Source organism: Pleurodeles waltl, chromosome 9 (assembly GCF_031143425.1).
Source record: "Pleurodeles waltl isolate 20211129_DDA chromosome 9, aPleWal1.hap1.20221129, whole genome shotgun sequence".
NCBI lineage: Eukaryota > Metazoa > Chordata > Amphibia > Caudata > Salamandridae > Pleurodeles > Pleurodeles waltl.
This window is the reverse complement of record NC_090448.1, coordinates 127,361,161-127,649,518: the sequence shown is the minus strand read 5'-3', so window position 1 is coordinate 127,649,518 and position 288,358 is coordinate 127,361,161. Positions and strand designations below refer to the sequence as shown.

Genomic DNA, 288,358 nt, shown 5'->3' with positions numbered 1-288,358 from the left:
TGACTTAATTGCCTTAGTAGCTTACCTCAATCTAAAGTTAACAGTTTAATGATTGTATTTTACGCTTTAGTTTTTGTCATAGCTACAGCTTTCCAATGTGAAAATAGCTTTTGGGGGCTTGTCATTGTGGGTACATGCCAACATTGAATTCTTGTATGTACCACGTTTACATACTAGGCATCCTACCTAGTGGGCCACAAAGCATACTTAAGTGTGAGTTATTGAATACTTAAAAGTATGGTTCTTCCCTGTCAAAAACTTTATCTTTACAGGTTTACCTGGAGGTTTAAAATCTGCAGCAGTCAGCCTACACAGGTAGGCCTGAAGCCACTTTTTTCCTTTGCCAGCCAAGTGGATGGCACAACGTGTGCTGCAATCCACAGGTGACATTTAACTTCTCTATGCCATTGGTATATTTCCTGCAGCATATACAGTGGCATTACGGGAAGCTACATATGGCAATTAAGTTAGCCAATTTTACCATGTTTTAGGGGTCATTGCACAAAAACTAGCAGCATCAGTCCAAATAAATTGTGACACCTTTTACAATGAGGCAGTTTCTCACAAGCACTTACTGCCAGTGTGATGGAGCGGAGTGTCAAGTCAAATCATAAAACAGAACACTACTACTACTAAACTGGTTAAAACCGTATTTTTGGTGGGTGTTGTCTGGCATCTTAGAAGATGGCTGCCATCCGTTAAAGAACTGCTGTGCTCTGGGGACTTATTTCGATGATAGTGGCAAATGTTATTAAAATGATGCAAATGATTGGTGGACATATATTAGTGCTCCTTCTGACAGGAGATTATTTCACCTAATACTCTTTTAATTTGCTGAGTGCTCTCCAGAAACACGCTCTCTTCATGCACCTCAATGTGTCTGCCATTTTCCATGTCCTCTGAGTTACAGGCTCATAACCTCTTGAGCCTGACTGATGTACTCTTATTCTGTATAGTTTGAAGGCCCCAGATGCTCTCCAAATCATTTAACGTACTATATTTCACAAATCCTGCACAATAAAATGGTACTGTTCATTTTCATGTTTTCACTTATATTTTATCCTATATAAAAGGAAATATACCTCCTCAAGTGCTGCCTAACGTGTCTGTCAGACTGAGTATGCTGTCATAACCTCACAAAGATTCAGTCATTTGAGGACATTCAATCTCCCAATATGATTGTATTTATTTTCATTCTCATATTTTTCCAGGCATATGTGACTTGCTGATCTTGAAGCGTTTTTCAAGGAAGCAGTTTGAATTTTGTGTTGTAGTGCTTTAGGGCCATCACTTCATTTGAATCTCTTTTTTTTGCCTTTTTAATATTTGTTTATGTAGTCTGAATACCAGGGTGTGTTTCATCTGTGTAGTTCTGGTAACCAACTCTTTCTCACCATTTTTGGCAAAACCAGGGATCTCAAAATAACTAGTGTGTCCTCATCTGTCAAAAGATGATTACTCTGCACCTGCTGACCTTGGTGGATGACGCAAACATTCAAAAGAAAGTGTTTCTTCTTCAACATTACCCAAATCATCAACATCACTTGAAAGAGTATGTGGGTTCTGAAGGTTCTACAAATAGGCTTCCAAAAAAAGTCCTTCAATCTTTGATTAAACTAAACTCTTCCATACCCACGGAACTGCTCCTGGAGGAGATTAAACCCCTCTGACCACATGCCGAGGAAACTAAAATAGTCTTCGAAGTCTTAATGATAAATAGTTTCTCATGGATAGGAGGGTTGCTGAAGTGGAGCAGTAAGTAATCAATCTACAAGATGCAACAATTACGATTTTCAAATGGAAATATCACGCCTTAAAATCATGCAGAAGATTTTTGAAAGCAGAAACCTAGAATCTTAAAATATGACATTACATAGGATGTGAAGGGAAATTATCCTTTATGTTTTTTTCAGCCACTTACATCAAATGTTTTGAACATATCAGTAGAGATAGTGCTAAGTATTCTGAAAGGGCATAATTGATGTTACAAACCGAGATCATCAACCCCAACTTCCAAACCTAGAGGTGATATAACTCTCTTTTTGGAACATGATGACTTTCTTAAGGGTCAATATGGCAACAGAAAGCAAGATATTTCTTGGTCAGGCAACGCATTATTGTGGTCTCAAGATGTAGCGAGAGGTACTGCAGAACAATGAAAGAAATTTCTCAACATGCATCCTGCTCTTAGGGCATCGAAAGGAAGATTGGATTAATACACCCTTGTCTTTTCAAAGTAACGTAAGTGAAGTAACGTATTAAAAAAACGAGATATCAGGACTCTCTCTAAACTGCAAACATTATTGGAAGAATGTAGAGAAGAGGATATGGTAACCTCATGTCCCTCATGTATAATACTTATTGTTTCATGTTCTAATTTACATTTTCTCTGAATACAATTTCATTATTTCAAGTTTTTTTTCTTTTTTTAAGTCTTCATCTCAAGTCCATCAATGTCACTGTTTGTTTATAATGTAAAATATCACTGATGTACCCAAAGTAATGATGTTCTGTCTTTGTGAGATGGTTTTACCAACCTCACATTCATGTGTCCAGTGTAGATATATTTTTGGCACTTTTTGTCTTGTTCTGTCATATGTGAACTTTACCCCGTTATCTTCTAGTTTTAATTACCTAATTTTTCCACTTCTTTTACTTTGTTTATCCTTGTTTATCATACGTTGTTTTTCTTTTTTTAACTTCGTGTTTTATAATATTCCTTTAATATTGTTTAATATTGTTGTCTGCAAGCCACATTTCTATGTGCAAACTTTATATATGTAAAACAAAAACATTTTCTAGATATTCTTTATGATAAATTCATGAATGTTGAAGGGCTTGGTGCCGATATAAAACAACAGTGAGATTTAGCCAATTTAGCCTTACTAAAACCCACATATTTCTATACTAGGTGAGACTGATTTATCTAAAGACGGAGCCCTAAAATATAAGAGATCGGACCCGGGAGAGTGACAGCACTGCTCCCCTAACCCCCCCAAAAAAATGTATAAAGCCAGGCCTTGGGGATGGGGTCCCCGGTGCCTAAATCAGCAAGGGGAGGAGGGTTGTGTGGGCTCCCCTCCCCCACACTGGACATTTACCTAACGAGGTAGCATTTACTAACTAACCAGCAGAAAGTGCTCCAGTTGGACAGACGTTTTGTCCAAACTGTGGACTCTTGTTGACTAAACGAGCAGGTGAGCTTCCTTTCTGGATGAGATGCTCATTTCACAGATATTAAACCTCAACAGGAAGCACTTACAGATACAAACATAGCAGGTGCCCCAGTTGAAGCTCCACTTCTGGAAAGGACAAATGATCCTAACTCCTGGGCTTGGCAAAGGCAAAGCAAGTGTGCTTACTCTGCAATTCCATATTGAAAAAACATCTGAAATCCTTTGTGGAGGTGAATGCATCTTTCATCTATTGGAGCGCAATCAGCCACTCTCACAGCCACTCTCACACCTATTCTCACACCCAGAAAGATAGGCCCTGCTGCCAACCCCCATCGAGCATGGCTGAAGGCAGTGTGTGGTGGTGATTGGATTAAAGTATAGTAATGAAAATTACTTTAAAACCCATAGAAATTCACTGAGAAAAAACAAAGGTTACAGGGACATTATAGTTAGGAAATAAAATTTTAAACACCTTAGAAATTCACTTAAAAAAACAAAGTTTACAGGGACGTTCTAGTTAGGTTCAGAATTTACTCGCCCAAAATCAGAGAAATCCAGCAGTTATAGTTAGAGTTATTTAGAGGAACTATAACTCGCGCCCTCACCATGCACTGCTACTTACCTCAGATATACCAGCACTCATGACATCTTTTTTAACATCAATAAAAATAGCAATGAAACATTAGAAGTTAAATTATTGAAGAAAAAACTGTGCATGGTGGGGGTGCGGCTCCTCCGCACATATTTTCTGCATAGTCCCGGGGAGGTGGCAGCCCCCGTTGCAAATAAACAATGCACCTGGGACTTAGCTCACCTTGGGATTTAAAAAAGACAAATCACGGGAGCCCACATTTAATTTTTGTTTTTTCAAAATTTTAGGCGGATCCGCTGCGACTCCCACCGTAAAGTTTAAAAACATGCGTTTTAGCACTGGGGGGTCCCTCTGGGACCCACCACTAGAGCTAAGGGTGTCTGTACCCTGGCCCCTTTTCTGTTTTTTACATTTTTGTCTGGGACTTGGCTCAAGCTGAGTCCCAATATGATTGCCAACACTTCCTTGTAGAAATGTTGACAGCCAATCAGATCTCAGCACGAGATCGGGAGGAGTCATGAATCCTTTACATTCCTATATATACAAATTTGGATTTTCTTTAATTTCTCAGAAAACTACTGAACGGATTTACACCAAATATCAAAAAGGGCTCTTTCTGGACCCAGAGCTACTGCCAAATTTGGTGTAATTCCGTCCAGTGGTTTTGGCGTTATCGCTGTGCAATTTTTCTCCTATGAGAATTAACATTGGAACACTCTAAATTTTACCCCCGTTTACCTCAGCCACCATTTTGGCAGATCACCCCAAAACGTTTCAAACAGCAGCTCACTTGTTTGGAAATTTTTGTGAAGATTTGTCAAGCAGCACCAAAGATATAGGCAAGTAAAAACAGCTTTGTCTACAGAAACTAGGTCCTAACTATAATTACCTAAACTACCTAGTGGCGATTCAGTCATATGTATATATACATCAGCAAAAAATTGGTCACAAGAGCAGTGCGCTCTTACTGCTGGTGCAAGTATTGGGGATTGACCACCTCCCCACGTTTAATGTTCAACAAAAAAGAAAGACTGCACTCTCAGGAGATTCATTTTCACCCCTTTAGTTCAGCATTTCATCCATTACCACCTACACATTTTGACTTTGTCTTGATCACAGTGGTTTAAAATAGATTAGTTTGCAACTGATTAGTGATTTTAAACTAAAAGAGCATTATGGGAGTTGTTGTCCATAATTCATGTAAATCACAGTAATGGCAATACGGCAGCATCATAAGATAGAAGGTTTACAGAAGCATTTAAAATCTTCTCAGTATTCCGTTGTGTTACACCTCCATTCAAATCAATGCTCTGTTATGATATGCATCCTTTCAGCTCAGTGCTGCAGACGCTGTTATTGCCTTTTCCAGTGCTCATTCCATGTCCTGTTTGCACTCTCCCTCATATGCCTTCCTAAATTTAGTTGTATAGTAACTTTTACACCTCACAATTGGCATACTGGTGCACCCATGTAAGTCCCTGGTATATGGTACTTAGGTACCAGGGCATCAGTACACCAGGGCACTCCATAGGCTGCAACATGTATTGGTCCACCCATGGGGGCCCATGTAAACTGTGATTATAGGCCTGCCATTGCAGCCTGAGTGAAATGTTCCATGCACCTTTCACTCCAAATGCAAGGTTTGCCTTCTATAATGCTCACTGCACTCTGATGCTGTAAATCACCCCTAATGTAGGCCCTTCATCCCAAGGGCAGGGTGCATGGTCTAAGTGTGAGGGAACACCTGCATGAGCAGAGCTACCCCTACAAACCCCAGACTCCATTACCTGGGATTTGTAAGTGCGTTGAAGCCATCTTAAGGTATGTTCTTAAGGTATGTAGTGGACACTGGTCAACACGAGTTGTCCAGCTACATAACAGCTTCGCCAAACATAGGCATGGTTGGTACCAAACATGTTGGAATCATGCAACCACACCAATTGCTGCAGCTGTTCTTCACTGGAGCTAAGAGCAAGACTGCAACCAGTAGGAAGACTCCTACTGCAACTTTGTTTCCAAGTTCAGCAAAGACTTCTGCAACCCTGCGGCTGTGCATCCTCCAGAGTCACTGGGACTCTGCCTGCACTTAGGAAAGCAGGAAGGAATCTTTCTTGGAGTGAAGGAGTCACACCCCTGCATCTGCAGACAACTCAACTATGATGACTGGCTTGAGGATCCTGCTGTCTCATGGACTCTTCAAGGTTCTACAACTCAGGTGGTTGGTCTGTGGCTCTCCAGAGGTCTGGCCTACCTTCCTTGCAACAGGGAAGTCTAGGGTCCCTCGTTGGAGCTGCTTGGTTGAAACCCCTGTGCAACATGTCTGCTTGTAGTTACCAAGTCTCATTGGTTCTTTGGTCTGAAGGCCTCCTAGCTCCAAGAAGCCCCAGCCTCCAGCACTCTCGAACTCCAAGAACGAAATCCTCTCTGCAACTCCTGCAACATGGGCAACCCTCTTTGCTTTGCTGTTAAGGCCTCCCTGTGAATCCCTGTGCCTGCTGCCAGAGGCTCCTGCTGGGGGCTCTATCGCTGCTTGCTGGCTCTACTGCATTCTGAGGGCTGGCCCTGACTTACCTGCCAAGGTTGGGTCACCTGGACCTTGTTGGTCCCCACAAATCCTACAAACTCCATGCACCTCTTGCATTTGCCAAGGTTGGATTTGCAAAGGCTTGTTGGTGGTCCTGCTGAGCACTGACCCCTTTGCAATTCGACGACCAGCATGGGACAGCTTGTGGATGACTCCTGGGATCTTCCTGAATCGCCTGGACTCAGCAGCATCAGTTCTTCGTCCACCATCCATCAGGAAAGCAACTCCAAGAAGGGTGGGCATTGCCCTCCTGAACCTCCTAGGAACCTCTGGGTGGTCAGGACTCAGTCTTCTCTTTCCCTCGGTCCTCTTCTCCAGGAATCCATACCTGGGTTCCACCAACCTTGTCCACGGGTCATGACATCAGCTGGACAACTGAGGTCCCCACTGACTTCAACAGGAGGTTCCAACACAACGTTACCCCTATGCACCCGAGGTCCCTGGTGTAGGTACTACACTGTTCTGGGTGTCCACGGGTGAGAGCACTTTCCAACCTTCAGTGTCCCAATAGCTTTCCTTGGGGTCCTCTGGGAAAGGTCCTAAAATGCAAAAACTCCAACCGCTACTTCCCCATGTTAGCCTATGGACACCAACCCAAGAGTACTACTCTGCACACAGGTGCCTGGAAAATCCTAGGTACTTACCTTTGGGATTTTAATTTTTCCCCAGTCCTAAGAGTCCCTGGGTGGTAGTGTGGGTTGGGAGTGATTTTCACATTCCATTGTTTTTTGTATATGCTTTGCCCACCCCACATAGGGGCCCATGGTTTTTTATGTCTTTATTTACCTGTTACTAAGTATATCTTTGCACATCCATATCGCTGGTTAGGAGATATACCAAAGTTAGTTCTAGAGTGTGTGTTACAATAAATAGAACATCTTTTTCTAACACTGGTGTGGTTCTTTCCCCAGTGTACATCACTGACTGACCTGTGTGGTATTTGCAACTGCTTTACACCCTCCTGGATAAGCCTTAGCTGCTCTCCACATCTACCCCAATGAGAGCTCTGGTTATCTACAGCCACCTACACTAACACTAAGGGTTGCCTGGACTCAGTACAGGGTGCCTCACCTATAGGTATACACCATATACTGAGCCAGGCTCCGACATTGGCGGTACAGTGGTGGTATGAAGACTTGCATTGCTTTACCACTGGTCATAAGTAAGTTTCCACAGGTAACCATTGCTGACTTAGGCACATACTGTACTTTTTGCTAATTGGTATTTTTCTACACTTTTTTCAGACTGGGTTGTTAAGGGTATGGCATAGTCCTTTCAACAATCTTTGGGAAAAAGGTTAGAAAACTAGGGTAGGGTAGATACGCATACACTATAGTAGTACCATGTCTTCAGTTGAGGAATCTAGACAGACCTAGGAGTCTTGATGTAGCTTCCTTAAATTCCAGGAGTGTAGGACTCTCTGTATGTCTAGACACCTAAAGACAGGTAGTCAACCCACTAAACCTCAGCTCCTAGAAATGCTCATGCAATATGACCCCCAGCATCCTGAAGGGCAGGTAGAGCAGGGAGATCAAGGTGGGAGGGATGACTCTTCAGAGTTAGGCCAGGAAGTACCCTGTGTCTCAGGCTCTTAATCTGAGCATGTCCAAGAGGACTCAGAGGAAGTCTCTAAGGGCAGCCCTGGGCCTGTAGAGGGAAGTACTCACAGTGCAGAAGGGGGCCACACAGGTAGGTCCACTTTTGCTCCCCCTGGTAGGGTCCTAAGGGTTACCAGGAGGAATAAGTCCTCCTCAACTTCATCCTCACTCTCTTCTGCATCCTGTGCTGAGTTCACCTATTCTAACAACTCAGAAGAGTTAGTGTACAATAGGGTTATCACCTGCTCAAGCTTAAGAAAGCTAAGCTCAGGCTGAAAAGGGAAAAGCTGCCTCTTGAAAGGGAGGCCCTAGAGGCGTAGAGAGAAAGGAAGACTTTACAGTTAGAACCCAATGGTAGCAGCACAAGAGACTCCAGGGATAGGGAGGAACACTTTGACTCTAGGAACCTCAGCAGGATAGTCCCCCCTTACAAATCTGGGGATGACATCCACAAATGGGTAACTGCTCTGGAGAGGGTCTGTAAAGTCCAAACGGTTCCCCAGAGGTGGTGGGCAGCTATCCTGTGGCTCTCCTTTGCAGAAAAAGGTAGAGACACACTTTTGACAGTTAGAGAAGAGGATGCAGACAATTACCAAGTTTGAAGAGTCATTGATTGATGGGTTTGGGCTTACTGCTGAGGAATACAGGATTAGGTTCAGGGAAACCCAGAACGGGTCCTCTCAAGACTGGGTTGATTTTGTAGACTGTGTAGTTGAGGCTCTGGAAGGCTGGCTACATGGTAGCAATGTACATGACCATGAAGGGCTGTACAATTTGATCATGACAGAGCACATCCTTAATAACTGTGTGTCTGAAAAACTGCACCAATACCTGGTGGACTCTGAGCTGATCTCTCCCCATGAACTGGGAAATAAGACAGACAAATAGGTCCACACCATGGTGATTAAGAAAACTCATAAGGAGGAAAAAGAATACTTCTAGGTCCCCAGAGAAGTATGGGAAGAACCCTAAAAACAAAAAGAACGGGGCATATTTAAGAGCCCCTAGCACCACCTTAACACTGCCATAGGGTCATTTTTTGGACGCTAAGGCAGCTCCAAAGTGGCTTTTCTGCCACATCATATTAACAAAGTGGCACAATGCATGCATTGCACCACTTTGTAACCCCTTGCACCATATTATGCCTTGTACTAGGCATAATGTATGTAAGGAGGGGCGTTCCAATACTCGGAGGCACCCAAAAATGGTGCAATGAAATTTAAAAGATTTCACTGTGCCATTTTTGGTGTCATTTTTAATGTCTTCTCAGAGCAGGCTTTAAAATTACGCTCCCATACTAACCAGTTTGCCTCCTTGCACTTTGATGCACTAGCGCCAAAATGTTTGACACTAGTGTAGCAAAGCGCCACAATAGCATCAACAATTTTGACTCTGTTGTGCTAACAAGTGCCATGGTGCAAATTTTGAAAAATCTGAAGTAGTTTTGTAAATGTTTGTAAATTGGTCTCAGGTTATTCCATTAAGTGTGTGTGTCTTGCTTTATAGAGAAATTAAATATTCTAAGTGGCCAAATGTCTCACGAGACAACTAATCTTCAAGATTATGTTACGATTGAAAGTAACACTAAATAATGAAATAACATTTAAAAAGAAAGCAAATCAGCAGATAACTAGAGCTTTCAATTTCTATTGCAGACATTAACTACTCTCCCATTATCTAGTTTTTGAAGCCTTAAATATCCTCTGCCTACTACTTTTAATAGAGGTAAGTGCATTAATATGTTTACTACTAAACAACGTAATGTATTAAATGCAAAAATAAAATAAATGTAATAAACTGAAGTAAGTTGCATATTACAAATTTTGATGTCAAGATCTTGGAAATAATTAATCAAAGTATGGCCTGTGCCAGCAACCCAACAGGTCTTCTCAATCTTCATTTGGCTCTCTCTAACTCCTTTGTTAATTGTTTGTTTATTTCATTATTTGTTTGTTGTTTATATGCTGATAAGTGTTGAATATCATCTGTTGATAACTTTGGAGCACTGAAACGTTTTGAGACCCCTAGTAGTTACCATGCTTATCAAGTCAACCAAACAAGCCTCTTGTAAGAGTTTTATGGAAATGCCGCCAACCAGATGAGAGGCAAGGCTTTTTCATCACTCCCATCACGTGCTTGTATTCCCTGCTTACAGAATGTTAAAATTCTGGAGAGTGTTGAAAACCTGGAATATTTAGGCATTTGTGGGCATTGACAATTTGTGTTTAGATCATCTACTATTTACTTTGAGGTTGAGTTTTTCATCTGTGTTCTAGTCCACTTGTACATTTTATGGCATAGTATAATTTCTGTGTATGGAAAAGTAGTAAAAAATGATGCTCCTTCTATTGTGGGTTCAACACTTGCTTTAATCACATTAAGGATGATACAGAAATCCAAGAAGGACCTGATAACAATGTGGACTTGTAGAACATATCCATTACTTAAGATTCAAATTGGTTAGGGCCTGACAAGATGTAGGAAAGTGGTATATAAATACCAGTACAATCCAAAATTTGGTATTCACCAAGGGAAAAAATCTGAAATCTGTGAGCGGAAATTTCCATTTCTAATTTGCAAAATTGCAGAAATCCATGAAGGCTGCAATTTTTGCATCAGAATAAAAAAAATGGGACTTTCTAATGGGTGTCAAGCTGGCAATAAAGATCCACCTCCAATATTCGAAGTGACCATTTTTGTGTGTTTATTCTTGTCACAAGTTCCTAGTCTTTTTATTGATAACAGGTATTTTTTTCCAATCATTTTGCCTGTGCTTTACTCTTCTCAATCTCATAGCTTGATTTTTTTTTTACCAAGTGGTTATTTATTGTTTTCAATAGGTCTGGGTTGAACCTGCAGAATGTCACTCCCGGTACTAAAATGGAGTTACATAAAAACTCCACTAGATTTCATGGAGTTCTGTCAATGGGCAGAGAATGCATGCCGCTCTTCTTGCGCTATAATTTCAGCAGCGGTAGCATGTTTGGCGCTGAAGTAGCAGCGTGAAAGGTACCACGTTATTTCTGAGTTGTCCTTGCTGCTTCACGAGTAGAAAATCTACCAAAATTCACCAAAATTCTACAATTCCACTTGCGAAACTAAAATTCCGACCAGGGCTAATTTCCAACTTTTAGATTGATACAATACAATAGACATTTTTGACACACAAGGCATTTCTTACTCTTATGCTGATTACAGTTTCACATATATGGGTTGTGGGTTACTGAAGTCCTTGATGTAAGGTGTCTTGCAATCACTTGTCTATTTGTGTAATCACATAGGTTGATAGCAATTTTCCTTACTGTTTTGCAGTGCTGGCCTAATACCGGTGGAGCCCCTCAGGCAGTCAAAATTTTGGGGCCCCCTCGCAAATTATCTCCTAGTATGTTTTTAATTTTACCAACCAACAATTTTAACCAACCAATTTTATTACACAAAATTAAAAATACGTAGTTTGCACCACATTTTTTTTAAATCTGACAGAAGATGAGCTTTTCAGAGACAAACTTTTATGTGAATCTGATGTCTATGGTTTATGAACTTTAAGTTGTTAATGGGTACATTACATTAATACAGTATTTTCTCTATAGAGTCTTTAATGTAAAGTTTTCATTTCTTTGAGTTGATTTTTTTTTGGAACAATTTAAGAAAGAATGATTGTAATTTTCTTTCAAGATCATATCAATATTATTTTCATTCGATGTTACGGGCCCTTAAAAGGAGTAGGGCCCATAGGCCAGTGCCAACTTTGCCTATTTGGTAATCTAGCACTGCTGTTTTGTGCCTCTCACTATATCTCTGACAGGATTGAAGCTTTGGACCTTTGGGAACATAAAGAACACTTCTAGGAGGACTTCAATCTCATCTGTCTTTGTAAACTTTGGTACCTGGGTACTGTAAGAGTTCAGCTAAATTATGTCAACCTTCTCCCCTCCATCCCACTCAAATTCTTCCTATTGGTTTCTTACAAAGTCAATCCGATTAGGGAAAAAGAAGATCAGGTATTCAAAGTAATTTTTTTAACTTGGAAAGCATAAGACTATTTACAAAACATGATGTCAAACTTTATTAGGAAACGGGAAGAGGTCATGTACAAATATGGATTCAAATATTCATCAGCAGCACAGAATGGAAGTGCTTTTGCATTAAAATTGCGCCTACTCATGTTTTTCCCACTGTTGTTTAAGGCCAAAGATGGTCCTGTGACCAACATGGTAGAGGTAACCATCTGACCACCAACGGTCTGGCGGAGTGGACCGCCATATTACGAGTTTGGCGGTCATACCCACAGACGATCGCGAGCAGTCCACCGCTACCACCAGGCAGCACAGACCACCAGGGTCACAATCAAGCACAAACAGGCTGTCGGAGCCTGTGTTTCCACAGGAACCATTACGAGGTTGCACACCTCTAATATGACTGTGGTGGTCCAACCACCATGTGCAAGCTGGCAGAAATGGACAGTGTAAAGGGAGACACTCACCTGCAGGCAGCCTCACACGTCAGGAGCCACCATCGAGCCCTTCGCAAATGTTATGCCACTGCTTCTGGTCTTCCAGACACAACTAAATCAGCTTCGACGTGGATGACACCAGCTGTGAGTACACACACCTACCTGTATCATTAACCCTTGAAAACTGCATGTAGCCTCTGCAAACACATAATGGGGGACACCATGGGCAGCAGCTACACATTTTATACAATACACACTCACTGACACACAGCAACACAGACACATACACGCTCTCAATACGCACACTTTAGCTAGCACACTCACACTGCACGGCAACACCATGCAAATGCACACGGCCACACAGCTCAAGCACAGATACACTGAAGGTTGCACAACATTGTCACACACAGAACAATAACACACCTACAGCACATATCAAAATACAAGTCACACACTCACATTCACCGCTGGCAAGGGATTCTCCCCACTTACTACACGCATCTCAATCTCTGTGGCACGGAGTACAAACACCACCACTAGTAAAAAATCCTGCAATGGACACACACAACACACACATCACACCACAATGGAAGCACAATGCCATGTACAAAACACAGAGAGACAAATACACCAGGAACAACTTCATAACTATACCTACATATTTGGGATGGGGCCAACTGGGACACTGAGGAAAGGAGACTGCACCAGGACATATCACACTCCCAACAGGACCTTCAATCCACATGTCCACAGGAAATGTCCCTACATGGGTCACAGGGACAAACAATACTCTACAGGAACCAGCTGCAAGGACACACGCCTAAATGGACATATGCAAATTCAAACACAGCTAGCACAAATGAACACACCCTATGTCTGCACATACAAAACTCAAGAGTATACACATCACATCAGTACAGGAGCCATATCATGGGTACAAGTCCAACACCATATGTCCCAACATTGCTCAACACAAAAAAAAGAAAATACCACAACACACACTACACAATACCAACATTGCAAATACACACACATTCCTACAAACACAACACATAACCTCCTCTGAGGGGACACCAGCACTGCACACAAACTCACATACTGCAAACAACACCACAAGGAGCAGCATGCAGGCTCAAACACACACAACTGCAGGCACACTTCTAAAGTCTCTCAGGAACTACATAAAGCTAGAAAAGGAAGTGCAGGACAAAGAAGTACCCAAAAAAAAAAACTGCTTGGGTTTATTATGTGTAAAACATCAGAAAGTCGAGGGCCATAGGCCAGTCCATCAGATTTAGCTAAATGGCACAGTGTTGTGCCCCTACCTGACCCTTGACTACCATATAACCTCCACAGAAAGGGACATCAAGTGGGCAGGCAGGCACCTCAGGGATTATCTGGGGGTGGGGTGAGGAGACCAGATTTGGGAGGGGGGGTTTGGGCTTGGGAGAGGGGCTTCATCTTGGGAGAGGTGGGCTTCTTCTTGGTGGGAGGATGGGTTTGGGTGCTTGCAGTGGGAGCAGGGGAGGCCTTAGAGATGGAAGGGATGGCCTTGGACAAGATAGAGGACCTTTTGTGTGTGGTACAGGGGGGAGGACAGGGGTAACGTCAAGATCACACAGGAAAATCTTCCTGGACCCACAGGGCGGTCATCAGAAGGGGGACAGGATTTGGAGCTTGAGGGAGTGGTCGTATGATATTTAGGTGTGGGTGTCGTGGGTGCGTCCTTGTGGGAGGAGTGCTTGTGTGTGGTGGGTGTCTGTTGGGTGGGTGCGTGAGGATGTTTTTGTGTCTTGGGCTTAGCTGGGGATGTCATGGTGGGTGGCTGTTGGGGTGGTGACTGCAAGTATGGTGAATGTGCTGGATATAGGTGTGTCTGTGCTTTGGGTAGGTCTGGGAATGGGGAATTTGGACTGGGAAGAGGGAGGTGGAGGGGGTACATAAGGTGGGGGGTGACTGGTTGCTGTCAGTGTGGAGGCCAGAGCCAGAAATGATCTCTGTAGGTCAGTCATTGCACTATGAATGCCCTCCAGAACACGTTTGTCTGTCGGAATTGTGTCACAAGTCCCTGGATTGCATTTATGATGGCTGACTGACCCACTGAGATCGTCCTCAGGAGGTCAATAGCCTCCTCATTGAGGGCAGCAGGGGTAACATGGGCTGGGGCAGAGGTGCCTACGGAAAAGGCGACACCCACAATGTTGGGTGAGCAGGCATGGCCAACTGGGTGGGGAGCAACAGGGAGGGCAGTGATAGAATGTGGGTGGCAAACAAGGATGATACAGGGGGTCCCCGATGGGTCCACCACCACTAGGGAGTAGCCACTGGAGGAGGAATCTGAAGATGATGGTGTGGTCCTAGTCTCCCCGTGGCACTCCCCTAGCCCTCCAGGCCACTGGATCCCTCTGTGTCGGTTGTATATTGACCTGAGGTCCCGTGGCCAGTTGCTTCCCCACTCGGCTCTGCCCATCTCCTTCGCTTGCCTGTGCTGATGCTGCAAACAAAAGAGAAATAGGGTCATAACAAGTACATGACTTCAACCAACTAGCCCCCCGCATAACCTTCAACTAAGTGGCACATTCATGTGCCATCACATATGCATGCATGCCATCTGGACTTACCAAAGTTACCCACCATAAAATCAGGATCTCAGACAACTAGAACTGAATGGATGAAGTCTAACAACCTTAAAAACATAACTATAACTAGTTGACCTCTCTATCCTCCAAAACGTGCCGCATGCAGCAGACCCCACTCAACTTGTAGCCAACAATGGTATCCGACTACAAACTACTGTGCCATACACAAGCAAATTTCACAAACAAGAATATGCACACATCTATCTTGCACTTACATGATATGCCAACAATTAGAGATGATGCCAGTGAAAACCAGCTAACTCAAATTCCTATCTACAATATCCTGGAGTAGATGACATGGAAATACCCATGTCACAATGGACACAATCCAACAATGTACAGCTCAATAAGTTACACCTGCCCCAACTGAGTCAGGGAAGTAGTAGCAAGGTCACCCAGATAGGCCTCACATGTGGCATTAAAAGGACCAACATTGACATTAGGTCTAAAATGTCAGGAAGAGATGTCTAAAACAAAACATAATAAATCAGCAAGCCAACGGATAGCCACCACTAATGTCTGACACCAATCACAATGACATCATCTGAGCGTGTCTGTAGTAAACATCTGTTCCTTGCATGTTGGAGAGTCAGGGAACCTGGAAGGACCAATAGAAGGACCCTCAACCCATTGTCCAATGTGAAGCCACATCACTACACACATCTCAGAAATGGCAAGCCTGCCATCTGTCTGTGAATGAATGTCTGATCCCAAACACATGTGATGTCAACATCACTGCAAGTCACTCCATGATGCATGCCACCAGTCAAGGCACAATCCCCAATCACTACACAGTTGCTGTGCATTAACCAACATGATGCCACATCAGGACATGGGAAACACAGAGTTGTTCCACAATCTTGGTCTACCTGCCATGTCCCTCGGTGTAACTGCACTCCTACATGCCAAATAACATACTGTGACATAAGAAGGTATCAGTCAGACGATAACCCAAGATGGCACACTCCTTTCTGTGGCACAACATGAAATGGACCACCTTTGTAATGGTACCAATCCATTAACTGTTTTCCATGCACATATATATGTGTGACTACATATGTTTGTCCCATCGACATGGGTAGAACATGCATGATATTGCAGAAAGGAAAACATCCCTAACAGAAAAGGACACATGCTGACATGGAGGCACAATGGTATGTAGGCTTCGGTCATGGGACATAATTCTTGTCAATGGTCATTCCCCACTTACCAAGGGAAAGTAGTTTGCTACATCTGCAGGACTTTAGCCATGTCACATCTATGCTGGGCACAAACCTATTACAGACTACAGTGAGGCACCAGCATCAATCATACACTGAAGATCACTTGCTTCTGGGTGGCAGATGTCTGCATACACATATGCCCAGACACATAGCAAAAGACAGTGATCCCTCACCCACTTACCTATTGTCTGTGATGTTCAGGGTAAGTGATTTGTGGGTCAGAAATCACACCCATCCCAACTACAAATAGTACATGCTTGTTCACTGCACACAGCCATTTGTGCTCCTTGCAGAGGAAGTGGCTTGGGGATTCACAGGTCAACACAAACAGTCTCCCCTAAACTGTGTGACACATGGTTCAGACTCATTGTCAGTGGGAGCGGTCAGTATCCCACTCATTCACCTGGCAATGGAACAGTCAAGAATTTGCTATGTACACACCCCCCCTTTGTGGATGCTGTGCTGCCCTCAAAAGTCCATCCAGCTCCGGGTGTCCATCGACAGAATGTGGGCCATTAGGGGGTCATGGTCTGACAGGCACCCCGCCCACGTTGGGAGGACAGCCCCAGCTGGGCCTCTGCAATCTTCCGGGACTAGCATCTCAGGTCCTCCCACCTCTTGCAACAGTGTGCGCTCCGCCATCTATGGAGAGCCACACTAACTGCACTCCCATGGCCCTGACTTTACATACTGGTCACCATGGCCTCAATCTACCCTGTGAGGAGTGGAAATATGGTGAAGTACAGGGTAAAATAGTGTACATGAGGCACTTACCTGCTCCTCTGATGCACGATAAAACTGTCCTTACAGGGGTAGGACCTCCGCAACTACCTACACAAGCTCCTCTGGGGAGAAGGCTGGGGCCTTATCACTTGCTGGACATGGCATGATTGCTCCCAGAGGCGGTACACAGCAGCTCAGGTCATGGAGGTCTTGCTGGCAGCAGTGTTAGGAGTCAAATGAGGGATGTTGCAGAACATGGCGGTCATGTCTGCCACATATATGGCTGTCACCGCCGGTGGATACAGCCATTGGCCCAAAACTGCCACTGGCAGCAATGTTAGCCTCTGACTGTGTCCCCTGTGGTGGCATCCGCCTACCGCTATGACGTCTTCTGCTGGCGGTCGATGGCGGTTCACAATGTCCAGTGGTGTAGGTCAGGCAGCGGCCATTTTAGGGGCATAACATGTGGTTTATGGTAAAAAAAAATACGTCACAAGTACAAAAATATTGTTAATGCTAGTGGTGAGTGCTGGTCTTGTCCTGGCTTGTAGGTCCTTCGACTTTTACACCCTTTTGGGCATACGCTACGCACATATGACAAATTATGTTATGTGACATCAACTCACAGTCCGAGTGGCAAGTCTCATGCATGAATAGCTGCTGTCCAGGTAGATAATTTCCACTCAGTTACTTCTGTGTGATTGACAATGGTGATATATATTGGGTATCATGTCCTCAACCTCTGAAATGCCTTGTCACAGTTTGTAAATGACATGCATATATGTATGTTCCAAGGGACACATTGAATGATGCCTATACTCATTTTTTGTTCCACATAGGTACCCAGAGAGGGGAAGGATCAGACATCCTCCTGTGTACCATCCACTGGCAGACCTTCAGGCCATGGAAGACAGACACATCATCCTCATCTACCGCCTGAATAGGCAAGCAATTGTGGATCTCTGACATCAGATAGAGCCATATCTGATGCCTGCCATTAATCATCTGAATAGCATACCACCCATCACACAAGTCATGGCAGTGATGTACTTCCTGGCCACAGGGTCCTTCCAGAACACAGTGGCCCTGTTTGCTGGGATGTCCCAGCCTATGTTCAGTCTAGTATTGAAGGATGTACTCCAAACAGTGTTGAAACATCTGGACAGCTACATTCTATTTCCTCAACATGAGGATTTTGCCCATATGAAGGCCGACTTATGTGGTTTGGCACACATCCCCGATGTGGTGGGAGCCATTGATGGTACACGTGTAGCCTTGGTTCCACCCCATGGCAATGAACAAATCTATCGGAACAGGGAGAGTTTCCATTTTATCAATGTCCAGGCTGTTTCTTTGGCGGACCTCTACATTTCACAGGTCTATGCCCGTTATTCAGGTTTGGTCCATAATGCCTTCATCATGCGGAACATTGCCATTCCACAGCTGATGTCACAACTATACCTAGAGAGGGCCTGGCTTGTAGGTAAGTCACACATGTATTGTATTTTTTTAAGCAATGTCTGTTGCAATGAAAATGATGAAAGGGACTCATGGTTGCATATATGTTGCATTCCCTTACAGGGGACTCTGCATACCCAAACCGTCCATGGTTGTTGACGTCAGTGAGGAACCGAACTACGCCACGGGAAGTCAGCTTCAACGATGCCCATGGAAGAACATGGCATGTCATGGAGCAGACTTTTGAGCTCCTGAAAGCCAGATTTCTGTCTGGACAAAAGAGGTGGAGCCCTCCTCTACTCACCCGAAAAAGTTTGTAAGATCATTGTGGCCTGTTGCATGCTCCACAACATTGCTCTGTGGAGGAATATCCCATATATACCAGATGAGGGGGGCTAGCAGTGCCACCTGGGGAGCCTCCTGAAATGCCAAGTGAGGATGACAGTGATGAAAAGGAAGGTGAAGACTTGCGGGGAGATCTCATCAATCACTACTTTACATGAGTGTCAGTATGTTGTGATGTGATTTCTGTGACTGTTTGGGGAAGTGTAGGGGTCAGGATGTGTTGAGTGGGGTAATTTCCCACTAAAGACAGGGCATCTCATGCTATGCAGTATACAGCCAAGCTTTGCTGCCTAAGTCAGACTAGGAAATGTAACTACCATTACGATCTGCCTTGTTTGTGTCAGTCTCATTGCAATGTGAGTGGATCTACAGTACTTTGTGATGTGGTGTGGGTCATATTTGGGATTTTTCATGCCTTAACTCCCCAAATTCTAATTTTTCACCCAGGCCTCTTCATCATACCATCCTCATATGGGCAGTTCAGAGTTGTGACATTGGCCGGTAGTTATAGCTGTTCTGACATATGAAGTGGACATGTTTTGATCCAGACAATGTTGGTCACACATTTAGGGTGTATGGGTCCTGTGTCAAAGGAGCCTGGAAGTGGGTGGGGGGAGATCAGATGTGCACAATACACTTGTGAGTTGTGGTGTGTTGGGCCAATTGTTTCATGTGTGTGACCATGTGGCCTTGCTACATGTCATCCAGTGCAATCGATGCATTCTCCCTTCACATTGCATGTACAGTGACCCTGCATTACCTTTTGTGGTTGTCAATGTGCTTCCACATAGCAGGTCAGAGTGCCTATGCTACAACACTGATGCAGGTTAGCATCATACCACCAGATGCTTGATCATTGTAATAGAATGGACCTAAGATCAAGAAACATTGTACTGCTCTCTGGCTGTGCCCTGGTGTATGTAGAGTTGGCAGACCTGGTTTGGTAAGTGATAAGGCTCAAGCTGGTGACAACATCCACTAATTGTGTGGCCTATTCTATGGGACAACGTCTGACAAAGCACATTCTACTGTGGTCTGGGGGATGGTCCCTTTGGGACATCTGGCCTGACTCAATGTGGTTCAGACGTTCTTGGCTATGGCAGTTCAGACCTTTTACGAGCCTATGTGCAGTACAGTGCAATACAATGTTTGGTGTAACCAGACCCTTATGAGATTGTGTTGCTAGTCATCCTCAGCATGACACTACCTGAGACCTCTCCCTCCTTCCATTACCATTGTATGTCTTCCACAGGTGCATTACATGGGTTTAACATTCAACATTAAAAAAATGTTTTTAAAAAAGAGGTAGCAGGCAGTGTTTTTGTGATAGGTGTCTTTATTTACATATACACCCATGGAATAATTGTGAAACTCTAAAAAAAGTAAAGTGAAGTAATCAGTCAAGGTAGATGTAATCAATGGAGTAGATGCCTAAACATTTGAAGTTCAACGTCCGGTCTCCTAGTACCTTGGCAAATGAAAAGTGGTAAAAGACCACTTTTCATTGAATCAGTAGAACACAAAGGTGTTCCGTCTGGAAGAGGTCACTTCCTGGCAGTGGTTGGTGTCTTGCCATCTACACCTCCTGGAGTCTTGGGTGGACATCCCCGCTTGCGGGGGAGGGGTTCAGTAGCTACAGAGGTAGGGGTGTCTGAGGTGGGTGCTTTCCCTAACAGGGCCTCCCTTCCAGTGTCTGCCACAGATGTTGAAGGGGCTGGTGTTGCGAGGCCAAAGGAAGAGGTATGTTGTTGTTCACTGTCCATTATCAGGGTACTGCTGATCTCCTTGAACACTTCTGTTAGGAAGGCCAAGATGGTGTTGGAGGCCTCCCACTTTTCCATGGATTCTCAAAAGAAGCCCCTCTGCAGCTGCCTCATCTCCCTGACTTCAGTAAGTACCTGGCCCATCACGCCTTGGGGTTGATGGTAGGTTCCCAAGACTTGGCTGATGGTGTCCTGGCTAGGAGCATCACCAGCAGCCTGTTGCCGCTGGGCCACACCATCCCTCCAATGCACCCTACCCCCATGCACCTGCACCCTTGGCACAGACTGCCCCCTTCTGCTGGTTCCAGGTCCTTCATTGTCGGAGTTGGCTTGCTGTGACTCAGGAACCAGGACTGGGGGACATAAGATGTTAGTGACTGTCCTCGTGACGCAGGTTTGGGGGCGACTGGCTGCATGAGATGTTGAGGCCATGGGGATGGGAGGATTTGATGGGGTCAGGGTGAGGCTCACTGGTGTAGTCTGAACAGGTTGCCCGGATGGGCTCAAACTGTCCTCAATGTCCACACGTCCAGGACTGGTGTGCTCACTGAGGGCGGGCAATGTAGAGCTCCCGCTATGCTCCACGGCTGACTGACAAGGAAACAAAAGAAGCAAGATGGCGATGGATGATTTAGTGGGGCTGTGTGATATGAGTTGGACCTGTTAGTGAGGAATCAGGGGATGACTGCTGTGCGGGCTGACGCACAGATCGTACTCACAATTGGAGCACATTCTCGAGTACTGGAGCAGTGGTATGCGGAGTACCAAGGTTTGCCTAGTCGAGCAGACCCAAGCAGCTTGGTGGAGTGTAAGCAGCATGAAAGTTAGTAGGAAAGCAGTGAACGCGGGGTTGGGGAAAGCGTATCCTTTGACAGCGCAATGGAACATGTCAGCACTCAGCTGGCCACAGTAAGAACTTTGCATTCAGAAGAAGAGTGTGGCGAATTCTACCCCAGCACCAGCAGTTCAGGTAACGTGGGTATGGTGGAGTAGGGGTCTGAAAGGCCGGGGAAAAATCCTAGGACCCCTTATGACAGGTGACATATAAAGTTTAATATGTGAAGGGCTTCAAAGGGAAGCAAACATCAGTATGATTGTTACAAGGAGGGACTGGCAACAAGGAGGACATAAAGCAAACCAGGCCCTGGGCACTGACAGCCACCCTTCCCCAGTACAGCAGCAAAGGCTTACTAAGGATGCAAGGTAGAAAAGTTACAAAAGGCAAACAGGCAAATTAACTTTTAGATTAAATCATAGGAACAAAGCTGGGGAAAGTGGAAAGCAACCCAAAGGGGAAGCATTAGGAAATAGAAGTCTCCAAACGCAGATGCAAAATGAATATCTAAAAAATGCAGAAAGCGCTGGAAGAACCCCAAATAAAATTGAACGATGTGGGAAACAGGTCCCGGAGGACAAAGTTCAGGCTCGTTGGAGTACTGGAAGATCAAGATCAACAGTAACCAAAGCAATCTTAGAACTGGTCTTAAAGCATGTACTCCTGGAATTGTCAAGTCGAGAATTGGATCTGACTATAACTCGTGCATATTGAGTACTACCAGTAAGGCCCATTAATTGAAAGTATCCTCGTACTATACTAGTAAACTTCAGGGACTATAGAGTAAAAGAAAGAATTATTTCACAAGCGATCAAGATTTAAATCTTCAATACTGCAGATTTCTCCTTTTTTGTGTTCTCCGACATGTCTATGATTACAGCATGACTCTGTAAGGAATTTGTGGGCCTGATTGATGATTTCAAGCGGGAAGGAGCACCAGCAGGGATTGTTCAGAAGTCAAAACTAAAGGTCTTTTACAAAGGCTGAACTCATGTTTTTTAATTGGTTGATCAGGTTCATGAACTATTAAAGACAGTAAAAAAGGGACGGGACAGGGATTGGGTCCAGGCATGTTGTGTACTTTGCTAATGCTCTGTGGTCTGTAGCTCCATGCGCTAAGGAAGAAAAGAGGTAAAAAGAGCTGGGGGGGCTAAAGCCAGGCTCACAGTCTTATAGCTCAAGCAGAGGAGAAACTAAGCCCTCTTTCAATCAAAACTTTATGGTTGTTTCTAATTAGTCTTTTTTGATGCTGTCATCCTGCGTCAGTTAATGCAGCGCCACAACAAGGCTCTCATTGTAGAGGGGGAGAGCTGCAGGGCACAAAAGGGGGACAACCACTGTGTTGGAGGGGGCTCATGAGGGGCGGGGGACCCAGCGTGACAGTAGGGTGGGGTAATAGAGGGGTCACAATGGAGAAGGGGGTGGGGAAAAATCAGGTGTGAAAGATGGAGAGATAGAGGGAAAAACTATTATTGAAGATACCATGAGTCCAGGGGGGCAAGTAGATGTGGGCTATCTAGGCAACAAAAGAAAAAGGCAAGCAATTAAGTAATCATGTATCAAGAGTCCAGGCCATATACCAGTATGGCTAGCAAAGTTATCAGAATAGCTTCCTGTAATGTTAACGGGATCAATAATCATGTGAAATGTATAGGTATTTTAGAATGGCTAAGGGCATCCCAGGTGCAGATTATCTTTTAGCAGGAAACACACCTCAGGATACAGGCTAAACAGCCAAGGTTACCTGGTTATATAACTAAGGCTTTCAATGCTTCAGCTGGTGCAGCAATTCGGGGAGAGGCGATACTAATTATGCAGGATTAAAGGGCGAGGTGTGCCAAGTTAGGAAGGATCCCCAAGTTAGATGGGAAATCATCACTGTCAGGAGGGAGAATGAGGTATTCAATTTATCTACGACCAATAGAAGATGATATAGCTGCCTTGTAGGAATTATATGACAACTTAATCTCTCTCACAAAACAACTGGTATTAGGGCAGGGATTTTAACATTTTGCAGGATCTACCTATTGACTCATCACGTAAAACCAAGCCTTAAAACGAACCACAGCCTTCTCGGCTTTTAAAAAAGTTAATAAAATAACTGGCCTTAGTAGATCACTGAAGGACTGACCATCCTCATACCCAAGAGTTTACCTGTTTTTCAAGGAGATTCAACTCAGCCTCAAAGACAGACTACTTTTTATATCAAAATTCTGGGTCATAGGTCAGGCTAAGATATTATCGAATCCATTTTCTGATCATTCAATCCCATTGATTGAGCTAAGGATTCCCTCGAGAGACCGGCAAAGACCACGCTGGTTGTTAGATACATTTCTATTGGTAGATTCTCGCTGGGTAACAGCCCTCCGGGTGACAATTGACGATTTTTTGGCGTGAAACATAGGCACAGCAGTGCTTTTTGCAACATGGGAGGCATGGAAAGCCTTTATAAGGGGTGAAGCTATTTCGTATAAGGCTCAGATGTCTAAGATAAAGAGGGAAAAAACTGCAAATCTGCAGGAGGAATTAGATCACACTAGTCTTGTCCAGCAAGTAGTTCATACTGTATCTTTCAAAGCACGTCTGCCAGAGGCAAAGCATAATTTGAAGTAGCACTTCATAGTTCAGGAAATTATTAACAAAAATACATGCTTCCAGCAATACTATGTGGAGAATAAACACGTAGGGAGGGCATTAGCCTGGGTGGTTAAGCAAAGACAGAATCATGCACTGAATAGTACTACATTTGACGAAACTCAGAGATGCCTGGTGCATCAGCAGGCGGAAGTGGAACACATGCTTCTAATACATTACTCAAATCTATACTCTTCTCCAGTGATGGTTCCACAGGACCAGGTTATTTCATATTTAGCAGCTATTAAATTTCCCAAACTAGACAATGAATCTAGGGACATATTCGAGCACCCGATCAAGCTGGTTGAGATCAATCAATCAATCAAGTAATTTCTTGAGTGCACTACTCACCCGGTAGGGTCTCAAGGCGCGGGGTTAGTGGCCGGTTACTGCTCAAAAAGCCATGTTTTTAGGTGCTTTCTGAATGTTACTAGGCCTTGGGTCTTGCGTAGGTTGGTGGGGAGGGAGTTCCAGGTCTTGGCGGCGAGGTGGGAGAAGGATCTGCCGCCGGAGGTGGTGCGTTGGATGCGGGAGACTGTGGCGAGGGTGAGGTCGGCGGAGCGGAGCTGGCGAGTAGGTATGTGGAAGTTTACTCGTTCGTTGAGGTAGGCCGGTCCGGTGTCGTGGAGGGCCTTGTGAGCGTGGACGAGGACTTTGAAAATTATCCTTTTGTTGATGGGCAACCAGTGTAGGGATCTGAGGTGGGTGGATATGTGTTGGTGGCAAGGGAGGTTGAGGATGAGTCGTGCAGCTGCGTTCTGGATTCGCTGGAGTTTTCTTTGAAGTTTGGCTGTGGTCCCAGCATACAGGGCGTTGCCATAGTCCAGTCTGATGCTGATGAGGGTGTGGGTGACTGTTCTTCTTGTTTCTAAGGGTATCCATTTGAAAGCCTTGTGCAGCATGCGAAGGGTGTTGAAACAGGCGGATGATATGGCGTTGATTTGCTGGGTCATGGAGAGGGATGAGTCCAGTATGATGCCAAGGTTGCGTGTGTGGGTGGTGGGTGCTGTGGGTGGTCCGAGGGTGGTGGGCCACCAGGAGTCGTTCCATGCTGTCTTGTTGGGGCCGAAGATGATGATCTCTGTTTTGTTAGAGTTCAGTTTGAGGTGGCTTGTTGTCATCCATTTGGCGGTGTCGAGGAGTCCGGCGTGCAGGTTAATCTTGGCCGTGGCTGGGTTCTTGGAGGATGTTGGCGAGAGGAGCAATGTAGATGTTGAAGAGGGTGGGGCTGAGGAAGGATCCTTGGGGGACCTCACAGATGATATTGGTGGCTGTGGACCAGAGAGTCGGGAGGCAAATTCTTTGGGTTCTTTCGGAGAGGAAGGAGGTGAGCCAGTCCAGGGCCTTGTGGCGAATTCCGGCGTTGAACAGGCATGCGCGAAGGGTTTGGTGGCATACGGTGCACAGCGGTCTAGGAGGATGAGGGCGACGATCTTGCCCTTGTCCACTCTGGTCCTGATGTCATCTGTGCAGGCGATGAGGGCGGACTCAGTACTGTGGTTCTTGCAGAATCCAGATTGGGAGGTGTCGAGTATGTTGTTTTCTTCAAGGAAGTGAGATAGTTGTGCGTTGACTATCTTCTCGGTGACCTTTGTGGGGAAGTGGAGAAGAGAAATGGGGCAGTAGTTTGTGAGGTCTTCCGGGTCTGCTTTGGGTTTTTTGAGAAGAGCGCTGACTTCGGCATGCTTCCAAATGTCTGGTAAGGTTGCGGTGCCGAAGGAACTGTTGATGATGCCGAGGAGCTGGGGAGCGATGATTTGGCTGACCTTGTTGAAAATGTGGTGGGGGCACGGGTCTGTTGGGGAGCCTGAGTGGATGGAGTTCATGGTTTTGCTGCTTTCTTCGTCGTTGGTGGGGGTCCAGGTGTTTAGTCGGTTGGTGCAGTAGGGTGTTGTGGTGTTGGTTGTGTCGGTGGTGGTGGTGGGTGTTGATGATGAGGGTGTTGTGAAGCTGCAAAGAAGCTATAAAAAACTTACCCAAAGGGAAAGCCTGTGGAAATGACGAGCTACCTGCATAGCTATACAAGCCTATTGTAGATCAGATTGCCCCATCTTACTTATTTTATTTAATGAAATGTTAAATGGGAGTTAAGTGCCCGGGCTGCTATCTTAATGCTGGATGCGTAAAAGTAGGAAGTTACAAATGTGGGAACTGCATCTGTTTTCAGTATGCCAATGATAAACAGTAAATTTTCAGAATTTTGATGGCTCCAGAAGCTTTCAGATCAGACATTTTTTGTAATACGACATACTGTATCTATGTATTCACTTGTGTTTTCTATCGTCAATATGTGGGCTCTGCGAAAACGTGCCTTGAAAATAAGATAGCGAGAAGATTTGGGAGCGATTAGACATGCTGAACTTAGATCTCCTTTGGCAATACACTTTAGGGATAGCCATCAGTTGGATCAATTACGTCAAATTATTCTTATGGGAATTAATCATGTTATAGTTCATCATAGGGATGGAGATAAAGATGACAAATTACGATGCAAGGAGAGTTGGTGGATTAATTGCTTGCAACCTGAGGAACATGGGTTATATGTTGATCCTGAAATGTACACGTCTTTGATAGGTTAATTGGACCCTATGATGGTACACATGTCCCAAGGGCAGCACATGGATATAGAACTTATCATTGTGATGAGGGAAGATAGAAGGATTGTACCCTATTTGCATTAATTGTTTGGGCAGTGGGAGATCTGGAATATATATATTGTGCATAAGATCTGTTGTGAATCATTTACTATGTATGACTATTAGAGGCATATCAGTCTGACTAACTATTCCAACTGACCACTGATAGCCATATGTTCTTCTCCTTAACGGACACAGATGTATCACATTCCTTGGGATTTTTGGGATCATTTGATGTGATTACGTTTTTGTGTCAGGTGGTTTTAAATGGAGTGTGGCTCTATGTGGAAGTACAGAGACTCTTTACTCAGCAGATCATGACTTCTAGGATGCGACCATCATGATTTTTCAGTTCGATTGTGGTAGAGGATTTTCAAATTTCAGTGGCTTTAGTGTTTTATCTCTATTTACTTTCATACTGTTAGAATTTTTTCAACCTCTCAGGCAGTTTTTTAGTACCACTTTAAAAAAAGGAATAACTTACGCTGATTATCTCGGCAATGTTTTGTTATGTGATTCAGAACCTGTGCTTGGAGGTTTGGAATGTAAAGCTAGCACTATGCAGGAGTGTGGTTACTTTCTACTCAGTGAGTTATGAGTTCTAGGATATGATGATCTAGATTTTTGGTCTGATTGCGGTAGTGGATGGGAATTATATTTTTCAATGTGTTAGTGGTTTAAACAGTTTAATTTTATTTTTCAGTAATCTCCTAATAATAATTATGAAAAAAGCCATTTGCTTTTGTTTCTTACTTTTGGCGTCAAAAAATACGGTGAACCTTCCTATCACGGTGAAGTATATCAAGGGGAGGTTTTCCGTGCTCCATTTCGGGCTTTGGAGGTGTTCTTCATGGTGTTTCAGTTTGAATGAACATTACCCAGTGAAAAATGAACTGCACAGGTGATACTAATCCTGTGATTTCAAATGAGCTCAGCACACACTATATAAACGAACTGTTGAGTGTAACATGGGTTTGGCTGATCTCACTTTGGAGGTTTGTGCAGCAATGCTAGTCTTCATTTTTTAGGTAAATATTTGATGTGCAGGGATACTATAGCTTTTTCTAGCTGTTGAGTGTGTGACTGTCATATTGTGGAATTTTGGGTAATTTGGAGTTTTAGATTCAAAAGTTCGAGTTTAAGTTTGACCGATAACAACATTAGGGATTTGTGAAGTGAAGTGAAGGCTTGTTCTATATGCTCGATGTGCATATTGATTCTGTATTTTCTTTCTTTCAGTTTAAATATATAATTTGGGTTATTTGAATGGATATTGGGATTTTGCCTCTTAATATATTTTTTCTTGGGTGGATGTCCTTAATGAACTCTGAGAGGAGAGGTCACTAGGAAATCCAATAATATATGCCAGGTGTAGTGCTTACTGTCTGGTTTTTAGGCAGTTTAAGTGTCCATGGATGGTAAACTTATGCAGATGAATTGAGTGGGGGTATGTTCTTGAAAATAATATGTTAATTACGTGTGTCAGATATACTATATATTGTGGTATTTTGAGGCAATTCATTCTTAGCTGTATGTTGAAGTCATGTTGCCAAGGTATAACCATTGTGAGGGTTGGGGGACCAGGGCATTGAATGTAGTTTCAGAACAAGAATGCTGGCAGTATCTGAAATCAGTAATGACTGTTGTAGGTTTTATTAATAGGTGTAGTGATCTTTTAGATTTTTTCTGTTTTCATAATTAGGATTAATTTCACTGGATCGTTGAAGATGTCACATATGGCAATGGATATGTACAGTTTCTTTGTGATGCAGTATTTGAGTAGATGAACAAGAGTATGGGTAAATACGAAAATAATATTTGGCTCGTTTTGTTATTATATTTTCAGTGAATATGCAAGTGGAGCAGGGAACCAATAACCTTACATCTGCTTTCCTATTCAGGCCCTTTATGAGTCATCAATTACGGTTGATGAGTTTTGTTGCGTGTTGTGAAGCATTTACTTTATGAGTTGAGACGGTTATGTTGTTCTGTTTTTGACTGGATTTTGGTAAGTATATATGTTTGATTTTGTGGTTAGGCATATTTTGGCAATTTTAATATTTTAATGAATTATTAAGGTGCTTCTGCTTAGGTGTCATTTTGGTTCCATATTTCTTAACTAATATTGCCTTTTGAAGTTCTGCTAATGTTCCTTTTAATTTTCCTTTTTATTAATGGTTGATACACAGACCGATTGATATACTTACATTCTACCTTTGCCTCTCTATTTTGTCATTACATATTTATCTCCTGTGCTAGTAACTAGTACAGGCTCCCTATGATGTACTAACTATAAGATGTTGTGCAAAATAGATTGTTAGTTGAGGATCTTAGGTCTGAATTCAATGTTATAGCTTTTCAAATTTTCTACGTGCTTTTTTCGTGTTGTGTTTTTTTGATTCCTTTTGTTCTTGTGCCATCTATGTATAGCCCTGAAGAAGCAGATATTCAGTGAAACACGTGTTGGCAACTACAATGAATGGCAACTTCAGCTAAATCTTGTGGATGGACACACTTTGGCAACTATAATCAATATATGATGTACATGCTGCGAACAGTATAGTTGCAATGGTGATGTACATGTATTGAATATTATGGGTGCATTTCGCTGCTGAAAATGTTATATGGGAAACAATTCTCATGATCAGATAGATGATAGACATAGTGATTTGTCGTATCTTTTTGATATGATGAATTTGCATTAATTGAATAATACAATAGTTCTTTTTCAATGATTTCATATTTGTGGTGTATTTATTTTGTTTTTGTGGAAATGTTTATACTATTGAGTTTTTTCTCCCCACAATTCCGTGGCATAGTGACGTGTCAACTACCTTTAGTACAGCTGTAATAGTATCCTTTCTAATAAAAAATAAGCCTCCGGATAAACCAGGTTCCTAATGACCTATCAGTCTTAATAACGATTTTAAAATATTTTCAAGAATAATCACGGCCATGATTTCTCCAGTGGCTCAGACACGAGTGCATATGGATCAATCTGGATTCCTGCCAGGGCAAATGATGTCAGCTACTGCAAATTTCTTAAATTAGTCTATTGACTATTTTACTTAGAATAAGACCTGGGCTGCTATCTTAATGCTGAACGCGGAAAAGGCATTTTGACTTAGTCCAATGGGAAGCATTATTTACTATCTTAATTACGTATAATTTTCCTGATAAAATGGTGGGCCTAGTTCGGAATCTTTATTGGAGCGCAGAAGCAACCATAATGGTAAATGCACGAGTAGCAAGGAAAGTTTTAATTACTCGAGGGACGCCCAGGGGTGCCCGATGTCTCTAGTACTATTTGCATTGTTTGTAGACCAGTTGCAGCGGCACTGCGTCAAGATCCTCGAATCATACCGTCTTTGCCAGGTGCACCCAAACTAAAGTTGGTTGCTTATTCTGTATTTGTTAGCAGAGGCATCCAATATAAGAGGTGCCTTGGCTAAGATTAAGGAATTTACAGAATGGGGGGGGTATTGCGTAAATATTGTAAAATCAGAGGCACCCCTGTTCAATAGCTTGAAATTGGAATTGCCAGAGGAAATGCGGGCACAGTATCATGCCCAGTGCCCCATCGGGTACCTGGGAATCTATGTCTTGCATACATACGAGGAACTTTATGTACTAAATTACCAGTACACTCGTAAAAAGGATAGAAGTATACTTTGCCGATGGCAAGTCTTTCCGCTATCAATTATTGGTCAAATTTCTTTGATTGAGATGATGATTCTTCGTCTCTTTCTTTTTGCTCTCAAATGTGATTGTAAAGGTTCCCCAGAATTTTTTTCCAAGGACATCAATCAGATATTACGTCAATTCAATTGGTCAGGGAAAAAACCCCATACTAAATTGAAGACATTATAGATGGGGGATTGAAGACGGGGGCTTAGCGTTACCACAATTTAAGAAATATTACCGAGCCGCCTTTTTAGATTGGATGATTAAATTGGCAGCATACCATGATATGGACAAAAATGTATACTTGAAAAAAATGCTGGCGAATGATTGTGTTCAGCTTTATTTTTTCCTTAAAATTATCAGACTACCCAAAATAACCAGAAACAAATCTCACAAGTAGTGATATACTGATTTCTTCAACTCAACGAGGAGTACCAACTTCCCCAGTTTTGTCTATTTTTGCCGCTTCAGGAATGCAAGGCATAGGGAATGCAGATGGAATCAAAATGTATCAAGCAATGGTAGAGGCTAGGTTTCCTATCACTCAATGATTTTGTAACCTTAAGACAAGTAAAAACGTGAGAGCAGCTTAATCCCAAAACAACTTTATTTTTCCTATTTTCAAATTTACTATTTAATTCCGTTAATGTTGACTACGATCGGTCCCAGTGCCCTCACCAATATCCAAGCCTGTTACTTGAAGGGTCAGACAGGGGTAGGGAACTGGTATAGGATATTACTGCAACAGCTTCAAGCAAAATTAATTCCAGATGCTTTAAAGCCAAACGAGTCAGAAGTAGGAAGTCAAATTTAACAGGTGGGCATGGAACCAATATAATATATGGGCCCACAAAGCTATTAGGGGTGCACATTTTAAAAAATGCCTTTTTTTTTTTTTTTTTACAAAATGGAGATTATATTACACACCTGCTTGGGTCCAGAAAATGTTTCCATCAGCATCCAGGGTTTGTTATAGCTGCCACTATAATGTGGGGGATTGGCTACATGTATGTTTTACTTGTCCTATCCTACGGGAATTCTGGGGAAAATATTTGACTGCTTAAGTGCCCAAATGGGTCTAAGGATTAGCCTGGATCCCCTGGGGGCTCTTTTTGACATTCCCAGTAACCCCAGGCTCGCAGTACATCAAAATGAGAATGTTTTTATACCTTCATTGATTGCATAATCATTGATAATACAACAATGGAGCATGGCTACACCTCCTTCCTTTGAAAGGTTGGAAAGTAAGATAACGCAAGTCCAGACAAGGGAAGAGAGATATGCTCAAAGAATGGGTGCAATGCGTAAATTCTCAAAAAATTTGGGGAAAGGGAGGAACGCACCAAGAACTTATTAAAGATTAAGATTGTGATCCAGAAATCTAGAATATGCCTAGATCACTCCAATTGATGAAACTACTGTATTGTTTGTACGCTTGCCTTTCACACCTGTATCAAAACTTGTCTGATTAAATGAAATTTTCAAAAAAGATCTTCATCCATGGGGGTTGTGGTAGTCTCTTCAGTGGTATCAGTATTTGCAGTGGGTGCTAGACCTGTTGATGTGAGAGATACAATGTTACATATTGTATAGTGACATCTACTTCCAATAGATGACCATGACATTTGAGTAGGGCCATGTACACATTGGGGTTAGCAGCTTTCCCTAATGTGACAGGTTCACATGCTATCCTTTGTAATGACTAGAGATTCCTATTCCATATCAGTCAACCTACTTTAGAATGTCTGAGTACCTTAGCACTTGGAGTGGTGGTCATGGACTTATATCTTGCCAGCAGTGCAGGCAAAACAGTGACTGGGCAGGATGTAGTTTAGGTCATGTTAAGACGACTGTTATGGAGGCAGACCCAATACCTTGCAGTATATGTGATAGTTGTCACCATGTGGGAGCGCATTGTGAATATATCTGCTGCCAATATGATTCAGATGATGCATCTTGGGAACTGTGATCTGTCATAAAGCTTTAGAGCCACATTTTGGGCTGTCCTTCCTGTCCACAACATTTCATCTTGGCATAGCTGCTCAAAATGGTTCTGGGTGTGTAGCCACATCAAAGGGTGTACCCTCCCAGGTGGGTAAACTTTGTTAGTGAGTTCACAGACAGATGCACAATGTCACATGGCCATTATTCTGGTGAAAAGAGTTACATGGACTTGCCCTACTGGGATTTACAGTGCTTATTCTCCAAGTACTATACACAGTATACATGGATCATCCTCTGAGGTGAGTACACTTCCATTGCAAGTTAAAGTACAAGGATATTTGAGCATATGCAGAGTGGGCTGGTGCCTTGACTTATCAATTATTTGACTCCCTGTTCCTCATGCACTTGTTATGTGTCACCCCCTAGGTTAGTGCACTTCATGTGTGAATCCCCAGTAAAAATTGTATTTTGGCAGGTGTTCACTGTACTGGTACTTGGGGTGGCTGTTAGGGATCCTCCTGTATATTGTAGCTATTTGACTATGTGTATCACACACACCATACAGGAGTGATCCTTTTAGGTGAGTACAGGTCAATGGCTGAGTAGAGGTGGAAGGCTTATTATGGCAGAGAACACTGGGCCAGATTTACAAGGCCCTAGTGCCACCTTCTGACACATTAGCGTAATTTTTTTCGCTAATGTGGCTCAACAAGGCAAAAATCACTAAGCCATATTTACAAAGTGGCGCAATGCATGCCACTTTGCGATCCTCTGCACCACATGATGCCGGTGGCAGACATAGGGGGTCATTCTGACCCTGGTGGTAAAAACCGCCAGGGCCAACGACCGCGGGAGCACCGCCAACAGGCTGGCGGTGCTCCCATGGGCATTCTGACTGCGGCGGTACAGCTGCGGTCAGAAACGGAAAACCAGCGGTGTACCGCCGGTTTCCCGCTGCCCTGGGGAATCCTCCATGGCGGCGCAGCTTGCTGCGCCGCCATGGGGATTCCGAGCCCCATACCGCCATCCTGTTCCTGGCGGTTTTGGCCGCCAGGAAGAGAATGGCGGTAAGGGGTGTCATGGGGCCCCTGGGGGCCCCTGCAGTGCCCATGCCAATGGCATGGGCACTGCAGGGGCCCCAGTAACAGGGCCCCACAAAGATTTTCAGTGTCTGCCATGCAGACACTGAAAATCACGATGGGTGCAACTGCACCCGTCGCACCCCTTCCACTCCGCCGGCTCCATTCGGAGCCGGCATCCTCATGGAAGGGGGTTTCCCGCTGGGCTGGCGGGCGGCCTTCTGGCGGTCGCCTGCCAGCCCAGCGGGAAACTCAGAATAACCACGGCGGTCTTTTGACCGCGCAGCGGTATTCTGCCGGCGGGACTTTGGCGGGCGGCCTCCGCCGCCCGCCAAAGTCAGAATGAGGGCCATAATGTATGCAAGGGGGCATTCCAGCATTAGGAGGCCCGCAAAAATGGCGCAATGAAATCTACAAAATTTAATTGTGCCATTTTTTGTGCCATTTCTACTGCCTTCATAAAACAGGAATTAAAAGGATGCATCCATTGAAGTCAATGGGCCTCCTTGCACTTTGCTGCACTAGTGTCAAAATTTCTGACGCCAGTACAGCAAAGTGCCACAATAGCATCAAACATTTTGACGCTATTGGCCTAACGTGCGCCATGGTGTGCCGTATTGTAAATACAACTCACCCATGGTGTCAGGTGCCGTGGGGGGGAGGGGCACAAGAAATCTGGCACATCAGTACTGATCCACCAGATTCTTGTAAATTTGGGCCACTGTGTTGGCTGAGTATGGTAACACTACTAGTGCATCCTGGCCTTTGCATTCCCGTCAGTGCCTGTCCTACACCCACACACAATACAGTTGTGATCGTTTCTAGGTGAGTACAGTTCAATAGCTGAGTAGAGGTGGAAGGCTCATTATGGCATCGAACACTGTGTTGGCTTAGTGGTTCTGTCAGTGCCTGTGCTACACACACACCTTACAGTTGAACTCCTTTCTAAGTGAGTACACTAGTTTGGGGCTTCACAATACACAGTAATTTTGTGTGTGATACACAGTTCTGGTTTTGCGTATTGTAGGATAGTGCCTCCTAGGAATTGTAGTGCTGTCAGCCTCTGTCCTACACCCAGTATACACAGATGAGGTTCCCCCAAGTGGCTCTAGTTCGCATGTGAGATGGCAGACAGTGTACTTTGGAAAGTTGGAGACTGGGCTGGTGATCGGTGTGCCAGTGAAGGTGTCCAAAGGTGAACAGTGAGCATGCATACCAATACATTTAGGTGCAATATTTTTGCATTGTCACTTACCGACTCCAATCTCCCAGGGATTCCTGTCAAGCTCCTAGGATGCAGGATGGCCAAGACCTTCTCTTCCCATGATGTGAGTTATAAGGGAGCAGGTGGGGGACCGCCACCAGTCTCCTGGAGATTCAGCTGGTGCCTGGATGCAATGGAAGGGACCTTGCCTTTGAGGTAGTTCCACCTCTTCCTGATGGTGTCCCTTGTGCGCAGCGTGGGGTCTACAGCATTCACTCTACTGATGATCCTTTGACACATTTTCATTTTCATAGTAGTTTGCTGGACTTGGGCTCCAAATAAATGTGGTTCTACTCTATTGATTCAATCCACCATGACTGTCGACTCATCTTCAGTGAAAGTGGGATTTTTCTTTTGTGACATGGTGGTGTTAAAAATAGATGGGTGGGTGCTGGGAAATTAAACTGGTGATGGAAAGTGCAGATGGGTGTGATAGAGGTGTGCTGAGGGTGTGGGGTGTGTGATTGGTATAAATTGGAGGGGTGCGTATTCTGGTGGATTTTAAGTATTGGGAATTTTGCACTGTCTTGCAAAGTCTTGCTGTTAAAATGCAAAGGATTGTGGTATGTGAAGGGGTGTATTTATATTGTGCTTTGTAGGTGTGTTGGGAGTGGGGATGTGTGTCAGCTGTGTTGTTTTCAAATCCATCCAATGTGGTGTTGTGTATTACTGTGGTGACTGCGAACCACAGCGGTTCAGTCCACCATTGGAAGACCGCCATGGCTGAATGGCCATTGCGACTTTTGACTTGTAATATGTTCGGTGGTTGGTTGATGGGCTGGTGGTGCTGTTGGTCGGATTGCCTATTTTCCACTCTCACAAGTCCTGGTGGTGTCAGTTTTTTGGCTGGCTTTTGGCGGTCCTGGCTGTGTGACTCATAATACAGTAGTTTGTATGACCACCAACATGGTGGTCTGTTGGCGTCTGCCATTATGGCGGTCCGACCACCAAACTCGTAATGAGGCCCTAAGTCATTACAGAGTTCTGCTGCACATTGTTGTGATGTGCAGGGGGCAATAACTAGACCAATTAGCCCAAAAAGCAATTATCCTCACTTATCTGATATCATTTTATTTCCTACAAGAGTATGAATGAACCTCAAGTCATCAGCAGAAGTCAGAAAACGCCAAAACCCATTTGTGCTTTTATGTACTTCAAACAACAGATAAACGCTTTACATGCTTCTTCTGCATTCATTTTCAAAGAGGTAGTTCCTTTTTATATTTCATTTTATTGCCTTTTAATAGTGCTAGGCAACACCAGATTAATGTTCTTATGCTACGTAGAATAAACAAATAAATAAATAAATGCATCCTTAAATAAATAGGACATATATATATACATCATTGAATTAAGTAGTCTAATCAAAATTGAGAGGCATATTATGGATGGGGTGCATAATTTCATCCGGCCTATTCAGCAAGAACAAAAAATGCCCAGGTGAAGATTTACGTCTCCGAATAAAAGCATGTGTACATGTTGTTTCTGTTCACAAATATTCCCCATAGTATCCCTGGAAAGATGCACCTGCCACAGCTTTACAGGGGCACTACTGAGAATATTATGTGACAAGTCCCAAGGGCCTCTGTTCAACCTATGCAGAATTTTACATTGTGGAGAATTCTACTAAGGGGGAATGGAGCTTTCTGTGTAAATGTATGTTTTGTTTCTTTGCGGGGAAAATATTTTTCCCCACAGACAAAGTTATTTCCTAATACCCCACCATCAGCCAAACTGGGGGTGATCAATTCTACTTCCCTTTCTCGAAGACTACTTACTCTAAGCCATGGCAGGAGTAAATCTTCATTCCTTTCTAGAGTGGTAAGAAGTCTATTATGGGGTTTGAATAAGTAAGGGAAATTGATTTTAATCAGCATTTGTTTGTTCTTGCAGATTTCACCCAAGATACCGGAAGATCCAACTGGCATCCATTTAACCATAGCTTATTTTATGTTTATGGGAAGATCATATGCAAAACCTCCTGTGGAGGATCAGTTGTGTAATTGTTAGAAAGGGCCTCTTTGAAAGGTTAGCCCCCCACATTTTGCCTGGAAAAGTGTGTGATTTCAAACTGTGAGTGCCCTGGGCCCCTTCTAAACAGGTTGCCAGGGCCAGATCTCTTTCCCCCAAAAATTTACTATATTTGGCACTTCAGCCACCTTTGTAAGTTCCTAGTAAATGGTACTGCCGGTACCTAGGGCATAGGTACTGAAGGGGGCCCCCTAGAGCTGCAGCACTAATTGTGCCACACCAACCTCATGCAGACTGCCATTGCAAGTGCATGATCAGATGTATCCATGGTTGCAAACTCAACATGGCACTCACCAATAGTACCGCCATGGTGGCAGCGGTGGTCCGACCGCTGTTGGGTTGGCAGTCGGAACACCTTATTATGATGCATGTGGCTCCATAGGTGAAAGACCACCGCTGTCCCGCCGGCACCACCAGGCTGCTCAGACTGCTGTGGAAGCAAGATAGGCCAATGAGGCTGTCGGAGGAAGGACCGCTAGTGTTTACGCCAGACATAAAATGATGTTGCTCTCTGCCGATGTGACTGTGGTCGTCCAACCACTACATCTCAGCTAGCAGAAACCGAGGCATACACAGCAGGAACTCACATGTAGGCAGCTTCACACATCCTGTGCTGCCATGGAGCTCCACACATCCTGGCACTGCTGACAGAAGGAGTCCAAAATCAGCGTCACTGTGCATCCAACCAATGGTAAGACCACACACCTACCCGTGTCCCCAAACTCAACGGCAAATCGACATGCTGCCATCGACATAGTATGGGGGCTGTGCTCCCTGGACCAAGGATAAATTTGTTTGTCCCGGGTTGGAGTTCTAAACATCATATGACCCAATCACAGCCCCATGGCTCCCCCTTTGGGCAGGCCACTGACACTGCACCGCCACACTCCACAAAACCAGACGTCTGCACATCCCAGTATCAGGGACAGTGAAATGTACATAACATTGTGTCACACAACAGAAACATCACATCAATCTCACACCTGCTTATTGAACTGATGCCCTCACATTGCTCACATGTCATGGCCTGTCATGATATTGAAGACACATATGAATGAATGTGTCATTTAAACCAAACACTCCTTCAATGCAACATCCCTGTAATGGGCCCACACATATCACCCACATTTCAAGATAATGTAGGGTAAATTGGATGCACAATATTTTGTGAGAAAAAAATCCAAAGCTCACAATGTAAACAATACCTGCAGAATTGAGATGGCGGCATCAGGGGGACCCCAGAAAGGATGCTGTCCTGGGACACATTTCACTTTGCACATGCCCCTAGAACACTATTTGCTCAGGAACTGGGCCTTCATGTATTTCAGGGACAACCAATAGTATAACCAAGTGCCATGCCTATGTGCTAAATGTGTAAGTGCAAGTCAAGAATGCAAATACAACAGCACCAGCATGGACCACACATGCAGATGAGGTATCTAGAAGGTACACACATGAAAATGGAAACATGGTCAGTCAAATGTATAGGAAGGTAGCACAATTGAATACCCTCCATGTATGGACAAACAAAACTCTAGCTTGCACACATGATAAGAATGTCCAATCTACATCAAGAGGACATATGTAACCCAATAGATGTTGACATTGGCCAAGTCAAGATCAAATACTTACCATGTCAATCAACACACAAATCAATGACTCCCCAATCAGATTACCACCTACATATTCATTCATTGAACATCTCCCCTGTCCTGACTGACACCAGCACTGCTCCCAAAGTCAGATCTTGCCAACCACAGCAAATGGCTCAGCAATCAGGATGAATCAAACACAACTGTAGGCATCATCACAAATTACTCAGGAAGAGCAAAAAGATAGAAAAGTAATGGCAGGACAAATGTGTACCAAAAACAGTTTGGGTTTATTAAAGGACTCCAAATATGAGTAAAGGCCAATGACCAGTCCAGGAATAATAGTTCATGCACACTGCTGTGCCCAATAACTTGACTCTCTGATCACTGCCATAGGAACTAGCACAGGAAGGGGCATCAAGTGTGTATGCCAGGCACCTCAATGATCATCCATGGGTAGAGAAGGGTTGGATTTAGGATGGGTGGGTTTGGTTTTGGGAGGGGTGGGCTCAACATTGGGAGGGGTGAGCTTCTTCTTGGGGGTGAGAGAGGTATGGCTGATTTCAGGGGGGGCGGAGGCAGGTGTGACAGGGGAGGACTTGGACGTGGAAGGGAGGGGTCGGGGTCCTTTTGGTTTTGGGGCGGTCTAACAGGGATAAGGGCAAGGACAAACAGGAAACTTTCTTTGGGAAAAGGGGTAGGGTCTGTAGAAGGGATTAGAGGTTGGGAGGTTAAGGAAGTGCTTGTGTCCACTGTTGCTGGTGTTGGTGCTGGTGTTTGCATGTCTGAGGTATACTTGGTTTTGGGTGGTGTCTGCTGCATGAATGTGGGCATTTGTATCTCTTGGGGGTCTGTGAGATGAAGGTGATGGCTAAGGTGGGAGTGGTGGCTCTCTGGGTGTTGGAGTGGTGTCTGTGGGAATGGTGTGTGCGGTGGCTGTGTCTGTGGGCTTGTGGTGATATTTAGGCGTATGGTGTGTGTGGTGTCTGTGTTTGTGGGTGTTGAGGTAGTATCTGGGTATTTGGGGTGGGTGGTGTGTGGGTCTCTGGGTGCTGGGGTGATGTCTGGGGGTATGGTGAGTGTGGTGTGTGGGTCTGTGGGGTGGGGGTGGTGTCTGGGGTATGGTATGCAAGGTGGCTGTGTCTGTGGGTGCGGTCTGTGGGTGTTGGGTTGGTGTCTGGGGGTATGGTGTGTGTGGGTCTATGGGGTGGGGTTGGTGTCTGGGAGAATGGCGTTTTTGGTGGTGTGTGTGAGTGACTGTTGAGTGCTTGTGTGCCGGTGTGTCTTGTGTTGCTTGTGCCTATGGGTGCTGCTTGTATGTGTTGAGGTGGGTGCGTGTGGATGGATGTGTGTGCTTGGGAAAGGAATGGGAAGAGGGAAATTGGAATGGAAAGAGGTAGGTGGTGGGGGTAGGATTGTGGGGGGTGGTAGGCTGCCATGAGTGAGGAGACCAGAGTCTGAAGAGATCTCTGTAGGCCAGACATGGCTCTATGAATGCCTTACAGATAGGCAACCACCTGCTGAAGCTGGCTGCCCGGCACCTGGATGGCATTCAGAATGGCAGTCTAACCCACAGAGATACTCCTCAGCATGTCAATCACCTCCTCCTCACAGGGATAACAGGGACAGGGGGTGACGTGCCTGGTGCGAAGGAGGCACCTCTCTGGTGAGCGGGCACGGGCAATTGGGTGGGAAGCAAAAGGGAGGGTAGAGATGGAACTTGGGGTGGCAGACAAGTATGGAACAGGTCCTGATGGGCCATCCACCACTAGGGAGTAGCCACTGGAGGAAGAATACAAAGATGATGATGTTGATCCTTTGTCCTCCGTGGCACTACCCTCACCCTCAAGGCTACTGGGTCCTTCCGTGTCTGATGTCTCATGACTGACGATACCGTGGCCAGCTGCTCTCCCACTGGTTTTGGCCCTGTCTCCTCTGCTTGCCTGTGCTGATGCTGAAATTACAGAGACAAATAGGATCACTACATGAGCCTGATCACACTTGAACAACAGCTTTGATTACCAAACATCACCATACTGTGCAGTAGCTCCAGGCACAAGTTTCAGCAAAGTGGCTCCAACATTTGCTACACCATATGCATGCATGCTACAACTGTGAACAGTTGTCCACAAGGAAATCAGAATCACTGAAAACTCCAATTGATGGGTGAAGTTGTGCAATCACAATACCCATGGAACAAGTAGGAGACTTTATCACCTTGAATGGTTTGGCTTATGTAGCTTCCCTCAGTGGCCTATTGTCACAAAAATAGCATAGCAATGCCAAGTTCTGTCTCACAGATCCCACACTAGGTCAGGCATCCAGCTAATCTTCATATACCCAATATCACATCATGATGAAATGATGGCCAAATAATCCAGCCATGTTGCAGCAAGAAGTATGGGAGCCGGAAGAAGGTGACATGGAAACACCCATGTCACACTGTAATAAATCCCCAATGGTAACTTCACAATATGCCCATTGTCTAAATAGACTCATGGAAGTTGTACTACTGTTGCTCTAATAGATAACACAGAAAAGTACATTGGAGACAATTTGGGCAAAATGTCTGGGAGATTTGTCTACAAATATCCACACCACAATGAATCAGCTAGCCCCAGGGAAATCATCTGTCTTGATTGGTACTGCTCTGAATACCTTACTCAGATTGCGTAAGTAAACGCTAACAGTCCATTGAATCTTCTAGAGGCTCAGGAAATCTCCAGTATCTATAGAAGCACTTTAATATGTTGCTCAATGGGAAGGCACATCACTGTCCCTTTTTGTCATGCAAACACAAATTCCCTTGAATAAATGAGTGTACACAGCCACATATGATTCCCATATTCCTGCAAGTCACTCCCTGTCAATAGTTAGGTAATGAACCTTCACACCATTTAACATGTGCTAAGCACGTCATCAAATGATTCTACATCAAAGGCACGACAATGCACATTGTGAGTAAAAAATGTAGTCCTACCTGTCATGTCCTTCATTGCCTCTGCAACTTCACATGTCAAATTATATGGAGTGATGGATGAGGGTATGTGTGAGTCACCAATCAATGGTGACACAGTCCTGTCTGTAGCACCACATGAACTGTATCCCCATCACATATGTTTCATTCGAAACACATGTTGGCATGCACACATATCTGAGGGAATCAGACATCATCCCATGCATGATACAGCAGTGAAAATGATATGGCAAAAGTGAAAGGTACACATGCTAACATGTGGGCACACAGAATGATGGTGTGACAGGTTGGCGCAATGAGGACAAGTAGTCAGCAGCAGTGGTGCTAAGGGATTTTTATTGATTGTCTGTTTAAGTCTCATACAGTTCAGATCATCCATATGAGTGCTTGCATGTCTCTTTAATCTTCTCTCCGTCGTCTCGTTACAGGGCTCACAGGAAGCGCATGGGGAAACAAGAAGGAGAAAAACACAGGTAAGTGTTTTTTTTATATTTGGCAAGGTTCCTATTTCTTTCCTATTGTTCTTCTCTTTTCTCTTTCTGTTCTTCCGTCTTTCTCCGTCCTTTCTGGATCTCTGTCTGTCCCTTCTTCTCCTTTCCTGTGCCCTGTTCTGTTGATCTCCTCTTTTCTTTTCTCTCTTTGCTTGGTGCTTGTTTGTGGGCCGCCTGGGGTTCTTTCTTTCTTTAGCTCTCTGAGTGTTCCCTTCCTTGCCACCCTCTCCTTGCCTTTCTCCCCGTAGGCTTACAATAGTGCTGCTTTTCCTTCCTGACTTCTCTGTATGTTGGGCGACCCCTCCCATTTCCTGCCTCTCTTCCCTGACCCCTTAATCTGCTGGGTTGCCTGTCAATATATAGCTATCGGGAACTGAGGTCCCCTCCCCTGGGTTTTGTGTGTCCCACCTTTTCCAAACCCAGTATGTGTGAAGAAACAAAAAAAAAAAAAAGGGGAAAACAAACGTGCAATAAATCAAAATACCTCGATGACTTTTCTTTCGGGTTCTTTTTGTTTTCCCGTGCCGCCCTCACCACACCTTCACTGCTCCCTCCCCTCCTTCCTTGTAGTACCACACGCACCTGTGCTGGCCACGCCTTCCTTCAGGCGTGGCCGGTACTTGCGCAGGGCGCCTCCCGCGCCTTGGACTCGACGGGCAACTCTTCCTGTTGTTCCTCCGTCTTCAGAACGCCTCGATCGTCTCCAGTGACACTCCTCGGCTCCTTCTTCCTGCTTTCCTCTCCGTCGCCGCCGTCCATTCCTGGGTGCTCCTTTTTGTGCCGGTAGAAAGCGCGCGCCGCCTGCTCCTGCCCTTCTACACCCGGAAGAGCAACGGAATTGGTCGAGGTTTCATGCTCTTCCGGGTAGGGAAAGGTAGAGTCAGTTTGTTCTTGGTCCGACGGATCCTCCTGCTGGAGCAGTAATCCATCACAGATGGCAACAGTGATGTTACCAAAATCATGTCACTGGACATTCACTATTTACCAGGGGAAAGTATTGCTCTGTGACTGCACCCAAAGGGCAATGTAGGAAGTGGTAGATTGTTGTTGAAAAACTCTGCTCAGGGTGGTGTGAATGTGCTTAGCACCCCTGTTAGGGAGGCCATGTTGGTATTGTGGGCCTCCATCTGTTCCTGCATGTCTCTGTGCATGTCCCTCTGTAGCTGTTTGATATTCCAGAGCTCAGTCAAGACCTGGCCCATCAAGCCTTGGAACTCCTGATAAACCCCCCAAGACGTGGCTGATGGTGTCCTGGCCAAGATCAGCCCCAGTGACCTCACCCTGCTAGCTCACCTCATTCCTCCCATGCACCCTACCCCCACATGTCTGAGCCCTTGCCACAGGGTGCCCTCTCCAACCTGTTCTGGACCCTCATTGTTGGAAGTGTTGCACTGCAACTCAGGATTCAGGACTGGGGGCACAAGATGGTAGAAACTGTGCTCGGGACACAGGTTCAGGGGCAAATGGCTGCCTGTGATATTGAAGCAACTGGGCTGGGGGTAATGTAGTGGTCACAGTGAGACCCACTGTAGCCATCTGACCAGGTTGCCCAGATGGGTCAGAAATGTCCTCCATGTCCAGACATCCAGAAGTGTCTTCTTCACTGAGGGTTTCATCCCAGGGGTTAGTGGCAGTCTGCCCTGTGGCCTCTGTCTGCCTAGCGGCAGCTCCAAATGTCGTTGTGAAACATACAATGCTACTGGTTGTACTGTGGCATCTACCTCCAATGGTTTTGTGTTACAGTAAGCAGAGACCTTGTACAAAGTTAAGTTGCAGTTATTTCTATTGTGGTAAGTAACCATGGTATTGAGTGTATTGGCATGCCATGTGTGAAGCATGCCAATTCATTTTGACTCAAGCTGCTGCTGAAATGTGCAGATCATTAGCATTTGGGATGATGGCCTGAAAATGACTTCTTGCCTCCAATGCAGTCAAAACAGTGGCTAGGCAAGATATGGCTTTGCCCATTAGGAGGCCTAGTTGAGTGTGATGCAGGCTGACCCGGGACTTTGTTGTATATGTGACTAGAGTCATCATGTGCACAGCGCAGTGTGTATATATCTGCTGCCATTACCAATCTGGTGATGCATCTTGAGGTCTTATGAATACTTGTTATACACAGTGGTTAATGTCGAGACGGGGCCTCTCACCTGAAAAGCAGGATGTCTGCAGGGGTGATGGTATGCCCCCGCCCTCCTGGAACACCTCTCAGCACTTCCTGGTGGACACAGAAACCCCAGCAGGTATCCCAAAAGGAAAGGGGAAGTGGAAGAGAAAGAGACAAAACACTGCCACATCTTCCCAGTCCAGCCAGGCACCCTAAATCTTCGGGGGGCAGGTCATTGGTGACAGAGTGATAGTAGAGTTAGTGCACTCAACTTCCTTGAAACTGAATCTCTTTTTCTGAAATGGGCACAGGAGCGGTAGAAGAACACCGGGGTGCTCTAGCACTTTTCTTGGATAATATTAACTGTTGGCACAATTACTAACACTGCATTACCAAAACCCCAAACTGAGTACCATAACAATAAGTACTGCAACACTAGGATTGGCTTCACAGAGATTCACTGTTGCATACTACAATTAGAACTGTGGCTACACTTATCATGCACAAGAAATACAACTACGGCATTAATTATATCATGTATAACTTTCCTGCATGCCTAGGGTTAAACTAAAAGGGACAAAAACAATCCAAGAAATACAAATTTCCACTCTGTGTTTAAATAGGGTGGCACAGTTTAATTTGGTTTCACTGTGTGTGTGAAAAACCCTTCAAACGCTAATTCCTCAAACCTGAAACACAGGCATGAATGACACAATTTAAATCCAAGAGTTATGCTATTAGAGAAAGAAAAGTTACGTAAATGCTCTTTTAAAATTGCACTGTCACTTTTTGTAGTACTTGAGCTCAAGCAGATTTCCTGAAGCACATTTAGGCAAGTAACTCCAATAATAATGTAAAATGTCCAGAAATGCATTTGTCTTTCCAAGATAAGCACTCTGCCAAAATACGAGGTCTGAAATACACCAGCTGTTCTAGGAAAGCACGGCGCTCAAAGAACAAACTCCCTGGAGAATAATAGTCACTTAGCTGCAGTCTTTTCCAGAGTGCTGGAGGAATGCCTGGTGTCAGCTGGTACAGGAACGAAGAAAAGAATTGCCTCAAAAGTCCTGAATCATAGGATGACAGCAGGGGCTGGACTGCCAAATCAGATGCTGAGATCTGGAAGCAAAAAAAAAGCAAAGCAGGGAGGCATACTTCACTCTGCTATTTGTAGCCAATCAGGAAAGCAGTTGAGTTTCCACATGTGGATGAGTCATCACACCTAATTAGATCTACACCATCCCCAGTTAGAAGCACATGTCTACACCTGCTCACATTAGCAAACAAGCATTGGTAAAACAAGCAGTGATAAAACCAATTGTGTAACACAGCACATTGTTTACTTAGAAACATGAAGATTTAACAAAGAACAGAGATATGATTTAACCCCACTCCCTGGGGATGCTGACAGATAACGCAGGAGGCACCTTGGGGATTCCTGACTGTTAAGGTATATATATTTTAATTTATGTTAATAACTTTACAATTTATTAAATGAATGTTTGGATAAAAATAAGGTATATGTTTAAATTGGAGTACTTTCCCCTTTTGTTGCACAGACCTGAGTGGGAATAGTAAATCTTACCCCTCCTGAGGGCAATGCTTTCCCTACTGTTGCCCCAACTGGAGTGGGAATAGTAAATTTAACCCCTTCTGAGTCCAACGCTTTCCCTACTATTGCACTGACTGGAGTGGGAATATTACATTTTACCTCTCTTGAGTCCAACACTTTCCCTACTGTTGCACAAACTGGAGTGTGAATAGTACATGTATAATTCTTAGAAATTCATATTTTTGTTTATATTGTTTAAAATCACTGTTATTATTATATTTCTGTGCATTTTAAAATATATATTTTAAAATTAGTAATGTCTGTGATATATAATATATTTTAGTGAAATTTACTTTTTAGATTGTTTACTTTTGTACATGTAATTAAACCGGAATGTTTTTTAAATGTGTTCCAGTTTCTTTGTTACATTTTTTAATTTATTGTGTAGATGTATCTACTTGTTATATTATTACATTTAAAAAAATAGTAAATCATAATATAATTTAAAATTATTATTTTAATATTAGTTTCACGTTGTATATGTGTAAATAAACATACACACACATATGTGTTTGTTTAAATACGATTATATTTATATATCTTTTTTATATTATTTAATTATATTTAATTTACATTATAGTATTGTTACATGTTAATATATTTAATGTTTACTATTTTTAACTATATATATATATATATATATATATATATATATATATCTTAAAAAATGATATTTGTGTATGTATTTTTAGATATTAGTGTAAAACGATATTTTTGTACTTGCCATTATATGTAAAGAAAAACAATATTTTTGTGCTTGATATTTTTGACACATTATTTTTGTATCACGATATTTAGGATCTCAATATTTTGTCAGTGAACTGATGTAATATGTGAATTAATTAGCAGTGCTTTGAGAGATGGTATAAGTTAGACACCCTGCTTTGATTGGGCCCTGCGAAACTAGGTTCCTGAGGCTGGTCTAAGGTTCAGGGAAGAGGTTCATGCCCCCTCTTCATGAAAAAATGGCCCTGGGGTATGGGGTCCCAGGGAACTCTCTAAGGCTTGGGTAGGGGTTCTACATACCCCCCCCCCAAACTATTAATTTTACCCTGGAAGAAAGGATCTAAAGGGCCTTAAACTAGCAATCTTGCATCCCCAAAGTAAACAGCCCTGGGGGATGAAGTCCCTGGGGCCTGCTAAAGGCTCAGGGAGGGGGGTCGCATGACCCTCCAACATACATTTTTCCAACACTCCTGGCCCACCTGGGGGTGGGGTACTTATTTTTGAAAAAAAGTTACAACAGATCTGCGGATCCTCTGCAGATCCTCAGTTCCATTAAAAAAATACTTTTCTGACCTCTGGGATCCCCTACCTCCCCCTCCCACCAACATGCCCTATCACAGCAGGGCATCACTACCCTGCCTTCTATATATTTGTTTATTCTTTTTCTAGGACGGGGACTGAGGGCCTCATTTTGAGTTTGGCAGACAGAAAAGCCCATATGCCAAACCCCCGAAAGGGTGGCCGTGCCGTAGTGGCGACCTCCCGCCAGGCCTATTTCCCGCTAGGCTGACGGGCATAAGCCGAGGTTCCCACCTGTCAGCCTAGTGGGAAACAGGCAGCAGCATAGTCTCCAGCTCAAAATTGAGTCGCCATCAAAGCTGCTGCTAAGTGCATGGGCAGTGTGGGGTCCCACTGTGGCCCTCTGCACCTGTTTTCTGCCAACCTTTTCATGGCATATCTGATTATTCAAGTCTTAAATTGGCTACTCCCACATCTTTGTTAGTCTGTTTTGCAGACAGTGTACTTTAAGAGGGTGCTGGAGTGTTAGGATATTGGCCTTGGCTTCCTTAACCAATATCCTAACACTGTTGCCTAGGTCAGCCCGGCAGTAATGCGTATTACAATGTTCCCGCCAGTCAGCCTGGGGGGAACACTGTAATATGCTTGGGGGGAACTTCACTGCTACGGTGGTGGCGTCCTTCCCATGAGTTTGGCAGTCCCATAGACCGCCATATTCATAATGAGCCCCATTGTTACTTCGGCTCTCAAACTTAAAAGTACCATTGCAGCATAGAGACTGAAGGAGGGGTTGCAGAGTGCCATGCCACCCGAGTAACGCAGTGTCACTTCTGGCCCCCACAGCCCCACCCACCTCACTTGTTAGGATCAGACAGAATGGTGGTAGCGTGGTCGCCTGCAGCGCCAGGAACTAATGCAATGTTTTTGGGCAGCAGCATCAAGGATCCTGGATTCCTGAGGAAGTCTTCATATTGAAGAGGTTTTCACTTCTCTGGAAGGGCGCCAGCTCTTCCCCCACAAGATCAAGGGTCATACACTGTTTCAAGATACAGCAGTTGAGTGTATAGTAGAATAACTCACTTGGAGTTATTAACCCGTATTTGAACTTCTCGAACTTTGGCCGCGCTTTAGAGAAGGAGACAAGGGGTTATCTGAGTTCAGCAATGCTTGCCAAGGGAATAAAAATAAAAGTGAAGAGCATTGAGATTAGGAAGCTGCCACAAGTTTTTTTTCAGTGCAGCGGCTACTATAGGGTAATGGTTTGGAGGCAGTTGCTCCTTTACTAGATATGTGTGCTACGTTACCTTATTTGGATTTGACTGCATGGCCATCATAGGTTACTGAAAAGGATGGGCCCCAGAGTGACTACGAAAAGGGCGAAAGGTGATGGCCCCCAGCTCTAGCATTTTGGGTTGGCGCTAAAGACACTGAAGAGGAAGCTGTTAACTGCTCAGGAGATCTAAAAGTCAGACAGTCTGCAGGTATCTGTAGAGGAGCCGTCTGGGCCTTCCCGGTTGACCAAAGTAGCAAGTTGCCAGTAGCAAATTACCCTGCCCCTAAGTTGGCTGAAGACTACGGAGGGTCAGCCAATCTTTGCCAAGACGAATGATACTATGGGCCAGGCCGGCGTCTGCTTGTCAAGACTATTGTAGATGATAAGATTGGTTTTGGCCCTCAAGATATTATTGTAAGGAGATTGAGGGAAGCTGACCCTGCTGAAGGAAGCGCTCTGTGCAGCTATACAACTTTGGCTTCAGAGAAACTGTAAAGCCTCCTCTTCATACCCTGATGAATCAGGATATAGGGGCGGATGCCCCAAGCCCCTTGCTACTACTGTTTAAAGAGGCTTTGGGAGAAGTCAAAGGCCTACGACTTTGCAAATGAGATGAAACAGAGTTTGGCCAAGATAAAGGATAAACTAACTCAATTCGCAGATCGCTGAGAGGAACTTAACAGCGGGTATCTCATTGCGAGGCCAAAGTTGAAACAACCTCCTTGTTGAATGCAAGACTGGATAATGAGATAATGAGAAAGGTTCCTGTGTGAAAGGCAGGTATAGTTAGATAATTTTTAGAGAAGATCCAATCTAAGGCTAGTTGGTGTGCCTGAAAGAGAAAGGTTCTGGCATGGTGGCCCTGGTAGACTCATTAATTTGCTCACATGTCCTACCGGGGGCCCTACAAGACCTGAATATTATGTGAGCTCACAGAGTACCTTCCCAGATTCCATGGAATGCGAGCTACTCTCGTACCATTTTGGTCACTTTCTTGGATTATAGGGTGAAAGAGAAAATTCTGGACAAGGCTATTAGGAAGTATTTTGTTCTTGCAAAATGAATATACTTTGAGGATTTTTTATGATATGACGAGCAACACAGTGCGCAGATGGAGAGAGTTTAAAAACATGATTGCTTTATTTCAATCAGCAAGCACCCAAGCATCTTTGATACAAATGGCCAAATGTAAAATACTGTTTAAGGCTCACTTTTATGTCTTTGCCAAGATAAATGAGGCACAATAGTTCCTAGCAGGGATTAAATGGGGTGGACTGATTTAGATTAATGTATGCAATCTGTTCTGCTGAGAAATGGTTCTAGGGTGCTTCCTTCATGTCTTTATATATTATTGAAATTAGTTTGATGGGTGGGGTGGAAGTGGTAGGTGAGTAGGGGAGTTTGGGCAGGAAGGAGCAACACAATGTCATGGTGTTGATCGCCATTAGGCTGGGGAAGGTGAGCCTTGGGAGGAGGAAGGGTGTGCCTCCTGCTGTAGCCTGGGAGGTGGATGTGATGAGCACATTGAGGATTCGTAAGAATGAGGGGGAATATTTAGAAAAAGTTGGTTCAGTAACAAAGACTTGTTAGTTTTGGGGTAATCTATCAGAAGGTTGTATTTTTGATGGTCTGAAGGTGTGCGGGGCTGGCTAGGTAGGCAAAGTTGTGATGCCAGAATAATCAGCTAAACTTTCATAAGCTAGTAAGGTCATATATTTTAAGGCACTTTAATATGGGACTTGAGATGCACTTTAATAGGGCAAGTGATCTCCTCAGCAAAGGATGTGTTTTATGTATGTTATAAGTTGCTGGGGAGTGTTAGAAATGTTTGTGCTTTTTTTCAGTTCTTTGCACTTGGCACTTGGCACTTTTCATTTCGCTTTTGTTGCACTGTTAGGTATGCTGAAAGATTGCCTTATTGCTCAGGATTTGTGAATCAGGAAAATGTGTGTTGTTTTATTTCCAGTAGGAAGGAATGGTGAAGGTGTTTTCTCTTAATGTAAATGGTTTGAACAATATTAGGAAGACGCAATCAGTGGGAAATTTAATGAAAAATCATAAACCTACAGTGATTTTTTTTGCAGGATACTCATATCCCTCATAGCAGAACCTGGGCAGGTTTTACGTGCTTCATTTCTGTGGAAGCACCCCACAGAGTGGTAGCTATTTATGTTGGTAAACATGTTCGGCTGTGGGTCCCCAGGTGGCAATCAAATATAGACGGGAGGTGGTGCGGGTGGACTGCATGACTGATGAAACATAGGTCACACTGGTCAATGTATACGACCAGGTCGAAGGTGATCCTGCCCCGTTTAATAAAGTGGTTTTGTCATTAGTAGGTGTTGTGAGGGAACTGATTGGAGAATTTAATTATCTACAGCAGCCAAACCTTCATTCTTCCTCTATTAAAAGGATGCATTTGAAACCCAAAATTGCAAAAAGCTTGGGAGAACTCCGGAGGACTTGGGGGGTTGATAGATCCATAGAGACTGGCCAATCCTTCAAAGGGAGAATACACCTGATTTTCAGCCAGGTATAAACCAGCAGCTCGCCTAGATTACTTTTTAATTTAACCCACGGTGGGGTTTAAAAGTTTGGATGTGTTGCCTAATGGTTTTTCTGATCGTTCTTCTCTGGAGTTAGAAATAATCAGTAATAAATCAGGCCCTAGAAACCCGAGATGGGTGGTTAATGAATGTGTTATATCGGATTGTGCACAAGCGGGTTCCGGGAGCTCGAGCGCTTGGCTGGAGCCCGAATGCGCTCGTGCAATAAAAAGGAATGCGTGGTTTGAAGGCAGCGAGCGGTTGAGATTGGAGGTGCGACACCGCTCAAGTAGGTCGAATAAACTGGAAGTTGGTGAAACAAACGAGACTCTTGTGAGGTCTTTTACAACATTGTTTGGCGACGAGGTGAAGACCGGACACATAGACCTCCTGAGCGGCGTGCGTGATATGCTGTTTCAGCATGCTGATGTCGAGCCGGACACGGTGATGCAGGAAATCTGTCTTCACTTACTTGATCGAAGCCTTGTTTCAGGAGATTGAGGCGGGGCGTGTTCTGTAAAATACCACACGGAGGTGGTGCTTAACCAGTTTTCAAGAAGCTGCTGGGTTTCTGCAATTAAAGGAGAGTGCCCTTAAAGGGGAAGTCACTCCTGAAGCTGCCGGTTTCCAGGAATTTAAAGGGGAGGGGAAGTCACCCCTGAAGCAGCTTGGTTTCTGGAATTAAAAGAGAGTGCCCTCAAAAGGGAAGTTTTTTTTTTTTTTAAGCTGTCGGTGTTCCTGGTTGTTCTTAAAGTGACTTAAAGTGACAACATCTCTTTTGTTTCTGGATGTGCCTGGATAAAATCTGTGCATCATTGTTTTATCATAGAGCTTTCAACAATCCCAGTGGTGGGTGCACGATCGCTGCGTACAGTGACACACACTTCTTCTTGTGATGGTGTCAACAACCGTGGGTATTTGTGGAATCCTTCTCATGGTATTGTGTACATCTTAGTCGCCTGGGATCAGCAGTGAGTACTACTCCTCCCACGGTGATGTGCACATCTTAGCGTTTCTTGCACGCCTGGGATTTGTGCGCTGCTGCTGAGCCTTTATTTTGTGAAGCGTGGGCTCAAATATCAGTGAGAGTCATGGTGCACGTTTCAATTATTCAGAGTCATGGAGCACCTTGTTTTCTTCCACATCCAGGTATGCCAGCGATCCAGTGAGAAGACTGGATAGACATGTTTGACAATTATTTGTTGGCGTTGGACAGCAAATGGTTTACTGCTGCGCGTAAAAAAGAAATTTTATTAAATTGTCTGGGTTCAGAAGCGCAGAGATTGTTTAAGTTTATGCCAGTGGCTACAGACAATGGGGCACACATTACAGATGAATATGGAGAAGCTAGGTTAAGACTGAGTAATAGGTTTGCCAAATAAACCAATGTGGTCTCAGCAAGGTACAAGTTTTATACCCAACCACAGAGGGTGGGGGAGTCAATTGAAGAATTTGTGTCCAGGTTGAGGGAGTTGTCAGTTAAATGCCATTTTGGGGAGATGTGTGAGGAAATGTTTAGGATCAATTAATGGTTCAATGCAAGAGCAGGAAGATTCGGGAAAGGCTGTGGGCTGCAAAGAATCCCAGTTTGAGAGATGCTGTTGACATGGCGAAAGTTGTAGAAGAGTCTGAGTTGTGCAAGAAAGAAATGGGAAGGTATGGCAATGGGAGTAGGGAGCAACAAGTTCTGCAGGAAGTTGTGGGAGATGTGGAAACCAAAAGCAATAGTGTGGCTACAGTGGAAAAGAAAACACAAGATGTTCAGAAAACTCAGAGAATGAATGTGAACAAGAAGAGTTGTAACAGATGTCGTAGCAGTTTACACAACAGTGAATGTAAGGGGTGTTTTGCGGTGGGTAAGGAGTGCAGAAAGTGTGGGCGTAAAGGCCAATATGCACGGATGTGTGCTGAGTGGTCTAAGCCCAAGGGGGTGGTGGCGTGTGAAGATAGAGGTGAGATGGTGGATCGTATAATTAGCTTAGGTGAGGATGATAAAGTCAACCGTGGCAAGAGGGAAAGTAGGCCCAAAGCGTGGTTCACTGTTGAAAAAGTGAGTGTTGAGTTGATGGTGGATACTGGATCTAAGTACACAATCATTCTCAAGGATATTTTTATGAAGACTTGCCACAGCTTGAGTTGAAGACTAAAGAAATCTGTCCCGGAGGTTACCAAGGGGAAGTGATTGAGATCTTGGGTTTCTTTTCAACAGTTATAAGCTTCAAATCAAGAGAAACCTTTGGTAAAGTGTATGTGGCCGAGTCTGGGCCACCAATATTGGGTTGGATGCACCAGTATGATTTGAATATAATTGTAAATCCCAAAGGTAATGAACAAATATTGATTGTGGATGACGGAGGTGTCAGTGCGATTCTTGAGGAAGTGAGGGAGGTGTTTCGAGAGGAGTTGGGAGAGTTAAAAGGTTATGTCCATAAAATTCGCATTAAGCGGGGAGCTGTTGCGGTGAAACACAAGGTTGGGAAAGTACCTATTGTTGTTAGGGAAAAGGTGAGCAAGTTGTTGAAGGATATGTTGAAAGAGGGGGCGATTGAACCTTTTGGAGCTCCTGAATGGATTTCTCCAGTGGTCATCACGCGAAAATCGAATGGCCAATTAAGATTTTGTGTGGATCTCCGCAGCGTCAATCAGAACATTGTGACGGATAACTTCCCTCTACCAAACATCAATAAACTTATTATGTTACTTAATGGAGGAATTTTTTTTTCCAAATTGGATCTCAAAAGCACCTATCATCAGATACTCCTACATCACAATTCGCGCGATGTTACTGCATTCATCACCATAGGAGGTACTTTCCGTTTTGGCAGAATGCCCTCCTGCTCATCTGCTGCAAATGTTTTCAGCGTATGATGAAATGTGTTTTTGAGGATTTTAGCAATGTTTTTTTTTTTCAGGATGACATTTTAATTTTTGCGTCAACTATTGTGGAACATAATCAAGTTTTCAGGAAGGTATTAAGGAAACTTTTGGAGGTGGGACTTACACTAAGAAAGGAGAAGTGTGTTTTCTTGACTAAAGAGATTGAATATTTGGGACACACCATTTTGGGTGAAGGAGTTAAACCAAAAAAAGATTTATTGGAGGCCATCAAACTCTCTCCATGCCCAAAGAACAAAGATGAGTTGAGGTCCTTTATGGGTCTCATAGAATACTACTCTAAATTTGTTGAGAACTTTGCTGACAAAACAGAGGGGTTGAGAATGTTATTACTCAAAGGTTGCAATTTTGTGTGGTCAGATGGACAACAGGATTGTTTTGATAATATAAAGCGAGAGGTGTGTGCTGCGAAGATTCTGGTACCTTTTGAAACGGCTTCTCCTACTATACTCACGGTGGATGCTAGTGTGTCTGGTGTGGGTGCTGTTTTGTCTCAAATTCACCATGGTGCGGAGAGGACGATGGCTTTTGCTTCGCTCTCTCTCACTGAGAGTGAGAAGAACTACTCGGTGATTGAGCAGGAGGCTTTAGCGGCTGCGTGGGCAGTAGAATATTTCAGAACATTTTTGTGGGCCATTTCTTTCAAGTTGAGAACTGACCACAAGCCCTTAGTTAAAGTCTTATCAGCAGGTGGTGCTGGTAAGGGTTCTGCAAGATTGTCCAGATTGGTAGCTCATTTGCAGGAGTATGTATACTGTGTTGAATACATTCAGGGATGGAGGAACGTACAGGCTGATGCTCTCTCATGGATGGCTGTGGACAGGAAATTGGTTGATGGTGAGGCACTACTGATGAAGGGAGAAGAAGGGGCGGTAGCATTAGTGGAGGATTTGGTGCAACATGGTGTGGCTGCCTTCTCTAAAGAAGAGTGGTTGCATGGGATGATGGATGATTCTCTACTGCAGTACGTGAGTAAAATGATTGTTGAGGGAGGAAGGAGAGAGAGTGCTATGGCAGTGTCGGTAAGACCCTAAATCAAGGTTTTGGATGAGCTGTCGTTGGGGGATGGGGATGTATTAATGAGGGGTGACAGATTTTTACCTCCCGAAAAGATACGAAGGAAAATTATACATTTGGCACATGAAGGACATTTAGGACAAACATTGACTCAAAGAAGAGTTAAGGAAAACTTTTGGTGCCCGGGGGTTGATTTGCAAACTGCCCAGTGGATGGAAGAGTGTGTTCAGTGTAAGGAGAGTAAAAAAAGGCTGAAGCTGGGAAAGAAATCTTGGATGGGTCATATTGAAGATCCAGGTGAAGCGTGGCATACTGTTTGTATGGACTTTATTGGACCACTGCCTGGGGTGGGTCATGATAAACATTTTGCTTTAGTCCTAGTGGATGTGTCTTCTAAGTGGGTGGAGGTTGAATTTATGAGGGAAGTGTCAACAAAAAGTACTATTTCTGTTTTAAAGGTACTGTTTCAGAGGGAAGGTTGTACTCTCATTAATGACAATGGGACACAGTTGACGTCCCTGGAGATGAAGCAGTTTTTGCTAACCCATGGTATCACTCATAGACGTACTACACTTTATAATCCTCAAGCCAATGGTATTGTTGAGCGTATGAATCGTATGGTCAAGGGCACAATTCAGATGGCTGTGCAGGGAAACCAAAATGTTGATTCAGTTGTACAAGAGGCCATCTGGGCTCATCGTATCACGCAGTTGAAAGACAAGCGAAAAAGGCCATTTGAGTTCATGAGGGGGTGAAAGGCCAGATCGAAGTTGGTGCCTGGTTGGTTGGAGGGTGGTCGGACCAAACTGGAGAATCATGGGGAGATTCCACGGACAGGCGGATGCTCTGATATACAAGTCGGTGATTGGGTGAAAGTCAAGGATGGACGTGGGGGTGCAGGTTGGACAAAGTTTCGTGGTCCTTTTGTGGTCAAACATGTAGACAATTTTTATGTGGTTTTGGCCAACGGCACTAAATGGAATAAAAGGAGGGTGGTTTTATATCAGAAAGGTGGTAAAGGTGCAGGAAACTTAAACATTACTGATGAGAATGAAGAATGCAGTGGGTTTATGCTATCTGAGGAAGGAGCTGAGAGACCGAGTGGTGACGCTTTGCTAAGGATCTCGCTTAATGAGAATGAGACGGAGGATCTGGATGAACAAACTTGTGTGGAGAAAGAGGGAAATAAGAAAGAGTTCAGGAGTGGAAGAGTGAGAAGACCACCTGCATATTTGAATGACTATGTGAGAGACTTAAAAAACAAATGAAATCTTATGACTATGTGAGTGATTTTAAAAAACAACTGAAATCTCCCTTGAAGTGTATCTTCCTTAGTTTTGTTTTGCTGTATTGGTTAATTTTTATATTTCCTTTTTAGATGAACTGTTTATTATCCTTTTTGTAAAATTGGTTAACTGTTATATTCTTGTTGTAAAAAATGGTGTGCACGAGAGGGTTCCGGGAGCTTGAGCGCTTGGCTGGAGCCCGAACGCGCTTGTGCGATAAAAATGAATGCGCGGTTCGAAGGCGGCGAGCGGTTGAGATTGGAGGTGCGACACCGCTCGAGTAGGTCGAATAAACTGGAAGTTGGTGAAACAAACAAGACTCTAGTGAGGTCTTTTACAACAGAATGTTTTTTAGATGATGAGAACTATGTTGGGTCATGCAAAATTGAGATAGAGAGTTTTTTTTTACAAAATAAGGGGTGTAGCATGGCTGGTATAGCTGGGACGTCATGAAAGCTTCCCTGCATGGTTTTATTATCTCCAGCCTTGAGAGATTAAGAAAGGATTTGAGAATCAAGTAAATCGTGTACACAGAAGGTTTCTGCAGAATAGCTCACATATATATTGGAAGGTACTGGGAATAACAAAGGAGGCCCTTCGAGATCATTATTATGCTGGAAATTATGTGAAAAACTCAACCTATGGACAAAAGATTTATGAAGAAAGTCGTTTTGCAAGGAAGTTTTTGGCTCTGCAGGCATGTGAGCGGGCTACGTGTAATACAATTAAAACAGTTAAGTGTCTCAGAATGGCAAGATTTTGCATGCTGGATGACAATATTAGTGCAGTTTAATGTCTAGCCTGATGTTAATTGGGTTGAATTAAGCTTCTTTTGTACTCTCTTCTAATGCCGACTCTTCTAGATACAGATTGATAGATAGTCCCTTTTCACTAATTGAATTAGAGGAGGTAAGATGTAGCCTGCCCGGAGGTAAGGTATGCAGCATAACAGATTCCATGTGGAATTATATAAGATCTTTTCAGTGGTTTTAAATCTTTATTTGTTGGAGGTTGCCGACTTTGTTTTTAAGAGTGGTTTTGCCTCTTCTGTCTTTTAAGCAAGGGAATGTCGTCAATTTTCTCAAAAAGAGCAAGGATCCAACTGATCGCAACTCCTACTACCTTATTACCCTTTTAAACACATTATAAAATCATAAAGAAATTGTTAGTGAATAGGATTAATTAAGTGGCATTTTACTAATACGTAAGGACCAGAATGGTTGTTATAGTCGGTAGACAATTGAGTGCTAATACTAATTACCTAATTGAGGACTTTCCCAAACAGACCCACCCTGTGATTTTTCTGTTTGACGCAGAAAAGCCGTCCGACTTAGTGGTCTGGGAGACTCTTTATGCCATGCTAGTAAAATCTGGATTTTTTCCCCACATTACAGACTTCATTAGGAGGATGTATTTGACTGCAGAAGTCAAGTTAATTTTTTATTTCCACAGATATAGGGTCTGTGAGAGTTCAGAGCGGAGCTAGGCAACACTGTGCAATCCTGCCATTTATCTTTCATTTTTTCATTGAGCCTCTCGTGACAGCAATTTGAAATGATATAACCAGTTAAGCGCTGGTTCCTTTTATGGCCATGATTAAATTGTACGCCAATGACATTATGCTTTTGCTTGCCCCTAGGGAAAAAGGGCAGAGAAGGACTCGCAATATTCTAATAGCTTTCCAATTGCTGGGAGTATATAAGGTGAATATACCAAAAACTGATGTAATTCTGAGTAATTGCACCACTGAGTAGCTTATTTCTGAGTTCAGAGACCGCATTCATGCTCATCCTAAGCAGTATTTGGGGGTATCTCTTTTACGGAGGATGTGAATGATTTTAGGATATGATCTATAGGCCACCACTGATCAAGGTTTAAAATTTGCTTACTAGATTGTCCCAATCTACCCTTCGCTTACTGCCTTTGTCAGCTGGAACTGAAGGGCGACCTTGATTCTTGCAGGTCCTGCTCTGGCCAAGGTAGGGCGAAAGTTTCCGGTAGCCATGATGCTGCTGACAATGGTACGTCAAAAACAGTCCATGCCCTCCAGAATAAGTCCCGAGGAAAAACCCCTAAGGGAAAAAACCTCTATGAGAGGAACTCCCTGGAACAGAAGAAAAAGGACACATGAAAAAATCAGAATTCCAATGTCAAGAAAAATATCTGGAAGAAGCTGGAAAAAACAGGAACAAAAACTGGAATCAGAGAAAAACCAGCCGGAGCGTGATCACCACCAAAGGAAGTGTTGCAGTGCAAGGAGAACAAGAATCTAACCCCTTAAATACCCCTTAGCAGGAAGCGACATGCAGGAAAAAGCAAGAACGCCATTTTAGATTGGGAAAAAGACTATAGAACAAGTTAGAAGAAGACACCATATTAGAAAGGGAACCAGATGCATGCAGGGAAAAACACAAGAAAAAAGGCAAAAAATATGGCCCCACTAGGAAAAAGAAGAAAAAGAAAGAAAAAGAAGGAAAAGGAAGAAGAAAAGAGCCCTAGAACATGGCACCAGGTAAGTGAAGGGTCGGGGAGGGGCAGACACCCTGAGGCAAGAACCCACGCCGTGCGTTGAACGCGGCGAGGCCCGACGCCCAACCCTGGGCCTCTGACCCTGCCACAGGCAACAACGCGGGCCACGACCAAAAAAAGGGCCCATGGTGAGCCCCACAGCCAGAAAAACAGTCTGCGGTTCCAACCGCAGTCCAAACCGAGTCCTCTACCTGGGCCGTGGAAGCCCGCGAAGACCCAGGTTTGTCTGGATAAAGACAGAAAAATACAAAGGACCAGAAGAGGAGCGTGAACAGAGGAGGTGTCTTTCCAAGAACATTCACTAAGAGGATAGCCCTTCCAGTGAGTGAGAAATTGGAGATGTCTTCGGAATATACGAGAGTCACACATTTCCTGCACCTCATATTCGGGCACATCATCCACCAACAGAGGAGGGGGCAGGCAAATTGTCTATGAAAAGAATCAGGCATATAGGGCTTCAACTGAGACACATGAAACACAGGATGTATCTTCCAAGTTTGAGGTAAACGAAGACAAAATGATATTGGATTGACTCTTTGAAGAATCAGGAATGGTCCGTAATAACGGGGTTTGAACTTGTTTTGTCACAGATGGAGGGGCAAAAATTTAGAAGAAACCCAGACCTCGTCTCTGACTTGCTAAGATGGGGCATCACATCATCTCTTATCAGCCATCTTTTTAATTTGTTGTTTGGTAGCTAGAAGAGTGGAATGTATAACACGTTGGATATTCCGTAGTCGTTGAGTAAATGATTTGATTGCAGGAAGTGTAGATGACTCCTTGATAATAGCAGGAAAGGATATGGGATGAAAACCATAAGAGCAAAAAAAAAGAGTGACCTTTGAGGCACTATGTACTGCGTTGTTATATGAGAACTCGGTGAGTGGTAAGTACATAGACCAGTTGCTTTGAGTAGCATTGCAAAAACAGTGTAAGTATTGTTCAAGTCCTTGGTTCAGACGTTCTGTTTGTCCATTTGTTTGTGGATGATAACCAGATGATAAGGCCACACCGATGTGTAGTATTTTTCAAAAATGTTTCCAAAAGCGTGAAATATATTGGGGGCCACGGTCTGAGACAATGACTTGAGGGAGACCGTGAAGGCGAAAGATCTCCTGTATAAAGATTTGACTCAAATCTTGTGCAGTAGGTAGTTTCTTTAATGCAGTAAAATGAGCCGTCTTGGTAAATGAAGCAACAGTCACCATTATAACTCGGTTTCCTACTGAGGGAGGTAAGGAACACATGAAATTGGTTAATACAATATGCCAAGGAGCTGGTGGAACGGGTAAAGGTCGAAGCAGTCCTGTCGGCTTGGTATGAGGTATTTTGGTTTGTGCACAGATGGGACAAAAAGCCACATAACTCTTGGTGTCTTTCTTAAGCGTAGGCCACCAAAAGGAGCAAAGGAGTAGTTCTTGTGTGGCTTTAATACTGCAATGACCGGCAATAGGAGAATCATGACACATCTGTAGTACTTCAGTTTGGACTATGTTTGAAGGGAGGAACAATGCATCCTTATGATAGGAATACCCCTTAACCTTGCATAAATTTTGACATAAGTGTTTCATTTCAAGTTCAGAAAGGGTTGAATACTCATACTGTTCTTTATCAAGAAAAGACTGTACTAGTCCAATAATTCTATCTGGTTCAATGAGGTTTTGTGTAGGAGGATCGATACTTTTAGGATAGTGTTGTGACAAAGCGTGTGCCAGAATATTTTGAGAACCCGGTATGTAAGTTATATAGAAGTCAAATTGACTGAAAAAGAAGGCCTATGGGGCTGGGCAACTGTTCAGGCATTGGACATTTCGTAGACACTGTAAATTTCGATGGTCTGTTCTTACTTCAAAGGTTTCCCTTGAACCCATAAGGAATTGTTTTCATTCACTACAAGCTGTGTTTAATGCAAGCAGTTCTCGTTCCAAGACAGAGTAATTACGCTCTGAATCAGATAGTACATGAGATAGATAACAAATTGGGTGTTCTAATCCATCATCGCTTTGTTTTTGTAGTAATGCTCCCATATTGCTCTCTCTGAAGCATCAGTGACTACTATAAATTGATTGGTGGTATCTGGATGCCGTAATATAGGGGACTGCATGAAGGCATGTTTTAGGCATAGATATGTGTTTTCAGCAACTTCGCTCCAACAAAAGCCGTTCCGTAAATTCTCTTTTTTAAGAGTTTGTGTAATAGGACTAGTTTGTTGGGCGAAATCTGTGATGAGTTGACAATAGAAATTGGCCAATCCTAAAAAACACTGGGGGGCATATTTATACTCCGTTTGCGCCGGAATTGCGTAGTTTTTTTTTACGCAATTTCGACGCAAAACTAACTCCATATTTATACTTTGGCGTTAGACGCGTCGAGCGCCAAAGTCCATGGAGTTAGCGTCATTTTTTAGCGTGGACACCTACTTTGCGTTAATTATATGCAAGATAGGCGTTCCCGTCTAAAAAATCGACTCCGAGGCATGTGCGTCGGATTTATACTCCCGGGCAAAAATCACGCCCGGGAGTGGGCGGGTCAAAAAAAATGACGTACGTCCGCTTTTGCGCCGTTTTTTTGCGCCTGCAAAAGGCAGGCGTTAAGGGACCTGTGGGCTCTGAAGGAGCCCAGAGGTGCCCTCCCATGCCCCCAGGGACACCCCCTGTCACCCTTGCCCACCCCAGGAGGACACCCAAGGCTGGAGGGACCCATCCCAGGGACATTAAGGTAAGTTCAGGTAAGTGTTTTTTTTTTTTTTTTGTGGCATAGGGGGGCCTGATTTGTGCCCCCCTACATGCCACTATGCCCAATGACCATGCCCAGGGACAGAAGTCCCTTGGGCATGGCCATTGGGCAAGGGGGCATGACTCCTGTCTTTGCTAAGACAGGAGTCATTTCTATGGGGGTTGGGAGTGAAAAAAAATGGCGCAAATCGGGTTGAGGTGAAAAAATTGCCTCAACCTGACTTGCCCCATTTCTTGACGCCCAAGCCCCATATCCCCCTACGCCGGCGCTGGCTGGTGTACGTCGTTTTTTTTAACGCACACCAGACGGCGACGGCGGCTAACGCCGGCTAACGTCATTCAATAAATACGGCGCCCGCATGGCGCTTCAGAATGGCGTTAGCCGGCGCTAATGTTTTTGACGCAAAACTGCGTTAGCGCAGTTTTGCGTCAAAAAGTATAAATATGGGCCTGGGTTTCTTTGATAGAAGAGGGGGATGGCCAGTCTAGGATGGCTTGAACCTTGCCTGGGTCCGTGGCAATACCAACTTGGTTAATATGGTACCCTAAATATTTTATCTTAGTTTTGTCGGATTTCCATTTTTCTGGTTTGCAAAATAGTTGGTGTTGCCAGTGTCTTTCTAGAACTTGAAGTACATGCATAGTATGATATTCCGGATGACTGAAGTATATTAAGATATTGTTGGACTTGTTTGCCTATGCAGGGTCATCCCCAATCTTTTTGCCTCCTGCCTCCCATTTCTTCTGACCTGTTGCTGTTGGTTTTTGAACTCTGAGCACTTTACCACTGCTAACCAGTGCTAAAGTGCATATGCTCTCAGTGTAAATTGTATTGTTGATTGGTTTATCCATGATTGGCATATTTGATTTACTAGTAAGTCCCTAGTAAAGTGCACTAGAGGTGCCAGGGCCTGTAAATCAAATGCTACTAGTGGGCCTGCAGCACTGGTTGTGCCACCCACATGAGTATCTCTGTAATCATGTCTCAGACCTGCCACTGCAGTGTATGTGTGTGCAGTTTTAACTGCAAATTCGACTTGGCAAGTGTACCCATATGCCAGGCCTAAACCTCCCCTTGTCTTACATGTAAGACACCCCTATGGTATGCCCTGGGTAGCCCCAAGGGCACAGGGTGCAGTGTATGGTTAAGGTCGGACATGTAGTAAGGTGTTTTTATGTGTCCTAACGGTGAAATATTGCTAAATTCGTTTTTCACTGTTGTAAGGCCTGTCCCTCTCATAGGTTAACATGGGGGCTACCTTTAAATATGATTAAAGTGTAGATTCTCTTTGGGAGCGGATGAACATGTAGAGTTTGGGGTCTCTGAGCTCACAATTTAAAAATACATCTTTTAGTAAAGTTGATTTTAAGATTGTGTGTTTGAAAATGCCACTTTTAGAAAGTGAGCAATTTCTTGCTTATCCCATTTCTGTGACTCTGCTTGTTTGTGGATTCCCTGTCTGGGTGAGTTTGACAGTTGGGCTGGTTGCACCTCACACTAGACAGTGACACAAAGGGAGCTGGGGTGTAGTCTGCATTTCCTGATGAGCCATCTGTGCTAGGAGGGAGAGGAGGAGTGGTCACTTACACCTGAAAGGGCTGTGTCGGTCCACACACGGTGCAGGCTCCAACCCCCTGGTGAGTGTCTGGGGCCTGGGGTGTGCAAGGCAGGATTTCACATTCACAAGAGATTTACTTTGAAGTAGGCCTACTTCAAAGGAGAATTTGGGTATAAGAAGGGCATCCAAAACCACAGACTTTAGAACACTTCTGGAAACCAAGAGGGACCTCTCCCTGGAGAAGAGCTGAAGAGCTGAGGAAGAAGAGCTGCCCTGCCTGTGACTGTGCTTTGTGGAGCTATCCTGCAGTTGCTGCTTCTGCCAGAGTAGAAGGGCAAAGACTGGATTTTGTGTGCCTTCCATCTTGAGAAGAACTCTCCAAGATGGAGCTTGCCTCCTGCTGTTTGAAGTCTCAGGGACAGCAAAGACTTCTTTCTGCCCGCACCTGCAGTTTCTGGAGAGACTCCTACTCTGCCCTGTGGTGCCCATCCAGTTCCTGGGACCCTGAAAGGAGAAGCTGTCAGCCTAAGAGGAGGAAATTCACACACAGAATGGCGTGCGGGGAAAAGATCGACGCAACTCCAATCTGCCGCTGAAAAATCAACGTGCCCCGACTTCGCGGCTGAAAAACGATGCTCGCCTGCAACGCGACCGAAGAATTGACGCACGGAGCTGGAGAAACGACACGCAGCATCGCTTACGGAGGCTGGGAGATCGCAACCCTGCATGGTTTTCGGATCATCGTGCGGCTGGATTTTTGATGCAAGCACCACTGGGTGTGTGAAAACAACGCAAGACCTGCCCGGATCCAAGAGTGCAGAACAGATCGATGCATTGCTCTCCTGCAGAGAGAAGAAACGACTCGCCCCGAACCTACGAAAGGAGAAACAATGCAAGGTCTCACTCGTCAGTGAAATTGCGCATCGCAAGCCCTTTTTCACACACACTCGCCTGTGCGGGGTTATTTTTTACGCACCCAAGGTACATTTTCACGCTAACAGTGTTAGTGTGTGTTTTAAACTACATAAAGACTCTTTTTGCTTTTTAATTGATAACTTGACTTGTGTATTGTGGATTTTTGTTGTTTTGGTCTTGTTTTGTTTAGATAAATATTTCCTATTTTTCTAAACCTGTGTTGTGTCATTTTGTAGTGTTTTCATTAAGTTACTGTGGCCCTCATTCCAACCCTGGCGGTCTATGACCGCCAGGGTGGAGGCCGCCTGAAGCACCGCCAACAGGCTGGCGGTGCTTCATCTGGCATTCCGACCGCGGCTGTAAAGCTGCGGTCGCCCAGCCGGGTCTGACGGTTTCCCGCCGGATTACCCCCGGCTGGGAGAATCCTCCATGGCGGCGCTGCAAGCAGCGCCGCCATGGGGATTCCGACCCCCTTCCCGCCAGCCTGTTTCTGGCGGTTTTCACCGCCAGAAACAGGATGGCGGGAACGGGTGTTGTGGGGCCCCCTAACAGGGCCCCAGCATGATTTTCACTGTCTGCATAGCAGACAGTGAAAATTGCAACGGGTGCAACTGCACCCGTCGCACCCCTGCAACACCGTCGGCTCCATTCGGAGCCGGCTTCAATGTTGCAGGGCCTTTCCCGCTGGGCCGGCGGGCGCTCCCTTGGTGGGCGCCCGCTGGCCCAGCGGGAAAGTCTGAATGGCCTCTGCGGTCTTTTGACCGTGGAGCGGCCTATTGCGGTTCCTGCTTGGCGGGCGGCAGGCGAATGACCCCTGTGTGTGTTGGTACAAATACTTTACACCTAGTACTCTGAAGTTAAGCCTACTGCTCTGCCAAGCTACCAAGGGGGTAAGCAGGGGTTAGCTGAGGGTGATTCTCTTTTTCCCTGACTAGAGTGAGGGTCCTTGCTTGAATAGGGGGTAACCTGACTGACAACCAAAGACCCCATTTCTAAGATTGGTGATCAGCGGTTGGGACTGGACTTGTATTTGTACTTGACATGCAGTGATGGTTAGTACACTATTGTTTTGAGTTCAGACCACTAGGTGACCACATACTACTTGTCTTGTGATTTTGCTTTTTCTGTTGGGACTCCTTTTTGTTCTACTTCCATGATTTTGCTGATCCCTTGACTGATTCTTTTTACTTCATTGGGAACATATTTTCTACCTTTGGAACTTCGCACTTGTGACCATCATGTCTCAATCTGGAGATGCAACAACTGGAGCTGTGTTTGAAATAGAGAAACTGAAGGAGTACTCAGTTGCTCAATTGAAACAGTTCCTTAAAGATCTTGACTGTCCCATTAAGAGTTCCACCAGGGAGGGGGAGCTGCAAAAGGCAAAGAGGGCCTGGGTTGCAGTCAAGGAGGATGGAGGGCACACAGAGGAGGAGGATGTGGATGGGGAAGTGCAGAGGATACACAGTGGTGTAGTGGAGGTACCTGTTACGCCTGGGGGGAGGGTCTCCAGGAGGAGTAGCAGTGTGTCACCCAAGGGTCTGACTCCTGAAGAGTGACAGGACAGACAGGCAGAGAGGGCTCACCGGTTGAAGTTAGAGGAGTTGAGGATGCAATGGGAGAAGGAGTTGTAAGAAAGGAGGAGGGACTTCAGGATCAAAAAGAGGATTTGGGCTTATGAGCTCAAACTGAAAGAGTTGAAAGTCATGAGAGCTGAGTCCAGCTGGAATGGTGGGAGCAACAATGTTATATCCAGTGCTGCTGAAGAAGTGCACATGCCCAGAGATGTGGTGCTGTACTTGAAGGAGGGAGTTAACACACACCAGGAGGTTCAGGGGTATGAGGTAGCTCCAGTGATGCACAGGGTCCCAGAGGTGGATTGGGGAACTCGCATGGGAGTCATATTCCTACTGATGGGAGGGACACTCTACTGACTCTAGGTGAGAGTGACAGGGAGAGGGGTTCCCCCCAGGTAGAAGTCCTGGTTATGGAGTGTGAAGACATCCCAGAAGAGTGTAGGTTGAGTGTCAGGGACAGTCAGGTACTGTCTCATCAGTCTCAGGAGGGTAATGTGGGTGCTTTTTCAAGGCTGAGTCACTGGATGGTTGGGTGAATGATACTTGGGTTAATTCATGTGATGGGCTGAGTGATGTAATTGGGGGGAGAGCATATGTCTAGTCCTTATTTTCCAGAGCTACGCCAACACCAGGTGGAGTGGGAGTTCTCTGACCCCAGGGAACTTACACTGGAGGCAGACCTCGGGTGAGTATCAGAGAGTCTGAAGAGGCATTTGGGGGTGCTCCTGAGAGGAGTGGTCTAGGTATTTCCCAACCAGGTGAGGTAGAGAAGGATTGTAGTGTCCCAGGTAGGTACCAGTATAGTGGGATGGGTGACTGACCCCAAGTCCAGTCTCAGAGGAGAGGGAATGGGGGATGGGCTGAGGCCCAAGGTGCCCGAGATCCGGTTCCAGGTCCTGGAGGGTTCCATGAGGGAACACCAGGGGGGGAGCATAGCCTGAACCATAGGGCCATCTGTTGAGGGAGACCCCACAATGTGATGAGAGCTTGGGGGGACGGCTGTCGCCAGCGTCCCCCCAGTTTTGGTGTCTGGCGGTACCACTCCTAGTGAGGGGGTGCAGCAGTAAAGACAGAGGGTTGAGAGGGGGTTGTGAACCCCAGTGGAGAACCTGGAGGGTCAGCTCCGAGAGCAGAGCCCCCCAGGAATGACCTTGGTGAGCCCATTTCTGGGTTGGGGGGAATCCAGACTCTGTCAGATGGGCAGAGGTCAGGAGACCTGCGACAGCCAGACTCTTGTGTGGCCTTTGGGGACGGTGTGTCCCTTGAGGGGGGGGGGGGTAAGTGTGCCCCCCTGGAAGTCCTGGTGTTCCAGACAATGGTTTAACTGCAAGGTGGTGACTCTGGGTTGGATGACCAGGTTCAGAGGGTAAACTCTGACCTGGTGGGGGGTAGGTGGCCCCCCCCAGGAAGTCCTGGGTTGCCAGGCAGTGGTCCAGTCTGAGGGTACAGACCATAGACTGGAGGATCAGGTGCAGGGGGTAAACCCTGACCTGAAAGGGGGACGGTTTGCCCAATCACCCCCCCGGTGTGATTTCTAGGGGTACTCTCCCTGAGGGAGGGGTGCAAAACCCTGAGAGTAGGGGTAGGGGAGAGAGAGAAACTCACCCCTGACCCCAGTGAAATCTAAGGGCACAGACCCTGGATTGGAAGGCCAGGTTTAGAGTGTCCCCACTGACCTGGAGGAAGGGGCTACTGCTAACAATTCCCCTACCATGTTGTCTTCTGGGGAGACCACTCCTAGTTGGGGGGTGCAGGATCCCAGAAGGGAGGGCGGGGGGAGAGAATCCTCACCCCTAGCCCTAGTCCAACCTGAAGGTACAGACCCCAGGTTGGAGGACCAGTTGCAGGTTAACATCCCTGCACTGGTGGGAGAATTGTGCAGAACTGCTTCTACAAGCACCATGACAATTTTGGACTCTGGGGGTGCTGCTCCCGCAGGGAGGGTACAGAGCCCCAGAGGGGAGGACAAGGGTCATGTTGTCATCCCTGACCTGGTGGAAGAGAGAGAGGTCAAAGGGTGCCAGGCACCTGGGGCTACCACCCCCCACTCTCTACAGTCACATTGGTTGGAGAGGCCTGAGGTCAGGCTCTCATCCCTGACAGTTGTCAGGGGTCACTGTGGCTTGCTGTCCTGGTGGACAGAGTCGCCCCTGGGGGGTAGGAGAGTCACACCCCGGGTTTGGAGTGGGCAACACCACTGTGTTGGCCTTGGTGGTGCTATCTACCCCCTGGGATACCTCTGAGCAAAGTAAAGATAGGTGCTGCACAGATGGTATCTGCAGATGAGGAGAAGGGTTCCCCATGGGTTAGCTTAGTGGGCCCTGAGAGTATGGACAGAGGGATCCAACTGGAATCAGGAGGCGTAGAACTGGAACATGCCCCTGCTGTCGTGGGCCTGGGTCCCTGTTCTACCGCCCCAATCAGGGAAGTACATCAAGGTATTGATTGTTCTCCCCTATCTTTAGGCTGGTAGGGGGCGTGTTGGACTTTTTTGCCTATGCAGGGTCATCCCCAATCTTTTTGCCTCCTGCTTCCTATTGTATCTGACCTGTTGCTGCTGTTTTTTGAATTCTGAGCCCTTTACCACTGCTAACAAGTGCTAAAGTGCATATGCTCTCAGTGTAAATTGTATTGTTGATTGGTTTGTCCATGATTGGCATATTTGATTTACTAGTAAGTCCCTAGTAAAGTGCACTAGAGGTGCCAGGGCCTGTAAATCAAATGCTACTAGTGGGCCTGCAGCACTGGTTGTGGCACCCACATGAGTATCTCTGTAATCATGTCTCAGACCTGCCACTGCAGTGTCTGTATGTGCAGTTTTAACTGTAAATTCGACTTGGCAAGTGTACCCACTTGCCAGGCCTAAACCTTCCATTGTCTTACATGTAAGACACCCCTAGGGTATGCCCAGGTAGCCCCAAGGGCAAGGTGCAGTGTATGGTTAAGGTAGGACATATAGTAAGGTATTTTTATGTGTCCTAACAGTGAAATATTGCTACTTTTGTTTTTCACTGTTGCAAGGCCTGTCCCTCTCATAGGTTAACATGGGGGCTACCTTTAAATATGATTAAAGTGTAGATTCCCTTTTGGAGCGGATGAACATGTGGAGTTTGGGGTCTCTGAGCTCACAATTTAAAAATACATCTTTTAGTAAAGTTGATTTTAAGATTGTTTGAAAATGCCACTTTTAGAAAGTGAGCATTTCTGTGACTCTGCCTATTTGTGGATTCCCTGTCTGGGTCAGTTTGGCAGTTCGGCTGGCTGCACCTCACACTAGACAGTGACACAAAGGGAGCTGGGGTGTGGTCTGCATTTCCTGATGAGCCATCTGTGGTAGGAGGGAGGGGAGTAGTGGTCACTTACACCTGAAAGGGCTGTGCCTGTCCTCACACAATGCAGTCTCCAACCCCCTGGTGAGTGTCTGGGGCCTTGGCAAGGCAGGATTTCACATTCAAAAGAGACTTTACTTTGAAGTAGGCCTACTTCAAAGGAGAAATTGGGTATATGAAGGGCACCCAAACCACAGACTTTAGAACGCTTCTGGAAACCAAGAGGAACTTCTGCCTGGAGAAAAGCTGAAGAGCTGAGGAAGAAGAGCTGCCCTGCCTGTGCTTCGTGGAGCTATCCTGCAGTTGCTGCTTCTGCCAGAGTAAGAAGGCAAAGACTGGACTTTGTGTGCCTTCCATCTTGAGAAGAACTCTCCAAGGGCTTGATTTAGAGCTTTCCTCCTGTTGTTTGAAGTCTCAGGGACTGCAAAGTCTTCTCTATGCCCGCACCTGGAGTCTCTGGAGCGACTCCTACTCTGCTCTGTAGTGCCCATCCAGTTCCTGGGACCCTGAAAGGAGAAGCTGTCAGCCTAAGAGGAGGAAATCCACGCACAGAATGCCGTGCGGGGAAAAGATCGATGCAACTCCAATCTGCGGCTGAAAAATCGTCGCGCCGCAGGCTTTGCGGCTGAAAATCGACGCTCGCCTGCAACGCGGCCAACGAATCGACGCACTGAGCTGGAGACACCACACGCAGCATCGCTGACGGAAACTGGGAGATCGCAACCCACGCTGCGTGGTTTTCGGATTATGCTGCGGCTTGATTTCCGACGCAAACACCGGTGGACGTGTAAAAACAACTCAAGGCCTACCCGGACCCGAGAGTGCTGTCCGGATCAACGCATCGCTCTCCTGCGGAGAGAAGAAATTACGCGCCCGAACTGACGAAAGGAGAAACTACACAAGGTCTCGCTCGTGAGTAAAATCGACGCATCGCAAGCCCTTTTTGACGCATACTCACCCGTGCAGGGTTATTTTTGACGCACCCAAGGTACATTTTCATGCTAACAGTGTTAGTGTGTGTTTTAAAGTACATAACAACTCTTTTTACTTTTTAATTGATAACTTGACTTGTGTATTGTGGATTTTTGTCATTTTGGTCTTGTTTTGTTTAGATAAATATTTCCTATTTTTCTAAACCTGTGTTGTGTCATTTTGTAGTGTTTTCATTAAGTTACTGTGTGTGTTGGTACAAATACTTTACACCTAGCACTCTGAAGTTAAGCCTACTGCCCTGCCAAGCTACCAAGGGGGTTAGCATGGATTAGCTGAGGGTGATTCTCTTTTACCCTGACTAGAGTGAGGGTCCTTGCTTGAACAGGGGGTAACCTGACTGTCAACCAAAGACCCCATTTCTAACAGATATCATCTAGGTATATAACTACTGTTTGATTTAAAAGGTCGAAAAACACTGAGTCCATGAATCTTTGAAAAACAGAAGGAGCGTTGGTTAGGCCAAAGGGCATTACACGATATTCATAATGACCAAAAGGGGTGCGAAAAGCGGCTTTCTATTCATCACCTTCCTTTATTCTTAGAAGATGGTAGGCTTCCCTAAGAACTAACTTAATAAATTTCTTTGCCCCTCTTACTGCTTCCAGAATATCTTCTATAAGGGGCAGAGGATACCGGTCCTTTATGGTGATCTTGTTGAGCCCACGAAAGTCTATACAGGGGCATAGAGCCATCCTCTTCTTAGGAATGAAAAAGAGGGGAGCCCCAGCATGTGAAGCAGAAGGAGCAATCAGGCCACTCTGTATGTTTTCTTCTAGTTATTCCTTGAGTATCTTCTTTTTGGGCTCAGTAAGTGAGTACATTCTCCCAAAGGGTACGACAGCACCAGATTCCAAGAGAATGGCACAGTCATATTCTCTATGTGGTGGTAGCGCTGGTCTTTTGGGTTTCTGGAACATATCTTCATATTCCAGGTAATGACTGGGTACCCCTTGAATAGAGTTGATGGAAAAACCCACTTCTTGTGGTGTCAATAGCATTCTCTTTGGTGACCAAAATGTTCCTGATGAAAAGCAGTGGTGTTTACAAACTTGGGAAGAGAGTGAAATAGTTCTGGTTTCCCAACTGATATTGGGATTATGCTGTGTTAACCAGGGTATACCTAGGATGATTATGTGATTTAGTGAAGAAATCAGTTTGAAGAAAACATATTCTTGATGTTTTCCAAAATGTAAACATAAAGTAGGAGTAGTGTTAACGACAGGTCCTGAAGCTAGAAGGGATCCATTAACTGTATGAACCTGTTCTGGTATGTCCTTAGGTATTCGAAGAATTTTCTTTTCCATGGCCGATGTCTCATTAAGGTATATTCCACTGTCTCCACTGTCTAACAATGCTAATGCCCTTTCTTCCAGACCGTCAGGTAACTGCAATGTAACAGGCAAAAGAAAGAGGGATGTTATTTCTTCTTTGGAAGAACAAATAGAAGGTATCTCTGAGAATCCCGTCCCCTCCCTTCTCACAGAGGACAGGAGTTGGCATTTCCCAAAGACTTCGAATGATGAACGGGGCATGTACAAATCAAATGACCAGATGCACCACAGTAAAGACACAGTCCTTTTCGCCGTCTGGTATCACGTTCACTAGCAATTAAGGGTCCACGAGCTGTGTCTATTTGCATAGGTTCCTCCTCGGTAGCTTCTCTAGACTCAGGTCGAGTCTCATCGGACCGGTGAATTATAGTACATGAGGTCCCTGAATGACGTGGTCCACGACCCTTTCTCTTCTCCATCCTACGTTTATTAAGGTGATGTTCTATGGAGAGTGCTAAGTCCATTGAACCCTTTAGGTCTTCCACTCTGGCAGAATGTACTAGTTAATCCTTTATTTCATCCTGAAGACCCCTACGAAAAAGGGTAACAAGGGTGCGTTCTACCCAAGTAGTTTCAGCTGCCAATTGTCTGAAGAGTGTGATATATTGTAAGACGTCCTGGTTACCCTGCTGGATGTCACATAAGGCTTCCTCTGTGGAGGACTCGAGTCAAGGATGTTCAAACAAAGGCCTAATAGTCAGATAACCTGGAATCATTTGTAGCTACCAAAGGAGTCGCCCAAGTTAAGGCCGGACCAGACACTGATTAAGTATCCTACTTTAGTCTTATTTTGCACAAATTGCGAAGGTCGAATCGCAAAATAGACTGTCAGGGTGTCAAGGAATTCACGTAATTTGTTGGGATCCCCTGAAAAACAAGGTGTGGTAGTAGAAATTGTGGGGACATCTGTTGTTCGGGAGACTAAGGCTTGTCGTAAAGCTGCATTTTCAGTTCGTAATTGTTGCAGTTCCTGGGGTTGTTGTTGGATGGTCAGGAGTAATGTTTGGTTTGTTTCTTCAGCAGCCGTCAAAGTGTCCTCCGTGATGCTGGACAAAAACTGGGTTTTAGGGTGCTGCAATCTGTCAGGATCTACCCTTCGCTTACTCCCTTTGTCAGCTGGAACTGATGGGCGACCTCGATTCTTGCAGGTCCTGCTCTGGCCAAGGTAGGTGCTACCCTTTCCAGTAGCCACGGTGCTGCTGACAATGGTACGTGAAAAATAGTCTGTGCCTTCCAGAAGAAGTCCCAGAGGAAGAACCCCTACGGGAAAAAAAACTGTATGACAGGAACTCCCTGGAACAGATGAAAAAGGACATGTAAAGAAGCTGGAAAAAAACAGGAACAAAACCTGGAATCAAAGAAAAACCAGGCGGAGCGTGATCACCACCAAAGGAAGTGTTGCAGTGCAAGGAGAACAAGAATCTAACCCCTTAAATACCACTTAGCAGGAAGTGACATGCAGGAAAAAGGAAGAACGTCATTTTAGATTGGGAAAAAGACTATAGAACAAGGTAGAAGTCGACGCCATATTAGAAAGGGAACCAGATGAATGCAGAGGAAATCACAAGAAGAAAGGCATGCTGGGAGAAACAGAATATGTCCCCAATAGGAAAAAGAAGAAAAAGAAAAAGTAAGAAAAAGAAAGAAAAGGAAGAAGAAAAGAGCCGTAGAACAGGGAACCAGGTAAGTGAAGGGTCGGGGGGGGCACAGGCACCCTGTGGGAAAAACCCCCACAGCGCGTTGAATGCTGCGAGGCCCGACGCCAAACCCTGGGCCTCTGACCCCGCCGTGGGGAACAATGCGGCTGCAGCTGAAAAAAGGGGCAGCAACCGGAAAAACTTACCATGGCTCCAACTGCGGTCCAAACCGAGTCCTCTGCCCGGGCCGCGGAAGCCCACGGCATGACACTAGATGGATGTTGCTTCCTCTTATGTTACTGGTCCAGGATGCCTTAGTTAAAATTACAATGGCAATCCTTCCTTCCTTTATTTAATTTCTTATTTGCCGCAGCACCATGCACAATTAATTCAAATGTTTTGCTGAAATAAACTCAATGATTACTTTTTTTTAATGGAATAACGCCAGACCAAGAATGCACTATGCACTTTTTAATCATAGCACCAAGGAACATTGTCTGACCCTCCCTTGCTTCAAGAATTATTTTTTTGACATTTTGCACAGTACACATTCAGATTTATTAAGACAAGGGCTATATGTACTCGCTTTCTGAATGAATTAGTTGATAAGATAATGGAAGAATACCAAATTAGAGATTTGCCAGGACGTATCAAATACCCCAAAAGAGTTTGATATAAGACTCTGCAAAGGCTCCTCAAGAAAAGAGCACTGCTCTACAAGCTTTCTGATGTTCCTTAAGTGAATTTGGAAACTCCTTTAAGGCACCTTTAGTTAGAGGGAGGGGTCTTTATGGATTCAGCTATTGTAGCCAGATGGAGCAGGAATGAATTTGTGAAATTGGGTGATTTCTTACAGAAAGACAGATGTAAATCCTTGGGTGAGATAGAGCCTTTGGTAACTTATGAAAAAATACGGCTGCAGTGGTCTCATAGTACTTTGCTCTAGGGATCTAATTATGAGTGTGGCAGTCTGAGTTGGCACACTTGTGTTGACAGTCGGACTGCTGCACTCCAAGCAGTTCGACCTCCCAAATACAATTCCGGTGGGTGGACCCTCCAGGGGACCGCCTTCCACACCGTGAACAGTGTTCCCGACATGGTAACTGCAGTCTGAGTTGAGCCACCTGTCTGATTACAACTCCTCTCACAGTCAGCCTTTCCAAGGTGGCTTCACTGCTTTGCAGACAGTGCATATTCCGAGGGTGCTGGCTGGCCCCCTCTGTGCTACGAGACAGCATTTGGCTCCGTAAAGGGAGCCAAGTGCTATCTCATAGCACTGTTCTCGCTGGTCTGACCGGCGGGAATGCTCTATTACAATGTTTCCGCCGGTCAAACTGGTGGGAACATTATAATAGGACAAGGGGGTGCCCCCACCATGGCGGTGGTGTCCTCCTTGCGAGTTTGGCGGTCCCGCGTTGGTAGTGGGTCCGATTGTTATAGTCCAAATCCCTGGATGAGGTTCTTAGGAAAACTGAGGAACTCCTGGCAGCAGCTGTAACATATTCATATTTCAACACAAAGGATTATGTCAATTAGTTTATGTTGAGACAGGGCCACTCACCTGAAAAGTAGGATGTCTGCAGGGGCGATAGTATGCCTCTCAACCTCCTTGAAGACCTCTCAGCATTTCCTGGTGGACACAGAAACTCCGGCAGGTGTTCCAAAAGGAAAGGGGGAGTGGAAGCGAAAGAGACAAAACACTGCCACATCTTGCTGGTCCAGCCAGGCACCCTGTATCTTCGGGGGGCAGTTTGTTGTTGACAGAGTGATAGTAGAGTTAGTGCACTCAACTTCCTTGAAACTGAATCTCTAATCCAGATATGGGCACGGGAGCGGTAGAAGAACACCAGGATGCGCCAGCACTTTTTTGGCTAATAATAACTCTTGGCACAATTACTAACACTACAGTACCAAAAATACAAACTGAGTACCATAACAATAAGTACGGCGACACTAGGGCTGGCTCCACAGAGATTCACTGTTCCACACTACAATTAGAACTGTGGTTGCACTTATCATGCACAAGAAAGACAAACAAGGGCATTAATTATATCATGTATAACTTTCCTGCATGCATAGGGTTAACCTAAAAGAAACAAAAACAATCCAAGAAATACAAATGTCCACTCTGGTTTTAAAAAGTTAGGGTGGCACAGTTTAGTTTGGTTTCACTGTGTGTGTGAAAAACCCTTCAAAAGCAAATTCCTCAAACCTGAAACACAGACATGAATGACACAATTAAAATTTAAATCCAAGAGTTATGCTATTAGAGAAAGAAATGTCACGTAAATGCTCTTTTAAAATTGCACTGTCACTTTTTGTAGTACTTGAGCTCAAGCAGATTTCCTGAAGCACATTTAGGCAAGTAACTACAATAATAATGTAGAATGTTCAGGAATTCATTTGTATCTTCAAGATAAGCACTCTGCCAAAGTACGAGGTCTGAAATACATCAGCTGTTCTAGGAAAGCACTGCACTCAAAGAACAAACTCCCTGGAGAATACTAGTCACTTAGCTGCAGTCTTTTCCGGATTGCTGGAAGAATGCCTGGTGTCAGCTGGTACAGGAACGAAGAAAAGAATTGCCTCACAATTCCTGAATACGAGGATGACAGTAGGGGCTTGACTGCCAAATCAGATGCTGAGATCAGGAAGCAAAACAAAGGAAAGCAGGGAGGCATGCTTCACTCTGCTATTTATAGCCAATCAGGAAAGCAGTTGAGTTTCCACATGTGGATGAGTCACCACACCCAATTAGAAGCACAGGTCTACACCTGCTCACATTAGCAAACAAGCATTGGTAAAACAAGCATTGATAAAACCAATTGTGTAACACAGCACATTATGTTTACTTAGAAACACGAAGATTTAACCAAGAAGAGAGATATGATTTAACCCAAATCCCTGGGGATGCTGACAGATAACGCAGGAGGCATCTTGGGGATTCCTGACAGTTTACATGCATATGTTATAGGTATACACTTTCAACAGAGTTGGGGCTACTTCTGTTTAGAAGAGACAATATAAACAGTTTGGTACATATTGTACTATTTCAAATTTAAATGTAGACTCATCCTTGCATTAGCCAACATAAACATATACTCTCATGAACCATATCTGAGCATATGGAGAAGAGTGACAATAGGGATATTAGACAACACCACATACTGCTGACATATCATCCAATATTAATGACTATGAACCTTCAATTAAACAAATTTTAAGTGTACTTACTGTAGGAAGCCGGCCTGGTGAGTAGTGGGTACCTAAGGGACTTACACCTTATACCAGGCCCAGGTTTCCCCTATTAGTGAAATGTAGGCAGTATCTGGGAGCCAGGCTCTCTAGAGGTAGCTGTGGATGAGCAGCCAAGTCTTATCTAGGAGACATGCAAAGCTCATGCAATACCACTGTAGTCACACTGCACTTATTCACATATATGTATGTATGCCATGATTTATAGAGCGCATTCCTACTCAAAAGAGCATCGAAGCGCTAGAAAGGAGAGAACGTAGTAGCAAAGAACACAATAGAAGGGCGCTAACCACCAAAAGGAAAAATAAGAGTTGTAAGACATCCAATAAAAAGAAAAAAGAAAACGAAAGAACTGAAACACTGATAATAAGGCACCAAGATGTTAACAACGAAAAAGCCAAGTTTTTACCAGTTTCCTAAATTTCATATAATAGGATTCTTGCCTGATATTCAAAGGAAGCAAATTCCATCCTCTGGCAGCAGCCACAGTAAAAGCTTTATCCCCCCATTTAGCTTTATACATTCGAGGGACCTGTATCTGATAAGCTTGGGACGACCTCAGGTTTCTTTTAGGTATATACCAATGGAGTCTAGAAGTCAAATACCGGGGTCCTATTCCATTAGCTGCCTTGAATGTAAGACAGAGCGATTTGAACTGTATACGCTGCGCCACCGTCACATGAAAGAAACCACACAGTATTACAAAAATAAAGGTACTTTAGTATGGTAACACAGCACCAAAGATACTATAGAGGCAATACTCCCTTAGGAGGTAAGCAATACACAAGATATATACACTAGTTGCAGAAATAGGCATATTAATATTTAGAAAACAGTGCAATGCATTGTAAAAAAACAATAGAGAATAGTGACCCTAGGGGGAGCACAAACCATATGCTAAACAAATGGGATGCGAGAGTCGAACCCCCACCTAGGTAAGTGTAGTGTGTATAGGAGTACTGGGGGCACCAGGAAAGCACAATTGTAAGTACCATAAACCCCCCCAACATCCAGGAAGGTAGGAGTAAATTTCTGGAATATCCCCAAAACACCCAATTAGAAGAAAATAAGAGATTTGCAAAACCCAGAGATGACTGCAATAAACCAACGGTGGATTCCTGAAGAGAAAGAACTGTGGAAAGAGGGGACCATGTCCAGAAGACACAGCAGAATTCAGTGGGGGCAGGAGCCCCTGCCCACCAGGCTGAAGATGTAGAAATTGGTCAATGGTGAGGAAGGAAAGTCAGCACAGCAGACCTAGAGTTGGAGTCGACCTCCTAGAGGATGCAGATAATGTCCCATGCAGGAAGAAGGATAGCAGTCGATGTTGCATTTCTGGATTCTATCAACAAGCCTTGGCACAGACAAAACTTGCGGTTGGCAGAAAGTGATGTTGCCATGGACCAGCAAGGCCCAGGAGGACTCAACCCAGAAGGGGGAGTCATAGGGAGCCCTCAGCATCACAGAGAGCCCACAGAAGCACAGGCAGCACTCACAGGAGTCCCACAGAACGGGGACACAGAAGTTGCAAGTAGAGAACCATGCAGCACTACATAAAGGGATCCCACTCTGCAGGAGAGCCACTCAGGGAGCTGTGCATTGCAGGAAGGTGTGCTGGGGGCTGGAGCTACATGATGCCTGAAGACCCCTTGCAGGAAGTGCCAAAAAGACTTGACAGCTTCAAAAGAAGTGGGGCAGAGGGTACTGTCCTGCATAGGAAGGCAAAGGCTTACCTCCACCCAAGTGGGACATCTGGTAGAGAGGACCACTACCCATGTTGCAGGATCCATGCAGCTCAACAGGAGAGGGGATCCACGCAGCCGGTTGTGGTTGCTGTTGGTGCCTGCAGATGCAGGGGAGTGAATCCTTTACTCCAAGGGAGATTCCTTTTTCTTTCCTGTGCAGATTGAAGACGGGCTGTCCTCAGAGGATGGAAGGCCGGGGAAATGTTGCAGAAGCTGGAAGGAGCTGTGGAAACAATGTTGCAGGCAAAGTCTTCTTCTTTGTTGCAGATTGTTGGGTCCTGGAGTATTCAGATGCAGTTTCTTTGGTCAGAAGTCAAAGTGGCGGTTGCAGAGGAATCCTGGTGTAATTTTGCATGCCGAATCTGAGGAACCACCCAATGGAGAGACTCTAAAAAGCCCTGAAAAGGGGATTGGTCACCTAGCTGGCTGACCACCTATCAGGAGGCTGCTCTGACATCACCTGCCTGACCTGGCCACTCAGATGCTCCCAGAGATCCCTGCCAACCTTGGATTCAAATGGCAAACCCCAGGTACCCTGTGGAGGAGCTCTGGGCACCACCCTGGGGTGGGGATGGACAGAGGAGTGGTCACTTCCCTTCCCATTTTCCAGTTTTGCGCCAGAGCAGGGACTGGAGGTCCCTGGACCGGTGTAGACTAGATTATGCACAGACAGCACCAAATGTGCCCTTCGAAGCATGTCAGTGGCTTATGGAGGCTACCCCTCCCAAGAGGGTGTAACACCCCTCTCCCAAAGGAAATCCTTTGTTCTGCCTTCCTGGGCTTGAGCTTCTTAAGCAACAGGAGGGCAGAAACCTGTCTGTGAGGTGGCAGCAGCTGAGGCTGCCTGGAAAACCTCAGAAGGCTGTCAGAGCAGTGCTAGGGGTCCTCTGGGGAGCCCCCAGAGTGCATGGAATCATACAACCAATACTTGGTTAAGTATTGGGATATGATTCCAATATGTTTAATACTAAACATGCCTAGGTTCAGAGTTACCATTATGTAGCTAGACATAGGTAGTTATTATGTCCAGTACATGCATAAAATGGTGTGCCCGCACTCACAAAGTCCAGTAAAATGGGTCTAGAGTTTGTGGGGGTACCTCTGCTAGTGCAGTGATGCCTTCACACACAGGTACATGCACCCTGTCCTCTGGGCTGAGATGGTCTACCATAGGGATGACTTATAGTGACCTGGTACAGTGACCTATAGTGAAAACGGGTGCATGCACCTGGTTCACACAGACTGCAATGGGAGGCCTGCAGAACCCTTTGCATGGGCTCTCAATGGGTGGCAGAATAACTGCTGCAGCCCATGGGGATCCCCTGGAATCCAATGCCCTGGGTTCCTAGGTACCATATACTAGGGGCTTACATGGGGGCACTAATATGCCAATTGTGGGATGAAATACAGAGTTTTGGGAGAGAGAGCAGAATCTCTGGGGTCCTGGTTAGCAAGATCCCAGTGAACACAGTCAAACACATTGACATCAGTCAGAAAAGGGGGTAACCATGCCAAGAAAGAGGGGAATTTCCTACACTTACCAAGGTCTACTATCCACCCAGTGGGTGGTGCCTGACCATATGTCACACCCGTACGTGGACAGAGGTAATTGTAGCAGCTGTTTTCCTGGCCAGTGACACGGGGCCTAAAATAATATGAGTGCAATTTAATTTACAGTCTAGTTGACACATTTTATAAACGACTTATCCTAGTTCCGTTCACATGTATGAGACTATTGATGGATTCTTTGCAAAATATCTATGGGTTGTTTGATCACAGTGCAGCACATGGGGCCAACTTCTGGCTGCATTGGTTGCTCTGCCTCATGACGTTGCTTTCCTTCAAGTGCAGGAACCTCTGCTCCAGTGGGTGGATCTACTCTGACTGTTTGTGGAAAGTAAATGTAGATGTTAACAGACAATACCAACAAATGATGATTATGTACAACTTTTCACATATTCACTCAGCTACTGTGATGGTTACTAACTAATGCACATTTTCATGTACCATATACTAGAGTAAATTGTAATCACCAGCAGACATGGGTTACTGTGTGTGAATGAAAAATTGAACGTTAACATTTCCAGTACATAGGATTCTGTGACTTGTAGTGCAATAAACAAAATGAGACTCTTGGGAGACTTAAGGTCTCATTACGAGTGTGGCGGTCCAAGGACGGCCACACTCCCAATGATGGTCGGTCAGGCACAGTCCAGGCAGTCTGACCACCACATTACAACCCTGGGGGGTGGACCTGTCTAAAGACTGCCATTCCTACCAGGAACATGATTCCCAATGTGGTGACGATGACCTGAGTTGCACTCATCCAGGGCGGTGCTGAACTCAGTGCCACCAAGCTGATTACAACTCAGCGTTCCATCAGCCTTCTCATGGAACAGCTATGAGAAGGCTTGCGGAAAGCAAGTGCTGGCACAGCCATGAGAAGGCTGGCGGAAAGCAAGTGCTGGGGGCCCCCCTGCCAAGCATCATCGGAATGCGCACTGTCCGCTGAAATGCTATGATATTGGTCTCCGCTCCCTTGAGGGAGACGAGGCCAATATTGTAGCACTGTTCCCGTTGGGCATCCCGGCAGAAACCACATACTACAATGTTCCCACCGGTCAGCCCTGTAGGAAAATTGTAATTTGATCAGGGAGACATTACCGCCATGGTGGGACAGTGGGACCGTCAAACTCATAAAAATGCCGTAAATCACAATGATTATTTGCACCATCTTGAATTGAAATCCATACTCACATTTGGAGTTTATAGTACATATTTATCTGTTGGAAAGTGGGTTGTTGGTAAGGGCAGGAAGGTACCTACCTACACTCAGCAATAGGCCTTAACCCCCAACTAAGTCCAGTCAAGTTCTCAGTAAATTAATCCTTGCTCAACCCTTGGTAGCTTAGCTCACAAGCACTTAGGCTTTACTTAGGAGACAGGTGTGTAAAGCATTTAATATCAACAAAACTGTAAATAAGTAAAACACAACACACAATAAGAATTCGACACCAATTTATAAAAATAGGAAATATTTTATGAGTACAATTACACCAAAATGAATATAATCCAATATAGAGAACAAAAGATATGATTTTTTAAAGATTATAAGTAAAAGTAGCACTTAGAAGCAATTATCGCTCAAAGGGCTAAAAAAAGGTTGCACTGGACAGGGACAAAGTCCAGAGTCCAGGCCACCCCACTTACTTTCAGAAGTGTTTTTTGATTCAGGAAAGTGGTCCACAGCACCAGCCAAGGCTTCAGAGGCTCTGGTTTGCCTCTTGGGGTCTGGAACTACCACTCCAACAATGTACCTCTTCAGCTTATGGAGCTTTTTACAACAATTGCTCCAAACGTCTTCAAACTTCTAGATCTTCTTCCAGATTTCCTTTTTGGGTCATTGAAATGTCCAAAAACGTGATCCAAGTTTCCAGAAGCTCTGAGTTCCTCCTTGGAAGTTGGGACTACAGTTCCTAGAATGCACCTGGTCCGAATCCTCGAATGGCCACTGGACGCTGGTCAGCTGGGCTCTTCCTTGATGCAGGGGACTCTGGTAAGCTCCTTTGTACCTTTGTAGCTTACAGGGAGTTGCTTGCAGAAGCAAGGCAAAGTTTTTTTTCTTGGTGAAGTCCAAAGTGCGCAGCTGGTGCAGTCCTTGTGAGTGTAGTTCTTCAGGTGCAGACCAGGGGTTCAGCAGGCAGTTCTTTTTCTCCAGTATCTTCTTCGAGTAGGGATCTAAATTATGGGGCAGCTCTGCCATACTTATCCTTGCTCCTGGGTTAGGATGCAGGGGGTGCTCCCGTCAAATGCGGTTCAGGCCACCACCCTCTCGGGTGACCAGGTCCTGTGAAGTATGACAAAAATCAATCCCAGAAAGCAATATTCTCTGAAAATCCAACATGGACAAAATTCCTCCTTGGAGGTATTATCTGGCAGAGTCCACACACTGGTGTGGCTAAGTCTCCCTAACACAGCCCTTTCAGCCCCCCTCCTAATCTAATCACTGGGACTCCCATCTGTCTGAGGGAGCAGGAAATGGGGGAGGTCCAATTTCTGTTCTAAGTGGCTTTCCCTTCTTTGGAGACCATTTTCGCTACTCTTCCCCCATCGGCTCTGCCGTCTACTGTAGTAGTTCTCCTCCCATCAGATGCTTCTTTTGTCTCAGTCCAGGCCACTCCACACCCCATTAAGGTAGCCTAGCTCAGGCTGCCAGCAGCTGACCAATCAGGAACGGGCACTACCACGTTGAATTTGGTAACTTTCAGAAAGAGTTCAAAAACACTTTTCCCTGTGCTAGTTATCTTAAATTCAACCTTGGCAAGTGGTTAGATTTATCATACCATTTTATTTGGTACCAGATTGATATATTAAGCTCCTTTCTATTGGAAATAAGTCTTTATTATTTTAAAATAAAGTCCCCCAATGATAGTCTATAGAGCCCATTGACTGCAATGTAGAAAACAAATTTAGCTGTGTTCCCCACACCAAGGCTTATAAGACATCTTTTATAAAGTCCCTGCTTCTATCTGCACTGCACCCAATCCTTGGGGCACCTAGGGGAGACCTAAGGGGTGACGTATAAACAAAAACAAGGTAGTCTGAGACTTTGGAAGTACTTTTAATTTCAAAGTTGCATTTGAAGTTAATGTTGACTTAAAAGCAGCAAGCAAGGCAGGCCTACCTTTATAATTACACTGTACACCACAGCAGTGCACCCGGGGGGGGGGGCCCTAATAACACGGGGGTCTCTAAACTTACATGCCCTACCATATACCAGGTTCTTATAGGTAGGTTGTCAGAGTCAATTATAATCATGCCTAATCTGCATATATCATTTGAACCAGAGCACTGGCCCTGGGACTGGTTAGCAGTGCCCAGGGCACAGTCAGAGTCAGAAAACACCAGTATCAGCTATAAATGGGGGCAAAAAATGAAGGGCTTCTGCAATCAGCCCAGTTTGCCCACACTAGCAAATTAAGTCATTGTTTAAATCATCAAATATTACTTGGTACTACATTATGGTTGTCATTCACAGGCAGCTCATGCAGAAGGTGGAGGTGCACGGTGGAGAGGATGTACTTCTCAAGTGGTGTAAGATGGAGACACCGTGGAGTGATCTGACCACCTCTAGCCTGGTGAACTTCTCCCTCACCCACCTCCTCTCATCCTGCCTCTTCTTCTGGATGTCAGTGATGGTCCAGACATTCTCCCCAATGCACTGACTGCATTAGACAAACGCTGCCTTAGGGCTACCTTCTGTGTTGCACTGCTGAGTGATGAAGGAAGACCATGTAGTTATTTGTAGTTCCCCACAACAAATCTGACAATCATCTCAGTCTCCTCCTCGGTAAAGTTCTTTTTTGTCCTGACCTTTAACTTGCTGATGTTTGGCAGATGGCAGGGCAAAGAGCAGGTAGGTGACCTATGTGTGTGGAAAAAACAGAACCTTGGATGTGAGCTGCTTTTATATGGTTTGCAGTGCATGGGTTGCAGGTGGCATAAATTGTCTGCAGATGTGAATGTAATCCTACTTTCTCTGGCCAGAGTGTGGAGATTCCACGCACAAGGTGGAGATTCTGTCCCGAATTTGGAACCTCTGCACCAAGTGCAGAACCTCTGCAGCTGTAAAGATACTACTTGCAACTCCCTTTGTGAATATCAAAAAGTAATAAAGTTAGACTTTTGGTTTAAACTGAGGGCCTGATTACAAGTATGCCAGTCCTGGGTTTGCCGCACCTGCAGTGGTGGTCTGACCACTGCTTCCTTGGTGGTCCAACCGCCAGATTATGAAGCTGGTGGTCAGACCGCCACATGAACACTACAACTCCTAGGATCACAGATCCCGTAGTTGCGGCGGTACAGAAAGCCATGGTCCATCATGGCGGTGCTGATGTAGGCACCACTGTGCTAAACACAACTTGCCTTTCCGCCAACCTTTTTATGGTGGAGAAACCACCATGAAAAGGTCAGTGGAAAGGCAGAAAAGGGGCCCCTGCACCGTCCATGCCCATGTCATGGGCAGAGAAGAGTGCCCCTGTCAGCACAGTCAAAATGCGCACTGTCTGCAATGGCAATAGAGCGCATTGCGACTATGTTGGCAGCGCAGACAATGCAGCAGCATTGGCCTTGACTCTTTAGAGCTGAAGCTAATGCCGCCACACTGTCTGTGCCATTCAGCCACGCGGCATCCATTTTGGTGGTCTCACCATCAGACTGCCAAAATCGTAATTGGCCCCTTATTCCAGCCTTACCCCTGTCTTACTCCTGGAATTCAAGAGTAAGAGACCGATTACAACTTTGGTGGTCCTACGACCAGCCTTCTGCGCCAGCAGTTGAGAAAAGGATACCAAATTGGCGGCATCTCAACAGCCACATTATAACTTTCTCACTGGGCTGGCGGTGTGTGGGTGGTGCAGTCATGGTAGTGGCATGCTTCAGCTACAGTAGAGTCAGAAGCCAATGCCCGCCTTACTGGGGCGGTGCCTCCAGCCAGTATGGGACACTGTGTCCTTGCATTACGTTTTGCGAGTGACACAGTGCGCGCATCTGACCCACCGGCATTGGAGGTCAATACAGGAGCAACAGTCACATTTCATAAGGGCACAATCACCCTAGAGCCATTACTTTGGCTCATTACCTGCCTTTCCGATGACTCTTGCATGGCGGTGTCACCACCAGGAATAGGTTGTCGGAAAGGTAGGTCCTGATTGGGCCGCAGAAAGGTTTGCGGGCCCCCTCCATCATCCGCCTCAACCTCTCCCACCACTGCCACAGGAGCAAGAGTATTGGCAGTGGTGGTGGTTCAGCGGTGGTCTTGTGGCCGTGCTCTCGCCATGTTCATAATCAGGTGATCAGAAAACCAAGGCAGGGGACAGCAAGACCACCGAAAAAGCGGCAGCGTTCTCATTCTGCCAAAGTTGTAATCGGGCCCTAAATCATACCTATTTACAGGCAAAGCTTTGTGCATAGATTTAGGCAGAATCACAAAGCCATGTAAGAGTATACGAAAGAGTACTCTTGTAGTACTTTTTATGTATTCTTACATGCTTTTGTGAACTGACACCAAAAACCTACATATTAGGAATATCCATATATGCCTAGCACAAATAGAAACAACTGTTCTTTCTTTGCACTTTTACTAATAGGAAGTTCAACGTTTCACAACCTATTCAAAACAGCATGTAAACATATATAAAAAAGTATTACTGTAGTACAGCCTCCTATACTAATAAATACTTTTGTGACTCTGAACCATTCAGTCTAAACATTTGAGTTTTGTTGTACTTGTGAAAAGCCTTGCTGCAGCTACTCCATAACTTTGCTGTATGATATCTGGAAGGAGCGGGCCAATTGGTTATAACCTTAAGTCTAGATCATTGAAATAGGTTTTAACTATGGTAACTTTTGCTCACTTTTAGACTGTTGTTAGCTTGCCTTAAGAAGCAAGACAAACCTCAACAAAAGTATATGTACTAATAAGTGAAAGAAATGAACAATTCAACAATGCAATACCAATAAAGAATGTAATATGTCTATACTATATTTATATAAAGGGTTACAATTTAGTGAGACGCACAAAACAAAAATTAACCATGTGGTTGAAGGGCTAAAAAGTAAGGATGGCAAAAAAAGAAAATACCATTTAACATCCAATAGTAAAAATGTGTCATAATCCTAATTATGGAAAATTTAAAATAACGAAAAACATAATTTATGAAAATGTTTTTAAAATATTGGTGTGTAGTAATCCATGGAAAATACAAAAATATCTCAATATGTCATTGTTGAAAAATGAATAATAAAAAAAATAACAACTTAAGATCAGTGGAAAACATTAATAAATAAAATATATAGTAAAAGGGAGTGATAGAAAAACAGAAATATGAAAAGCAGTGAAGGATTGAAAATTGATTTACATAATGTTGATTCAGACTTTCCTGGAAACTATAATATTTTTTAACAGGATTGAATATCCCTACTGGGTTAACTGGGTCCGACATAAAGAATAAGTGAAAATGCTTCAAGGGAGACCATCCTGACAATGTGCCCAGACAGATCTCTTACACAATATCGGAATCAACAATATTGTGTAACAAAAATAGTGTGTCAAAAATATTGTTTCCAAAAATATAAAAAATATTTAAAAAAATTGTTTATTAATATATATACAGTTAAAGTAGTAAATCTTAAATAGTTTAATATATTAAATCAAATGTTGTTATACATATATATACATATGATGTACAACAACTATTAAAAATGTACATTTTACATTCTATTCGTTTTTTTGTTTAATTATTTAAATGTGCTACTCTAAAAAATATATATAAATATTTATATTCTTTCATATATATGTATACATAGGCTGTGAAAAATATCTTTTCAAAGAACGAAATGCGTTGTCATTAAACTTTTCCTGTAAACATCAAGCCTTGGAGTGCGAGTCTTCTGGTGTCTGCGATACGCAGCACCTAACTTTGTGCATTCTAGCGGCGGCAGGCATCCGCAACTCACATCGACCCCGTTTGGTGGGTGTAGCCGGGTGGTGCGGGAATCTTTATATATAGATATATAAAAAAAAATATATATATATATATATATATATATATATATATATATATATATATATATATATATATATATACATATATATATATATATATATATATATATATATATGTATATATTTGCATGAAACAAAAATTATTAACAATTCAATTTCAAAACATTAACTACAATACCAAACAAATAAAATAAAAATATGTAAAAACAAAAAAGACATTTATTAAAAATATAAAAAACAAATAGAAATATAAACAAATACTATAAAATTAAAGTTGTAAACACATATTAGTAATAGATATATTTTACCAATATTGGGAAATGTATTATTGAGGCCTGGGAATAATAGATATACTATTCCCACTCTGGTGTATACAACAGTAGAAACAGTGTAGAGAAAGTGTAGGACTTCAGAGGGGTTAAATATCATATTCCCACTCCAAACAGCACAACAACAGGGAAAGTTTTGGACTTTGGAGGCGTTAAATGCATTATTCCCACTCCAGACTGCAACAGTAGGGAAAGTGCTGAACTTTGGAGGAGTATGATTTACTATTCTCACTTGAGCCTGTGCATCACAAGAGGAAAGGATTGGACTTCGGACAGGTAAGATTTGCTAGTCCCACTCCAGTCTATGCAACAGTACGGAAACTGTTGGACTTTAGAGGGGTTCAATTTACCATTCACTCTCCCGTCTGTGCAACAGTAGGGAAAGCATTGGAATTCTGAGGGGTTAAATTTACTATTCCCACTCCACTCTAAGCAACAGTAGGTAAACAACTTCACTGCAAACACATTACATATTTGAAAAACCCAATTTGTTAAGAAAAAATATAAAACTCTTAATATAAATATTATTACTCAACATAAAATATATTTAAAAAAATAAAAACAATTAACCAATTTACAAAATAGTAATAATTAATATTCAATTAAAAACGAATGGTTGTGTAATTATTTCTTAACTTGCAACCCTGTACCCCTACAATCCTAGACATCCACACTTAAATATAACTAAAATAAAAAAAAGTATAACACAATGTACATAACTCATGATCAATTACATAATTACTTCACAATTGATAATTGCTTAGGAATTATTAGTTAACTTCCCACCATACAGCCCTACAAACCCAACAGCCCACACCTAAAATATAATTACAATATATAATTATTACATAATTTACATAAATATTAATCAATAAAATATGTAATTATACTTGAATCTTTATAATGTTTTAATTGTTACTTAATTAACTTCCCACCTTCTAGCCCCACAAACGTAGCAACCAAAATATAACTAAAATAAATCAGTATTACACAAGTTACATAATTAATCATCAATTAGCACAGTGTACATAATTATTCATCAATTTAATAATAAATAATAAATTAATAATGAATTGATAATTATTACTTAATGCACTTCCCACCCCATACTCCTCCAAACCCAGCAGCCCACACCTAAAATAAAATCAAGATATATGATTATTACACAATGTACACACTTAATGATAAATTAAATATTTAATAATAAATTAAAAACTGATTAATAATTATGCATTACCTAATTAACTTATTAACCTATCCCTCTACAAATGTAGCAACCCACACCTAAAATATGAGTGAAATACATGTTTATTCATAATACACATAATTAATATCAATCACATACATACTTTAAAATAATTTATTAATTAACTATTAATTATTACTGAATTTACTTCCCATCCTTTCCCCATAAACCCAACAACCCACTAGGATGTTATAAATTACTAGTAGCACGTAAATAAAACATTTTAAATCACTAAAAATAGCAAACTATATTAAAAAAATTAATAACAATTATACATACAATAGTAGCACAGAAAATTAATTGGTTAACTAAACCACATTAAAATGATTAAAAAATTATATTATTTACAACTGTATCCTTGAAAAAGATATTAACGATTAGATTCCTAGCAATGATATTACTTACACAATATTCTTGACAACGATATTACTGTGTCACGATATTTTTGTATGATGTTATTTTTTTCCAACTCAACTTAGTATATTGTCCAAATACCGTCCATGCAGGACTCAAGGAAACTTAACACAATTTGTCAAAGTACCCTTCCACCTTAGGATATCTGGTAACACCATTAATTACTATGGTGCTCGGAACATCCTTGAGGAATTTTGTCCAGCAATGACTCCAAGGACCTTAGATACATTTCATATGAACACCCATGTATTAACAGATATCTGGTGCAATCATTTAAATCACTTGATTAAATCTTCAGGACACGTTGCCAGGGACACTTCAAATTTACAGAAAATGTTGCTTTGATATTCCTCACACAGACCTCGAAGCTCTAGTACTCACTAGCCAGAATGTTTCATTTTGTTTGGAAGCTTTCCAGCTGTTATACCAAACCAAGCAACCTGCATGGATCGCCAGTTTCAACAGGACACACACAGAGCTCATCCCAGAGCACGATTCCAGGAGCAAAACAAAGTTCTGAAGCAGTCAAACACACATTTATTGTAGATATAGGGAGCCCCTCTAGAAACAGTCTTTGTTCAAGTTCCTTACAAATTTCCAGAGTTTCTCAACCATTTTAATGACATTTTACTGGACCAATCTTGGTTACATTGAAGTATGTTTGACCTCATTCAATAGGGCAACGATTAGATTTGTATATGCAATTATACATCTCTATTTCTCCTTTAGATCATTTTTAATGCCACAGAAAACTTCCGACACATCTCTTACTGGAGGAGAACCTGAAAATATCAGAACCAATGTTTATTGTGGGTTTCTAATAGAGAAGGGAGTCAACGTTCATTTCTAATCTAGATGTTGAAATGCTACACAAGTACACAAGGAGAACACAGAAATCTGAAATGTTAAGATAGAGGCAATCTTGAAAATCCCTCACACTCCAGGTCACGTTGTTAATGTATTTTATGCTCGTTTTGTGACATGTTAGCACTGTATATTAATTTTAAAATACTTTCTTGGTCAGATTCTCCAGTTTGTGTTCTGACGCAATGCATTGATCACCCTTTTTCCTCTGATGCTTGGATATATCATGTCTTTAATTTCTGTAAGTATTTCCAAATGTATTTCCTAGTCCAAATCCTTCCATTCTATTATGTTTTATATTTATCAAACATTCACATAATTGCTAAAACTAATAAACGCTAAAGACAAGTACCTGTTCTCGCTTAGGTTCCCCTCTCCAATAGTGGTGGATGCAATACAATGGGGCTCCAGTATTTTTCTTTCCTCTGGCAGATAGACAACTCAGACTTAGGGCCCCATTTTGAGATTGGCGGACGGGAAAGCCCGTCCGCCAAACTTCCAACAGGGTGGCCACCGCCATAGTGTCTACCACATTACCGGACCTATTAGGTGTTTCCCGCTAGGCTGATGGACAGAAAACGAGGTTTCCGCACATCAGCCTAGCGGGAAACAGGCAGCAGCATTGTCTCTGGCTCGAAATTGAGCCGGCTGCAATGCTGTCTCCTGCAGGGTGCAACAGCACCCACACAATGTTCACTGTCTGCACAGGGTGCTGGGCAGGGGGACCTCTGCACTGCCCATGCCAAGTGCATGGGCAGTGCAGCCCCCCCCCGTTGCTCCCTGCACCTCTTGTCCACCAGCCGCTTCATGCAGCGCTGCCCTGGCGGATTGCGATCTCCACCCGCCTGTCAACTAGACCGGCAGAGACGGCGGAACCCTGGCGGTCTTTATGTGGCGGTCAGACCACCACAGCAGCGGCGGTCCGTACTGCCACTGCAAGGCTGTTGATCTTAAGACCACCAGCCTCGTAATGAGGCCCTTAGTGTTCAGGTCAGTGATCAGGTTTCCCAGAGTAGACTTTGAGCTTTACCAGTCATGATACGTGCAAGAAAAACATTGGGCTCTCCTTGCCTTTCACAATAATTTCTAACCTATGTAAAAGCAGTTTTGGAATAGGGCCAACATGTTTTGGGCAGGCAATTGACTTTGCACCTGAGCTTCCATACATTCCTCCTGACTGCACAACCTTGAACGTTAGAGGTGATTTTGGGAATTAGCTGCTAGCTAAGTTGAACTCTAGGGCTCTCTCCGCCTGGTGGTAGAGGGCCGGTTCATATCTTTGTTGTAAACCTATGTTCATCTGCTGTTTCAAATGTTTTAAGAGGTAATTGTTGTATTTACACTGTGGAAGGTGAGAGAGGCATTTGTAATGGTCTTTATATACCATCCACTCTTTGACATGAAATCTGACTGTCAACTGGGGAAGGAAATGGACCATATTCTTGAGACTTGATTTCTATCTAGGCTTTTGGAACCTCTCTCAGGTGTAGTGTCTATAGTGACTGGGATGTTTATGTTTACTGCTTTGGCCATTGTGTGGATGGAGTAGGATTGGGAGGATGATGTTTCATCTGTCTGGCAACACTTGGGTAAACACAATACCCTGCCAATGTTGCATCTTCCTTACTGCTCGTCTGCAGTCTCGTACAGACTCATTCTGCTAGTATGAATCTTGATCATGGTGGCTGATCTGTGGCTGATCTGTGTGTTGTTGCATTTTCTATTAATAACATCGCTATTAGTTCAGCACACAGAGACTTTGGCAAGTTTGCCACATCTGAACAAGATGGCCACAGCACTCAGAATATATAGTCCAATGGTGTGACAGGGAGAATATCCCTGAAAGTATATTGTTGAAGTGAAAAGTAGACTGGAGTCCAAGTTCTTGTTTTGCAGATGTTGCCTTTAATTGTAGATGCCAGAGATCATTGTGTCATCAACGAGATACAGCCAACACGTGTTTCGTCACACAAGTGACTTCATCAAGGCTGGGCCGTCCGGCCAGAATGGTACGTGACAAAGGTAGGTAGCGAGGGAGCCCCGTGATCAGTTAACTGGGCTCCAGAAGGTCAATTGTAACTTCTAGGAGTGGACCTGTCAGTAGTGTACCTGGGTGAGGTAGTGAACACGTAAGAAAAGGGCAGTAGTAGTAGTGGACCCTGATAAGCCTGTGGTCAAAAACCTGTAAGAAGGAGGAGAGTGGCACCAAGTATTCCAATTCAACCGGTGGCGTAAGGCCAACACTAGTGAATCATGGTACATGGTCTCAAGACCACCAGCCTCGTCATCAGGCCCTGTGTGTTGTATCCAACACTTAAAGAGGATGAACACCGCCAGTAGTGTTTGAGGGCACTGTGCCAACCTTGTGGGTGCTGGTCCCCACGCTTTGACGCAAACGTGGCACTCTGTCGGTCCTTCGCCTCCACTGGTCAGTGGCCAGAGGTTAGCCCAGCAGAAGAATTCTACTCACCACTGCATGTTTGTAAAACGTTGCCTCACGTTGCCCACGAGAGTAGTGCCTCCGTCGCAACGTAGATCCGCAGAAATCTTCTAATCCCACCAAGAGGAAGTTGAAAACCTCAGAGACCGGGCAGTCTTGGGTGCGCCCGCTGAATTTATTCCATTCATTAGGTAATCACCACGCAGCGTGCTATGCGTGTTTATAGTTACCGATACATTGTTTCACTGCAATCCCTTGGATCAGTGGCTGCGAATAGTAAGTATCTTTCTGAGCCTTTGTTTATAGCTACACTTTCGATGCACTGGCCATTAATGATTAACGTGCGCTGGTGGGGAAACAGACTTAAATAGGCTGATCGGGTGTGTTTCTGAGAGCCAAAGACAGGAAGCATGTATCTGAAAGTGATCGCGCCCTGAGACCCACGCGCTCGATGTAGCCCTCCTCATACAGCAGCATGCATGGAACGGCGCGATGCGCTTCGTGCAGGAACGCCTTCTTCCACTAGGGGGTGTATTTCCAAAGACAAAGCCCCTCCGAATTTCTGTCACGAACAGGGAGTTTGTCTCTGCGCGCATGATTAGCTGAATTCAGTAGAGGTGGGCGAACCATCAAATAAACAGGGAGAGCCAAGGGTCTGGCTCGGATCTCTAAGTCCATGCACTAGTCAAACCCTGAACATGTTTGCGGTGTAAATCATACAATAAACAGCATGTAAAAATGATAAAACCGCTTCAAAATAAATTACAAAATCGTGTTTCTTTAACATGGAGAAGTTATGACATTCATAAGCGCATTATATATGACAAGGCAATGAGAAGTACGTATTTACGTGATAGTTTTTAAACATGAACCATTAGTGAACTAAGAGGCAAGACAGTTGATAACCCCTGAACTGGTCCGAATTATTATAGAGTAATGTTATAGTTTATGAAATTAAACACAATAGGTTTTTGGACACAAGCCATTCTGAATGCATATATTTGAAATTGCTTTCATAGGAGTTATTTGAAAAGATTGTGGTTAAAATACAATATTTGTCAAAGATCACACAATTTAAAAAGGGACGCTGCGATTTATCTACTTTTTCTGGTTTCACTTGGTACCATACAGCCATTATCTATTTGTCTTCCCTTCTTCTAAAGCTTTGTTATGACCTCTGTGTGTTTTTTCGGCCTTTTCTATTTAGGGAGAACCCTACCACTAGGCTTTGGAGCACTTTTTATTAGCACCACTTACATTCCACAAGGCTACCCTTCAGTGTTGGGATGGGGAGTTTAAGTTACTTTTCCAGAAACCCAGGATGGTGAGCCACCACTGAGACTCCAGCCTGGCTCCCCAGTTCGGAGGTCTGCAGTTCTAGCCCTAGTGCAATACCTAGACACGAGGAGGGAGATAGGCGCATGACACATGAAAGGTCTGCTAATCATGGCCTTGAGGTTCCAACAGGACCTTGAACTGAGCTAGAGCCAGGCTTGATCTTTCAGTTGCTCACTCACTTCTGGAATTTAGCTTTAAGGAACACAGTTACAAAATATTAGATGAAGTTCAAAACGCTTGTCCTTCACCAGCTGTAGGTTCAAACTGAGTCATATAGCTGCAAACCAGCTGAAGCTGCATTTGTTGTGGAATGTATTCAATCTGATATGGAGAGAAAGGTTTGAAGTTCTTCAGGACCGTATCATGAGGGCCACTGCAATTATGTAACAGGAAAGGACAAACTTATGTGTCAGGTTTGACTAAAACAGCAAAGAGGTGAGAAAGATGCCCCCCCCCGAGCACTGAAAATTGGTTTAAGTAATCACCCCTTATCTTCTTGTATCACTTTCTCCTCTTTTATTCACTTCACAAATAAAGAAGTGGACAAGGAAGATGGACCCAAGAGTAATGGACATCAGGGATGGTTTTAGCGCTGGTGGCACCCAGTATGACAGTCTTTTTGGGTACCCACCCCCTGACCTCCATCTCCATGAATTTCCTTACTACCACTTTCTCTCAGTAACCTTCATCACTTCATAGCCTCTCACTGACACACATTTAATTTTTTATAGCACTACTCACAGCTCACTCACACCCAGTAATGTCTTTGTTCAGGGGTGACTTCAAAGTAACCCTTTCAAGTGAAACACAACCCCCCTTCCAACCCAGCCATGTCTCCAGACACCAGTAGGGTGTAATCAGCCAATAGTATTAGGGCAGGACTGAGCCTATTGACATGTAAGTTGTGACAACCCTTCCTCTCCCCAGCCCAGGATGATTGTCAGTATGTAGATGCCTCTTCTTTCACACCCAGCCTGTCCTGTGTTAGGCCTGTCTGGAAAGTATGCACCAGGTGTAGCTGTCATGATGCCCTAAACATGGATTGGAGTCAGGCTGCAAATCACTAACGATATAAGCATAGAGAAATGGCAACTTTCCAAAAGTTGCATTTCTAAAATAGTAATGTAAAATCCAACTACACCAGTATGCAGGGTTTCCCACTGCTATTCCAAAATACCAAACATGTCCACGCTACGCCTCACAGATCAGAAACTACCACCTAGACATATAATTAGGTAATTACCACTGCTAACTTATGAGAGGAGCAGCACTCACATTAGTGAAAAACGAAGAAGGCTGTTTGGTACTAGTAGGATATGTAAAAATATAAATCAAGGTCCTACCTTTACATACACAGCACCATGCACATAGTTCTATCTAGGGTCTATCTTAGGGGTGACTTGGGTGTGGTGAAAAGGGAGTTCAGGCCTTGGCAATTAGTTGGGATTGCCAAGTCACTGTGGCAGTAAACTGTGCACGTAGGCGCTGCAGTGGCAGGCCTGAGACTAGTTTGAAAAGGCTGCATCTGTTGGTAGCGCAATAATTGCTGCTGGCCCACTAGAAGCATTTACTTTAACAGGCCCTGGGTATTTGGTATATCACTTTACAAGGGGCTTGCAGGTAAACTAAATAAGACAAACAGGTGTAAGCCAATTATACCAAGTTTTAAGGGAGAGAGCACATGCCCATGCATTTTAACGCTGATTAGCAGTGGTAAAGTGCCCGGAATCCTGAAGCCAACAAAAAGATAGTAAAAAAACATGTGAGGAGAAAGCCAAACAGTTTGGGGATAACTCTGCAGAAAGGGCCATTTCTAACACAAGTTTGTCACTAGGAGGTACTTAAAGATTCAAGACTCTGGACGTTGAAAATGTATGCATGTTTGTGATTGTTCTGAAGCCTGATAGTCCTCTTTTAATAGCTGCTACTCCGACAACACCATCTGTGATGTAAATAATAATGTGGGCGAGTGACTGAAAAAATCATGACAAATGAGGAATCATTTTGTCCTCCTTGTTTGAAATACATTTTAATATTTCAGATTTGTTTTCAGGTTGCAGACAAAAGCCCTTCCGTTAGTCGACCAGCTGATAATAATTTACACATGCCTGAAAATAAAACAAAGACCTGAAGTAATCAGTCAACATTTGCAAAGTGTTCGGCGTGTCATTTCAAACTCGCATATCGCAAGATGAATAACATTTGATCCGTTTAAAGTAGAAAGTATTTTTCAGTTAAAATCTTTAAACTTAAGCGGCAGGTTGTGAACTACTGACAATAATGTCAAGTTCATATTTTGTTGCAACCTCCACAGCATCACACAGTAACGGTTGTGCAGGACTTTGAAATAATCAACAACATTTTAGGAAAGAGGGTGATCAGAGGGGCGCTCTTAAGGAGTTATATTCTGACAGAGCATCCTGAACAGTTTTTAAGCAGCTATCACCATTTATCGGTATTATGCATAATCCAGCAACCTGCACTTGAGGTAGCTAAGCCCTTCTGAAAGCATGTTGAGCCTTAAGTTTCTACAGCGAAGACATCATCGTCTAAACACCACCTGAGAGAGGCTTTGAGGCACACAAAGCTGCTCGGTTCACTTGACCTTTTGTCTGTTTCAGACAGGCTTGCTCATCCACCGAGCTGCTATTAGACTCCTCCACCGTATACTTTGGAAGAATGCGTAAATAATCACAAAATTAGTCTTAATTCCAGCAATTATACTTAGAAGAGATCCCCTTCGGAGCTATCCTGTTCTTCCAGCTTGAGAGATTGTTGGCTGCATTAGCAAGGGAGGAGTCACATGCTGAAAACAATACGTGGAGTCATTCCTTCACAACAATGTCAGTTTCTAAGGAACGAGATAGAATACTGCTATGTAGAAACAAGGAGCGACTACTTCTAAAACTACAGCCCAGTGAGTTACCTGTATGCTGTCTAAAATAGTGGTTCTTAACTTGTGGTCTGTGGACGCCTGGGAGTCTGTGATGCCTACTCAGGGGATCTGTGACTGTTTAGAAATATAAATAACATTTAGAATAATATAGTATATATATAAATAAAAAAAAGCATAACTGAAAACTGAAAATTTTAAAACTTCTGTGAATGGTTAGGAATCTTAAATTAAAGGCTAACATTTCAGTTGGCATCCTTAGCTTGATTTGTTGCAGCAGCACAAGAAGCAGAATATAGTTTAGATGATGGGTGGCCTCAATCGAAGCACTGGCAACAAGAGAACACGTTTTAAGAGAAAAAAGACAAAGTGATATGCTAGAGTTTAGCATATCTCTTTCCTTTTAAAAATTAAAACAAATTAGAAACACTCTAACCTTTCCATGAATATTTGTGCATTTCTTTGATTTAAAGTTATTTGTATTTTTGTATATTTTTTGGAGGTTCAACTCATAGAAATTACTTATTGCTGGGTCCTCGTCTTCTAATAATGATTTATTGGGGGTTCCCTAGATTCCAATAGTGATTAAATGGAGGTCTACAGAAGTCACTGTCCTGCTGGACTGGAAGGTGTTCAAATAAAACGTCTTACCTTCAAGTCCAAAAGATTTACTCAGCATTAATCTATCCTAAATCGCTAAGGATATTTAATTGACTTGGATTGATATCGATTCTGACTTCTGTTGGAGGAGAAGCCACAGGTGCAATCGTCTCCATAATCGGTGTACTCTGGTGGATTACATTCTAAACATGTGTCCTCTTCTAAAGTTAGCACTTACATCAAACTGTTTTCCATGACCACACATCTCTAAATCAGGACCTTAATGATTTTAGAGAAATATTTAGCAGGACCTTGATATAAAGTAATTGGACCCATGAGTATAGCACATCTAGATGTGGTAGTGGGTTAGGTTAAGTGTCTTTACCAAAATCTCTTAGTTGAAGTAAACACTTCCCTAGTGGATATGGTTCCAGAGCTTCTTCCATTGAAGACTCCCTGAGGTCAGATGCACTATTAGGTCATCACTGTGACCAAGTAACAACAAAGATGAAAGAGCTCAAGTAGGCTGCTGATATCTGATGATGGCCGACTCAGTCAAAGAGCCTGAGATTGGAAGGGTGGCTTCTCTTGGTCAGCGATATTTATGAGGATTCTATGGAGCTTCTCTGTCTCTCCAGTGGGTACAGTCAGCAACTTCAGGCCAGGCAGGCATAAAGGTCTCTGTTAAATGAGCACTTCAACAAAGGGATGTGACACTTCAAAAAGGTGGCACTGTACAAGCTAGAAAGGATTGACCTCTTTGAGATCATTGCCAAAACTTCACCATGGTGTTCCAATGAATGCCAGATGTTTCAAATGTTCTAAACAGCTATGTTTTAAAACACGGTGTTGCCATACATGGCCATAGGAAATGTCTAATTAGGGTTTTGCAAACTTATATTCCCTCAAAGCAGGAAGGAATTGAACAGCAAAAGGCTCCCACATCTCATTGCACACTGCCAGACAGGCAGAGAGCAAAAGACATAAAGGTCCTCACTTTTCAGAAGTTTACAGTGCAATCTGATACTTCTTTATGCTCCTTGGGTCCATCTGCAACCAAGTCATAGACACTTGCCTCTGTTACAACATATGATCCTAGTGTCCCACTAGTCAGGGGGTCAGTGGAGAAGCTGGCCATGCCTAACTCATTTAAAAAGTAATTCCACCACAACTATTGAACATGAGAACAGGTGTCATCTTCTTCACTGTGGAACCAGAACAGGTGTTGAAAATCTAAGACTGCATAAAGTCCACTACCAACCAAAGGCATATATAGGCACTAAGATACAATCACAAAATGTTACTCACCTCAATGACAACACTGGTATGCCACTCCTAAATTAGGCTACAACTACTTTTACAAAGGACAAAAAAGTAAATGGGTATAATGTGGGAACAAATTATTCAGTGGATTGAATCACTGGTAACTCGAATTAAACAGAAGAAAAATACAGAGGTGTTAAGTAGTGGAGGACAGACTATCACAGAGCCTATTCTGATCTATAATTTATCTAAACATATACTCACAGAGACAGAGGAACACATCTTGAATAAAGGCCTTTCATTTGTACCACTGCAGCTTCAAGATTCAGCAGAAACTAAAACTGAAGTACTACAGTTTCTGCGCAAGTTCAGCCCTAAGGCATTGTTTTCAGAAGGAAATTATATTAACATGAACATATCAGTGGCCTCAAAAACAAGTCCTGCTTCTATCCGGACAAGAATAGTATACCCCCAGAAGTCCTTGTTTTTGAGGACACAGGCCCTCATTCTGACCGCCAGGGTGGAGGGACACGGAAGCACCGCCAACAGGCTGGCGGTGCTTCCAGGGCCATTCTGACCGCAGCGGTAAAGCCGCGGTCAGAAAAGGGGATCCGGCGGTTTCCCGCCGGATTTCCCCTGGCCCGGAGAATCCTCCATGGCGGCGCCCGTCCCGCCAGCCTGTTTCTGCCGGTTTTCACCGCCAGAAACAGGATGGCGGGAACGGGTGTCGTGGGGCCCCTGCACTGCCCATGCCACTGGCATGGGCAGTGCAGGGGCCCCCTAACAGGGCCCCATAAATATTTTCACTGTCTGCTTTGCAGACAGTGAAAATCGCGACGGGTGCAACTGCACCCGTCGCACCCCTGCAACTCCGCCGGCTCCATTCGGAGCCGGCTTCATTGTTGCAGGGTCTTTCCCGCTGGGCCGGCGGGCGCCCTTTTGGCGGTCGCCCGCCGGCCCAGCGGAAAGTCGAAATGACCCCCGCGGTCTTTCGACGGGGTTACTTTGGCGGGTGGCAAAGTCAGAATGACCCCCACAATGTTAAGAGAAACCTATCATCATGAGGTTTAGGCCAAACTGTAGAAAGGAGTAGTGTACTGCCACTTGATAGAAGAAGATCCCACTACAATGTTATCAGGTAAAATCCATGAGTTGACCTCTGGAGCACGAGAAGAAGGGTTGCCATGCAGAAAGGAATTAGAATTTCCTAATAGAGATAACTGCAAAACTCTCTCTCTCTCTCTCTCTCTATATATATATATATATATATATATATATATACATATATATATATATCCAACACCAACAATTGCAAAACAATTGATTCGTATGCACTCCAGGAGAGTTTTATTGCTTCTATTCAAGAAAAGTGTAAGAAGAATACAAATCAATTGTTTTGCAATTGTTGGTGTTGGAGATTGTGGAGGAATGGTCCTTTCCTCACGTTTGCACCCGTGAAATTTGCGTGCCACAAGGTGGACCTGTGGATGTGGATATATATATATATATATAAACATACTACCCAAAATGCACAAAGAACCCCTCAACCCTCCAGGAAGTCCAATCATTTCCGCCTATGGATCAGTACTTGAGCCTCTGGCCCAGTATGTAGTTACCTTTCTGAAGCCCTTCGTAGACATTGGGTCCCTTTAGACAAACATTCCCCAGGACGAGGGCCTACTGGTGACAAATAGCATTCTGGACTCTAGAACAAGACCAAATGAAGTCCCTATAGAATTGTTGGTCATCTTTGCTAGCCAATGTCTTAGGAACATCTTCTTTAACTTTAAAGAAAACCTATACCTACAGGTAAATGGGGTAGTCAGGGGATGCATCTTTGCACCGGAAGTAGCAAATTTGGTTATGTCATTCATTGTTTGAAAAGCAGTGGATACACCAATCAAAATCCATATGAGGCACATTTTACACACTGATTTCACCACATTGATGACATCCTCTTATTCTGGGAGGAGGGTGGCCACAATCTAGTAGAGTTCGTAGACTGGCTGAGCACGCGCACACCAGATGTGAAGCTTAGCACGAGAAATGACAAAAAAAAATCAATTTTCTTGACATATGGTTAGTGAACAGAGAAGGTCAGATTGAAGTTAGTCTGTTTCCCAAGCCGATAGATCGAAATACTCTGCTCTGTTTTGCAAGCAGCAATCTCTGCCCATTAGAACATAATTTACCATTTGGACAATTCCTCTGCAATCGAAGGAATTGCGCATGTGAAGAGGACTAATTTGAAAAAATCTAACAGATTGGTTAAAAAAACTTGTCAATAGAGGATACCAGAGGAAACGTGTTAGAGCTGCATCAAAAAAGGCATGGTTCACCCCATGGGAAGCATTGATGACTCCTAAAACACATCAATAATCTACCCCTCTTACCTGTGTAATCACATACAGTCCTAAAACAAATAGGATCTAAAGTATAATTCAGAAATATTGGAAATATTGAGCTCCTTAAACATCCCCAAACCTCTGTTTGCTTTTGCTCAGAGTAGCATGGCCTACAGAGTAGAAAACTGAGTTGAGAGAAATGATAGGTCTTCCACCAGTGAGAGGCCATTTTGAATGTATTAATTGCAGTGCTTGTCCCTACACTAGTAAAACCAAACGTATTAGTAGAAGTGGTGAAACACACCAACAAAAGATGTTTTCAAACTGTAATACTAAAAATGTAGTTTATTGTGTCCAGTCTACCTGCAATCTCATGTATATTGGACAAAGTACACAACCTGTGAAAGCCCGATATTAGATACAGATCAAGAATAAGATGTGCAGTGGGTGGAGCACCTTTGGTTAAACATTATTTAAATCATAACCACACAGAAAATAATGTGCAGTGGACAGTTCTGTATGCAGAATAAAATTGAATAATTCATCAGAAACAAATTCATTTATCAAAATAGAGGCTCAGTTAATTGAGAACTACAGGACAGCCATTAATGGCCTAGATGATCTTGATGAAATGTGGGTGTTTCTTTAATGTAATGCAATGGTCCACTCTGTAGGTACTTTGCTATTCTGGAGCATTCAAAATGCAAGAATTCACTGGACATGAGCTGTAAATACTTGCATATTCTGTAGTTTTTTTTCATGATGATAGAATTTACTGGATATGATCTAGCTCTGGAAAAGGTGATGAAATTCAAGATTTATTTCTGGTTAGAATTCAGCTATTTTTAGTTTGTGTGTTTATGTATAGGAGAGATATTTGAGCATGCAATGTCTACTAGAGGGTAACTTTATTTTGGAGGTTTCCCTCTTTGCAGTGCCATGAATAGAGGCATGCTGCAAACCCCTGGATGAGGTCTAGTCTTGGCAACAGAGTTCTTCCAATATGGTAGGTGGTTGTATGTTTGTTCCCAGTACACCACTTGACCTCATCTTTTCTGAGCATAGACCCCTCCTGAACCACACGGCAAGTGAATGAAGTCTTTGGGGCCTGCTGCCAGTGGTGTCCGGAGCATCTGTTTTTTACAAGGACTAGGCATGCAGTGCAGAACATCTGTACCACAGTAGCTCCTTTTTAGATCCTTTGGTCCAGAGGAGTTTCTGACCAATGGTATTGTATGCGGTCTACCTGACTTGTGTTTGGTGAGACTAACGAGCCACCATATGATGGGTCAAAGTCTCCAGTGCAACCTGAGCATGAGTAGAGTTTCTATTCCTCTTCGTTAGAAGAGAAAGTTGAACTTTTGTGGCACAAAAAGTTATTTGTTAAAATGTTGGCCATCGTGACCCCTTTTGAAGCAGCCTCGGTGTGAGTGGCATTTTCAACATCTGCTTGATTTGAGGTAATTTGTTCCTCCATAGCAGCACAGATTTCACTTTAGGTCCTGAGGGATGTGACACATGATATGTTACAGACTGTCACACCACTTCTGTCGCATGTACTTGGCTTTCTTTCAGTCACATCTTCTGGTGGTCCTATGCCTGGGTGGCATGCTTGGTTTATTTGCGCTATACAAAAAACAAGAGATATAATTTCATTGGAACACTTGTTCTGCATTTTTTTCTCAGTACTATTTGCACCTCTTGAAACCTTCATATTTTCTCAGCACCACTGGGATGGACGTAATTTTAGCAGGAGGAAACCTCAAAATTAATATATGTTGTCAATATATTTTTTAGGTCTTCTTTTTTCCAATTGTCCCTAGGAGGCCTGTAGCCAAAATGGCCGAAATGCATCAACATTTAACTTATAGAGGCCTAAAAAAATTGGAAGTCATTTATTTGAATTATGCAACTTACAGGCCAGCAAATAGCAGACAGAAAAAGTCTTGTGAGCCTGTACCGGGTAACGGACCATCTCCGGTTGTGGACTTTATTCTCATCCATTGCTCATACGCCACAGTAATCGATTGGAAGACTGGAGCATATTCCTGTTAAACTGATGTATTTTGTGGCGTTTTTATGGAATTGTGAGATTCGTTTTTTATATATTTCATATCTATCAAGGTGAATCATATATTGTTATGTGGATACATATGATAAGGTGTCTATAGTTTTTGTGTTAGGTGTTTTTGGAATGGTATATGGTTTCCCTTGCTCCAATGAAGAACAACATGAGCACGGGGTCTTGTGCTTGCATAAATGAAAATTTGTTCATTTATCTTGGTGATAAGTACACCCAAGTACACTCTGTTTAATTCAAGTTCTCGCCAGTGATTCAGTCTACTGAATAATATGTTCCCACATTATGCCCATTTTCTTTTTTTGTCCTTAGTATAAATGCTCAGGGAATGAGGGGTTATTTGGACACAGTGAATTTATCAAAAACTTTTCCCAAAGTGTCTTTGGTTTAGGTATTGTTTTTTTGAGGGAAAACATAGTCCCATATTTTAGGCCTCTGGGGCTACCTGCTATGATGGATAGCTCATGATTCCTCAGTTGCCTAATCGCTGTGATCAGTTTTCCTGAGTAAATTCAGAGGTGTGAAGTACGCTTTCATCTAACAAGAGGTTTCATCACCCTGTGATTACTTCATTTACCGTGTTCAGGTTAGACAAAGGCATCCACAAATAGCTGTTGTCTGCTGACAAAGCGATGGGTGAAATTTTAAGCAATAAATGCTTAGGTAAACACAAGTTGACACGTGACAAAGTGGAGTATTAGTTGCAGTGGATGAGTGCTCACCACACATTATAATAGCACTATCTTTGTTAGGTCCAGTAAAGGTTTCAGTAATTTAAGCTGTATCGGAACCCCTGATAGTTTGGGCAAAGCAGATGGGATTACCTTAAGAAAATGTGCAAAGCATTTAAAAATACCAATGTAGTTAAAAAGTCAAGCATATAGCACAGTAAAAATACCACTCCAATTCATAAAAATGGAGAATATTTTAATGAACAAATTTCACCAAATGCAATAAAAGTCCAATAAATGGAAACAGAGATATGAATTTTTTAAACATTTAAAAAAAATAGTATGAAAAAACACAAAGCACCAACCTCTGGCAACTGGTTTACTAGACCGGGACAAGGGTAAGGTTTGAGGCTGACCACGATGGAGCAAAGGTTGCATAAGAGGAGTAGAGTGGTTGTGGTTAAAGAGTTACCTTTGGACTTAAAAAAATTTCAAGAAGCTTGCGTCCTCTTTAGAGAATGGCTGCAGTCTGAAACTGAAGATGGGCTTGTTGGTAACACGTTGATGAAGGATGAGGTCTCGGTGAAGCAGCCACAAAAGGTGAGAAAATCTCAGAGCAGAAAAAGTTCTGAGTTTATACCCAAGAAGCTGTTGACATCGATCGGATGCTGCTCTTAGTTGGGCCTAGTGAAAATTTCAACCTTCACACTTAGACTCTTATCTGGAAGCAAGATTTCCTCAGTGGGGCAGTGCTGCGTGCTGTAGCTGAAGAGGGTTCAACATTGTATGATACCAGTAACAGTCAGGCCTGCTAAATTGGCTTTCTTGCTGTGGAGAAGAACATAGAGGGAGTTGCAGCACAGTTAGGCCCACCATTGATGTCAGGTGCTAGCCGGCGCCTACAGGGCCGATCGGGAGATTGTAGTCATTAGGGACTACACCTCCCATGAAGCCCAGCGCGGTAGAGATCGCGTAAAAGTCGGCGCACCCTGGAAAGGGTGTGCGTTATTTGTGCTAATGAGGCAGGTCGGAGCCTCAACGAAGTAGGAGCGGACGGCGTTCCCCAGGGGGGAATTCATCGGCGGCCGGAGAGAAAGGAATGAGATTCATCAGGGCCCCCTCCTGGAAACTGACTTTTTACCGGCAGAAGGAGTTCCTAGCTGCTCCTCCTTTCGAATTCCAAGTACTAAGAACGTGGTAAGCGGCAAGCTTGCTACTTGCCAGAGGCTATCGCCTTTCTTTATTTCTGCATTCCTTACGGCCAGGTTGTGGGTGACTGTCATATATTGGAGCACTTTACTTTTTGAGGTACCATAATAAAGGAACGGCGATCTTATGAGACATAATCTTTTGGCTTTTTGTTGGCGGCAATTCAGAATGAGATTTACTGTTTGCAGGATTCCAAACAGCCGGGACAAATAATTCTTGTCAACATTCACTGAGATATGAACGAGTTACTTCTTCAAATATACGTGACATTAACGAAAGGCTTAGTGGGTTAACTGAATCATAGGAAGAAGTACAAAATAGATTTTCTTCACCTTATTCTTTCTCCTCATGTTTGTTTCGTTATACGTACTGTAGTATTGTTTAGGAGGAAGGGCGGTGAGACCCTTAGGTGATTATTAGTGGCCGTAGTTGGCTTGGGTCATCCATTGGTGATACTGATGGAACATAGTCAGGCTTTGGACTAGTTCTGCCCTTATGAGTTATGGGCAGGCCAGGTCGTTTTGGTTTTAGTGAGACCTTATGAGAATAGACAGACAATGTGATAATTAACACTGTGTATTTTTCTTTACAGTTATCCCGTCCCTGCTGATCCTTCCCCTTCCTTCCCTCGCTTGATTACTCCAATGCACTGTGGTTTTTTATCAGTGACTTGGTGGTGTCAGGAGGTGGACCTTGTTTGCATCACACAGAGTCTGAGGAGTACCTACACCGTGACAGAATAACGCACCCACGAATAATACTCCTCCTGCTCGGTGTAATGCAAAGATGGCATCTATGGATGATGTATTACAGGCGTTAGTGTTAGTGCAGCAAGAGTTGGCAGATTCTAGGGTGGAGGCAGCGGCACTAAGGGACAAGGTAGAAAGGCTTACTAGGAATCCCTTCGATGCCTCAGCATCTACACCGCAGATAACCGTGAACGTCTCCCCTCCAATCCCTTTGGCCAGTCCGGAACGGTTTTCAGGGGACCCCAGGAAAGTTCAGGCTTTTTTAACGCAGTTGTCTCTTCAATTCTCATGTAGACCGGCGTCTTTTCCCTCTAACCTTTCCAGGGTAATGTTCGCTATTTCTTATCTCTCGGGAGATGCAGCCAACTGGGCAGTGCCGTTAGTTAGAAACGATGACCCATTATTATCGGATTGGAATGCCTTTCGGTCGGCCTTTGAGAAGGTGTTTGATCACAGAACAACCACCTTTAGTGCTGATAGAGAATTGCTGGAACTGAGACAGGGGAGGTCTGACCTGGTTACTTATCTTACCACCTTCAATAGACTGGTAGCGGAATCAGAGTGGCCAGAGGAGAAAAGAATGTCTCTCTATTATCAAGGATTAAGAGACGACATGAAGGATATCCTAGCCCAAATAGATCCACAGCCTTCCACGTGTACTGAACTTGTGAATCTTACCTTGAGATTGAATCATCGGCTAGCAGAGAGAAGGGGAGAGCGTAGAGCGGGTGATAGGCGGCCGGTCATTCCAGAAAGAGAGGGGCGACCAGTTCCTAATTCCCATGATTTATGCGGGGAACCTATGGAAGTGGGAGCCGTTAGGGCACCTCTGTCAAAAGCCGAAAAAGAGAGTAGGAGGGTACAGGGGTTGTGCATGTATTGCGGCAGGAAGGGTCATTATGTGAGAGAATGTCCCCAAAAACCAAGAAAAAGGTTCTCCTACTCCCCCACTCAAAAGGCCGCGGTGACGTCAGGGAAGATATCAGAGAAAGAGGATTTGCCCTTTATAGAACCCCTATCGGGGTTCCGGTTGACTTCTTTAACCCTCTTGCCACAAGAAGAAAAGGCGTCACACCTGTTGTTATCCGTAGAGCTGGTGTCCCAAGATCGAAACCATCCTGTATGGGCAATGATAGACTCAGGAGCCACGGGAAATTTCATAGATGAAGGGGTGGTTAAGAGACTGGGACTTCTGAGAATTCCAAGAAAGAACCCCGAAATTGTGTTGGCAGTTGACGGTACACCACTGAAGTCTGGACCCCTTACTGAACAAACTGAGGATGTGGGGTTGGTTTTCAGTGGAGTATCTCCGGCACGCAGAGAAATAATCAGGCTAGATATAATAGAGGCTCCTCAGTATGAAATAATTTTGGGAATGCCCTGGCTAAGAAAGAGCAATCCTGTTATCGATTGGCAAACCAAGACGGTTAGTTTTCAGTCCGTGAGGAGTGAGAAAGTCTGTTCCTTATATGATAACCCCCCCCCGCGTTAGCGTTGGCTCAAGGGTTACAGTTGGCCACAGTGGTGGAGAAAGCGGTGATATTGCCCTCTGTTTACGCCAAGTTCAAGGATTTGTTCGACGAAGGTCAGGCGGAGACATTGCCACCCCATCGTATATACGATTGCAAGATAGATCTGATTCCGGGAGCACTCCTTCCTTCTTGTAGGGTATATGCTCTATCAGACCCAGAAACCAAACATTTGCGAAGATATTTGGACCATTTCCTGGAAATCGGGTTCATTAGACCATCTTGTTCTCCGGCAGCTTCTCCACTCTTCTTCATAGCTAAAGCGAATAAAGAGTTGAGAACCTGCATCGATTATCGAATGCTGAACAAGAACACGATAAGGAATAGATACCCTCTTCCCCTCATTCCTGTGCTATTGGAACAGGTGAAAGAGGCAACTATCTATACAAGGTTGGATCTGAAGGGGGCTTACCATCTGGTCAGAATCCGTGAAGGGGATGAATGGAAGACGGCGTTCAAGACCCGTTATGGCCTGTTTGAATACTTGGTAATGCCGTTCGGGTTGTGTAATGCCCCGGCGGCTTTCCAATACTTTCTGAACGATGTTCTCAAAGAATACGTAGACCACTTTGTGATCGTTTATATAGATGACATATTGGTGTATTCTACCTCCTTAGAGCGGCACATGGAACATGTTTCCCTAGTACTCCAGGCATTGCAACAGCACCATCTTTATTGCAAACTGAGCAAATGCGAGTTCCATGTACAGAAGGTTGAGTTCTTGGGGGTGGATTTAAGCCCGGAAGGGTTCTGCATGTCGACAAGAAAAATACAGGCGGTTCAAGAGTGGCCAGTGCCCACTAGTGTGAGAGACGTGCAATGCTTCCTGGGGTTTTCCAATTACTATAGAAGATTCATCTGTTATTTTTCCCACATTGTGTCACCTATAACAAGGTTGCTAAGAAAGGGAGTGTCTTTTGTTTGGTCAGAGGAGGCAGAGGAGGCCTTCTGCTTCTTAAAACAGGCCTTCTGCTCAGCGCCTATACTTCAGCATCCACAGCCAGAAGTACCTTTTATAGTCGAAGCAGATGCCTCGGATATAGCCATTGGGGCTGTGTTATCCCAAAGAAACAAGACCTCGGGACAGCTTCATCCGGTGGCGTTTTTATCTAAGAAGCTATCTGCTGCGGAACTCAACTATACGGTGGCAGAAAAAGAACTACTAGCCATCAAGAAGGCATTTCAGGAATGGAGACACTATCTCTGGGGGGCCCAACACCCGGTCACGGTATATACTGATCACCGAAACCTGCAGTATATGAAGGAGGCTAGACAGCTTACCCAGCGGCAAATGAGGTGGATGCTGTTCTTTTCAGAATATGAGTTTGTAGTAACCTTCCGTCCTGGGGTCGACAATCGCAAGGCAGATTCACTGTCTAGACAAAGGGACGCGAGGAACATCACTTCAAGACCTGATGAAGCAATCATCCCACCGGAAAAAGTGCTTTGTGCCCTTCATATATCTCACTTCCTAGAAAAGGTCTCTAAGCATAAGTCTGCTGCTCAGTGGAAGGAGTGGGCCGAAGTAAGTCAGGACCGTACCCTTAAGCATGGAATACCGTTGCAAGGTAATCGTTTGTATTTACCAACACCTGAACTTCGAATGCAAGCCTTCAATTGGTGTCATGATGCGGTAACAGCTGGTCATCCGGGGTACACCAAAACTGCGCAAATAGTTCAACGACATTTCAGGTGGAAAGGTTGGGCTAAGGACGTTGCGACATGGGTAGCTCGGTGTGAGATATGTGCTCGATCCAAGGGAGAAAACGCGAAGAGCCAGGGCAAGCTGATGCCTTTGCCCACTCCGGAAAAACCATGGCAAACCATCAGCGTGGATTTTGTGGTAGGATTGCCAATGGATCAGGGGTACAATGCTATCATGGTGGTAATCGATAGTCTTACCAAGATGGGTCACTTTCTCCCTTGTAGAAACCTACCTACAGCAAGTCAGACCGCCCATCTAATTCTGTCTCAAGTGGTGCGGTTACATGGTTTACCAAGAACCATTATTTCAGACAGAGGCCCCCAGTTCGTTGCTAGGTTTTGGCGCATGTGGTGCAAGGTTCTGCGCATTGAATCTGCCCTATCCACCAGTTTTCACCCACAAACCGATGGCCAGACGGAGCGTCTCAACCAAACCCTGAAGAAATATCTGAGGTGCTATGCAAAAGACGCGCAGGAATCGTGGGTGTCATTGCTATGGCTGGCCGAACTATCGTACAACAATGCTTGGCATAGCTCGATAAGGGAGTCTCCTTTTCGTGCTAACACAGGGTTCCACGCGGAGATGTTGCCCATAATCATACCTCGGGATGTCATGGATCAACCTACTGTCCATGCTATGGTTAAGAACCTACAATCCATGCAAAAAAAAATACGACTTAATTTGGATAAAGCCAAGGAACAGTATAAGAAATGGGGTGATGTACATCGGCGTGAGGGGCCGGTGTATCAGCCAGGGGACCGAGTGTGGCTTTCCACCAAGTATATACGTTTTAAGATGCGTAGCATCTTTCATCCTCGTTACATTGGTCCTTATGAGGTGGTACGCAAGATAAACCCTGTGGCTTACCGTCTCAACTTACCTGCTTCCTTAAGAATCCATCCGGTGTTTCATTGCAGCCTTTTGAAGCCAGCTCTGTCCGCGACCCGGCGGGCGGTGCCTCCGGTGGTTAGAGACGGGCAGCTGGAGTATGAGGTGCGCAAGGTGTTGGATTCCAAACTACGGGGGGGTAAGTTATGGTACTTGGTGTCGTGGAAAGGGTATGAGGCCGAGGAGGATTCATGGGAGCCGGAAGGCAATGTTCATGCCCCTAGGGCGGTGCAACGGTTTCATGCTTGTCATCCCACTAAACCTGGCCCTAGGAGGCGCTTTGGAGGTGGGCGTACTGTCAGGTGCTAGCCGGCGCCTACAGGGCCGATCGGGAGATTGTAGTCATTAGGGACTACACCTCCCATGAAGCCCAGCGCGGTAGAGATCGCGTAAAAGTCGGCGCACCCTGGAAAGGGTGTGCGTTATTTGTGCTAATGAGGCAGGTCGGAGCCTCAACGAAGTAGGAGCGGACGGCGTTCCCCAGGGGGGAATTCATCGGCGGCCGGAGAGAAAGGAATGAGATTCATCAGGGCCCCCTCCTGGAAACTGACTTTTTACCGGCAGAAGGAGTTCCTAGCTGCTCCTCCTTTCGAATTCCAAGTACTAAGAAGGTGGTAAGCGGCAAGCTTGCTACTTGCCAGAGGCTATCGCCTTTCTTTATTTCTGCATTCCTTACGGCCAGGTTGTGGGTGACTGTCATATATTGGAGCACTTTACTTTTTGAGGTACCATAATAAAGGAACGGCGATCTTATGAGACATAATCTTTTGGCTTTTTGTTGGCGGCAATTCAGAATGAGATTTACTGTTTGCAGGATTCCAAACAGCCGGGACAAATAATTCTTGTCAACATTCACTGAGATATGAACGAGTTACTTCTTCAAATATACGTGACATTAACGAAAGGCTTAGTGGGTTAACTGAATCATAGGAAGAAGTACAAAATAGATTTTCTTCACCTTATTCTTTCTCCTCATGTTTGTTTCGTTATACGTACTGTAGTATTGTTTAGGAGGAAGGGCGGTGAGACCCTTAGGTGATTATTAGTGGCCGTAGTTGGCTTGGGTCATCCATTGGTGATACTGATGGAACATAGTCAGGCTTTGGACTAGTTCTGCCCTTATGAGTTATGGGCAGGCCAGGTCGTTTTGGTTTTAGTGAGACCTTATGAGAATAGACAGACAATGTGATAATTAACACTGTGTATTTTTCTTTACAGTTATCCCGTCCCTGCTGATCCTTCCCCTTCCTTCCCTCGCTTGATTACTCCAATGCACTGTGGTTTTTTATCAGTGACTTGGTGGTGTCAGGAGGTGGACCTTGTTTGCATCACACAGAGTCTGAGGAGTACCTACACCGTGACAATTGATGCCCCCTGGGTGAACTGGCAGGCAGGTTGATCTAGGTCCCTCAAACAACAGGTTAGCAAAATATTTCTTAGTCTCAGCCCCAGATGCCTTGGTTTGTGCAGGAGGAGTACGCTGTGACACCAGCCAAGAGTCCCAGGACCTCAGGAGCAGCACTTGAGTCTCAGGACTAACTGTAGCAGAAGCCAGAAGCATAGTCTACAGCAGGTCCAGTTCAAACTGGTCAGCTGGGCAGCTTTTGTGTTCCCTTTGCTTAACAGAAGGTCAGTCAGCTGACCATTGAAGGCCATGTCGTTGCCCAGGGTGCAGATAAACGCAAGTCCAGCCCTTGGGAGGGTGTCCAGGGGCGTCACATTTATGCCTTGCCCCAGACTCTGGGTAGGGGTGACTTCTGGTTGCTCCCTGACCAGTAGGGAAACCCCACATTTGCAGCATTTCCTTTGTGCCATACTATAGACAATTCCACTGTGCCCCTCTCTACCTAACACCAAGATGACAGAACCTTTCTTCCCTTGTGCAAAACTTCTGTGCCCACACATTTCAGGGAAATGAGAAATCCCTCCTCTGTTGTCATTCAAATCTGGTTCTAGGGCAGCTCCTCCCTATTAGAATTCGGGTCTCTATTTGGCAGTAAACCAGCCACGTTCAGGGATTGTAGACACAACCTGTCACCCTACTTGATTGCACTACATGGCTAAGCATGGCTATGGACGCTCATCAACATAAGAAGTACATTGAAGTCTCATGATGTATGGTAGCAAAATGCTTTTTACTTGGGCAATGCTCACAAATCATATGCTTTCGATGAACTAGAAATCCCATTTTTTTATCCATCACTACTCTTTTCTCAAATACTTTCTAAAGCACAGACATAACACTAGAACACTTCTTACATAGAGTACACTGCAACTCAACATTCTTCCTACCAAGCATCTTGCAGTGTTTCTTTCTAATGATTTGATGTTTCTTCACCTCATCAGTGATATTAAATACTGTATAAATACAAATACAATGTGGTACAATATAAAGTGGCATAGGTACCAAGTTAACTCCTAGGCAGCAGCATGAGGACTTCTTCATGCAGAGACAAGCTCAGTATGTCTTATTGCATGGTATGACACCAGGTATGGTGTTGATGGTTTAAGGGCCATGCAAAGGATCGTGCAAATGTTCATTTGATGGGACAAAATGTTCATCTTGATAAGGCCAAAAACAACCATAAGTCAAACTGTTCACCTTGAAGAGCACTTCAGTAAAAACAATAGTCTAGTGAGACAGCTAAAACTGTCGGAAAAGTCAGACTTAAAAAACGTATTATCTTAAATGAATATGTGATCCTTCTTTGCACTTCAAATGAATTTGAAAGGTAAACCAAAGCACATTTAAGAAAAACTACTTCTCAACGCATTTTTGTTAGTAGACCTTCATCAGGAGAACGTGTGGTTTTCTATAAGGGAAACACATGTCATTTTATACAACACAGGTTAGTCTACAAAGGAGGTTCACAACTATTACCAAAATAAGAAATGTTAACATGCCATTGACCACATGGCAACACTTACAAAGTTGTTAGAACGTGTGTCTCTAGTTGGCAGAGGTATGTATACTGTCCAAGTAGGGACCACAGTCCTATTCAGGGTAAGTCACAACACAACCTAAATCATCCTTTCCTCACCCTCTGGTAGCTTGGCACAGAGCAGGTAGGCTTAACTTAGAAGACAATGTATAAAGTATTTGGCCAACAACTCATACAATAACACAGTCGAAAACCCTACAAAAATACTCCACACCAGGTAAAAGAAATCTATTATAATTCCATGAATAAAATAAAATCCAATGTGTAGAAGACAAGCTACTCATATTTAAAGATTAAATGCAAAAAAGCGCTTAGAAGCAAATAGCACTTTTAGGGGTTATATTAGGATTCGTTGGACCAGGGCAAAATCAAAGTATGGGCTGACCGTGGAGCAGGCCTTCAACAGGGCCCATCAGGCCCCAGTGAGCAAAGTACCTTTCCTTGTTGCACAGTGAGATGCATGGTGAGATGTGTAGATCGGATCCTCGCAGGGATTGAGATGCATCGATCTGTCCCTCGCAGTGATGGTGATGCACCTGTTCCTAAGACAAGCACTGGAGTAAGATGCATTGGCACCGAAGTGCAATGCACCAGGTTTCTCTACGCAGTCGAGGGATGCATTGACCTCCATAGACTGCTGTGGTGGCAAAGTGCAGTTCCGATGCCTCTGCCTCTCAAGGCAATGTGTTGGTTCCAAGAGCGATGTGCTGATTCTACTCCCACAACCAGGCTGATATGCTGGTTCTGCTACACACACACAGGAGATACATCAATTTCTGTGATGCAAGTATCTTGATCCATTTCCAGTGAAACAGGCACGGGAGGGTAGAGACTTTGATACCCCTGAGTCTCAAAGAACAGGAAGCAGGCTAACAAGCCCATGGAGATCACTTGTGGTGCAGGGCAGAGTCCAACTCTCCCTCAGCAGGGTCAGAGAGTAGCAGGCAGCAGGGCAGTACAGCAGAAATGCAGTCCTTCAAGGTCAACAGTCCAGCAGAGCAACAGTCCTTGTTGGAGCACAGTAATTCGTCTGACAGGGTATAGTTGTAGGTCTTGAAGTGTCTGATTTGGTGGAGTCAGAGACCCAGTACATATACCGTTGTGCCTTTGAAGTAGGGGATACTTCAAAGAAGGGTCTTTGAAGTGCGCAGATGCCCTTTGTACCAGCCCTGGGTCCAGACTATCAGTAGGGGGTAATTAGCCCTTTGTGTGGGAACAGGTATTGCCTATTCAGGTGTAAGTGTCCTCCCCTCCTTCCTGCCCAGGAAGAGCCATCAGAATGTAGGTGAATGCCGATAAGTACCGAGACACACCTAATCTTCCTGTGTTTGTGGCTGTCAAGAGGGAATGTACACAATGTAACTGCCACCCACCCCAGGCTTGTAGTGGAGACAGGCTGCAGACAGACAGAACTGTAACAGCAGAGAAATGTTCATTTTCTAAAAGTGACATAGTAATGTGAAATCGGACTTTACTAGTGAAGATGATATATCATTACCATTCCAAATGTATGAAACATGATTTAGCTACACCTTTCTAATCAGGAATTACAGCTTAAAAATATATTAATGGATTCTCAATGTTACTCTATGAGAGGAGTAAGCCTCACAGTGGTGGAAAGTGAATTTCAGAGGTTTTCAATACCAGGACATGTGAAATATAAAACTACATGCCCTACATTTTACTTACACAGCACACAGCCCTAAGGACTACCTAGGGCTTATCTTAGAAATGACATGTGTAATAAAAGGTGGGTTTAAGGCTTGGCAAAGTGTTTTAAATGCCAAGCCAAAGTGGCAGTGAAACTGCACACCCAGGCTATGCAAATATAGGCCTGAGACATGATTAAGGGGCTACATATGCTACAATCAGTGCTGCAGGTCCATTAATAATATTTAGTTTACAGGCCTTGGGCACATGTTGTGCACTTTACTAGGGGCTTATAAGTAAATTAAATATGCCAATTGGGTATTAGCCAATATTACCATGTTTAGGGGAGAGAGCACAAGCACTTTAGCACCTTAGCACTGGTTAGCAGTGGTAAAGTGCACAGAGCCCTAAAACCAGAAAAAAACAAGGTTAGAAAAATGGAGGGAGGCAGGCACAAAGTTGGGGGATGACCACCCTAAGGCTGTCATGTCCAGCACTCTCCAATTGGTGTTGGTTCCTGGGTGGCTAACAGGACAAAAGAGGGGGTCGACCCAGCTGTTAGCTACTGATAGTACAGCATATTAGGAGGTAATTAAGTCCCCAAGCACAGCTCAGGTGGTCATCTTGTCAGAAGAAAAGAACACCTCCCCTTCCCCAAGGCCTATGTCTCAACCCTGGGAGTAACATCACACCTCACCAAGGAGCTATTCAGCTCCTGGTTGACAGTTGGAAACACTTTTAAATGGACTTCTAGATGCTTTAGTCAGGCAAAATGATCCTTTATAAAATATTTAGTGCAAATCCAACTTTACCAATGAATTGGATTTGAAATAAATATTTTTTTAAAGTATAAGCATTAACTTTTTAGCTGGTTCCTAGATGGAGTTAACATTATTTAATTTTGATATTAACTCCCGGTCCTTTCCTATGCAGCAGATATCCATTGAAAATATCATTTGGAGAGTTGTCACATGCCCTGCCCTTAAATGTCTTATTAGGCATTAAAGCTTACCTAGAGGTAACCTATTGTTTAAATGGAGGGTGTAGGCTTGGCGAAAGCATAATTTTTGCCAGATTTAATTTGTAAAATAAATATACACAGCCAAGTTATGTTTTGCATTGTCACTTTAGTGGTGGCACTTTATGCCCTGAGTACAGTTTGTACCATATACAAGGGACTTATAGATAAGTGAAATATGCCAATTAGGAGTAAAGCCGATCTTGATATGTTTTACGGGGTTATGGTACATGCTCTGGGGTCTGATTAGCAGATTTTCCTACAACATGTTTTCATAATGTTTTAGTAAAAACAGGTTTCCAGCTACCATAATGCTCTACTTACTCTCTCTTTCTCAATTATGTCTTCTCCTATCTCTGTCTTACCCCATCTCCTCTTCACTACATCTATCTTTATTCTCTTTCTCCCACTATCTTACCTACCCTCCTCCCTAGTTTTCTTCTTTTTGAACTCTGCTTTCAGCCCTCCTTTCATCCCACCTTTCCCTTGTCCTTCTCCCTTCCCACTCTTTATCATATTTACCCTCCCTCATCTTCCCCCTTCTCTCTCTCTCTTTCCCTCCCCACCTGATTTTATCACTGCCCTCTCCTTCTTTGCCCTTTCTATCCTTCTCCTTTTTGCCTCTCATTCCGTTATCATTCACCCTCTCCCTATGTCGCCTCTTCTATTCAGTTTCCCCTTGAGTCCCACTCTACAACCTCTCTACTCTTCTTTAACATCATATCTCCTATTTCTACTTCTCCACCCTTCCTCTTCTACCCCACTGATTCTCCTTTCTTCACAATCACTCCTTCTCCCCCCATAATTCAGTCTATCATATATATTTAGTGGCATATTTACAAGAAAGTGCTGCACCTGTCCCGATGTGCCACTTTTCTTGTGTCCCCCTACCGCCACCTAATGACACCATATGTGCACTGTATTTACAAAACGTTGCACCATGGTGGTCGTTAGGCCAATAGCATGAAAAATGTTGACGCTATTGAGTTGCTTTGCAGGACTAGCGCCAAAAAGTATGGAGCAAATCCTGCAAAGTAAAGGGAGGCCCTTTGAAAACAATGGGAGGGTCATTTTAATGCCTGCCGTAGGCAAGCATTAAAAATTATGCTAAAAATGCTACAGTGAAAAATTGCAAATTTCACTGTGTCATTTTAGGGGGCTCCAAATGGGGGAACACTCCCCTTGCCTACATTATACCCTTGCCTTGGTAACTGCAATGCATTGTGTCAGTCCTTAGAAAATCTTCCCCTTCTATAAAGCCCATTCTGCAATTATTTCAAATGTTTCAGTGAATGTATTTTCTGTTTGTGAAGGAACCTCTGTGTAACTTGAAGGTCACATGTTTTATGTTGGCATTCACAAACAAGGATACACATTAGCAAAGACAATGACAATAGGCTACTAATTTTATAAGTGCAATAATTCTTGATTGATTGGAAAGACTATGGGCCTGATTACGACCTTGTCGGATGGGATACTTCATCACAAACATGACGGATATCCCGTCTGCCGTATTACAAGTTTCATGACATCCTATGGATAGGCCAAGGCCGTAATCAGGTCCTATGTGTGGTTGTGAGGATGGGTGAGTGAGTGGATGTGATTATCAGTGGTTGAATATGTGAATGTATTATTGGATGGTTGGATGATGTTATAACTGCATCAATGAATGTGGCCAGGTTACAGCAGTCTACCAGACTGATGTCTCATATAGCAGTAGAAACATTGGTATATCATGTCCCGACTTACAATATTAGACCTGTGTGAGCAGTATTCCAGTGATTAATGCCATCTTGTCATGGCACCTCATAACATATATCAAGACTTATTAGAACTATTCATTATACAAGGTTGGATATTAATATTCCAAGAGCACTTACAATAATCATGTATTACTGTCATTGTAACATTACAAAAAAAGCACAGCCAAAGGAATTACTACAGGATGGACAAGGAAAAAAGGATTTTCCTTTCCCTTTTTTCCTTGTCCATTCTGGGGTAATTCTTTTGGCTGGGCTGGCATTGTTGCTATTATACCAGTGCAAGCATTATGTAGAAGTGGGCACAATTGTGTCAATAATACCTGGCATATTTAAAAAATGACCACCATGTAGAGGATATCAGCCACTTTATGCACTGGCATATGGGGACGCCCTTATGTGCATAATCATGTCTTTTAATCTGTTTCATACTTCAGATTTATGTAGTACCACTTTAGAAGACACACTGACTTTTGTTGGAAGAGACAAGGGCAGTGTCATTGATCATATTCTTCTTTCAGATGACTTGGTCCTCAAGATGCAGAAATATGAGGTTTACCCATCACCTTTTAGTGATCACTATCCTATTGTTATTAGTCTCGCGCTTTCATCCCACTTTAGTTTTCGTCATAAAGAATAACTTACATGCCAAATAAGGGGATATGCAAAAAATTGCATCATGTTTACCCGAATAAAGTTTTTATGGCTCTAATGCGGAACAATGAGAAAGAGATTATGTGTTGCCTTTCAGATAAAGGTGCTCCGGACAGTGTCTAAATTATTAACTGCAGATAAGTGACGTAAAGACCATTGTGACTAGTGTTGGTTCAATTCAGAATGTACAGCCGCACATAAAACCCTTAAGAACGCTACCAAAATGATCCCATGAGATCTAGCCATGGTGAGAGAAGCCATAAAAACTCATAAACAAGCCATCTCCAAAAGAAAGGCAGAAGTTAGACTCAATGCCTGGGAAAATTTAGAGGATGATGTCTGCCATATAGACAATAAGGGCCTTTTGGGAGGTTATAAATGTACCCTACTTTTCTGAAAGACCTTTTACAGGCCTTGAATGTCATATACTAGAACAAGAATGGATCCAGCATTTTCCATACATTCTTAGGGGGAGACCCAGTAGCAAAATACCACCTTATCAGAAGATAGTTTTGTCCCACTTTGTGACTACTTAAACTGTAGTCAGACTATTGAAGATTCGGACGTTTTGAAAGCTATTACAAACTACACAGCAGGGAAGGCTCTAGGTCCTGATGGGGTCCCTGTAGATTACTTTAAACATAAATCCTGATATTGGATAAATACCTCGAGGCCAGAAGAGAAACTATTCATATGGCTTTTATGGATCTCTGCTGTGCCTTTCACTTAGTGGATGTAGGCAAACTGTGGGACATAACAGGGCTTGCTTGGGCTGATCCTTCCTTATCGAATCTCCTAAAAAGACTCCACTGGGACACCCGTATGAGTGTGCGTTACTCTCAGTCTGGTGATTATGCATCCCCCATCGAAGTCACTTTGAGTAAGACAGCGATGTATATTAGTTAACTTCCTATTCTTGTTTTATATAAATCCTTTAGACACCTTTTTATCCTCTTGTACCCCAGATGTCTCTTGGAGAGCGGCCAGCCCTTGTTCTTTTGTATGCGGTGATGCAGTTTTAATCGCACGCACAGCAAATGGCCTAAAAGCACTTTCATATTGTTGAAATAATTTTATGCAGGGGCTTCTTCTGAAGATTAATTTCAAAAAGTTTATTCTGCCCTGTGGCCCTAAAAATACTTGTTCTAAGAGTTTTTTCAGTAATAAGACTCCAGTTACGAAGACAGTGAATTTTAATTATCTGTGTATCCTGTTTGATGCCACTTTGTTTGTGTCTTCCTATTTTTGTCAGCTGCACATAGGTACAGTTCTCTACATTATTAGTAAATGTGCCTATGAAGTCAGCAGAACGCGTGCAAGGATCACTGCCAGAGGTCCTTCTAAAGTCAGGAGAATGTATGCAGTACTTCAAGTGGTTACTAGATGCATCTCTAAAGTCCGAAAGGGGGTAGTACCATAATCCATTAGCAGATGCAATGCGCTCTCGGAAAACTCATTTTTTAAAAATTTCATTTCAGGTACAAATATTTAAAAAAATAAAACAGGCTTTATACATAAGTAGCAGTCATTTTTTTGACTGGTTACTTCACAATATCCTCCTCTAATCCCTTTATAAAGGTCAATCAGTTGTATTTATAGATAATGTTTGCTATGATTCTTTGATTGTAGAATCCACAGAACACTCAGGACAATCCTTTGAACACTTTGTGATATATAGATATATACTAATTTCAATCATTTTGTGTAAAGTTAACCTAATATTAACTAATCGGTCTTACTTCGACTCCCAATATTCCTACTGGTTACATAGCCTTACTTGGCTTACCATTCCACTAGAAACTGCCATATAGCTGTAAACCTTTTTATTCTCCCGACACGTTTTGAGTAGGCTTCTTCATATTTCTTGCTTCTTACCATCGTATCCCACCAGTTCTGCAGTGTAAGAATACTTTGGGTCAGCCAAAACTGTAATATCAACGATCTAGCTACTGCAAAAACAATCACAATGAAGTATTGGCAATATTTAGCTAGCTGGTGTGTTTTCTGAGATACTCCAAAAAGAACAAAAAGAACTAAGCTTGGCTCTATCTCATTCCTTAAGTTAGAGCTGTAGTTTATTACCTTGTGAATCTCCAACCAAAAATTGTAAATTTGGGACAGTCTAAACAATATGTAGCCAATTCCCCTGTCACTCCTGATGACAGGGAAAACATTGATTAGAAATTGATGGAAACATTTTATGTATCATCTCAGGGGTGTAATAAGCCATCCATCTGGAGAGGAAAAACATTTTTTATAGTTAGCTGCACTCAAAGATTTGTACCCAACTTCCAGAATAATTCTCCAATCTTCACTAGAAATTACACATTATGTTGTTCTGAAAATTATATCCCTGATGTCTGTAATTAATTCAGAGGTGTATTGACAAACTAGCAATCTGTACAAATTTCCTGTCCCCACTATTTTACTCTTGATTAGAGCCCTCCCTATCTGGTGTCCTCGGGTAATTGCCATGGGTATATTAGTACTAAGAAAATGGGAGATCTGAAAAAACTAAAAAAGAGTCTAGTTGCCATATTCTCCAATCTTATTGCGACCTCCTCCCAAGTGATGTATCTGTCTCCAAGAAGAAAATCCCCAATCTCTTTGAACCCTTTGTTATTACATTAAGCTATCTTCATTTCTGGAAGGTGTAGGCCAAAGTATTTGCACTCCTGAAGCTGCAAATAAATATAACCTGATGTTATTTGATGTGTTTTACCTAAAATCTCTGCTCTTTTATTATGATCGCAAAAATACTTATATCAAGTTTTTTTGTTTAGTTTAGTGGTTTTAATAAATGCTGGGAGACTTATTGCTGATTCTGCGACCATCCTTTCGATCAAGAATGTTTCCACGGTTTCTCTGCTATCCAAATATTGTGCCAGTGTGTCCCATAAAGCAGCCTGATAAGAAACTTGAAAATTAGGAAGTGCCACGCCTCCTTGGTTTTTACTGAGCTGGACAACTGCGAGCCTCACCCTTGTTTTTTTTTCCTCCATATACAACTTCACATCATGGAATCCAAGTCACAAAAATAGGAGCTATTAATTCTTATTGGCATATTATTGAATAAAAAAAAAGAAAAAGCAGGAGAATAGACATCTTGATTCAGGAGACTCTCCCTATCAGAGTCAAAGGGAGAACCATCCATCTGTCCATGAGTGCTTGTACTTTTTCAAGCATACTGGCATAGTTAAGATTAAATAACTGTGACATATATTCCCAACACCTAATGGGTTCCGACAAATTAGCCTGCTGTTGCAAACCAGGAGGAAGATGCACTGTTCCTGCGCTACATATGAGATCTTCTGTTTTGTTTTCATTAATTCTATAGCCCCCTATTTGAGTAAACTTATTAATGAGTAAGCTCATTAATTCTATCCAGCACCCTTTGCACGTTACCGATCTCTGGTTTTAAGTATAAAATGATGTTGTCAGCGAAGAGCTTAGTTTTTGGCACAGCTGCTATTGGAGACTTAATTTCGCTCGAGCTGGAATTATGTGGGTCAGAGGTTTAATAAAAAAGACAAACAGTATAGTGGAAAGAGGACTACCCTGTCCAGTGCCTCTTTTAATCTGAATTGTGCCTCTGACCTTTGAATTTATAACAATTCTGGCATGGGCACCCTGATACGTTATCATCAAAGTAAATTGAGAGGGAAAGTTGAATTTGGTGGAGACTGTATAGCAAGGCCTCCCAATTCACTAGATCGAAGGCTCTCTATACGTCTAATATTATCATTGCTGCAGGGATAGCATTGACCGAAAAAATACTTTGCCTGTCTTAGAAAACTTGTATTAGATGCCATCAGCCTGCCGGCTACAAAGCCGTTTTGGTCTTTATGTGTTAGTTTTTGCGCTACCGGTGTAATCCTGGTAGCCCAGACCTTTATTAAGATTTTATAATCTGCGTTGAGCAGGCTGATTTAGCGATATGCATCCGGTTTCAACAGATTTTTACCTTTTTTTTTTTTAACAAACTGACTATTAATGATTCTTTGACTGTTGAAAGTATTTCTGCACCCTTGAATATTGCCTTGCATAAATCCGTTAGGAATGGTGCTACCTCTTGGCAGAAGGTTTTATACAACTCTGTTGGAAAGCCATCGCCACCGCAAGCTTTTGCACTTGCCATTTTCTGAATAGCTCCCTCAATCTCAGAGGGTGTATTCTTCTGTGCTATATCATTCTGGGCATTTAACAGCATCTTTGGTAACGTGATTGGCTTATAATACTGGTCTATCTGATCGGGCAAAACTGGTCTCATAGATTCTAGAATAATGTGACATAAATTCCCGGGCATTATCCTTCTCATGAGTAATGATTGCACTTATCTTGGGATCCTGAATTTGATGTGTTGTCCGTCTTTCATGTTTTATACGGGCGATCAAAGCCAGGTATTTACCTATTTGTTGACTTTCTTCATAAACCTGTTGCTGGTATGCCCTTGAGCTAGCTACTTCTTAAAAATAAAAAAATCTTTTAACTTTCATTTGATTGAGATGACATCTTGCCACTTGCCCCCCTGCTTTCATACAATTGTCTGTAGCCTCTTCTAGAGCCATATGAAGTTTTTTTATTTCAAGCTCTCGCTGTCGAGTCTGCGATGCTTTAAAGGAAATAATCTGACACCTAGCTGTAACTTTAAACACTTTCCATATGTTGAACAAGGATGCAGAATTCTGATTACTCTGAAAGAACTCCCGTATGAATTTCCTCATAGCTGTGACCCACTCCTGATTACTTAGTTAAGATTTATCCAACTGCCATCTGGACCTCTCCTTACTAGCTACCTCTAACTCTGATGTCACCATGACTGCTGAATGGTCAGAAAAAGTGTTTGCTCATATGTGCGAGGGAACCTCCTTCAGTCTATGTGAAACTAGAAAAAAAAATATATCTGCAAAGCTGTTTTATAAGGGTGTGAAAAGCAGGTATATTGAGCGGCTACTGGATATTCTTCTCGCCAAGGGTCCGTTGTTTGAAAATCGCTTTTTAATGTATTCAAAATTCTGTTCTTTTTGGGCTTTAGTTGTCTTTTCCCCCTAATAGAGGTATCTAATATAATATCTTGAATATAGTTAACCCCCCTGATAATAAAGGGGCCTATGGCATTCATTGCTATATCACATAGTTGTACTAATGGTTCCACTTCGTCCATGAGTTCCCATAGTAATTGACCAGATTAATTTGAATTCCTGATAGCATAACCTTTAACCAGAGCAATCTCCCCTTAGGGTCTCCTTTATGATCCAGTCAACTCTGTTACTTAAGTATATTGCCACCCCTCTTACTGCCAGCCCAGATGAAGCAAATAGAGCTGCTGAGTACTGTTATGCGATATATACTTTGGGGTTATTACTTTTTAGATGGGTTTCTTGAAAATAAATGACTTTGGGGTTAAATAATATCATCATTTTAGCATTTCCTTATAATTCTGCCTATTTGAGATTTCATTTGCATTGCAGGAAATAATCTTATGCTTCACCATATCTTTTAATTGGGTTGACAGTAGGCTTTTTCCAGCCGTACCTAGTGTCTGCTACTTTGTGAAAAAACGGACTTTACTCAACCCTTTAATCCCCCCTGCATGCAGCCCCTCACTCTACCCCAACCACACCCCCATCCCCCCACTCCCTTACTGGCTGCTCTGGGCTTGAGGCCTTCCCATCTAGGGACTCTCAGACCACTCCCCTCCCGCTCCCTTGATCCCACCCAATGATCCTGCCTTGCCTCTACTAGTCTGTTGTGCTGCCCTTCCCATTACCCTTACTGGGGTGCTATGGCATAGCACCATTGATGCCAAAACAACCGGGAGTCATTGTCTTTCCCCTTTCAGATGCACACCCCAAAAAAAATGTTTGGCCTGATTATCTTTCATCAATACATTCCCATTCATACTCCCTGTGCAACAGAACATGTGGAATATTCCCTCAATGTCACACCAAGAATGTTGTCCTTTTAGCCTTCCCCCCGAATACCACCAACAGCTACCTCACAGTCCCATATGTGCAGGCAGATTGCTACTGACATATAGATTTAATCCTAATGCAATGTTTTCTACAACCCCCTCCCATCTGCAATCGGAATAGAATCCAGAAAAGGTTTTGCTGCCTCCACCATATAAAATATATAAGCCTGTACTTTATATAAAACTTTCAGTTTTGATTACTGGACTAGGCTGGCTGGCGCCCCTATTTTCTGGAAAACCGGAATTAGGCAAGTGCAGACATATCAGAGAAGACTTTAAATGAGTAATCTCCAGGAGTTACAAAGGCCCTTGCTTTGATGGCCAATGAAAGAATTATTTCTTTAACACAAAAGTCTCCAAAATTGACCACTATCATCCGTGGATATTTCGCACCTGGGGACTGGGCTTCTGGAAATCGATGGGCATGTGTAATGGTTAGATCCATCTTACTGTCGGCTGGCTCCATTAGAACATGCTGTTTGATCAGATCTGAGATTAATTTAATAACCGCCTGACCAGTCTCTCTCCCTTCTGGTATCCCTGTGAACCTTAGGTTGGAACGGGAGGAGCAATTTTCAGCATCATCGACCTGGATCTTCAAATCGGCCAGTTTAGCTTGATATCTGGCTATTTATGCTTCCATGTGTGATCCACCATCTTCCAAGTCTGATACTCGTTCGACACAAGTACTCAATTGATGTATGTTGTTGTTTATAAGACTGAGTTGGACTTCCGTCTTACGATTTGCTTCCTCCTGTGATAGTTTTAGAGTCTTAAGTTCAGTAAGGATCCGGAGAAGCATATTCTCTGTTGCTGAGGAGCCTTCACCGATTTGTCCCTCTTCTGCCTGCCAGGATGCCCAGGACCACAGCTCCTATTTTCAACTCTTTTACCAGCTTTCTTATGCCCTGCTGCAGCCCCCCCATCTGAATTGAAACTGGCATCTGCAAACAGTTTATTGACCCAGGAGAGATATAAGGGTCTGAGCATCGCTGAGTATTCAATAAATTATGGGGGGGTGAAGACTGGTGGATGGGTACTGAATTGCATCTGGCCTGCCCCCCTCCTTTAAACGTTCCGCTGGGAATGGTAGTTTAGGTGGTTCTTTGAACTCTTTAGATCCGGTCACGGAAAATAGCGGATACTTTTGTAGATGTCCGTTGCTATTTTGTTAGATGGTAGTCTGACCTTGCTCTTCCTGTTCGAAAGGGCACAGGTCTTGTGGACCGTTCTGGTTATTGCTGGAGTTCTGCAAGTTGCCCTCTATCCGGCTACTGATTACATGTTCATTGCACTCGGATTCCATAATTGCACCTTTCGATTTAGAAGTGGTTTGAGAGGTGAAGGAGGGGAGTGATGCTTGAGAGGTGGGTTGCAGAACTGGAGAAGTTGAGCCTGGGCTAGAAATTTTTTCCCACGAAGCGGGTTTTTAGTTTTTGAATTTCGCGCCACCTTCATGTTTTTGCCTGCTGGATGTGCCTTAGACTGGATTTCCTGGGTAATCCTTTTCATAATGTTGGGTATTGTTTCCTTCAAGGTGTAGCAGCCCCCATCTTTAGATAGTCTGCACCAGCCTAGTTGTCACAAACCCCACCCACGCCTAAGTGAGCCGCTTCCATAGCGCGCCAAGCTGGGGCTGCCACTGAAAGAGAACCTAGGAATCACTTCCCTTGGTCTCGAGTGTGCTCGGGCTCCAGCTCCAGGAGGGGAGAGGGGCTTCATGGTCTTGACGAGATCCTCTGGGTGTCTCCAAACAGCAATTATTATATTCCATTATGGCTGGTAATTGTGCTCGTAGAACTGCTCGTAGAATCTCTGTTTGTCGGCTCGAAACTGCTGAACATCATCTTTTCCGGGTCCTCTAATGCCGTGGTGCTTCCCGATGCCTCTGTCACTTAGCTTCGGCATTAGTCGCGGAGCATGACGGGAGCTCCTGACGAGGCTTCCTCTGCGCTCAGAAAACTCACCGCCAAAAATCACAATGTACATTTTTTGCCGTTGATATTCTAAAATTTTGAAGGGAGAGAGGCTACAAAAATCCATTCTTGTAAGGACAATAAGCTTTAGATTCAATGTTCTGTTGCCCGTACAATCAAAAATACATTAATGATCAGGCAATCCATATATTGGAAGGAATATCAACTGCTGGGGCAAACAAACTTTGGTGAGGCCAAACACTGGTGTTTCCTATGTTGAATCTTCCAGCTGGCATGAACACTAAAATGTTTGTTAATTTCTTTGAGCACTGAGTAATCCTTAATGTATACTGTCCAGAAAGTAGCAATGTCAGTTTTTCTTTGCATACTCATAATTCACTGCGGTATAATCACACATAAGTATCATTTACTTCTTATCAGTTGTCATTTATCCTCTCAAATGAAGTATTTCAAATATGCCCGTGGACATGTCAAAAGTAAAGTGCAGAGCTGTTTGTTTTGTGCCCCATTTGTTCACACTGCCTTGTATATGCCTTTCTAGGAACTCTCTTCTTTCCCAATCAAAACTACAAAATAGATAATTGCATAATACTCCTGTAGTACTACATAGCAGCATGAAGAGCTTTCCAGGAGCTCTGGTAGCCAACTTAAACTGTTTGTAGCCAGACCTAAGAAAGAGTTTATATCTACCAGGAGTAGAAGTACTATGCATTCAGACTTGAAGAGTGAGGAAATGTTGACATTGTTAGATATATTTCATGTTGAATTGCTCTGAAAACAACCTAATACACTGGCATCAGGACATTATTAGAAGTGAATTTTTCATGATGTAGCGATCATTCTTGCTCATATGTATTAATTCAAATTAGAAAACAATGATGTTTCAGTAAAGCGTTTACTGTTAAGAACTGTCCTGTTTAATACGGTTTGTTATTTGATTTTAGTACATTTTACAAGATACTTTTGCAAGTAAATCCCTGACACCCTATTCTAAGTAAAAATAATTCAGGTTTTGTATCATCCTGTGTCACAGACGGGTAGGATTGCAGGAATATTAATATAATTTAATAAGCACATGCATGTCAAATTCCTCCTGATGCTGGAGCGATTCCGAAAAGTAGATATTAAAAACAACACATTAAAAATAAAAAGGCTTGGAGAAAGAATCAAGTCTCCATGGACTTTCTAGTTCTGTAAAAATGTTCAGGTATTCTAAGAATGAGCAGAAAGGCATTCCAGCGTTTAGCAGTTAGAACCGGGATGCAGGATCTACAGAATCTTACTTTATTGAATGTGTCTTTACTTTGCACATCCATTGATGCAATGATGAATTTGAGTTTGGGTTTTTGAGAGTAGTTCTAAGGACTTCCTTAAAAGGTTGAAAATTCTGGAGGAATTTGGGTCTATGGGGCTCTCTGTTGCTGACTGAACCTTCTGGGACTTCCAGGTGTATTGATGATGATTATTTTATATAGGATGTAATCACTAGATTTAGGTGACCATGAATCCAGAGTCCAGGAATGTGAGTTTCCAAAAAGTGCATCAGGGCATGACGAAGGATGATGTTGATAAGGAGCTCATTGTCCGGAACTTTAACTTTTTGTGGTCCCCATGATACTTTGGACTTCAAACCATGCTGAGAGTCACGCAGGTGATGATGCTGATTCATCTGGTTGCCCAGCTGGGTGAAGGCTGATTTCTTGATTATCTTTCCAATTAATTGCAGGTTTGTAGAGTCTATAGTTTGTGAAGTTGTTATGCTCACAAGTAGCATGACTGGTAGTATATGTCCAATTCTGTGCATGTCTTGGAAGATGTCATGAAGGGGTATACATTGATCAAGGTAAGATTAGGTGTAAATGTCTCTCAGAGAGAGAATTCTACAATAGTTGATGGTAGGATATAATTCTCATACTCTATAGTATTTAGGGTTGTGAGGTTGTGTGTGATACCCATGGTTGAAAGTGGCTAGAAAATTGTCATTTTTTGTGTGTGTCACATGGTGGGAGAGGAGGTAGAATGAGATTTGTTTTGTACCTTAAATGTGAACTATTGTGTTTATATTCTCAACAAATAAACTGGTTGAATTTGTTGAATTTATCTTTGGAGTGCTGTGTAAATGGACAGAAAGGGTTGAGGCTTTGAAGAAGACTTTGCTTTTATTGGATTCGTCTTTGATGCCTGATTTTTAGTAGGTAGGTTTAGCTATGGTGATGAGAAATCTGCACATGGAATATGAGGTTTTCACTTGTTAGGACATCTTGGGATTTCACTTTTATACTCTTACTTTTCAACTTGTCAATGAAGCATTTGTTTCCTTGATGTGTTATAGGGTGCAATCTAGGCTTTGGGGAGTTTGTTGAGGTTGGTTGAGTAGTGGGACTGCTTGGCTAGGACGATGAGAAGTTTTTGGAGCATATGTTGTCAGTGAGCTCTTGGGATTCACTAAGTGCAGGGGGATTTAGTTTAATAGATCCCCTCTCTGGTAAAGCTCTAACATGCTCATTGTTTTAAGGGGTTACAATCCAGCCATTAATGAGTGTGTTGAAGTGACTGTGAAGTGAGACTTCATATCTAGAGTAGTGGATGGAACTAGCCCATGTGGATATCTTTAAATGAGTGTTAGTCTTGTGGGTTTTATTTTCTGTTGGCCATGGTGAATTCATGGCATGTGATGAAGAGGCAGCAATTAAACCCTCACATGTATTGTGTGATCTTGTTTGTGCACCTCAACATTGCTTGAAATGAGGTCAGAGCTCACCATAGATGCCATGGTTCATCAGAAGCACTAAACCAGGAGTGCATGAGGTGCGCTGAAGGTATAACTTATGTGAACAATTGAAGACAATGTGCATTATAAGTATATAAAAATGGTTTCATCACAGGTAGCAATTTCAGGACCTTTAAATTAACAGACCCCCAGAAGCATTGTGATCTTGCCTTCACCCAAAAAGAAGAGCAATGTGAATGTAAGAAGATGTGTTCTTTCTGCAATATGGAATGTTCATCATGTACTGTAATTAAACCTGCTCCACACTACCTACTTGGGCATGTTTCTGTCTCTTGTCTTGTAGAGAAATCCCTGACGAGAATCCCTTGGTGACTCCTACAGGGATTTAGCATTCTATATGTGCTGATAATTTACAAGTTATGTTTTGCTTCTCATAGAATGTTTTTTTCTATATTGTTGATTTAACAAAGGGGTGCAGTGGTTTCTCGTGATGAGGAGCTGGACTGATAAATTACAGTAGTCAAGAAACAAATATATAATACCAGACCCAAATGCACATGGTGAGCAATATAAGAAATCAGCCTGACCCCCTCTGAACAGTTTAAGAGATAGTGGACAGCCCAACACCACAAGTAAATCTTGGACAATGAATAAAACAGTGTACACTACAATACAGCTTTCAAACATGTTAGCTAAAGAGCAACTGATTATAAAGACAATATTGCATTAACTATTGAACTATTCTAGTATTTGGTTATGTAAAACTTCATAGACAGGGTAGTTCTACATAGTCCCATTACATGCAGCACCACATTGAGGTAAGAATCCACATTTCCCTGGTATTTCAGTATCACAACAAGGCCTCTGTTTGCAGAGCACAGTATCAGAGCCAATTTCTGTAATGACCCAGTATGTATATATACATGTGTATTACTTACTGGTGGTGGCCAATCAGTAGTTATAGCTAGGACCATGTTTCCATTGAAAAAACATTTTTTGACTTGTATATATATTTTGTGACGTTTTACAAATCATCATGAAATTTTTGAAGAAAAATGTTCCTGTGAATCTTGTTGAACATGGGAAGCTTTGGTATGATCAATCAAGCGGGGGCCGAGAAAAAGGGGGTGGGGGGTCAAAAAAAGTGTGTTTCCTATTATAATTCCTATGGGGGTTTTAGACATGACTACAGCCTGAACTGCTGGGTGGAGTTACACTAAATTAGGCAGCAAGGTAGCTCTTGATCCAGAAAGAGTGCTATGTTTATTTGGTGTAAATTCGCCCAGTAGTTTTTGAGAAATTAAAAGAAAAAGAAATACAGATATCTAGAGGCGCGAAGGATTTGCAAATAATAAAAAACGCATGCAGAGATTTGCAGAGCTCTGATGTGTTGGCAGTCATCTTGGAACTCAGCTTCAGCCAGGGCCCAGAAAAAAGATTTAAAAAAAGAAAAGGGTAAAGGGTAGGGACACCCTGACCCCTTAGCTGTGGTGCTGGGGTCCCAGCCAGACCCCGCCAGGGCAAAAAATCACTTTTTGAAAAAGAAATTGCAGTGAATTTGTGACTAATTTGCAGCAAAAATAAAAAAAAGCCAAGCACGGTCTCCCACGCTTACTTTTCTAAAGCCCCAGGTACCGCCACCTCCCTGGGACAAACACAGAATGAAATTGCTGGGGGCCACATGCACCTCTTGCAGCCCCGGGGACTGCCACCTCCCCGGGGCGTAATGATTTTATAAGGGTGGCCCCACTAGACCTGCCCTTGCCCCGGCGACTGCCACCTCCCTGGGGCTAATAAAAATTATGTGTGCGAGGGGGGCTGATGGGGCATTATTTCAAATTACTATAAATCGCGCCCTAAGGTAGCTATAACTCGTGCCCTTGCCATGCACTGCTGATTACCCCACAAATTACAGCACTCTTGACATCTTTGATGACATCATTGATAATGTCACTGTAACATCTGCAGTAAATTTATTGATCAGATAACTGTGCATGGAGGGGGCATGATTTATAATTACTTGAAATAACTGTAGCTGCTGAATTTCTCTAGTTTTGTGCATTTAAATTCAGAACCTAATTATAATGTCCCAGTAACCTTTGTTATTTTAAGTAAAAAATATATATCTATATATTCATATATATATATATGTATATATATATATAGGCCTTGTATACACTGGTTCAGTGGTTCCCATCCTGTGGTCCGGGGACCCCTGGGGGTCTGCGAAGCCTCCTCTTGGGGTCCGCGGCTGATTACAAAATGTAATTATATTAACAGATTAGGTCCCCAGCTTTCAGTAATGACTCAGTGGGGGAGTCTACAGATTCCAATAATGATTCAGTTAGGGACCCCAGGTTCCTGTACTGATAAAGTGGGGGTCCACAGAAGTCAAAAGGTTGGGAACCTCTGCCCTGGTCTGTTTCCGCATTGCCCCATTGAAGCAGCACTGTGTCCTTCCTCCCACAGCTCTCTGGCAGTGCCTCATTGTGTTCAGTTTTACAGCAGACGAGGCTCGCTTCTACAGTCTCAGAATTACAAGTAGACACCATTCATACCTCCCCAGCCTGAGCTACATTGTTGCACTCGTTACTGCGCTGCCGGAAGCCACGGCCTGTAGTATCCTAGCAGTGGCCTCTGCACTTACCGCAGACAAGCCCTATCATACTTTAACAAGCTGCAGCAGTTTTATGCCCTTTGCACTCCAGAATGCACACATTTAACTGTGATGAGACTTTGTATCCTCTACTACGTGCAGGTCTCAAGTCATTTGTAAAAACCTTGTAATTTACTAATATATCAAATTTAAATTACTAGACACTTGTACCCTCTCTCTGACCACATAATTGCTCCTTTTCTATTTAACAACTACATCCTGTCTCAAGCTCTTAGGGAATGTTACCTCGTGTACTATACAAATAAATTAGCATAAACACAAAAACATTTTCAGGAAGTCCAACGAGGAGAATATAGTTTAGGGATCTTGGCGACAGGGTATGGGTTACAATCTCGGTTGTGGGTGTTTGAGGTAGGTGATTGGGGGAGTTATGTGCAACATTTTGGGATGGGTTTAATGCAATTGATCCGGTTGGTGAGATTAGGGGCTGGACATTGTTCGAAGGCTGGTGCTGCTTACAGGCTGCAGGTCCTGAAGGCCCATGTGAAGAGGCAGAATTTTGACTTACTTGAAAAGTAGGAGTTTTGTTGTACTTCTGACTTGTGGGATTTCCAGAGATGGCAGCAGATATCCTTGAAGAATGACTCACAGACCAGGTTCATTCATTGTCGTGGTACCAGTACCATTGGCCCTTCCTTGGCAGCTGCTTTTACTGAATGGGAGCATCTTCCTATAAATAGGTTAAAAGTTCGGCTTATTTAATATTGAAATTTGGAAAGCGTATGGCATCTACCCGGGATTGTCGAATACACATTAATATGGTCTCTATCTCTCAGATTGGCAATATAGCACTAGGGGTCGGATTAACTCATGTATTTCAGTGTAGCCTAATCAAGTGGAACTACCTAAAAATTCAGCAAGATTTGGCAAGAATTACGTAAACTGAGTAGTTCTGGGTTTAGCACTATTTCTTACGAAAAATCAAAAATGTCCCTCATATCCAATATAGACACATTGATGCATTTTGCCCTAAGAACTTGTTCTAAATGCATTAGAACTTGAACAGTGAGCAGCCACTCGTGCTTGCTGAATGTGCTTTGGGGTAGGTTTTTTCCCCAATTTACTACTGATATTAGTGCTATATTCTTAGCGCAAAATGCCTCCTTGCGTCCAAAATGGATGCAAGGATACATTTTGTGCTAAGAACCGGCGCTAAATGCAGCAGCACACAAACAGTGAGTGCGAACGGCTGTTTGTGATTGCTAAACGAGATCTCCCATTAGGATTTTTCACCCCAAAATATTCTTAATTACATGAGGAATAATCACATATTTAGCTATAATGACATGTCAGAGAATACTGTGGAATTACCGAAATTACTCCATCATATTTGAAGTTCCTTACAGGCGTATTCTGCACCAGATTTGTGGCTTCCTTTTGGATGAGCTGTTGAACATGGGGGCAGGCAGCGGCTCCATCTCGATAGTGAAGGTTATTTGATTTAATTAAACTAGGAGCAAACAGAAACCAAGGTCACTTTACTTATGTGGTTCTGGGAGGACAGACGTTTAATGCTGGTCACTAACCTAAAAGTACAAAAATAAGTACCAGTGGGAATTTACAATTAAAGGCATTCCACAGTGATTTTTAAGAATCTGCTGTGAGCTTATTTTTTCAATGTATGAGAGATGAGTGCAGGAGAGGAGCTTTGTCATATCTGGGTTCAGTGTTGATTATCAGGAGCTCTACATTTGTGTTACTAAAGCAGAGCAAATGGCCAAACATTCTTCTTTGGATATTATTTAGGAAAGTGCCTTCTCATTGTAAATGTTGGCTACCTTGATTGTGAGGGAAAAAGCTGGGTGTTGTCTGTGTAATAAGCAGTCCAAAGGTCTCTCACTCTTGTGAGGACACTAAGAGGGCAGTCCTATGCTTGAAGAGGATAGATACAACCGATGTCTCAGGTACTTTTCTGGTCAAACAAAGCTTGCTAGGCCAAAGAGAGGTCCAGCAACACTACAGAGGTCGAAGATGACAGCAACAACAATTTGTCCTTTACCTCAGATTGCTAGCATTTTATAAAAGAAATCAATACACATGAATTAACTTTTTATGTCAGATTCACAGCTGTCAGAAATCTTGCTTAAAAATAAAAGGGAGGATACTAAATAAACACTTTTTAAGCTGGAAAGATTGAAGGAGTATTTCTAGAAAACTGCATTTATAATTTTCTTGGTAGACACTAGTGGAAGGGAGTTGTTTTAGTTTGCTAATAGCTGTGGGGCTAAGCTGGCAGTGGCATTGTGACTAAGGAGGTGGGCTTAGGTTCAAAGTGCAGGAAGTGTGTTTTATGGATGTGACACATCATGTATCTTGGGCTAGAGCGTTTTGTATGGACGTATATGAAAAACAGAGGTGGTGTGGAATTTTGGTGGTCAAAATGTTGGTTGCTCTGTATAGCCTATTTATAGGCTATTGTGGTACATATTAATATACAGTTCAAGCATTTACTTTTATTTAATTGTTTTTCCTCATGGCATATGTACCAGTAGACATTTGAGAAGGCTTCTAGTTATACGTGGAGAGAAATTTAACTCCAACATCAATCTCTAAGGTGGCAGGTTTTTTTCGAAACATTAATGCTCTCATTGACTCCAGGCAGCAGTGCTTAAATGTCATGCTAAGTGGCCTGGGCTCACTTTCCGGCTCCCACTGGGTCCATGAACACAATACTCTAAAGTCACTAACACTAAGCTAAGCTGAGGAAGAAAGTATGGCTCATGGCTTTGTGTCTCTGGAGGATGCACTACACACGGTTGACTAAATTCAAACTACATTTTCCATGAATCCACTGAACTCTCATGATGTTTAGAAATGAGGAGAGCCATTTTGAAGTTATTGAGTATGAGCTTCCGCATGGTGCAGATCATCCTTGGGACTCAATTGAGATACTTTGTTGCTGCTCCAGGACCCTGTTGCTAGCCTAGTGAAAATTTTGTAGATTGTTTGTTTTCTTATGGAAGTGTTTTGAAGTTAAAGCTGAAGACATGGAAGTATTCTAAAGAAATGTGGTCACACTTTGGAAAGAAACTTGAATAGTTTAAGGTTCAATTTAGTGTGACACCATTAAGTAGTATTAACTATCTTTTTGTTGCACTTTGGTTACTATGCCATGTGAGGAACGAGAAGGATCTCCACCACATTAAAGGACTGTTGTCATTTGATTTATATACAGTATTTACAAAAGTTAAAGAGGCTTGGTATAAAGATGATTTATTGATGTCAATGTGACATACAATCATAATGAATGTTTGTTTATATATTGCAGTTTGAGGGGAAACTTTGAGTACATAGTAGAATCAAAGAACATGTACTCGCTCAATCAAAGGAAGTCGCCCATTATAAAAGGGAGCATTAATATGACAAAACTTAAGTATATATTTTACTGAGATTCTATTTGTCTCTAGTATCCAGGAGCACAAGAGTTCAATAACTATCCCATATAGTCTGAAGCACAGTCTTGAGGTACATCATTTGCTGCAGCTAGGGTAGAGGACTCTACGCAGAGATTATATTAAGATATCAGCGTTGTCATTATACATTTTCACTGTGAAACAGCAGACATCTGCACTTCATAGTAGACATCAGGGCCTAGCAGTGTGACGAGTCATAGTTCTGATATTCTTTTACTCTGTTTCTCTCTCTCTTATCCAGTTCTCCTTTCTTCTGGGTCTACTACTATCTGACATATCACTACTGAGTACAGCTGGTTGTGGATAGAGAGAAGTGTGGAGAAGAACATACCTTCTGTTCTATTTGGAATTCAGGTTAGCACATACTGACATTAAGTACTTTTTTGTGCTCGGAATTCTCCTTTGAGCCTCAGAATCGAGATGAAATTCCTGATTGTGGGGCCTTTTGTATGGAGAAGAACCCAACTGTATCTAGCCAATTGGATTTCTGATAGATTTAAGAAGGCAGAGCGTACATGCCTCTTCAGGACGTAAGGGGTAGAAGACTCTGTGCAACATATGGGGGTATCTGGTGGTCTCCACATTCAGTGTTTCAATGCTTCAATGGGAGATTTTTCTTCATAACATGTGTAACGCAAACCATACAGACTGAACCTGATTGGGGAGGGGGGAAATGTGTTAGCATGAACTATGTTTTACCTGTACATATTTGTATATAATAGAGTGGCCTGGCCTGTGAATGAGAAAAAATACAGGGTGCAACTCTCAGTGAGGAGGGACCCTCCACTTCTCAGTGTTTAGAATATTATATGTCCCTACTAGTATAATCATAAACCCTTGGCTTTGACATTTGGTTAGAATGTTGTAATTAATGGTAAACGTGCAAGGAGCCTGGTATTAATCTGAAAGAATAACCCATAAATGTGATTCCATAAACCTATAATATTTGTTTTAAGTGTGAACGCTGCACCATCCATGTGGAGAAACAACAATGGATGGGATTGTTAAAGGCCTGTACACACCCTTTTGCATCTAACCACTGAGGGACGTAAGTGTTAGATAAGGGTCTACAATGCCGTACAAATATCAGATGTGAGATACACAAATGCTGGTAATGTCGTATTACATCACACAACATAACATGAAATGTAACAGCATAGCATGAATCCATGTCATAAAAGAAGACCAGTATACCCACCAGGAGAGGGGCATACTCAAGAGAGGACAATTACTTCACCAAGACTCAGTGATGAACAACTAGAGCACTTGACTTCATTAAGAGGTAGGACATCCCAAAACAGCTGATTGACTCTGTGGTCACAAGGCAGCTGCAGGTTACCTAAGGAAGGCGGAGCACCTTCCTTCACTACACTCCGCTTTATGATAGGAAGCCATCAAGGCTTAGTAAAGGTATGTCTTCATAGACTGTGAATACCAGATGCAATTAAAGATACTGTAGCAGTAACTCAGCCCAAACAAGGAAAATAACAAGCTGGACTCCAATAAGAGGAAACAAACATTACCACAAAATACTAGGTTTGGCTTTAGCATGCTAAAACATGCAAACACAGGTATGCATAAATACCATTTGCATTGAAACCAGACCTGTTTTTCTGTCACATCTAGGTGTTCAAAGATTGAGCTGCACAAGACTGTAATACCACAGGTTGATTTTTGTCTTCCTGGGTAAAAAAGGGTGTTTTCAATTTCTTACAATGACACTCTAAAGTAACAGTGAAAACATGTCAAAAATACATAAGAAATTAGGCTGCACTTAAAATAGCAATACTAAATTCACTGTTTTTATTAATGTTTTATATTTAAGAAGGACCATAATGGCACCCATACCAGAGACATGGAAGAAAAACAACAGTGGCACAAAAACTAGCACCATAGAAGAAGGAACTTACTGGGACATTGAACCAGTGCCTTAAAAGGCTCTCAGTGGCATATATGAGTGACACTGAACAAGCACCAATCAAAAATGTATCTATGAAACATTTATAAAGCGAGGCAAATCACCCATGAGGGTCTTGATGCGCTGCAGCTGTATGCTGCTGCTTGGAGGAATGATCATTCAAACATTCAGGTCTTTAGTTCTCTTCTGAATTGCTGAAGTGACGGTGTGGTTCTGAGGTACAGGGGGAGGTTTTTCCAAACCTTGGCTGCCTGGTGCGAGATGGAGAGTCCTCTGCTATTGGCTTGATGGATTCATGGGCTGTCTGTGAGAGAGAGGGAAGATGATTGGAGGTGTCTGGTCAGTTGGTGGAAGGTCAGGCGTTTGCGGATATAGGCTGGTCCTTCGCTGTGCAGGGCCTTGTAGGTGTGGATCAGCATCTTGAACTAGCATCTCTTCTGAATCAAGACCCAGCGTAGTTTTTTGAGATAGGGTTGATGTGTGTCCTTCTGGGGAGGTTGAGTATGAGTCTTGCCGAGCTGAGTTCTGTAATGTCTAGAGTCTCTTCAGGAAGCATGCTGTGATTCCTACATAGAGTGTGTTAACATAGTTCAGTCTACTAGTGATTAGGGCCTCTTTGGCGGTCCTTCTGGTTTCTGCTGGGAGACACCTGAAGATCTTGCAGAGCATGTGAAGGGTGTGGAAGCAGGCAGATGAGACTGTGTCAACTTGTTTCTTCATGGATAGCTTGCTATCCAGGATGATGCAGAGGCTGCAGGTGTGGTCTGTTAGGGTGCAGGCCACTATGTGTTAGTCCATGGCAAGGTGTTGTTCCCAAAGATGAGGTGAGTGAGAGGGAAGTAGAACATAGTTGTCTGGTAGCGTGGTGGAAGTTCAGGCAACGGTTGATGAAGGCTGGCTCTTGGTTGTACAGTGCTTTGTAGGCAAGGACCACAATGGCAGATACAGCCAGTGACATAGAAGAAAGATAACAGTGGCATGTTGTAGGGGAATCCTCTGTTGTCAGAGTTACCCTCAATTAAAACATTAGAGGAGCTTGAAAGACTTATGATATGAGTGTTTGCAGCTGCATCTAAATTTATTCTATTTAATTTCTGAGCTGCAGGTGCTCAGCCTGCCTATTTTAGGTACTGAGGCAACACTCTTGTGCTAGAGGTATGTCTCTGTTCACAGTACAAAAGTCATGCATTATAGTACATCAGCTGAATAAAAGAATGTGTAGGAGGTAGTTTGGGCCCAGCTGGGCCCAGCATGATGGGATAGCTTTCAGTGGCCCATTATGTGACATGGAACTGAAATGATATGCTAGGCAGACCTGTTTTTTCTAAAGAACCTACATTCATGGTTACTGAAAACAACCAGCATTGTTTTTACTGGGTGGGGAGAGGAACAAATATAAATCACCTTTCCTTTGGATATCTCATTATTTATGTCAACAGGTGTACAATATGGATATGTTTCAAACTGACTACCCACTTTGAATACATCTAGGTATCAGTGGGTAACCAGTTGTAGACTAGGGAGTGGCTGTGGCAGGGTGAATGGAGTGTCAGAGTATGGATATCATCTCCTCCTCTGCTAGGTATTCTACATCTGAAAGTGTTTGAGATCAAAGTTTCAGAGTATACCTTCGATCTGCATGCAGTGAAGTGTATTAACCTGCCCAGCACCAGGACAAAAATTGGAAGCAGACCCCAAACAGAACGAAGGAGTTGATGGTTGAGTGTGGCCTCAGTCACTGGAGCATTCGGAGATGAAAGACATAGCATGGCTGGAAGTCTGAACATGTTGGGAAGACAGTCCAGCTGCTAAAAATTGTGGTACACAACTTGGAAGCAGAAGAATAACTAATGCAACTGTGGGGTGGGGCTGTGACTGTCCTGATCAGTACATGATTATGTTTCTAGAAAAGGATCAGACAATCTCAGGGACATAACAGGGCACCATAAAGGACTCTTGTGCTGAAGCAAATAGTTTGGTCAGTAATACCTGGTTTTGCACAGATGTTGGTGAAGATTCATTACTGGAACTTGGAAGTGAGTGACAAAACCAACTCCCAGTAACTTTGAGTTTGTACCCAGTAAAAGAACTCTCCACTGGAAAGTGAGGAGTTTGGTGTCAGCACCAAAGACCGATCTTCCACCTGGAAAGGTGGGGCTTGTCATCTTATTTAAGCAGACCCAGAGGCAGTCTATCTGACTTAAGGAAACAAGCCAAAGGCACCAGACACACCCCCACAGGAAACCTGCAAAATTTAGAAGCAATGTACTGTGTCTGTCTACTCAAGATGACTCACACTCATCCACCTCCTCCAGCTTGAGTGAAGGTAAGAAGCAGCCTGGAGCTCTGTCTTAATGGTGTGGAAGGAAGCCTCCAGTGGCAAATTATGAGAAATGTGCAGGAACTTTCACTGACTGTCCAATCATGCTTAAGAAGTATGGAGATGTTCTTTTGAAACTCTATGGGCCAGATGTATCAAACATTTTGCGATCACAAATGGCCTGTTGGGCCATTTGCGATCGCAAAATGCGTTTTGGTATGTAACAAGTCCAATTTGCAATTCCGTAACGTGTTACCGAATCGCTAACAGGATTTGCAACTACATACCGATTCGGTATTAGGAAGGGGAGTGTCAAGGGTGTCCCTTCCTAATACCGAATCGCAGAGGTATGTATGATTGTTTTGTGACCGTGAATGCGGTTGCAAAACAATCGCAGTTACCACCTACTTCAAGTAGGTAGTAACCCATTCGCAAAGGGGTAGGGGTCCCCAAGAGACCCCTTCCCCTTTGTGAATGCATGCGAAAACATTTTTTAAGAGTAGGCAGTGGTCCCAGGGACCACTGCCTACTCTTAAAAAATGAAAAGAAAACTTTTCATTTTTCTATTTTAAACGCATCCTGTTTTCCTTTAAGGAAAACTGGCTGCATTTTTTTAAAAAAGATTGCTTTATTGAAAAGCAATCACAGACATGGTGGTCTGCAGAGACCAGAAGGCCACCATCCCCGTGATTGTAGCCATTCGCAATGGCTCGCAAATTGCGACCTACCTCATGAATATTGACAAGGTAGGTCCATTTGCGAGCCCTTGCGAATTGCAGTATGAAACTCCTGGAGTTTAATACATTCCAATAGCGATTACTTAATTGTGATTCACAAAAAATCACAATTAGGTCATCGCTATTGGATAAAACTATACATCTGGCCCTAAATCTTTAAAGTGACTGACCCAAGTTATGTTACTTTGATCTTATTTTAATCATAGAATAATTTTTAATTTTACCGAACTGGTTTCTGAGATTTACTGAGAAATCATGTTAGTACAGCTGATCCCTAATATCTATTATCTTAAGCACCCACCCACCCCCATCCCAAGCTACTAAACGGTAGACAAGACTGTATTAGAGGAACAGTGTCTGCTAGCACTAGTTTTACACAATGGTGGGAGAATTTGCCCCAGGGAGTTATTTCAATCAATCAATCTAGTGGATTAGTATAGCATGATTAATAACCAGAGAGGGTATTGAGGCTCTTGAGGGCCATGATGGTTCAGGTGACTCAGTCAAACAGCCAGATCTTGAGTACTCTCCGAAATTTCAGTGGACAGGTGGAGGCATGTAGCTGCAGAAGGAGGTAATTCCAGGACTTCACAATGAGGTAAGAGAAGGAGCATCCTCCGCTGTTGCCTTACTGGATGCAGAGGTGCAGGAGAGTGAGAGAGAAGCGGAACTTAGTTGTCTGGTAGGGTGGTGGAAGTTCAAGCAACGGTAAATGTAAGCTGGCCCTTGGTTGAGCAGTGCTGTGTAACGACCAGGACTCATTCCAAGGGGTGGTGTTGTTGCTGAAGATCAGGAAATTGTTTTTCATCCAGTTGGTGATGCTCGTCATGCACCTGTGGAGGTTGGTTCTTGTGTTGGCGAGATCTTGAGCTGGTTGTCATCTGCGTAGGATATGATGTTCAATCTGTATGATATGACAATGTGGGCCAAGGAGGTCATGTAAGTATTGAAGAGGGTGGGGCTGAGGAAGGATCCTCGAGGGACATTGCAGATGATGTCCTTGGGTTCAGAGGTGAATGGAGGTAGGCAGACCATCTGCATTCCTCTGGTGCAGAAAGAGGTGATAAACTTAGCCTGTTTTCTTGGATATCAATGTGATGCAGTCTTCTGATGAGGGTGTGATGAGACACAGTGTGAAATGATGCTGAGATGTCATAGATGTCTGCGATCAAGGCAGTCTTGGTGCTTTTGCTGGCATGACATCTAGATTTTGGCAGCATCTAGGAGAAGGTTCTGCTCCAGATATTTTATGAGTTGTTATTTGATGGCTTTTTCCAGGACGTTGCCAGGAAAAGGTAGATGAGGTGGTAATTTTTAAGTTTGCTCAGTTCAGCAGATGGTTTCTTGGGTTTATTGAGGGGTGGTTTGACTTCTGCATGTTACCAGTCTTCAGGAAAAATGGCCGGTGCAAGTGAGGGGTTGAAGAGGGTGGTGAGTTGCTGATCCTGCTGCTTCTGAGGTTGAAAATGTGGTGTGAGCAGTAGTCAATGGGGGTTCCTGAGTGAATTAAATCATGATGGTGGTAGTGTCTTTGGGGGGGGGGGTGAGCTGGTTCCATTAAAGTAAGTCAGTGGTCCTTGTTGATTATGGTGAGTGCGTGAAGTTGAGGGAAGTCTGAGGACTTGGTTGGGGTTTGAAGTTCTTATAGATGGGGGTGATCTTATCATGGAAAAAGTTGGCGAGTCTGTCACATAGTTCTTGGGAGGGGTGATACTGTTTTCTGTTGCTGTGGGGTTGGCGAACTCTCCGACGATGTTGAAGAGTTCTTTGCTGTGGCTGGAACTGGCCTTGATGCAGTTAACTAGAGTGATTCTCTTTGTCTCTCTCACTAGCTGATGGTAGAGGTTGAGAGACGTCTTGAAGGTGGTCCTGTCAAAGGTATCATTCTTTGTGTGCCATCTTTCCAGACGCTTGCAGTGGTGTTTTGCTGTTCTCAGTTCCTTGGTGTACAATCTTGCATGCTTGGGGTAACTCTTGCATCTGCTGGTCTTGATAGGAGAGATAATGTCAGCTCAGTTGGTGATCCAGGAGTTGTAGTTTTTGACAGCTTGGTTCAGGTTTGATGCAGGGCATGATGTGTTGACGGTGCTGGTCCATTGGCTCCCTGGTACATTGCTCCAGCTGTGTTGAGGTGCGCTGGGTGGCTTGGCAGTGGAGATGGGGGGGGGCTGGAGCTGTTGAAGTGTATGATAGAGTGGTCTGTCCAGGAACGTTCAGTGACGTGGCTATACTTGACCCTGCTGCTGAAGGTGAAGATGGGGTCCAGCATGTGTCTTGCATTGTGAGTGGGGTCAGTAGGTGAGGGTGCCTCTGATGGTGGTTTTCTCATATGTTTGGAGTTTGAAGTTGAAGTTTTCCATGGTCTGGATTGTGTCTTCTGTCTCAGTAGTGCAGTGGATGTTTTCTCTTTAGATGAGGGCGATTCCTACTTTGGGTTTGTTGGTGTGGTCTTGATGTGTGATCTTGTATCGGTCAGGTGATGCTGTGGCGATGTCGGGAGTGGGCATGGGTGTGAGCCAGGTCTGAGTGAGGAAGACTATGTCAGGGGTGAGGGTGGTGATGAGATCCCAGATCTCAGTGGTGTGTTTGCTAAGCTAGTGTGTATTGGCTTTCTACGCACAAACAACCAGGATATTAAAGTAAGAACACAATGGTGCATACAACCGGTGACAGAAGACTGAGCCCCACTGCATACTGAATCTTTGTGAAGAGCACCCTCACAGTGGAAAGAATCCAGTAGCATAGAAAAATGGCCAGAGTAGGGCATACAGCCAGCAACAATAAAAATGGACCACAATGGCACATACATCCAGGTAAATAGAAGAAGGATCACAATGACACACACAATATTTGTAAGGGGCACACTGACAGTGAAAGGAAAATGACCACTCCACCTTCAGAAATGAAGCAGCAACCTGTGTCAAGTGATGACTCAGCTCATCAAAAGCAGTAAGGAAATGCTGAATAATATTTGTCTGGTGTTATTTAGAAATTGTTTTATGTAGCACTTTTTTCTATATACCAAAAACGTTTTGTATAAAAAAACTGATCTCATATAATATAAAGCATTGAGAGTATTTTCATACTTAATTTAAGCTCATACTTTGATTATGATTTTAGAGTAGGCAGCATTTTTCCACAATAGCTCATGTGTTCACCAAATAGTCTTTACCACATTCTGAAAATAATGCACCTCACAAACTGCAATTGAAGCAAGCCCCTTCTAAGAGATGGAATGACAAACAAAACAACCAAGAACATTAATTGAAAGATACTTACTCCTCTTAAGCACACTGCATGCATGTTTTTAGAAAACTATTGTCAGAAGCTTTGGCAGGCAGCTTCACTGTTGAGTCATAAAAATAAAGCCTCTCCACAAGGATTTGCTTCCAACTCCACACACCATCTCCTCAGGAAGATAATTGTAAACAGCTCCTCCTCACCCTAAGTAAACTAGATTCAGAGAGTGAACTCCACTTGAGTGCCGGAGAAAGTGCTGCCATTCTCACAGATTCCTGTGGAAAAATATAACTGAGTGGATCATTGTAACCACTTCTGTTCAATGCTTGCCTCAGCCCTCTCCCAGACAACTTCAAATTTTTTGACCTTACCTATACTGCCATGCTAACTACACTCAGATTGGCATCAAACTAAATGATTCCTTGGATCTATACTCCTGTGCACTGGGCTACTGCCTCCTAAAAGTTGGCCAGTGGATTGGCCAATGAATGATGCGTAACTACTAAAGATTCTACGCTCTCAAAGCAGAGACTCTCCTATGCTAAAAGTGGTCACTTGGTCACATTCATCCCTTTGGCCCCTGGAACTATGACCTTGTCCAGACCACAAAAAATCAGGATCCTGGGGCAATCAGGTTCTCTGACCTTTTTCTTATTTGCCAGTTGTTCCTGCTTCATAGTGATAACTTTGCATCACAGTTTCCTGTATTTTGAATTCCCCCACAGACTTCAGAACTTTATTACAATGGCTCTCTCACACTTAAGCTACACAAAAATAGGCTAGTTGGCGAAACCCATCTTGGTGTTTGCGGATTCCATCACATCCAGGGCATGCAAGCCAGTAAGATTCTACACTATGGCATCCATGATCACATCACCCCCTTCTTTTCAAGATTTCACTGGCTGCGAGTACAAATAAGTATCTCCTTTAATGTTCTCTGTAAGTTTGAGACACCCATAGCATTGGACTGTCTTTCCTACTGCTAAAATGATCACCTGCCACTCAAGACTATCCCACAGATCCATACTGACTGCTTCGAACCATTTCTGTTTTCAGAAGTCCTGCATTGGTGGGACATGCACTGTGGTACTCATAGCCAAGGTCTGTAGCTCTCTCCCATAAAGAGTAAGAATCTTAGACTACCACCTGTAGCTTAGAAGAGCTGTAAAGACATGGCTATTCACAAACATAAGCCTTCCTCACATCCAAGATTTTGGTTTGATTTTAGATGTGCCCTTTATGCTGCCATCTGGAGCTTCATCTGTGGAGACCAGCTGGAGTTGGTGTGTAAGGCCCAGAATGGCTTTATCCTGTTTACACCCTTATGCATCACTTAGGACCTCATTTATAGTTTGATGGACAGGTTACTCTGTCACAAATTCGGCCGCTATTCCTTTTGCCTCATTACAAGTGGCCACTTGGTGGAAGAGGTATCCACCACGTTTGTGACAGAAAAACGTCGCCAAAGTCTAAATCAGGCCAAAGTCTAAACCAGGTAGCATTGCGCAGTACAGCAGTTTAGAATACCACTCCTACCATCACACATGCAACCCAGGCATTTCTACATAGCACGCAGCATAAATATACTCTCTGTCAGACGCGCACAAAATGTTTGGTAGCCTCTTACGCGACCGGTCAGCGGAGCGCTTCGAGGCCACACTAGTGGTATGAAGCGCTACCCTACAATGCAAGACAAAGCACCTGCCCGGCCGCACCCCCAGTGACCGCCGTGCAGTGCCCTGACTGTGGCCCGAAATAAATCAGATGCAAAGTAAGGGACTGTGCAGCGGCTGCGGACTACAATGGGCCCCTTCATCGCGGGGGCTGCTGGATAACTTGCCCTCTATTTAACACGGGCTGATACCATCTAAAGTGATCTTCCCGGGAAAGCAGTTGCCTCAGCATAGCTGAACAGGGGGTGTTCGCGCTGCTACCGGCCAGTGGGAGGGTGGCCCGTGACAAGTTATTCGGACACGATTTGTTATTTCTGACGGGGAAATTGTGCGCGCGTCTGCTCGCGTGCGCGCGAGTGGGGGGGCCTGGGAAGCGCGGGTGGGAGGCAGGGGAAGCGGCAGGTGGGGTGGGCAGGCACGGGGGAGGGACAGGGGGCCAGCCGTGAATACATTACACCGGCCCCTATCTGAGCGCCGCAGGCCCCCCGCCCTGCCTGACAAGGTATGTCTGCAGAGTGCAGAGCAGACGCCGGGGACGCACACAGCAGCGCGTGGAACAACAGGTGGGAACGCGGTGAGGAGGCAGAGACAGTGACGAGGAGGCACCTGGAAGGGGGGCGTCTACCCGGTGGAGGAGGATCGCGGTGACTAGTGGTGTGGGGCTGGCTGCAGCGCGCCCAGGTGTGAGCGTCGGAATACCGCACTGCGCGAGGTTCCTGGGGCGCATAGGGTGTCCCGGACGGATACACCCCGAGAGTCCTGCAGCCTGGAGAGCCTTCAGAGGTGCACCTCTGATTCCGTCTCGGTTCCCTGGAATTGGTGATTCAGTAGTGCTCGTTGGTGAACGGGCGAACAGGTGATTGTCAGTTTGCGGGTTCGTGGCTGGACTAGTGCCCCCTCTTGTGCAGTAGCATAACGTCCCGGCAGGAGGGCGAACAGTGCAGCAGACTCACTCAACCTCTGGAGGAAGGCACGGGGCTGCCCCCGACAGTCCATTCACGGCAGGCTCAGCGACCTCAACGTGTGACACGCATACCAATCTGCAACGAGGCGAGCAGGGCAGACAGCGGGACCGGCGGCGGAGAGGTGGCTATACTCTGCGGGGTGTGCACGCACTGACTGCCGGAGGCTCTCAGCACAGCGCGGGGCTTGTCGGGGTCACCTGGGGCTCGCTGCCAGAGGTGCGGGGGCACACGTGGAGCACGGACCGAGGCTTACCCCCTGCTGGAACACACCTACTAGGAATATGAACAAAAAAACAAGGCGCTGGATTTTCCACATTTTTCTCAGCTTGGGGATTGTCTATATCAAAATTGGGTAAGTCACTTTCCCCAGCCGGAGCTCTGATCTTCCAGAATTACAAATATGCAAGAGGCAATAGCCAGCAATACTGCCAGTCGCTTCAAGGTGTCAATTACCTGTCAAAGTGTGCATCCATCTATCTATCTATCTATCTATCTATCTATCTATCTATCTATCTATCTATCTATCTATCTATCTATCTATCTATCTATCTATCTATCTATCTCTCCCTCGCCGCCTATGTTATGCCAGGCATCTCTTGTACACGGTCAGCAACTTGTCTGCAGCCTATCTCTTGTCTTGACCAAGTATCTGCCTGTCTGTCTCTCTTTTGCCGTTTTTCACAAGTCTAGAAAACAGATAATATTTGATAACAACGTGTATGATTAAGACACAACCTAGGCTATCACACGTCACACTTATTTGTGATATGAATACTATACCTTTGAACATTGCGCCCATGGTTGCGCGGCACATGTGCGTGACAGGAGCGCCTGTAGGCACCTGGTATGATTGCTGGATTTCACCAGCTTTTGATATAACGCCCTGCCCCAGGAAAGAGAGCCTTTAACCAAAGGTGCAACGCACTATCCCCGACTGACATTAATAAAACTCGCTTGTATCTAAAAAATGGTTTAAAGAGAAGAGAAGAAATGTAATTGTGCAAGGTAGGAACTTCAGAACAGTGGAAAGTACAAACATCGTACAAGTCAAAACTTGCACTCTAAATATCGGAAACCGACATTTGCAGGAGAAATAGCTGCTGCACCGAAGGGGACATGAGGTAACGATGACTGACTTATCCAATCATATTTTGAATTTCACCCAGGCCTCTGTGCACTGCACGGTTCACCTGCAGGTATCTCGTGCACAACTCTGAAATAATAAATGTACCCGAGCACACCCCTTCGGTAGCCTTATCGGGGTTTAGAGCATCACCCCGAACAATGGGCAATGAACTAATCTCGGTCTAACACTGGCTTGCACCTCACCCACACCACCCTCGCCTCCTGCAGCCCAACTTTTCCCGGACAGGCTGCCTAGAGCAGCGCGCGCTGAAATTTATGAGCCAGGAAGTTTGGTCACGTTCTGGCGCGGGCCCCACCGGCGCTTTATCTCAGTTTTAATTATAGAAAAAAAATGATATGGAAAAAGGCGAGGCTGGGATGGCCGCGGCGCTCGCTCAAACTTTCCTTCCCGCCTCGTCCTCTGCTATTATCGGACGCGCTGATGGTTTTTAACTGGAAGCAGCAGAAAGAAAACACGCCGCTCTGCCCTGTTTGTGTGTTGGGGGCAGCGGCAATATGCTTCCTCTCTGTCTGGATATCAGGTACGGGGCGGATTCCCGCACACCCCTGATGCGAGGAGGGGCCCAGAACACAGAAACACCAGCCAGAGGCCAGACGGAAGCTTTGCTTGCCCGAATGCAAACACCCACCTTTTAAACCACACAGGTATTTTTTCCAACGGTGCCAGAGTACTTCACATCCCTGGCGCTGGTTGTGTGTAGGCACCGGAAGCAGGGCAGTGCCGTGGTGTGTATGTGGCCCTTAGAAGGGAGCAGGACGGCAAAGCCAGGGAACCAGGAATCTGACCTTGCCCTAAGAGACAAAGCACAAGCCGAACCATGGTAAGCATTGGCTTGTAGTGCACGCAACAAGAGGCACGCAAATCATGATAAATACGGTAATTACTAAAACGTGTATTATTCCAATATTTGGGTTTCAATTTAGTATGCTAAGCGGTTTGACTGCATTGAGTGTCATTTATTAAAAACAATACTTTCTAAACATAAGCTTGGAGGTATTTGTTATCATATCCCTTTGCACTAATGATGTACCTATGAGTTACACAACTGAGGTCTGTCATAGTCACGTACATTGTGTATATGGTGACTATTGTTAACGTCCTTCATTCTCCTATTTAAATCCTAAGGTCATAGCTTTGTAATTAATTCAGGATCTAAATTAGAACATGCTGAATAAAAACTCATATCATGTGTTACATAAGTCTGACTCTATGTATGAAGAAAAGTGCAGTTATATGTAAGCGAAGGCAAGGCACGAAACACTATTTTTATGTTAATATCACTGGCTTCCCCTTACAAAAGAAAGAGGCCTATTTTAGGAAAGCTCAACAGGAAAAGAGCGAAAATAACGAAGTGAGCAAAAGAAAGGGGCCTGGGGCACCCCACAAAGTTTGCTCTTCATTTACGGGCCTTCAAATCTGAAGTTCAGCTCTGCTGCAGATCAACTTTCCTCGACATGTTCTGTGATTGAAAAGCACCTCCCCCTTTCAAAATTATTTGTATGCTTGAATACTGGGGATTAGCGATTTTTATTTCAAAATCTTCATTATGGTGGAATGGGGCAGTGCCAGGGATGTTGAGCCAGTCTATTTTAGTTCATCAGTTGAAGAATATTTAATCTAGAGAAATATAGGGATATCTAATGCAATTTAGGCTTCAACTGCTCGCTTTTTGTGTGTATTTATGAACATCTACTGTGGAGAAAATCAAGAGATATCAGAGGCAAGTAAGATTTACTCTTGCCTCCTATCAGTGAATTAAGAAATATTGTGTAATCGCAAAACACAAGTTCCTCAGTTCAACCTGTATACAATCAGTAACGTATGTCAATTGCCCATCAATCACGTCCAGCTTTTACCACACTCACAAATATCTGCTCCCGAGAAAATTGGAAGTCTCTCAAAGCAACTGGGATTTACACTGGACATCTTTAACCATAATCCCTCCGTTTTGCTGGAGACGAACATTTAAGGGTGCCCGAAGCATTGTTATGATTATCCTGTGTCAATGAAGATAACAAGTGTGTGTCTGCTTGCATCTTCAAAATGTTTCAGATAATTCCACCATTGCCCCAGTTCATGTTTTTGTGTAAAAACTGTAAATACTTGGTTTCGGTTTTTACACAAAGATGCGAACTAGACCGATGCTACAGGGGGCGGTCCTGGGAGCTAAAAACTGCCCTTGATAACAGTTTAATTCCAATACATAAATCACTGTATGAGGGGAGCCAGAATTGATACTTGAAAAGTGGGTTTGGCCAAGGTACATTTTCTAAAAGACAGTTCTCAACCTAAGGTCATGAGATATTCTGATACCTCTCTGGAGGAATTCAAAAGAACCAATGAACCCCATCTTCTCGAGCTGGAATTTGATGGCATTTCATGTTTCTAGGACTGGCCAGTGGTCAAAGTGAATTAAAAAAAAAGGGTGGGAACTGTGATGCTGTGCACAATGGTGACAGAGTGAATGAGCGTGGGGCAGGGTGAAAAGTGTGTCTAAAAAAACGAAATACTTTTTTCGGTCTTTCAGTTACAGGTAACTACATATACAATAAGGAGCCACTTAAATAAAAAATAAATGCAAATTAAGTTAATCAGTGCAAAATGCACTATCTTATGTTATGAAACCTCTCATATTTGATGCACTGCAGAGGTCTGCGTCTTTTACCAGAGCGCCAGTGAATTGAATGCTGGTTGGTGTTGTGGAGAATAGAAACTTGTGTTTGTCTAGTGCTTGGAGGTCCCAACCTGTGATAGGAAACACGGAGAATAGGTGTCACTATTTTAAACTTGCATTGGAGACAGTTTGAGATAGGCTGCTACAAAATGTGCAAAAAAATTGACGATAAAAAAATTGCTTCCAAAGAATAGATTTTTGTAATATCCAGACTGTACATAGCAAAAGTTTTATATATAACTGTCTTTTAAAAGCACACATGTCACACCTCAGCTGGTAACTCCTTGCATTATCACTCAAAAAGAATAAATCTGTGTCATCAGGAAGCCTCAAGTGATTCCACCAATTAAAGCCAATACTGGCTTCCAAGCAGCCTTTAGATTTGCATATTACCTAGTTGTGTACATTTGCATTTCTTTCAGGCAAGCAGGTACCCGGCAAGAAGACTTGTTTAGTTCTTTGCCCCTCCCTCGGTTTCACAACACAGGAGACTCCCTGGCTTACAAGTCATCTGAAGCATTTCAACCCTCGGAATTAACCGTCCGGGACGGTTGTATTTTTACAAAAAGTAAGGGAACAATTTTTCTTAAATTAAGAAAGTATGGGCCCATCTTGCCCCTCAGATCCCGTCGGCTTTGACCGCTGAGTTTGTCTCTTTACCAGGACGTGGCCTCCATGTCCTTACACTACAGGTATGAAGGCTTACCTAGAGTTCCACATAGATCAGTGGCACAGCAAGGTGCTATGGGCCATGTAGCTGCAAAGGGAATGGGTTTGTAGCTCTGCGTTCAGGTAGTAAAATCGCTATCTTGCTCTCCTCAACCCAGGTGCCATTGCACCTGCTGCACGATTGCTAGCTATGCATCTGACATATGTATACATAAATGTCACTTAGAACACATATCTGTTGTAATGCTCTCTTTTCATGTGTTTGTGCTCTTCCTATTTTCTTTCTGTGTGGCTGACTTTCAATAACATTGTTTATCAATATCCATGCAAAGTTCACTTTGTGTCTTCATGTCGACACTTACGTATAGGCCAACTGAGATTTCAACTTTCTTCTCACCAACGCACTCCTTAAGGTATTGTGAGCTACTCATTATCTAACGTGCTTGAACACCTCGTCAAGAGCCTAAAGCACTATATTAAGCATATGAAATGCAATACTTTCTGTATGTCACTGAAAATCGCCTTCCCTTAGTCTTATTTCCTGACCTTGATTTTATTTCTGAGTTTGTTTAAATGTTAATTAATTACGTTCTTCCTCCCAGTAGTAAAACGCTATAATGGGACAATCTATGAATGCATATCGCAGTTTCTTGATTTCCTTAGAAAAAAAGCACTTTGATGGCCTGCCAGGCCCAGTCTGTCTTGTTGAAAATACCCATAAATAATAAATAAAAAAATGAATAAATAGATACATGCAACGTGATGGAATAACTTAAAAGGTCGATTCTCCAGAGTCTAGCATAGTTTAGGAGCACCGCCTCTCTACAGTAGCAAATCAAGGATATGCCTACATACTAGTTGTATGTGCTGCTCTCAGAGTTCCCGTTTCTGGGCTGGACTGGCTGATGATCCCTCCACCCACCCAACCCTGGAAGTTGGATATTGTTCTCCAGTATATTCGGAGATTCCCTGTGTCCTGATTGGACAGCCCCACGTTGGTTTAAACCTAAGATGCTCTTGTCCTTTCCAAATTTGCTTCATTGAAAGTATTTTCAAATGAGAAATGAGGCAACGGGGTTATATTTAAGATGCTCTAGTACATACTTTCTCTAATGGAAGTCATTGTGAGTGAAACATAAAACAGTGTATGCATAACTTGACTGGCCCGGACAGCTGCTCATCTGCCCCAGAACACATTTTTGAGAACTGAGCAATTGTTGTTTGCTGTATAGGAGGGCTTCAGATAGGAAGATCCCCTTTATCATGCACAGTACCAGTCTCCTGCGTAGCTGAGGCCCTTGTCACAGTTATCTCCCTTTGTGATTTTGAAAACTCGTAAAGTTTTTGATCACCCACGGTTCAAAGTGCTATTCAAAGTGCTCCTCTTAATCTTTCTAGAAGTTCAACAAGCAGAGAGGAGCAGATGACACTTTTCTTGGAGGTTGATAGGATTTCTTTGGTGGACATGACTTCAAGGCCTTGCAGGCGGACATGGGTTTGGAGGCCCCCCTGATTGAGGGTGGAGGGGGTAAACAGAGAGGTTCCTAAGACTGGGTCCCTCACTGCATGTGGACTCTACTTTATCACAGCACACCTAAGTTGTGGAGCTCACTGTTGCTCAGCACTGGAGGGCACAGCAATATGATTGGTTGGTTCCAGGCAAGATTGGCAGATAATTCCAGAGGTCCTCTTTTAGGTAGTGCCATATAAGTGATCAGAGTGGTACTTAACATAGATGTCACATGCTACATATAAACTTTATATTCTTTGAAAAAGCCATTCTGCAGTGTTTTCATAGATTTTAATCTGTTTCATGATTTAGCAGCACATCTCTCATGAACAGGAATACAAAGGTCCATGTCTGTTCACACCAGGATACAAACTATGGCTTCTCTTTCCTTCTAGTGGCTTCTCTTCGGTGGTGGCTCTGGGGGCCAGCATCATCTGTAACCGGATCCCTGGCTTGGCCCCGAGACAGAGGACCATCTGCCAAAACAGGCCTGACGCCATCATAGTGATCGGAGAGGGGGCTCAGATGGGCATCAATGAGTGCCAATTCCAGTTCAGAAATGGACGCTGGAACTGCTCAGCCCTGGGCGAGAGGACCGTCTTTGGAAAAGAGCTGAAAGTGGGTATGTTACCTGTTTTTGTAGTCCTGCAAGGCTCAGGCCTGATGTCTTAACTGCCTAGCTTTGGTGCAAACATCCTAACTGGCATGCCAGGACATTTTTACAATCTTGTATTTTTTCTGTTTACCTAAAACGTAAATTACTTTATTTTGGAGGGCTCTAAACATCATAATGTATCAAAAATGCCAATCACTGCAGAGCCGCGTGACAAATATTCTATGAGTAGATGTGACTTACTTCTGGAATTTGAGGAGTAAGTCACACCTGCTTACACCTTACAGAAAAATCTTTGTGAAACAGGCCATAATTACTTATCAATCATCATGGCTACTGATATTGAAATAAGCATCGATCAGAGGGAACGAGTCTGTCTGTATCAAGTTCTTCAAACATTTTCCCATGCAGTAGACATGCACTAGACAACCCTGGACTTTTGTGAAGGATTATTTAATGAACTTTGAAACATAAGCCAGCAGAAATAGCATTTTGGATGATATATTTTTGAGTCTCTGACTTCCTTAAGTTTTAATCAGTTCCACATGCCACTCTTTCGGACATCATTGATTCATTGATGGGTAAATGTGATTACTAAGGGTCAGGATGGTTGTTGTACTCAGGCCACATATGACCATGTAACATAAAGTGTTCGGCCATTATCCTGCACATTTACCTCAGTGGTACTTTTGTACCACTACAAGCCACCCTGCACTGAACACCTCACTTGTCACTGTTGCTTAACTACTGGAATGAGGATAGGTCTATGAGTACACAAAAGGCTGTGGCCTTTACTCCTATGAGGCAGTTATTACCACAGAAACCTGAGACGTTCCCCCATGTACTGCAGTTAGTATTGCACATGGTGGGACGTTCACTCCTGTTGCAGTTGCTACTTTGACTCGTATGCTGCAGATGGTACCATATGAGCCAGTGGCCTTCACCTCCTATGCTGTATTTATTACCTCACAAATGCTGTGGCCTTCACCTCCTATGCTGCCCCTATTACAGCACAAGGCTGTGTCCTTCACCTCCTATGCTGCCATTATTACCTAACATGGCTGTGGGCTTCATCTCCTATGCTGCATTTATTACTCCACAAGACTGTGGTATTCACCTTCTATGCTGCATTTATTACCTCACAGGGCTGTGGCCTTCTCCTCCTATGCTGCATTTACTACCTTACAAGGTTGTGACCTTCTACTCCTATGCTACATTTATTACCTCACAAGGCTGTGTGACCTTCAACTCCTATGCTTCAGTTATTACTACAAGGGGTTCTGACCTTCACTCCTAGGCTGCAATTATCACCACACAATCCAGTTGCCTTCATATCTGTGCTGCAGTTAATACAGTTTGAGAAAGTGGCCTTCACTCTAGTAGCATAGCCAGTATTTATAGGGCCTAGTGCAAGAAAGGGAATAAGCCCTCCCTACCACTGTTTAAATTGAGAAATACAGCAATCATCAGAGTTCAGTGGGCCCCTTAGACCTCTGGGCCCCAGTGCACTTCAACTGCAGCACCAATAGAAGCTATGTCAACTCTACATCAGTCACCTTCACTTCTCTGCTGCAGTTAGTGCTGCAAAAAGCTGTGGCCTTTCCCCCTTGCTGCAGTTATTACTGCACAGGGCTCTTCCTGTCACCTTTATGCAGCAGTTCTTATAGAACAGGGCTGCATTCTTCACTCACATCCTGCAGTTATTACAAGGCTTGCAGTATAAGGCTTTCACCTTCACTTAAAATGTGTAGCTATTACTGCACAAGGCTGTGGCCTTCACTTGTATGCTGTAGGTATTACTACACAAGGCTGTGCCCTTCAGGTGTTCCTTCAGGTGTATGCTGTAGTTATTACTGCACAAGGCTGTGGACTTCACTTGTATGTTGAAAATAGTACTGTGCAAGGCTGTGGCCTTTGCTTGTATGCTATAGTTACTATTGCACAATGCTGTGGCCTTCACTCATAAGCTTCAGTTATTACAGCACAAGATTATGGCCTTTACTTGTATGCTGCAGTCATTACCACACACGGCTGTGGCCCTCACATGTACACTGTAGTAATTACTGTACAAGGGTGTGGCCTTCACTTGTAAACTGTAGGCATTATTACACCAGGCTGTGGCTCTCATGTGTATGCTTTAGTTGTTATTGCACAAGGATGTGCCCTTAACATTTATACTGCAGTTATTAGAGCATGAGGTTGTGGCCTTCACTTGCATGCTGGAGTTATTCCTGTTTAAAGCTGTGGCGATCACTCATAAGCTGTAGTTATTACTGCACAAGGCTGTGGCCTTCACGTGTATACTGTAGTTATTACTACACAAGGATGTGACCTTCATATGTACTCTGTAGTTATTAATGCACAAGGATGTGGCCTTCACTTTTATACTGCAGGTATTAGAGCACAAGGTTGTGGCCTTCACTTGTATGCTACAGTTATCAATGTGTAAGGCTGTGGCCTTCACTTGTAAGCTGCAGTTATTTTTGCACAAAGCTGTGGCCTTCACGTGCATGCTCTATTTTATTACTGCACAAGGGTGTGTCCTTCACTTGTAAGCTGCAGTTATTACTGCACACGGCTGTGGCCTTCATATGTATGCTGTAGTTATAACTGCACAAGACTGTGGCCTTCACTTGTAAGCTGCAGTAATGATCACATAAGGCAGTGGCCTTCACTTGTAAGCTGCAGTTATCACTACACAATGCTTTAGCTCTCACATGTACACTCTAGTTAATATTACTGCACAAGCCTTTGGCCTTCACTTGTAAACTGCAGATATTACTACACAAGTGTGTGGCCCTCATGTGTACACTGTAGTAATTATTGCACAAGGATGTGGCCTTCACTTTCCTACTGCAGGTATTAGAGCACAAGGCTGTGGCCTTCACTTGTATGCTGCAGTTATTACTGTCTAAGGCTGTGGCCTTCACTCATAAGCTGTAGTTATTACTGCACAAGGCTGTTGTCCTCACATGTACGCTGTAGTTATTACTTCACAGGGCTGTGGTCATCATTCATAAGCTGCAGTGATTACTGGGCAAGTCTGTGGCCTTCACTTATAAACTGTAGTTATTACTACACAAGGCTGTGGTCTTCACTTGTATGCTGGAATTATTACTACACAAGGGTGTGTCCCTTGTGTGCACCATAGTTATTGCTGTTTAAGGCTGTGGCCTTCACTTGTACTACTGCAGTTATTACTACACAAGTCTGCGGCCTCCACTTGTATGCTGCAATTATTACTACACAAGGCTGTGTGCTTCACTCATAAGCTGCAGTTATTAATGTGCAAGGATTCTGCCTTCACTTTTATACTTCAGGTATTAGAGCATGAAGTTGTGGCTTTCACTTGTATGCTGCATTCATTACTGCAAATGGCTGTGGCCATCCCTTGTATGCTGCAGTTATTACTGCACAAGGCTGAGGCCTCCATTTGTATGCTGCAGTTAATACTACACAAGGCTGTGGCCTTCACTTTTATACTGCAGGTATGAGAGTACGAGGCTGTGGCCTTCACTTGTATGCTGCAGTTATTAATGTGTAAGGCTGTGGCCTTCACTTGTTAGCTGCAGTTATTACTGCACAAAGCTGTGGCCTTCACGTGTATGCTGTAGTTATTAATGCACAAGGATGTGGCCTTCACCTTTATACTGCAGGTATTAGAGCATGAGGTTGTGGCCTTCACTTGTATGCTGCAGTTATTATTGTGTAAGGCTGTGGCCTTCACTTGTAAGCTGCAGTTATTACTGCACAAGGCTGTGGCCTTCACATGTATGCTGTAGTTATTACTGCACAAGGCTGTTGCCTTCACTCGTATGCTGCAGTTATTACTGCACAAGGCTGTGGCCTTCACATGTATGCTGTAGTTATTACTGCACAAGACTGTGGCCTTAATTCGTAAGCTGCAGTAATTATCACATAAGGCAGTGGCCTTCACTTGTAAGCTGCAGTTATAAAAACACACGGCTGTGGCCTTCACTTGGATGATGCAGTTATCACTACACAATGCTTTAGCCCTCATATGTACACTGTAGTTAATATTACTGACAAGCCTTTGGCCTTCACTTGTAAACTGCAGTTATTACTTGTGTAAGCTGTAGTTATTATTGCACAAGGATGTGGCCTTCACTTTTCTACTGCAGGTATCAGAGCACGAGGCTGTGGCCTTCACTTGTATGCTGCTGCTATTACTGTTTAAGGCTGTGACCTTCACTCATAAGCTGTAGTTATTAATGCACAAGGCTGTGGTCCTCACATGTACGCTGAAGTTATTACTTCACCGGGCTGTGGTAATCGTTCTTAAGCTGCAGTGATTACTGTGCAAGTCTGTGGCCTTCACTTGTAAACTGCTGTTATTACTACACAAGGCTGTGACATTCACTTGCATGCTGCAATTATTACTACCCAAGGGTGTGTCCATCGTGTACACTGTAGTTATTGCTGTTTAAGGCTGTGGCCTTCACTTGTACTACTGCAGTTATTACTACACAAGCCTGCGGCCTTCACTTGTATGCTGCAATTATTACTACACAAGGCTGTGGGCTTCACTCATAAGCTGCAGTTATTAATGTGCAAGGATTCTGCCTTCACTTTTATACATCAGGTATTAGAGCATGAAGTTGTGGCTTTCACTTGTATGCTGCATTCATTACTGCACATTGCTGTGGCCATCCCTTGTATGCTGCAGTTATTACTGCACAAGGCTGAGGCCTTCGCTTGTATGCTGAAGTCATACCACACAAGGCAGTGGCCTTCACTTGAATGCTGCAGTTATTACTACACAAATCTTTGACCTTCGCTCATTATCTACAGTTATTACTGAGCATGACTGTGGCCATCACTTGTATGATGCAGTTGTTACTACACAAGGCTATGCCCTTTACTTGTATGCTGCAGCTATGACTTGCACATGAATGTGGCCTTCACTTGCATGCTGCAGTTATCACCTGCATAAGGCTGTGGCCTTCGTGTTTATACTTAAGGGCATTATAGCACAAGGCTATGGAATTCACTTGTAAATTGCAGTTACTTCTACTCAAACGTACAGCTTTCAGACCTTGGTGCAACGTACACTGAATCAGAAGCGTCCAAACTAAATCAATTCGCAATCAAAGATGGCTTTGGTCAATCTCTTAATTAAAACCTTGTTGATCCATGAGGTAGATGAAGTCATGCTTGTTCTCTTTTAAGCTGATAATCACCATTGTGATTGTACTGAGGCTGACATCTCTTTATGGAAACAATGGACGAGAATATAAGTTAACTGTGCCCAAGGGTATAATTTGTTGAAGCAGATATACTAATTTCTCCTTATTAACCAGGGTGCCTGGAGAGTTGGTAATTAAACAGCACCATCAGGACCCAGGCCCTAAACTCACTGATGCACTGCACCAGTGTAGTCAAATGTTGTCGAAATGTGCCCTCAATTGCTTATGTTCCTGTTGAGATGGAGAGGCCTAGTAGCCTGGACTATAGATCTGCTTTTGGGACAGGCCAGGGATCATTGCCTCACGGTTAGAGCATTTCCTGGTACAGAAAGATTTAAAGACAATGGCATGAAAAATTACATGTGGCTAAAATCTATTAATTTTTTTTCACCAACACTTTTCTGTTCTTTTGCTGGTCAATTAAGCAAGGAAACGTTTGTGGAAAGCCAATAAACAGACGTTTTAACACACGAAGTATCAAAAATGAAATTCTGGTAAGGGGGAGGCATTTCTATAACAGAAGAGGATGCATTGAGCAGCAGCAACAGGAGAGCCCATTTGATATTCTGCCACATATGTCAATTTTCCATATTAAATATTGCATTTTTATGGATAGATAACTTGTTCAAAAAAACATTTGGGTTAACAAGTGGATAAACCCTTGGAGCAGCATACTTTAAAAAAAATAATTTACGACTTTCATAATCTCCATGGCAAAAAGGGCAGACATACTTCACAATTCATCATCTTTCCATTTACATTACACTGTTAGCAATAGTACATGTTAATAAGAAATATACTTAGACCAATTCACTGTATATTGCCGATTTTATCATCACTGTGCAGTCTCAGTCATCCTAAATTTGAATGCCGTAGATTTATTTTCCCCAAATACCGATATTATTGAAGATGTTTACACTATATGAAAATAACTCACCATTCCACAAAGGCCATGCCCTGATGTTACATACCAAGTAATTTAGACATGTATTGAGGATAATTTAGGATTGGTAAAACATGTTTTGAACAAAAATCCTGAGTGCTATTGGTTTAACAAGGGTGCGGAAAACAGTGCATAATTTGTAAATAAAAAGGTGCCGGTGCTCAAAGCTCCCCTGTTAAACAAGCGGCTGTTGCAATTAAAAGTGCGAGCACACAGTACTGAGGCAGCGTAAACCTGAAGCCCCCTTGGGCCTCTTCAGTCCATTTACAGCCACCCCCTCCCCATTCAGCTCACTCTTGTAGCTTCCTGCTTTTCCCCTTTCTGACGCTTTTTTTGTTTTTCTCTTCCTCCGTCTTTCCCACATGTCTTTTGCTCGCAGTAAATGCTTGAGACAGAAAACTAATCTCCGGCCCTCAGAAATAAGTGCCGGTGTTCAGCACCGGAAACAACAAGCACAAATTAAGCACTGGCGGAAAACTATACCGGATGATTTCTAACAATTAGCATACATATACTTTATGACGATTTTTTTTTTTTTTTTAAATTTGATGAGAAATGTGATACTTTTAATTTATTCACTTACAAATGACGACACTCATGAAAGCGAAGGCAGAGCCGAGAGTACCTAAAGAAGAAGGGTATCATTAATTTGGGAGCATTAGGGGAGAGCGATCTTAAGACTGAAATAGTCTGTGAAAACAGTAATAATACAGGCATAACTTGAAAACGAGAGCACGACCCTAGGGGTCATGAACATAAAGAGATAGATGTGGCGAGATAAGGTGGGCCAAGACCATTGGTAAAACTTGAAAACAATACAGAGGAACGGGAGTTGCACCAGGGGCTCATGGTAACCAACTGCAAGAAATGATGTGAAGGGAGCGTTGCCTCAGGGTCCTATGCACTTATAAGTCAGATTTACAAGAGCAAAAACTATCATCTGTGATTGCAAATGACTGATCCTAATTCACATATTCTGGGTTTTCATATTTTTCTCATCACATAAATCTTTTACTATTAACGAAAATCTGTTATTTGGTCAGATTTTCTCTATTCATAAAAGTGGATGGAATATTCTGAACACCATTGGTGATGGCCTCGCCAACTAGGATGGTCTATTTTGTGGGTATTCCCAATCATTTCAATACCTTTTTATTACACTAATTGTGTTTATATCCGCAGGTCTTTTTCAAGTAGGCATACAGCATGCAAGTACTTCTGTGACCTACCCCGAACTTCGCCCTTTTCTCATTAAATGCAAAGGAAGAGGATATAACTATATAATCAGATTAAGACACTTGGACATAACTGGCTACATGAAAATGAAAACAATTTCAGAGCATATAGAGGAGCTGAATTTATCCATTACTTGACCACAGATACTTTAGGGAAAGGAAACAGTTATAAAAATCTTGAAACCATTATCATAAAAGTGCAATTTCAGGCTGAAAGGAGGGAGATTAGAGCAAAAGATGTACACAAAGAACGACAAGAGACCACATATTGTACTGTGAAAGTACTATAGAGAACACGCAAGGATAAATAAGATTGATCTGACCAGCCTAGAGCAAAGATACAGTTAGAAAGGTCTATGGGGAAGCAGGGGAGAGCAGAATTAGAGATACCAGTCGAAGAAAGAGTGTTAAATATTATACAGTTGTCATTTTTTCTACAGTAGCGGCTAAGCCAGAAGAAAGAGATGAACGATTAGTGTGTCTGGCAGATGCATGGCTGCTGGTTACGGACAGCAGATCAGTCTAAACTGAGTCTTATGTGTGGAAACTGTAAAAAGGTCTCTGTATTTCTTACTACATGATTTTATTTTATAGCTACTTCACAATCAAAATGAGCATTGGCAAAATCACTAGGGCTGGCCTTTGAAAGTCTGCAATTATTTTTTTGCAAACATATGCTAAGTTAAAAAAAATAAAAACATAAAGACCTGAAAAAGTAAGGAGTACCCCAGCAGCCAAGGATGGCCATTCTGGGCACCAAAGTACTCCACTGTTCCACTTGCCCTGTACGAAATGTCATTATTAATTTTTCAGTGTTGAGTTATTGGCCACAAGTCTTTGTACATGCAGCCAACATTCCCTTTAGTTCAGATATGCTTCAGTTATGTCCACGTTTTACATAATGAAGTATTGTGTTATATGTGATCTAATCTTCCATTAGCTATGTTTCCTAGAGCAATGAGAGACTGCCCTAGCATCTCCCCTCTACTATTCAGACTTCTGTCCAACACCCAAACAATGTGTGTTGGACACAGTGACCAATTCTGATTGCGGCATAGAGGAAAATGTGATTAGCTGAAGCTTCAAGTTATTTCAGCCCTTCTGAATGGATGTCTTTTCATCAATCAGAATGGATCTGCATGTTTAGCTCATTTTGCTGCTCTTGAAGCTGGATAGAGTGAGGGATCTTGTATCCTCTTGAAGTCCATGTCCCATAGTGGTTCTCCACTTGACATGGACTTAGCATGTGGCTTATCCATCTGGAGATTCCTGATCAAAGAACAACACAATAGTTGATTAACTGATTAGAGATACTTTTCCATATTTTTCTCCAACACATCTTTTTTAGTTCTTACCACTTTTATAAGATAATGCTGTATCTAGTCCAGCAACATTATCTGTGTTGAATTTATCTGACATAAATCCAAGAAGGCATCTTAATTCAATATAAACCTAAATGGAGATAACATCTTGGCAAGCAGTCCAAATAGTATCTTGTCCTTGCAAATTAGTGTGGCCACACTCTCTGGGCCACTTACCGGCCTGTAAAATCAAGTGAATTTATTAGGAGTGATTCTGGAACTGAATCAGATTCAACTCCAAATACAGCCAACTACAGCAACTTTTTACCAAAAGGCAGATTCACCTGCCCCCTACAATGGTCATAAAACTCTTTGATGAGACAATCATGGAAGAGACTTACACCAATTTGAGTTGTTTTTTTATTATAGTTATGCTTGTGAAACAAAGATGCATATTCTTTTTTTAAAACATCGCCAGCCTGATAAGGGCCAAGGCAGTGATGGTTAAAAAAGACACAGAGACTTAAGAAAGCCCTCCACTGCAGCAGAACACATTCACTCAGCTTCTCAGGGCAGCAGGTGGATTACAGACACTAACCTGCTATTCAGCAGCTGCACATCTGTGATGCTAAGCCACCAGACTTCAAAGCTCCAGTTCTGGCTCGTACAGCTCCTAAAACTCATATTCTGCATTTTTGGGCAATTATCGTGAAGACTCAGTTGTACAGCAACGTCTTGACATTGGAAGCTATACTTAAAATGTCTTTCATTTCTTTGTGATATTCACCTTCTGGTCTTAATTTCGACTATTCTTATCCGTCTGAAACTAGTGAGACAGATCGCCTACCTCCTGGAAGGGGCTGCCTTTACATTTAGAAGATTAAACATTGATTACTATATCTATCTCTGCATAATGGAAAATATAGCATTGATGCACATCACAAAGTAAAAGGAACTCAAAGTGTCTCGGTTCTTTCTTGCAGAACAGGATGTTTGGAGCAAGTCCCCTTCCTTTCAGAGTCTTCTTCTGCTGCCTGTGGCGATGCCCATGGAATTGATTCCCACCTCTTCTATTCTCGTCACTTGCTCCCTTTAAGTAAAGTCCATTGCAAACATGGGTCCTTCCCCTAGGAAGAAGTTGATTGAAGGCAAACCCACCTTTGTGTCAGTTTCTTGCATGAGTGTATCTCTCCCCAAGGCATGCATAACCCCTGCACCATCCAGAAAAATATTTTTTTCTGCTCTTTCTCACCGATAATTGTCTGTCAGGAATAACCTAATTTCACTCATAACATATCAACATACTAACATCTAACTTCCAACTTCCAAATATGTGAGTGGTAGAAATGTCCACGTCATTTCCATAATCTCTAAGCCACAGAACCATCTGTCTTTACTTATGTGTGAGGTCTCTGCCATACTGTTATTGAGGAAAACGATTACAAACCAACTATTTCAGTCATATCCCCTGGCCTTGTCTCTAGCTTACAGCTCCTCAGGGCAACTAACTTTTTAGTGAATACTTGGCCCTTAGCATTTTTAACTGCTGATGTATGTGCCTGGCTTGTGTTGAGCCATGCTGGAATTTTGATTAGGGGGAGGTTGAAATTCCAAAGCCCAGTATAGGGTGTGCTGTTGTTTTTCCTTTGTTTAAGATTTGCTGGTTGGGTGGACCTTGAGACCTAACTTCTAAACCTATGTGGGGTAAAGTGATTTTAGGGTTATCTCAGAAGGGGGCGAAACCTATGTCACCAATGTGGTGTAATTCATATATCTGGAGTCTTATCGATTCTTAAGTTGAATTGGTCCTAAATAATTTTCCTAGATGACTGTAGAGAGCTTGTGCACATGTGCATGTGGAATGTATGTACCTGATTGCTTTGGTTAGTAAGAGTAAATACCTTGTGCTCTTTATCAGTCATGTAGTACAGAATTACCTGGGTTAAAAGGGTAGGTCACAGCTGATACCTCTCACTTTTATTGGCCTTTGCTTATAGTCTTAATCTTAAAGGTACACACATTGGAATGCCCATGGTTTTATCTCACTCAAAGGTAAAATAAAATGTTGGCAGCCTACCCAGATGTGAAATTGGCATTGGGCCCCGGGGTGTAAAGACAGCCTAAGGCTGTTTTTGGTAACTTGGACAATTTTTGCCTTAAAAAGTGTACAATGCTGGTGAATAGACAAAGACATAAATATGTATGCATATATGTTTTTTAAAACTATTTTGGCAAAGGTGGATGGTAAAAAACATGCTCACATTTGTGCTCCAGAAGAACAGGAACATTATCAGAAGTGGTTTATTAGATAGAGGTTTGGCGCAGTGTCTTGTTATCTTCCCCAACACCATGAGCTCTAATTATGACTTTGGCACAAGACCAACAAACATTTGATTTATTCCCACTGATCTACATTGTGCATATGTGGAATTTTATGTAAATGTATGGCATTGTGTAATGTGAACGTGAGCGTACTGTTTAGTATTGATTCCTTTATATCCAGCGACCCCCTCTTATCCCGTGCTGGTGTAACTATTTCTCTTACTCTTTGTGAAATGCTTCTTGTTTTATGTAACTAGGTTTGTGCTACAGCCAATACCAAAAGTAAAATACATAAAAAAAAATCTCAGGCATAGTGGTCGCCACTAGACTTGGCTCCTGTAGTTTGTCATACACTGCTCTTTAGAATACCAGATGTAGTGCAGAAAAGGTGGAACATGGAGGAAGATATATTCTGTGGAAAAGGGGCCTAGAGCCCTTCCTTCTTTAAGCGAAGTCTGTAAAAAATCTACATTTTCTGGACCCACACACCCCAGATCTACAAAACTCTTTATCTGCCTATACAGCAATTCCAATTCTGTGATTCCTTCCATGAGCAAGCAAAGTGCCTATTATCTTCAATCTCTAATCTCGGAAGTCTGAGAAGTGTGTCTTGGTAGTTTGGACTGTAGTGTTCACTAGACTGATGTTATAATTCATTAATGCATTATTTAAGTTTTTCATTGTTCTCTACATTGGAATTTGGTTAGGTGATATGAATTTGCTGCTCTCCATTTTTGCACGTGCTATTATGAATTGCACCATAACTAAAAAAGCAAGCCTTTGCTATTTACTATTCTTAAGAAAAGAGTCACTTGAACTTGAGCTATAGAGTTCCTTAACAAAACCAATACAACTGACAAGCCAGGACAAAAAATAATTATAATTTTATGTAAAAAATAAAAGAAATTCAATTAGAACACTTACTACTTAGGTGTTGATAAAGCATTATGAACATAAAATGGACTTAAATCTGTGAGGGATAGTAGAGAAAAATAAAAAATGTGTTTAGTTCTTAAGGAGACTTAAGTATCTAACTCCTGATATAGATATCATATCTTATTCAATATCACTGCTAACAATTTTCTTCTAAAATAATAATTCTATGTAGCTACAAAACCCAGCATCTCTTTCGAATATTCTAATAGAATAGGTTCATTTGTGGATTTCAACTCACCAAATGTATCCCAAATATGATAGCTCTGGACATTCATTGTTTTTTGGGGCCAAACCACTAGGCAAACCTGGACACCAAAATAAAATTCTTTTACAGACACATTGTGCCCCGATTACGTAATCGTTATGAATTTTATTACAATCATTTTCAAGAACATATTGACATTATGGCGGTGATTCTAACCGCGGCGGGTGGCGGTCGCCGCCCGCCATGCGGTTACCGCCAAATGACCGCACCGCGGTCACAAGACCGCAGCGGCCATTCTGGCTTTCCCGCTGTGCTGGCGGGCGACCGCCAAAAGGCCGCCCGCCAGCACAGCGGGAAAGACCCATCAACGATGAAGCCGGCTCCGAATGGAGCCGGCGGAGTTGCTGGAGTGCGACGGGTGCAGTAGCACCCGTCGCGAATTTCAGTGTCTGCTAGGCAGACACTGAAATTCCTTTTGGGGCCCTCTTACGGGGGCCCCTGCAGTGCCCATGCCATTGGCATGGGCACTGCAGGGGCCCCCAGGGGCCCCGCGGCACCCCCTACCGCCATCCTGTTCCTGGCGGGAGACCCGCCAGGAACAGGATGGCGGTAGGGGGTGTCAGAATCCCCATGGCGGCGGAGCGCGCTCCGCCGCCATGGAGGATTCTCAAGGGCAGCGGAAAGTCGGCGGGACACCGCCGACTTTCCGTTTCTGGCCGCGGCTGAACCGCCGCGGTCAGAATGCCCAGCAGTGCACCGCCAGCCTGTTGGCGGTGCTACCGCGGTCATTCGCCCTGGCGGTTTTTACCGCCAGGGTTAGAATGACCCCCTATGTGCCTCTTTACAACCCTTTTAAAACATTGGGTAAATGTAAATGTAAATTAGCACTTGTATAGCGCACTACTCACCCGTTAGGGTCTCAAGGCGCTGTACTCATACCGCTATGGAACCCCTCCTGGCTTTTCCCTGTGAGGCACCCACTCCTGAGCACCCCCAGGGTGAAGCCAGGCATCCAAGCGCTGTTGGGGCCGTTGTGGAGATTAAGCAAGCTATTGCCCAGAGTTGCAGAGTGGGACCCATGAATTAGATTAGGCACCGAGGCGAGAATTATAGAAGAGCTAATGATTAAATGCTGTTAATATGGAGGAAGGAAAATGGATATCTTGAAAGTGTAAAGTGCGAGTCCTAGGTGACAAGATGTACACTATAAACGTATATTAAGGAATAAGTTATCTTTTTAAGTTTACAATGTTAATTTCAGCAATTTACACTATCACTTGATGTCCTCTATTAAAACACAATGAATTCAATACCATAAGTCTAGGGTACTGTTAATACATAATACCTCGGTAAGCCAAAAGTCTAACATGCAAAAATAGCGAGCAGCACAGAAATTAATTAAAAGACAATTGTAATTTTCACCAATCAGAGCTCGCACCCAAAATCAGCTAGTTGGAGCATGTAGTGCTAAATTTGACACAAAATTGAAACCTTTAGATATATATTTTTCTTTCGATACAAGCATATGGTACAACACACAACACACACTTGTTACTGTGAGTGAAGCTTACCTAATGAGCAGGGGGCAGGATCTTCTCATGGAGAAAATGTGGGACATACTTGAGCCACAAGACACATTATATGAATACACTGATGACTTATTTTATTTCTTGAAATCGAGGCTACGCTTTACTATGTGATGTAGGAAAAGTGCAAATGTTCTACCTCGGATAGAATGGCTTTCGGGCCTACTAGAAACAGGAAACTTAGCAATCATATTGAGTATAAAGGGCAGTTCAAGCTTAATAAGAAAATATGTTCATGTTTAATTATAAAATATATCAGTGCAATATAAAAATGCAAAGAGATATTGATGTTATAGATATACAAGATTCTGTTTTCACTATATCTAATATCCAATTCTCACTGTATTGCACTAGATGACTAACCATGGTCTTATAATATTAGGGTAAAGCAGTAATTTATTGTAGCAGTACATAGACCTGTCACTTATGCATTATTCTGCCCACTACCAACCTGGTCAACTGTCCCCATGCCAAAAGGAGTAACCTGAGCCCACCTTGCTTTATAAGGCAACAACAGTTACAAAGACTTGTAATTTCACTGTTAGTTATAAATGTGAGCTGAGAATTCCAGTACTTGCTGAATGTGCCTCAGATCAAATGGGGAGAGATAGACATTATCTGTCATCTAAATGCATTGAGAGTGTCTCTGAACTTAAATCCTTGGTATAATCAAGCACAAAATAGAGCTAAGCGCAGCCAGGGCGAGATGGGAAACCAAATCTACTCTGGGAAAATGTTCAGACAGCCCAACACTTCTGGAGGCTATGACTATAATGGAGCCAGGTGGGCTTTCATAATGTGGTCAAAGCAGATGCTACATTTTTGAATGCAAACATCATTCTAACCTGCAGACCACCAAGAAAATGCCAGAGTTTTGGAATGGCCAGTCTATCCCTGAAAACCACTCCTTCACCACGACACAATGCTACCTACTTGACAACTGAAGCCAAAAACATTGTGATACACAGTAATTATTCTTTATGCTTTCTAAAAGTTGGGGATATTTACTTAGTACTGGAAGGAATAAAGACCCTTTATTTTTTACATGGCACCATAAGGGTCACAGAAGTTGAGTATTTATCAATAGTGTCACCGAACGACAACGTGATGCACACAATGAAAACAAGAATCCTATTATTGGACAACTACCACTACATGCCAGACTGATAAAGGAGTGGGTGTGACTATTCTAGTATTTCTGGCTTACTCCTGGAATTTAGGAATACTACAAGAACAGGTCTCAGCAAAATATTTTCTAATCGGGCTCATTGCCTTTGTGTCCAATGCAAAACCTCCACTTTTCCACCAACTATGCAGGGATCTATCCGGGTGCTCCCTAGAGTACCATTAGCAGGCGTGGTAGGGTTCCATTTATAAGGATAAAATATACCCTGATGACCAGAAGAGTCAGGTGGCAAAATATCACATTTTCTATGATGAAAAACACCTTTTCATCTCTTTGCACCTATGCTGTAATCCTTATTACTTATTTGACGTTTAGTGGATGTAGGATGAAAATAACGTTCAACTACAATGATTTATAATTCAGAAATACCAGGTTTGCTCTTTCTTTCTGCTTCGGAAATACTGTTTTAAGTTTAAAAATAACATTCACAACCAGTCAGTGGGTCGAGGGGCATGTGGAGAGCTGGAAAACAAGAAGCTAACAGAGGTTGTATGTCAGAATATCGAGTACTAATTATTGTGGTAAATAAAATCATTGACAAAATATAATCCTCTAAATATAGAGGTGCACGCATATATTGGCAAGAATAGATTTACTATTCTTAGCTCCACATCTATGTTTCTTATAGATATACATTATCAGGGTATATGTATGTGTAGTTCAGTATAGCAAATAAATACATATATGTATATGGACCTAACTAATCGATGTTTTGGTCGTCGATATTTTGGCTACAGTGTTAAGGTATCACAATATTTAGTACTCAATATTAAGGCTGAGAAACTAAACCCCCACGATGAGCCTTTGCTTTTATGGCCAACCCTTTCACGTGCTACTGACATCTGAGCAACATCAAAGAGACATGAGAAAAGGTCGATATTGAGCCATACAAAACGTGTGATGAAACATAACATTGCACCAGTGAAAGCTTTCAGCATCCTTATATTTTCTATTCCTGCTTTACCATCAGTTTATCTCAACTCCTCTCAGTGCAACCATATTCAATAATGTGAGCATCAACGAAGTGCAGTTTTATTGAATGAGATTTTGGAAGGAGAATTGTCTTGTCAATGCGAAGGAATACCTCGTCTCCAAACAATCTCTGTTACTCAGGCCAGCATTCCCCTTTTAAGTGTTTATGATGGCAGATCATTCACCTGCTCATCCAGGTGAAGGAGCTTAGTAAAACAGACATCAAAGTATAAAGATCAGAGAACAAACTTCATATGAACTAAGCCACGGATTATTGTAGTTCCATGTGCTGATCTTCCACCAGTTCTGAGAGTCTAAAATAAACTCCACGCTCCAGGGCTTTGGGGATTATTTGGTGGCATCTCCATCTTTCCTATTTTGGGGCCTTTGACCACAACACATCAAGGTTTTCAGCAAAGGATCGTACACTTGATTTGTAACATCCTAAACTGAATATCGTGACTACAAAACTTCATCTTGTTGCCGCATAATTGTTTCCATCTTTCTCTTCAGTAGTGCATGTGCAGGTTGGCATCGTACTATCAACAGAATTTGATGGATTCAGATGACCACGTGAATGCAATATTCCATCCATCCATCAAGTGCGCTTGCTTTTTTCAGTATGGATTTGATGAGCATTATAAAGAGAAAAGATACTGCCAGACTGATTACAGTTTAATCCTGAAATGACATGACTGCAGATTTTCGGCATTTGCTGAAGTAATCCCGTGTACATTGTAGTTATTATATCAGTTTCTGCCTGCACACAATGGCCTCGATTGTGTAGGATATTTTTGCAAACTTTATAATTTTCTACTGCCTGATATATTTTTCCATTACTCCCTTTCCATTCCAGCAGTCTCCTCTTTAATTCACGCCTGCAGCAGTATTGTCACCGTCAGTCACCCCAAGGCCATAATCGAGCCCTGTGTAACATATAAGTCACGACTGTAACAGTACAGTCATTGTAGCAGTTATTTCAACATTTTACTTCTTAATGTCTATAGTTAGCCCACAAAAATGCAAGTTGATTAAACATCCACACTTGGCATCAATTCTTCTACTAGTCAACCTAAATGTACATTGTTCCTAACTACATTACACCTGCTGCTTTGTGAATACCTCAGTTCTTTACATAACCTGGCTCCAGAATCCATCTATACTGGAGTAATACCATAGAATGCGCAATTTGGGCGCCTTCATTCTTGTTCCATTAATACACTTAAAAACTACCAACATTACACAAACTCTATGAAACTATTTAAATTGTATCAGCTCATGATAGTCACTGCTGGTATAATTGACTTGGCTTGTCAAGAAAATGTGGCAGCATAGAGGCCCTGACAAAAGTTTTGCGCATAATGAATACTTTTGTTGAAACCTGCTATCATCGAATACGTACGAGTGTTCGTCGGCACCACAAGTGGAAAAGCATTACTGTGCCTTGAAATATATACACCTCTTGGCGTATGTGACCTCTTGCTACAGCATTAGTGCCATTCTAATTGGGTTGGTATTCATTAGTCCGAACCCACTTTGTAAGATGCTCAAGCCTGAGAATCCCCGAGCTTCAAATCTTTTGACCATGCTTGTAACTTGCCACTATACAGTGATTGCGAAGCCCCATTGTAGTGTAAGGTATTGTGGACAGCCAATGAGTATAATTGTACTACTGAAAAGCGAGAACAACAATATCTTGCCAAATCGTGTTATATATATATATATATATATATATATAAATATATATATAAATATATATATATCTACCACCACTAGTTTATATATATTAATTTATGGGGTTCGCCATATCTGTGGCACCTTTTGACATATCGTCACAAAATTTTCACAAAAAAGCACCCCAGTGATACTTGTTCCACACAGAAAGCTTGAGGGTTATCTGTCAAGCAGGGGCCGAGAAAAGGGGGTGTAAAAAAATCTCAATTTCCCATGTTAATTCCCATAGTACCTTTGAACAAGGATACAGCCTGAATACCAAGTTACACAAAATTTGGCAGAAAGCTAGCTTTCGTCAAGCAGATTGTGCTTATTTGGTGTAAATCTGCTCAGTAGTTTTTGAGATATTAAAGGAAAAACAAATTTGTATATCTCTGGCCTCGATGACTTTGCGAAGATTAAGAGCTCATGCTCAGCAAATGTACAGCACTGATAGGCTGCCAACACTTCAAACCAGGAAGTGTTGGCAGCCATCTTGGGACTCGGCTTCAGCCAAGTCCAGAAAAAAAGTGAAAAAAAAGAAAAGGGCCAGGATAGGGACACCCTGACCCCTTAGCTATGGTAACGGGGTCCCAGCGGGACTCCCCAGAGCCAAAAAGCATTTCTTAAAACAAAATTCACCATGATTCGTGGTGGATCTGGTGAAAATTAAAAAACAAAAAAACAAAAGCAGGTTCCCATGCTTGATTTCTATAGAGCCCCTGGGTGGGCCAAGTCCCGGGGGCATAGATTTACATGTGTGTGGGGGGGGGTGGCCGCCCCTCCCACATCCCAGGGCACAAACACTAATCTACGCCTGGGAGCTGTCCACGCCCTGCAGCCACGGGGACTGCCTCCTTACCAGGGCACAAACACTTAAGTAATGCCGGAGGGGGGGCTCCTGGCCACCCCGCTGCCTCAGGGCCACCACCTCCTTGGGGCAGTTTTGTAATTGAGTGTGAGGGGGGCCATGCAGCCCCCCCCAGCCCCAGGGACCTCTCCTCCCTGGGGAAGTTTTTTATAATTGAGTGCAGAGGGGCCTCAGTTTTGTAATTGAGTGCAGCCCGGCAAGCTCTTGGGACCACTGGGGCTATTCATTGGAGGGGGGCATGCAGTCCCTCTCAAGCAGCCAATGATGGCCCTGGGGACTGCTACCCCCAGGGCCAGCTCCTGCTATGTCCCGGGGTGCCCATCTCCAGGACATAGATGTTTGCTGCGGCTTGGCTAAGTCACAGCAAACACTCTGCTCAAAGCGAGGGAGAACTGTCAAACAGCTTTCCCTTGCTGTGAGCAGAGGTTGCCTCTGTCTCCTGGCCTGCAAAGATGCAGGCAGGAAGACAGAGGAAACGATTGCTCTCACAGAGAGGGAGCTGCTCTAGCTGCAGGACTTCAGACTCCCCCCACGGTCCCCACCATTGTGATTGGGTGCCCTGGGGGACACCCAGGTCACATGGCCAGGCCCCAGGGATGAGATCCCCAGGGCTGAGATCAGCCTGGGGGGTTGTCTCCTCCCCCCCAAAAATGTATTATTTAGGCTCGGCCCTGGGGGATGGGGTCCCCAGGGCCGGGAGCTGCCTGGGGAGGGGGCTGTTTGGGACCCCTTAAGGAGCAAATGATGGCCCAGGGGATCACCAGCCCCAGTGCTGGCTCCTGCTATACCCACCCCGGGACATAGCTATTTGCTGTGGCTTAGCTGCAGCGTTCAGCTGCTGGCAAGTCAAAGCAAATACTCTGCTTGCAGCGAGTGCGAGCTGTGCAACAGCTTTCCCTTGCTGCAAGCAGAGGTTTCATCGGTCTCCCTGCCTGCAAAGATGCAGGCAGAAAGTCAGAGGAAACAATTGCTCTCACAGAGAGGGAGAAGCTCTAGCTGCAGGAGGCGGGACACCAGCTGGTATTGTGGGGGCCTTCAGCCCCCCCCCCCCCATGGTCCCTAACATTGTTACTGGGTGCCATGGGAGGCACCCAGATCACATGGCCAGGCCTGGGGGATGGGGTCCCATGGGCTGAAATTGGCTTGGGGAGGGGAGCCACGCGGACCCCCTCCACCCAAAAAAGATAATAATTAGGGCACTCCCTGGCGGAATGGGGTCCCCAGGGCCAAGATCAGCCTGGGGAGGGGGGCCACGTAGTGCCCATCCCCCAAAAAGTTATCTATATATACATTTTTAAGCCAGGCCTCACGAGATAGGGCCCCCATGGCCAAGATCAGCCTGGGGAGGAGGGGGGCAACCAGCCCTCTCCCTAAAAAAATTTAAAACATTAGGCCAGGCCTCGGGGGATAGGATCCCCGAGTATGAGATCAGCCCCCCTCAAAATAAAACTCAATATTTAGGCTGGGCCCCGGGGGGTGGGCTCACAGGGGCTGTGATCAGCCTGTGTAGGGGGCTGTGCAGGGTTGGGATGTTATAGGAGTTGGCCGCAGGGCCTGGATGAAGGCCAGGCTCTGCAGCCAACAGCTGCTGCACACGGCCGCAGGCCATGCGCATCAGTGTTTGGATTAACCTAAAGTAATGAAAAATACTTTATGTAAAAAAAATCATAGAAATTCACTGAAAAAAAAGGTTACAGGGATGTTATAGTTAAGAAATAAAATTTAAAAAACGTTAGAAATTCACTGAAAAAACTAAAGGTTACTGGGATGTTATAATTAGGATCTGAATTTACTTGTACACAACCACAGAAGTTCAGCAGTTATAGTTATAGCTCTGTCAAGTATCTATAGCTCACGCCGTAAGGCACAAGATAACCCATAGTGGTAAAAAAAAAAAACAGAAAACCAATAGCTCAGTGTATGAATGTCGCAAACTTCCATACTCAGCGTTTGGGGTTCGATTCCAACTGGACTCATTTCACTGTCTCTTTTTTTTAAATAAAAACTTTTTTTTTAAATAATATATATTTTTTAATTTGAAATTTGACATAAAGATCTCATTCTAAGTACGTCATACATCATAGACACTCACAGACCCACTGACACACTTATGCACCCACTAACAGACCCACTCAGACACTCATGCAGCCACTCAAAGACCCACTCAGACACTCAAGCACCCACTCGCAGACCCACTTAGACCCTCATGCACTCACTGACAGCCCCAGTCAAACCCTCATGCACCTACTCACAGACCCGCACACACACTGACGCACCCACTAAAACACTGATGTATACACTCTCACACTCTGACAGACAATCTGACAGCCACTCTCACCCCCAGATACACCCTCTCACACCTATTCTCACATCCAGAGAGGCCGCGGACAACTCCAGCTGCGCACAGCCAAAGGGCATGGGGTTGGGTGGTTAGAGAGGTTGACCGCAGGGTCTGGCTGCAGGCCAGGTCTTGTGGGCAACCTCCGCTGTACATGGGTGAAGGCTGTGAATGGTGTAAGGTTGGGTGCTTATAGGGAGTTGGCCACAGGGTCAACATAACTCTGCTCCCAGCAAGTGGGAGTGTTAAAACTGCTCCCAATTGCTAGGAGCGGAGTTTTCATGTCTTTCCTTGCTCGCTGTAATTCAGGCCGGGAAAGAGATGAAAAGATTTTCCCTGCACACAGGGAGCTGCAGTTTCAACAGCTCCCTGCATGTGAGAGCAATTCCAGCTCCCGGAAGAGGTGGGGAGTCGTCTGGGACCACAAGGGCCTTGAGAATCCCCCGGCAGTCCTGGGGCTGGCCCCAGGAAATTAGGTCCCTGAGGTTGAAATTGGCCTATGGGGCGGGGGGGAGCACATGACCCCCTCCCTCTTTTAAAGAGAAAAAATGGCCCTGGGGAGGTGCGCCCCCTATGTATTTGTAATTTCTTACTCCAGAGAGGTGGTGGTCCCCAAGGCCCAGGGACTCAATGCAGCCTCCCCTAAATGTTTTTATTTTATTGTCCTCCCAGGGCCTGGGGGGCATGCACCCCCTCTAAGGATTTTTAATTTATTGCCCAAGGGAGGTGGTGGTCCCAAGGGCGCAGGGGGTTTATATGGCCCCCGAACAATTTATTTAAAGTAGTCCCGGGGAGGTGGTGGTCCCTGGGGTCTAGGGGGTTGCATGCACCGCCCCATATATTCATGAAATGTAGCCCTGGGAAGGTGGTGGTGCCTGGGAAGCTGAGTGGACTGTATGGCCCCCCTAAAAATGTTCGTAGGTAGCCCTGGGGCAGTGGTGGTCCGCGGGGTGGAGAGAGGCAGTGGGCCCCCATATATGTGTAAAATGTAGCGCCGGGGAGGTGATGGTCCTGGGGTCCAGGGGGGGTCCTTGCTGCCCCCCTAACTATTTTAAATTTGTTGCTTTGGGCTTTCTTTAGGAAGCCCTGGGCAGGTGGTGGGTGGCATGGGTGATTATAGGGTGTTGGCCACAGGTCCTGGCCACTGGCCAAGCTCTGCAGCCAACCTGTGCCACACACAGCCAAAGGTTGTGAGTGTGGTGGGTAGTTATAGGTGGTTGACTGCAGGGTCTGACTGCACGTCAGGCCTGGTGGCCAACCCTGGCCCTGTGCAGCAGTGGTTGGATTAATGTATAGTAATGAAAATTACTTTATGTTAAAAAAAACAGAGAAATTCACTTAAAAAAACAAAAGTTACAGGAATGTTATAGTTAGGCCTACATTTTAAATGTACAAAACCATAGAAATGTAGCTGTCATAGTTAGAGTTATTTCAAGTAACTATAACTTGTGCCTTAAGGTAACTATAACTCGCACCCTCTCCATGCACTGCTAATTACCCCACATATTACAGCAGTCTTGACATCTTTGATAACATTATTGATAATATCAATGTAATATTTGCAGGAAAATGTTTTAGGAAAAAACTGTGCATGGCAGGGGCATATTACCTACTGGCGGTCCCAGTTACTAGTTATAGTTAGGACCCTGGTTCCATAGGAAAAGTGTTTTTTGTTTTGCTGATATCTTTAGTGCTGTTTGATGAATCTTTATGAAATTTTTAAAACAAATTTGCCACTCATTTCAGCTGCTGTCGTCTGCAGCCCTAACTACTGGACGGGATAACACCAAGTTTGGCAGAAGGCTAGCTCTTGGTCCAAAAAGAGTGCTTTTTGTAATTTGGAGTAAATTTGTTCAGTAGCTTTGGAGTTATTTAAGAAAAAATAAATATAGTTATCGAGGAGATGCAAATCCTCACGGAGCTGACAAATCGAATGCTGAGATCTGATTGGCTGCCAGCACTTCAGCCACTTCAGCCACTGTCAGCCAGGAAGTGTTGACAGACAACTTTGGACTCGAATTCACCTGGGTCCCAAGGAAAAAAAACATATGGGAAAGGGTAGGCATACCCTGACTCCCTAGGCCTAGTGATGGTTTCCCACAGGAACCCAGCCAGGGAAAAACACATTTTATCGCAAATTAGTAGAGGATCTGCAAATCCATGTAAAAATAAATCGAAAAAACAAGCACAGTCTCCTGCACTTGTTTTTTCATTTACTCCCCAGGTGGACCAGGTCCCGAAGGTGTAGTAAATGTATATGAATAGGGGAGAAAGTGCGTAGTTTCCCTCCCAGCTGATTTTGGCCCCAGGGACCCCATCCCCTGGGGCCTCGCCTTTAATTTAAAGGGAGGGGACGCACTCCCGCCTTACCCGGGCCGTTTTTGACCCTGAGGACTACTACCCTCTTAGGACACAGATGTGCACTTTAAAAGGAGTGGGACCGTGCAGCACCCCCTCCCTGAACCATAATGGCCCTGGGGACCATCACCCCTGGCTCCCTAAGTCCCGAGGTGACTATCCTCAGCACATAGCTGTTAGCTCTTCTTTGGCGGGAGCTATTTAACAACTCCTGCCAAGCGAGATCAAACAGTAAGTCTGCTCTCAGTGAGCAGGGGCATTAAATATGCTCCCACCCGCTGGGTGCAGACTTTTCATCTGTTTCCCTGCCCGCTGTGAGGTGGCTCTCCTCCCCAATTAATCATTGTATAGGCCTCCTTCTTAATATTTCCAGCCCTGGGAGATGGGTTCCCGGGGCCAGAAATCAGCCCGGGGAGGTTGCTGAGGTCCCTTTCCCCTTATAAAATATGGCTGGTCCACAGGAGATCCATGTCCCCTCCCCCATAAATTAAGCAGTGAGCCCTGAGGGATGGGATCCCCGTGCCTAATTATGGCCCAGCGATCTGGGCTCTGTATCCTCCTCCCCTACAAAAATATGAAGGGCCCTGGGGGATGTGGTCCTTGGGGCCAAAATGGGCACGGGTAGTGGTGCTGCGTACCCCTCTCCAAGGTTGGCTGCTTGTTAACTATAACTCACATCCTCACCATGCACTGCTAATTGTCCCACATATTACATCACTTAAGACATCTCCAATCCAATAATTAATATCACAGCAACTTTTGTAGTGAAATTATTGATGAGAAATCTCTGCATGGCAGGGGTGCGATTTATAGTTACCTTAGAGCACAAGTTATATTTCCTTAAGATAAATATAACTATAATTGCTGAATTTCTATGGTTTATGTATGTAAAATCTATACCTAACTATAACATCCCTGTAACCTTTGTTTTTTCAGTATATATATATATATATATATATATATATATATATATATATAGCTAATCTAGACCTACTCACCTCTCTGTATTTTTTCTTTCCCATTGATACTGTGGGTTGCATATTCAAGTGATATTGCTAATGTTTAGGAGGTTGATTAAGGAGGTTTAACTGTTTGGAAAGGTTCCTGTTAATCACAATGTGAACTTAGATCCATATTGGCATTCTGCATAGCATCATGGCCAGAGGCAGAGGGAGAGTGAAATAAGACAGGAAAATAAGAGAAATATTTAGATGACGTTGGGCTGTTCCTCTTGAAATAAAAAGTCTTGAATCCTTTCCCGAAGAGGAAGAGAGGGAGGCCTGGTGCAGTTCCAGGAGATAAAGATAGCTTCACTTTCATTGCACATAATCATCTTTGGAGCGTATCAAAGCGTTTCATTAAGTTTGTACCAACTTGGCATTCATTTCATTGACCCCGGAAAAGTGAAAGACAGAGATGACATTGCAGCATACAAACCGCTGACTTGCGGTTTACACAAAAATATCTGCAGCGGTGGCGGCAACACAAAAACTAATCTGACGGGCATGCACATGAAAACATAGCAGCTTATTGAATTCAGAAATTCAATGATTGTCATTCGACGGAGTAACGCCAAGTTCAGGGCTTGCAAGTGATCCCCCGGCTTTTCCCTAAATTGATGAGGGGGTCGTGCTGCGTATTTGGGATGCTATTCACCTCCGTGGGCAATAGCTTGCCACCACTTTCTATTTCACACAGTTTGTTTTGAAACTTTGCCGTCCTCTGTCATTGGTGTCTCCGAATGGTTATCAAAAACATATAGTGCTGTGCAAAACAAAATAGCAGTCAAGGTTAGCTCTGAGAGATGTATTTATTTATAAATATTTCCACCTTTCCTAATTGAAAACATCTTTACGTGCTTCCAATTTTCTTTCAGCAACCTGGCCATTACTCTTTGGCTATTGTGTACACTAGTCCTAGCAGAGCTAGAGTCATCATTTCTCCTTTACACTGAATATTCTGTAGAATCCCTAATTGTCTTCCCTGGGCTGCATATTTAATTGTTTCCAGCTGTGGCCAACTTTCAGTGAGTGTTGGCGTTGTGTAGGAAATCAGCCCCTGACCAGCTGGAATTATGCCTAAAATTTCTAATGACGTTCCACATTCATCTAGAGTGAATAATTATATAATCCGCATATATATTGTGAACATCCTCACTAGACAGGAACTGCTTAGCAGTTGTTTAAAGCGGGTTGGGAGTCTCAGACACATCTGGGCAGGGTTGAATGGGAACCAAAAGCAGCCCCGGCAAAAATAATCAAACCAACCCTTCTCTCTCCCTCTAAGCTCTCTCATCTCTCTCTCGTCTTCTCTCTCCCATCTCTCCCTTTCCTCTCTTTTTCTCTTTCCCGAAGAGCCCACCCCCACAGCTGCTGTAGATACCTCAGGCTGCTGGAGAAAGTGACATGGGTGCCAGGAGCAGTCGCTTGCCCTAAAAACCGGCGTCCAAAGGTTCCTGCCCACTGGGGGAAAGGCCTGGTGGTAAAACTGGGCAGCCCAGGCCCTCATCTGGGAGTTCGATCCCTCACCGATATGCACAGAAGTGTAGTAACTACTGTATCTGTGAGCAGCAGGAAGGTAACTTGAAATTCAAGCACCCTGTAATAACAATAGTCCCTTCTGCATGGTGCTGCGGGCATAGCCGCCATTTTCTTGTTTTGTTCCTTAGAGGTCCCCCTGTGCTTTCAATTTCTCTCAGCATTTTTGCTTAATCCCTAAGGACTCCTCAAGCTGCAGATTGGTGCCTGTGGCTCAGACATAGGTGAGCTCTGACAGGGCAGAAACAATTGATCTCCCCTCCCATGGTCTAACAGGGGTAGCTGAATATAGAACAAAAGTACCAAGCCGTGGCTGGTGGCAGCTGTTTACTAGTGTTGAGGTGCCTAGATGTAGGTATGTTTCTTACTGGCTACTTGATGTAAAATCAAGTTCAGAGGTCTGAGCTTGCTGCAGCTCCATTGGCTGCACATTGTACATAATTAAAATTAATTATAATAATACAAATACAAAACAAATATAAATACTAAACAAAATTATTCACCAACATTGTATTCTGTCATCACAGGCATAACCTTTTCTGAACATTAAAATATATTAAATCTTATAAAGGGCTTCACGAACAATACCAGTATTTCAAAGTTAGGGTTACTTATAAATGTTCACAAACATTTATCATTAAGTACGAATGGCATTTGCAAATCGGATGCCTCATCCCTTTCTTCTTGCCTTCTTCCCTTAAAGTCTGGAGGAAATTCAAAGAACTTCCCACTAGTGAAGTTCCTAGGGAGTTCACCCGAAGGCCCTGCATTTAAGAAGAGGCCTCTGCTATCCTAGACTCCTCTTAAAGGAGGGAGATGCAACTCAAGCGTGTTTGGCTGGCACTTTCCATTTATAAGAAGGTACTACTAGTGATTGGTGATTAGGCACTGGGATTTCACCACCTGCTCACCACGGTGAACATCACCCAGAGCTGTCCAGCAGATCTCTGATCATTTTCTGGGCTTTGACCTGCATGGACACCTACTGAACTGTGTTCAGACTGCTGTCCACTTCATTCTTGAAGGACTACACCAAGCCCCTGCTAAATCTAAGCTTGCCTGCGCTTCTTCTCTTGCGAGAGTGGCAGTCCCTAACCGGGCCAAGGAGTCCAGAAGTGAAATGGAGAACCCAAGCCTCGTCTAACCCCTATCAAGGGATGGAGATGGTGGCTGATAAACTGAACCATGTGCAACAGTCCATCACCTGGTTGGTTAGCCAGCTTGCTGGATTTAAGAAGTTGTGCTGTCCACACTGACACTACGTGCTCTCAGGCTGTTGCTATGATCTAGTTAAGTACGTCTGTCTTTCTCATTTAGTGCTGCAGATTTATAGGCAGGTGAAATTGCATAGCAGGAGGCTAACTCCTAGTTAGCAGGGTACAAATCCCCTCAGATTCCTGTAGTAGAGCCAGGCTTGAACATGATGAGAACATGTGCTACCATTAGAAAGATAGTATCCGTAATGGTTGGATTGAGTTAAAGTATTTGTGGACAATCAACTTTGGATGGGTTCCTGGACGGACCTGATTTTATGGCTGTCACTAGCCAACAGCACTGATGAAAAGTTGAGTGAAAAGTAATGTCCACCTGGTATGTAGCTCTCTCAGTTTACAAATACACATGCTTTCTATAGATAGATGGATAAATAAACTTTTGGATTATAACAAAATACGATAATAAAATTACAAGATACATCAAATACAGTGATAACATTTTAAAATATCATGGAATTGCAAACACGTTCCACCGATTTAAAAAAAGATCCAACCGCAAGGCGGACATCAGGCTCAGACAGCAATTGCTGGAAACATAGCACAGGTCTACGTTTGTTAATATTGTATTTTTTAAGCATTGGTATGAAAATGTTTTTAACACAATAGCAATATATTTCTCAAAAGAACATAAAACTTAAAAGAAATTGAATAGCTTTCTCATGACAGGGACAGCCTATGGTTTCAGTGTCGTATTGGCCTAGGAGAAAACACAAAAGTTGGTAAATGGTGCCAATTCTGAATCTGGCCAACAATTTTGCTTAATGCTACTAAAGCTATGTAGTATTACTGTCTTAAAATTGGTTTAGCTATTATGGATAATTCGCTGCCTAGACATCTACATTCCATAAAACATTCTTGGTCTAGGCTTGGTCAAGTTGTACTATGGAGAGTGTATTGGTAAATAAAGATAATCTGCCCTGGTCATTCATTATTGAATGTAGATAAGACAGCCAGGTACTTTTCAAACATTTTTTATTTGCTAGGCAGTCTAAAATAACCGTTTGATTTAATTTGGCTTTGGGATTAGGCCAGATGGTGATCCAGAATAAAGGAGGACCCAACTTAATCGAGTCTTCTAAGTAAGGCAAGCCTATCAAATCATGACAGAAATAGTGAGGGCAAATCACGAGTAAAAAAGAACAAACTGTGGAAAAATCTGTTGTCTTCCAGTTGCAAAAGCAGAACGTTTGATATAACTTCAGACCCCGGCTCCAAATGTAGCATGAGGTACTCACTGGGTGCTCTTGCCTCCTATGTTGGATACTGTTGAGTAAGGTCCCTGTAGAGTGGCAGAACGCTATGTGCCTTGCTGAGACTCAAGGTAACCCTGTAGAACAGCTGTCAAAGATTACCCCCAGGTACCGAAACTGGGATACTGCTGTGAGGTACATTATTGATGAAAATCAGACACAAGCTGGAGGTTTTTAAACCACAGGCCATAATGTAAGATGTGACAGATTTGTGCTGAGGTCAAGATCACTTATAAAACTGGAAAAGGCATTTACTGAAATGTTGAGACTTTTCAGAGTCTAACATAACAGCAACATCTGCATATAAAAGTGCAGGTAATGTCTTGGAGCCTATCAGCAGCACATCTTGCCCACAACCAACTAAAGCAGAGCTGGAACTGCTGATAAACAAAATAAATAGGGGGGTGCAAGGACACAGGCTTACCACACTCCTCTTTCCAAGTTCACAGGCCTGGAAAGTTCGCCATTGCTACTATAGCTCATGTTTGCAGTAAGGCTAGAGTATAAAATGGCCAAAAATTTCACAATGGATGAATCAAGCCCCAGATCAGTCAGATTTCTCTGGAGCTTTGATGGATCAAGTAGAGCAAAATCGCTGGATAAATTCATAGAGGCCAGGCGCAGTTGGCAGCCTTTAGCAGTGGAATATTTGCTGATAACAGGGTGATGATTATAGGATGTTCTACTGTGCCTGGTCCTTTTCAGAAGTCATATTATGTTTCTCACAGGAATTCATTGCTCTTTGCCCATTCCAAAATTGTCTTATGAAGCACTCTGCCAAGCACCTTCACCAGAGTCTATTAAAGAAATCGGCCTCTAGCGAGGGTCAGAGATGTTGCCTTTTTTTAAAAATGGTGAAGTTAGTCCAGGAATTTTGCAGGCACGATTTACAAGCACAATGTATAACGTGTGAGCAAAGGAGCTTAGAGATCAATGTGTGCCTTATACAAGAAAATAGGGCCCCGGACTTTCACCAGAAGGTCTGAATAATATCGCACAAGTGACTCCCTAAAATATAAACATTAAAGTTGGGACCATGGTCAGCCAAGACATACAGTGCTTAATATTATTAGAACAAACAGCATGGAAATGGGAAGTTCAGTATCTGCTGGAATATGGGCCCAACAACCACTATTCTTAACTTGACTAACAGATTGCAAAAACCAGCTTGAATTTTTGCAGCTACAATCATCCATCAGGTCACCCAATAAATTCTTATGATTTCTGTTTTTCAATGTTTAATAGCGGCTTTATAGAGGACTCTGCACTGAACAATTCCCTCCCTTGTTGGGCTTTTTGTAAAGAGCAGCCCACAGATGGCTGTTGGCATATGAGCAGGAAGAGAGGAACCATCCCGGGGTGCTCTCCACATGGTTGTGTCTGGGTTTGGTCAAAAAGCTATTAATTGAGCTATTCAACGTAGTAAAATTTGCATAAACCGCCTTGTCTCTAGTGTTTTTAAAGAGGCAGGTATGGAAATAGTCCAGGTGGTACTTGGTAGAGAAGCAGGCGCACCTGCAAGTCTCCATACCAAGGTAAGACCGTTATTTTTGGTTGTTAAACTTAGATTAACCTTGTGAAGATGGAGACTAGTGATAGCTGGCCTCATAAATTATAAACATGGAGGGTTGTGGTCGCCATAGATTCTGTTGATAACTTCTCACGCGATGGAGTGGCAAAACAGGCTCCGAGAAATAAATATAACATCAACATTTGCACAGTAACCACGCCTAAAAAAGACGGTGTACAGTTGTTCTCAGGCACTCCTGATTCCAGTGTATTTAAAAGATAACGTTCAGAAAGGTACTTGTACAGTCGGGATCCACGAGCATCAGAATGTGGGGTAATTCATGCGACCAGTATCAGCTCGGCTGTTGGGGGTTGATAATTGCAGCTGTATTCTCCAAAACATTTGCCTTAAAATCATGGCAAAAAATCAAATTGGCCGGATTCTGAGATCATTTTGGGTTAGTGCAAACAGTGTCCACTATATAGAATTAGAACTTAAAATTGTGGTTCTTGTGATGGGAAAAATCATGAGCTTCAAAGTTGACCAAACAAAACCTATTATTCAATTTGACAAAAACAGCTGAACCTCTGTGATTAACAGAAAAGTCGATAATATAAGTACACATTTATGGCTTAAACCATGTAGAAGCCCCCCACCCCGACCCCTTTGCCCTACCAGACCCCGAAAGGGTCACAGATTTGGATTAGTTTACGGAACATTAAAAGGCAATTCAGAAACAGTCCAAGTCTCTTGAAACAGAATAATATCAACGCCAGACACAAAAGAGGACCTGTCAGCTAAATTAACATTTGAGCTGCTTCCAGGAATGTTTCTATTCCACATATAGATCCCTGTGTGATACAATAGGTGATAGGGAGTGTTGGCAAGTGTGAGGCATTCATTTATACAAAAAGAAAAAATCTTGTCAGAGAAATAGAAAGTAGCAGTTTCGGATCTGTATTACGGAGTAAATGTTAAAGGTTCATGTGTCCTTAGAGCTGCTTGGCTACATCTTGAATGAATTTGCCACTGGCAATGAGGTCGATGAACAGCTGGTAGTTTGAACCTTCATTAGAGTCACCATTGTGGTGTTGGGGAGGGAAAGAATGAGGCTTGTTTTTAGTGTGTATGGCAGATATCTGCACAAAGGGAGGAACTTAAATTAGATTACATATAGAGGAAGTAGATGTTGAGGACAAGATGTCTTCACTCTGATTAGTTGTATATAGATCTTATGTTTCTGAAGAACTATTGGATAGTAAAGGATTGTCAGTGGTAATAAAGAGTCACCCTGTGAGGGAACAATGTGTTGTTCCAATGTGTATGGTTTCTAGTGTTGCTGTCAAACCTGAATGTATTTATTTCGCAATTGTTTTTAGTGCTTGTGGATTTACATGCATTTGGCAAGTTAAAGCAGTACACATTTCAGCTTTGAGCAGAGCTTGGGATACAGTGTTTGTATTCGTTGTGAGCTTTGAGAATGTTGTTTAGATAGATCAAAGTTGGCAGTGATATTTCTTTCCATGTTTTGCAAGTGGCTAGATTATTTGCAACAGTTTTAGGGGATTTTGTTCTGCATGATCTCTTTTCTACAGTTCAGTTCTTCACTAGTAGTGTGTAGTGTTAGGTCTGCTTAGCCTATTGGCTATATGTAGCCTGATCGGCGCGAGCTCAATATCACTGCCTTCTGTTCTCCGAACTGACAATTACAAGGCGGGCGGAGAGCAGCCGAGGGCCAGCGACCAGAGCTGTCTGTTGGATGATACGCCCCATTTACTTTTATCAATAAATGCTTCTAAGTAAATCTATGTGTGGGTCACTATATAGTGCATTAAAGCCAATCAAAAAAGGCAAACGCTGCCCTTTAATGGGTAACTCGTACCTGATTCTCAGCATAGTTGACACACAAATGGTACCCGAAATTCCTGGGCGAGCCAAGACGCTTGACTAGATGTTTGGAGATAATATGAAACTGCACCCATTCCAAACACTGCAAAAGCATTTCAAGTACTGCAAAATGGCAACCAGTAAGGATCTTTGGAAAGTGTAGTTCCTTCAGGTGACATTACTCCCACAAGTGGCCATCTTTGCTCTGTACATAAATGGCCCTACACAAACAACAGAAACCCGGGGGCAAGACATAGATGGAGAAAAAGACTGCATAATAAATGGTCCATGTAGATGCATTGGTCTGCATCAGGTGGTACTGATCATTACTGGTGATGGACCATTTGCAACCCTGAAAATGATTGCATTTCCTCCTCTATTTGCACTTCACTAATAACTGCCATCTTTCTTGTTTTTTTCTATTGTTTGTCCCCCTTTTTGCCCTCCATATATATTGTTCTGAATTTTGGAAGTGCTCATATTCTTCTTTTCTACTGCTCATCTGGTTGTCATTCAGTCGTAATTGTTTTGAATTGTATGATTATGTTGTAAAACCTAATAAAAAATATTTAAACTGAAAATGGAATGGCCCATCTGAGGACACATCCGTCAAATGCTTGCAGATAAACTGCACAGTATTACACGGATGAGATTTGTTCCTTGTGCAACAGTGATACACTGTAGGACTGTGACTTGTTGGATTATGGCGTTAACCAGGAGGAGGCGAAGGCGAGGAAATGTACAAAGTTCTAATCTACATCACAGCAGATTGTGGTAGGAAATATACATTCCCATATATCAACATGACAGAATATCATTACCACAATATTGAGGAACAACATGTTAAAAGGGAAGTACACAGAGGAAGATAAAGATTTGCAATTCCTGATTCTACACATCCATACCTCTAAGATGTATGCATCAGCAAAGTACACAAATGTGGAGTTAGCTATAGAAAGGTACCTTTCAATATTTTGTCTCTCAATACTGTGGTAACGATATTCCGTCCCATCAATATTTGGGATTAGGGCTGTGGACGTTTAGAGACCTATAGCTCTGCTAATGTAGATCCACGAGCTCATCCATCCCATAACAATCTTAGACAGAATTGTTTAAGGTTGTATTTTACATATTTGCTGTACAATTGCAAAGAAGATTTCCCAAATACTTTGCAAATCTCAGCAGACATAGTGTAAAACAAATTTAATATCTCATTAAGTTTTTGCATAGTGAATTGACACACTTTGGCAAAATGGTTCTTAGTGATATGCAGAGGCGCCAATGGATTGCTCTTGTATGCATCACATTTTGCACCTAAATTTGAAAAGGATGCCATACCCATATGTCTTTGAAAAAACAAAGCACAGAGGTACACCTGTATGCAGAAAACTGTTGCATTAATATGAACTATAGCTATACTCCCTGTGATCGAGTAACCATCTTTAAACTAGCCTTTTGCTTTAGTATTGCATCAGCAACTATTCCCATATACCGAAAGTGGAAGAATCCTGAAGTCAAAGTTTAAGCAATATTATTGCAAAAATAAATTATCACTTTTGCATAATCCATGTGTGGAGACATTGAGGATGCTGTAACAGACCACACCATAGGGTATGAAACCAGAATATCATTTTCAAGATATTGTCTGACACAAATATCATTTGCAATAATATTCAACTCTGAGCTAATGCGCTGAGGTACGCCTTTGGGGTGAGTCGCGCACGATATAAGCAATTTTATAACATAACATAACATATCATAACGAAGTTCTGCAAGATGATGATACTAAGGTACTTGTGCAGACTATCAGCATTTCTGTACTTCCTGAAGTGCAGCTTTGTCTTAGCACATAGAAGGTGCTAGGATGGAGCCACAAGATAGCACCAGGGCTTTATGGTATTTGCTAGATTTGCTAGAGCCTATCTTTTGACCCATGTCTTTGGGACGGGACACCAAACGTATTTTGTGAATGCAAAGCATCAGTTTGCAGTGCACAAAGGTGCTTTGCAATTTAGAAGCGCCATTGCACTGCATACATTTCATACCTTTGCAAATTAGGATTCACAATTTCAGCATATTAGTGTCACTCCCACTTTGCTGCTTACAATGATGCACACACATCTTTTATGACAGTGAGTGCCGTGGTATAGAATGGACTAGCTATCCACAAATGAGACAAGAGGTAACAATTTGCAAAGTGTAATCTGGCAATTCCATACAGATTTCACAATGTGTGTACAGGTTTTCGGCATTAGGAGGAGCAGAGAAAGGTCCTGTGGACTTTTACAGCCTCTCGCGATGTCCTAATCATCAACATTGTTTGGAGTTGTAATCTCTATACCGTAAGGGGCAGGTTTGCAATAATGGCAGATTGTGAGTGTGAATGGTGATATGGAGGTCTGCTGCTCCAAGAAGGCATTTGCTACTGTGCATAGCCGATTCCTGCTCATGAATATTAATGAGGCAGGTGGATTGCACCAAATGTACACAATGGGGCACACTTAAGAGCCCCTAGCGCCACCTGAGCGTCACTTCTAGTGACGCACTGGTGGCGCTATGCCCTGCGCCATATTTACAAGGTGATGTTAAGCCACATTTTGTGGCTTAATGCCACCTTGTAAATACAGCCCCTTCACAAGCAGCCCTTTGCGTGGAAGGGGCATGCAATGGGTGTTGCTGTGGGCGTGCCACAGCAACACCAATTGCATTTTGATGTTGCCTCAGATTTGCGAGATTTTGTAAACCTGAGGCAGCGCCAAAATCTAACGCCACCGCAGAGGTGGCATTTGCAAGGCGCAACGAGGAGGAGCACGCATAGAAAGAGCAAAATGCGAGACATGATTGCTTATGTGTGGCAGCTCAATTTAGCGCCAACACAGGGGCGTGCCGTATACAATTAAATATGGTGCATCCCTGCATTGTGAAAATGACAGAGCGCGACGCTGCCAATTTTGTGTGCCAGTGTCTTTAGTGAATCCCTCAGTTCAGAAGCTGAATCTGCTTGCAGCACAATGCAAACCATTTCATTGTAAGGAGAGTCTTCGAGAATCCAATCTTTAAGGTGTTACCCATTTTTTTCATTTCAAATATTTTGTGGGTATTTATTTGTGGTCATCCAGGTGATTTCACCATCTGTTTGCATAATTTAGTTTTTGTGAGTGGTCAGTTCAATGTGTGGATAAGGATCTGGGTAGCAGTCTGTTTAGTGCCATTTTTTGCTTTCATAAATGCAATGATGCAGTGATTCCTTTCTTTGATAGACATAGCCATACAAATTTACTGGTAATTGCAGGTTTAGGTCTCCCAGTGTTTTAGAGAAAGAAGACAGAGTATTATTCAACTCTCAGCCTGATTATTCGATATATTGATAAATGTAAAATCTGAGATTTTATACCTATGGCCATAATTGGAGACTCCTGGAGGGCTTTGCTCGGTTGGCCTTCAACTTCACACAAAATTGGGATATGGAAAGATCAGTCTGAGATCATACAAGTAGAATGGATAATAATAGAAACAATATTTAAAATGCATTGGGTTGATACACTTTGAGCATGGACACTGGAAATATGCTGCAGGAGAGGACCACTTTATGACAGGGTTGATTAAATTATGCTGCAAGAAAAGGCTAATTATGCGGCTTAATGCAGCCCATTTGCGATGGTATTACTTGCTTATTTTGCCATTTTCACACAGGTCGACATTGTCTGGGCAAAAGATTCAACCCATTAGTACCTGTTTAAAACTCAAACGCAGCAGTAAGCAACAAAAATGATACTAGTCAATATTTGCAATGGGCCTTCCACAGTGTAGAAACACATGCCCTTGCGTTTTAAAGTAACTTGTGATCTGTTTCAGCCAGAAACAATATTTTAGTAAAATATGCAGAATATGCAGCAGATTATGCCTTATATGGAAAATGCAGCAATTCCATAATTATATGGAAAACACTGCAGTCACAAAGTCGCATAATTCCAGTGTCTCTGACCTTGAGAGACTATCTGGTGATCAACTGGATCTAAGTTTGGGCCTGATTTAGAACTCAGTGGATGGGTAACTCCAGTGACAGATATCCCATCCGCCGAAATCTAAATCCTATAGGGCATAATAGGATTTAGATTTCGGCGGACAGGATATCCTTCACCGTTGTGACAGAGTGACTCGTCCGCTGAGTTCTAAATCAGGCTTTAAGTTTGTCAGAAAGATTGGAATATCCGGTAGGTCTGTCTGATCCTAGCATCAAGCTCTTCATAATCATGAGAGCACAATGTTACTGGGGCAAAGTCCATTTAAAAAGAAAGACATGTCAATAAAGACAAGTCATAAAATGAAGGAATAAGTGAAAAGACATACAATCGAGCATTAACATGAGACGTTTTCAATTCGAGGGATGTGCAAGAAGTCATAAAAGAGAACCTTTGTTCTAACCAGTCTGCACATCACATGAAGATGCCAGGGAGAGGCGTCTGCTGTTGAGTGTCCCGGGGCAGGTAAAGCTGTGAATAAAGCTGTGATTTACAGGTCACTATTATAAAAAAATTGAAATAAAGTTAGTTTTAATTAAGTGTTCACACCCGCAAGAGTCGCTCATTCATTCTTATAAGGCCCCTATTCAGTGAGGCTTATTTTCCCAATACGCCAAAGGGCAGAGAAAACCAGCCACAAATTGTCTTTACTGACATTAGGATAACCCTCGTTATTATCCCATGTTAATATATGGAAAGCTTTATTGTCAGTACAGGAGTGGTGTGCTTCCCGTGGCCCTTGTCTCAGAAGCTAAAAAAGAAGGGATACGTCCTCACTCTTCATTATGAGCAGAGCAGAAGCGTGACTTTGTAACAGACAGCAGCAGGTATCACTCTTGTGTAAGGAGGGAGGTACCTTTGGGGTTCCAATCTTCATGACCTGCCCTTTGTGATCTTTTGATTGCTGCATTAGGGCCTTAATGATGTCAGAATGCCCCTTATGGCACAGATTAGAGCCCTGCAGCATTTAAGGGATAGGTTTCGTGCTTTGCCTCGAGCTAAAACTGTACTAGGAGGAAACAAAAATATAATTGTATAATGGCAAGCTTTTATAATGATACTACTTGCACTTTAAATCGTGCTTTTATCTTTAACACCAAAAATAGTGTATGCACACAGGTTTGAATACCAGCAAATCCACTCATTATTTCACCCGTCAAGGTCAATGAAATGAGTGACAGTAAACATCGATTATTCACTGCCAAGAGGGGTGATCCTGCGATCTACAAATACACGTTGTGTTATTATTACCTAGTTCAACCTGGCACTCATTCCATTGACCACAGAACCAATATTATGTAGGTCCCACACAGCTCTCACACTTGGTTTCAATGCCAAACTCTAATTAATATGAAGGATCAAAAAACATTATATGAGATGCACAAACTATCTATCTGACAAGACAATCTTCTCCCTAGTTAAATGCAGGGAATATCAGTGAAGTGTAAAATAGGTTCCTTCAAATTCGTGTAGACGGTGTTAAAGTGTTGTTATTTCACTTTCTGTGATGCTATTGTTCACTTGTCTTAATCACCCTCCCTATTTATTTTTGATTTAGTTTGGCATAGCACATTTAGCTATCTGCCAGAGCCATAAATGTTTGAATAGATGTATATTCTAAAAGAGGCAAGTCCCTTCAGCTTTGGGTAAGAGTCATTAGGAAATTGCTTGTTGAAAGATTCATTCCAATTTTAGCACAGCCTTCAGGAGGATTGCTTCCTTATGGTGTTTTACAATGTAGGAAGCACTCTTCTTTTTTTTTAGGTCTCAGCTACAGAAAGCATCAACTGTCTGTTGAAGGCCTATCGCTTCCAATACCAAGTAATGTATTGGCAGCATGAAAGCAACGTTAGGATTGGACGAAGCGCCCAGCCGTGTCTCTCCGAGACAGAGTGAAAGTCTCTGCCTGCAGTCTCCAACCCAGCAATGCAGTGCCTGCGCTGCTGGGTTGGAGAGAGCCCAGTGCGCATGTGTGTTTGACCGGCCCAAGACGGCCAGCCAAGCATACATGCATACTGAGGGGGAGTGCTGAGCACTCCCCCTCCGTGCTCGTTACAGCCTGTGGCCCCAACCCTTTTACAAGCAAATGATAAACAAAACAGGTTATTTTCGTTTTCTTGTAAACATTTTGCAGGTGCTGCGCAGCAGCTGCTGACGGGGGAGGATTTGTGTTTTTATTGTGTTTGTCACTGCTGTAAAAAATATGCATAACTGTTACCCAACAGTCCTCATTTAAACTACCTTAAAAGGTTGAAAAACTGAGGCAATCCTGATGGTGTTTAAACTTGTACAAAAATATGGTGATTCTCATGAGTGTTTAACCTGAGGTAATCTTTTTTTCTTAGTGATGTAGTGAATCAAAACATTTCCAAACATCAAGGATTCAGACACTTTATCTATAGCCATTTTTGAATGCACATGGAAACTGAAGCTATTAGAGCCAGTACGTTCAGTAGATATACACTTGTATATGTGTCGTTTTGTTGAAATTGGATCTGAGTGTTATTTATCCGGGAAGGCTAGCAGTTAAGTAACATTTTTTATACATATTGCAGTGCTAAGGTTCCCAGAATTTAAGTGAAATTGCTAGAAATGTAAAACCTAATAAAGCACCACGTGGATACATTTTAGTGCACACGTCTTTAGTCATGTATATGCATTATACAAGCATCCAGGAATGTCATTTGACACGTTGCAAATTATGTAAGAGTCTATACTTGTTTTGCCTCTTGCAGTTTGCTTCAAGGAGCATTCACAAGGACTAAAACAAGTTTTTTCCAATTGAAACTCTGAAATGACCACGTATGTTTTTAATATAAAGTGTAAAATATGAATCTTTCAATAAATGAAACTCTTCTGGTCACTTTCTTTTTCTTCCTCCCTTTTATCTGGTTCACAGCCTGGTGATGCAAAATATAGCCTGGTCTTCAAAATAGTATAGTATAGGTGTGGCCAGCACCTGCAGCCACCTGCACAAATTAAGCGCTGCTTTTATCTCAATTTGGCTAAATTGGATCCACAATGATTTATCGGACCTGTGCCTTGATCACCTTTTAGGACCACCAGTGTGCTATGATTAAATGAAAATTTGAAAAAAATAGAAAGGAATACCAGATATGAACGATGGATACCTTGAGAAAGGAAAATACATCAGAATTAAACTATTAGGTCTTCTGGGCCATTCCTGTAGAATATGCATCAAAACTTGTGTTTAATTTTGAACATAATGGGTGACTGACGAGCGCCTATTTATGCCTCTGCTATGTGTTGAAAACAGAGCCACAACATGGTACATGACATACAACAAACTGTGCTGCACAATTGAACAGCAATAGTTAGGAGACCTTCTAGTGTAAGGTGGCATTATAAGTGCACTGAATGCTCATTTTTTACATGATGAAATATGTGCTGCTTTTGTCACCAACTCTACTCAAAGAGTCCCCTGTTTGCTACTGGATGCCCCTACTTCACTGCAAGTAGACAGAAACCAATCCAGCGGTTTGTTATGCAAAGTGAGACTCCAGAAGGACCGAGGTAAAGTGTACACCAATGTATACGATTGTGCTCTCCCTATTGATGATCACACCTTTGCACTGCATTTGAATCTCAATGGTGTGCCTGAGGTTTGAGCAAGAAAGGCCCTTCAGCTCTGAGCAAATTGTCTTAGCCTCACGTTGTGCTCTCTTTGTGGGTGCCATTCGCCATAGCTTAGAGGCTCTTTCTCATGTGATGGCTCAGTGTACATCATTTTCACATTGAAAATGATCAACACCCTTAAATTTATATCATAAATTGTGTAATTAACAGCCATTCTCGGATATGTGCGGAACAGGTAACAGGAAACTTGCGGCCACATTTGACTTTAGAAAACTGCCTTTGGAAATAACTTGTGGTATGGATATTTGGTGGGGGTGGATTTACAATGTATAGCATGGTTCATACTCTCAGAGCGAATGAGTTAAAATAGTCCATCACCTTGATGAAGCACCCATCCTCCTCAGTTAGACAGGTCTGCCAACCCTACGGAAACCCCCAGTCATTTGCTGGAACCGCCGTCACTGCAGTTCCTTTCAATGTGTTAAAAGTTTGACAGAGGGCGCAACCAAACTGATGATGGAGGTTGGTCAACCTTTTAACGTTTTTGGTTTTTCAAAAGCAAATGCCCAAAATGAACACCATAGAAGTTACCTCCTGTGGTTGGAGGTCATTTAAACATTTACACTGCCATCATAAGGTGATGGTAAATACAATTAGTGCAGCGTCTTTCATGATATTTGTATTGGAAGCACTCCCCTTAGCACACATCTCTTCACCTAGTCAACCATAGTATTAGTGGAAAGTATACGTATTATGCATGATTTTCGTTTTGCAGACAATGCTTGAGTTTTTTTTAGCTATTCACCTTTTGCTTGGTTTACTCAGGATTTGACAACACGCTAATCCAAGCAATTTAGCTCTGTGCTTAGGTCAAACTTCAGTGAACAAAAATGTTTGGGGTGTGATAAAAGACCTATGTTGCTACTTCCACCACTTTGAATCATGGAACACAGCTTTGTACCACATGAACGTCGGTGCTAAAGCATGCTACACCTTGACCAATGCCTGATACTGAGATGAATTGTGACATAGATGGATCCAGGGTGTACATCCATAGACGAGAACGTACTGATCGCATGCACACATGTCATTACCATAATACTAGACATTGTTAAACATTTAGGAGGGACGACATTACATGCCTTCTGTACAAGAGCGTAGCGTCGAAGGGGGGAGGGGGTTATCTGTGGTGTTACTCCCCCCAATATATGTATTTTGTGATTAATAGTTGGGTGCAGGTCCTTTTGGTCAGGTATGGTGAGGTGTCAGATTTCACCAGGAATTTTTACACACACAGACAAAAACGCACTCACTCTCTGATTCTTTCTGTTTGGAAAGACTTCAAAAATGTTGATTATTTCACAAAATAATGCACTTTCGCTCCCTAAGGCCCATATTTATACTTTTTTAGCTCCGCATTTGCACCGCTTTTTGACGCAAAAGCAGCGCAAACTTACAAAATACAATTGTGTTTTGTAAGTTTGCATTGCTTTTGCGTCAAAAAATTACGCAAATGTGGTGCTAAAAAAAGTATAAATATGGGCATAAGTATCCTTACCAATCCTCATTGCTCTCTCTTTCCACGACCCCTTAAGCTGCTTTTATGGCCCTGCTTGTCATATAATGTGTTTAGCATGATGATGATTGTTGGGAAATCTGAAACTCACCCCTAACCCCCAAATTTACTGACCAAGCTGAGCCCTGCTTCTATAGAATAAAGGAAACATCGACTTCTGTAGTCGCAAAGGGGAATCTTTCATGAAGACAGTAAAAATAACAAGACATGTTGCATGTTACAATGCAAAGGGAAATCGAGTGACTTCCTTATAAACAATTTCAACACTCGTTAACACTAATTTTGACACGAAATCAGCCCAGTCTTTCAGATCTTTTGAAAGCATTGCCTTTTCATTGTTCATAGTCTTTATTCACAGTTTTTGGAACTGTAAACAAACTTTAACTTAAGCGAAAGCAGTCGGTTTTGCAGGGAGGGGCAGCGTCGATTTGAGAGCAGAAGACACGCGATAAACCAGTTGGGAAAGCCGCCAAAACGGGCAGGATGCCATCTGCGAGAAATAACAGGAGGGCATTCCCAGTGTGAAAATTGTTTCCTATTACCCTTCTGCTGTGGAGTGTGCGGTGTTTAAAGGAAAGGGCAGAACCACACTGATGATGGGCTGATGGAGATAGAAAATGAGTAATAGGTTGTCATTAAACTGCAGAATTGGAGATTGCTGCAGTCATAAATTTTACCCATCATATGCAATGATTGGAAAGATATGCTCCATTTTCCATTGCTTTATTTTCGAAAACAGAAGGTGTTTCTGTGTGGAATATGACACTGGAAAAATACTCCCTCTCTAACCTCTTGACACGAGACAACAGACAGTAAAAACAAGATATGTAATGATCCTTTGATATAGAACAATATTCGCCATTTAGTTGTCTTCTTGGTGCATGTAAGTAGCTATAAAATAACTGAAAGTGAAAAGAATGCATCTTTCAATCTGATTTCTCTCAAAGCAGACCAGTAAGGCCCATATTTATAATTTTTTTGCGCCGCATTTGCGTCATTTTTTGATGCAAAAGCGGTGCAAACTTACAAAATAAGTACTGCGCAAAAAAACGTATAAATATGGGCCGAAGTATTTATTTTTTTCTCAAAAGAAATGTTTCTATGTATATCTAGAAGACTCTACCTGGGGTGCAGAGCCCCCTGCTGCTCCCTGCCCTCTTTGTTCAGTACTGATGACTTTTCAGGGGAGGTTGTCTTGGTGGCAGGCCCTTCATTCATCCACTGCTGCGTGCTACCTTCTATTTTCAGTTTTCATTAAGTGCATGAATGCCAAACAGCTCGAGGGATGTCTTGGCAGCGCGAAGCATGATCCTGTCATTTCTGTGTGTGCTGAGATCTGCAGATACACATTCCATTAAGGTATCTCATCGTGCAGTGACAGCCAAAGTGAAGAGCAATTTTCATTGAGTTCTAATAATTGTCTTTATTTATGTGAATAGTGAGTAAACCACACCTGGGATCCAGGTGTTTGAACAAGTGATAACCCTTAGGAAGAGTAAAAAGGTTGCTGCATATAGTCTTTCATTGATGTCTGTGCGTGCCAGAGTGCAACATAGTTATCAAGCGTGGTGTTTTAATTAGGGATCTCCAAAGTTGCAGGTTTTTTTCAGTGGTGTGTGGAAAGCTTTGAAACTTTGCATACTTTGTTACGTTTCTTGCTTTGGGACATCTGCGTGATAATCGTGGCTATATATATTTATATATATATGTTCAAAGTACATAGATACGGAGTTAAGAATGACAAATCCATACCTCTCTGTGCACTTACCTCCTCACCTCGATATTCTGTTTATATTTTGGTCACAATATTGTGCCCATTAGATATTCTGTACTCTATATTCCCTACCATAATCCTTGCAATGTGGACAAAAAACATGGAAGGAAAACGGGGAAATTTTGCAAGCTATACCGAGATAAAAAATTTGAAATGTCACAAAGCTTTGCTGGTTGGGAAAAAGTTTTACATGCCCTATTTGTAGTGAAAGAAAGATCTCATGGGGTTCTGTTTAATGGCTCGTGCTCTTTTATTTTTCTCGCTTTTATGGAAGCCATTGGTGTTTTCAAGCCTTTGAATGATATTACCTGCTATGAATCTAGATCAGTGGTTCCCAAACTTTTGACTTCTGTGGACCCCCCACTTTTTCAATACTGGAACCCAGGGACCCCCACTGAATCATTTTTGGAATCCAGGGCCCCCCCAATGAGTAATTACTGGAAGCTGGGGACCTAATTTATTAAAATGATTACATTTTCTAAGCAGTTGCGGACCCCCTGAGGAGGCTTCGAGGACCCCCAGGGGTCCCCGGACCACAGGTTCTAAACCAATGCTCTAGATAGTGTGGTTCAATCTGAGGAGGTCTGGATGGAATTAATTGTGCATCACTGCATAAACTGATGGACACGTTGATGTTTGAGTAGGGATGGAGATGTGTTATTTGAATAGGCTTTAGGCCTTTTTTTTAGTGAGGAACAGATCACTTGGCGATTGTACTGTGCCATATATTGTAGCAAATGCTTATAATACCTGATTAATCTACTGATGTTGTGAGGGCCAAAGGTTCTTTTCTACATTTTAGTGTCTCTGACCACTCTGGAAATTATCCACCAGATATCTTATGCATCACCAGTGAAAGGCGGAAATATTTTGTCTATAATGGGAGTTTTTAGTGGTTGCATTCTCTCCCATCACAGCACAGACAACTTATTAAGTAAGAAGCCCAGAGGCTTTAAATGGTGAATAACAGGGAAGGTGGCCCCCTGTGAGAGTTAACGATGGTCATGTTGTGATAAAAAACAGACTTTAAATACCATTTTAAGAACTCGTCTACAAGTAGCTTTAGCCAAATGAAGTCAAGCTCTTGTTGTCTATAATATGGAGCATAGACTGGGTTTTGGGTTTTTCCTATGCTCATAATTGGATGCCTTTCTTGTATGTCTCAACTTCCTATTTTAATGTTTGTCCCACCCTTGGAGCACATCTGCTTTACATTGCTTTAGATTAGATGAGGTGTGTCCTTCCACTGCTCACCTGAGAGGACTCTTATGTTTTCTTCTTCTTTCTGCACATTTTCCTTGCTCTCTCCCTGCTGCTTCTTTTACTTAAAAGCTCTGCTCCCTTCTATTTGGTTTCACCCGTCTCCCTTGCTCCACCATTCCTCGTCCTAATTTTTAGTTAATTAATTTATAAGGGGCACATTTCGAGTAAGTCCGCCCATCCAAGCTCTCTCTCTCTCTCTCTCTCTCTCTCTCTCTCTCTCTCTCTATCTCTATCTCTCTCTTTCTTCCTCTCTCTATCACCTGCCATCCCCATTCATCCATTGCTATCTCGTGCTCCCCAATCCCACTTCCCACTGTGCTTTGCTATTTTTTTCATTTTTTTTCCTGAGGGCCTAGTAGCTGCAAGATGCCACTGACCACTCTCTTTCATTTTTTGCACTCTTGAGTGCCTTATGTTTTTTTAAATGTTTATTTACCTTTCTAAAGTTGTCATTAGCCATGTTGGAATGGTTATGTTAGAAATGGAAAAAGGAGAGTCTCTGCTTCACAATGCTTTGTCATGGATGCCCTTGCATTACTGGCTGTCTTTGAATTACTTTTATTTACTATTGTCTCAAAATGGCTGGTCCTGCATCTACACGTGCATGCATGTGTTGTCATGCAATAGTGGCCATTTTGCAATTAGCTTACTACAATGCAAACAAGCATTATGATGAGGCCTATTGGGTTTTTCAATGTTTGTTCTACACACATCCTTCATGTCTGCTTATATCCTGTGGGCCTACAGAGCTATGCCAATGGTGAAATTCTACTTGAAATATACCAAGTTACGTAACATAGCCTACACTGTACTCACTTAAACACTAAGTTACAGATATAGCCTTATACCATTTACATCGTACACCATCTACACCATACACTATATGTTGCACCACCACCTATGTCCTCCCTACTACCTATATACAGTACAACCCATACACTACACCTGCCATCTGCAAATCTGCAGCTCCTTTTCTTAGCACCAGTAGACATTGTTTTCTCTCCTTCACCCCAGGCCAATAAATACACCTACATCTATGCTTTTAGTTGACAAAACCACCTTCGCCCACATCTTGTACACCACATGTATTCTACAAAACCACTGATGCACCACAATGCCTTACAGTCAACGCCCAACTTCAACCTACATATCCACCTACTCCTGCATGCCACACCTATATTCCACCTATGACCCCATCTTCATGAATTAATGAACTACACCAGTATCCAACACTCTCACCTCACTCTACCTCACAATCTACAGTGAATAGCACAACCTACAACCTTCTCCACATCTTCTCCAAAAACGATGCAAACTCCAAATATAACATCACCTGCACTCTAAAATTCCTATTGCACCACCACTTAAGTTCTATTGTACCTACAGCACCAATGGCAAAACAAGGCAATGTCAATAACAGACGTGTGGTCTCTACATATCAAGGAACATAACCCAAATAAAACATTGAATCAGATGTGAATTGAGGTTTAAGAAAAGTAACACTGATATCAGGATGGAGAAACACAGTTGATGCCCAGAGGCTACATTATATTCTCTACATCTGGCAACCTATAACATGAACCCAATAAAAACAATTGGATTTTTGGCTCTAGTCTGCTTATGTGCCATCAGGCACACCAAGATATGTATGCCGAAAGAGTAGACTGCCTCCTATTATGGCAGGTCATCCATGTGCAGCTGTTTCTACTATAACAAGGTACAATGCACAGGACCTTTATTGATTTAGGTTTTGCAAACACAGCATTGCTCCAGTGAACTGGTGTAGCATTGTACCTCACTCCTAAAGTCATTCAATACATAGGTCACCTATTGTTAGAAATGGGGTCTTTTGTTGGCAGTCATGTTACCCCATGTCCAAGCAAGCACCCTCACTCTAGTCAGGGCAATAGAGAAGCACACTTACATAACCCCTGCTTGCACCTTTGGTAGCTTGGCACAAGCAGTCAGGCTTATCTCTGAAGCAATCTGTAAAGTATTTGTACCAACAAACACAGTAATAAAGTGAAAACACTACAAAATGACACAACACAGGTTTAGAAAAATAGTTATTATTTTATCTAAATAAACAAGACCAAATACGATAAAAACATCCCCAATACACAGTTAAAATGTGAATTTAGCACTTAAAAGAACAAAAATAGTGCCTAGAGGCACAAATAGTACAGTTGGTATTAAGCAGCATTGTGACGGAGTTGTTTCCTACAATGCAATGCCAATGGTGCTGTTTACGGAGTCGTTCGACCTCCAGGTACAGTACCTTAGCAAACAAGTAGAAAACAGGCCGGTGCATGGAGTCGGGGAGATGGGCGTTGCTGGATTCGATGCTGCGTCAGTTCCAGTGCTACGGGGTAGAAGGGCAGAAGCATCGCACAGTGGAATCAGGCCCTTCGTGCAGAACGGTGGAGGTTAAGCGGCGCTGGCTGCGAAGTCGGTCTCTCGGTTCCAGCAGGCACAAAGTCCGGTGAAGTCACGATGCTGCGAGGCGACCTCACAGGGTCGCAATGATGTCACAGGGGCGCAGGTGCTGCAATGGCATCGGATATCACGGACGCAAGACTTACGACACTCCGAAGTCAGCGAAGTTGGGTGGGATCAGCGGCTGCAGCAACACGAATCCTACATGACAGGGTTGTCGGTGTTTGCCGAGGTCCTCGGGATAGGGGGCCTCGCGGTTCAGCGGCATCCTTTGCAAAGTTGCAAGGCATCGTCGGGCGTCGTTAGACAGGTTTTTCTCCAGAAATTTATTTCCAGGGCCACAGGAACTGGAATAGCACCCTCTGGCGAGCTAGAGTCCACAGCATGCAGACTCAGAACAGGATGGTGAAGCTTTTTCTGACCCTGAGGCTTCAAAACAGGAGGCAAGCTCTACCCCAAGCCCTTGGAGATACCGCTCAAGCAGAAATGCAAAACAAAGTGCAGTCTCTGTCCCCTTGCACATGCAGAAGCAGCAACTGCTGGATAGCCCAACACAGCACAGTCACAGGCCAGGGCAGCACTTCTCCTCAGCTCTTCAGCTCTTCTCCATGCAGAGGTTCCTCTTGAATCCTTGAAATAATCTGATTTGCAGGAGTTTTGGTCCAATACGTATACCCCTTTCTGGCCTTGAAGTTGGGAAACTTCAAAGCAAAGTCTCTCTTGTTTGCAAAATCCTGCCTTACCCAGGCCAGGCCCCAGACACACACAAGGGGGTTAGACTACATTGTGTTAGGGCAGGCACAGCCCTTTCAGGTGTGCGTGACCACTCCTCCCTCCCCTCCTAGCTCAGGTGGCTCATCAGGATATGCAGCTACACCCCAGCTCCTTTTGTGTCACTGTCTAGAGGAGAGATGCAACCAGCCCAACTGTCAAACTGACCCAGACAGGGAATGCACAAACAGGCAGAGTCACAGAATGGTTTAAGCAAGAAAACGCCTACTTTCTGAAAGTGGCATTTGCAAACTCACATTCTAAAAACCAACTTCACTAAAAGATGCATTTTTAAATTGTGAGCTCCCAGACCCCAAACTCCATATTTCTATCTGCTGTCAAAGGGAATCTGCACATTAATAGTATTTAAAGGCAGCCCCCGTGTTAACCTATGAGAGACATAGGCCTTGCAACAGTGAAAACAGAATTTGGCAGTATTTCACTGTCAGGACATGTGAAACACATCAGTAAATGTCCCACCTTTAACATACACTGTACCCTGCCTATGGGGCTACCTAGGGCCTACCTTAGGGGTGCCTTACATGTATGAAAAGGGAAGGTTAAGGCCTGGCAAGTGGGTACAGTTGCCAAGTCGAATTGGCAGTTTAAAACTACACATACAGACACTGCAGTGGCAGGTCTGAGCCATGTTTACAGGGCTACTAATGTGGGTGGCACAACCAGTGCTGCAGGCCCACTAGTAGCATTTGAATTACAGGACCTGGGCACCTCCAGTACACTCTACCAGGGACTTACTAGTAAATCAAATATCAATCACGGATAGCCAATTATATATACATTTTACACAGGAGCACCTGCACTTTAGCACTGGTTAGCAATGGTAAAGTGCCCAGAGTATCAAAAACAGTAAAAACAGAGTGCAGCACACATCAAAAACCTGTGAAATAGAGGCAAAAATATAGGGACACCACGCCAAGGATGCCAAGTCAAACACCTATGATGGAGCAGGTAGCCTTTTTTTAAGGGCCTGAGATTGGCAGATGGGTTATTCTGCCAGAAACGTGATGGATATCCGGTCTGCCATATTAAAAGTGCTTTATCTCCAATGGCATTTATAATACAGTGGACAAGATGTATGCCATGCTTATGACAGAGTTACCCGCCCACCAAACTCTTCCTCAGGCCCTTAGTTTTCGTAAAAGTATTTATACATAATCAGCTTTTTCTGAACACATGGAGTAAACCCCACTGAAACATATGGTAAGCAACAATGTTTGAAGCAACCAATTTCATAATCTGATAACATTCTTCCTTTCGGGAAAGATCAATTCGGTTAGCTGATGTTCTGCTCATTGACTGTTTCAACTATGCGCGTGATAATTCTGTGCTCGCTGCTTTATTTAAAAAAAGTTGTTTGGGTGACCCTATAGAACATGTGTAAATACTGTAATTTCATTTAGAATATTCTAAAGCGTAACCAATCAAATTAATGGATAGTTATAGGCATTTGGGGTATACATTTCTGCTTCAATGGATTAACATTTTGGGTACAAGTGAGCACAAAATATATGCGTTTGGATTAAAGGTTTCCTTTAATAGCAATACTATTTACAGCTCTTTGTAGATAGAACTGGAGAGTAGCTTTCGTACTATGGATTGCAATAATATGTTTAGGCAGGCCGTGAAGTTATATTAACCCAGGTGTTTCTTGCAGGCAGCCGTGAAGCCGCCTTCACCTACGCCATCATCGCTGCAGGAGTCGCGCACGCCATCACATCCGCGTGCACTCAGGGACTTATGAGTGACTGCGGCTGCGACAAAGGGAAGCAGGGGCAGTTCCACATCGAAGAGGGATGGAAGTGGGGAGGCTGCTCTGCTGACATCAGATATGGATTAGGATTTTCAAAAGTGTTTGTGGATGCACGAGAGATCAAGCAGAACGCGAGGACGCTCATGAATTTACACAACAACGAGGCGGGCCGCAAGGTAGGCAACTCTCATTTTCCTTGTCGGTCAGAGGAGTCTGGAAGAGCGCTAGCTTGCTCGCACTCAAGATCTATAAGGGGGTTTTGACGCTGGAAATGAACCTGCAAAAGCCTCTTGCAGAAGTTATTATGGAACTTCTGCAAACTATGTTCATTGAAGTTGAATGAATATTGAAGGTAAATGTTATTGCTTTTCTGTTTTGGGCTTCTCGGGATACATTTGCAAAGACCCCAAAGCTTGTTAGGAAGAATACACTGAGGCCACTTTTTTCTCAGGGTTATGTAATCCGGCAAATTCAGTGCGGCAGATTTGTTGTCGGCGAAGCGCTGATTAAGGTAGTTTAGTGTTTAGCCTAGAATTTCTTTCTAATCGTATTTTGGGTCCTACAGATGTGTCTCTGTTTAAAGCTGATAGGGGATGGCATGTGTGCTGGTTCTTGATGTCTCAGGTGTGCACATAACAGTTTGGTGGCGGGAGACTGTAGTGAGTTCAGCGACCTTTAACACACGCTTGGATATAAACAAAGCAAATAAATGTTTCAGATTCGACTCTTTTTTTATCCTTAAAGTCTATAGTGGTAAGGTAGGTTTATATTAATGTGCTCAACATACAGAATCAAAACTAAAGGTAGTTTTAATTATTACTTTTCATTTCATACAAATTTACACTCGACAATAAATCTGGCCTATGTAGCGAAGAGCAATTCATTAAGCAACATAAATACATCTTATGTTGTAACATCTATTGATGGGAGAAATGGATTGCTTCTGATCTATGGTGAAGCAGTGTAGCACTTCCTTTAATGTGGCACCAACGCATTCCACATCAAATGTGATTTCACTATGTGGAGGAAGAGGGGAAGTGGGGTCCCACAGAGGGCCTTGGAAAGTCACAGGGCTCACCAAGGAGCATGTGGTCTGCACCCTCCCACCTTTTTTGATGTGTCCTGTGGCCTTCGTATACAGCACATCTGATTCAGGAAGTCTGTGGAGTAATTCAGAAAAGCAAATTGTCCCCTTTCTGACGTTTGTTTTGCCTGCATCAGGGCCATTCTGATTTGTTGCAGGGAAACCTATGAGATTGACTGTAACACTGTGTCATTTCAGCAATTGCAATTAGTCTGCCACTGTCGAATCAGATGGGACTTAGGTTTTAGCACGCCCATTCAGTTTGGCTGACATCCCTGCCGCTTTCCTTTGGGATGTCCAAGGATCACCACAAGCAGTCAGAGAGGCAGAAAATCTGGAGGGTAGAAATAATGCAATTAATTATTAGTTGTCTCACGAGGCACCCAAAATGGTGATTTGAGAGGATTCCCTCTAATTTGAATTCTTGGGAAAGATTTCACCTTCTCCTAGTGAGAAAACTGAATTTAATTAGTATTGTAGGCATGGTTATATACATCCCGGATAATCTGACTTCCAGTATCAAGGCAAATGTGGCCTTACCAAATGCCAAAGAATAAAAAAACACTATTGTACTGTTGTTTCTGAGTCTGGAAAAAAACTATTGGAAACATATCTATTCAGCCTCTACTGGCACAGTCCATCCTGTACATACGTTAGCGCTTGGATACTCTCCAAATAGCTGTTTGCTATATAAGCTCTATCATTCATTCAGTATGATGGGGTTTTCAATTGTGCCTCCAGGCACCCTATACCAGGCCCACTTGGTGCTTTGTGAATTTTTACTGTTACTGGATTGTGAAGTTCTGTAAATTTGTTACTCGCCGTAGCTCAACAGCTTACTGCATTGTGCTGCACCATGAGGATTTGGGGAGATTTCAGGCATTGTGTCTGAAGGCCATTGTTTATCGTGTAACTTGTATAGGCTGTGTTTGAACTTATCTTCCATTGAACAAAAATGCAACAATTATGTCAATAGGAATAATATTTCATTAAAAAGAGAAAAGCATAAATCATCAACGTCTTTTATAGAGGGCTTTGTTTACTTATGGCAGTTTGGATAGGGTCCCTCTTAGGGCTAAAAAGAGAATGAGAGTTAAAAACAATTTGAAATAATTTTGAAATAAATAAACTGTACGTCTTTGCTACAGACAATTTTTTTTTTTTTTTCCTTTTGAAACCATGTTTAGTTTGGATGAGTATTTACAAATGCACATATATGCTGTTTCCTGGATATGACCCCACAGTGTTGGGTGCAGAAAACGGGGACAAGAGTTTAGTTGTAGGTGCAAATCACTGTTGGATGTCATGTTGTCCTCTGCCCTGTCCCTCGCACACAAGGAATCTTTCACTTTCCCAAACTAATAGTCAAATGGAAAGGAGCTGGGAGTATTGGCCATTTTGAATGGCGGCTGAGCACGTAATCAGATTGACCTAAACTTATGCCCAGTGTTGATTAGTCGAATGCAAGCTACTCATAATGAAACAAAAATGGTTGTTTCAGCCTTATTTAGATCAACAGCGATTGGTGACTGTGATTAGGTCTTTCTGATTCCCTGATTGGCAGCCAGTCAGGGTGGCTGGGACTCTTTATTAAGAAAATATAGAAAAATACAGACCACACATGAGACCTCTTTACGGATGCACAAAGCAAGATACTTTCTTACTAAGGCTGTGGTGCTGCCTTGAATAGTCCACCCAAGCCACATTTCAGCACCTTCTTGTCTCCAGCTCTTTTGCATAATGTGTAGGACATGTGCAGGTTTTTCCCTTGCATGAAAAGAGGCAGCACATGCAGCTGCATTGCAAACCTCTTTTGTCAATGTGTATCATTAAATTTTAGCATTTAATTACTTTATCACAGGGTAAACAAAATGACAAGGTCAAGGGGCAACAAATGACTATTAGATTGCAAAGGGAATGATTGGTGCAGAGTTCTGAAGGGTAGATCTGGAGTTTTGTGCCACAGGATGGCTCACCAGGGATATTATGCCAAGTGTTTGAAACTCCATCTGGGGTATTTTATCTAGTTATTGATGCCTCAGGGAAACTTTTGTTCATTGTTTTAGCTTCTCACTGTCAGATATTTGGTGGCAATAAGAAGATCACGTTGTTTTGTACTGTGTTCGCTACTTAGGTTCACATTTGAAGTTATGTGGAGGGTACTCAAGACCACCCCTGGGGTATGGTCTTGAGCCTCGAATGCCTTATCTGAAGTTTTATGTTATGTTCTTTCAGCCACATCTGGGTTGCAGGGCTCTGTGTTTTGTCCACAGTAGAAGGCAACATCGGAAGTGCTGTGCTGTGTTTTGGAAGTGTCTTAACCACTGTGGTCCATTCTGAGGCCTCCACCTGCAGCACAGATATTTTTAAACAACTAGAGCATATAGTGAGGGAATGAGGAAGGTTGGGCATATTTAGTTGGGGTTACTCAAATGTGATGCAGACTTACATTAAAACCAAAGATCTGCATATTTCTTTAGAGGTGAAAGAACCTATTCACATTAGCCTACCACACACCAATTAGTTTATTACACACACAAATAAGGCTTACATCAATTGTAAATCCTGACGCAAACACAATGAAGACAAGTTACTATACCCCTTAAGTTGCGTGGGAACGTTATGATTATCTCTCTGAAGCACACAACCTAAATCAAATTCATCACAGTAAGGAGGTATTTAGTAAAGCAAATCGCAAACACATTTTTGTAGCAATAAACCATAGAATGCCTTCATTGAAGTCAACGCATATGGTGAACTCACCAAATACTGCAGTGTGAACTTGTAAACATTAGTAGAGGTACATGTGGGTGAGAGGAGGAGAGCAAAGATGAAGTTGTAATTAGGATGAGGCAGTGAGAAGTGAGTTGATTGGAGATGAGAAGAGGCTGTGATTTAAACAAGGTTAGTGCTAAGGTGAGGCTAAGGATGGGTGAGGTTTATTTTTCAGATGAGATTAGGAGGGGACGAAGTTAAAGTTGAGATGAGATGTCTCACCTCAAATGTAACACAACAATGAGGAGTCAAAAGGTGTGCTTGAGGTGAGATTGAGACGAGTTTGACTTGAAATAGAAGTTGAGGTAAGTTTGACCTGAGGTTAGGTGAAATATGTGGAGGCTCAGATGAGGGTGACATAAGGTTGAGATGAGGTTGAGGTGATGGTGGGGTTGAGGTGAGATGAGTTTAAGGTCATTTAGGTATGAGCTAAAGAGGAGAGGAGATGAAGGTGAGAGGAGGCTGAAATAAGGTAAAAGTGAGATTTAGGTATATAAAAGTTGTGGTGCAGTTGTAGTGAGAATTGGCTGAGGTGAAGTTCAGGCGAGGTTGTATTTGATGCAGAGTTGAGGTATGCTTCAGGTAAGATTAGGTTAGATTGAGATTAGATACGGTTAGATTGAGGAACATGAGGTTTAGTATAGGTAAAGTTGACACTGAGGTAACGTTGAGGTGAGAGTGAGGCAATGAGTGGTGAGGTTAAGTCAAGGTGAGGATTAAGTGAGAGGGCCTGAGGTAATGCTGAGGTAAGGTGGGGGTGAATTTGTATGAGTTTGTAGGAAATGAGGTTGAAGTGAGATTGGGATGGAGCTGAGGTTGGTGCTGGGTTACAATAAGAAGTGGTTGGGTAGAGAAGAGGTTGAAGTAAGGGCAATTTGGTTGAGTTTGTGGTCCAGCTGAATTTGAGGTTAGGTGAGGTTAGGTGAGGTTGCAGTGGGGTTAATGCTCAGGTATGGTAAAGATTGAGATGTTGAAGTAAAGTAGAGGTGAATTTAAAGTGAGGATGAGGTTGATCTCGAGGTTGAGGTGCAGTAGGATGAAGTTGGATTTTATATTGTGTGAGTTCGAGGTGAGGAAGGATGAGCGTGAGGTTGAGATGTGGGGTGGGTATGTCATGATACTCAAGTGATATTGAGGTTGGCATTGTGGTAAGATGAGGTGAAAATGAGGTAGAATTTTTGTTGCAGTGGAGAGAGGATGGGATGTGAAGGAGTGAGTTTGAGGAGAGGCTGCAGTGAGGTTGAGCTGAGGCAAAAGTGAGATACAATTATAGGCTGAAATGAAGTTGGTGTATTTTTTAGGTGACTTTGAGTGAGTTTGAGCTGAGATGAGGTTGAGCAGAGGTTGGGTTGAAGCTGATATAGTGAGGTTGAGGCAAAATTAATGGTGACGTGAGATCGATGTTGAGGTCAAAGTGAGACTATGTTAGGCAGAGGTGAGATAGCGATTAGGCTGCGGTGCAGTTGAAGAGAAGTGAGTTCTGCTCAGGTCTCATTTCCAGGTCGACATGTTATACCATTACAGGCATTTCATTTCAACTTGCTGAAATTATAACTTGCAACGCCTGAGCTTTCTAGATCATCTATGGGCATTTCTTTAAACGCTGCAAGTTATGAGTATTTTTGCCGCACTCTGAATATAACTGCAGCAACGGTGAAATGATAAAAAGAGCATCCGTCTAACTTGATCTCAATATTTGTTTCCAAATTAAAATAACACTCATCCCCTTTTCTTGCAGGCTACAGAATCAAGTACACCATTAGCGCACAGTGCTGTACGCAACACAGAATATACTTCCATATACACGTAGTAACAAGTACATACGTGATTGTTATGTATCGGATTTTGGTAAAAGATGCAAAAAATATAATGTACCATCATTGCTTGGAAATGTGCAGTGCTCACATATTTAAGCAGATATCAGAGGTTTCTTCTCTTTCTTAAACAACAGCCTGACAATGGAAGTCATTTGCTTTCTAGGTACACTGTTCTGCACACAAAGCCTTGGAAACAATGTGCCTGCAGCCCTTAAAAGTTTATATTAGGTTTATATCACCCGGTGCTAATGTCTCTTGTATGATAAATACGCCTAGCAAACTTCAACGTCCTGGCTGGAAGAGTACATCCTAAGCCAGTTGTGGGATACCATGCAGAGATTTAGATGGAGCGAGTGGGCTTTGGAGGAGAACTAATTTTTCGTCAGCATCAGTGTTACTAGCTCAGTAAAGTGCATAGGGAAGTACTAAGTGAAATGCTCTTATTGTAAGATACCAAGACATCTTGTTTAGAATGGGCCTGTCAATTAAACTCCACCCTCAATGAGCTGTTTTTCGTGCCTAATTTGAAAGCATGTTGCTGGTGCGATATGAATTGCTATGTAAAATCTAAATGAAATAAATATATTCAGGTGTTTAGGAATGTATATACTTTTTACAGGCAGGTTTTTCTTCAGGTTCTCATCACGGATTTAACCTTGGGGATCAGTTGTGGTTTCTCAAGGGCACTGCATTATAATTAACGTTTAGTCATACACAATCTTGACTAAAGCTTATACCACCGTGAAAGAATGTATTCAGTGGGGCGCAGAAACAGAAATATTTTTTTTCTAGCTGGATCTTCTTCAATTACTCTTGCCTCCAAATAGTCTAGGAGGTAAAACGAAAAAACAATTAAATTATAAGTGGTGAGGCAAGCCTGTAAATTGCTGTACCAATGATCAAATGATATTATTTTCAAAACTTCCTTTTGACAAGGGTTTCAGACTTAGGGGTCAATTACAGTTCAGTGGAGCAGGGACTCGAGAGCTCCTGCCTTGTTGAAATTGTGGTTCCCACTCTTGCTTAGAGGAGGGGGTTCTACTGAGTTTTTGACACTGTTGCCTCAGCCTCTTGGGGGAGCCAGCATTGCTGTCACAGAGAGGGAAAATACAGCTACCTGTATGTGAGAGCAATTGTTTCCTCTGTTTCCCAGCCTGCATCGCTGCAGGCAGGGAAACAGAGGAAACCTCTATTCCCAGCAAGTGAGAGCTGTTTAATACATCTTGCTTGTTGGAACCGGAGTGTTTGCTCTGACTTGGTGGAAGCTGTCAAAGCTCCCACCAAGTCAGAGCAAACAGCAATATCCCCCATATCAAATTATTGTTTTTCCCCAGGGAGGTAGAGGTCCCTGGGGTGAAGGGGGGTTGTGTGCCCCCCATATCTGTCTCTGATCACCCTGGGGAGGTGGTGGTCCTCAGGGATAATACAAGCCCTAGTAGGGGAGCCCGTGTGCTCCATTCCTTTTTAAAGACCCCAATGCCCCTGGGACTTGCCCCACTCAGGGGCAAAATAAAAGGTAAGGCCTGGAAGACGCCCTTTAAAAAAAAAATGTTTTTAGAAAAATCTGTGGATCCATCTGCTGATTTTTCTGAGATTTTAAAGAAAAATGCTTTTTAACGCTGGTGGGGTCCGTGGGGGACCCCTAGACCAAGGATTTGGCCTTAGGGTGACTCTACCCTGGCCCCTTTTCTTTTTTAAATCTTTTTTTTGTGGGACTCAGCTGAAGCTGAGTCTCAAGATGGCTGCCAACACTTCCTTGTTGAAGATAAACATTTACATCTAATTCTAATCTAGTGTATGAGCATAGTGGTTAAAGATTCTACATCTTTGAATGCACGCAGAGTAAGTTTGGGGATAGGGTACACTACCTTGCAGGTCCAACTAGGCACCACTGCATGGAAAGAGGTGCCACTTGACAGGGTGGAATGTCTAGTGGTTAGTTCCTGTGATGAGATCAAACTACCACGGGCCCATGTTGAACATTTGGAATGAATGACACAACACCTCACCTGAGTTGACCAAACTAAAATTCTTTTGTTAGCTAACTTGGAAGTATTGTTAACTTTATTGGGGATAACACGGGGAGCTGGCACTGATAAGAGAGGACCCAAATTTGCCCAATCTGAAAAATCTAAGGTAGCCAAAGAAACAACTGGGGGCACTTTATGTGCATGTGCGGGAGAAATACTTGACATTAAAGCATTACTTGCATCAGAATCAATGCAATGTTTGGAGTTCTCCCTTAAATATTTGCCTACCCCACATCTACAATGAGAATTTGTTGTGAGCTGTAATTTTGTCATATCATCCATTGTAGTAATAAGTTTCCTTACTAAAAATTTGAGTTCACATAAGCCATGGATCAAGGAACATAGGCCACCTCTGTCTCCAGAGATCGTATCACCCGTTTCAGAAGCCTGCACAAAAGACAACATAGCAGGCTACATGATATGTGCATGAGGTGGGAAGGGACTTTGGCTGGATTCCTCTCAGGGGGGATACTTATTGTGGCAAGGAATGTTAAGGGCTATGAACATTTTAGGAGACAGAGAAACTTTCCTAGTCAATGGTGGCACAGCAGAGACAATGTTCTCTGCAGGGTGGCTTGATCCAGGAATGACCACAGGTATACTCCCCTCAAATGGATTTGTGCCACCTTCCCATGACCTTTTGTGTTTAAACTCTTCAGGCACTTGCTTCTGGTCAGACTTAGCTGCTTGGGTAGATTCTTGTTTATTTAAAATTGACTAGTCCTCTTCAATAAATGAGTCTATATCATCCAGGATACAGCTAGGCCCACACTCTTTCGGATTTTCTTGGAACTAGAATGATTAGTATCCAGTGCTTTGCTTTTCTCCATTATAAATAAACAAAGCAAGGGTCACTCATTGTAGCGTAGAAGCAACCAGTTTAGAACACTGATCCAGGAGCAATAGATGCTCACAGATATGGCAGTTTCACGGTCAGCAGATAATACACATTAAAAGGTACCTGTCTTATTGGAGGACTAATCGAGAGGCAAAGAGCAGACAAAAGAGAGCAGGCCTTGGCTGCTCTTCCTGTTGCTGATGGGCGCAGGACGGGCCCACCCTTGGACCATACAGAGGTGTCCCTCTCATTGCTGTCCAATACCCACAGGCAAGCTGCTTGGCCCCAAATCTTGTCCAGTCTGAATCTAATGGCTGAGATTTACCCATCAGGTCGTTGAACATACTGCCAATTTTGTCAGGTGCCTTAAAGAGGATATTTCCATCATGGAGATCCATGCAAAATGATTTCCTAAATTGCAGGAGTTGTTTTCTAAAAAAGATCAAACATAATCCACTTCCATGCGTTAAAGCAAAACCATGGGTCAATCATGAATGCGCTAAAGCTAAAAGAAATCTACACCAAGCCATTAGAATGCTTTCCAAAACAGACACTAGAGAAGAAGATTAAAGACTCAGAAGACTAAGGGGGTCATTCTGACCCTGGCGGCCGGTGGCCGCCAGGGCCACCGACCACGGGAGCACCGCCAACAGGCTGGCGGTGCTCTCACGAGCATTCTGACCGCGGCGGTTCAGCCGCGGTCAGAAGCGGAAAGTCGGCAGTCTCCCGCCGACTTCCCGCTGCTCGGGGGAATCCTCCATGGCTGCGGAGCGCGCTCCGCAGCCATGGGGATTCTGACACCCCCTACCGCCATCCTGTTCCTGGCGGGTCTCCCGCCAGGAACAGGATGGCGGTAGGGGGTGCCACGGGGCCCCTGGGGGCCCCTGCAGTGCCCATGCCAATGGCATGGGCACTGCAGGGGCCCCCGTAAGAGGGCCCCACAAAGTATTTCAGTGTCTGCAATGCAGACACTGAAATACGCGATGGGTGCAAACTGCACCCGTCGCACCCCTGCAACTACGCCGGCTCAATTCTGAGCCGGCGTCCTCGTTGCAGGGGCATTTCCTCTGGGCCGGCGGGCGCTCTTTTGGAGAGCGCCCGCCGGCCCAGAGGAAATGTCTGAATGGCCGCCGCGGTCTTTTGACCGCGGTGCGGTCATTTGGCGGCTCCCTCCAGGCGGGCGGCTCCCGCCGCACGCCGGGCTCAGAATGAGCCCCAAAGTGTGGCAAGATCTATTTTATGCTGTCAGCAAAGCATTCTGCCAAATACTCTCCCATAGAATCCATGATGAAATCCTAGTCAATGGTGGCACAGCAGAGACAATGTTCTCTGCAGGGTGGCTTGATCCAGGAATGACCACAGGTATACTCCCCTCAAATGGATTTGTGCCACCTTCCCATGACCTTTTGTGTTTAAACTCTTCAGGCACTTGCTTCTGGTCAGACTTAGCTGCTTGGGTAGATTCTTGTTTATTTAAAATTGACTAGTCCTCTTCAATAAATGAGTCTATATCATCCAGGATACAGCTAGGCCCACACTCTTTCGGATTTTCTTGGAACTAGAATGATTAGTATCCAGTGCTTTGCTTTTCTCCATTATAAATAAACAAAGCAAGGGTCACTCATTGTAGCGTAGAAGCAACCAGTTTAGAACACTGATCCAGGAGCAATAGATGCTCACAGATATGGCAGTTTCACGGTCAGCAGATAATACACATTAAAAGGTACCTGTCTTATTGGAGGACTAATCGAGAGGCAAAGAGCAGACAAAAGAGAGCAGGCCTTGGCTGCTCTTCCTGTTGCTGATGGGCGCAGGACGGGCCCACCCTTGGACCATACAGAGGTGTCCCTCTCATTGCTGTCCAATACCCACAGGCAAGCTGCTTGGCCCCAAATCTTGTCCAGTCTGAACCTGATGGCTAAGATTTACCCATCAGGTCGTTGAACATACTGCCAATTTTGTCAGGTGCCTTAAAGAGGATATTTCCATCATGGAGATCCATGCAAAATGATTTCCTAAATTGCAGGAGTTGTTTTCTAAAAAAGATCAAACATAATCCACTTCCATGCGTTAAAGCAAAACCATGGGTCAATCATGAATGCGCTAAAGCTAAAAGAAATCTACACCAAGCCATTAGAATGCTTTCCAAAACAGACACTAGAGAAGAAGATTAAAGACTCAGAAGACTAAGGGGGTCATTCTGACCCTGGCGGCCGGTGGCCGCCAGGGCCACCGACCACGGGAGCACCGCCAACAGGCTGGCGGTGCTCCCACGAGCATTCTGACCGCGGCGGTTCAGGCGCGGTCAGAAGCGGAAAGTCGGCGGTCTCCCGCCGACTTCCCGCTGCTCGGGGGAATCCTCCATGGCTGCGGAGCGCGCTCCGCAGCCATGGGGATTCTGACACCCCCTACCGCCATCCTGTTCCTGGCGGGTCTCCCGCCAGGAACAGGATGGCGGTAGGGGGTGCCGCGGGGCCCCTGGGGGCCCCTGCAGTGCCCATGCCAATGGCATGGGCACTGCAGGGGCCCCCGTAAGAGGGCCCCACAAAGTATTTCAGTGTCTGCAATGCAGACACTGAAATACGCGATGGGTGCAAACTGCACCCGTCGCACCCCTGCAACTACGCCGGCTCAATTCTGAGCCGGCGTCCTCGTTGCAGGGGCATTTCCTCTGGGCCGGCGGGCGCTCTTTTGGAGAGCGCCCGCCGGCCCAGAGGAAATGTCTGAATGGCCGCCGCGGTCTTTTGACCGCGGTGCGGTCATTTGGCGGCTCCCTCCAGGCGGTCGGCTCCCGCCGCACGCCGGGCTCAGAATGAGCCCCAAAGTGTGGCAAGATCTATTTTATGCTGTCAGCAAAGCATTCTGCCAAATACTCTCCCATAGAATCCATGATGAAATCCTTGTGGGATCACATTACACCCAGCCTGAAAAATGGGTTTCTCACTTCACTACTTTGCATGCCAAGGTTGATAATACCCATTAAGCCCCAGGCCCAGCAATGACACTTTTGACACGGGTTGTCAGGTAATTTTCAGCCTCTCTGACACTAGAGGAACTATAGATCGTCTTAAGCTAGCAAAGACTCCCAGCAAGATCCTTGGTAACATGTTTAAATCTGAGCCCATAAATGGTCTATCTATATTAACCTCCTGTTGTGAAATACCTGATACTTGGAAGAGGGCAGAGATTATTTCAATTTACAAGAAAGGAAATTGTGGCGATCCTTCCAACTATCGGCCCATCAGCCTTATAGATAATCTACAAAAAATCTTTGCCAGGCAGGCTCTAGACAATCCACTTGATTGGGTGAATGAACATCATATATTTACCCATTTACAATCTGGTTTCATGCCAAAACTAGCACTGTTGACCAGGTGTTTCAGTTTGCCATATTGTTTTTGAAATATGTCTGGTTAAAGAAACAAAACCTTCATGAAGCGTTTCTCGATCTTGGTGCAGCCTTTGACCCTGTTCCTCAGGACAAGCTTTAGAGTGTTCTTGCTGGGTTGGAAGCCCCTCCTGAATTGGTTGGTTTCATTGCATGTCTTCATTAAGACAGTTATGCTCAAGTCTGATGAGGTGCTAAAGGTAAACTGACCAAAAGTATCCTGGTAAATAGAGACGTTCCTCAGGGGTGTATATTAGTGCCTTTACTCTTTTCTTTGTATGTCAATAATTTGGCTACATATTTACTGGACTCTTTGAATGATTCCTCCTCTTTGGAAGGGTCTAAGATACCTCTTTTACTGTTTGCAGACAACTCCTTACTCATTGCTAAGACCCCGATGGGTCTACAAAATCTAAGTGATCATTTTGTTAAGTTTTGCGATCAAAGAGGTTTGGAACTGAATGCTCCTAAAACACAGATAATGATATTCCACAGCTGACCTCCAAGGAAGTGCGTAATGAGGGTTGGTTCCAATAAGCTAGAACAAGTCTAAAGCTTACGGTATTTGGGGATTAAACTGTCTGATATGTTTGAGTGGGAACCCCAAATGAACAAAAGTGCTTTACTCATTCAGCTTTGGGCTATGGCTATTGCATGCATGCACTTAAAAACTAGCTCCACTCAATTTCCCTACCCTTGGAAGCTTACAGAGCAAAGGCTCAGAATTCTGCTCTTTTTGGAACCGAACTATGGGTCTTTAAAGATTCACACAAACTGCCTAGTGCCGAGAATATTATAAGATCTCTAGTCTCAGTTCCAACAGGATCATGGATTGTACCCCTGTTCTATGACTCTGGGTTAAAAAACAATACCTGGCCTCATAAAATTGAAACCTTTTGTCTATTGGCTAAAGCTGTGATCCACCCCCTAGATAATCCACTACAGGAATTGTCTAAAAGAAATTTTGAACTTAGGAAGTTCATGCAAAATTCTTTGGTTCTAGCATGTCTTTAACTGGTTCTCCAAACTAGGTCTTAAAGGGCTCTTGAATAATCCATCAACTAAAAGAAAATCTGATGTAGAAATTTAAAGTCACACTATTGTAGTTTTGTCTACCACCATTATGTCTTAAATTGGGGCAATGGTTGCTTAACTAACCAATACCTTGACTTTTAATCTGTCCCCCAGTTTGAAACATTTTTAGATAACATCACACCTCCTTTAGGCAAACGTTTGCTTGTATGATTATGATTGGGGAGCCTGCCTTTCAATACTCTGGAGGCTAAGTGGCGGAATAGTATGATATTTAATAATTGTCCAGCTATTGGCCCTGAAACTGAGGAACACATACTGTTCTGTTGCCCAGTGTAACACTGTATACAATATAAATAGATGATACCGTGTGCTTGAATACAGGGACTAGGATTTGCTATGTTGCCCTCAGAAATTTTAATTCTGACACCTCTGACTCTACAGTTTTTGCTGTGAGTCGCTTTCTGAGAGGTGTCTTTCACAAGAGGAGCGAGCTATTAATCCAGCTGGAGTTATCGCCCCTGGTCTAATAAAAGGGATTTTGTAATTTAACTTTGGTCTAGTTTCCTTGTAACATGTTGCCTCATCTTATTTATGGTGTATTGCTCGACCACAGAAGAACTTAGATTGATTGTGGATTTATACCTGTGCCTTGAATAGTTTGCTGTTGTATAACTAAATTATGAGATCCGAGTTTTAGGTGTATTCTTGTGCTTGCTTTAGTTAGATTCAATCACATCTTTTAGAGACGCCTTGTGGAGTATACATATTTATCTATCTATGTGTTAAGGGGAACTCATTGATATCGACCATCAATGGATTTGATTGCTCCCACAATTAATTTGTTTTTCTGTTTTGTCTACTGTACATTATACCTGCGCATTGTGTTTATGCATGTACCTTTTGTTTTTATTTTTCTCAGAGCCTGAGAATGATTTTTAATTGTTGTACCTTGTGTCTGTTTTTATTGTACTTTGATGGTTTTATAACTGAAAAAAGTATTGATTTGAGTGAACGTAATTTGATTGGCTTTTTAAGTGACCTTTTTAAGAGTATGTATGTTTGGTTACACTTCTACATCATTTGTTGCTAAATTGGAGTGTCATTGTAATGAATTTAGGATTGTAGTCTTTAGCCAAATACAGTAAATATTTCATTGATATAAAAAGTAACATCACAAAGTACGAACCTTTAAAAATATATCTATAAATGGTTCTTCACAGCTAAGTAGTCAGATTGATCTCAGCAGAGTAACAAAGACATTAATTAGACGATAGTTCCTGAAAGAAGGAAGGAACTGCTGGTGTATGTTAGCTTCTCAGATTGAAGATGTAGCACACATTCTAATGGTTGAGAGGCTACAATTATAATCACCTTAGTGGTATGGTGCTACTGAATTTTCAAAGCATCTATAAAGCAAACTGACCAGTTGCCATATCTATCACACTAACCACAGCAAGAAGACCCTGGTTGCAAGTTTTTGTACTTATCATGACTACTTACGATTTATGTGACAACTTTGCATCTGGGAATCCTTTTCTATTGATCAAATACAGAGATGGAGGCCTACAAGGGACAGCAGACCTCTATCTCAGCATCCACAGAGTGCCATAATTGCAAACCTGAAACTTAAAGGGAAAGGGTTGGAATGCCAGATACAGATTGTAGGAACCTTTTCAGGAATCAAAGAGGAATCAAAGAGCAGCCAGAGGTTAATGAACTAAGACTGTGTACCTTTCTGCTGTTTACCACTGCTGTCCTGGGACTTAGCCCTACATTTGGACCAACAGTGGAATACCAAATAAACCCCATTATCCATCTGTGGTGGTACTGATTTAAATTTGTTAAGGACACCCCAACTATGATCATAGGACAGAATATCCTTATCAATATTTGCTCAAGGAGGAGTTTCCAGTGCATCCAAAAGCCAGTTTGTCAACGGTGAGAGACGGTGTGCAAGATTTACAAACTCCAGCTTCGATCAGAGCATATGGTTTGCCTGGTTAAGTCTTGGGTGTCTATCTCACCATATAAGTGATTTTATACCACAGTCTATTTAAAATAAGAGAGATTTGAGAATTAGTAGGGGAAGCATCCTTAAATATAATTATTTGAAGGTACAACCACCATTTTAGCTGCTTGTGTTCTGCTCCACAGAGGAAATCACAATTGTGACCAGCTCTCACAATTTGATTTTTAGTCATGATCAACAGTAAATTATGCTCTATCATACTGGTCAGTCATTGGTAGAGGGAAACTCCTAAATACTTCATGCCTTTGGCATTCTTTTACATAATAATCTTCAGCCCAGCTCCAGCTAGGGATATGAGACATTGCATCACCTCACACTTCTCCCAGTTGATCTTGCATCCTGAGAAACTGGAGATGGAACCAAACAAGGATATTAGTTCAGGTAGAGTCTCATTTTGCTTCATTATTGTCAATAGAATGCAAATCTGCTTATAGGTATGAAGTTCAAGGCCTGCTTTGGTGAGGGAGCTGTGAGTCTCTGGAGACTTTCTAATAGCAGTAGCTTAGGGTTCTAAAACCAGAAAAAACAGTACAATGCAGGGAGAGGACATCCCTGTCCTGTACCTCATCTTATTTAGATAGTGTAGGACAAAAAACCCTGCAGTTGACTTGAGAAGGAAAGATCTGGGACAACTTTATTCCTTCAACATGGTCTTTTGCCTCCTATCCTTAGCACACATCAGGCTGACCCCTAGAAAGGGTCCCATGGAGAAGCCATGCTTTTCACATCTATGTCTGCATCACCTCTACCTGGTCATCTTAGGTACCACTTGAATGTAGCAAATATAAAATGGATTCCAGAGTGACTATGGCGACATATATATATATATATATATATATATATATATATATATATATATATATATATATGTTGTTCACATTGATGGTAGTAGGGCAGTGGTTCCCAAACTTTTTATTTCTGTGGACCCCCACTTTAACATTAATGGAACCCAGGGACCCCCTCTGAATCATCATTGGAATCCGGGGACCCCCGCCTGAGTCATTACTGGAAGCTGGGGACCTAATTTGTCAATATTTGTTATTTTTTTTTTTTTTTCTAGGCTCTCACGGACCCACTGAGAAGGCTTCGCGGACCCCCAGGGGTCCCCGGACCACAGGTTGGGAACCACTGTAGTAGGGGACTGGCTGACTATTTGGAACGGGTCCAGTGCTCACTATGCCACCAGATTCAAGCTAGCCTGGCTGAAGAGGGGTCCCAGGATTCTTGTTTCTGGTCCAGGGAGGACCTGGTCTGGCCGTCCGGGCTGGACTGTTCCCATGGGGAACAGGGTCAAACTGATTTGCATATGACTGGGTCCAAACTGGAATGGCATGGTGAGCAAAAAAACTGATGGATTAAACCCAGATCTGTGACTGGGGGTGAATGATTGATTTGTTCCACATTCCGTCCATCAACTGTTCTTTTTGCGTTTGTATTTGAAAAAAGTGGCAGAGGCCAGTAAATGATGCTGTCTGGCCTCGACAGGTCAAAAGGCTTGTTTGATTACTTATAAATGGTATTAGTGCCACCACTGTCAGACCCTTAGAGCCTGGTGAGCTGCTGGTAGTCACTTTTGGTAAAGAGAATACACATGGTCTTAGTCTGGATCTCAATCCATGTCACAAAAATATGTTTAGCACACATTCATTATTGACTTTTTTGGTGAGGTGAGGGTAAAAAAGCTACAGCGTGCTAGGGTGAAATCGAGGCAGGTGCACATGCTGTTCAGAGGCCTACAAGGTACATTCCTGGTTTCCAACAAAGTGAGATGTTGTGAAAGAAACAGTGGGGTGAGCATATAGTGATCTTTGGTACCACTCACTCCTTTACTCAATTTCCATAGCTGTCAGTCACAAAGTGAAACCTGTGTCCAGCACAGCTTTCTCTCTGCAAATGGTTCCTAACTGACAGGGGCCGTCGCAACCTTTTAATGCCCTGTGACTGCATGAGCAGTAACAAAAGATTGATACATATTCTTGTGGCTCACAAAGAAGGGGCAATGGTTGCTTTCCCTTTTTCCAGAGATTTATGAAGTATTGCTTTGTTGACGTTGTTTAAGTCACAAAGAAATATTTGACTTGCAGTGCCATTGCAATACATAAGGGGCTGCTCCTTTGCAATGGCTAAGGAGCGTCGCCCCCCTGGCTAAGCCAGGAGATGAAAGATAAAACAATATTTCATTATCGTTTTATCTTTCACCTGCTGGCTCAGCCAGCAGCATATGAAGGGAGGGGTGGAGGAGGAGAGAATGCACCTAAGTGCGCATGTCTTTTTTGGCCGCCTGTCTCAGGCCGGCCAAACATACATGGGCACTTATCCGGGCTGGAGAAACTGCACAGACCCCAGGGTTGTGTCTGAGCGGCAGTCCAAGCCACCCAGACCAATGCTGACACTGATGTAATGCTAGGTTTAGCATGAAAGCAGTGCCAGGATTGCTGGGAAGCCTGTGCTGGTGTCCCAGTGAATGCTGGGACACCATATCGAGGGAAGAGGAGCAACGCAGCAGGAGGCAGCAGTGACAGCAAAAGTTAAGTTTAAGATTTGTGGCGCCCGCTGATGCAACACATTGCGATTTGCTTTCCTTAACCCCCATAAAGACTGCCAATTTGCACGGTTCAAGCTTTGTGAGACCAAAAACGCTTTACTCCATTAAGCCCTGATTCTTAACTTATGAACCTATGCCTGACAGATATGTTTATTAGTATGCGTTGCATTTAACTAGTTATTTGATAATGGTGTCACATATTTCACGGGGGTCAGTTTGCACCTAAAGGTGGTCTCATGCTGTACTGTGGATTCTTGAAAAGTATGTCATATGTACATGGTGAAAATTAGCAATACAGCTTCGGTGTTTTGTAGGAAAGATCTCTAGACCGTTTGTGATACAAATATATGGGGGTTTGGACAAAGAGTAAGGTTTTCTGAGTATCAATATTGTAATTTAGTAAGTCATTGTTTCACTTTCTACAGAGTATTGCATTTTTTGGGGCGTGAGGGATTATGCATTTTGACAAGCAAAAACTTCCCAGTATTGCTTTTACTTTCCATGGTTTCAGAATTCAAATTTATGGCGTTCTTGTGGTTTTCAAAAAATAGTACGAAAGCTTTTAAAGTGATGGCTTCCTTACATGTTATGTAAACCCGAGTGGAGAGAATTAGAGATAAGATCTGCAGATAGCGTTCTATAAAAGTGATAAATCACTCACTTGAAAATTATGAGGGAGTAGGATTTGAGACACACAAGCTCTGTAATCTAAAAGAATGGCTTTGGCAACCCTTTGCTCCATGTTTAGTTTGTCAAGACGTCAGGATACATAGACCTACTTCAAGTGTAGCTTTCATCTCTCTCCTCTGCCTTTGGGAAAATAAATTCGCGGTTTGCACTTAAAATTAAAACATGATGAATACTACCACTTACTTGCATGGGTGACGTGAGAGAAGTTTGTGAGCGTAGGCAAACCATTCATTATTTGAAGGTGTCTGCACGGGCTAATCTTTTAAGCATCTGCCAAAGAAGTTTGAGGAAATACAGCACTCCAGCTCGGCGTTTACTTACCTAATGGCTTAACCATGCTGGTCTAAATGAAATGTCTTCGGCATTCCTAAATGGATGTTGGTGTTTTTTGACAATGAGTCAACCAAACCACTGGCAGGTCATCATTTTGGGATCACATTGCTTCGGTCTTTTACGTGCATTTGACATTGCTAAACATATTATCTTTGCTGTTTGAAAAAATACTGCAGCAGGCTACTGTAATAGTTAAAAAAAAAAAGAATGCTATGTGCAGACAACCACATCACCGCTCTTCCTGCACTACACCTGTAATGTGTTGTGGGACTCTACATGAAAGGTTGCACTGACAAACTAGCGAGGAAAGCCCAATAGGGTTCAGAAAGCAGACCTCCTAGGACCCTCATTTACTTGGAGTTTTTGAAACTTCAAGTGTGTCCATCATCGATCCCTTGTTCTGAAAATGTGACTGATCCAACTGACACAGTGTCTTCTAATATGCTTTTTTTGCATGATATAGAAAGAGTAAATGAAAAAACTAGCGTGTGCGCAATTTTCGTATTTTTTTTTCGTAATTAGATAAAAAAATCTTTGGGAAAATTATGTGAATTTAAGCAAAGTGGAAATATGGCATTTCAACCTATATGTTAGTGTGAAATGTGACTTGGCGTCCAAAATGACCTCAAGTATGTATTTTGTATAAAGAATATCATGCAAATCACTAATACCTTGAACAACAGCAGCTGTTCGGTCGCATTGTTCCGCAATAGGATTTTCAGCGATGGTCTTTAATTACAGGACCATCCACAGTGGCGTAATTTAAGGAATTTCGCGTAAGAAATGGAATGTGAAACCCGGGAAATTACAAGAGATCATGTCAGTGTAATTAAAACTTTGCTCAGGCCCAAAAGTCAGAAAAGATTTCACTCAGTAAATAGGCTGAACTTATGTTTTAAGGCGTAATAACGTTCAAAATATAAGGGCCTATTTGCAGAAGCATTTGGTAGTAAGACTCCTGTAGAATTGGGATTAGTCAGGGAATATTCATGTATAATTACAATATACAATTAGTTAAAATAATGCTCTATTTGTGCACTTTTACTGGCAGGAAGTTGAAGGTTTGTTTAGTTCACAAAAGCATGTAAGAATGCATAAAAAAAAGTATTCCTGTAGAACTACTACCACACTCATACACTGTTAGACTTTTCATCCTTGGCGTGGGCTTCCTTAACTTTTTGCCTCTGTTTCCCAGGTTGTTGATGTGTGCTAGACTCTATTTTTGCTGTTTTTGTTACTCTGGGTACTTTACCACTGCTAACCAGTGCTAAAGTGCAAGAGCTCCTATACAAAATGTGTATGTAATTGGTTCATCCATGACTGGCATACTTGATTTACTAGTATGTCCCTAGTACAGTGTACTAGAGGTGCCCAGGGCCTGTAAATCAAATACTACTAGTGGGCCTGCAGCACTGGTTGTGCCATCCACATGAGTAGCCCTGTAATCGTGTCTCAGACCTGCCACTGCAGTGTCTGTATGTGCAGTTTTAAACTGTAAATTTGACTTGGCAACTGTACCCACTTGCCAGGCCTAAACCTTCTCCTTTCTTACATGTAAGACACCCCTAAGGTAGCCCTGGGTAGCCCCTAGGGCAGGGTGCAGTATATGGTTAATGTAGGACATATAGCAATGTGTTTTATATGTCCTGACAGTGAAATACTGCTAAGTTCGTTTTTTACTGTTGCAAGGTCTGCCCCTCTCATAGTTTAACATGGAGGCTGCCTTTAAATATGATTAAAGTGTAGAGTCCCTTTGGGAGCGGATAGACGTGGAGTTTGGGGTCTCTGAGCTCACAATTTAAAAATACATCTTTTAGTAAAGTTGATTCTAAGATTTTGTGTTTGAAAATGCCACTTTTACACTTTTCTTGCTTAAACCATTTCTGTGACTCTGCCTGTTTGTGAATTCCCTGTCTGGGTCAGTTTGACAGTTGGGCTGCCCTCTCACTAGACAGTGACACAAAGGGAGCTGGGGTGTAGTCTGCATTTCCTGATGGGCCATCTGTGCTAGGAGGGTGGGGAGGAGTGGTCTCTCGCACCTGAAAGAGCTGTGCCTGCCCTCACACAATGCTGTCTCCAACCCTCTGGTGTGTGTCTAGGGCCTGGGCAAGGCAGGATTTCACAAACAAGAAAGACTTTGCTTTGAAGTAAGCCTATTTCAAAGGGCAAAATGGGTATATGAAGGGCACCCAAAACCACAGACTTTAGAACACTTCTAGAAACCAAGAGGAACCTCTGCCTGGAGAAGAGCTGAAGAGCTGAGGAAGGTGAGCTGCCCGGCCTGTGACTGTGCTTTGTGGAGCTATCCTGTAGTTGCTGCTTCTGCCTGTACTAGAGGACAAAGACTGGACTTTATGTGCCTTCCTTCTTGTGAAGAACTCTCCAAGGGCTTGATTTAGAGCTTGCCTCCTGTTTTAAGTTTCAGGGACAGCAAAGACTTCTCTCCGTCAGCACCTGGAGCCTCTGCTGAGACTCCTACTCTGCCAAGTGGTGCCCATCCAGTTCCTGGGGCCCTGAAAGGAGAAGCTGGCAGGACAAGAGTGAGAAATCCACGCACAGACTGCTGTGCGGGTAAAAGATTGACGCAACTCCGATCCATGGCTGAAAAATCAACGCGCTGCTGGCTTCACGGCTGAAATCGACGCTTGCCTGTTGTACGGCTGGGAGATCGCCGCACGCAGCTGGAGAAACAACACGCAGCATCGCTGACGGAGGCTGGTGAGATCACAACCCGCGCTGCGTGGTTTTCGGATCATCATGTGGCTGGATTTCCGACGCAAACACAGCTGGGCATGCAAAAACGACGCAAGGCCTGCCCGGACCTGAGAGTGCTGGCTGGATCGACGCACCGCTCTCCTGTGGAGAGAAGAAATGACGCACGCTGACCCAACTGAAGGAGAAACAACGCAAGGTCTCGCTCGTGAGTGTTATCAAGGCATCGGAAGCCCTTTTTGACACACAGTCACCCGCGCAGGGTTATTTTTGACACGTCCAGGTACTTTTTCATGCTAACAGCGTTAGTTTGGTTTTTAATTGATAACTTGATTTGTGTATTGTGGTTTTTTTTTCGTTTTGGTCTTGTTTTGTTTAGATAAATAATATCTATTTGTTGTGTCATTTTGTAGTGTTTTCTTTAAGTTACTGTGTGTGTCGGTACAAATACTTTATACCTAGCACTCTGAAGTTAAGCCTGCCTGCTCATGCCAAGCTACCAAGGGATCGAGCAGAGGTTAGCTGAGGGTGATTCTCTTTTACCCTGACTAGAGTGAGGGTCCTTGCTTGGACAGGGGTAACCTGACTGCCAAACAAAGACCCCATTTCTAACATACAGGCTTTTATGAATTGGCCCCATAGACTCAGTATGGTAATGAATGGGGTTTCAAAGGCTTGAGAAATGGTTACATATCAGACAAGAGAGGAACATCTCAAAGTTAAGGACAGCTTAAACCTTCACAGTGAAGGAGAGATGTGCAATGAAGTGAGTGCTATGGTAGCATTCAATAAAGCAATAACAGATATGAATAAGTATTAGGAGCTGTTAACAACTGATGGAGTTTTGTCAAAATCCCAAACAATCCTTATTTGAGCATGAGGTGTTGTAATGCCCTGCCACAACTGCTGAGGATTGCGTGACTTGAGGTGGAAAAGTAGGAAGTGGCGCAACATAAGAGCATTCATTTGTGAATCATGGATGGGCTGCCTTTGCAGGATACCACAAAGCAATTTCTTGTTCTTCTTTTGCATAACTGATGCATTCTTTCTTTTTTTCAAATTCAAACGTATTACAATTTTAATTGTTAAATAAGCACTGTGACATGCAACTCAGTGGTAAATTCAGTGCTTGTGGTCATTTCTTTGCAGCATACTACATGCAGGTGAATCCTATGCTGACTGTGCACTGAGCTTTCTTTTGCAACGATTACCTGCTTGACGTGGGGGAGATGTGGACTGCGACAAAGGAACAGAGATTCACCGTGTGGTCAACATTATAAGGGAAGGGCCAAAGCAACACAAAGAAGTATAGCCACATTGGAATGTTGTGTGAGGGAGTGAAAAGGTGTTGGTGTAGGGATTTCTGGGTATGTCTCTTGCACAAAGAAATTTCACACACTCGTAATTACATTTGGATGCATTGTAGTCCATTGTGTTGTGTCCACTAATCCACTTCATACAGGCAGCAACCATATGTCACACTTGTCCCTTGCTGCTGGCTTGAAAAGTGGGGGAAACCATCACTTTGTAGAATGGGAACAGTCAAAATTTATTGTGGATAAATGGATGAATATGATAGAACAACAGCCACTGCCATAGCCAGGGTTCATTAATAACTGGGTAATCAAGTTCAGCTATTCAGGATAGAGTGCACTGTATCCTACAGCACATAAATTTGTAAGAAGTTACCAATAGCTTGTCCTTTTCTTTCTCTTTGCTAAATGCATCTGTGTTTGTACACATGTGCTCTATGACTCATTAAATCACAAAAAACACCTAGAATTTTAGATTTATGTTGAAAATAATGTGCTAAAAAAATAAGCTGGAAATCATTGCAAAACTGGAGCTAGTTTAAACCCGTTATTCACTTAATGAGGAAAAGCTTTCTGTTCCTTAATAGTCAGAGACATTTTAAGACATGGGCTAAGTGGGCTCTGGCCCAGGACCCCAACCTTCTAGGGCCCGCATAATAGATCAGCTCAGTTCTTCACACAGTCCTGCCTGGATGACCTTGAATGATTCTAAAACAGAGATTGTTTTCAAAACCATTTGCCTTTAATTTATTTTAATATGAGTGATATGTGAGGGTCTATTACAGGCATGTTGCAGAGAAATGTTGTTTGCTTTTCAGCACCATGCAACATCCATAAAAAAGTTCCTTTTATATCACAACATGACTTCCCATACGAAAAATAGCATATTTGCATTATTTGCATTAATATTCGCAAACTGCAACTATCTTATAATACTGAAAGCACACATCACAACCCCTGATTAATAGATAGAAACACATTTAGAAATTGGACCAATGTGCCTGTGTAGTATCATCTGGCCAAAGAGCACAAGAAAAAGCTGAAATTGCATCATAAATTCAGAGCTGTTCTGAACAGGGGCCCCCAAAATACGCTGGGCCCAGGACCCCCAGGATCTATAAGATGTCCCTATTTATAATTGCATGATGGTTGAAATTCTACTGCTGTGTGGAAAAGAAATGGACACATGCCCATCTGCAAGGGCAGCAGCGATTCAGACATCCCCCACCACAGTTCAAAATCTGAAGGTTAATATATGCTTCCAAGGTTTCAGTCATTCACATCCAAATGAAATAATTGGTATAAAGATTCAGTTTTCAGGTATCAATTTGTCACAAAGTTTTCCCACTTATCCATATGGTGTGGAGCTTCCCAAGTCATAGGGAAAGGGCCCGGCTAGCCTATTAGCATGTTGTATACATAAGCCTGCACTAAAAGCTCATTGACAGGTCTCAAGGAATTGACAATCAGAACAAGACATGCCATCTAATAGAAAAAATGGCTTTGCATCAAACCTCATAAATTAACTCCATCACTTACCAATGGAATAGAAGATCAGATTTAAAAATCTATGCACCATACACAAATGGCTTTTACAACAAGGACAACAATGATTTACTATCAACAGAAACCACCATTAAACTGACATGGAGACCTTTTGTCATCTGCGGTTCAAAAGACTAAGCAGCACAAGGTCCAACAACTTGGTAGAATGTGCTCTCACCATCCACTAGGACACAGTCAAACTCTTGAGGAAGCGTAGGAAGACTGAACTGATAAGTGAGAGATCCACAAACGTAACAACAAAAGGTGGGTGTCTGAATTCCTTCTTGAGATGGCTGACAAAAATGGCAACCACTGATAACCAAAATGCACTCACCCTCACCATCTCTATTAAAAAAAGTCTCTTGCTTTAATACTTCCAAATAGGCGTTTAACACTTCACTGGTTGTTTGCTGAATACATACCCTAGGTTGAACAGCTTCATATATATCCTATACCCACTCTACCGGACCCAATGCATGTTTTTTTCAATTCAAACATAATGTTCTGAACTGGCTGCAAAGACCATGTTGTATAATTTAAACCAACAAAATACATAGATAAATAAATATTATTACAATGTACCAGACTTGCAAAGGGCTTACAGACTTGTAGCCTCATCTAATAGCCTCTTTTAAGCCTAAGTGCTCTGAACAGGATGAGAGCGCGGAACATCTGAAGATGGCAGAGTTTAACTTGGAGACTACTGTAAAGCACACTTTGGCGAGTCACCTTGACCATTTAGTGGGTGAGTGTGGCAGGCCCTCCATTTACCTGCCTGTGTGATTCTAACCTCTGACAGACAAGGACAGACTTAGCAGAGATTTCTGTCTGCTGGACCTAACCCTATCTGCGTACTAGGAAGTCGTCCTGCGAGGGCCACAGCAATAGCCAGCTTAGCAGAACAGCCACTTTTGTAAAGGTTGAGCGAGGAGCATCAGGCAATGTATCTTCCCTAGATGAAGTGAGAGGCAGTTTTAAAGTCTATATCATTTGGAGGTGCCTGAGAAGAAACACAGTGGTGAGGGCCTTAGTGTAACTTGCTGTGCCTCAGATAGAAGGCACATAGTGGCCACAGTCTGAAGACAGATGTTTGGAGGAAACCTAGACAGCGTTTTGTTTTAAGAAGGGCCTGCAGAGGAAGCGTCACATTACACTTGTCCCTGATAAGACTCCCATACCTTGCTCAGTTGCAGTCTCTCTTAGGTTGGTGGCTGCAGAATATACTTGGAATAAGCTAAGTACCCAATTACTCATTACTAGTCTCCATTTCTAAAAGTGTGTTTTTTAAAGTTCCTGTCACATGAAACGTCGAATGTGTTTTGTCCAGCCTCACTGTGCCCAGTCTTATTTTATGGAAATTAAATAAAAATAACATTTTCACATTGTTCCACTCTTGACAGGAACTCCTGCTAACCAGTCAATGTCTCCATCTAAAGCTGCACACCTCCCTGTGGTGTTTGTGTGCACTTGTGCACAACATTATTATCCAGCATTAGAATATATAAATATTTTTTCGCCAAAGGAGGGAAGCACACTCGCTGAGCCATTTGTTAGCCATTTGTAACACCGATTTTATTTAGACATTTTTTAATTGAGTCAAGAAATGCTAGAAAAACATCCTAGTCAAATTGTTGCCTTTTTTTTTTAACACGGAGCAAGTGATCTTGCCTCAAATGTAGCCCCAAATGTAACTTTTGAAAAGTGCAGCAGATGTATTTTCTCTACTTTCTTTTATGCAAACACATTAAAAAAATTGTGAAATCATTCTCCTGTTTGACGTGATGCCAGTTCTAAATAAATGTAATACATTCAACTGGCCATTTTTTTTAACTTGTGCAAATGTTCTCAGATACGGTTCTTACCTAGTTATCATATGGAATGACTGGCACAAATACATGCTTTTGAAAACAATAAACAGCCTCCATGATGTAGAAAGTTAAAGCCACTCTGAAAACCTCACCAGAAACAGTGTTTACATGTCTGAAGCATTAGGCTCAGGCAAAGGTTTTTTTTTAATCTTCCCAGGTCTAATAGTTGTGAGTGATTTATGAGGGGACATGCCACAAAAACTGAAGATAAGCTGTTGGTATTTTTTTTATTGTAACCTGACTATGTTATCTACTCTGTGGTGCTGTGTAAATTGTAAAGATTTCCAACAGCCTACAAGCGTTCTCTTTCATACCTTTATCTTTGATCTTAAGAGTCGACTATCTTCTCTCCCATGCATCGAGAAATACAGTCCATCACACCTTTTCCGAGACAACCCTAATGCACATTTCCCCAGTTTGACAGATTATTCACAAGTAGCAAACAGGGCTATTTGGCAGCTCCTGGACAGACCTTACCAGAAATCGAAGGCACGCTAACTTGCAGAAGCACTTTTGTGCTGTTAGAGTAGAGGGAGGTTTGCTGGTGCATTCCAGCCCTGTGCTATCTGCGGGGCTCATCTCACTTCTCTGTTGAAACACCTTGTTTGAAACACGCATCACATCATCATGAGACTATGTCATGCCACGTGATACATCCGTGGCTGTCTTTCTGTCACAGGTGTCATGGAAACTACATTTTTGTGCTGTCTGTAATCATGATTTGTTGCATTTTCCACAATTTTATAGTGGAATTTCTTTCGCCTATGACATTGCAAAATGTTGCTGCAGGGAGAAGTTAGCCATCTGTTGATTTAGAGATTAAACTATTGCAGTTTTTTGGCTTTAAACTATTGCAGTTTTTTGGCTCATCTATTTTTTATCTTCATTGGTATGTTTGTTTTTATTGGTCTAGGGTAGCATTAGCTAAAAGAAAAGCTTGGTTGCCCACATATATTTTGTCACATGGACATCGTAGGCAGTATACACAGAAATCTGTGTTGCATGTAAAGAAACCCTTGATGGCATATTCACCTTGACCAGCACCCCATATTCCATTTTTGGAAACAGCAGGCAACAGTTTGTTAAACGCTAAGAGTGCTCATCCTCCTAACTTGATCAGAAGTATACCATATGGTGAACTCCTGAGAGCAAGACGAATATGCAGTGTTGATGAAAAGTATCAGCAAGAACGTAGGATCATGTGTGCAAGATTCAGTGAAAGAGGATATAGCGATAATATTATCCGGCAAGCTGTAAAGAAAGTTGAGGGAGTAGTAAGATCAGAAGTACTATATCGTACACAACAAAACAATACACCTGATGAGAAGATTAGGTTTATTACGACCTACTCCAATCAAACATTCAATCTGAGGCGAGCACTTACCAGAAGTTGGCATATTCTTCAAACAGACCCGGATTTACAGGAGTATGTGTGGAATAGTCCTACACTAACTTTCCGCAAGGGAAGGTCACTTAGAGACAACCTTAGTCCCAACATGGTGCTCAGTAGCATTAAATCTGAGAGTGGAAAATCTGGAATCTCAGGGTTTTATTGTTGTCATCAATGCAAAGCATGTAGATATAGTAAGGACTCCAAAAATGGAATATGGGGTGCTGGTCAAGGTGAATATGCCATCAAGGGTTTCTTTACATGCAACACAGATTTCTGTGTATACTGCCTACGATGTCCATGTGACAAAATATATGTGGGCAGTACGATCCACAAAGCAAAAAAGAGAATGTTGGAGCATGTAAGAGCCATACGTAACTTAGATCGTAGCTACCCTGTAGCACGACACTTTCATCAAGTACATCAAGGTGATGAAAAACAACTCACATACTTGGTCTGTGATCAGATCAAACTTAACTCACGAGGTGGTGATAGACAGAAAATGTTACGGGTTCTTGAATCAAAATACATCATCAAATTCATGACTCTGTCCCCTAATGGATTAAACTTAAGCGAAGAGATGAATACCCATCTTGGTAGTTAAATGATTATTTACTGGATTTTCTGATTTTCTTTTGAGTTTTCTGGGATATTTATGTATTAGTTTTGTAAAGATGATTGGTTTTAATACATATTCTGATACAAAGTTTCTTTTGGGGGTGTTTGTGATCTCACTGTGTCTAATCTTGATAGAGGCATGAAATATAATAGGATTGTCAAGTACAGTATATAAGGTTACGTAGTTGATAATTGAGTAATTGAATATATAACTTGAAGCATCTGTATATATTTAAAGTCAGTTTAATTATGATATGATATCATTTTGAGATACTATGACCTATGTAACCGTTACAAGATGCCGCTCATTATTGCACTTGGATATATATCTGTATGGTGGTTTAAGTCCTTTCTTTATGTCTATGTATTTGTATAAGTCGGGGTCTTTCTGATGATATATATATACATATACATTTACATATGTATATGTATATATATATATATATATATATATATATACATATATATATATAAAAAATATATGTGAGATATACATCTGTACATTGAGATGAGCATACATCTTTACACACATATATGCACCATTGGTGTCATGCATTCTATTGCTGGCCATTTGTAGTTTGAATATGGTGGTCATGCAGGGAAGAACCAGCTCTTGAGTATTCTTCTAAAGATAAGATGATTATCTGTGGATCTTATGTTTGGGGGTAATGAATACCTTAGTTTGGCTGCTTGAACAGATAAAGATAGAAGTTTCACCCATGTTTTTTTTCTTATATGCTGGGATTTTGAGGTGGGGCCAGTCTGAAGTGGTGATTTAGTTGTTGTATGCATTGTGTGATTTTATTCCTGATGGAAAGTGGTGATACAAAGAAGCTTGAAAGTGGATTTTCTGGCAACCGGTAACCAAAGTAGGGCACTTATGGCAGGGGAGATGTGGGCTTGTGGCTTTGCATGTAGGAGTAGACTGGCAACAGAGTTTTGCATTTGCTGTTGTCGTTTTATAGTCAATAGAGGTGCTAAGGTGTACAGGTAATGAGTGGGGCCAAGTGAATACTGGAGAGAAGCTGAGGTTTCTGCTGTGGTTTCTAGAGTGGGTCACATTGTGGTTTATAGCTCTCTGTGTGACTTTTAAAGAGTGAACTGGCTTGCATAAGAAGCCTCAGGCATAAATAGTGTGGAAAAGGGATCTTTGTGCAAATGTCATTTTGTAGGAATTCAACTAAGGGATCCAAGTGCATGGAGAACACGTTATTTGCAGCCATATTGTTTGAAGTCTCTGTAACTTGGCAATAGCAGGGTTTGCTCAGCTGTAGAGAAACTGACTGAGATGCACCAGACTCTTTAACATCAAATTCTCTCTGAACGTGTCTTCGGCACCCCTCACATGAGGTAGGTACACCACATCTAGTGCAGGTGGGGAAAGTAATAAAATACAACAGGGGAATTGAGTGGGTATGTGACATCCCTGTTGCAGAAAATAAACAGGAGAAAGTGGGGCTATGTGGAGGACCACCATTGCAAAAACGAATTGGGAGGAAGTGTTGCTTGTTGGGGGGAAGGAAGCTGTCTAATAAAAAAGCAGCAATGTGATATGCACAGTAGCAAAAAGAACAGACGGGGATAAGGGGAATGGCAGCATTTTGGAGGCAGGCTAGTGATACTAAATATGAACTAGTTTCTGGGATAAGGCATTAATGATTGTTCCTCCCCACCGTTTCAACCCTACACATGTTGACTGCCACGCTTCCAAACAAAGAACAGTGGTTCAGCAAAGGATGGAAGGGGATTTAAAAAATAAGGATGCAGGTGCACAGGGCGCACAAAAACAGAATAAAGGGTCACAGTTGGCTAAAATGGTAGAAGGTCTAGTGACATGGAAAACATCATTGGGATCTCACTGGCATACTATGTGCATCTGTGACATCCATGCATTGAAAAGTCCTAGAACCCTTCCTAATGCTACAATATATGTCCAGCCTAATAATTCAGTTTCTGAATCATGAATACTCTCTGCAGGACTGTACTGCCTGATTCTTTCAAGCCCTCTCACAGACTTAAATGCTCTTATCTTTTTAATCTCCTTTGTAGTGGCTAGCCTTTTCTGCCCACTTTAAAAAGGGACACATAATGACAGAGGATTGCTTCTAGATTCACTCTGAATTCCCCCACAGCAGCAAAACTGCTTTGATTTGCTCTGTGTACAGACATCTAGCAACTATTGCCTTCAGCCTATCAAACACTGCTTCTATATGTTTTCCTTCACTTTTAAGCACAGAAGGCTGTTTTACAAAATGTAGTTAGAAATGTTCTCTAAACCCTGACTTTTTGTACTTTACTTGCCCATCCGCTATCAACTGCTCCCAAAGCTGCAATGTAATCAAGAGATGTTTATATGTTTTATATAGTCTTTGCCACAGCTATCAACATGTTCCTCTTATGAAATTGAGCTGATTTCATATAGATCTAAATGTGTGAACAATATTGTCTAAATTGAGGACTCCTTCAAAAAATTCCAAAAGGCATCAAGCAAACCTGAATATGCATTAGTAACCTAAAGAAATATAGTATAGACCCACAATTCAATAGAATCTCCATGAATTGAACAAGAGGATTAGGCCACATGATTTTAAATTGGCTCTTTTTACACACTACATCAATGAGCAATATAAAGATTTATTGCCCTCAAAGTTGGAAAACATATCTCTCTCACACATTTCATATCTCTCTCTCACATTTACAGTTTTTAATGATAACTTCACTACCGTGAGGCCTTATGTAGTCATCAACAGGCAAATACCTCACATTCAATGACAATGCATCTTAGGGTAACACCAATCTGGATGGGTCCGGGTCACTCCAATCCACTTCCAAAAAAATAAAAAGTCACAACCTCTTTAGACCCTCACAGAGTACCACTGTGCATTGTTTCTGTCTAGTAATAGTCAGCTCTCGATCCCTCAAAATTAGCCATCAACATCTCTGTCTTACCAGAAAATCAAATGCTATATGTGGGCTATTCTGACTCCCTCTAGCCAAAGAACGTTATTTAACTCGGTTTCAAAAGAGGTCATAGCTCAGAAAAGAGATTACTAAACATTGACAATCATGGTCTCCAATAAGCTGTTGAAGGTTACCACTGTATCGATTCCATTCAGAGTCATGGAAGAGTTTCATTTGGTCATTAGAAGGCTATACAGCAATGGTTATATTATATTGACGTGCCTTAAATGGTCCTAATCGTTATTAGGAAAGTGGGATCAAAAGGTAATTATAAACCACCACCACTCCTCCAGCACTTTCTCTCCAGTGGAGGCCCCAAAAATCCTCATTGTTACTGTTACTAGTCAGGATGTAGACCCCACATCCATGCTGTGAATCCTTGGTGACCCTTTAGTCACTGTGGATTGATGGATAGGAATTTACAGATGTTCTTTGACAAGCACTTGTTAAGACTATTACATTAACAATAGCTGTATTACAATGTTCACCTACACAATGTTTTCCATTGTTAACTGCAGGGGCAGGACTGAAAAGTTTCAAAAATGTCTTGATCATGGAAAATAAACTAATAGTAGGTACCATGATGAATGGTAACTTGCTTTAGTGAAATTTGATTTATATCAGTCTCACACTTACTTCTATTGAAAGAACTGACACATGTGAAAGTGAAGTGAAAGTAGCTGAGAAATTAAAATTGTGGCCAATGCATCCCCAGATCACAGGTATCTCCATTGACTCCCATTTCATATTTTAAAGGGAACCTGTGGAATATGCCAACATGTGTTGTCTCTTTCATCGACAACTACATCCACCAATGATGAATGTAAATATCCCAAAGCTGATAATGTACAGCCTTGTTACAAACATAACGTCTGGTAGAAATGCCTCATTTGCTCATGTACACGATTGTGCTTTGCAACCTTCATAAGTGCAAAGGCCGTGACGTAATGGGGTTGATCCACAATATCTTCTACATATGTAATTCTGACGTACACCTGGAGAACTTTTTAAATGAGCTCTAAATTACCAATAGTATAACATGTTAAAGCTTATATTATCAGAGTCATCTTAAGGATTTTCTGGTCCCCGAGCAATACTTATTTAGGTGCCCCTGTAGTGGAACAATTTAGTACCTATTTCCTGCTAATTCAAGCCTGCATAATGATAAAGGATAATGAATGATATATTAAACATTAACAAGGTCACACAAAAATAGTTAAAATATGACCTGCTCAGGACCCCCAAGATCCTTAAAATGACACAGGACACAGTAAAGAGACAGTCAAAGGTAGAGATAGGCAGAGAGGGAGAGAGGTTTAGATATAGAGACATGAAAGAAGTAAAATAGAAAAAAGTTCACTTTCCCAAGGTGCTCCTTGGAAGGTGGGGCCCTGGGCTATTGCCTACTTTGCCCATGCCCTAAAACATCTCTGTATGTTACGCAAGCATAGTTTGAGCAAGCTGTGGGTATTTTGATTAGGATGTGGGTAACAGTGATATAAATTGGACTTCCAAAGAGTATAGTTAAAAAATGGAGTTGACTGCAGAGTTGTTACAGCTATGCAAAGTATGTTATTTTAGGGGTGAGATATTTGAAACTCATGAGCAATCACTTCAGGGATACCTAACTTCTCTTGTGTGTCTGACCATTGGTGGAAAGTTGGATGCAGTATCCCGTCCATTCAAGAATTATTTCTTGTTTTTTTTGGAGTTCAAAAGAGTGGAACATATTTTTATCAAGGTCTTCATCCATACCATGCTTTTTTGAGAACTCACACAGTGGCAGAAATAGACACAAATACACCTGCATGGAGTTGTATATCCGGATATCTTTAACACCAATATAGCCTGATATAAATAAAGACCTTTTACAAAAATATCATTTCGTTGGATGTAGATATTCACCTATCAACTCCAATGGGGTGCTATTGCTGCAAACTATATTTGGGACACAGTATTTGTGTCTGACAATATTTATGCCACGATGCTGGTACCACTGCACTGCATACGTCGGGCCCTAAAGGAAAAGTGTATGAACTAGAAAAAATGTACAGCATGCTCACATTTCTATAGATAACCTACACATTGACTTTTTCCAACTCGCTGTGAATCTCAACCATTGGCAGATAATATTCCTTAGGGTTCCTTAACACAGCATAATCCCACCCTATAAAAATGTTTTGCTCATGAAACTCTGCAGAAATAACGTATCGTAGTATAGAACGTCTCAGCTTCTATCTAGTCAATCCTAATTTTAGGAGCTTGAGCACTAGCTAGAGTTGCTCAAAGACAGTACCTCAGTTGAACTTGACCTTGTGTCTAGCCTACAGGTTTGTTTGTGTACAAATTTCAATAGGACATTAATGCAACGTGCTATCAGACTCATCATTTGTCATAATATGGCCAGGAAAAGAGCTAACCTACTTCCTGTGTGTCTTTTCCAAAAGCATTGAACACGTATAAGATAAGTGTATTGAAACTCATGAGTCATGATAGGGTACATAGAAAATAACCGGTCACTTGAACAGAGGCTTCTGTCTCAGCGGAGGCATAAAGGAGAGCTGAGTTGGTGTCTATGACCTCATTGATTATGGCACAGAAAATTAGCAATTCTCGACTTTGGAACGTTTTCTAAAGGTTCTAAAGGAACACGAAGAAGAAAACGTTTGATTGTTGGTTCTTTATGTAACTATTTGCTTGGAGTTCATCAACGAATACAGAGGACCCCATTTGTGGAACGGATGTTCTATGAGCTCAGTTTGCATTTTTGGAGAGTGGATGTTTCGTATTTCTGGTAGAAATAACACATATTACGCCACACCTTACGCTGCCTATTTAAAGGCTGCTAAAATATTGGATATCTGTGATATGGTAAAAAGGAAAGTTTACAGTGTGTAATATAAATAATCATACCAAGCCAAAAGAAAATGGGGCCCCACTAAAAAGATCAGTAGCATCATTTGCATCACATTTGTAAGCGCTGAGTTCGTGAACATTTCTACCATACCATTACTCTCGCTCAAAAACTGGAACACTGCCATAATAAATATGCCTGGACTCTTGGTCTGCCAATGTCATGGCAATAATAAATAGTCGGTGTCGTCCTTCCTATAATACTGAGCTGTGCCAGCCACAGAACAAGCAGGTGCACATGGGGGGCAAATGCTGATTCTAATTGGATAATGTCTTCTGGCACGGTTCCAAAGCACCCTTAGCAGTACCAAACCCTAGTCGTCTAGGAAAAAACACATAAAGAAAACACAGGAAAGTTATGCTTCAAGGAGATTCACAAAACACTGCAAAAGACATATTTCTACTTGTTTAAGGCTGCGGGGAAAGGCAAATCAAGTAGTAAAGTGTTAGATGCAGCAGCAGCCACACTATACATAGTATGGGACCAAGTTGATAGTCAAACTCAAGAGCACAAGTGCAACAGTAGATAGACAGTTGAATGCAGCACATAACATGTTAAAGGTATTATAAAGCTACTCATCACCCATTCATAATTGTTCTCGCACTTCCAAACTGCTCTGAGGCACCAAGGGGTAATGAGTAGATAGCTGTTTTTAAAATATCCATATTAAATGCTAGCAAAAATATTTCCTACTAAAGATAAACCTATACACCAGTTATACCAAATTAGCCGTTTCTGCATGTTCACATCAGGATTTTTACCTTTTTTTAGCCCCCAATTTCTGGTATTACAACTCTGTGCTAATCAATGCCACAGTATGTGTGGTTTGGCAGTGCAATTGCATTGGTAAAATAGTTTTAACCCTTTCAGTTCTATTTAACTTTGCTGTAAGGCCATAGAAGATGGTGCCAAAAATACATCAGTGAAATGGGAGTTAAATACCATATGGGGACTGTAGTGGATATTTACACATCTATATAGTTAACAAAAGTATATGGCTGACAGGGGTACCACTACACTCTAGCTGGACTACATTTTAAAGGCGCCGCAGAACAGGTGGCAAGGAAAAGTGCCTTTGCTCTAAAGGTAAACACATTTTTATGCGTGAATAAATCACCTGTAATTTGTGCTTTGTAAGTCCACAAGGAAGGATGCCTAATATGTAAACATTGGCAGTCTCTATCAATAAAAAAAAATACATTCACAGTGACAGAATGCCTATGAGCTTTTTTACTGTTTAGACCCAGCAACATTTCACATAAGAGAGGCCTAGGTATGATTAAAATAGTTAATTTTCTATCCCCCTGGAAAAATGCTAGCAAAGCCCTTAAATGTTATTTTGACCCCAATTCCAAAATCTGTTCTAAGGGCAGATTTTGTTACTTAAAGTAGAAAACGAACTTCTTGAAATTTAATTTAGGTTGCCTGAACCAGAACTGGCTTAAAACAAATTCTGCTTCTTATCTTCCTTAAGAGCTGGAAACACATCCTATGCTGGTCAAGTTTATGACCCTAGCTTAGAAGACAATGGCCTCTCTCTGAGCCAAGGAAGGCCAGTGAGTTGTTAAATGCTGACAGCTAAGTAGGGATTATCTATCTGGAGCAGTTGTCATACCAAAGGACTGCCTTAGCATTAACTCTTTTGACTTGGAAGTGCTAGGAAGGCCTTCTCCTCCTTATTCTCAGGACCCTCCTAGACAGACAGACTACAGTCAAAGTGTAGGAGGGAACCCATTTGGACACTGTAATATAGAGCTAGAGAGTTCATCTAAATACATGAATGGCCAAGGAGCTAAAGACATGTTTGCCTGGTGGCAGAAGAGGTGTACCATATTGAAACATGGGATCCTGGATAATTATACACTACGAGAGGAAAAGTGTTTCAAAAGGAGGTAGGGACACTGCAAGAAAACAGTTAGGCTTGAATGGCAGAATTAGTCTAATCACATGTTATTGCACAGGATAAATCTAGTACTTTAGCCACCACCTCTTCAGAGCATTGTTGGATCTGGGAAAATTCCATTTGAAGAAGAAGGCCCTGCTGGAAAAAGGTTCTTGAGTCTTGTGGTAGAGGAGGACTCACTCAATTACTCAAAAGTTAAAGTACAGTACTATTGGACTTCTAACTCCCTCTTTCACAAAGGGACTAGAACAGCACTCCAGTTTTCAACTAATTGGCCACCTATTTGCCTGTTTGAGGAACACAAAAAGCACGACTTCTCCATCCATGTGGGCCCAGCTAATCACAAAGCACAGTGCACTTTAACAGACCTAGATGGGGAGAGAACTGATGTCTCTAAGTCTCCCATGAAGAGTTAAGGGCTGCAGGACCATCCGGGAGGTACCTTGCCAGCAGTTGGAGTGTCATGAACACTGTGACAGGTCCAGTTGAAATGTCTTCTATTGTTATTGTGTACTTGCCTGCAGACTCTTTTATATCTTTCTGTTGGAATGTGTGACGTTTAGACACATGCAGACATGTTAGCATTTGTCTGCCTCCTTTCTAGGCTGACATATTTTTTTAGCTGTGTTTTAGTCACTGCCATGCTAATATGGATGCTTATATTGGAGACTAAAATGTCTACGCGTGAAATGGGATGACACTTTTTCTCCATACTTATTTTGTCTTGTTATAAGATAAATTCAGCAATTATTCGATTTTAAAAAAACATGTATTTGGCCACAGTTTGGAGAGGCTTCTCAATGGAACTATTAGGCCAAGGGTCATGCTGAGGCTTCTCAATGGAACTATTAGGCCAAGGGTCGTGCCGGTGTGGTGCACATCAGCCTCAGTCGGGGTTGCTCAGAGAGTGGTACAGAGAGGTGACCTTCAGCCCGGAACTGTGATAGAGAATAGATGCACAGTGTTTTCTTACTGAGAAAAGGTATGCTTTGTAATCCATTTTAAGAATCCCAATTTATAGGCATGCTATTTTCTGTTTCTGTTAAATGCTAACATTGTGTGTAGAAGCAGTGCTATGGTGTTAGGATGGTAGGAACTTGTTAACCATGGTAGGAATGCTCATATTGTTTTCATTGGCCATTTCAGGGATTGCTGCATTTATTTTCGCATTCTATGTGGTTATCATTCATATTTTGTGCACTAGTCTTGCATTTTAAAAATAAACATTTTAAAATTTTAGCCCGTGTTTCTTAATGCAAATATGAGTGTGCTATTCCTTAACAAAAGAGGGCTTTGAGTTCAGCTGAACCCCTGAACTCCTCTAGCGGGACTAATCATGACCAGGAAAACACAACCCACACATTGTTGCCTAGTTGATTGTGTATGTGTTGCAGTCCAACTGGATTTCAAATTTTTGTTCAAGTAAAAACTCCTTGTACCAGAGGTTAAAAATGCAACCCCTGCAGCTTTAGGGGAACCCCTAGATTATGGCAGAGGAAAAGTGTAACACAGTCATTTTTTCCAGCTATGGAGGACCTGGACAATGTGCTAAGGTTTGCCCAGAGAGGTAGCACCCAATGCAGGCAAGAAAACAAAGCTTGTCCTAAATTAACCTTATTGTCATGCTACAAATATGTAAGGCAAAGGTATCCAGCGTAGGTAAGGTGATGGTATCCAGCCTTGTGAAGCTGTGCTCAGCTACAACTGCCAGTCTTGCCCTGCTGGAGGATTTTGACTTCCAAAAAGTGACACAGTACTACAGTGAGATCTTGGTCTAGGGTCAGGGGCATCTCTGGTTCTCCTTGTTTTGGTGGTCTTGGAGATGTTTTGCTCATTACATTTGTCTCTAGTTTTCCAAAGTGGGAAATGTATTGTGTCGTGCTCCTTGCTTTAAATTTTTTGGCACTGCTTCAACTTAAGTTACACCTCTTGGGTGATTGCCTGCTGCGTGTGCCATAGCTACAGAAGGTTGAGCACAGATTCTATGAAAACTGTTTTTTTTTTAAGTTGGCAAGAATGACCCACTCTCAGAGTAATAACCCAATTTTAACACCATTATTCCACATGATCAGCATACATTCAGCTAATAAGTCTTCAAGAACCTTAGACGCTGTTATTGTCATATGTAAAACAACATGAGAAAGCTCACAATGTGTCATTTGAGCTTAATACAATGGAAATCAACATGGGTATATTTCGGAGCCGTCTGATTTATTCTGTACATTAGGAATGGGTTCAATATGAATTTGTGAAAGTCTAAGATTAGGTAAGGACAAAGTGAAGATAAACCCTGAAGTTATGTGCTTGGTATTGTCTTTAGCACTGCAAAGCTGCCATTTGATCAAAACTGGGTTTGACTCAAATAACTATTATATCGTAAGGGTTGCTGACAAAACCAACACACTGGCTACATAAGATATGCTCATAATAAAAGTGTAATTTGCGATAATGTTAATTTTATCTTTGTATTTATATTCTACAAAAATGAAATACACATTTTCCCAAAATGTACAGATGATACACATCAAGCTTAGAGCAAAATTATAACAATGTACTGTGTAGTATTATTCCACAAAACCATAATAATTAGGACAACTATGGGTTATAACACTGCCTACATCATATGTGTGTGTGAGTGTATGTAGTACGTATTTATAAACTTATACAGAAAACAGGAGTTAGAAGATAAATGAAAGTGAGCACACGTGTAAAATAGGAGGAGGAATAGAAGAGAAAAATTGAGAGGGTGGCTGGACAAGAGCAGACCACTGCAAGTGCTTCAGTTCATGAAACTGTAGCGTCTTCTTAAGTGATACTTGGGAAAACATGTTAATAATCCATGCATCCTTGTTATGGAGCTTTGTGCTTTAACAAATTGATTAGCCTGGGTTATGATGACCATTCACTTACTGAACAACTCAGTCAAACAATTTCTATGGAAATAATTCATGATTGCAAAGAGGATCATTTTGAGCAGCAATATAAGTAATGGAAACCTTAGTAAAAGAGGAAAGGAATAAGATATATATCTTGCTAAGGGGCCTCGTGTGTACGGAGCTCAATGAAAAACATACACAAAGGTTCAAAAAAAGTGGAAAGTTGTAGTGTGTTTCAATTTTGTTGAATGCACTCTAGTCTTTGAACAGTAATAGGCTGCTTTATAAAAGATGGATTATGGGCCTAATTTAGAGTTTGGCAGACGGGTTACTCCGTCACAAACATTACGGATCTCCCATCTGCCATAACATGATCTCTGTAGGCTATTATGGGATCTTAATACGGCGGACGGGATATCCTTCATGTTTGTGACAGAGTAACCCCCTCCGCCAAACTCTAAATCAGGCCCTGTGTCCTTTCAAGAGAGGGAAAATTGTAGAATGAACCATATTGTAGCTCTCATCTGAATCTGTATTATTATTTATTGTGGCAGATATATTTAGCATTGATGTCAAAAGAGGAGCTGCAACTTCCAAATGACTCCTTGCTATTAAACCCTCAACAGTGTGCCACTCGAATTTTCATTGTAATATTATCTGAAATCAATATTGTTTCTTACGTATCATCTACAGAAACATTGTCATACTGGCGTTATTAATAGAAAATGCTTAACCAATGGAACAATATTTTTGCAAATGCTATTTTGGACACTTATGCAAGACAATATTACTATATATAACCTACTCTGACAAAAATCATCCACTTTCAAAATATTCTAACTAAATGTGTGCTGCTTACATTAGGAAAATTGTGTTTTTCTGTGTACAATGACGGGCAGTTAGGAAAAAAGAGCAGCCACGACAGGCTACTAAAAATCCAGAAAGTTAGCAATCTTAGCATCTTGAGGGGTGCTCAAAATGTCCTCATGAGCAGACGTCAGTGGCTGAGTGGTGAGGCCTGTTGTTCTTTATTTCTATTATCTACTGCAGAAGTGGCAAGTAACCTTCATTCTACCTTATCTTTGGAGTGGTACGGCTCTTACTAGAAATATAAAACAATTTGAACGTAAACTGAAACCATTTTTCTTCATGGTTTAATTGATAATTACATGGAGGTTATAGAGATTGTTAGGACGCCTTCAAAGATGTAATTTCCTACACAGATAGAGGGCAAAGGAATCTGAATTGATAATGCCATTTTTATGAAATTTGTGTGACCCTTGTATGCCATAAAAAAACATGAAGGCCACATCATAATTTTGTATAATGACCTTTTTGCTCTGTCTGTGAAGCAGAGCTTTTGTGCAATATCCATCCATTCACCTGCCCTGTATTGTGTCATCCACAAGCCTGTCCATCTGTCTGTTTAGGGATTTTAGTTCCTGGAATTAAAAGTCATACAACTCTCAGAACTGACATACTTATGGAACCAAAATCTTAACTTGAATCAACATCAGTCCAATGCTTTATTGCTCAATTGCTCACCTTCCACATCCAAACCTTGTTGGAAATAGACACCATATGAGCGCCTGCTAAATTAAATAATGGCAATAGAAGACAATAATAAAATGCTCATCTAAGCATGAGTGTCTAAGGAGAGATATGAGTTACTAACAACAGACAAAATGATTGAGGAGGCTAAATTAACCTTTGCTATGTTCAATGAGTAAAGACATTTTCAAACTTGAGAAAAATAATTGACAACACTACCACTGCATATTGAAACCTATGTGGAGCTTACAGAAAGGTCTAAACTTAAAATCTAATTGCTGGTCTAGTCAAGCTGACCTTTATCCCATCGTAGAAAGTACATAAAGTGCACAGGATCACTTCCAGAAAACACTGTGTGGACAAGCATTTTTTCAAGTTTTTGAGATCATCATCTTGTTGCGATCTAGATGAATTGCAAGAGGTATTCCATTTGTGGTTGCCAATGTGGCTTAAATCTTCATACATAATGAGGAGATGCAGAACTCAGACTCACACCCAACGCTCCTGCTAAGGTCCTCAGAATCATCATCGACAGCAAACTGGAGGTGACTGCTCAAGTCAATGTAATAACCACAGCCTGCTTCCACACCAATAAGATGCAGAGGAAAATCTGCCAAGTACAGCTAGAAAAACTGTCACTTATTTCCTAGTCAAAAGCAAGTTGGACTATGGGAACATCCTCTACAGTGGGATAACCAAAAACTCAGAAGACTACAAACCATCCAGAACTCAGCAGCTAGGCTCATCCACAACCCCTACACAGAACACCAGTTACGCCACGTCGCAGGGAGCTCCACTGACTCTCAATACACATTCGCTCTCATTTAAAATTCTTCACTCACATTCAAGGCACTACACAACTTAAGCCCCCCAACCTGAAAAGTCACATCTCCATCCACAAACAACCAAGATATATTTGCTCGACAGACCTCCTAGAGTTGCACCTTCCTGACATACACAAAACCATATCATCAGGACACATATTCTTTTACATTGTTTTAAAGTGTGGAACAATCTTTCACTCCACATCACAGGCACTCAGACCTGGTCAGCCCCAGGATACTCTCGTGGGTGATAGTGCACTTTACAAATACACATAACATAACATAACATAACATAACAGTTTAGGACCCTTTTCCTGGAGTTCAATTCAAGGCAATAGGAACATGGTTACAAATTCTGCCTTGACTACCCAGTCATTATAAGGATCATTCCAAAAAATGTTTTTCAATCATTTAGCGACCCTGAAACCTTGCAACACCAAGAGAACAAGTACGATTCAGAGACTGCAAAATCAGAACAGTCCTGCAAGACTACTTTTTTCCTTAACTCTGTGCATTTCATTCTGCTCCCTGCAGGTGCTTTTGTAGCTCAGTGGACTAACCTACTGTAAATGGATCATCAGTAACAATACCTGATTTTTAGTTTCTGTTTTCTTCAAAGCTTTGTTTACTTTTCAATTTGTTTTATATTTATCCACTTCTAAGACAAGCAAGCAGTTTTTCAGCAGTAAGTAATGCAAGGTTATAGTAGGAGCAGACAATGGCTGGTGGTGCCTACTTCTGTATTTTTGCCATCCAAATGTATGTTTGGATTACATTTCAATGCTGTTGTGCCAAGGTATTATTGTTTCACGTTTATGTTTTGCGACTAATCCTTGCGCCATTTTTTTAATTTACAACATTGGCTTGTCTGGAACCACTAACACCATCACTAACTACAGGGTGTTCAGATGGGAGGTGGATTCTCACCAGATGGCATACCTTAAGGTGTTCCAATGCATGGCCGTAAAACCAAATACATTTGACATCCATATAAGGATCACTGCCAGATTGCCTGAAGATGGGTCAAGTACCTTCTCCACTAAAAAAGCAGGCATTGACCAGAATGATTTAAACAACTTCCGACCAGCATCAAATCTGCCTTTCCTGGCTAAGCTGGTAGAAAAGTGCACCCATGACCAGCTATGTGAACACATCAAGAATTTTGACCTATTAGACAAGCACCAATCAGGATCCAGGCCTGAACACAATAGCGAGGTTGCCATTCTAAACATCCTAGATGATGTACAAACATCACTAGACAAAAATTAATCCTGTTTACTAACTCCTGGATTTATCAGCAGCGTTTGACACGGTCTGCCACAAATGCCCCAGGGAGACTCTTGAAGACAGAATGAGTCTATCAGGGACTGTCCTTAACTGGTTCACCTCCTTCCTGCAGAACCAGCCGCAAAGAATCAAAATCAGCAACACCCTAGCTGACGTATGGATCAACAATTTCACCAATAGGTTGTTTTGATCGGATCTCTCAGAGTCCTCAACTGGCTCCCAGTTGACACTAGGATCCAACTGAAGGTGTCATGCTTGACTCACAAAGCCTTGCACAATTCGGGTCCCAAATACATGACTGATAGAATCAAGCTTTCAGGAGGCAGAAGGGATTCTAGAAGAGAAAAATCCCTTATACTTGAACCACCCAGATAAAAAAAAAAAAGAAAACTCACTGCCGCACTTTCTCTGGATTTACTCCAAAAATATGGAACTCACTACCACCCTCAATGAGGGCAATTTCCTCTTGCAAACTCTTCAAGAAAGAAGATAAAGCTTTACTACAAGACAGAAATGTGACATCAGAGAATGTATTTTGAAACTTTTGAAATTGTTCTTTCATAACTTTGTATATTGTACCCTACTATTCTTGACATCCAGTGGTTTGATTCCTATGAACAGCATTTCTTAATGTGACATTGTATTCTGCTATTTTTACCCCATTTTATATTGTATCCTACTATTTTTGTAACCTCCTTTCTGACTCCCATATACGTTTCTTAAGAATGTTTTACTATATCCCAACCCTCATTCAACTCTCTTTCTTTGTACATTGCTGTGATACCCCAATGGTCATGTTTGTGCTACATAAAACACTATAAATAAAATAAAATAAATACAAATATAAGCAATGAATGATCTTTGCATTTACTTAGAGAAGAGAGGCATTCACAAAAGCCAAGGTGGAAGCGTGGGCCATTGACAATGTTTTAATTTCACCAGCTACTGGAACAGAACAACAAAGTCACAATGTAATTGGTGGTCTACCTATACATCAAAAGTTAACTAGGGTAAAGGCAATGAGGTTAGAGTATGTAAGTGTCAGTCACAAACTAGGTACTAGGACAAGAATATTCTCAGTATTTATGACCTAGTTGAAGATTCACTTGACTTCTGGAACTCACAGTCTCAGGGGGCATTGAAAATTGGCCTAGAAAATGTTATAGTGGAAAACCTAAATTTGGTGTTTGACCACAACTAGATAAACTCTAATCTCAAAACTTTCTGTAGGTAATTTGCTTAGTCGTGCAGTTGGCTTTTTTGGCGATGTACCAATACCTCTCTTTGCACAGCTTGAGGTAGCATTAGACAAATGTAGGGTATGGAAGATTATCATGGTCATAGTTTTAGGTACTAAGACCAGAATGGGTGTTTGGCCAGAGACCACACAATCTGTGGCAACGATGTATGCACGCCTGACAAACAACTTGGTTGCTTTAATTAGTGGCTTAAAATTCTGTATGGAAGAAAGAATGAATTAATAAAAGTATAGCATGTTCACTCCTCCCGGGGCATCATAGCACTAATTATTATAAATATGATGAAAGCTAACACCAGTTAGCACAAAAGAAGATTTTTCACAGCTATCCTAAAGAAAACATGATCCTGGATGCAGTGGATTAGGAGTGTTACAGAATTCCTCCAGAGTTTACTGGTGAGTACAGCTAAACAGTGACCGCATTGGTCTATATTTAAACTGATTCTTTATAAACCCATGCATGCTCTGCATTCAGCATGAGAGTGTTTCTAAAGAATCAGATTATCAGCCAGAAAAAACAAACCTGAGTGGGGAGCACAGCAATGAGCCAGAAAAGGATTTTCTTTAATTCTCTCAGTTTGATAACTGTGAGCGTAGGGATTGTTCAGCCCCTAAGCATAGAACAAGTGTTGGAGAGTCAAGACAAGGCTCAAGGCATAATTTTGTATCCTTTGTATTAATTAATAAGGAAGGTAGGACAAGGCAAATTACATTAGCATGTACCAGCATGAAGGCACTGACAGCACAGCCTACAATTTGAAGATGGTAAGAAAAAGTATAAAGAAGATTATTTTCAAGAGTTTAAGTTGAATGGACCCAAAGAAGACTGCTGAATTAATTTGAACTGATATTTCAAGATTCTGATCAAAATTAATTTCCATTTTTTTACAATTGTTAGTGATGCTCCAAGTAGGGGGTCCAAATCGCCTCTCTCACCATCGCCTTCGATGGGGATCTCATTCAACTTGAACAAAAAATTCATGCATTGAGGAACGTATCATCAGCAGGCATTCATTGAGTCCATATAACATTTTAAAAGTTAAAGCTGAAACAAGGTGAATAGCTAGAAGTTGGACATCCATATCGAGAGGTGAGTGTGAAGAATAAGTCCTGCAAAATCACACCTGTGCTTAACTACTTCTCAGAGTTGAAATGTTGAAGAGAGAATTCTCAGTGGAAGGTCAAGCCAGCAGTGCCAAGGCCTGAGCTTCCACCAATCCTTTAGATATCTCCACTCCGCCTCCCTTGCCCTCAAACACACTCCCATATCTGCTGAAACAACAGTGAAGGCGGCTTCTTCTCCTTCCTTGCCGCCAAGTCCTGGAACAACCTTCCCCTGCTCCCCTGACCATCGCCCTTTCTCCATGAATTCAGAAAAGGACTCAAGACCTGGCTCATTGACTGATCCCAGCAGGAACCTAGTGTCTGGATACCCTGGTGGCTGATAAGCCACCCGCTATAAATCCAAGCTGATTGATTGAATTGCTAGATGAGAATGGAATGGCTAATGGCTTCAAAAGCTTCATATGTGTCAAGCGGAACAAGTGCCATAGCATCCTCTGAGTCTACTATAAGCATCAAATCATTGAAGCCGACCTCAAGGACTAACTCTATACCACTCATGGACTGGCTGTGTATGCAGCAAGCTAGTTCCAAAGTTAAGATATTTGTGGATTCAAGGTAGAGCATCTGCCAATTAAATGCAAATCACTCTCAATTTTAGTAAAGTGATAGGTCTTTAATTGAAGGTATTAGTCATACCAATTCAGAGACATTTTCTCTCTCAGTATTTCTAAAACAAATATGTTTTCCTCTATCCATTGACTGTGTTCAGGGTAACAGGGAGAGATTTGGCATTCAGTGGCCTATACATCAGATTACGTACATGGGTTTACTACTTGTGAATGACCTGTGTGATTTAAATAATGGCATGGTCATGAAGATGTTGGATGATTTGACTAAAAACACTGCTAAATAACTGCCTTTATCCCTAACTGATTGGATGGTTACCAGGATGATTTCTATGCTAAGCCTATTTTCATTGCTGCTTCAAATCACCATTTTGAGGAGGATGGGTTAGAGCATTGTGAAATGTATTTGGAAGTACAAAAGATTTTATTTATAACAAAAAACAATAATCCTCTATGTGGTGGTTGCACATATTCAAGGAAAGCAGCTCCTTCATAAATTTGGTGGTTCCATGGTGAGGAGTCTAGATTGAAAGGAGTCAGAGGATATGCTGTGGTCACTCTACGCTACCAATATTCCTGCCTTAACGTTAGCTTTTAGTTATGAAATGGTATCCAGTGTTTTAAAGAGAACCCCTTTTGCCTTCCACGCCCAAATGGTTTATTGTGTAGTGGAACAGGCTAACAGGGGTTTCTAATCATAAGGCATGATCATTAGTAGCTCCCAAAATATGGCACTATATTCTATTTCTGAGACTATTATAGGTGAGCATTTATTAGTTGAATAGTGAAAGGAAAGATATTCTCATTCTACACGGACTAAGGGTGGGAGGTGTAGCTGTCTGCAAGGTGGAACTGCAGGAAACATTTTGTTTATTCTGGGTTACAATTCTTTATCATTTGAAAGTAAAGATGATAGCATCTTTGAGAAGTAGCACTGAAAAAAGGTTATTCAAAGTTTCTTATTTCAACATGCTGGAAGAAGTGGCTAAAGATGATGAAAAACAAATGGAAAGAAGGTACCAAGTTTAGAAGGCTGTTAAATTGGAATGCCTGTCCAGGAAGCAGAGTGAAAATGTGAATGTAAACTAAATTTAGTTAGCAGACACCAAACCTTTAGAGCCTCCCTGACTTGCACAAAAAGTGGATATTAGTAATAACAATTAAATAATTGCACCCAATCAGAATCCCTCAAATATTGGCAGCCTTGTCCCTCTATTATTATCTGTCTAGTCTATTTCATCATATGGAATCTTAGAACACATGGTACATGATTGTTCCCTCATCGAAGTCTTTTGGAATGAGGTGTACAAGCAAGGTAGAGTAAGTCTTTTTGTCATTGTCAGATATTTGTACATCAGTATGGTAGTCTTTGAATCAGCAGCCACTGTTAGTAAACATGATTATCTACAAGGATGACTGCTGGATATATAAATTTAAAAAACAGTTAAAGTAATAACTAACAATGGGAAAATGATTAGTGTGAAATCTGTCCACACCTTGTGGGCTTGGGTTATGTGGATTAGAAAAGCAGAATGGCTGATTGATAGTTACCACATCAGACAGAAGAGCGAACTGATATTAGAATGTTTATTCCTATTGAGTTAGGAGGGGGAGTTTGAGTACTTTATGTTAGAGATAGCACCTATGCTAAGATATTAGCAAAACCAAGCAAAGCAGCCTATAGGAGTTGCAAGACATAGTTGCAGTATCTGGTGCCCTTAGATGACCATAAATGATGCTCCTAGTTATGGATGTTTCATTTAATTTACTTCACACACTTCTCTGTATTCCTCACACTCACATTTTTCCGACCAATTGTTTTTACATATATATATGAGGTCTCTTCTGGGGCAACTTTAAATCTACTTTCTAGTGGCACTGAGATTATTGCTGTTCCACGGTTGATCTTGAAAAATGGGCGATTGTGACAACTACAGAATCAATCAGAGATCAGATCTTTTGGGTTCCAAACTTTCGCCCTATCAGAGCGTCTATTTTGTTGCATCACCATTGCTTTTATCACTAATCAACATTTATTTTTACTGCTAAAAGTTTCAGGCCTTTGATTTAGAAACTAAACTTTGATTTTTAAATTTGCTTGGCTATTAGTGGTGGATCCTACCAACTGTAATGGGAATAGACCATTTGCTGGCTGACATCTCCTCATCATACCATGTCCTCTTGGGTGCAATGTCACTATCAACCATTGCATTGCTTGTCATCTTAATATGAGCGATGGATTAAAAACAAGCATGTGAGCTGTAAATTGGATTCCTGGAATCTTTTTAGAAAGTTCGACTTTTCTGGTGAGTTTATTAAGTAAGTACCAAAAAGGACATTTCCCGGTGTGCTATCATACAATTTCATTTTATTTATTGAAATATTCATTCAGTTACCCCAGTTAAGGAAATCATTAATTAAATAAAAAAGGGACCATCTTATTAAAATTATTAGAAAAAAGGAGGGGCGAAAATGACTTCTGAAGTAATATAAATAAATGCACTTATTTATTTAGCATTAGGATAAATGTAAAAGACAACATAATGTATAATAATAAATTGAAACTGACAAAATTAAGCTAATTAGAAAAGTAAAATGAGCACATTCATGTAAGGGTTAGAGAAAACACTAGGGGCAAGTTAATTATCCCTTAATTGATTAAAAATAATGAAAATATTTAAAAAATGAATAGGTAAAAATGTATAAATATAATAAAAACAACTACATATACTTAAACATAGTACATAGGACCTCATTACGATGCTGGTGGTCTTAAGATCGCCAGGGCTGCGGTGGCGGTTGGACCGCTTCCAATGTGGCGGTCTGATAGTCACATTACGACCATGGCGGTTGAGCCATGGTTGGACCTCCAGCACCGGCACTTCGCACTTCTCCTCCACTGGAGGGGTTAGCAGTGCTGGCAGTCCTAATCGGCCAGGGCAGCGCAGCAAGCACGTCTGCCCTGGGGATTACGAGTCCCTTCTTCGCAAGCTTTTACATGGTGGTACCACCCCCCAAGGGGCTCCTGCACTGCCCGTGCACTTGGCATGGGCAGTGCAGGGGCCCTCATGGCCAGCCCCATTGTTCTTTTCACTGTCTGCTGTGCAGACAGTGAAAAGTGTGACGGGTGCTGGTGCACCCAAAGCACTGTAACATTGCCGCTGGCTCTATTATGAGCTGGCGTCAATGCTGTGGGCTGTTTCCCACTGGGCCAGTGGGTGGAAACTCTGTTTCCACCCGCTGACCCAGCGGGAAACTCGTAATAGGGGCAGCTGGAAGGAGACCGCACTGGCGGTAACCTGACCACAGGATTTTGGTGGACGGCCTTTTTGGTCTGCCGAAGTCATAATGAGGGGCATAGTGTTAGAGTCACTTTCAGGGACAAAAATGATATCAAAACTATGAAAGAAATGCTAGGGATGCAGGTGAACTTAGTAAAAAAAATTACTTTAAGGTATGTTAAGGTATTTAAAAATAATTTACAAAAAATAAAATGCACTAGGAAATCATTACAACGAGAAGGTGGAGAGGCGGAAATGGTAAAACATATTGCTCTAAAGAAATTGTATATCTCCTTTAAAATGTATTCACTGCATGCTACTCTGTAACACACGTTCTGATTAGTCCTTACTGCCTCTCAATAAGGACAACTTAGTCATGTAAGTGTCAAGGTTTGTGCTTGGATGGGAAACCGGGCTGTCAGTGTCAAGTGGGTCACAATGCAGATCAGTTGACGAGGTAACGTGTGAAATTGCTTATAAATCTCCCACTACGTTCTTTTCCATCCCTGGCCTCGAGTAAGACATTAAACATTATGTACAATTATTTTGGTGCTGCTAGTCAAAGAAATGGATGCATCTGGTAACCTGTTATATTCCGATGTTAACTGTCTTTTAGGCCTTCCTTTAGTCTATTTCTAAGTGGTGCCAGTTTCACCAGAAGTGACAATTCATGCACACAGAAATTAAGTAATTTGTCCAGGATCACACAATGGTCAAGTTGTGAAGTACGCTTCCCACGCGTGCGTCCTTAGCCCAGAGCTGATACCTTATCCCCCGCCTAGAACAGCAACAGATGCAAATATCTCCACTATTTTGTATTTGTCTTCATAGAAATGTTAGGCATGCATATTGAAGCAACGTGAATCACCCTTTAAGAACAAGACTTGTTGCCTGAGTCCTAGTAGCCAAGCTTCTCTCAGAGTGAACTGCTCAATGAATCTTCAGCAGTGAAGGCCATGCCAGAAAAATATTGTTCTTGGATGACATTTCTGGCTGTGGTTTATTTAGCCAAGAATGTGAGGTACTTTATGGATACAATGGCACTAAACACGAGTATTAGGAATGTAGAAAGCCATGAAGGATGTGTGGATGTTGCAACATTGGGATAAAACATCACTGGTAGCGTGTGAAACCAAAACCCTGGAATATTCTAAAAAGTAACATTATGTGAATCCTATGTTTCAATTTGCCTATATAAATCTGGAAGTCTTTGGGTGGGTTGGAAGATCAAGGGAATGTGAGAACTGTGACTTTCTTGACATAGAACTATCTTATAATATCAGCAATTATTTTGTTATTTGTTGATGTTATTCTTTCATTATCTTGCATTGACACTGCTAAAGAATTATTGAGAAATTCAACAAATACAATGATTGATGGCAACACCTGCACTATTATGTCATGTATGTATGTAAGGATCCAATTGCTACATCGCCATTGCCGTCGTTGTGTGGAGAAACAATCGTTAGGTAGTTTTCTTTAGTGAATGCACTGAGGGCATCCTACAAAGAGCTGGGCAGATTTTCACAGTGAACAATTATGAGAATCAGCATTCAGGTATTTGTACACAATGATCAACACATACAAATGTTAAAGTATTTACTTTTCTGCCTCTTCGTCCCCCACAATCATGCCCTCCTATTTTGTTGTCCCCTAGATTCCTTGCCTATCTCTGCCCCCTCTCATCAAGGAAGTTGGCACAATATCTCCAGCGTGAGACTGGAAACCTTTATAATTCTGCACTCTCTTAGCCCTGAGGATCATAGTCGTCTGTAAACGTTATTTGTCCCCACGACCCCGTTTAGTCACGGAACTGAACTTTAGTGAATAGTTAGCTCAACTATTTCAGCTGTAGATGACCACAAGTACTCATTGTCCCCATTCAACAAGTATATGCTTCAAAAACAATAGGCCAGATTTACTAACCATTTTACTTGTTGCAAAGGAGTATGTTGTAGGCATGCCTTCCAAATACTGAACGAGTATCTCATGTATTATTGTTTTTTTACAGCACCTTAAAGAGAACAGTAACCCATTCACAAATGGGTAGGAGTTCCCTTGAGACCCTTTGCTCTTTGTGAACGTTAAAAAAAAAAAAAAAAAGTTTGTTGAATAGCATGCAGTGGTCCAGGGGACCACTGCCCACTCTTAAACAAGCTTTAAAAAAAGGTAAGCTTTTTTTTTACATGCAACCCTGTTTTCTTCAAGGAAACATGCAACGTTTATTAAAAGTTGACTTCGTTTAAAATCAATACACAGATATGGTATTCTTCTAACCTGTGTTGGTCACTATTCCTGTGATTGTGGTCAGTCGAATTGAGACACACTTTGGGGGTCATTCCGACTATGGCGGGAACTGAAGGGCCACGCCGGCGACGGTCTTTTGATCGCCACCAGGGTGGCGATGCAGACTGCCATATAACGGGTGTGGTGGTTTGGCCTGTGCCAAACCGCAATTTCCCTATTCCTACCACCAGGGAGGTTGGACCCGCTGGGCCGGAGACGAGAATCTCCAACTAGGTGGGCCACCCAATACTGCCGCCAGTATTCCGAGTCCCCTTTCTGCAAGGGATTCCGTGGCAATAGCACCGCCACAAAATCACTGGCGGAAAGGCTAACCGCAACAGGAATTTGCATTCCTGTTGCCGGTAGATGACACCCCCACTCCCAGTAGTGACCTCCCACACCCGATTCCCGTACTTAACCCCGCCCCTGCATACACACATGCACCCACAGACACGCAGACCCTGACATACACTCACTCACACTCACAACACCCTTACACATGCGCACACACATGCATCACCACATTTACACACAGACACACATGCACACGCACAAAAACACTCCTCTCCCACCCCCCATTCATGATATGCATACACACACTTACACACACCCATTTACATACCCCAAACCCCTCCCCATGCGGAGGACACTTACCTCATCCGATGAGGTGCTCCTCCCTGAGGGGACAGGACCCAGCTCTCCCACCGCCGGCCTCGCCCTGCCATCAGGTCAGCGCCAGGCCGTATTACAGGCCATAATACGGCTGGCAGAGTCCTTTTGGTGGGGTGGGGCGGGCGGTGGAAGTGCCTCTGCACAGCTGACTGCCACCACAACTACTGGAGGATTTCCACCCACATTGTGGCAGAAATCCTTCAGTACTCGGAATATGGCGTTCGGAGGGCTGCCAGCACTGGTGGTCCTCTGGCGCCTGCGACTTCGGCGGTCTAAGCAAAAGACCACCGAAGTCAGAATTAGTTCCTTTGTCTGTATTATTTGGGTTAGACGGATAGCGACTCAATCTGATTCTCTTTTTTTACAAACTGACCTAATGGAACATAGGTTAGTTTGTAAAAATATGTATTACAAAACTATTGGCCGCAAATGTCACCAGTATTTTGAGATTGTTTTTAGTCCTAGGGTTGGCTGGCCCAGAAAAGTACTTGTATCACTCTAAAGATACCAAGAACATTTGTGTTCAACAAAGCTGAAAACCCAATACAAATCTCTTCCCTAGTGTTGTAAGCAATACCAGCATATGCTCACTGTAGGAAGTCACCCTGTGTAAATCAGGGCTTCTATCATTTGAATGGCTCATTTTCTTGCCATGGAATTTCCTCCATAGTCAGCTCTACACCGTTTCCTCCCTCCCAGAGATCTAACGCTGCCTGAAACCTCATCATATAAGTACAGAAAGCATACTTCTTTGACAAATGCTACAGAAAAATAAAGAAGAAGAAAGAAAACCAGTGAAAATTTAGAAAGCAGGGAAGGAAAAGAACCTGCTAGAATGAGATAAAGAGACATTAAGTGTAGGGCAGTGGAATAAAGAAGAGGTTAAATCAAAATGAGACAGGTTCCTAAAAGAAGGACTTGGTGCCATATTTTTTCAAATTGATCATTGATATAGTTCACAAAATCACCCATTTCTCAGCTCTGCTGACACCATAGACTATACCCTCATCTCAAAATGAGCTGAGCCTTCATGTGGTTTTTGCCTACCTTCCACGCTCAAACCTCATGCACCAGGAATTAGAGACAAAGCATTACATTTTTTTGTAAGTGGAAGGCAGAAAGAGATGCCCATTTTGTAGCCGAATTGGATAATGTGGAATTGAAAAACTTGGAAGCCTCCCCATTAGACCAAACTGTGTGATTCTATGCAATTATTTTATTTCACCTTGCCTTCTTTTTCTTCATTATCACATTTGAAAACACCTTGCAATACATAGGTTCAGAATGTGTGCTGAACCAAAATCTCTCCTGCTTGAGTTAGTAGAATATAATGTTTCTCCATGTCTAATGACCTATAGCACTGAAACCATTCGCATTGAATCATACAGGCCGTATTCTTGATTATAGGACATAAAATAGTGATCACTTTATTCACTTGTGTATCACACCAAAAAGAGCACCAAGAGTGTTTTGTTTCACTAGCACCCAATGTAATGTATTTTGTGTATATGTGGTTCTAATTAAATGAAGACTTTTTTAATTACGTATGTGTGTGTTAGGGACCACTGTGTTGTATAAAATAAAACAATGTCTAACAACAGCCTAGACCATGTATGGAGTGCAGATAACTGACTTGCCTCTTGTTTCTCTAATTGCATTGTTGTTAGGGTGGGGAATGTTTCCAATCCTATGCTTAAAACTATGACATCCAATAAATAGCAATCAATGCAGTTATATATCTTATGTATAAAGGTTAGATGATTCCATGTGTCAAATAAATATACTTTTTATATTTTAAGAGACTTCATCATTATTTTACATGATGTTTTTGCACTAAGTGTACGCCAAATATTTTAAAGGTTTGGCTTGTGCACGAGCTCTCTGAGTTGAGCGGGACTCTTGGATTGGCTCTGGCTTGGTTCTCTTTGTTAGTTTGTTTGGTTGCTCACCGCTATGAAGGCCATGTCTCTGTTGGGGGCACATAGACTGAATCATGGTGCTCGAGCCAGGTATGCAAAGAGAAGGGGGCGATGGGCGGAAAGCATGCAGCACAGTGAGTTCCTGACTCAGCTGGCATCATTGTTCCTCACACAGAAGGCTTCTGAGAGCTGTAGGCGGTGCACATGACACCATTCGCTTGTTGATCTGCTCCACCAGCTTACTCAGCCATTTCCAGTGAGACTGATGAATCTCCCAGACCTTTATTGTTTGTAGATAGGCTACAGATGAAATAAATATTCTTTGATGAAATGAAGGCTATTTGTATGGCATGAATGTGTTAAATATATTTAGTATTCTGCACATTAGGAGCAAATTGCCAGTATTGACTCTAACTTACCAAGTCAAACATGACTAAATGTTGCTATTTTTAACACTTTGTGCTCCAAAACCGAATATTGCAAATTGTGTTCAAATATTTGTACTTCACAAAGTTCTTGACAAATAATATCTGGCAGAATGTGTTTGTGTGGGTGGAAGTTGCTCGGGATATACCATAATTCAAGTTTCACCGTATCACTACCTTTTTCACCAGTCTAAGGTGTGGAACTCAGAATTGGGAAGGAACAGTGTACATCGTATAGTTTTTTGCCTTCCACAGAAATTTCCAGCCATCACTACCACAAAACAGCTATTTCACTTCTTATGGAATTTTTAGTCCTATTTGTTCATCATTTTCGTGCCTATTTCCTTGCTATCTCTGTGTCACCGTCACTAAAATTTGGATGACTGAAGTCATGAGTGATGACTAAAGATTTTAATGTAGTTATTAAAGGAAGCATAAAACTGAAGTAGTGACCTCTTTACATGGAGACTTCGGGAAAACTTCCACCATTACAGTCTGAATACTTGTAACATACTGCCTTCTAGTTGGCAGAGGCTCTCTTTCATTTCTGCTGTTGGTTCTTCTGCTAAATTGCTTTTTCTAGTCTGTGAAGTCAGTCTTCATTTTCTATTTATATTTCCTGTGCCTCTTAAGCCTTTGACTTCATGCTAATTGTCCCTTTCTTAATCTCCTTAAAACCCTCTAGGCTTGATTCACAAAGGTAATCTTACACCCTTTGTGTAAATTTACTCCTTTTTGGTATTCACAAACTAGAAGTTAATTGTAAGTTTACCACTGCAGAGACTCTGGAGTCGGGACGGAGAACTCACCACATAAAATGAAAGGCTTAGAAGTAGCTTTTATTTGTGGGAGCCTTCACCACGGAGGCCTGCATCTGATCAATTGTTTGTCAAAAGGTAAATAACCAAATTACAGCACTTGTCCTAATGGAGAAAGCTTTCTAGAGATCCCACCGCCCTAGCTTTCTTATGATCATTTGTTGTGACTGTGTCAGATTAAAGTTAATCCAGCATCTTGTGGGAGCTTGTTTCACTATTATCATTATCAATAGACCACTCAACCAGGAAGTGGATCAAGAACGTTAGCAACATTAGACATAAGCATTTTGGTCCACTTACCACAGGAAAGGAAGTGTAGGCCTGAATATATGCTGCTGTGCTTGACTATTAACATAGATCCGGTGAATGTTTGGTCTCAGACATGCTGTTTAGCCTAATAGTAACACTAGGTGCTGGCCTGAGGTTCCATGGGAGCCCAGGTTGGACCACAGTTGTCTGCAGTCTTCATCATTCAGTCCACGGCCATTGCAAGGTCACCAGATCTCTCCATGTCACCAGGGACAGCATGTTCCAGACCTCTGTTTTACCTGTTTCAAATCGTTATATTTAGGTGCATTATTCTGAGTGATTCAGAGGAACTAATCCAAGATTTGACTCCCGCAATGCATTATGTGGTTAAGGGGGCCTAAACTCGGGAAACTGTGTCTGTGATGACATGGAGTTTGATTTGGTATCGTTGTACCTTTTTACATCTGCAATGTGGCCTTAGTAAAAATGCCATAGCAAACATTTTTAATGCAAGCTCGACCCATTGCAAGTTAGAGACAAAGAGAAAGAGAAAATTGTCTGACACTAACTGCAATTATAGATGAATTATAATTTGCTTAAAATAGTCGTTAGGCCTCAAGGGTTAAAATAAGTATTATAGAAAAATAAATACAACAGTGTAACACAAACACATTTTAAATAATAAATACGCTTTTCTTTCTGGGATCAAGGCACTGCAAAGAGTACTGCTGAGTTTTAGCCCCATCCTGCTTCTACTTTATCTTGATTTATTGGTTTCAAATAAAACCAGAGTAGAGAGGCCGCATTTTGATGATGATCACATCCACTCTGTTATTAAAAGACAAAATGGCTGATTCCTTTCCCCCTTATGTATATATATATATGCCCACATCCTGATGGTTACAGTGCTGTGGCTTCTTCTGATTAAATCACAGTCCACTGGACAACCATGTCAAATCTACACCCAACACTTGCACCAATGTAGACACCAGACGGATGAAGAGACAGACAGGAGAAGGGGGACCTAGACCTCCCATGAAAAAATACATGACTCTCTATGTTACCTGTCTGCAAGGGTTAACTCGAGCCCCCCTCTTTGTTTTGGCGATGATTTGAAATTTAAATTTACATTTGACCATGCCTGTGCCAGATCAGTCATGTAGTCCCATATCACAGAATAATTGTGGCAGCCACTTCCTCTGCGGGCGTGATGATTCTGCGCTACAAGAGGACTAGGATACTAATGAGATGTGGTTTAATTCAAAGTAATAGAGTGGAAGTTTTTTAGGAAAAGCTTGAAGATATAGATCCCTGATGAAGTCGTCTAAAAATATGACGAAGTCACTTCAAATTCAAATGTGAATTTCTTCAGTATGAGGAAGCAGTCTACTTTGGTCATTAAGGAGCTGTCTTGACTTTGATGGTATTAGAGACAAGTGGAAAGTCAGTTGTGATGTACCCACGCACATGTCAACTAAATAGCTGTTCTAGACGGAGGGCCATTATGTTGTATTAAACCATCAACAAGAGGGGTGTTGGACAGCTCATTCCCTGAGCTGAATTATTTCAAGGTGCTCGGAAAAGTGTTATGGAAAAAGAGGTGCGGTGAAGTAAAATAATTGCCTACGAAGTAGAATAATTGCCTAGGATCACACAATTTGATGAAGCAGGGAAGCCAGGATTTAACTAATACTTCCTAGCTTTACATTGCCTAATTCAGGTACTAGATGGTTATATTATTCTCTGTCCCATTTAACACCAATGGACCATGCTTTGTGGTTACTTTTTTAGGAGTTACATTAGTGGACAGTTTTTTATTAAATTCATGTATTACATGTTAAATGACACGAAGTTCTTTTTACAAAAAAAAAAAAAATACAAAGTTAAGAGCAGGCAGAATGCTCTATTTTGTATGCCAGCTTCCCCTGACTTATCAATGACGCTGATTCCAGGCGTAGCTCCACGCCTCAATGAAGACAATTGCAAGTATTACTCCTCCAGTGACAGGCCCTCATTGAGACAAAAATGAAGTGCAGTGATTGGCTGCCGACAGACTCACACAGAGCTCAAGCTGTCACACGCTACTGCTGGCTTTTCGTTTGTTTGTTTTTCTAATACATGGGGAGCATTGTTGCAGGAGATGGTGTGATGAAGCTCGTAGAAGGTCAGAATGCTAATGAGCTCTCAGATGGTTTAATCACACAACAGGCTGAAAACTCACGAGCCCTCTAAGCGCATCCATAGCTCTCCGCAGTTTCTCCACTATCCGCCTGCCTAACCCCTGCCCCATTGGGGGAGGGGGTGATATGGCAGAGCGAGCACTGTTTCCACTGCAGGTGAATGCTATCTATAATCTTAAAACGGGCAGTATGTAAAGCAGTGCACATTAATTCACTCTCTCCAATGTGTGCAAGCTTACTATGCTTAATATGACTGTATGTGTCTAGGCGTTAGGGGTCACACGTATAGATACCACCTCCCCCCCCCCCCACACCCACGCACACAGCCTTCATGAGTTGCTGTTCTCTCTGTGGACCCCTGAAACCCCCTCTAGAAGTCACTTCTAGAGACATCACTGATAAGTTGTATTTGAAGAAGAAAGTACTTTCAGGACTCCACCATTAATCAAGAAGGCTGCTTTGGAGAGAGCTGGTGAGACAGCGTCTTGTATTTTCACTACCCTTTAACTGCTGGGAATGAACCGTGCTCAGCACAAACATGAGCAGTTAAAGGAATTGGAGCCATAGGAAGAGCCATCTGTGTCACTGTCACAGTGAGGGGTCGCCTTATCATGAGCACACATTACAAACATGTTTGGTGGGGTAGCTTGGTCTTGGATTGGAAAAGGCCCTGTAAGGTTTGTTTTGTTCCGAGACCACACGACTACAATGATTGTGTTAGTGTCATTTTTAGATTGTTTTGTGGAAGCTTTCATTTATGCGATACACAGTGCTGTCATTTTTGATAAACGTGCTTGTTCTTTTTTATATAGTTTAGTTTAGTGCAACATGGATTAAAGAATCCAAGTTTTACTTTTGAAAGGTTTGATCTTTGTAGTTAATCAGGCGGAAATGCAGTATTTTGTTTTGCTGAGTTTAGAGGGCTGTGAGATCTGAAGCATTGTTTTCTTGCCGATTTGCATTCGTACAACGAAGCCAGATAATATTCAATATTCAGTTTGCTCCTGCAATGATGCACTTTCATCTAAATTTTCAACAAGTTTGGAATTCTAAAAAAATTAACGAAGAAACCTTGCAGCACTGCAATAGGTATCCCTTCCTGAGATGCGTAACCGTTATTTATTTGGAAACGCAGAAACATTTCCACATGAATAAGTGTAACGTATTAGTGAATTTACATTAAATAACGTTTTTGCTTCTTCATGGAAAACACTGTTTACTCATGGAGAAGCTCCCATTTTTACACATCTGTCAGTGTGGGTGGTAGTCCCACTCAGTGCTTAATTTGTAAATGAAAAGGTGCCGGTGCCCAAAGCCCTCCCTGAAACACGCGGCTGGTGCCGTTAAATGCACGAGCACAGAATACTGAGGCAGCGTATACCTGAAACGATCTCGGGCCTCTTCAATCCATACAAAGTAACTCCCCGCCCCTGCAGCTCACTCTTGCAGCTTTTTACTTTCTCCCTTTGTGACGCTTTTTCGTTTTTCTCTTCCTCCGTCTTTCCCACATGTGTCTTTTGCTCGCAGTAAATGCTTGAGGCAGAAGCATAAGCCCCGGCCCTCAAAAATAAGTGCCGGTGCCCCGCACCGGAAACAAAAAGCACAACTACGTGGATGCCCTCAGATATGATTGATTCTTTGTAGATGGGTTTCCAGAGCGGATGAGATACACTAAAAGAAATAATGTATCTCCCCAGATGAATTGAATTGACAAATGTGTGTTTTTTAATTCAGGGTGAGTGTAGGTGGACTGATGTCAATATAGGGCGATAGGGAGTAAGCTATATGAATGTTTGTTTTTTCACCAGTGCCTGGTACAGCATTGAAAATTACAATGTCACAAAAATAGTAGAAAAATAATAGTGAGCTGGTTGGGAAGCCAGGGCAGTGCATACCCCTCTAAATGCTAAGGGTAAGTTCCCTCACCTCTTGGAAGGATGCGTATTTGATATTAGAGCATGCTTGAAATATTATTACCAGATTATATTTTTTAGGTAAAATGTGAGAGAAGAACTGAAATTATTCAAGTCAAGTTAGGCCCTGAGTTAAGGGTGTGTGTGACATAACCTCTCCTTTTACTTCATAAAGACGTGTTAGTTTAATACATATTCGCTAATAGAGTGTACCTGCATCAGTCTTTTGAACAAATGACAAAACTTTACATAATCAAGAAGATGCCAAAAAACTGCTGATCATTTCACTTTTGTGGCATATCTGTAATTTTAATAACTTCATAGCTAGGGGGTTTTCTCTTCCCCTGAAAATCTAATATAAACCTTCATTTCTACTTCTTATACTTGAAAGGACATTTTTGCATATCACAAAACAAGCATATCTAAGACTTTCTGTTCACTTTTATTTTGGATGTTCTCTCTGTATTAGACTCATTAAAAACACTTGATATACGTGTATGTATTTATGGTCAATTAAATTTGTCAAGGAGGGCATCAAAAACGTTTATATGAATAGAACTTTAACTAGGAATAGTTTACAATCAATATTCAGTGTGTTAACTCTCTTGTGTGTTGTTCTGTTTATACCAGATCCTCGCGGAAAATCTGAGGCTGGAGTGCAAGTGCCATGGAGTTTCTGGATCTTGCACGACCAAGACTTGTTGGACGACTCTGCCAAAGTTCCGCGATCTGGGCTACATCCTAAAAGATAAGTATAACGAAGCAGTTCATGTTGAGCCAGTGAGAGCAAGCCGAAACAAGCGGCCAACCTTCCTGAAGATCAAGAAGCCTCTGTCTTACCTCAAACCCATGGATACTGACCTGGTATACATCGAGAAATCTCCAAACTACTGTGAAGAAGACCCTGTCACCGGTAGCGTGGGTACACAGGGTAGAATGTGCAACAAGACAGCACAGCACAACACCGGCTGCGACCTGATGTGTTGTGGTCGTGGGTACAACACGCACCAGTATTCGAGGGTGTGGAAGTGCAACTGCAAATTCCATTGGTGCTGCTATGTCAAGTGCAACACATGCAGTGAAAGGACAGAGGTGTTTACCTGTAAGTGAACCTACACCCTGGGAGGACAGACTTTGCTTCCCTGGGAATAACTCCATGACATTGCACATAATGTTAAGTGACCTGCCGCAACACTATGGTGAAGAACAGTGGCCTTCAAAAAGGAAAGCAGCACATGGATCCCTGTCCCTCAGTGTGTCTGTCCTTCTGTGAATTTGCATGTCATCCAAACAGGCAGACCAGACCACTACTGAACGTGATGTCAATGTGGGCACGATGATCAACTTGGGGAGTACAAATAACAACTGAGCAAAATACCTGAGTGTGGCACTTATATTTTGGAACTAGATGACTGAATATGCACCTACTCTCATTTAGGATGAAAAGAAAAAAAAAAGAGGTCAATAGTACCCGAGTGTGAATGTATGAACTACGCAAAGTGAGGTTTCTACGCTAGTGAAACGCTTTGGCCTTTCTTGCTGGTCCTCTCCCTCTGGCTCAGCCAAATGGCATGGAGCTGCTGCAGCTTTTATAGACACTGGATTTTCTTACGTTTTTTTTAATGTTCGGCTGTGTTTTTTTAAGTGCAGGGACTTGGAACAAGTGGGCATAATTATAACAATATTTAAGCATTGTATTTAGTTAAAACTAATGTTAATTTATTTAATGAAAAGACTCTATCAGCATTCAAAAGGTTCTGCAAAAACATAATTTGTTTGCTTGTCTGCAGAATAACCTTGATAGATTCAGCTAGGAAACACTGGAGCTGTATATAGTAGTGCTCATTCCAATCTTCTTCTGGTTGTAAAGTAATTTCATGCTGTATTCTGATCTTTAAAGTCAAGCAGTGATACAAATAGCCATGCATATTTATATAGATTTATATGTGTACACATGCAGACACACACACACACACAGTTGCTGCTTGTTGCTAATTGTCTGTAAATACGAAATAGCAGATATTTTCTGTGCCTGCGCTATATTTTGACTTAGGAAAGCAAGAGCATTTAAGAACATACTTAGGACATCAGTATGACACTCCAGACTAATCTCCACGTTTTGGAAAATGGACCATAAAATGAAAGAGTATATTTTGTAAGATACTATTTTTATATGAATATTTTATTTATACCATGTCTGCTTGTATCTCTCTATAGCATGTCCTGTTTTTCTAAACTCAAGAACACAATTTATCATTCTAAGGGTATTTAAAGGGGCCATCTGTTGAATGTTGTCACAATAGATCTCAAAACCCAAGCTGACTTCATCAAACAAAGGAATTTTCTGGAATGCCTGTTGTCTGTGATTATTGGAGGTGCAGGGCAGGGTAAAGAGAACTGTTTTTTTTTCTCTACATTTGACAGCCTCGTTCCAAATTATGGACGGCTGCCTAATCTGTTTGCACTGCTGTACCCAGGTGTAATTTTTGTGTATATGTGAAAAAGCTGGAAAATCTGTCTTGTAGATGAACGGGTTGGGAAGTGTGTGTTTGGATGCGCGTGCGTCCTTACGAGAGAGTGTCTGTGTGCCTGCATGCGTTTCTGTGTACACAAACTAGTTTTCCATGTACTACAATTAGCAGAACGTACAAAAGACACAGCGTCGGTGTTGTCACGCGGCCGGAATCCGTGACTGGCCTCCACTGGGTGCTTACTGGTCCCATTCTAAATGGGGAAACAGAACCTGCTTCCCATACCCGTCATCCGTTGAAACTCCGGCGGGGTGAATGACGAATGTGCTGTGTGTGCTGTCAGTTAAACCTTCATATTGTGCTACTGTCAAATCTGATGTTATCACTAGCAGGCTGTAGACTGTGACTGTACAAACTCGCATGCCACAGACGGCCTGATTCTCACAGATAACACACAGGCCTTGCACGTCAATATTAAAGAACTTCAGAGTCAATATGCGTTCCCTGTGATACACTATAGAGCAGTTAACACTGCACAGCTATTACTGGTAATTGTGTTTAGTGTAAATGTTCACATTTGCCCATGTAGTAGGCAGCGTTGTATCACATATAACACATCTGTATGTTATCTGAAAATGAACTGTAGTGTTTCTTTACCTTGCTTGAAGTATTGGGCCGTGCAATTCCACAACAATTTTTTGGTTGGAATTATGCTAATTGTGAGTGGTGGCAGTCATCCTTAAGTGCAGACACTATGTATGGAAACACCCTAGGCATTATGGGAGCATCCAGGGTGTTAAATATGCTCTAATTCTCCTGAACGTTTGTGGAAAGTCTAACACAGGTCAAATGAATCGTTTTTGAAGGCTGGTTTACTAGAGGAGACACAAGGTTGGTAGACGGTGAGGGTCCTGCAATCCTCTGGTAGCCAATGTTACTACACCAACACATCTCTCACCACATAATGCTGCTGGCAGCAAAAGGGCAAGAACCACAAACACAGGGTAAAAAAATACCACATGTGTAAGTTACTCCCTTGCAACGGTTTGGCTAATTCACAAAAAAAAAGAGGTTGAGATCATGGCATGCGTGATTCATTCTTTTACTCCCATTTGGATTATTCATTGTAGCAGATTGAAAATGCCACGTGTAAATAATCCTTCTACAGACATTTGGCTGATTCACAAAAACACTGAAAGTACCACTAGTTTAAGTAATCATTTTACCCACGTTCGCAGAATGCACCATAACAGGTTTGGAAATGCCACATGGTTAACATATCTTTTAAACCTGTTTAGCTAATTCACAAAAACAGGTTGAAATACCAGGTGTGTAAGTGACTCCTGTACACTAATTTGACTGATTTACAAAAATAATTTGAAAATTCCACAGACATAGGTTCCTTCTTTGGCTAAATCACACAATTTTCTTACTTGGACATGTGTAACCTATGCATTTTGTAAATCTTCCAGGTTCATGAATGTCATAAATAACTATGTACGCCAGTTTTCCTAACCTTAGATATAGTGTAGATAAAGAGAATCAGCACATTTCTGGAATCTAATTTTTGATTGACTTTTTATTTATTTGAACAAACTTTTTTCTTCGAATGTCCCCCCTTACAACAACCACTTAGATTGTAATTTTCAATTTTACACACAATGTGATGTTGCTTTAAACATTTCCTGTACCACTTACACTTTGATCATTCCAAGGTGCAAGTCAAGTGTGCGGAAATGACAACACATGTTTATCGCTACTACCTACAGTCTGCGGTAATATTCACGCACATGTAGGGACTATCTTGCCCAGCTCATATACCAACTCCATGAACGGATGGTGTGAAAAGCAAGTTAAATGCTATTAGTAGTCAAGGCAGTGTTGAGTAGTCAAAACAGGCAGATACCTTAAGCACTCCCTGTACCCAGTTCATGCTTTGTAAATAGGGAGTAAAACACATATATGTTTTCTTTGATACTTGATTTCAAGACCACGCTCTTTGAAATACATTTAATGAAGGAGGAAAGGAGCTAAGTAACTGGCAAAAAATTAACATAAAAAAGCATGATCAGCCTTTTTCAAGCTCATATATGTAAAATAATTATTTCACATATTAGGATAACAAAGTTCGTCCATGCTTGTTGTCACACACATACAGACACACACACACACACACACACACACACACACACACACACACACACACACATACACACATATATTCTATCAGCAACCTCCACAGAACTCCCGAAAATACTGGCACAGACCCCTGCTTCATGGAGTGAGGCATGCCAGTGGGACCTCATAAATTCTCTAATGTACGATAAAATAATCACATTTTGCTTTGGTTGCCGTTCTCCTTAACTCACTCTGAGGCTGTTATTCCAAATGGGTAGGTAAAGGTTGAGGTATTGATGCATCTTGTTAACTACCAACACCCTGGGAAGCAGTCTTTATTGATGCAGTGAATCCCTCCTATTATTCTGAGTTTCCTCAGAAAAAAGAAATTTCAGGTTGAGTTTTGTGTTTTCTGCACCAAATTCCACAGGTATCAGGAAACATGGCATGTCTTTCTCCTGGGAAAATTCTAGGGGTCGTCCTGCAGAAATTCGCTGAGGGAAAATTGCAGGGTATGATATTTACTAAAAAAGCTTGGAATTCCAATCCATTGATAACTAGGTCAGAAATTATCGGCCCACTCGTCATCAGTACTAAATGTGGCATACAATTTACATGGTTCATATATATTGCCTAAATTCTTAAATAGGAGGAGCCTTCTTCACAATAATTGGGTGAATTTTTTTTTTTATCTTTAGAAAAGAGATTTATGTTTAGAAAATCCAGTAACAATTGTCTGTGTATGTAGTAAAAGGGCTGTACCAACTTTTGATGTCAGTGCATTGCATTGACCTAAACTTCTAATGATGGTATCAGATGCTAAGCTGCTTTAAACATAGACGTGAACTTAAACGTATGAGCCACTGTGGTGTAATGCAGCTCAACAGTCTACGATCCTAAATGTCTAGGAGAGGGGTACATTCTGAATCTGGAGTTAATTGGCCATGTCTGTTCGCAAATGTGCCTGAAAGGAACAGGGGAATAAAGGCTAGAAAGAAAAGGATTTATGTTTTCTCAGATACGTTTTATTCAAACAGTTTGTTCTTTGTTGTCTGGGCGACTAGCTCTGTTTTTCTTGTGGAAGAACCCCACAATGGACGAGCACCACTTACAATCGTACCCCACATCTCATTAGAATGTGCGGTCTTCCTTGCTTTCCGCCAATAATGTCTCTAACAATATGAATTACAAAACTCTGAAGCTAGAAATATATCGCGGTGACACAGGAACAAAACGAAACCATTTAAAATCCACATAGGCCACATTTTCCGCAAGTGTAGGCCCAGTTTATTTTGCATGTCTCCTTGCATGACCTATTGTCAAGGCGCATTTTTAGTAAATCCGGACGTTTAAAAACTGCTAAATTACAATTGCATTATTCAGAATAAAAATTCTAAAGCTGGAAAGTGAGTGCCTTGATGCCAGTGACCGAGAGCACTTTAGGTAAAAAAAAAAACCTCATCAGTGAGTTTGAGTTTTCTTTGCTATGTTTGGATAAACTTCATTAAGACACATCTATCAACAGCAACAATTAAAGAGAGAATTCCTTTAAACTTAGACTCATTTGGTAAATGCAGGGTTACCGAAAACTTGCAAAATAAATTAGTAGAATAACAAACTTAACTATTGCTTTACTGTGAAGCAATACATTTTCCACCTACAAGGACTGCACAACACGTTTAAGACTTATTTTGCAAGCTCGCTGCACCAGTGTTGTGAAGGCAGCTGTGCGCCCTCATGAAACAAGGGGAGCGCCGACAAATCACGGCAAAGGACCGTCAACATTCGAGATCATATCATCTTCACCACCACATAGCATGGGAAGAATTTGTGTTTTGTTAACATCAAAGAGCAGAGACCCCTATCGCCTCTCTACCTGTATGTGGAGACCTCAAACGCCGAGGATTGATCTCCTCTACTTGTTGTGATGTTATTTACCTTTGATACTTGACGCCATCACATGTTGTCCTTTACAAGTGTGAAGCTTGTAGTACCGAGGAGTGTGTTAAACTTTTATAAAGACATACTGATGATGTTACATCCCGCATAGTCTGTGAACTAATTTCCTAGTAATTGATCATCACAAAGTGATGTTTGTAATTTACAGCTGCGTTCGAGAAACTCCCAGGTGCATTCTGATTGATATGTATTTATATATATATATATATATATATATATATATATATATATATATATATATATATATATATATATGTGTCAGTTTTTTCCTTTTAGCATGAACCATGCCCAGAGGGTGTTATAACACTACTCATAGAGATCACAGATTTCACAATATACTGTAACGCATATAAAATTTGATCAAAAGCTAATCAAGTGGTTCGATCCAGACAGGAATGTGAATAAATTACTCAAACTAAGATAAGCACAGAAAATGACATGATAATTTGTAGCAGATAAAAATACAATTTAGTGTACCCACAAGTTTTTAAAGTGATTTGCAATGCAATTGTGTCCTCACTGAAGCATAGGAGGAATAGAGTTTTGAATTTGGGATCCAAATCCTCATAACTATAGGGTAACTGTACATTGTTTGAGGTGAAAACGGTTCCCAGGCGCAGTGTTTCAGTGCTGTTGAGTGACATTTGAGCCTAGAGGTGGTCAAGTTTGGCATCCAGGTAGTGATGGGAGTCAATGATTATTATTTGAATGAATAATGGATGATGCCATCTATTTCTCCAACATTTATTGATTGAAGTGAATTTCGGTATCAAAAGGGGTTACATTTGGGTACAACCAACGAAACATACATTCTTTGTGAAGAGCATTCTAAATTATTCATTGTGCATTGGACTAGGACTCACCAGCATTTATTAGTTTACAACATAACTCACTGACACATGTGGGAGCACACAGTTGCAATACATAATCAAAGGCAGGACAGTATTAATAACCAGGGGAGAAGAAAAATGTAAGAACAAAATAACATTGGCAGAAAAAAGCATCTTACAATAATGATGTAGAAAACGTTTTATGACTTTTCCAATTGACCCTTCTTCCTAATAAGGAACTTGTGGGTACGGTGAGTTGCATGGTGAGAGATGGGCTGTGGGCTGACATGGGAAATGGGTTGAGCATCACAAGCAGAGGAATAACTTGTTGTGTGTGTGAGTGGAATGGAGACTTTGAAACGGTTTTGGATGATACAGTTGGCAATGAAGCAGTAGGTTGACTCAAAAGTGGATGACTCATTTGAGTGACATTTATATACAGCTATACCTCACTAATGAGGGCAAACAAGTCTCATACTGCCTTGGGGTGCTTGAGTTCTATCTAGAAGAGACCTACTGGAGCAGGAAGAAGGATTATTTGCATATAGCTGGTCTCTGAATCTACATGGAGGTTAAAACAATTATGGGCTGAAACGTGGCCAAAGCAATTAGCAGAGGCTGATATGATACGTTTGCAAACATTCCATCCTTCACCCTTGTGTTTGCACACTTACAAACTGTACAGGGTTGCTGGTTCATGGTTAATGTCACCAGGCATTATTGCACCGAGTGGGAAAGAGAAAACATTCAGGAAGGGTCAGGGAATGTGAAAAATGATGCCCAAAAGCAAGAATTAGTAATATTTACCAGTTTTAACCCGTAGAAATGAACTTGGTCTTTCACCAACAATAATTTCACTGGATAAAAGTATACCTTTTCCCACTAGTAATATTAAAAATGTTCAAAAATCATAACAAATAGGTGCCAATGTTTACTTTTGTGAAACATCCACATAATCTAATATGTCATATTTGTTCGGAAGTTACATGTACGAACAGAGTTTGAATAGTTTGTTAAAGTTTATAAATACCTTATTTAACTTTAAAATCTTTGTTGTGTATTTTCTTTAAGTCTAAGATAGCTAAAGCATTTGTTTGTATAGACAGGATTTGTAACGTTTGTGACAGGTGTGACCAATCTTCAAAATGTATGATTCTTTAGAGACTTCTAAATTATAACTAATCATTAGAAAAGAGAGTTTTATCTTTGCAGCAGTAGCTAATATTTCCTGAAAAATGTGAAAATGATTTTCTGATTATATAGTAAGAACGTCTTACATTTTAAAGGTTATATAAATTTACTTTAAAAGTTTAAGCTTCAAAGAACAATTACATGATCTGAAAATGCAACCATTTTTAAGTGAATACATAGGGATTTACATACAGAACCCACAGAAAAAGTGCAGGTAACATAAAAGTATAAGAAGAAGAGATATGCTATGTATAGATAAAATTCAGAGACTTTCTATAGCTGTAGAATCAGGAAGACAAAACAGGCAGTTCATCATTAGATTGCATCATAAAGTCAAGCAAATCTTCTTCTCTGGACATGACTGGAGAGTTCTTGGTTTATTGAAGCTGTGGCTTTCGAGGGTAACTTACAACTTGGTAAATGCAGCAACATATGTATAGCCTTTAGCAGGATGCAATAGTGGCAAGGCTTCCAGTTTCTTTAAAAAATAGGGCATTGAGGGTCTGATTATATTAGGACTAAAGACACCACAATTTCATCAAATTCCTTAAAATAGATATTCTCACTTAGATCACATAGATTATGCTAGTTTAGACTAGATCCAGGAGGAACAAATACCTTTCAGATTTTCAAGACATCCATGTAAGATACATTCAAATACAATTCATTTAGATTGAACTCATAAACAAAGTCTGTGTTTACCCTGAAAATCTGGTATTGATCTGGCCCACCACTTTCATTGAGGCTGTGACAAGATTAACTATTCTCCCCTAAACAATTATAAATAGCTGGAAAAAGATTTAATAGTAACTGCAGATACAGAAAAGAACACATTATAGCCAAAAGAAAATTGTGCTGATTTAGATTCAAAATCATTGCTGTAAGCAAATATTACTTACCAATGTAGGCTGGCACATAGTTATTGCAATAGTCTATACCAGGAATTGGTTATTAAATTCATCACTAGAAAAGAGAGTAAGAGTTCAAAATCATTTTTTTTTAATTTACAAATCCCTGACCAACCTACATTCTTTCTGCAAACGTTGTTTGAAGAGTGTTTCTAGATCCACTAAAGACTACAGTGAACTACTTAAGCCTTGATAAAAGGTTACTCAGTCTTACTGAGAGTAGAAGGCTGTGTTGAGCACTCAGAGCAAGTGCGTCCTGCCAAGACATACTCATAGCCCAGAATCAGCTCACAAACCAATAGTTAGCATATTACTGATTCACCGACAAAAACATATACTTGCATTTAAATTATCACTATTAATAAGGTGTGTTATGTAAGACTCTCTTTCCCTGGTTGATACTAATGAGTGGTGAAGTATTCAGTATTCAGATTCTGCTGGTAGCACCACCAAATACACCTGTCTACTCAACATAATATTGCTCTCCTCATGCAATAAATTTTTGCTTTTTCTTCTTATTTTTGGTTGCTATTCTTGTTCTCATTAGTGCCTTTTAATTGTATACTTGACATATTTAGCTTGATAAAATATTTGTCAAGATGGCTGTTGCAAGTATGAACCAGCCTCCTCCATTCCTGGGTGAGATTAGTGAACCAGTCATACTGTGGTAAGCATGGGAAAAAATGTTTGAATTTTTTCTAATAGTGATTGGGGGCAAGAAATTTTCATCATTGAGAAAGAAACACATACTTTTACATACCATTTGTATCCAAGGCAGGAAAGTGTATGAAAACTTAACAGACACCGAAAGTAAATCTGATGGTGAAGAGAATCAAGGAGATGTTATGTAACTACTTTACACAAGTTAGAAAAACATTTTGGACATAAAGTGAATATAGTATTAGAAAGATATATTTTTTGCAGAATGCAGGGAAAGAATGAAAATGTATCGTCTTACTTGCTGTTTTGAGAGGCATGGCAAATATGTGTGATTTTAGCCCTTTGTGTGACTCTCTTATTAGGGATCAATTAGCCCATTGTACAAATAATTCCAAGATCCAGGAAAATTTATTGACTGGCAACCCAGACTTAAAAACTGCCATTGAAATTGCCAAAAGGTTTGAACACACTGCAGAGTGTATTAAAAAAATGAAGCAAGGGAATATTACTGGCATAGTACATGTAATAAAAAACAAATCAATACTGAATCACAAGGAGGTGATCGTGAGAAAGTCATTGACCTCTCTTCTAAGAAGAAAACTGACGAAGATAGAAAAGAAAGATTGAAGCGTTTCCTTTGTGGAAACTATAACCACTTAGTCAACAACTCAAATATAGTTTCGGGGAGCTATAACAAAGCACTGATACCCTAGTAGGCTTGATCACTATGCAGATTACCTTTAAGGGTTTCAAAACAGCTGAGAAAGTTTATCAACCAATTGTGGATCAAACTTGTAAGGTTTGACTCATCATAAAAAATCTGGAATAAAACTAGATCCCAACAGGCGGAACCAGTCCATTTTGAAGGGGGAGAATGCACCCTGAATGCATTGTGTGATCAATATCCGGAGGTATTCACAGATCAATTAAGTCATCTGAAGCAATTTCAATATTAATTTAAAGTGAAGAAAAACGCAAAGCCGGTGATACAGAAAGTAAGATCTATACCTCACCTTATGCAAGAACCACTTAAACAAGAGCTCAACTGCTTGGTTTCTCATGTCATTATTAAACCCATTGAAAGTTCTCTATGGAACTGAAAAAAAAAAAGAAAGGGTAGAAGAACATGGCCTACAAGATGCTGGATGGTTAATTTTAAAACACAAGTAGACAATAACTTCAATATTCAGTCTCTGTTATGTTGCCTCTTTGACCATTCAGAAAACAACACTTTTTAGGAGGCTCAGGTTTTGTCTGGTAGAATATTGTGGTAAGGATGAAGATGTGGAAACATAGTGTGGTGGAAATCAGGAGATGTACTAACACTCTCTAATTGCGAGGTTGTAGATGAGTTCAGAATGTAAATTAGCAGATGCAACCAGCACCTGAACCCTAGAGCAATGTTTTTGGCATGCCATCATGGGAAACGTCTCTTTCAACAGGTTATGTGATGACTGATCATGCATAGAAATATATTTTGTCTTGTTAAACTTTATCTTTTGTTATGTGAGTCAATTGTTTTTGATGGTAAACATAGAAATGGCATGAATGGTGCCTGAATGTCTTAGAAACAGAGGACAGTCTTGTGAAACATACATTGAAGATGAGGAAAATGTGCCAATCTTTCTGAGTGTAGAAGAATGTTTGAGTGGCAAGGCTTAATGGAAAGCTGTTAACGTAGGGGCAGTTCAGCAGCTGTGTAGGGGAGTTACATAACCAAAAAATGTTACAAAATGTATTGTACATTCTGTTTTGATCAGCTAAAATCACTCCAAGATCCCTGACAGCTGTTGATAAATGCCTAATTTGTAAACATCTATTTTTTCCACAAAGGAATACATTTAAACCACTCGCCTACTTTACTTCATACCATCACAATGTTTTCAGTATTATAGTGATACTGAGGAATTTATTTGAACTGTACTTGAGTATGGAAAATGTTATCATAGTTTAACCATCATGAAATCATACATGTCCTGACAAAAAGATCTTCCAAAGATCACTTGTATTTTTAAACATCCAGAGAGGTAGAATCAATTATTGTGGCTACAAGATTTGTATAATCTAATTAATGAGTGAGGAGAAAATCATAATCAAATGTACATTTTCAAGCCTGTTTTTGGGATTCAACATTATATTCATAAGTTTGAAGGTGCACCATTGAAATATAAGACACAATAATCAGCAGGATTTTGGAAGATACAATTTTTCCTTACTCAAATTGATTTCATGATGTTAATCTAATTTACAACTGCTTCGAAGAAGCAGTTTCTACGGGTAAGCTGCACCTAAGCAAGACATTCTTATGGCTTGATAATGGTTTTCCTTAGTTGATCTTTAAAATGAAAAGAAGCTCACATCCTGGGATGCCACATGTGGGCCAAGTGCACCACAAGGGAAGTGCTGATTGTATGCCCAGTTCACAAAGTGCTTAATTGCAAATGTTGTTTACTCAAGAACATTCAGGAATGATCACAACTAAGTTTGTAATAGACCACACCTGCTTACAGAATAAAGTATGTGAATCAGGCCATCTCCTTTAAAGGACAAAAGATGTAATTATGGCAAGTCTCTTTTCACTTCTACCTGTAGCTCCCAGCATCTCAGAAACATGATAGCATTATTGAGGGTTTCAAGAAACTGAGAAAAAGATCAGTCACTTAATAATCCAAATATTTTTGTCACATAGGGCCTCATTATGACTTTAGCGGTCTGACAGTAAGACCGCCGCAATGGCGGCTGCCAAAAGACTGCCATGTTGGCAGTCATCTGACCGCCATATTAAGAGTTACACTGTGAAGTCTTCGGTCAGAAAAGAGGTAGCTCCACCACAAGCACCACAAGGCCGCCAATAATCCTCCCATCATATTATGATGCACAAATCACTGCAGCAGTTGTTCCATGGCGGAAAACCATTGGCGTGAGAACCACAGCCGTCTGAAATCACATCAAACTGAACACAACACCACTTTGGATAGTTCGAATATCCCACACCTGACACACATCCACACACTTAACACACCTATACACTCCATTACATAACACACCCCTACACAACCCTCACTCCTTTGCAACCAGAACACCACACACAGCCACAGAGGAGGAATTACCATCACAGATTTTCTAAGACAACTTTTGTCACCTATACACATTTCACCTTGCAAACATCACACACATACACAACAACCATCACCCACTCACATCACAGCACCTACACCTCATCACTTACCTTTTGTTCAATATTTTATTTTAAACACTACCTAACCATCTTTATCCCACCTACCATGCCCCCACAAAAACACTCACGTTTCACTGATGTTGAGTTGAGGGTCTTGGTGGATGAAATTGTCAGGGTAGAGCCACACCTCTTCGAAGAACAGGTCCAGCAAACATCAATAGCCAGGCAAATGGAGTTGTGGCAAAGAATAGTTGACAGGGTCAAATCTGTAGGCAGCCATCCATGCACAAGGGAGGACATCATGAAGAGGTGGAACGACCTAAGGAAAAAGGTATGTTTCATGGCCACCAGGCACCAGCTGGCGATCCTCAAGACTGGTGGTGGGCCCCTACCTCCTCCTCCTACTTTCACATCTTGGGAGGAGAAGGTCTTGAACATCCTGCATCCTGAGGGCTTGACAGGAATAGCTGGGGGAGTTGGGTCTGGTAGGTCCCAGCAACACTAAGTCACCCATTTGTTTTGTCCTGCATGATCACTCACCATCTTTTCCCCACCTCAATTAACAAACCACCCATCACTCCTCTGTCCAAATGTCCCAATATCCCTCTCTGGCATCCCACATGTCCAGTAAACTCACCTGGCTCCACAGCTCTTGGGAATTTGAAGTACTAGAAACTGATAGCACCACAAGTCCCAGAAGGCAATATTCCACCATTAAGAAAACATGAACAGTGTATTAAATGTGAGATGTTATGCATGTGAAACTAACTACCTATCTAACACATCATGACTGTTCCACTGTGAAACAGTGCATGGCAATGACAGCAATGCAATGGCCCACTCCAACTATCATTACAATCCAAACACGGCTACAGATGAGTACCCCATCAAACTGCCCTTAGAAAGAAATGCCAAAAATGGAACTGACTTACCTGTGGGGGAACTATAGATGCCAAAGTGGACGCACATGCAGTACATTCAGATAGAGGTCAATGTCAATTGCTTACTCTCATACTGTGTCCCAACTCTGACACTATTCTGCATTGTGCAGCTTTTTGTGCCATATATCATGCCACACACTTCACTAGGCAACAAATGATAACACCCATGTCAATAGTCAGACAATATAAGAGGTTATCAGTAGTCTTGTAACTACCAACATAGTTTAACATCTTTGAGCATGGTGTACAGTATTGAAATTGCAGAGCCTCATGTTGTACTAAGTAAGATTTGGCAGCAGCTGTCATTGTCATTTCTGGGGATCATGTTAGGGCACTGTGTGCATTTCACACAACTTTACTAATACTCAAACTGAAACATCACTCGTGTATCACTTATAGCAACTCTGTGTTCCAGTTCTTCCACAGGTAACCTTGTCATTGTCACCATGGAGAGAATACCAGAGACTGCCACTACCCCTCTGGATGAAGGCCCCAGTGAGGACAACACCCCTGGATGGGTGTACACTAAGGAGGAAGCTGGCCCATCAGGGACACCTGGTCAGCCAACAACTGTCAGCCTCACCCTGCCCACATTGACTCCACCCAGCCCTGTTGCACCCACATCACAGGCAACCATTCACCCCCAAACTTGTGTCCCAAGCACTGTTTCTACCATTGTGTGCCCCCCAGTACGGGTACTTGAGTCTCCTCTTGTCACCCCTGACAATGATGGTCCTGCCACCAGTGGGAATGGGCACACTGTGTTAAGGGCACAGGCATGTGGTGGTAGGGTTCGTAGGCGGGATGGTGTGTGCCAGAGGATTGGGGCTCAAAGGGACAATACTGACTAGGAAGCCATCTTCCAAGTCTTGGGAGCCTACCAAAATCCCTAAGGCATGATGGGCCTGTTAGTCCCCATGATGGAAGAAATCCGACAGCTGCAGAGGGACAGCCACCAAGAAGTCACACAGCACTGGCAGGCACAAAATGCCATCCCGGCTTCCATTGCTGGGGTGCTGAGGGACATTAACACTACCCTGAGTAGGTCTGCCACACAACATCAGGCCAATTCCACTGGTAATGCCTCTTCTGATCTTTCAAAATCTTCGGTTGCTGGTGGAATGGAGGCCCTGCCAGGGTAAGGACATGCCTCAGACACCCCACCCTCTGTAGCAGAGGAACCCCCCCCACCCAGCAAAAGTGGACATCAACCCAGACACCCAGGAGGAGCAGATGCCAAGACCAAACCCACTGCCAGGAAGTGAACCTCTCCTGATTTGTTCTCCTTGTGTGCCACAGTTACACCCTGTTGACTGTTCTAAAACATAACTCCTTTTTCCTATGGTGCAAGGACACTGGACTTGTGTTTCCAAATGGTGTAGCAACTGCCCTGATGATTTCAGCCACCGTGACGGAACAATTCACTGTTTACTTTGTGTTATTTCTGTTTCAATTCACACATATTGTTTTACACTCCCCAATAAATACAACTTAAAAACAGGTTCTGTGTAAGTGTCATTGATCAACCATCTACAATTGTCATGTGTGACAAACCTGTTATCAATATGTCCTTCTGTATTGTGCAATCTTTGTTATGGACATCACATGTGTACTGTATCACCAGGAGACTCTTTATATTGGGATTGTAACATAGACATAAGCCAAAACAGCTGTAATGGACATCTCCAGACATTTATTTCTAGATTTGCAAACAACAGATAGAGTAGCATTGGTAGTGACATCAAATTGTCAGATGAGGTGTCACAAACTACTAACCAACAGGTTACAGAAGTTAGGGGCATGTCCGTCTTCCTACAAACCTGGAGCTATACATATTGGTCCTTTGTATCACCAGGCGAAGCCTTTTTACATACCCCTACCTTAGCTTCCTAATAATCATTCCCCATGATACAGAAAGAGATCAGTACTGATGTCCCAGTCCTGGAACCTTTCACCTACCATGGTCACGTACCTGTAGGCATGTCACTAACCTATGTCAGTCCACAGAGACATGCACATTGGTCTGCAAATAGTAACACACTGACAGCTATGTTCAAGGTAGGTCACATACAACAGAAACCACTATGATGATAGAGGGTATGGTTCAACATTTTCAGATGTGTCAGGCACCTATGGACACACACATGACACCATTTGACTACCCCCAGTAGCAAACAGGTTTTCTTGGGGGGAAAACAAATTTCCACACCAGTGTCCTGACTGCCTGGACATATTAGTTACAGTCCACATACTCATGCCTTTCAGTACCTGGTTTCATCTATGTCCACATCTCATTTCTGCTTGCATTTCCCCTTCTACCTCTAACACTGTCAATGACTTGCCAGTGATGAAAAGGCACACAGAAACTCAGCAAATCTGTGATTGACAGAGATAAGGGATAGGACATATCTGTAAACAAACACCAATTCTGACAATTCATTTGTACAAGTGTGCCTTTGCTTGTACAGTAACATTTCAGGAGACTGTATGCTACAATGTACTGTACACAATACTAACTTACAATCTGCATGCATACCTGACTCATTGGCATTGGAGCTAACTAAGATCTCACAGATGATGGTAAATAGAAGGTGACATGCCAGCCATCAATTGTAGGTCACAACATGAAATCTCACTTCTAAGAAGACACCGCATACCTTGAGTCAGTTGAAGTAATGATTGATGAGATATGCCCTGAAGTCTCCTGCTTCATCTTCATCTGGAACATCCTCATTTGGCAAATCTGCGTTTCCACCCACAGGTTCTGCTGGCTCCTCCTCATCTTGTATGAATGGTATCTGACGTCTCAGGGCAAGGTTGTGGAGTATGCAGCAGGCAACATTTATTTGACATACCTTGTTGAGTGAGTAGAGGAGGGTTCCTCCAGCTATGTCCAGGCAGCGAAATCTTGCCTTCGGGAGCCCAAAAGTCCACTCCACGGCACGCCCTGTCCTTCCATGGGCCTTATTGTAGCAGACTTCCACTGGCGTGGTTGGGTACCTAACTGGTGTCAACAACCAAGGCTGGTTTGGGTAGCAAGAGTCCCCTGTAAGGAACAGTTACAACACCACAAACATATATCTTGGACATGCACATTTATGATAGCACAAGATAAACTTTGCAAAAATATGTCAAATGTGACTTACCAACCACTCAGGCCCTCTCTGTGCAGAATTGTGTCATCAGCAGTGGGATATTGCAGTTCGGCATGATGAAGGAGTCATGGAGTGATCCTGGATACTTTCCACAGACTTGTGAAATTTACTGGTCTACCAAGCACATCACTTGGACGTTTTTGTAGTGGTTTTTCTGGTTCCTGTATACCTGTTCACTGGCCCTGGGGGGAACCAAAGCTACATGGGTGCCATCTATGGCTCCAACCACATGTGGAATGTGTCCCAAAGCATAAAACTCTGCCTTCACATAGGACAAATCTGCATGTTGGGGAAACCTGATGTAGCTGTCCAGGTGTTCCAAAAATGCACACAGTATATCCTTCAAAACCAACTGAACATGGGCTGAGACATCCCTGCAATTAGGGCCACTGTATTTTGAAAGGACCAAGTGGCCTGGAAGTGTAGCACTGACATGACTTTAACGAAGGGAGGTATATTATTGGGATTGCGAATGGCAGGCATCAGATCTGGCTCCAACTGATCACAAAGATCCATGATTGCAAGCCTATTCAGGCGATATATATGTATAATGTGTCTCTCCCCTATGGTGTCCAGGTCTACTAGTGGGTGGTACACTGGTGGTTGTCTTCCTCTCAGGCCAGGGTAACTATGTGGGAAAAAATTAGATTGTAGGTGACTTTTACAATATACACATAATGAATATGTTCATATAGATGTCACACATCTCCAAATGATGTCAGATACAACATATGACATTAGAGGTACAGCATATTGCTATGCATCCTATGACAGTCCCCTTGGTTCGCATTCCCTGAATCTTCTAATGTACCATACATGCATATTTTCAGGACTGTCAGTGTTTGATAGTTCAATCTAGTTCACATGTGAAACATATTTTTGTACCTATACTCCACTGTCGTTGAGAATAGGTTATCATTTCCATTACCACCAATTCCTCTGTTACCCAGGCTCTACTACTCACATGCACAATTAGACAAACTAAACATGAAGGCAGCACTTACTAATAGTTCACACAATATAGAAAATCATCAATGATGCAGATTCCATTACTTTTCCATACATATAATTGACTCAAAATGGCAGCTGCCGGATCTACTGTACTGGACATGAGGAAGTGACTTAGCTCTGGCAGCAGATGTTGTCATTGTGGTAGGCGGCACAACCACATTGTGGTTGGACATTACCATTGGAGCACATTGCTGCCTTTGGCGCATTTGGGCCAATGGCGATGTCTGCCAGAGTTGACGGTCATTTACCTGGCAGACGTGACTGCCTTCTTCTGCAGTAATTGCTCACTTGACTCCTGACACTGCTGCCATCAAGATCTCAACCTAAGCCGATGTGTAATGCCTCTGGGAGATATAATGCCACATCCTGCATGTGATAAGGCCACAGCCTTCACTCTAGAAGAGCTAGACAAGCTTGTGGATGAAGTCCTACCCATCTATGAACAGCTATATGGTGCACCAGAGGAGCAGGTGAGTCCAATTGTATACTAATGTGTGAAAGGAGAGTGTATGACGATTAAACATGCAATGTGAGGTAGTGAAGGATTGGGTAATCATGTCGGGTGTATGGAAATGTGTACACATGCATAGGTAGACATACAGTATTGATACATGGCAGCTAGTGTACTCTAACTTACTTTATACACAACATAGATTGCAGCATGTACAACAATAATGGTGTGATAAATGTTCATAGAAGCATACCATGTTATGGATACTCGTGGTGGTCATATGTCTCTAGCCAATACTGTTCATGAATGTTGTTTGGGAGACTCCACTTCACATATGGGCTGGCTGCAGATGGTAAATTGTGAATGAGTTTTGACTGAGAGGAAGGGTATGTTTGCCTACTTACTGTGACTGAAGTATTTTGACCACTTGTCTTGGAATGATGCATATGGACATAACTTTCTCCTTTTGTCTGTGTCATCTATGCAGGTCAACGCCCATCAAAAGAAGGGACTCTGGCATGCCATCGCCAAGCATGTGCAGACCCTGTGGGTCCACAGCTGGCAGACCACCACCTGTAGGAAGTGGTGGGAGGACCTGAGACACAGGGGCTGAAAGACCACAGAGACCTAGCTGGAGATTTCCTCCCAACGAGGGAGAGGTGCCCATCAGACCTTGACCCCCCATAGTGGCCTACCATGAGTTGTAGAGGCATTAGAGGGCAGCACAGCAGCCACAAGAGGTTAAGTACTGACTACACACATGTACATCCCTCTGCCTGTTCAGTGTATAATATGTAAGTATTTAAGCTGTAACAAGGACGTAAGTGCTAAAGGCCAAGCGTCCCCTACGTACAACTAGTTTTTCAGGTTATAATATTGACATACAGGTGTGGAGATCTATTGTGTATAGGGACATAAAACTCAGCAATGTGAACCATATTGTATTGAAGCATGTGGTGATGAACATGTGACAATGTCATATGTGTACTACTATTCTGCTGGTAAATTATTCAGGTCTTTGGTCTCTGTCCTTTGCAATTCCACTGGATCTAGCTCTATGTGCAATATAGGGTCCTTCAGGTGAGAAACAGGCCAATTATCCATGCGTTGTGAACTAGATGTGAAGTTCATGTGAGGGTGTGATCTCAATCTGAAATTTCAAGTGGCCTACTTGCTACACTTACTCAGAGGTGTGAGGAGGTGTCCCCATTGTTAAGTGCGTACTGTACATTGGAAAACCTCGATGTGTAATCAGGGTGGACATCCTACATGATGAAAAGCATGGTGGTATTTCTACATTCCTAGTGCAAGTCGTCTTTGAAATGTGAGTTCAGACTATTTGTCCCATGTTCATGATAATGTGAAGGTAAGTGGCTAGCCTGCTATTCCCTTAGCCAATGTATTGTGGGCATGCTACATAGGGTAGGACATCCCCTAAATGGTGTGATATATACTGTTTTTTTTACCAACATGATGTGTACGTTGTTAATTCCTGCCATTTTCCAGACTTCTGATCCAAGTTTGGCATACTTACTTTAGTTATTCTGAATCTGTTTAGATGGATGTTAGTATGGCTCTGCTCAATTTGCACTCACATCATTGTGTTGCTGGTTTTGTATTTGCCATTCACATGTTGGTAGAATGGTATATGTTGTCAGTCAATTTGTTGGACTCTAGGTGTATGTCTCGATCATGGTCATTGAAGAGTTTGCTTATGTCAGAGTAACTTTTCTCCAAAGATTTAAGGTTACTCATGTTTGAAGTGCTGATAGTGATGTTGGGATTTTGATATTGTTGATGTGAGGTTGATAATCATCAGTATCAGTAGAACTGCATGTGGCCTTCATGCATGTGACAGGTGTCCATTGTATTGAAGGTGTTGGTGTGGTTCCCGAGGTTGTCTGTGGTAAATCCTGTCTGTTGAGTAGGTCCCTATTGCTGTACATGACTTTCTTTACTATGTGAGAATTACTAAGATGAGTGGGTCCACAAAGTATGTTTCAACCTTTGCAAAAACACTATTGATATGTGTTGTTGAAATGGATTTGAAATCTACTATACTCCAACTTTGGATATGCCAAATGAAGTAGGTGCATCTGTGTTTTTTGTCTTTGTGAATATTATAGACATAGTTACAAGTTATGAATGTGATTGCTAAGCAACATGCTGTGTTGTAGTTGGATGTGATGAGGTAACTTTCATCAGACATGACATCTGGTAATGGACTGAGCAAGTGTAGATTTGGAGTATGTATGAATGTGATAACAAAATCAACACTAATTCCAATTGTGATGCTCTGTATAGGGACACGCTGTTAATGGTATAGTTTGGGTTGTAGCTGTACTAATAGAATGGTGATGTAGTGGTCAGATAGTTGGCTTATGTTGTGTGTGAAATTGTTGTCATATAGAGTTGTGGAAAGTATGTTGTGATGACATGATGTTGCCTCAAAACGGTTTCTACCTCCGGGTGTTTTACACATAGATGTGATGTTACTGTTGTGTATGGTGTAATGTATGTGTATGTAACGAGTCTGATGACCCTACCTCTCTCTCTGTTTCTCATTATCGGCAGGCAAAGGAGACTAGGCACAGCATAGTGGGGAAGCTGCTGGCCACGGGGCCCAAAGTCATAATACCACTGACACTAAGGGTCCCAGTAGCCCTGAAGGTGAGAGGAGTGCCACGGTAGGGACAGGATCCAGTTCTTCATCTTCTGAATCCTCCTCCAGTGGATACTCCCTGGCAGTGGCAGTGGCAGATCCATCTGGGACCACCCCAGCACCATCTAAATCCACCACCCCCTTAATACCACTGTGTGAGAAAACAGGGCTGATTGCAGAGGCCCCATAACTTTTTGCCCCCATTTTCCTCTTTTTGCTGGTGTTTTCCTGACTTTGATGGTGCCCTGGGTACTGCTAACCAGTCCCAGGGCCTGTGCTCTGTGTAAAATGGATATGCAAATTAGGCTAATTATAATTGGCTAAGTTAACCTACCTATAAGTCCCTAGTATATGGTAGGGCATGTAGGTTTAGGGACCACAGCATAGGTGGTGCACACCTAGGTGCACTGCTGAGGTGCCCAGTGTCATTTTAAAGGCAGGCCTGCTTTGCTGGCTGCTTTTAAATTAAAGTTATATGCAAATTCGACTTTGGAATTAAAGGTACTTCCAAAGTCTTAAACTACCTTATTTTTACATATAAGTCACCCCTAAGGTGTGCCCTATGTGCCCCTAGGGCTGGGTGCCATGTAACTATAAGCAGGGACTTTATAAAAATAGATTTATAAGCCCTGGTGAGGTAAAAACAGCCAAATTCGTTTTTCCCTCATTGATGTAAATGGCCTTCATAGGCTAGAATGGGCAGACTTTATTTAAATTTTAAAGTCTCCTTAAATGTTACATACCAAGAATTTGGTATCAAATTGATTGTTGTAATAAATCCCACAACTTCCAGTTGTTGGATTTAATATAACTTGTCCAGGTAAAAAGTTTAGACTTTACCTAAAAAGTTGCCAATTTCAGCTCTGCATTGTTTTTGCTGCTGTGCTCTGATTGGCCAGCCTGCAGCAGCTTCTGCCAGGCTGCCTTGATGAGGTGTGAAGTGGCCTAGCTTCACACAAAGGAATGTGCTTGGGGGAGAGAATCTCCCCTCAGCAGATGGTGAGGCAGGAAGGGGGAGGGCTGCCAAACTGGTCTTCAAAGGCAGAGAAGGACATTTGGAACACCCAGCAACACCCCCACATCCTGCAACCCCAGACAATTAGGTGCCCCCTTGATTAGATTAGGAGAGGGCAGGAGAGGGGTGTGTTTATGATTTTTAGCCACACCAGTGGGTGGGCTCAGCCAGATGTAACCTCCAAAAATCAGATTCATCCATGTTGGATTTTTAGAGACTGTTGCCTTCTGGGATGGATTTTTGCCACACTTCCCAGGAAGTGGTCATCACAGGGGGACGACCCTGTCCCTGATTGGAGAACCAGGGCCCCCCTGCTTTTCACCCAGGAGCAAGGATAAAACTGGCAGACCTGCAACCACACCTCAGATCCCCTCCAGAATTCAACAAGAAAGGAACTAAAGAAGAAGAAGGACTGCCCTGCTGGACCCCTGGCCTGCACCTGGACCCTGCACTCAGAAGGACTGCACCAGCTGCACACTTGGGCTTCACCACAAGAAGGACTTTGCCTGGCTTCAATTGGTTCAAGGAGGGACTCCCTGTTTGCTACAGGTGAAAAATTGCTAAACCAGAGTCCCCTGCACCAACTCCTGGAGAAAGCGACCAGCTGACCACTGTCCAGTGGCCAAAAAGGAGTTTGCGCCAGGTGCATTCTGGGAGTTGAAGTCCGCACCCCCCAAGGACCATCACAGAACTTCTGGACCCTTGGGGTGAGCTGTGGACCCCAAAAGAACCTTAAAAGAACATCTGGGTGAAGCCCCAGAAGTTTGGAAAAGATTTGAGAATTTTTGGAAAAAAGCTCCAGAGAGGGACCGACCCGCCGCGGAAATTCTAGCCGTCTTGCCTCAACCGCGACCCGGCCTGACTTCGTGGTTCATCCCGGTAAAGAAAAACATCCAAAAAAGAGACTAAGTCCGAACGTAAAAAGTTGACCGGGACCTCCCAGCCATCGTATCCGAGAAGGGCTCCATGGACGTCGGATCAAGATCCAGGTTTACCCCGGTCGAAGGATTTTCATCTAAAAAAAACGACTAAGTCCGAAGGTAAAAGTCTCCACCGAGGAAACCCACATCGCGTATCCGGACAAGGGCTCCAGGAGGTCGGATTCAACTGGCAGGTTCGTCCCGGTGAAGAAAAACTTCAAAATAAAGACTAAGTCAGAAGGTAACTTTTTAACCGAGGCCTCCCGCGACCTGTAGCCGAGCAGGGCTCCATCGCGGTCGACCTGAAAGTTTGACTTTGCCCCGGTCGAGGTGCAACCAGATGACCCGATTGGCGCTTTTTGTTTCTAAGCGCTAAAAAAGTAATAATTCTTTAAAAATTCATATCTCCGGTTCCCCTGAACCGATTTTAATAGTTTTTGTGTCATTTTAAAGATAAAAATATAAACTATTTTTATAAATTGGTTTGGGATTTTTAAACTGTTTCCTGTGTTTTATTTAATTACTGTTTTGTGATATTTGAATGCTTTACACTTTGTCTCCTAAGTTAAGCCTTGACGCTCGTTGCCAAGCTACCAAGGGTTGAGCTGGGATTAATTTACTGAGACCTAACTGTACCTATGTGGAGGTTAGTGGCTTGTTGCTAGGTGTAGGTACCTACCTGCCCTACCAATAACCCATTTTCCAACACACTGCCATCCCTGTAGCTCTCCACCCAGTTGGCCCCTCCCGCTCACCCCAGATGGTCGGCATCTCCTTTGCCGCAGGTCCCTCTCCCCCTACCAGCCCTGCTGCCCTCAGTGAGGAGGCTATTGACCTCCTGAGGTTGATCTCTCTGGGTCAGTCAACCATTGTGAATGCCATCCAGGGACTGGCAACTCAGACACAGCAGAGTGAAGCATTCCTGTAGGGCATTCACAGTCCACTGGCTGGCTTACAGAGATCCTTTCAGACTCAGGCCTCCACACTGACGACAGCCAGTCACCCTTTGTTTCCTGTCCCCCCTCCACCTTCCTCTTCCTCTTCCCAAACCCAAACCTCCCTTCCCTAACCCAACCAAAGAACACAGACATGCACATATCCACCTCAACATCCAAGGGTAGCTCAGACAAACATAAGCACCATAAGACGCAGCACCGGCATGCACACAAGCAATATACAGATGCAGACACAGCAACAGTCACTATCAGCCCTGACACCCCAACCACCCCCAGCATCACTGACACTACACCTGAAACACCTGCAGACAACACACCAACATTCACAGATACAGCCACTACACCTATCCTACCCACAGTCAGCACAATAGCAGACCCTCAGACATGCACCCCAGTCAACAGACCCGCAGACACCACAACCACTGACACTCCCACATGCAGCGCATCCACCATACCTGCCGTCACCATCCCAACAGACAGTCATCCACCCACCATGGCATCCCCAGCACCTCCACCCTCAATCCTTTACGCATAAACACCGACATCCAATACCCACAAGCATACCTCCCACAAACACGCACCCACAACACCCACTCCCTCACCCTCCACACCCAAACCCCCTTCTGATGACTGACATTTGTTTGTGTGAATATTTGTGTGTAAGTGGTGCTTGTGGTACCTCTTTTGTCTAGGCAGCATTTGAGGATGTGTGCAGTGTTTTTGTCCCCCAGTGATGGCTGTGTGTTGTGTGATGGGCATGTGTATGTTGGGGACATGTTGTTGTCATGGTATTGAGTGGTGTTTGTGTTGACATGTGTTTGTTGCAGTGTTGTGTGGCTTTGTGTGCTTTGACTGTGTGCATGTGCACGTTTGGTGCCTGGTATTTCACATACAATGTGTTGTGTGTTTGCTGTGTATGTCGATTGCTGGTTTGTGTGGTTGTGTGATTGTGTGTGTTTGTTCCCTGTTGGTGGTGCATTGTGTTGTATGTGTGATTTTCACTGGGTAGTGTCTATTGTGGGTGCTTGCCAATGCATTAATGGTGTAGCGGTTGTGGTGTTGTTGTGATGTGTTGTGGGTTATTGCTAGGCCGGTGCTGTGTTTCTGGGAGTTGGTGTGTGTTTTTGATGTATGTGTGTGTGTGTGATGGCCATAGTGTGTGTACTGTGTATGTGCAGGTGTGTATGTGGCTCTGTGAGTGTGCATGCCAGTGTAAGGATGCGTATGTGTGTCGCCCTCAGCCCCTGTTCCCAATGATATGTTCTGAGAGCGTGGGAACTTTGGCAATTTACAACAGTGACAGGTAAGTGTGTGTACTTATCATTGCTGTTGTCATCTTTGGCATTGATTCTGAGTCTCTGGGCGAGTAGAAGCAGCAGGATGATGTGGAGATATGGATTCCAGAAGTAAGTGTCTCCTTTCATGCAGTTTGTTTCCACCTGGGTTTCTGTGGTGGTGAAGCCAAAGCGGAGACCTTGGTGGCATGCACCCTTATAATCTGTCCAGTGGAAACATGGTCTCCGAAGGCCTGCATGTGGCTACCGTCGTCCATGGCAGCCAGACCACTGTGCCGGTACCAGCGGTGCTTTGGCTGTATTCTGTTGGTAATACCGCCATGGTCATAATTTGGGGGTCTTCTCCTCCAGCCTGTTGGGGATAAGATGTCAACATGGTGGTCCTGGACTGCTAAATCCATAATGAGGCCCTACTTGTGTTACTTAGAGATTAATTTTTAAGTGCAACAGCCCTTTTTGTCACTGAAAATGGTACAAAGGCTCCAAATTAAAAGCAATACTTTTTGCATCGTTAAACCTCTTAATATATCTTTGAGGATTTGATACATTGAAAGCTCACTTGACTATTCATCTATGCCTGACCATCTATCTAATTTACACTGCCATGTTCATTTTGTTATTGCAAGCACTATATTTAACACTGTGACTGTGTCGCATGCCTACCCATAGTGATGTGCTATCCCATTGCTACTGGATAAGTGATTCTACATATTTGCACCTGTGCCTGATTGCACTTTTATACATGGTTTCACCTTTATTCTGGGTTTCAAAGGTTGGTCTCACAGTCCATGGGCTAATACAATTTTATCAGATAAGCACACTTTTTCTGAGATATTGTCATATGAGAGCACAAAAAGTTGTTTTTCACTGTGCATATTCTGGACACATAGGTATCACAGCATGTTGACCTATGAGCAAGCCGTAGGAACAAACTACTTTTTAGAATTAATTCTAACCACAACCTGAGGACATCTATCCAAGAATGCTATGATAAAGCTATGAGCTGCTGCATAAACTGCCACCGAAAAGAGCTTGAACCATATCCACTACATGCAGAGTTGGACGTTAGAATGAGACGTATATCAGAATGTTTCCCCCAAGTAGCATTTCAGTGGTCATAGGAGGTTCAAAGAGTAAAGGCAACATCTTTGGTCAGGGTTTGACACCCTACCCCCATCAATGATCGAAAGTAGAAGTTATCTTGAAAGGAGTGTCCAACCAAGTTGCAAGGTGCAGATAAAAAGAAAACTGATGAAAAAGGCATATCACCTAGAGCTTTTGATGGCTGGTGCCAAACTAATTCGACCTCTACATACAACAGTACGTCTCAAGGTGATAAAACTGTTGCACAATGATTCACTGGAAAACACTTAGCAGCATCTTTGAGCTATGTATAGTTTGAACAACCTATTCTCAGATATTTGAAACATATCTCACTATGTGTTTTGTGAATTTGCAGATTACACAATGAATGTATGAATATAAACATACGACCATGCATTATAGGATGTGTATATCCATTGACAGAAGCTGGAATCAAGGTTTTCTTGGACATTTTGCTTATTCACTTGCGCAAATGCACCACTGTATTAGAAAACACATGAACTCAAAAGTATGTGAGGAACCACAGATAAAATAATTATTCCTCCAATACAGGGTCTGATAATTTATTGTAGACATCATATATAGGAAACTGATATATGTTAGAGTATCATATATGGAAATAGTATCTGGCATAATATTTCTATATAATATTGCACCCTATCGTTTGCAAAATATCTGCCATATTGGGTCTAGATTTTCTAGTATTAACTAAAAAGGGGTGACACTTTTGTAAACAATATTTGAGGCGTGATATTTATGTCTGACAATATTTTTACAACAATATGTTTGCTACAAAAGCCCTCAAACCTTCTCCAGAACAGAGAAGGTAGTTTACAGTTATGTTTAGTTTGCTTCAATGGGAAAGTATTCTTCTCAAGATGAAAAACTGGTGGAGGTCACAGTAGGTAAAAAAAAACAATAAAACATTTACCCTGAAATATTGCTGGAGTAAATGATAGACAAGGGTGGAGGGAATGTTTCAAACTGCTATATAATTGTAGCTCAATATGAATGGCTCCTGAGTAACTTTATTTTGAAGGGTTTCAGACTTTTATAATTAAGTCATCCAGGCAAATTACAAGAGATTAAAGGGTGGTTTGCCTCTCTGGTGAAGAAATAGCCTATTTGTCAACCTTTTTGGACTAAGTAGATTAATCATTACATTTCTAGAACCCCTTTTCAAAGGTGGTGGACTGGTACAAGACAACACATCTTTTCATAATGTATGTTTTCCATGGAGGAGTCGATGTCTAAATGTTTTACTCAGTGGAAAAAAATAATTTCTAATAAGGAGCAAGCTTCAACCTTCAATATAGCTTCTTCAATATTGAAACTCCTCTAATAGCCTTTTTAGAGAGTATTAATAAATACATTTACAGTGTTCCAAGCCTTGGAGGATCTGGGTGGCATGGTGTAATTCCAATGAAAAACAGCCAACTTTGTAAAGGAAAGAGCCTACATTTTTACATTATTGTATTTCCCACATTAGCAGGGATTTTGGGATGATCTAAATAGTTTATCAATTAAACACAGCCTCAGTCATATTAGGGATTCAGGTCTAACTTTCTAAAACATTTGTAGTTACTCAAGTGGTCAGTCTGGGGTGATTGCTTGCCCAGAACATATTTATCTTGTGTTAGACTAATTTAGATGGAAGGCTCATCTACAGGATAGGGGTCTGTATAACGAACTGGTCTAAGTGGAAAGCTTTCTGTCTAGGTGGAACCATTTGCAAATAGGGGTGGGAGAAGAATTCAGCTTCGCTGGCGTAGTTCGCAGAGTTTTGCCCACTCCGCCCACTCCGCCCAGAGCACGGCATTCAGAGAAAAGTCCATGAAGTGACGCGGAGAAGAGTTTTTACTCTTGTGCGACTCGACAACATTAACATTTAGTTGGTGAGTGAGATAAATTGCGAAGTTGGCGAGCGCAAGCTAAAATTCCTGCATTGAGAAAGCTGCTGCTCATGTTGAGGAAGCTGCTGCTTGAGTAGAAAATCTACTCAAGCGGCAGAAAGATGCTAGCGCCTTCTGGCGCTCCAAGTGCTGCAGTTCGTGCTGACTTTACATCACCTGAGAAACTGCTGGTGCTGAAAATCTGCGCAAACAGTGCTGCTTACCCAAACTCTTGTGGAACTCCATGTAGCATGGCGGAGTTTTTCTGTCACTTAGCGGTGTTCTGAGTAGCAGAAACTTCACGAATTCCGCCTGGCCTACTTGCAAGTGCAGGCAACAAAGAAACCTTTTGTGCTGGAGAGAAATAGTGGCATCTTGTGAAGTGACAAACAGCAGCTACGTCTAATATGGAAATTAATCTTTGCAGGAGCCCAGTACGTAGGTTAAATCTGTCTCATGAGATTACGTCCAGCTTGGAATGAAGCAGACATGATCTAGTCTACATCTATTGTTCTTCTTTCAGTGTTGTTGAAATAACTTAGTTCAACATATCTTGGCAATATTTCTTTCAGGCTTGATTATATTGAATTGATATAGCACTTTTGCCAAAGCACTAAACAAAGATAAATAAATGAATGAGATACAAAATATAGCATATGGTGAAAAAGCAAGAATGAGGAAGCGGATTAAAAGTGATACCTGGATTATGAGTATGGGAAAAGAATAAAATTAAAAAGGCACGCAGCTGAAGAAACTGTCAGGGAGAACCAGATTCCAGTATTAAAAACAGTGGCAAGACACTGACTGGTGCATCTCAAGTAGACAACTGAAAGAGTATTGTGAAGTTTAGTATCAAAGGAGGTGAAGAAATAATAGAAGCAAGAGAAGTATTACAAATGAAGAACAGTCTATCAAGAGGAGCAAGAGAGACCTGGAAGACACCCTATTGGAGATAAAGATGCTAGAAGACTGGGGTTCTCACTTCGGTGCAGCTAATGGTTTCTAGCCATGTTTAACAAATGCTATTAATATGGGTAAGTCAGTTGAATTTGTGCTGCTGAGATACCTGGGGATTTGCGAATGGTCAAATCCAAGCAGGATGAACTCAACAGTCAATGAGAATC

General features: G+C 42.7%; 1 protein-coding gene across 1 annotated transcript; it reads left to right on the top strand.

Annotated features, from left to right (window-relative positions):
- Nucleotides 1-143,281: 143,281 nt before the first annotated feature.
- On the top strand, nt 143,282-260,867 carry WNT7A (Wnt family member 7A). The gene is made up of 4 exons (XM_069206395.1): nt 143,282-144,397; nt 150,441-150,667; nt 199,404-199,675; nt 259,148-260,867. The coding sequence occupies exons 1-4, from the start codon at nt 144,327-144,329 to the stop codon at nt 259,625-259,627; spliced, it is 1,050 nt and encodes a 349-aa protein (XP_069062496.1). The 5' UTR covers nt 143,282-144,326; the 3' UTR covers nt 259,628-260,867.
- Nucleotides 260,868-288,358: the final 27,491 nt, after the last annotated feature.

Bases quoted from the DNA above. Each gene is read 5' to 3' on its own strand.
- WNT7A (XM_069206395.1), top strand. From the start codon at position 144,327: ATGAACAAAAAAACAAGGCGCTGGATTTTCCACATTTTTCTCAGCTTG. The intron at 144,398-150,440 runs GTAAGTCACTTT...CTTTCCTTCTAG, and splicing joins ATTGTCTATATCAAAATTGG to TGGCTTCTCTTCGGTGGTGG. The intron at 199,676-259,147 runs GTAGGCAACTCT...TGTTTATACCAG, and splicing joins ACAACGAGGCGGGCCGCAAG to ATCCTCGCGGAAAATCTGAG.